The following is a 231170-nucleotide window of genomic DNA, read 5'->3' as shown; positions in this document are numbered from 1 at the left end:
TATGGAGCTTGGTCTGTCTGGGTGCATTTCACCAAAATGTAATCTATAATATTTGTCATTAATGGCATTTGAGAGGTGGTTTTTTTTAGCTGTTAAGTCACTGTTCACACGTGGTTGATAACAAAACACAACACTGTGAACACTGGTCCATCATCAGCCGGTGGTGGTGCAGTGTTCACTGCTATAATCTGACGAAATAAGACATTTTGTATACTTTTGCTGTAGGTCCAGTGTGTAAAAGACCATAAAAACACAATAAGCTGGGTTTTTTACATTCGTGGAGCCCAGTCAGAAGATAGCTCCAAACATAGAGTATGTGTATCACACTGTATAATGTGTATAATGTGTTGTTCATTTAGTTTATACAGCAGGTACAGAAGTGTCCCTGCTCTTGTTTCTTCCTCTCGCTCTGCTTCTCGAATCATCCGCCAGCTTCTAGCTTCACAGATGGGGTTCAGACTTCAGAGACTTGCTATTGGTTTCCTCATCTATCTCCAGGCAAAGACAGCAAATAAGACACTGAAATGTGGTGCTGTGCACCGGATGGTCAAAGTAAATGTCAATAAATTAATAAATAAATAAATAAATAGAAATAAGAAATAAAAACATTTAAAAAAAAAACTCAGTGTGAACATGAATGTCAAAGTCAATGACAGTTGTCCAAAATTTGACATAAACGTCATCCTGTACTATGTATGTAAAATTTCTTCTTTTTTCTTTTTTTTTTTAATTCTGGTCCAAAATTTGACAAAATGTAATTCTATTTAGTATGTCGTCCAAAATTTGCCAAAAACGTCATCCAAAGTATGAACATTTAAAAAAAAAATGTGTTCTTAAATTTGACAAAAACGTCATATAATACTATGTCGTCAAAAATTGGACAAAAACGTCTTACTATTGTATGTCATCAATAATTTGACAATTTTTTTGACAAAACATTTTTAGTATGTCATCCAAAATTAGGCAAAAACTTCATATTATAGTATGTCGTCCTAAAATTTCACAAAAAAAATCATACTATATAGTTTGTCTTCCAAAATGTGACAATTTTTTTGAAAAACATTTTTTGGTCCAAAATTTAACAGAAACGTCATCCTATAGTATGTTGTCCAAAGGTTGACAAAAACGTTATAATATAGTATGTCGTCCAAAATTTGACAATTATTTTGAAAAAAAATTTTTGGTCCAAAATTTTACAAAACCATCTTACTATAGTATGTCGTCCAAAATTTGGCAAAAACATCATACTGTAGTATATTGTCCAAAATTTGACATAAACGTCATCCTGTACTATGTTGTCCAAAATTTTACAAAAAATCATACTATATAGTATGTCTTCCAAAATGTGACAATTTTTTTGAAAAACATTTTTAGGTCCAAAATTTAACAGAAACGTCATCCTATAGTATGTTGTGCAAAGGTTGACAAAAACGTTATAATATAGTATGTCGTCCAAAATTTGACAATTTTTTTGAAAAAACATTTTTGGTCCAAAATTTAACAAAACCATCGTACCATAATATGTCGTCCAAAATTTGGCAAAAACATCATACTGTAGTATATCGTCCAAAATTTGACATAAACGTCATCCTGTATATTTTGTCCAAAATTTGCCAAAAAGTCATACTATAATATGTCGCACAAAATTTGACAGAATTTTGATAATAAAGTCGTAATATTATGAAAATAAAGTCAGAATCTTTTGAGAATAAAGTCATAATTATTTTTCAAGCAAGATTTCAGATGATCAGATGATCAGCTGCAAACCTCTCTCAAGAAAGAAGGAAATAATCACAAAAACAGATGTGGAAAAACCAGTCAGGGTAGCCCGTAATGCTACTTGCCTTGTGAGAATTGATCAATGTAAGTAGAACTGGATAAAAGCTAGGAAATGGCTTACATCTGTGTTCTGAACTTATAAATAATACAGTAGATCATGATGAAAAAGAACCTCATAATATTACGACTTTAATCTTGCAAAATTGCAACTTTATTCTCGTAATATTATGACTTTGTTATCGAAAGATTAAATATAGTCCGTTGTTTGTGTTTTGAAGGAAATGTGTGTTAAGTGTCATGATAAGGACTATGACAGGTGGATAATGTTTGACAGGACAGTCGTTCTTAAACGATCAAAGGTCAGTTTCCGCCTGTTTCGTCCTCCTTGACACTTCAGAGGGATTTCTGTCGAGAACTCGGTGCATATCTGATCCGGGTGAGTGTGTCTCAGTTTGTGCTTCAGTGGATCTTACAAACAACTTTACAGCACATTTTGTCCAACGTTAAATTTAAAGATTTTTCCAGTGTGTGTGAGCAGCACCTCGCCCTCTGTATCATGGAACTGGCTTTCTACCCAGCTGTGGCTCTGATCTACTTCTTTGGCGTCATGAAGGCGACACAGGACGACCGCGTGGAGCTGGACGACCGGGCGTCGATGAACGTGTTCTGCCTGTTCGTGTTGGCTCAGCCGCTGTGTCTGGTCATAGGAGGATACTCTGGCATGGCTACATACCTCCTCACAGCTCTGGTCTCATACAACTTCCTGCCTTGGAGAACGACAAAAAGACAACCAACAAAGGGGGAGGAATCAAAGAAGAAGACAAAGTGAGAACAAGGAAGAGGACACTGTGTAGATATGGGAAAACTGAGTTCAAACGAGCTTTTAAATGTGTGAAGAAGAAAAAAAAAACATGTAACGTAAATGCAAAATAAATTGTTTTATATGAATGAATAAATATGCTGCTTGCATCGAGAACGTGATGAAAAGTAAATGAAAAGTGGAATAATCTTTTGGTTTGCAGAGAGGAATCAACTTTTTTTATTTTATTTTTTATTTTAATAGTCAATTTGAATGGAAACCTAAGGAAAACAAATTGTTTCTTCTTCTCACTTGATTTATAACATTCAGAACATAATGGTCCCAATATTTGGTTTCAACTCTTCTTCAGTGAAACATGATGTTTCATGTCAGTTGTAAATTTTAAAAGAAAATCGATGATAAAGGACAGCTGGTATCTTCCACTAGCATCCTGGTTGTGATTTTCGGTGTCAAAAACTGACGTTTTATTTTGTAAGCAGAGGATTATGTCTACTTTTATATGAATTTTTTTGATTGTTGCTAAAAGAACTCTACATGAGTAATGGAGTCTCTGTGTCTCACTTGATTTATAACGTCAGTAAACACTTTTCCTGAATCCTGAGGCTCAGTGGTTTTGCAGAAAGACGACGTCCATTATTTTATGTCAATTGCGGGAATATGGTTTATTTTGAACAAAAATAAATGGATACTTATGAGGCTTTCATTAAATTGAACTAAATAAATATAATAATAAAAATTTAAGAGCAAATTGGCCAGTTATCTTACAATGCTGTTTTTGATTCAAGTCAGGAAATGAAGTGACCAAAATGTGAAAATATTCTTTTAAATAACGGAGTCACAGGAAGTGCAGTCATAAAAACACCAAACATCCTTCACATTACAGTGTTGACTGCATAGAGAATCTAAACATCACTACAGCTGTGACCCATCTTTGAATTAATGAAATATTTAACATGTTATAAACATTTATGAACGCTGCCTCGTGCACACACACACACACACACACACACACACACACACAGAATTTTCAATTATCCATCCATGTTCATGAAGGACTGCCTGTCCCTCTGATGTCGCTAAGCCCGGTCGCATGGAGTGTGTGTGATGTGTAAAACTGGATTCAAAGAGCGAGCGCACAATAGGATTAGACCGTGCTATTTGGTTGATAGTCCGAAGGCTTTGTTCCGCCGTCTTGCCGATGCTCATTGTGTACATCTGAGGAAGACGATGGGGATTTTGTTTTGAAGATGTTTATTACTGCCTCCTGCATTAAAATCCTCTCTGAGCTCATGTTTTCTTAAGGTCTCTGAATGTGTCTCTGCCACCGTCCTCTAATGAATTTATGTTGGTGATAACCTTCAGTGTCACAAATGGTTTCATCTTAAGCTTCTATTCTTTCAAGGATATATCACGAGAGAAAGGGAGTTAATCTTTGCTCTACATGTCTGCGCCTTGTCTCCTGTGTAAACTGTGCATACATTATTATATGTCACATGAGTGCGACTGCTTTTCTTCTCTGTTATTTAAAAGTGATCTTTAATGGATCCTGGATCTCTGCTCCAGGACTCTGCTCATAGTCCTGCAGTTACAAACTTAAATAAGCTCAGATCCACTGAGCATCTAGTCTGGTCAGGAATGGACGATGAAGTGGAAAAAAAGGGCCAACTTTTTATGATAAAAAACAACATAATATATAGCAAAAAATTATATTTGTAATGACATTTTTTTGTAGAATTTCAAAATAAAAGAGTTTGTTTTGGGGGCCACACGGCATGTAGTGGTTAGTGCTCTTGACTTTGCAGCAAGAAGACCTGGGTTTGCAACTTGGTTGGAACAAGGGCCTTTCTGCATGGAGTTTGCATGTTCTCTCCGTGTGTGTGTGGGGGTTTTCCCCAGGTTCTCCGGCTTCCTCCCACAGTCCAAAAACATGCAATATGGGGATTAGGTAAATTGGTGAAACTCTAAATTTACCGTAGGTGTGAGAATGAATGGTTGTACATGGTTTGTCTATATGTACATGGTTTGTCTATACGTGGTCCTGCGATGGAGAGGTGACCTGTCCAGGGTGTGACCCCACCTATCGCCCTATGTCGGCTGAGATTGGCACAGCACCCTCACCCTGCAATGAGCGACATTTTTCGTTAATGTTTTGTGCTTTTATTTTTGTGGTTTTTGATTTGCGTTTCCGTTTTGACATGCATTTCCGTTGTGAGATAATGTTTTTGTGTTGTCTGCTTTTGTGTTTGCGTTGTGTGATTTGCGTTTCCCTTTTGAGTTTATGTTGTTGTGTTTTTTGATTTGCGTTTGTGTTTTTGATTTGCGTTTGTGATTTGTGTTTGTGTTATTGATTTGTGTTGTGTTTTGTGATTTGCGTTTGTGTTTTGTGATTTGCATCTGTGTTTTGCACTTCAGGGCCACCGTACTACGAGTAGGCAAAGTGTGAAAAAAGATGACACTCACAAGATAACACGTTTTTGTGGTCCGCCTCAGTCTAAGTACAGGAGATGAAACACGCAATGTTGACTTCCACAATATTCTGTCTTGATATTGCAACTATATCTGTGATGATATAGCTCAGAATTATTGCAAAATAAAAGTGTTTGTTATTATATGGAATCGTGTATAGTTCACTATAAAAACCTGATAATGATAAGAGGGCCACATTAAATTGATCTCATGGTTGCCGTTAATGTTGGATGACGTCGACGCCGTCTTGTCCCTCCCTCTCAGGCTTTAATAACTCAACACCAAAAAATGTAGTATTGGAAATAATTAATATTTTGTGTTTTTCATCTAAAAATCTGGCATTTAAAGGGTTAAAATCTTTTAAAAAATGAACTAGTATTTGATGTCAATAATTTGGTCAGATGTAGGTGAAAAAGAAAACGTTTTTTTGTGATGGGACAAAATCCAATTTGATCCAAAATTGCTGATGTTGATCGTGTCTACAGCAGTAAAATAAAAATATTAATTAAAGTAGTTTTAAATCTACTTTGCTTCCAAATCAGAAATCAGAGCGTTCTAGTGCCTCTGGGAGCTGAGGCTGCTGACATCAGCATCTTCTCACTGACACTGTTTTTACAGTTGCTAATTAGCATGAAAGACAAATTAGAGCCGAGGCAGATGTGTGTCATTATTGCTCTTGTGGGGGAAAAAAAGTTTTGACCAGATTTTGGCACAAGATGAACATTAATTTCAGTTTAATCACCAGTGAGCGTAATTAAAACAGGAGACTTAATATTCTCGCCGTGGATTTGGCTGAATTTCAAATTGATTTTGTCTCGCTGCGACGTGATTGATGGACTAGGACAGAGACTGATGGATCAGCAAGTAAGAACAGACTCACTGGAGTGCTGTAGTGGAATGAAACAGATAAAGTCATTCAAAAGAAATCTCAGGGTTTTATTGTATGAAGGGAGCGAATGAAGCAGATACAGCTGGGACGTGCCGGGCTTTGTTATTGATGTTTATTTGTTTGTGACTGGCATCTTCAAATGGCTTTTGCTTCCTCGGAGGCTTTAATGACCGTCATACATCACAGTGCTTGTGCTTCCCGTCATGGCTGGGACAAGCGCAGCCCGACAGAAGTTAATGATCAGAGTTTGGGAGGAAATTAAGATGTATGAGTTCAGAGTCTGCGTAGATGTAGAAAGAGAATGTATGTTGATGGTAAAAAAAAATAAATGAAATAACATCCGCCAAACTCTACATCCCATCTCCTACAACCTGTTTGTGTGTTCACGCTCATTTAATGATCAATACACTCCTCGCCCATCTGTGCTGTTTCATTCTCGGCTCCTTTCCTCTTAATGTCAGAGGAAATCAACAGACAAATCCTGTAATCTGCAGACAGCTTGATAAACATTTTACACAAAGTTCAAATAATTCATTAATCCATAAAAAAGCTCAAGTTTAATCTGATGATTTCTTTGATCTTTAGCTGCGAGGACCTCTTGGATTTCCTGATGTACTTTTTTTTCCTCTTCAAAAGATCGCATTTTTGAGCCACTAAACATTGAGTGAAAATCAGAACTGACGAAAAATTTCACTAAATGAAGGGAATACGTGAAAGTTGTTCAGTAGCTCAGTAGCGCCCCCAAAGATGAAACTCAGTAGGGTGGTGAGGTTTTTAAGTTTGTAACTTTATTTGTTCTCCTCCAACAGTATCCTGAACACAGGCTGTCATGCAAAACTACCAGACCTGACTGAGGGTGTCAGGTTTCCCTTTAAAGGAAAACCAAGATGTTTAAGGAGGAGGACCCAGATGCAGACAGGACAACGGTAGGTAAGTAAAATAATAAATTTATTAACTACCAGGCGCACAAGTGCTAACAGGTGAATGTACGACACGAGAGTATACGGGAACGGAATGCAGCTGGGCCAGCTCTCCACAGCGACTCCTTCATGGCAACAGTGTTCGTTCGCATGTTCCAGAGGAACAGACTCCCTCGCAGGTGTAGCAGGGAGGAGTACTGGTGTCCACGGGGATCGCGGAGAAAGGCAGCTGCTTCGTTGGCGTGGAAGGAGCAGATGGATCTGGTGAGTCCAGTTCGGACTCGATGAGGGGTTTGATGAGTGAGACATGGAATGTGGGATGGATCTTCAGGGAGAGTGGCAGCTTGAGACGGACGGAGGTTGGATTTATGACCTTGTCGATGGGGAAGGGACCGATGAACCTTGGAGCCAACTTGCGGGATTCGACCTGGAGTGGGAGATCCTTTGCCGACAGCCAAACCTTTTGGCCAGGTAGGTATTCCGGAGCAGGGGTTCGATGGCGGTTGGCTTGTTTCTGGGTCTGTTGCGATGCCCTCTGCAGCGAAACCCTGACCTGTGTCCATACGGCCTGGCAGCAACCTCCCTCTCCTGGAAGTCGAACAAGGGAGGTTGATATCCCAGGGACGCCATGAATGGGGAAACTCCTGTTGAGGCAGAAGAGAGAGAGTTATGGGCATATTCAACCCAGGGTAAAAATGTGCTCCAGTCCTCGGGATGGCGAGCAGGGACACAACGGAGGGCCACCTCCATATTCTGATTGGCCCTCTCCGTCTGGCCGTTGGACTGTGGGTGGTAGCCGGACGACAGACTGGCGGAGGCCCCAAGTGCCGCACAGAATGCCATCCACACTTGGGAGGTGAATTGTGGTCCACGGTCCGACACAATGTCGGAGGGGAAGCCGTGGATGCGGAAAATGTGTTGTACCAGTGTCTCAGCAGCTTTAGAAACGCGATCAATGATTGTCAGTACGGTGGTATTATTATGGGATGGGGGAAGTCCAGTAACAAAGTCTACTGCTATGTGGGACCAGAGGCGGTGGGGAATGGGGAGGGGGTGCAGTAGTCCGGCAGGGGGGCGATTAGACGTCTTGCCTCTGGAGCAAGTGGAGCAGGCTGACACAAAGGTGGCGACGTCATGGGACATGGTGGGCCACCAGAAGCGTTGTTTCAGGAATTGCTGAGTGCGTGCGGTACCAGGGTGACAGGTCAACTTAGATGAATGACCCCATTGGAGGACCTCGGAACGTGTAGCCTCTGGGACGAATAGACGACCCGGAGGCCCTCCTCCGGGGTCTGGTTCAGTCTGTTGGGCCTCGCGTACTCTCTCCTCCACTGGCCATGTGGCGGCGCCCAGGATGCAGGAAGAAGGCAGGATGGGACCTGGTTCCGATTGGGTGGGTCTGGAGAGTAGATGCGGGAGAGAGCATCGGGCTTTATATTCCTGGTGCCAGGGCGGAAAGTCAATGTGAATTTGAAGCGCCCCAGGAATAGCGCCCAACTAGCCTGCCGGGAGTTCAGGCGATGAGCGTTCTGAAGATAGGCCAGGTTCTTGTGGTCGGTCCACACGATAAAAGGCTGGGCGGTCCCCTCCAGCCAGTGTCTCCACTCTTGCAGGGCCAGAATGACCGCCATGAGCTCCTTGTTCCCGACGTCATAGTTCTTCTCTGCAGGCGAAAGGCGTCGGCTGAAGAAGGCGCAGGGATGGAGCTTCTGGTTGTCCTGGTTGCGTTGGGAGAGGACCGCCCCCACCCCGGTGTCGGAAGCGTCGACCTCGACCACAAACTGGAGCTCAGGATGTGGGTGGGCGAGGATTGGAGTGGACGTGAACATCTCTTTTAGACGGATGAAGGCAGCCTCGACGTCACTGGACCACAGGAACAACTGTTTAGGAGAGGAAAGCTTGGTGAGTGGTTCGACAATGCGGCTATAGTTTCTTATGAATAGTCTATAAAAATTGGCGAAACCCAAGAAGCGCTGGAGTTGCTTCCGGGTGGTGGTATTAGGCCAATCTTTGACAGCGGAGATCTTCAAGGGATCGGGAGCGAGACTGCCCTGTTCCACTATAAAACCGAGGAATGGCACAGATCTGGCATGAAAAACACATTTCTCGGCCTCGACAAACAGCTTATTCTCGAGCAGTCTCTGCAGAACTAGACGGACATGCTCCTCTTCGGTCTCTGAAAAAATCAGGATGTCGTCCAAGTAGACGAAGAGGAACCTGTCCAGCATGTCACGCAGAATGTTATTCACTAGGTGCTGAAACACCGGAGGGGCATTGGTCAGGCCGAAGGGCATGACTAGGTACTCATAATGTCCAATGGGGGTGTTGAATATCAGAAGCAAGGAAGCGAAATTCTACAGAGAAATCAGCCGCAGAAGAATTACCCTGCTTTAGCGAAAGTAAGCGGTTAGCGATGTCATTGTTGTGGAAAGAGTGATCAAAGACGCAAACTAACGCCGTAGCGAAAACAGCGTAGGAAGCGTGGCGAGTGTGTGTGTTACGGAGCGTAGCCGCAGCCCACTGAGCCGCTCTACCAGTTAGCAGGTTGACTACAAATGCTATCTTAGCATGGTCTGTCAGGTATAGTAGTCGGGTAAGTAGTCGGCTGTAAATCGAACACCAGAGAGCATAGGAAGAGGAAGCTAACACATTTGTTCCGACCCCCGAACGATTTTCGGGGGTCGGAACAAATGGCTCACGAGTGGGTGTAACGAGGGATGGTGACGAAAATGCCGGAGGCAACTGGGCTGGCGGGGGAACGAGTGAAGCGGAGTGGATTAGCGGCCCGAGGCTAGCTGTTTTACAGAGGATGCTATTTGAGCTAGCAAGTCCTCATGGCGGTTAATAGCTTCCCCGTGGCTAGCTAGCGCTTGTTTGAAACTATCACTGTCTGCCGGGTCCATCGTTGGTCAGTTCCTACTGTCAGGTTTCCCTTTAAAGGAAAACCAAGATGTTTAAGGAGGAGGACCCGGATGCAGACAGGACAAAGGTAGGTAAGTAAAATAATGATTTTATTAACTACCCGGCGGACAAGTGCTAACAGGTGAATGTGCAACAAGAGAGTAAACGGGAACGGAATGCAGCTGGGCCAGCTCTCCACAGCGACTCCTTCGTGGCAACAGTGTTCGTTCGTATGTTCCAGAGGAACGGACTCACTCGCAGGTGTAGCAGGGAGGAGTACTGATGTCCACGGGGATCGCGGAGAGAAGCAGCTGCTTCGTTGTCTTGGAAGGAGCAGATGGATCTGGTGAGTCACAGATGGCAGCGATTCCGGAGGAGTTGGAATCCGCCCCGACTCTGTGTCTCTCCCAGGAGCAGGAGATGTGGTGACCTGAGCACGGAAGCTAAGGTAAGTAGCAGTCTTTAAAAGTCAGAGTTTCTAGGAGCGAAGTAAGCAATAGTCTTTACCAGCTGAACGAACTCAAGGAACTGACGCCAGAGAATCGCGAAGTCCCGCCTTATAAGCCCACATGATCGATGATCAGGAACAGCTGGGCGGAACTGCGCAGGTGGTGGTGATCACTGGTGTCATTCTCCAGAATGTGGGTCAACCACGCCCCCTGCTGAGACAGAGAGAGAAAGACAACGGAGCAGGAACCCAACAATAATAAAAACAAACAGTGACATGAAATGTGGATCGTGACAGAGGGAGCATTTGTGAGTATCTAGCAGCACAGCAGAAGCGGTGGAGACAAGAAGCTTTTGTCTCGTCTGCTGATGAAGGACAAGGTCATTTTTCTCTTTATTCAAATTTTGTTGGCCCCTTCTTTTGTGTTTTCAGTCATACTGGAAGGTCACTGATTATCCTGAGTTGTGTGGAGTTGATAGGCCTCTTCAGCATTGTGTGAACTCATGTGGCAACGATTTGAGTGAAAGTGACATTCGTTCATATTTCAACGTCACACCGAGCAGTTTTAATTTGCTGCTGTTATTCAGCTGCAAACTGTGAGACAATAGTGAACAATGGCAATCGGACTTTTGTTCAGTCTAAGATGACATTTTCAAATGGTCTTTGTTGTGCGACCAACTTGTTTATGAACCAGTCTTCTGCAAATGAAAATACAGAGAAAAGCAGTGAACTATTATATGTGAGAGGCTTGAAAACGAAAATTGTCTCAAACTTCATGACAAAAGTCAGTTTTAGATTAGAATCTGGGCATCTGATAGCTCAGTTGGTAGTGCTGTTGACACATGGGACAAAGGTCGACCCAAGTTTGACCTTTGATGCGTCTTTCCCCTTTTACGCTACTCTGTCCTGGCTTATAAAGGCAAAGGAGCCCAAAAAGATCTTATAACATATATATAAACACAACAAAAGGCAAGACCAGAGATTATTTTTTAACTTACAGTATTTATTTTTTGAAGGAACATTATTTCCTTCATTAAATATCTATTTACATTATATACAGTTGAAACATATTTTACATGGCTTGGTTGCATGCACATGGTCTTATTTATAAAAAGAAACAAAACGTCAACAACAACAAAAAATAAAACTGTATACATTTACACCCCTAGGAGGGAGTAAGTAGTCTGTGCAGTTCAAGGCACACATGACTTTTGACCCTGCATTCATGTCCCATCAATACATACATTATTTACAGGAAGTGTCACAAATGTTATCACCTCATGTGACAAAAAACACACCTGGAGGGGTATCTACTGGAGCAGCTACAGAGAAGAAGAAGTGTGTGTGTGTGTGGGGGGGGGAGGGTGTGTGTGTGTGTGTGATTGCAGAGCAGTTCAGTGCCCTCTGGATCAGCAGTCCTCTCGATCGTGTCTTAATGCGATTCCATCTACTCAGCAGCCTGAGGCAAAGGTGAAAATGTTGTCAGCTATATTGGAAAACTAGGAGAAGTTGTTGTCTCGGACTTCCAGAACAGAACACTGCCACCTGCAGGACCATGTACAATCGCCTGAATGACGTGTTACAGATTCAGGATATTAAAAGGATGACTATAAGTGTCCTACACACACATTCTGTTTTTGTTTTTACCCCGGTCAGACCTGGTACGAACTGTCCTGTGTGAGATTGTCAACGTGTGCAGATTGTACGGAAGAGTAAAAATGTGAACGTCCAGAACGTCTCCTCAGATCAGATCACAGAAAACACAATCAGAGGTAAAACTTGAGGATGTATTTGACGAAATTTCTGAGTAGAGAGATTAGAGACTGCCAAGTTTTTCTAAATTCTAAAACTTATTTCATGTTACAGCAGCTCAAATAGAACCTTAGGTGTTAAAAAGTCAAAGCTTTAAAATGAGAGTTCAAATTGTTATAGGTGACATCGCTAGCTGCAAAAACACACTGTAGTGTCAGACTCATTAAAATGTTCTTGCTAATGCTCATTTTATCATTCTATATTTAAATACAGAGTGGGTGACACCAGATTTAATCACAGGAGACGCATCCAGGATGCATTTTAATTCCGGGACTAACCAGTCCTATTTAAGTAATTGAGAACCAGTCTAAACCAGGTCTAAACGGGGCCTTCAAGGCAGGAAAACCTGTTGGCTGAGGCACGAGGCTGAAGCTGAGACGCAGACGACCAAAGGTTTTATTTCCTTGTAGTCATACAATGGTCACACTGGGCTGGTGGTAAAGGTGCTAATCCCCATAGAGCATATACAAAAAGTGACAATTGAACAGCCACCAGGGGGCTATACGACTAGTTAAAAAAACACCAGAATTATAAAACTCCTCACTTGATTTTTTAAAAAAGTTTTGAGGAGTTAATGTTCTCAGTTTCTAGTTTCAGGTGTTCTTCAATAAGATAAGATTAGATTTTGTCATCCTGCATCTCCACTTATGGCGGGGGTTTTTTTTGTTTTTTTTTATTGAGAGTAATGAGCATCCAAGATAGTGTGCATTACTGCCCAGCTTCACTGAGATTTCACATTCTCACCAACATTATAAAAAAATGGGACACACACTTGGGGACTTATTTGACAGTCGTCCTACAAACTGTATCAGCATAAACATTAATAGCATTGATTTCTAGACATACTGTAGCTCTAAACAGGCATGCGATTTTCAGTACAGTGTCAGGGGCTCACACCCAGGCTTTGTAAACTCGGGCTAAAACCAGGCTCAGTACACGTCTGGAAAAAAACAAAAGAAGCTTGTCCAGTATTCACAGAGAGTTCATTGACCAAAGTGCATGTAAATCCTAAGTTGCAGAGAAGACCGAGAGGTCAGTTAACCTCAACTGTATCTGCTCTGTATTTAAAAAAAATAAAATAAATAATAACAGTTACATGGTGTGATTACATCTTAATCAAAGTGATGAAGTGGTTCTGACACTGACTGAAGCCTCAGAGCGTTGGGCAACTCTGCATGATTCAACAAGGAGATGCTTCCGCCAAAGCATATTGTGTGAAACACATTTAATGGATAATAGATAACACTTTACATCACAGTTCAGTAATATTATGGCAACAATATGGGAAGAGGGAGGTACAACGTTATGGTGATGGCATTCTATTTTAAATGTGATGATGTGAATACTGTCAGTGTAATACATTCAAATGACAGAGTTTGACAAACAGCCATGAATCAGGGTTGAAAAACACTAATTTGCCTATTTTAATTTACTTTTAACTCACTATTTTGTTGTTATTACCACACTATTACCTGAATACTACATTATATTATGTAACTTGAACAATGTTAGTACTAAATTGCAATGTCATTTGTTGTTTTTTTGTGTGATAACCATGATTTAGATTTGAAAAATTATAATATAATTTAACTCACTAAATACTTTGATATAAAATACGTTATTACTAAACTGTAATTTAAAGTGTTACCAGATAATACATCGACTGTCAGTATACCAATGAATGAGCAGACTCTTCAGACGTAATTCCACACAGTAGAAGAAGCCGTTGCCCACAGACCTGTTACATTTTGAGGATTTTCAGTCATCAGATAACAAACTCAATGCATCCTGTAAATGTACTGTACAAGCACTGGGAACATGAACATGGCAATAAAAATAGACCATATATGAGAATAGGACAGAGCCTTCTAGTTTGAAAAGTGAAGCCTAAGAAGTAGGAGGGAAGCAGCAGTTAGTCACCAGGGGGCGACTCTGCTGGTTGAAACACACAGAGTCACTTGATGATGAACAGTGTTTCTCAAACTTTCTATATGGGGACCAACTTTTTAACGGTGACACACAAATGAATTAAAACTTAATTGTATTATTATTATTATTATTATTTAAAACTTATACATGTAAATCTGAACCAAAACGTTGGGAAATTGTGTTTAGGGACCCAAGAAAAATCTCCCTGACCCAGTCTTTAGAAAACACTGGTCTAAATTGTTATTTTCAGCTCTTACTCAGAAGAATCATCAGATCAATTATTTTCCCATTTATAAGAAAATAAAGACAATAAAGCATGATAAATATGAGTGGACACCGGTGTGATTGACAACTAGTGTTGTCCAACAGGTGCCTGGAGTTTGTTTTGCAACTAGAAGACTTAGTCCTTTTCACATATACTGTCTATGGCCAAAAGCTACAGTACGACAAGATCTCATCTAACAATGAAGCATAGATGAGTGAAACGAAGAGATTAAGGCTGTCCAGGGTCAGTTTGGCTAAATGGCACGGATAAATATAAGGGGAACAGTAAAAGGACTGATTAATTTCTGCAGGCTAATGATCCTGCTGACACATGTCTGTACCACTCACTCCAGGTGAACAACTGTACACATATTATACACATATAAACAAGTAATTATGGTCAAAATTCAGTGCACAAGAGTTGCAAGATTTTCAGCTTTGGCCAGATTGGGATGATGACATTTTTTTCAACAACAAAAAAAAAAGCACAGTACAGTACAGTGAAATGCAAAAAAACAAAAACATTGAAATGACCATTTTACACCCACAAAAAGAAAGGGCGATACGCTCATAGTACCTTTTCTCTAAAAGTAAAAAAAAAAAAATTTTAAATTGACTATATGCACGACAACTTCTGCTAAAATAGAAGCAAGCTCCTTAACTTTTGTTCAGTTGTCACTAAGGGAAAAGTTCGACTTTGTAGTAACATTAGCGATTACATCTTCCTAAACCACTCAAAAACGTTTACATCTGTCTTTTAGTAGTTAACCCTGAGGGATTCAACATGGCCTGAAATGAAAAAGACAAGTTTGAATTCCAGCATCGTGAGGGGAAAACAGCGGAACACTGCTGCGTCTCTGTGCACGGCCTCCTGGCTGATTAAAAACCAGGACGTGATCGTGCATATCGTCAATTCAAAGAGCGACTGAAATTCACAGGGTCAAGTAACAAAATTATCCTTCAACCTTTACCTGAGATTCTACGTGTGGCAAAATATCAAACTGAGAACCCTTGAAACTACCCCTAACCAACCCCCCCCAAAAAATATAAAACCAAAACCCACATCATTGCTTTAAGAGAGTAGGCAGCTTAAGAACCAACTCTGGAATCATCACCCATCAGCATTAGTCAGAAACAAAATGACTGTTGTCATATGTGTGTGGCTCTTTTATAACAATGAGGGAACTAAATTGCAAAAGTTCTGAGCCGAAACAAAAACCATCTGTGAGATTGTGACACTAACTGACATCTAAACTCATCTGCAAGACAAGAAGCTTTTAAAGGTTCAGTGTGTGGAATTTACGGGTGGTACCATCAGCAGACACTGAATGTAAAGTTCATAATCATGTTTCCATGGTTGTCTTATTATAATGAGGCTTTAAAATGTATTTGTACACATAAAGTTTCTAAACATCTCCCAACATTTCTTTACACATTTTCAAAAACCGAAGCAAATTCTTCAGTGGATAATAAGTTAATAAATATACAGAGTTGGGAGTATTTAATTTGCCTTTGATATTTCCCAGCGGCCTTCGGGATCCTCCATCTACATTCCTAATATTACAATAACATTACCAACACACTAGTTAGCATTGCTATTGCCTAGCAGCAGTGCTCTCACGCGTTTAAAAATGTGAACACAAGCAAGTTGTGTTGAAAACCTACGACGTGGTAAACAATAAACAAGTTCATGAGTACATTCTGAAGGCAGCACCATTTTCTCAAAAGTTATTCGCTTGGTTGCGAATATGAAACACCACCCATAGATGTCACTAAATCCTACACACTGGCCCTTTAAAGGCTCTTTGTTTTAAGAGGAATAACTAAATTTAAAGCGTACGTGAACGCTTGTCATCAACGACAAAAAAGATAAGTTGACTTTGAAGACCTCACTTATTACTTTTGCCTGGGGGGGCGAATCTTTGTATGGATGCATGTGAATAAATCAACGCAGTAAAAAGAGCCAACACTTTTCAGGCAAGACAGATAATTACAAAATTCACAGGATTCTTGCATTTCCGTTTGTGCACAGGTATGTGTCGCCCACACACATAATCTGCCATATAAACAGATTTTACAGGGACTTTATTTTCCCCCGTCTATAAAAGTAGCAGCAAAAAGTGGGTGGAAGAAAAGTGGGATTTTTTTTAATAAGAAATCCCTCTCAGTCATGACCTACTTTCACCCAGTCATCTCGCCTGGAAAGCAGCCCGTAAAAGCTGCAAGACGTCTAATTAAATTTGCTTCTCAGAGAAGTTCAGTAGCTGAGATGGAAGCAGACTGTGGTCAGGCTGATAAATGGCAGGTGAGGGCCACTGTAGGATGGTTGAGATAACGATCCTCCACAGTGGGAAATCACTATACACTGAACCATTTGTGTCATTTACACTGAGACTCCTGTTTTTGCCCAATAGCACTTCAAACTGCAGACAATAGAATGTGGACAGATTCTCGGGAGGGTCAGTCCTCCCTTTAGTTGTGCTACTAGATGTTTGTTGTTTGATGTCAGCAGCTCGACAGTCTCATAGCCACAGAGGACACATCTACAAAGACGCGAAGAGCCACACAGACCACGTTCAGACCAAGTATTAACATCCTTCTTGAGTGACCCACTCACTCGTTCTAAATTCTGAATGCTGAAGATCTGTTCACAAAAACAACACTTTAGGTGGTTTGACGACACGTGTCCACATTCCTCAACTTCTTTGATGTATTGAAACCCCGCCTCCTCAGCTGCCATCCTATGGACATCTGTTTGTAGTCACCACAACAATATCAACACTAGTAAACTTGTTCTAACCTTTTCATATCTTGCTTGATGTTATAGCAGAGATGCAAACACTGACAAAGGACACTCATCCATCCGTCTTCTACCGCTTTAGGAGCTGTGCCAATCTCAGCTGACATAGGGCGATAGTCGGGGTACACTCATTACAAACATCATTTTGTCCTTGTGAACAGACATGACATAGGTGTGTATTTGAACAAAGGGCGAGGAAAGCCAAATTCAATCTCTTGTGGTCACAGAAGTTTCATCCAGGTGTGAAATTCATACTTCGTACTATCCACTATCATTCTTTGGACACAGATTTGTGCCATCAACACTAAGTCAAATATTAGGACTACATGACTTGTTTTGGCCAAACCACCAGATGTTTGTGTGTAGAGACCCGCAAAAAATTCCCTCCCACCTCACACCAATGTCCAAAACAACTGAGGTAGGAAAAAAAATAATTAATGAAAATTAAAACACAATGTGCAGTTGAATGCAGTTCAGCTTCAGTTACATACTCAATGAAAGAATGGTTCTGTGCAATTCTCCAGTTCTGTCAGAAACAAAATCAGCAAATATCTATTGGTTATCCACTTCGATGATGTGCCCGTCCAGTGTGTTTGGAACCACAAGTTCCAAATGTTATAGCATCCAGACCTTGTCTTGTCTCTCAGACAATAGATTCATGACATTCATCCCTCACTGTTCCACAAGGTTTCTGAAACCTCTGTGAAGGAGCAGAAGGACACCTATTTTCTTCTTCTATTCATACCAGACAGTGGTATCTTTAAGTCAGAAGCCACGGTGAAGAAAATGGGGTTAATCTTGTCAGAGTAGCATCACATCTGAATGGCACTTTGAAAATGAGCAGTAAAAATAATATGTAAAAGGCAAATAGTTTTTTGCTGGAAAAAAAAATGTCAAAAAAACATCTCGACTGCCTTGGAAACTGTGATTTCACTGGTGCATCTCATGGCTAGAAATGAGCTGGTCACAGATCGGTGGCTGAAGCTGCAGCAGGATGGCTGACAAAGTCTTTTCAGTTGTCTCTCAGTTGTCACCTCTTCCTCCACACCTTTGACAGCCAGATCTTCACCGTCTTGTCACTAGAGAAAGAGAGAGCGATGAGGAGGAGGTGCAAAGGAAAGCGAGGAGAACGCGACAAAAGAAGAAAATAACAGAACATCAATCAGGCAGTTCTTTTCTAAAACAATCCACTGTGCATCAGACATGACATGACAAAGAGAGTGACTTCAACATACACACAATCACACACACATACACAGCAATACAATTCAATAAAGACCCTTCTCCACAGCCTCAGTTAAAAATAGAGTTTATAAAAAGGATGAGAAAAGTGCAGGAGTAAGTGGAATGTTATTTGTGCCATAACTAAATCTAATCAATGTCCTCACATCTCTTCTGATCAGGCAATTAATATTCCCACAGTGCTCGTCGTAACACCTTGGATTATTGTGGCTCTGTAAATTAAAGCATCACATTTTCCATTAACACTAGCACACAAGTTTGGCTATGTGCTGTGTTAGCTGTGAAACATATGTTAAAGTAGCTGTGCATAGGATTCAGTGGCATCTGGTAAGTAAATCAAGGTAATTCTAAGGCAGCAAAAGCTGTGCCATTTTGTTAAGGGGATAATAAATCAATGAATGAATGTCTACTGAGAGGTCACTATAAACTTCACACACTGGACCTTTGACTGTTAATTGCATAATTTCTAAATTACATTTTTAATGTCTCAAAATAGTTGAAGATTCAAGTCTACAAGTAAGATATGACGCTACATTCCAAACTAGCAAGCACTGCACTATATGCTACCTGATTCTTAAAGTTTCCCCCTTGTTCTACTAAGCTAGCAGCTACCTATTTCTTAATTTAATTTCTAGTATCTAACTATTTCCTAAAGTTTCTTTTCTTTATGCCGAGCTAACAACAATCTATTTCCTCAAGTTGAATTTCCTTGTGTCAAGCTAGTAGCTACCCAGTTTTGTTTATGCTGAGCTAACAGCAACCTGTTTCCTCAAGTTTCTTGTTGTGCTAAGCTAGTAGCTACCCATTTCCTCAAGTTTCCTTTATGCTGAGCTAACAGCAACCCTTTTCCTCAAGTTTATTTTCTTTGTGCCAAGTAGCTACCTATTTGCTAAAGTTTCCCTCTTGCTGAGCTAACAGCAACCCGTTTCCTCAAGTTTCTTGTTGTGCTAAGCTAGTAGCTACCCATTTCCTCAAGTTTCCTTTATGCTGCGCTAACAGCAACCCTTTTCCTCAAGTTTATTTTCTTTGTGCCAAGTAGCTACATATTTGCTAAAGTTTCTCTCTTGCTGAGCTAACAGCAACCCGTTTCCTCAAGTTTCTTGTTGTGCTAAGCTAGTAGCTACCCATTTTCTCAAGTTTCCTTTATGCTGAGCTAACAGCAAACCTTTTCCTCAAGTTTATTTTCTTTGTGCCAAGTAGCTACCTATTTGCTAAAGTTTCCCTCTTGCTGAGCTAACAGCAACCGGTTTCCTCAAGTTTCATTTCTTTTTGCTAATCTAGTAGCTACCCATTTCCTCATGTTTCCTTCTTGTATGCTCAGCTACTGTAACAGCTTCCCGTTTCCTCAACGTTCCTGTCTCTATGGTAAGCTAACAGCTTCATAATTGGATTAGACTCTCTTTTGCGAGTGAGACATTGACCTAGTTAGGACTGTGGGAGGAAGCCATTATTCAGAGACAACCCACAGGCACACATGAGTGCAGATCTACTTGGTCTTCTGCACCCTTTAGATATAAAATAAGAGTTTGTGGAGACTGTGAACAATTCCCTTCCTTTCATGAAGAGAACTTTCATAGTGGTCAGTGGCATGATGGTCAGTGCTGTTCTTTGGGCGTTTTAGGCATTTGACCAAATTCAAAATTGATACCTACGTCTCGTCACCTACTGATTGCCATGATGAATGTCCCAAAACGTACCAAAAACCTTTACTTAAAGCGGACCTAGAGTGGTCCTGTTGCACATATATGTTAGTTATGGAGGTCTACTTACATACATTAACTTGTTTTTATGGTCAAAATCCTCCTAGTTGCTATAAACGATCCGATTGAAATCCTCTTTTCTGACGCTGAGTTGCGATATTTCAGACTGAACTCTCACCCCCAGAAGACAGAGTCTTGTGATTGGCCAGTACTATTCAGCACACCTGCTCTCAGAAGCGCAGCTCCCCCCTCTGGAACGGTGGATGCACTGCTCCTCATTATCAAAACATTGTTTTAACAATGTTTATAAATAGCTTCTTCACGACTCCCCGCCGCAGTCCCTTTATGACTTTGACCCGGAGTCAGACCCAGAGTTAGAAGACACTGTCGCTCGTGAAACACCTCCACAACGGACATTATTCTTCTTCTGCGGTTCAATGTGCGCAACCGGATGTGCCCGGACTAGTGCCCGGAGCAGGAGGATCTGCTGTTCAGGAGAACCGCTGTTTGCGTCACCAGACCGGGTTTTTGCAGAGATCTCGATGAGCCTGAGATTACAATAAAACACAGCGTTCTCAGCAGTGGCTGAACTGTTTGTTTAGAACCTTCAGGGCTTCTTAAACAAGGTAAGGACGCAGATACACACTAAAAAACAGCGTTAATTTGAACTTCCGGTCTAGGTCCGCTTTAATAATATATATATATTTTTTTTAAATATACAAAAAAGTTTTGTTGTTTTTTTGTTTTTTTTTATTGGCACAAAAGACCAATTAGATCTGCCAATGTGCAGTAAGAAAACTTAAGTTATTCTAAGAAATCTATGAGTCATTTATTTAGTGGGGATTTTTCTTAGCCAAGAAATTGGTCTGCAAATGAACCATTAACCACGATGGCAGTTTAACAGAAATTTTAAGAAGTTTGAGGGAAATAAATAATTCAAAAGAGAACAGAAGTAAAACAGAAGTAAAAAGAAAAGTGCAGAAAGAAAAAAAAGAAAGAAAGACAAATGTGTGAGAAAAGGAAAACAACAAGGAAAAGAAGGTGGAGATTAGTTGAAGATAGTACCAGAGGAAAGCAGGATTGGAGAGCGGAGAGGTAGTGATCACGGGAGGCTCGTAGCCCGGCCCTTGATGGCCAGGACCCGTCGAGGAAGACACGGGGTCAAGCCAGGCACATAGGTCCACAACTTCACCCTGCAGTCACTGAGGTCAACAAGAGGAAAACCGGTACAGGAGGAGGGGAGAAGGAGGGTCAATGTGAAGAAATGCAGGAGAGGAAGCAGTTTCAGGAGTGTTTCTCCACAGGAGAGGTGACAGAGAAGAGTGAGACAGAGAGTGAAGACGCCATAGAAAGTTCTAGTAAAAGCAGGTTAGTTGATATGCTGCTTTTGTTTTTACTTAGGGTGAATTCCAATTCCTTGCTTAACCCTCAATCTTAACCCTCAATCTCAAAAATGCGCGCTCCCTCTAGTGCAAGTGCTGTCCCGATTCTCAGAAAAATTAAGTTGAGGGGCAAGTTTAAGGGCTGTATCGCCCTCAATATTGAGATGTTCCGAGACCACCCTTGGGAGCAAGGGCTACCCAGAATGCATTGCGTGTTTTCACATAACAAAGATGTCATCGAAAACAGCAAAACGAGTACGCTACAAATTAAGTATTTTCTTTGTTAATAGAAATATAAAAACACACATGATCGTTTGCTATGGTTTACTTTTCAATAAGCCGTGGTGTGTGGTAACTGTCAGCTGAATATGTCCGTGGTTGTGGTAATTGTATGAGTATTATCTTATAACTAACTGACAACCTAATAACTTGACTGACAAACGGATCGTAATAAATAATCCTGACGTAAATGTGTTCTTCTTCTTCTTCTTTTTTGGAGTTGACAGACTGGATGCAGCTTTCACGTTATTCTGCCCCCTACAGTCTGAAGACGTATCTGCATTTAAGGGGTGTCCCATTTCTAAGTGACAAAATAACCCTCAACACTTGGTTTTGAGGGTTATTTAAGAGTAAGGGTTGAGCTTGAGGGTTAAGATTGAGGGTTAAGATAGGGATTGTAATTGGCCCTTAAATGTACCTTGGTCTGGCAATAAAACTGAACTGAACACGTAAAGAGGTAAACAAGCATTATCTCAGTGTGATGCAGCTGTGAGCTGAGTGACAATGTTTGAGCAACACAAGGCTGACACACACCTGCACATGAAGGCAACAAGAAACTAAGCATGTATTATAAACTACTATTTCATATTGTCGTAAATATTCTGACCAATGTGGTTCTCCATTTATCTTTTTATGTCCAGTTTCTGTTCATTATTCCCAAATCTTATTTTTATTTTATTTTTTTAAATGTTGAAGTATATAAAACATTCAAAAACAGAACAATGATCAAAAAATTATTACTGTGTTAAATAAACAAAATGGTCAAAATAAATAAATAATAGGAATTTGTTATAAACGCGACATTGAAGTCTAGTCATTCACTCACTGCACAATTGATTTACTAATTGCATTGTTTCAAATTGTGATTTCAATTTAAATATGATTAAGTGTTCAGCTCTTAAAACCAACCACCCATAAATCTGACAGACTGACTCTATTTTTTGGCTTATTATCAGCTAATTAAATGAAACCAGACATTCATCTGTCTTAGTAATAAAAAAAACAATACCCTGTTAAATTCATGCTCAATCATTCCTTGAAATATAGTCTTTATAAACTGAGTTTCCTTTAATTAACGGCTCAATTTTCTTTCACAGTTGTATTTTGTGTTTCCTTTCTTTTGTAAAAAGCTCTCCAACAGTTAACTGTGTATTTGTTAAGGAGTATATGCAGCAGTAATTGGAGGGTTTAAAGGGTTCCCACACTTTGGTTGACATCAAATTCAAGGATTTTTCCAAGACAAATTACCTCAAATTCAAGGACAGAATGTGCTGACACATCTTAAGATGGGAGGCCAACATGTAAGAGCTGCTTCGTCCATGGCATCCACTTTTATTGATTTGCAGCACGCTCTGCATCTGGACAGGTGATTGTCCTTGGGATCTTTGTCAAAGTCAGTCTAATTTTATTTATTTTTAGTTTAATTTTCTTTGGTGAGATAGAGATCTTGGAATTTTAATTTCCCAGACATCACGTCATTTTCTCTCTTAATTGATGTTACTTAACTCGCTCCTTGTTCTGCACAGAATTTCACGTCAATGGCAGAGAGAGACAGTGTCCACATCACCGCTAGCAATTATGACTCGACACTGCGTAGGCCTAGTCTATGCACATCAAGTAATGCATGGAACATGGGCATGAAACAGTAGGTGGTGTCATAATAAACAAGGGAGACATTTACCTAAATATCAACTTAACTCCTTTCTTGCACAAAACTGAAGCACTTTCAATGACCCATGACTATTTAGGCAGTTTTCAAAACCTTCAATTTTTATTCTTTTCTTTTTTCGGTAACGCTTTCTTTTACAGTCCCCTAATTACCTGGTATTTAGCTGGTAAATTCATGGTAACACTAAAGTGTTGCTAGGTAATTACCAAGGGTAATAAGATAAGTAAATACAGTGAAACCGTTGCCAAAATACTGGGTAATGCACGGTAATGTACTCGGTAAGTAAAGTAAAACTGTACTGTAAAAGAAAGCCAAGCTTGTTTCCATGTAATTACACACATTTTTAGGGTTAGGTTTGTTAGATTACCCCTTGGGTAAATAGCTAGTAATTAGGGGACTGTAGGTACCTGCTTATTACCAGTTTATAACCCAATAATACACTTACATTTACCATAGTTTTGCCATAGTTTAGCTGTACATACCTTCTTATTAACAGCAGTAATAACACGCTATAATTAACTATATAGTTACCAGGTAAATGCCCAGTATTTTGGCAACAGTTTCACTGTATTTACTTTCTTATTACCATTGGTAATTACCTAGTAACACTTTGGTGTTACCATGAATTTACCAGGTAAATACCTGGTAATTAGGGGACTGTAAAAGAAAGCGTTACCCTTTTTTCTTTTTTTTTTTAAATTTACAAACCTTTAAGGATTTCGTGGGAACCCTGGGTTTATTCTGTATGTATACGTGTATAATGGCTGTAAAATAAAAATCATGTAGTCTTTCAGAGGCAGCCTTCTTGTATCAGCAGGTTTCTACAGCAGCCTGAGCGGACATTTGTTTTACAAAGGAGTCCTCAGCTTGTTTCAACCTGCTGTATTACCTTTCGATGTAGATATATATATATATAATAGATCGTCTAATGTGGTCCTTCTCACTTTTAGTGGCAAAAATGTCAGCCAGTGCAGCGGCGCCGTTTTCTTATAACAATAGAGCTGTTTGACACAGGAGGGGGAAAACCCATGAGCTTGTTAGTGGGATTTTCTCTCTTTTTTTTGATATTTGTAGACAAGATGGAAAAAACATCTCAGTCTGACTCAGTTTAAAGTTGACAGTAATTAAATCGGCTCACTGTCGAGACAGTATTTTGTTGATGACTCAGCTCTGAAAAGTTAAAATCTTTTTCCCATTACTTCACTTTCACTTCATTTCATCAATAGTGCCCGGCACACTCAGTGATTTATATAAGAATCGTTCTTAAATCAATTACAGTCAACGACTGCAACCTTTTTTCTTTTTTTTTACCTGGATGCAGTGAAGATCTGTCTTGAGTTGGTACATATGGCGTTAATTGGGCTGTCGTGACCCCTGACCTCTCCTATGGGTGTGAAGTTGTCCACGTTCCAAACCTTCAGCACGCCGCCTCGACAGCCGCTCAGCAGCATGGGCCGACCTGGAACATATGCCAGAGCGCACACCCAGTCCTTATGGGCATTAGGGATTTGCTGTGGGCAAAGAACAGGCAGATAAAAAAGTCAGAGACACAAACGATATATTCTATACATTAATGATTCCCCAAAGTGTGCGCCAATGGCCGACAGGTGGGCTTAGAGGTATTGCAGACCGGCCTCGGGAGGAATGTTAAAATGACTCCATTTATCTGTGACATTATTCTTTGCCCTGGGGAAAATCTAAATCAAACAATATTAAAATATGTCTCCTAAAATATGACGTCTCACTTTGTCAAGGTGCTACGAAATGTACTGTATTAAGTCATAAAGTGAACATGATAGTCATCAGAGACTAAGAAACATGCTGGCTTCACTGAAAACAATGGTACACTGTGTATACGAGTTCACTGTTTTTTTTTGCTTTTTATTTTTTAAACTTTAATTACTGGGTATTTATTATCTTCAGGAAAAGGAACATACTATTTCTTGAAGATACAAATTACAGATGAGCACAAGTGCTGCTTGAAACTCAGTATAAAACCTCTAATATTTGCTCACACTAACATCAGTCGTGCTACTTTTAAAAGCAGAACTACTGCCTTTTTTTTTTTTTTTTCAGAAATTAATTCTTCAGAGATCCAAAAGCATAATTCTCTGCTATTTTTGTTGTAGTTTCATTTGCAACTGAAGCTCGGCTGTAACTCACTGTACTCGCCAGCAAAAACACCTAAAAAAGAAAAAGAGTTGAGCTGAATGAAAGAGAAAACGAAGAGCGTTGCAAACCGATGCGTCTGTGCAATACTGCAGAGATGTTATAACATAATGAGTCCCAACATGACCGTTATCCCAAAATACAGAACAAACATTAAAAAAGACATTTGGATTTTATTTGAGGCTGAATCTCTTTTTATTGTGCCCACATTTAGGGTTTTTCTTTCATTTCATCTCTGGGCTACAGATTTATTCATCCCTTAACAGTAGAACACAGATGCAGGGAGATAACTATTTGTTTTTTAACTTTGTTGTACTTCCTGTTGAGTTTTTTATCTGTTACTTTCTGTCACTTATTATTTTCATGATGCAATTTGAGATTAGCAAAACAATTAAAATAGTATCCCGTTTCTTTTTTCTTCAGGTATCACACGTACTAATAATATGTTTGCTTTTATGCTTCTGTAAATGTTGCAGCAAAAATAAAATGAGCTATATTTAAGCTGAGAACATTGACTAAAAGGTTATAATTTATCCTGCACCACATCATTTCATGCAGATATCTTACTGAGGTGTGGATTTATAAAAATGACATAACTCTCAAGAATTTCTTATTCACAAAGAAACTAACTACTGGACCAATGTCCTGCTGTTACTGTCCATTTACACACAAAGAGGCAATATTTCAACACAATGCTGCCCATCATGTTAACAATAATGCAGACAGCCGGCTGTCAGTTTTGTCCATTCATTATCACAAACGTTCAATGTGTCCGTGTTAATGGACCTGGCACATCTGGCATCGATGATTGTGCGATGTTCACTTACCCAGCGTTTCATTTTTGTGTATAATTTGATGCAGTTAATTACTCATTCTGAAGCTGAACACAATAAAACACTATCTACATTTAAATACTAACAAAACCTGTCACCGTTAGCCAATTATAAATGGACTAGTGTGGTCAAGTCTTAATGACATGTGATTTATCTTCTGCCCAGTGAAGATAAATTATCTACCTGTAAAGCAACTTCTATAATAAAGCTGCCGCACGCAATTTCCCGTGATTTCCATTTTTTATTATTTGTCAAGCTCTGTCAAGCAAAACTAAGGCCCTGTTCAGACTGTAGCCTTAATCGGATTTGTACGAATATTTCAGCTAAATTTTTAAAATAAATATTATAAAATCTCATACATTTCATTAGCGCTGGGCACGTTAACGGCATCAACTTTAAAGGTGCATTATGTAATAAATCTAAAGCAACTGATCGTAAAATCCTCCTAATATGTGACAGAGACTCAGGAATAATGTTCATATAACAAACTGAACTCACAAACAACAACAGTACAGACAAAATATTTACATTAAAAAAATATTTTGCGGACTGCAAATCATGTTTATGTTTTGAAATCATGTTTTGGCATGTGGAGCCACCTGTCTCGATTGGTAGACCGCCGTCTACCAATCGTTGCAGTCAGTCGAGTCTCAGCTGCCATGCAACCATGGGTTGCCAGTTACAGTCTGAGCTACAATGGCGGAGAAAACGAAACCTAAAAGACTTCGGTATTTTGAATTTGATTGTAGTAACCGTTTTTGGCCACATTCTTACATATGGTGGCTTTAATGCATGACGCGTTTCCATGACGACTGACACAAAAAAAGACATGCATGGCGCCATGTTTATGTGATTCCCGATAGTTAAAATGTAACGCAGTCTTTCGTGCCGTGGCACCGGAGTCCAGGCACCATTTAGCAGTTAGCTCCGTTAGCTGCGTTTGCTCCTTTAGCGCCGTTAGCATGCCTACAGTCGAACTGGAGCGGTCTGTTTATTCAACAAAAAGATCAGCGCTACAAATAACCAGCAAACCTGTATACTGCGTATATGTGCCTCTGTTTAGCGTTAATTTAGAGACTAATTTTAACAATCTGGAGTCACTTAAATTTGGCGTCTTTTTCCAGTCAGTCGTCATAAAAGATGACACGAGATGCAAACAAAAAATAAAAATAGATAGAGAGTCATGTGGAGCTGGTAGGCTTCATTGTCATTGTATGAACTCATTTGAAAATGGTTTGAATGTAACAGAAATTTGTTTATATTCATATTGTGTTTAATTTGTAATAGTTAAAGGTGCCATATGTAAGAATGTGGCCAAAATGTTTTCTGACATAACTGGCAACCCGTGGTTGCTCGGCAGCTGAGACTCTACTGACTGCAATGATTGGTAGACGGCCGTAGGTGGCGCCACATGCCAAAACATGATTTCAAAACATAAACATGATTTGCAGTCTGCAAAATATTGTTTTTAATGCAAATATTTTGTCGGTACTGTTGTTGTTGGTGAGTTCAGTTTGTTATATGAACATTATTCCTGAGTCTCTGTGACATATTAGGAGGATTTTATGGCCAGTTGCTTTAGATTTATTACATAATGCACCTTTAAACCATTGTATTTTATCAGATTAGGGGAAAAGGGAACCAAATATGTATCATAAATCATCTACAGTATATAGCTTACATAATATATCTATTTATTAGGTCAATTGAAGCTAATGACCAGAACAGTGGGATGAGAAAACATTTCATATTTAAATGTTGAAACTAGTATAGAGAAAATGCTGCATGAACATACACAGCGGTAAAAGAGACACTTCTCTACTGTTGGATGAGACAGAAGCTAACAGAAAAACGAAGCCACTCTTCTCATATAAAATACACCTAGCTCACTCTCTGTAACAACTTTACACTACAAAGTGAAATGTGTTAATTTGTGCCGCCGCCTCACACAGAGAAGCACCACACTACCGCAGCAGTTGCATAACCATGTTGAGAAAAACTTCTAAAATAAATTTTTTGAAGCCTACCTTAAAACAAATATCAAGCAAATTGGAATCACTAAACTTCACATATTCCCCTGAAGAAAGACTCTATGGCATATGCATTTAACAGAGGGGTCAGAGCAGAACAGCTTGCACCAGCAATCCTGCATAAAGGAGGCAGCATTTCTGAGTCGACTGTAATATATTCTATTACACCCCAAGCCACAATTTGATCCTATTACATAATTAGACAGAGACTACTGAGTTAGAGAGGCTGTAAAATGGAGGGTGTTGGCGCTTCACAAATGAGATTAAGGTCATTTGCCACAGACCACAACACTGTCTTTGTTCATTTAAATCAGCCTTCGTGTAACAATAATTATGGGTTGTGATATTTTTTTTTTTTCCCAGTCTGGATAAACCAGAACTTATGCAAAACAACCTGAGAATGTGCTGCTTAATATGCATATTACTGCGTTTGCAGATAAGCCAACCCATCTACCCACAAGGTGCGTTATTATGCATTATTAACATGTGCAGGCAGTAGAGGAGACACAAGAGACTTCACAGGAGGCAGCAGGAGCATTAAAAGACACGCACACTCTAACGCTCACACACACAGAGGTTTCCGTTACTATTTTTCTTAGGATGCTGCTATAAAAAATAACTCAAAAATAATAATAATAATTAGAGTCACTATATCTCTCAATCCATCTTAATCTAATGTCACTACACCAGTGTGTGAAGTATATGTGAGGAAGAGGAGGAGGATGAGAGAGCAAATGATCGTATTGGATATAAATCTGCCTCCTGTGAAAAGTCCAGAGCTGACTTTGCTCGGACTATTAATTACCCATGTATATTCTCCGTGATCGTCAGCTGATTGGCTGAATAAACAACAAAAGCTCTGGAATGTGAGATCGCCACACCCAAACTAGGAGTGATTCACAGCGATAAAACAACCTTAATTCAAACACAAAGTTTATGGTTTTAAGACCCACAATACTGTGATTTGAAGCATGTAGTGGCTTCTTCAAAACTTCAACTTGTGTAATTTTGAAAAAAACGGAAATCCCTAATTTTGGAAAAAAAAAAGTTTTCCTGTTTTTTCTCATTTTGAGCTTTGCCGACTTGTTCCCGTTTGGTCCGTGGCGGGTCACAATGACACCACTGTATTTTAACGTTGGTGACAATGGTGTTACTTCAAGGTATTAAAAACTTTGAGAACCACGGACCTAAACAAAGTTTCATCCCTAAACTTCACCATAACTACTACTGGCCTAACCCTAAACTTTACCTAATCCTAACCTCATCCTAACCATAACTATTACCTGAAAACGTCATAGTTTACGTTTTGGAGACTTGATTTTTGTCCCCATAAGACTGCACGAACATATTTAGGTCTCCACAACATGAGTAATACCTGGAACACATTCGGGCTGCAACTAACGATTATTTTCTCTATTAATCGGGTAAATGTGAAAATATTAACAATTTTAAGAAGCTGAATAAATCTTTTTTAAATTGATTATCAAAACACACACCCCCCACATACACACGTATATCAAAGCTAAGTCTTACCCTAACCAAAAATCAGCCTAACTTAAAGCCTAAAACCAAGTCTTATTTCTTGAAAAGTCCTTTGAAATTGTCCAGCCATAACATCCTCACAAAGATGTCCCTACAGCCTTCTACAGACATGTGCACACCCACACACACACACACACGGACACAGAATGATGTTGCTCTCTGCTACCTGTGGCTGTGAGTCATGTGGGCTCTACAGCTCACTTGTTGACACACACTGCTTTCCTGCCACATTACACACAATGACACGACTCTCTCCACAGAGTGAACACTCTGTGTGAATGGAGGATATGAAGGGAGTAATCTGGTGGCAAGAAGCTGTCCACCAACTCAACCCTCCACTGGCATCCCAGCGTTTTACTGTCACAGCTCAGCCAGTGTTGGATGTAGAGGAAAATACAGTCCCTACCAAAGACACAAAAAATACAGTCTGCAACTAGTGCTGCACGCAAAGCCTGTATACAAAAAGTGGACATGTGTCTTTTGATTGACTTGATTCATTCAGTCTGACATCGTGTTTCAGATTATTACTGGTGGAGGATGAAGAAATGTATGTTGACATTTATAATTTCACAGTAAGGGTGATCAAAATATCAATTTGGTGATCTATTGTCATGGTGCAACACGATAATCGATACCCCAGGGCAAATATCAATATTTTAATTAACAAATTAAGGTGCTCTAAAGTAACCAGTCCCTGCTACTTCATGTGTGCTTGTGTTGGCACTGCCAACGTGAATTAGGGAAAGAAGAGGGAGTTTACAGCAGGATAATGGTGGAGGAAGCTATGATAAGAGATGGTCCATCCATGTTCAATACATAGACTTTATGAACTTTGTTCTCTTTGTTGTGAATACATTTAGAAATCCTGCACTTTTGACTTTTCATAGACGTTTTGTTGGACAGATATCGGGATGTATCGCTATATGATTGTCTTGCTGCAATACGTTGATTACCACACAACTGTTGTATTGTGATATTATTGGCATCGTGGACCATGTATCGCGTATCATACCATGCGGTGTGATGGCAAGACATGTGATTCCCACTCCTACTTCACATCCACATCCATCTCATCCATGCTGTCACTAATTGTCATGGATGTATAGTTAGACCAAGCTTTTCAGGGAGAAACATTCGGAAGTTAGCCATCAGAGCTCTAAACTCGGCTGCCATATTATTAGGTACACCTAACAAAGTGGCAGCTGGTGTGGTTTTCAGCTGTTGCTGCAGCCCGTCTGACTCAAGATTTGAAAAGTTGTGAATTCAGAGATGAATTTGTCTTTCTGACCAGCATTAACAAGGAATTTTCATTCAGAGAAGTGCTGCTCACTGGATATTTTCTCTTTTTCGGACCATTCTCTGTAAACACTAGAGATACTCAGACCAGCCTGTCTGACAGCAACAAACATGTCAGATTTCATAACACTTAAATCAGTGATTCCCAAACTTTTGAATTACCATGACCAAAATTACACATTCATACATAATGTAGCAACTACTTTACACCTAATATAATGAGAAGAGATGTTTGGTAAATTCATTACAAATTAATTTTATATTATTTAAACGAGTGTATTATTTAAAATGTATTAGATAAATCTGAACAAAAAAGTTGTGTTGCTAATTTGTTTGTGGACCCCCCCAAATCCCCCGCAGTCTTCTGTTGCTCAGTTTGAACTTCATCAGGTAATCTTGACCATGTCTACATGCTGCAATGTGATTGGCTGATTAGATACTGTATTTACATAAACAAAGTGTTGAACAGGTGTACCCAATAATATGAACCTTAAAGGTCACATAGAGTGGTCCTGTTGCACATATATGTTAGTTATGGAGGTCTACTTACATACATTAACTTGTTTTTATGGTCAAAAACCTCCTAGTTGCTGTAAATGAGCCGATAGAAATCTGTCCTTTTTGAAGCACTTGTCAGCCGCGCTATTTCAGACATAAATCTTGCCCGAGAAGACAGACGTGATTGGCCAGTACCCGGGAGTGACATATTCAGCACACCCGCTCTCAGAAGCGCAGCTCCCCCCTCTGGAACAGTGGATGCACTGCTCCTCATTATCAAACATTGTTTTAACAGTGTTTAAAAATAGCTTCTTCACAACTCCCCGCCGCAGACCCTTTTATGACTTTGACCCGGAGTCAGACCCAGTCAGAAGACCCTGTCGCTCGTGAAACACCTCCACAACGGACGTTCTTCTTCTGCGGTTCAATGTACGCAACCGGATGTGTCCGGACTAGTGCCCGGAGCAGGAGGATCTGCTGTTCAGGAGAACCGTTGTTTCACGTAACCGGACCGGGTTTTTTCAGAGATCTCGCTGAGCTCAAGATTACAATAAAACACAGCATTCTCAGCGGTGGCTGAACTGTTTGTTTTGAACCTTCAGGGCTTCATAAACAAGGTAATGACGCAGATACACACTAAAAAACAGTGTTAATTGGAACTTCCGGTCTAGGTCCGCGTTAAGGGTGGTTTGCTGACTATTTTTCCAACAAGTGGAAACTGCTGTCAAACTGCAAGCCCTCATGTTGCCAACAGCACATATTCAACCTCTCTGCTTCATAAATTACCTAAAAAAACATGGAATTATCAGAATTTATGTTGATTAAACCTTTAAATTCATCATAAAATCATCACTGAGAGGAAGGATTATGTTGAAACTACTTTATCTGCTCTCACCTCCTCACCACCAGCAGCTTTTAAATGCGTTCGCTCCCCAGCTGCACGGCATACACACACAGTATGCAACCCTGACACGGGTCAAAAGATCGGAAATGTTAAGCCTCAGACAGCGATGGGTCTCCGCATGTTCCCACCTGCGGGGCTGATGCAACACAATCTCACAGGCATCACTAAAGCACAGTCAACCATTTTTAAAAATGTATGAGCTCGACTTCCACATGAATATAAAAATCATTCTGCATCCTCCCCGCCGCTTCGCTCGGCTGACCCTGAAGACCCCAACATAATGTGCAGGAAAACATAAAGGCACATGTTGTCTTGGTTTTAAATAGCACTTATGTGCTAGTGCAAAAAAATCATATTCATGAGAGTTTGACCATGAGAATTTCACAGTAAAACAATATTCCACACAGCGATTTGGAGTCCAGAGGTTCCTGCTGCTGTTTCTGAGCTGAACAGTTAGTTTGCACATTGACGGTCAGAGTATTTACACTCATTATAGTATTTACATTTGGCATTAATCTCGTCTCCAGAGGTAATTTGTATTCTTTTTATCCAAGTAATTTGTATATTTTGATTCAATTTAATATTTTGCCTCATTATGGATATTTAATTCCATTGCTGCTTATGTTCTGAATTAGCGGTGACCAGGGTATCTGCTTATCTCTTAAGTATGTTATGCCATGTTTCATTTGTTTTGTAACTGAACTGGTTGTTATTTCTCATCGACCTACGGTGTACAAACAAAGTAACCTGAACCTCAAACTATTCTGGTGCCATATGATATTACATGTATTATATTATTATGAAATTACACAAACAGAGCCAGTGCTCATCGAAAGTCCAGTAGTTCGGAGAACATTTCTACAGAACAGACAACAGTTTCAAGGTTGACTCCAAGAATAAAGCTACTGTGTTCATTCCTTGACAGTAAGAGACCAATCAGAGCTTGGTGCAACTCAAAACACACATAATGATGGAGCCGAGAGCAGATTATTTCACACAGAGTTCCTGATTCTATTGAAATATGTAAAACGCCGTTGGACAGAGGATTATATTATGTGTCATCTTAAGGACTGAGCTTCACAATTGGAGGTAGCACTGTTGCCTCTGTTCACCTTGGCCAAATAAATAAATCCCTTGGGTTTAACTCATCACAGACTACAGGGCCACACTGTTCTCAAAAACCTTGCACCGCCCTAATGAACACACACACACACACCTGCGTGAGCTCCTGTTGCTCAAGGTCCCATTTCTTGATGCCATTATCCCGTGACCCGCTGAACAAAACATCTCCCTGGACAGCCAGACACTCAATGCCATCATAATGTGGAGGCTCAAAGTTATGAGCAGGGCCGACGTTACCCAGCGTTCCCTCTGCCACGTCAAAAACCTGAAAAGGAGAAAACAGGGGGAAACAAGAGGATTATATAACATCCCCGTGAGGTGATAGAATTGTCACCATCACAGGAAAATGTGTTCATAAACACCTTTCACCAAATGTGAAAAATTAGGTTTCAAATAATATTCAGCAACTTTCTTGGCTCTGAGACACTGGGGGAGGATGTCCACTGGAGGAACTGAACACACATACTGATTTATAGTCACTGTACAGAATATTAACACAAACGTTTGCTACTGGTGTGTGTCGGGATGTCCTGCTCAGATGCAGCATTCACCTGCTCTGTCCCACCTAAAATGTGTGTGTGAGTCTGTGTATGTCTTTCAGAGTGTACGGAAAAAGCCACCAGACTTATAGACAATATAGTGTTTATCGTGATATTCCAGGGACATTTCTGGAAACCATATTCATGAGGGTATGAAAAGCAGAATTTCACAGTAAAACAATATTCCAGACAGAGACATATATAAAAACTATAAAAGCCCATACTCAAATTAAACATAACTCTCCAGCTAATCATCCTCAAACAAATTTGGGAAAATAACGGCTGCCATAACTTATATTTCTCTTGAATCAGTCTCAGCTATATTTTTAGATATGCCTCGAAATTGTGAGCAGAAGTCTGAAGAGAAACTGTTTTTAGTCTCGACTCTGAATTCTTTCCTTCACAGTTGTAATTTTATGATGTTCTGAGGCACTGTTTTCTAACATATTCTTAGTGTGTTAAGAGGAGAAAAGTCAGCCTTTGCTCTCCAAACAGTCACCACGTCTGTCCTCGTGTATGTGGTGCATGTCACTTGTTGAGTGTGTTTCTTACCTTTACGTAATGGTCTTTGGAGCCAGTGATGATTTGGTCTTTTCCCAGCAGAGACTGTCCCACCGTCAGACACATGACAGAACCAATGTGGCCTGTCAGCTTTCCAGTTGCCTGCATTCTACACTCACACACACACACACACACACAAAGGACAAGAAGCAAAGGTCTGTGAAATGCATCGCTTATAAGAGTTTCAAGTTGCCTGTATCACCAAATAAAATCACTTTCCGTCTTCCAAGTGAAGCGAAACTGCTGAGACACAGCGATGCCATCGGCAGAGATGATACTGAATTAAATGTGTAATACATTCATTTTTCATTTCTGGGGGCTCGTTCTGTATCATTAAATGGGTCCGAGCCCCTCAGCGTAAACTGTCTGGTTCAATCTCTTAATCATTTCCCTCTAGAAGTGAAAACTAGAATTACTGCCTCATGGCTGTATGCATCTGCCAAGCATTCAAGTTGTAGAAGAAAAACAATCACAATCTCCCTTTGGTCCCTGAATTACAGTGCAGTGTGTAGCATGGATCAGAAATGGGTATTTACAGAACAGTATCAGGCCCACAGATGTGTTTTGTGAATTTAAGTGACCTTTCGAACCATGAAATTCTGATAAGGAATTTCTTTTAGAAATTGCTTCGGAGCCTTCCTGCGGAACCTTCCTGTGTGGTTACAGCTGCTGGCGATGCAGAGAATATCCAAAATGAGCTCCTGTACACGTTGCTGGTTCCCTACACTTATTACGACAGCTTTCTGACAAGTAAACAAACATGTGCACCTCTAAAGAATTAAGAGGCCACTGTGAATGAACCAACTGCATAAATAAACCACTGAATGTGATGGCGAATGGGGATATTTTACCATGAAAACCTGAATGAATAACTGAATAGTTAAGGATTTGAATGGGAAGTTTGAGTAAGAGGAGGATACTGATACTGATTTCCATACTGCTTTTCAATTCCCCTACATATTAATAAACTTAAATACTTTTCTATAACTTGGGAACTATCATTTATTGTTAATAATTACCAACCATTGTTTACACATTCATCTAACGTTCAAGGAAAATGTACAAGAAATTTTGATTTAAAGCTCCCATAGAATGGTAACATATATATGTTATGGAGTTATGGAGGTCTACTTACATACATTAACTTGTTTTTATGGTCAAGAACCTCCTAGTTGCTGTAAATGAGCCGATAGAAATCTCTCCTCACTGAAGCTCTTGTCAGTTGCGCTGTTTCAGACTGAAATCTTACGAAGAAGACAGACTGTGTTGTGATTGGCCAGCCAGCAAGGGCTTTTTCAACTGTCTTGTGATTGGCCAATACCTGGACGTGACATAATTAGCATACCAGCTCTCAGAAGCGCAGCTCCCCCCTCTGGAACTGTGGATGCACTGCTCCTCATTATCAAAACATTGTTTTAACAATGTTCAAAAATAGCTTCGTCACTACTCCCCACCGCAGTCCCTTTTATGACTTTGACCCGGAGTCAGACCCAGAGTCAGAAGACACTGTCGCTCATGAAACACCTCCACAACGGACGTTATTCTTCTTCTGCGGTTCAATGTACGCAACCGGATGTGCCCGGACTAGTGCCCGGACCAGGAGGATCCGCTGTTCAGGAGAAATTATGTTTATGTAACCAGAACAGGTTTTTTCAGAAAATCTCGCTGAGCCTGAGATTATAACACAGCGTTCTCAGCAGTGGCTGAACTGTTTGTTTCGAACCTTCAGAGCTTCTTAAACAAGGTAATGGTGCAGATACACACCAAAAAACAGCGTTAATTGGTACTTCCGTCCTAGGAGCTTTAATATTGACCAGTGAGGGATTGGTATAAGTTTAATAATGGCTCTTGATATTCATCCATATTAGTGAGGAAATACTGGATGAACTGTACCTGTTGAGGTCCCACATGCGAACAGTGTTTCCAGCGGCAGCATAAAGCACAGATCCTGATGGGCTGAGGGCAATCTGGTTGATCTGGCACTCGCCCTGTGCAAAGGTTATTGTGCGAGTGGTGGTGCCGGCACACGCGTCACCCGAGACCACCTGCCCCGATGAACTGTGGGGGTAAAGACAAAACAAACTGCGTCAGAGAGAGAGACAGAGAGAGAAGGACAAATAGGAGACAAATAAAAAAGAAGGAGAGGGAAGAATGGAGAGTGTAGTGGGGAACTTTGTACAGTTTCACTTTTAGATCCATTTCAAATCCAATTTTCCCTCACAGAGCTCTAGTAGCTGACGCCACAAGACCAAAGCAATGCCATTTTGGCAGGGAATGACATTGACATCTTTACACATATACAACTGGCAGCATATACTATATACCAGGCAAAATAACAACTTTAACTTTTAACTGGATTGCCAATGATACCTCGGATGATAGAGATGGATCACTGCTATAAAACACACTCAAAGCGAGCAAAGAAGACTGAGTGATGGGGACCCACAGGCAACAGATTCCACCAGTAGACTGATTATGCAATATCAGGTACTGTCGTTAATCACAGCGCTGAAGTTTGCATGCAGATAAACAGCTTCCCGATTGGCAGTTAAGAGGAAAACTTATTTTATTTGACAAAAGTTCAGGCAGTAAAGTTCCCATAAGTCTCTAAAGTGACAAACCGAGCAGCTGTGAATCTGGACACAAACTTCAGCGTCGTTACAGACTTAACATTAATTAACTCCAATATCGTGTTTATTTTGCATGCCTTAATTGCAATGGATAAGCATTCTCCAGAATAGAATTAGGGACAGTTAATCAGAAACTTGTGAAATGCACCCGGGGGTATTATAAGGATCAGATACAATCAGTCTGTCTGGTTCTGTTTTATACTGCTGTGAACTCTTCAGGAGCTTTCCTGGTATGATGTCTTGGTTATGAATAAAAAAAAGCCTATCCTCAAATCACCTTAACCACGTCTGTACTGAGCTGCAATTTTCCGGAAAAATCCAAACAGCTTCTTCCCCCAAACTTACGTTAGCGTGCGGATGCACTTGGCAGAGTCACGGATGTCCCACACTTTGATGTAGGATGTGGATACAGAGAAGACCAGACAGGAGGACGGACAGTATTTGACAGACACCACGTTGTTGGGGTGGCCTTTGAGAGTGGCAATCTCCTGACCCGTTACCAGGTTCCACATCTTACATGTGCGATCTGGGGGAGGAGCCAAAGAAGGAAAGTTAAAATAGGTCTAGTTTGCACAAAAGACAGAAAAATCGAATTATCAGACAAATTAAACATGAAATGTTATGGTAGGCGCCCTGGTGTTAAGTTCAGTCTAACCTAACCCTTAATCTGCAACTATTTTAATACATCTCTAGTGGAAGTTTTGTCATTTTTCAACTTCTTAAATGTGAATATTTTTTGGATTCTTTGTTCCATGTTGTGAAGAAATCATTAAAATAATATAATTTTGGTTTGAGGATAAAACAAGACATTTGAGAACATCACAATTTTGAGGTGCAAACAAACCTCAAAGAAAAACAAAGGAAAACAAAGATCAACATTTTCCATCATTTTCGGACATTTCATGAACCTAAAATCTATTCCATTAATCGAGGAAAATAACAGATTATAGTTGCAGCCATAATCTAGACATAATGTCAAATCAACGTCAACTCTCCATACGTTTATATAGTAAGATCTTACATCTCATTATTTTTTCTATACACCTTTTTAAATATATCGTAATAATAATAATAATATAGTTTAAAATCAATGATTGAAAAACTGCTTGCTGTCGTTTTATGCTTAAGAGAAATACAGTACATTTTAAAGGAGGGGCTGCAAAACACAACAGCTTATATAGGGAATGTACCTTTAGATCCAGTGAACAGCAGCTCATCTGTAGCGTCCACACACAGGACAGGCTTAGAGTGGCCCTCGGCTACAGAAACACACTGCAGAGGCGCCGTCCGTCCTCCCTTCACACCACCAATGGGATTGATCACACCCCTACAGGTCACACACGGTCACACTCTTGTCAGTGCAAATCAGTACAGTATGAGTATGATTTCATTCCACATCTCTCGCAAAGACTGCATCTAAGAAATCGATGTAGTTTTCCAGTTTGGGGAGTAAGACGGGAAGTATCAGTTAGCGAATTGCGAAAATGGGTCGATGGGAAAATGAGCCAACTTCTCACTTTTTAAAAAAAAATTTAATTTATCCGGATGACTTAATGGTCTCAAAATAGCTTCAGGTCTTATTCAATAGAATATGATGCCCCTTCTCTAATTATGTTCCCATTAAGAGGGAAACAGACAGTAAGACACAGCACATTGAGATTGACAGCTGGTATCATCTAGTAGGAGTCTGGTTGCAGGTGATATCTGTGAACCTGAATTTTGCCAATCTCAAGTCTTTAAAAACAGTGTTTGTTTTGCAACTACATCCATTTTTTATACACAGTCTATGATCTCTACAGATCAGCCACAGCATAAGAACCGGTAACTGGTTTTAATGCTGTGGCTGATTCGTTTATGTTCTCTCTGTAAGACACAGGACTGAACACAAACATGCACACAGTAAAAAAATATACAGACACAATACAAATTCATACAAACCTCAATGGATACAGTTACACACACACGTGCACTTGTGCTCACACACACACGACACCCTGTTGGTTTAAAACCCACCTGCTCCATCACTCTGGGCTACCTCCACTTCCCCCTCCCCTTACGTTTTGTTGTTGAATAGTCCAATTAAGGAACAACAACAGTAGTATAGTGCTTTTCCTATTGAACCTCTCTGGAACACACGCATGCACTCACAGCTTCTCCTATACAATGTGTAGTCAATCTATCTTGCTGAATCTCTGCTGAACCGACCCCCACCTCCATCCCCACCCTCAATCTATGTCCCATTGACAGGCCACAGTCCCCCAGTGCCCGGAGCAGTCAGCAGAGTGAGACAGAGCAGGGAGAGGGTGCGAAGAGGAGGGAGAAATGTGTGGAAATTGGTCCCTGGTGGGCTTTCTAATAACACAAGTGGTGGTTGCAGTGTGTGTGTGTGAGAGAGAGAGAGAGAGAGAGAGCGAGAGAGAGAGAGAGAGAGAGAGAGAGAGAGAGAGAGAGAGAGAGAGAGAGAGAGAGATAGGGAGAGAGAGAGAGAGTGAGGTAGTGGATAAGAACTGAGGAAGAGCCCGAGGATGTGAAGAGGGTAAAACAGAATCTGTGATCACACGCAAAAACTTTGGACACAGTCTCTGCATAAAGTGAGCAAAACACAGAGGCGTGTGCTTGAAAACTGTCAAAGCTCCTTCTGTTTGTCTGCACACACACTAATGTCACAGCACGACAACACAAAAATACACACGTCAAATCAAAAATTAAACACAGGAGCATCTTTTTATAGTGCCAAACAAAATCAAAACTGGCAAACTCAGCCAGTAACAAAAAAAAACAAAAAAAGGAAAAAAGACCGCATGCATGCTTGCCAAGTATAAAAAATATAACCGGATGTACAGAATAAGTTCAAAGCAACAGTTTCCAGGAACCACAGCCTGGTTGACCAACTCCAAAGCAACCTGCAACTCAAAAATAAACCACACAACACAGCTCATTACCACATGCAGCATCCACTCTCTGCTAATCAGGTGGAAGACGACGCTCAGTTCAGCACGTCTACAGCTGCACTGTGTGAGACCATGGAAAAGGGATTGTGGTCCATGTTGATAAGTGGAGAGAAATGTTCCAGTTCAACAGATTATCAGCTACAGGCTGAGAGCTGTGATGGCGGGTGGAACAAGGGAAAGCAGGATCAGTGCTGCACCCACTTTTAAAGTTCAGCGATGATTTAAAAACACTGTGCTGCTTTATGACAGGTTTATTAAACTGATTTTTACTTAATGGTGAAAAAAAGAGGAGAAGACAACATGAGAAGGGGAATTGGGTTGTGCTGTTTCACTTGGATGAACCTCATTACCCTGCAGGCTGTAAACCCAATTAATTTGGTCTAGAGACGATTCTGCTGGTTTTCATGGTAATTCGGTTGGTCTTTTTTTGCTGCCCTATGCTTAAATAACGACAAAGATAGATGCATTACATTTTCATATGATTATTAGAGCGGTTATTTAGGGAAACACTACAGACCATGTCACCGTTATTCTGTAGTGTTAGAATTTTGTCGTTTATTAAGGTAGTAAGGTAAGAATATTTTTCAAAAACTAAGGTTTTCCTAAAAAAAAAATAGCCTTAATCTCAAACAAAAACACAGAAGCCCACTAATTGCTGTGAAAACGTGCCAAGTCAACAGGTGGCGATATAACCATAAATGTAAACCAGAGGGCATTTCAGAAGAGAGATGATGTCATGTTCTGGAAGGCAAACAACACAATCAAAAAAAAAGTTAGACTTGTATTTATGTGCAAGCATGTTAAAGTCCAATTAGCAATTACACAACTCTCCATGTAAAAAAGTGTGATGCACACAGATGTTTTCATAGTGTCAAGCCAAAAGCTTCTAAAGTCTTATACTACATATGAACACTATGAAGAAAGATGGTGAAAATCCTCATCCTGGAAGGATTTTCTTTTCAAAATGTGAGACATCTGAGACCTAACCCTCAGATTGGATGTGTATGAAAAGACCACAGAAAAAAGGCGCTTTGAAATGTACGTGTGGACTGGTCTGTAGTGTCTGTAGTTCTTCCTCCATTTTTTTCTCTATAGTCTGTTTGATACACTGTAAAATATTGCTCAGCGCAGCGCTCTAATTTTCAAAAGCAGAGCACTGATCCAAATGGCTGTGATTATTCCCTTTCTATCATGCGGGAGGAAGATATCTTAATGTGTTTTGCACTAAATAAGAGTTGCTAATGGATGTTGTGGAGACCTGCGGATGGATGAAATCATGGACGAGGGTCAGTGTGTGCCCTCTGCAATACATGGAAAAAACATGACAGAGGGTTCACGGTGAAGAGTGATTCTGTCTGTGTGTTTGTGAGATACAGAAGCAGAGAGGACAAGACGGAGAACATTCTGTTTTCCATTACTATTTATAACTAGGGAGTAACAACATGAACACAGGAAATGAAGCTAGCCATACATACTTTCTGCTATGGGCCGGGTCATTGTTTCCACATCAGCATCAGAGTTTACCGCTAGGATCCATATGATGTAAAAATCACACATATTTCCAGTTCGACTCCGCATGGACTAAAAATTCTCCCCCGTTTCTTTCTACTCCACTTGTTGGGCATGCTGTTTTTTTGGGTCAAACGAGACAACAAAAAGGAGGTAACCATGGAAACTTGGTTGAGGTTTCATGGAGAAGTCTGCCACTCATGTAACATGTACAACTAACAGAAAAAAAAGAAATCTCAAACCGGGGATAACTCCTGGAAACAAAATGCTGATACTGGAATGGAAAAGGAGATCGAACAGGAGAATAGAAACTTGCCTCATACGCACATGTGAAAATACAATGTGGACGTGGTAAGTTTGACCTGACCCTGGCTACTGGTGGTAGTTTTGTTTATCTAACAGAAATAACACCAGCATCAATGGAGAACTTTTCTCTATTAGTAGCCTTCACATGGCCAGACGTGGTATTAACACCCACCCTATGGTATTGAAAGAATTAAAAAGTGTGTGTATGTGACCACTTGAGATTGGACCTGGATTTTCATCCTGCAGCAAATAGGCAATGACCTTGTATGTGTTCATATGGAGAAAAAAATTTTATTTTGTTGAGGAGTCTGACTGTACAGATGTGCCTGCTGTCAGTGTGTTTGGGTGTGTCTGTGTGCGTGACGGAGAAGGAGAGGGAAAAAGAGAGTTTAACAAATCTCCACCCACGCTGCTGTAACAGGATAACATAAGATTTTAAGCAGTGGAAAAAAGAAAATGCGTGAAAATGAATGGTGATATTGTGGCATTGGCTACTAATTAATTACCGTAAGACTGATAATGTGCTTTAATGCATGCTCAGAAATGTGGCTACATGTGACCTCAAACCACTTCTGGTGATGTGGTTTCTGTGATTCCATCTGACAATATTCAGGGTGGATTGGGAGTGTTCAGACCTGGATTTAACACAATCTGGATTATTACCAGGTGTGAATGGGGTCAAAACCTACAGCCTTTACCAATCCTGTCATTTAGATCAGTGACAATATCAGCCAGTTTACTTCAGTCACAACAGGATTTCAATTTTTTTTTTAATTTTTCACAGCCTGCTAGGAAAAAAAAGTGATGAGGTTCATCCAAATCATCTTTGCAAACAACTAACCACACAGAAAAAAAACACAACACCACACAGCTGGAGCAGGACCATGTGTGGTTAAAACATGCACCACAACAACCCCACCCGCAGAGGGAGACAAAGGAGAGGGAGGCTGAAAAGCCAGGTGAGGCACTGAGCACTGGTGGAGATGAGAGGTGAGTAACCAGGCAAATGGGGAAAAACAGAAAGTGACAGACATAGTTCCTCTACCTGAGCACCTCGGAGAGCGAGGAGTCGCTGTCATCCGACCTGGAGGCAGAAGAGGAGCAAGGACAGGGAGGGGCAGGAAGAGGAGAGGGTTAAACACGATAAGGGAAGACAGAAGGGTTACTGGCAAAGGGTTAAAGGAAGGAGTGACTAGAGGAAGGGTTTCAGATATAAAGCAGCGAGCAAACTGGCAGGAAAGCTCAGTCAACAATAAAGCTTGGTGCTGTTTGCCATAGGATGAGATCTCTGAGTTAACCACTGAACAGGCTCTATTCCTCAACCAGTGTCTGCATATGTTAAAGCAGGTTTAAAATAGATCTGTTGAAAGAACCAACAAAGATGGCATCATGAGAAATATGCTTGTTCTAACCCAGAGTAAGATGAGAGTATGCAAGTCTCATGTCTGATTGTTCTGTATTAAAAGTCCAGTGTGTAACATTTAAGAGGGTTTATTGGTACATATACTACCAAAATATGCTTGTTTGAGTGTTTAATCAAATGATTTGGTTTTGGTTGTCTCAGAATAAACCTTTTATAGGTACATTTTACGCAAAGGACTTGTTTTATGGAGGCCGCCATCTTATAATAATAACACATTTTAGTGCCTTTCAAAACACTCAGACACTTTACAGAGACGTATGCTGCTATGTTTCTACATCAGCATGAAAGGACCACTGTAGTTACAATCTGCAGTCTCACCATTACATGTCACTAATTCTTACACACTGGACATTTAATAAGCAGCCTATTAGCTTAAATTAACATAAAGATTTGAAACAGCTTACATGTCTGCCTGTCAGCAACATGTTAACACATTTAATTATTTACTACTGAGAAAAGTATTGATACACTTAGGTTGGGTATGTTTGAACAACCTGAATAAAACTTTTCAATTACTGAACCAGTAGCCTAAAAGTTAGCTTAGCATAAAAATGCATGCGGAAACAGGGAGAAACAGCTAGCATTGCCTATTAGCAGCATGTACAGTATACACAAGAACTGTTGTGGGTCATGTCTTTGCATTGTTTTTACATAAACTAAATAAAAAGTTTAAATTGGTAAACCAGCAGCATATTAGCTGAATTTAGCGGGACCTTACCTATGTTCCCCGGGTCCTATGTTCCCCGATTTGTATGTGATCGGGGAACATAGGACCCTTTCTCTAACCCTAACCCTAACCCTCCGCTTTTAAAAAAAAGAGTCCCATGTTCCCCTGTCACATACAAAGTGGGGAACATAGGACCTTTTTTGGGAAAAACGGGGAACATAGGACCTGGGGAACATAGGTACGACCCCAATTTAGCTTAGCATTTAGACTTGAAATGGGGAAACAGCTAGCATGTTGTCTACATTTATGTTTGTGTACATGTTGTTGATAGGATATACAAAAACAAAATGTGTAGGACTATAATGAGGTTGGGTATGCTAACATAAACTGAATAAGTAGTTTGAATTAGAAAACTAGCAGCATATTAGATTAGCATAAATAATGGAAATGGGAAACAGCCAACATGTCTATCACCAACATTTTGTAGGACAAAGGACATGTCTTTATACACTTAGGTTGAGTTTGCTTACACAAACTGAATAAAAAATTTTAATGAGCCAGCAGAATGTTAGCTTAGTTTAGCATAAATATTGTAAACAGCTAACATGTCGTCTATCAGCAACAAAATAAATAAATTAAATACGTAGGAAATGTCTTTATATACCTAGGCTGGGACTGCTTACACAAACTAGTGTGTGTGCGGGAATTACGAGAAATTCGTTTTTAAAAGTTTGTTTAAAAAGGGGGAAAATATGAAATGAAAGAAAAAAGGGAAAACACGAAAATTTCTACACTACACTTCTGTACGTAAACATGAAAAGATCTCCTCCTCCTCTTACATAATTCCAAGCCATAATTAAGGAATAAGTGCAGAGAGTGCACATGGATAAAAACAGACCGGTCAATAGAAGAGGAAATCCGAAAGATAAATGTGGCAATCAAACTCACAGATGACGGAAAAACGATGCAGACCACACCCATATCTCCAAAATAGCTCAGAGGTAAAGGCTGATATGTGGGTGTAACAGCACAATAAAAGTGTTATTATATTGTAAATATTTTATAGCCTCTGGTTTGTCACCATGGGAGCCAGCGCTTGACACTCTGAACATGAAAAAATAACACAAAAATTGTGCAGTATCTGTCTGGAGGGAGCAGTGTTAAAGGGTGACAGAAGTTTGCCATTGCCAGTATTTACTGCCAGCAATGCATGGCGGAATCTATTATCATACTGATAAATCTGACTCACAAGACAAACTCCTTTTAAAAATTCATGGACGAAGATCTGAGATTCAAAGAAGACAAGAAAACTCCTGTTTCCTCATTATCACCTGCCTTTTACTTGTCAAAGGCTTGGCTCGGTGGACACCCTGTCTGCTTAAGTATGAATATGTCAAAAAAGTAGAATGCATCCACACATTCATAATAATAAAAATAATAGTAATAAAAATCATATTAGTGCAGTTTAATGGGTTTTGTGAACTTACAAAAATGTACCAGAGAACATCATTATTTCTGAGGAGAAAGTTTCTCATTTGACATCCAATTATAAGGGATTCATACAGAAAGGCTTTGTGATTATCTCAAATAAATCAGTGTCATTGGGCTGTGAGGTTTTCCTTGTCATGATGAATTAATTAGGAGACTTGGGTCAGATTGCAAGGACAATGAGAATGGTGGTTTAAATAAACCAAATGAACGCCTCACACATTTTTACGTTAAATGCCACAATGCAAATGTGTAGCGAAAAATCCTATTTAATCTTCCTACGTTCTGCAAAGACTTCTAATGTGAAACACCAGTCAACAACATAAACACATCCTCCCTCCCACTCTCTCACTCTGAGTCAATTTAAAATGGCTTCCAATGACAACAGCTACACGGAGGACGACAAGAGCCAACTAATTTACTACCACTGTTCTCGATAATGAGGACCCACAGGCTCCAACACACACACACACTATACCAATACCAATATTCACACACACATTTGCAAACACAACATCCTCACTAACAATTAGGGGTCAATAAAGCTGAGAAACATCCCTGAATAATAAATATTTTAAAAGACAACGACTAAATAGCAGAGCAGATAATGACTGACATTAACTGCTGACATTTATCAGAGAATAAAGTCTGAATTAATTATGACCAGAAAGAGAAAAGGCTTATTCCAGACAGTTCTCTTATCTATGTTATGACTCCATTTGACGTAGCTGGACTAAATAAACACAAAACAATGAAAAAACATTTCAAACATACAAATTCAAGGGAACATCATGAAAAACAAATAAGAAATTACTATAAAATTCATATTGACTTCACTGAGACAACACAATATGAACACTGTGGGATTTATTGCACATCTGTTTTGTATTGGATTGCATTTGGTTGTGGCTGGTGTGTAAACCCGAGCTGCCTACCGCCTCATTTGTATTTGTTTACTTGTAGGTCCCATGTATGGATTAGAAGGTGCAATTTCACCTTGTTGAAAGTGTTGCTAAATGCAGCTCTGAGTAGCCTGCAGTCAGGGTTCGGATGATTACATCTCCTCTGTCTCCTGAGGGTGTTTCACACCTGGATTCTGTGAATGTTTGCACCATCTGTTCCTCCAGGATGTGCACCACAACACAAATGGTATTTTTGTTTATGGTTATGGATCATATGAAGATAAACATTTGGAGTAATGTACTTTTAATTGACTCATCTTCTCCAGTGTTTTTACCATACTGTCTATTATATGAGGGCCTACATTTAGAAATCGTGACAAGAGCAAATCTGTGCATAATGTGACAACTTTACAGACATCTAGTGTCTAATATTATTTTAAAATCAGTAAATAAACCTTTTTAATTAAAGGATTCCATCATTTAAAACATATACTCATAGATTTAAACTAAAGCCTGCCCCAAAACCATGGGTGTCTTCCCATTTCAGGCTGATTTGAACAGATCATCTGGTCAAATGATCCTGTAGTGTGAGGGGTTAACAGACACAATTGCTATTAAATCGCAATAGATGTATCTTGTTTAAAGTATTAAACATGTTTGATGATTACGACTGAACAGCAAACAACCAATGAGAACGAGTTGACCGGGAAACGGATATTGCATACTTTTGTTAAGAACCTCAAATTGAACAAGCCAAGTTGATTCCGTCTTCTCAGACATGACTTCATCCAAAAGCTGCAGCGCGCTCTCTCTGTATTCAGAGCTGTGTCACACGGTGACATCAGCATTCTGGCTGCACACAGGAAGTGATTTGTTTTATGCCACAACTGACAAACGTACAGAGGAAGCACAACTGCTGCTGCTGTACATGTTGCTCTTAAAGCGAGACTGTTGACTAAAAGAAGCACCCGTGAAACTTTTCAGAAGAGGATTCGAAAAAAAGTTATGCAATGGAACTTTAAATATAAGGAACAAAAAAAAAGAAAATAATAGATACAGTTCAAATTTGGACCGAGTTTTGTCCAAAGGCACACTGTTGTTTGTGTGTGCGTATGAGTCTGTGCAGGTGTTTACTCACTTGTCCAGAGCAGAACCTTGGGCTTGGTTGCTGGTGAGCCTTGAGAAGACGTTCCGGTCATTCCTTGTCCTCAGAGGAGGGGAGGAGGGGGGAGTGTAGCCATCTGTAGGCCTGACGAGAGACAAGAGGTTGAGGGAGGTTAAGGATGAGGGATTTCAACCCTTTGCTTACAAAACAGCTTGAATTTAAGTGTGACACGTACCTGTATGCACGGTCATAAGATTTCCTTCTCGTTATTGGGGAAGTGTCATAACCTCGAGACTGTTTGGGACTGTAACACACACACAAGAAAACTTAAAGGAGTCATATTATATCCTATTTCTCCAAGTTAACCTAGTTCCCTGGTGTCCTAATGAACATGTCTGTGACATGCTTTGGTCAAAATACCATAAGGATGAAGCACCACAGCAGTTTAATCACCCTGCCAAAACAGCCCTGTTCAGAACGCTCTGTTTAGTCGTATCTCTTTAGGTCCCAGGAAACTAAAAGGTGCATTATGTAATAAAACTAAAGCAACTGGCCATAAAATCCTCCTAATATGTCACAGAGACTCAGGAATAATGTTCATATAACAAACTGAACTCACCAACAACAACAGTACAGCCAAAATATTTGCATTAAAAAATCTTTTGCAGACTGCAAATCATGTTTATGTTTTGAAATCATGTTTTGGCATGTGGCTCCACCTACCGCCGTCTACCAATCATTGCAGTCAGTAGAGTCTCAGCTGCCGAGCAACCACGGGTTGACAGTTACGTCAGAAAACGAAACCTAAAAAACCTCGGTATTTTGAATTTGAATGTAGTAACCGTTTTTGGCCACATTCTTACTAATGGCACCTTTAAGGGACAGGAAATTACATCAGCCACGGAGGCTACTCTGACCTAACAGCAGTTAGCATTTGGAAAAGTGATAATTTGCAGGCTCTAGCAGGTACATTGCTGTCATATATAACAGAGCCACTGGATAGATAAATCCTCTGAGGCTGGAAGTTTGTGCAGGACTCTGTGCTATACTGTGGAGCCAAGAATAGAACTTTTCGCAGACTTCCAGTTGCCCTCGCCTGCACTCTCGCATGTATTACGGACAATACGTAACGTCGCTAGACATCAATCCCAGGAATTTAGCACATTGTGACGTCCCACTGAGTGCGGAAGTCAACATTGCATGTTTCATCTCCTGCACTTAGACTGAGGAGGACCACAAAACACGAGTGAGTCAACTTTTTTTCACACTTTGCCGACAGATAGGCCCTCCAGAATCCCAAATATAAGGATTTAAAGTTGATTTTGCATAATATGGGACCTTTAATATATTTTTAAGGGTGTATATCTAATAATACATACACCAACAGCATACATACATACAAAGTTTGTCAAACTTTGAGCATTTGGTATTTCTAGTCGACTACAGCAACCGACAGACTTTTGGTCTTTAAATATGAAAACACACAAGACCAGACCAGGCTTCAAAACGTCTGAGGACTAATGCATATTTCAGTGATTTCTCCCTCAAGCAGTTTTATAACCTGAAAATGGTCGGCCTCCTGCCAGCCTCCAATGGTTGTTGGCAAGAAAATGTGCAATAACATTAAGGAAACATGCATTCTTACAATAGGAAAGGATGTTTCTCGCTCCTTATGGTGCCTCTAGTGACATCCCAAGAGTCTATGGCAATGACATTATCCTCATGTTTTTATACTATCGTTTTATGAGCTGCTTTACTTCAGCAGAACACATCATGTGGATCAGGTTGTGTGACTGAGGACAAAAAGACGAAGAGAAACGGGGACTTTTTGTCCATCATTTTTCTCTTCGCAGGAGATGATGGACAAATACGGAGCAATACCACTGAAAATTGTGGGGGGAGTATCAATCAATCAATCAATGTTTTTTTTATATAGCGCTTTACAATAACTGCAAGGTACTCAAAGTGTTTCACATAAAAAGAAAGAATAAAAACCCCTCAATAAGTTAGCAGGAGTAAAATGCGCAGTAAAGGAAACCAGTAAACCAATCAAATAAGAATCAATAAAATTAGAAAATTTGTAGTGACCGACATTTGGGACGGATGACCGTAAAACAGACAAAAATGGAGCATAAATGGGCTTTTTCTCCTTATCAAATGAACATGTACATGCGGTTAACTGATTTTTACAGGATTTAAATGATTCAATTGTAAAAGTTGCATAAATGTTATCAGTAAAAGAATAAGACAGTAAAATTTAGCTAAGCGCAATGGGTACATAGTTAAAAGTAGGGAAAATGAATGTATTAATTTAATTTACATATAACCCCTTTAAGGGTGGCTGGTCAGCTTCTTCTTAGAAATCATTATTTTTTCCACCACATTATCCTTTTTTTTTTTAGTTCCAGTGAAGTTTGTGACTCACAAAGTGTGTCCCCTGACAGGGAGACTGATGGTGCGGGACGCCCGGTCTCTGTGGTAAGGCAGGGGCAGACTGAGCGCCAGACTCCCCGTCAGTAAACTCAGACCATCCTCCTTGATGTCGGTCAGCGAGGCCAGAGACTTGGTGATGTGCTGCTGCTTGCCGCCTGATGAAGGATCCAGGACGGGACCCAAATACTCCGCAGACACAGCCTTCATCTGAGCCGACAGGCGAGGCTCCATCTGGGTGAAAAATGTGCATCAGTTGTTTTCCAGAGCAACGCAGACGAAAGAAAATGTAATGACAGAGACGAGTGGAGTGGGACTGGAAAGTGGAAAATAAAAAATCAAGACTGAATTTAATTAAGACGCAAAAAAGGAAATTAAGACACAGCCAGAAAACATGGTTCCGCTGGGGAAAATGTGAAGCGGAGATGGAAGCAGTAGAACAAAAAAAGAGGAATAATATCATTGTGTAGTCAAACAAAGGCCAGATAATAGAAAAAAAAGTTTAAAAACTGTATAATGAACAGTAGATAAGGTATCATGAGATACAGGAATAGAAGGATTTGTAATAATATCAAGGCGTCTTCCACAATTTTAACACAGTGTTTGCCTATACTGCCATCTTATGGTTGCTATTAGGAATAACAAATAATCTGATAGGGAAGACAAAATAAATATATATTTTTTCTTATATTTCAATCGAAAAAATGCACATATCAGCAAATATAGGAATGACATAAATAAAGAAAAATATTAAATGTAAATAATTAATATATTTATAATGTGAGCTCAGAGTGTAATCAGCATCTTAAAAACATGTTGTATTTGGAAGACGGTTTAAAGGATTTCACATTAATGACGATGCACTGAAAGATGCATATATATATATCTATATATGTGCATGTGATCTACTATCCATGGCAGATATGGTACGACCTGTTATGGTCCGACCAGCTTCGGACAAAACTCCAGAAATGATGGTCAGATAATTTTGTTTAGTTCAATATGAAGTAAAATAGGGTGAAAGTAAATGGCTTTTAGTCTAATGGAGTTAGACTGAACAGAACCAGTGTTTACTAATTGCAACAGGACAGTGAACCCAACACACGGGATATTGAAGCCATTTTTCTCCCAAATCTCAAAATAATCAGTGTTTATAGTTCAACACATAAGAAGAAGTGGTGGTTGTTAAAGGTGAAATCATATTATACTCATAAGTGCTGGTGATAACTCAAAAGTGAATGTGTTCGTGGGGTTTGTAGTTGCTTCCTCAGGGATGTAACAGTAACTTTTGTTGTTTGCCAAAACCATAAATAAAGGCTACAACCACCTGTGTGACATTTAGAGTACAATTCTGACTATAACTGTGTCAGATATTTGTCAGGCTTGCATGTGGGGTTGTATAATCCATATTCTCTCAGACTCAGTTGAGTTTGAAGAAAAAGAAAAATGTGGCCTGTGCCGCACAGCAAAGTAACTGTTAAGCACTTTAAATGCCATTCATTCACATTACCTTCATCTTGAAATCGTCTTGGCTGTTGGATTCTTTCATTTGAGATACGCTGCAGGAGGAGAGAAGAAGAAGAAAACCAGTTGCTATTCATGTCTTTTTAAGAATAAATCATCAATGCTTTGTGAGATTAAAGAGACTACGACATAACTGTGTGTAAAACTATTTTTAAAGTGTCGTGTGCTCGAGCAGACATCGGTTTCACCTGGTGTCAGAGGCTTGACTGAACTCAGACGGCTCCTCATCTGTGCTGGCGTAACCATTTTCTGAAAAAACACAACATTTAAACACCACAGTACAACAGAGCAGAAACTATCAAAAGCACAATTACATATTAGGGCTGAAACAATTACTCAATTATTAATCATTTACTAAATTAAATGGCAACTATTGTAATAATCGATTTGAGTGATTTAGAATTTTTTCAATAGTTTCTTGATCCATATGACAAAGAAATCATTCATATTTAATCATTTGGGTTTGTGGACAAAACAAGACATGTGACAACATCATTTCCAGGTTGAATTTTCCTTATCTGAACGCACAGGAGTTTTCCACTGTAATCTCACTGAATTCAATAAAATAACAATAAAGCTATCATTTCAATTCACCTATGAATAGGTAAGCCAACCATTTTCAAGCAATATACATTTGATACATGAACCCCAGCTCCTTTCATGCATGTTATTTAATAAATCTTAATTAAGAGACTGGAAAAATGCTGCTAATTTATTTAGTGAGCCAAAATAAACCTCCCCAGCCTTTGTGCAAACCCTGACCCAGACTCTGTGATTAAGTGCCGTGTGATATAATGATGATGAAAAGTCCTCACCCTGCTGCACATTATGAATGAGAGCCTGGAGTTCAGGGATGTACTCTGCCTTTTCTCGCAGGGCGTCGAGGATAATGTGATTGTGGGACGAGCCAATCATGTCGGTTTGTCTCAGCTGTCCCTCCAGCAGTCGGATCTGAGCCTCCTTCTGAGCCACCTGTAAGCTCTACACACACACACACACACACACACACACACACACACAAACTTAATCCAAAGGTTGTTTTTTTCTCATCTTTAAACCAATTTACACAAATTCTATTGACATCTTGCAACACAATGAGGCACAAGTAGATGGCGTTGCACCAGTATTCTGCACACCAGCACCAACAAAAATAAGGCAATCAGAGATGCCAAGCCTCTGGCGACCTCTGTTGGTCATATTGGTAAGTGCAAGTGCGGAAGCACACAGACAGATTGTTTGAGCTGGGTGATATGGCCAAAAATATTAGAAGGAAAAAGTTTCCAATCAGGCAAAATTTATAATTATCACAATAAAAGGTCAATAATAATTTTTAAAAAAACTGTTTTTGCTGATGAGTTAAAGTTGAAGACACCAGTTAATTGTAATAATTGTAAACTAATAAAACATATATGTATATATGTGTGTATATATATATATATATATGCATACACATATTAAACACTTAAAACAACTAAACAATTAAAAAACGAAATGTTTTATTAATTTATTACACCCCTATTTCCATGAAGTAAACTGACAACAGGAATTTATTAGACTTTCTGATGAATACTTTTGCATCAATAATCATTCTTTTATGACGTTGTGTAATTTGAAGATAAACCACTAGATGGCACTGCACGACTACTCAATGCACCGGCACTTCACAAAGGAAATACTGAGTTAAACCGAATCTAAACAGAGATTAAACGACTGAAAATAATGACAGTTGAACTATATTGAGAATAGAATAGAACGGTTTACTAATCTACGGTGTGCTTCACCAAGTGGGTGCATTCAAAAAATACTTTTTACATGTAAACGGCCACAGAAAGATTTCTTTAAAAATTCAGTGAACAACAAACCCCTGTCATCCTCAAAGGTGGTTTACAGTGGATTTAGACAAAATTAATGAATAATAAATAATGAGAAGAGATAAGAGCTGCTGCCCAGTCGTGTGCTGTCATCTATTCACTCCTCCGTTGTTTGTCTGTAAACTCACTTTGTCTATCGACGCCTTCAGGAAATAGTCGAGCAGGCTGCGCGCTTCGGCCAAAGAGCAGGAGCTGATCACGACAGAGGTGTCGACCGAGTCCAGCTCATCCTGCAGGAAACAACAGAGATAACAACGATGACAATATATACTATGTGTGTCTGTGTGTGTGCATATGTATACATATACATGTATATATATATATATACCTTGGTCTCCTCTATCTGAACAATGGTGGCCTGACAGTCAGACAGGCTGTCATTGATGTAGTCTATATTGGCATTCAGCACCTCAATGTCCTCATTAATTTCCTGAAGAAGGCGGTCCTCTGCTTCTGGCCCCTCCCCCTCCGCCATAAGTACCTCACGTTTATGTGAGAGCGATTCCTGCTGGCCCGTCAGCTCCTCTCGCTTCTGAGTCGACAAAAAACACAAATGCATGCTGAGTCAGGATTTTACTGCTGACCACCTCATGGTGTGTGTTGGCTGTGTTAATACTATATATTACTTCAAAATAAATTTAAAATACTTCCCGGATTTGAAACTGTAGTGCGTACATTTTAAACATAATCAAATGCCTGTTAAATACAACAATGAGTTCACACAGTGTTGATTCATGATGTTCTTTCTCAGAATAGTGGCGTTTAAAAATCTCGAGTCCGGCAACATTCCCGCGCTGCACACAGGAAGTGCCAATTCAATCCAACTTTTAAATTTGTAAAGCAATTTAAAACATCCACAAGTGCTGTATAGAATAATAAATAAAAGACACAACAAAAAGAAGGCATAGAAGCTCACATAAGGCGATAAGATACAACAAAACCACAAAACAACATCATAACAAATCCACCTTCAGTCACTGAGCCAGTGTTGTTCCTACCTTGATGAGTCGATTCATGTCTAACTCTACGTTAGAGATGGTCATCCTCTGCATGACTATGTCTGTAATGCGACGCTCCAGGGTTTGCCACTTCTGTCGGGCCGACTTGGAGAAGCTGGTGGCTCTGGTTGCTGTTCCGACGCCGCCCAGGCCTGCTGGCTTCCTCGGCATCTTCTTCCTGTTTCTGGGAAAGCGGGACAAGACGGGAGAGGTGATGAGAGGTGGAAATCACCAGCCACTACTTCAATAGTAGTACTACAGTCAACCTTTAGGCTGAAGTAACTCATATCTGTTTATCGTAAACTTTAATCAGATTTTTCTGTGTAGACACAAAAATACACATGTGCTGGGAGTTGGTGCAATCAAATGCATTCTACTGTATTGTATGTAGTTTAAGTACAATGTGCAATATAGTACATACTACATAAACAATGCAGTTTATCATTTTCAGTGTTTTAAATACAGTGATTATGATTTCGAAATAGAAATGGTATATGAAGCAAAACGTCTTGGTGTTTAACTTTAACAGGAAATAACACTACCAACAAGACCAAAGAGCTTTTAAAAGTGTGTTGTATATTTTGTATTGTCCCTTTATTGTTCCATATATCACCTACTGTCTGAAAATATTAAACAAAGTCGGCTTTTTTACTCCAAACACAGCAACAAAGATCATTACCAAATCACTCAAATTGGCCAAAAAATCATCACAAAATTGAAAATGGCAAAATTGACGTTGGATTTACAAAATGACTCATTAAGAATGTTTTTGCTTATCGTCACCTCATACATAATGCTACCAAATTGGGTCTAACTTTAGGACTAAAAGGTTCCAGGGGCTGACTTTCAGGGGCGCTGTTGAGCTATTTTATGACACCCATGGCTACGACAATAACACAAACATTATGACAAACATTATCAGATTGTCTCTGGATTTTGGGCAGAGGCTCATGTGTTTTCATGCCTGTTGACGAGTGAAAGAAATGGAGCCTTTGCATTTCTTCCAGACTAGAGTTTTACCTTTGTTTCAAAAACCTATCTGCATGCAATAAAATCCTACAATGCCTGACCATTCAGGTACATGCAGTTGTTTGAGAGTTTCGAGGTGCATCACTAATGAGAAACAGCAAATGTGAAAAGTTAGAACAAAGTTTCTACACTGTTGGGGCTCTAAAATGCCAGCTTTCTCTGGACAACAGCTGAATCCCAAGCAGAATTGGTGTATTTTTGAAAGTGGTATCTTCTCACCCAATGATTCTGGATCCCTCCATGCTTCCCTCACTCTCTCCCATGTAGCCAAACATATTCTTGTTGTTCCACTGTCTCACAAGCCCGCTCACAGTCCTCGCAGAGTCCGGTTCGGAGCTGCTCGCCGTCGTGCTGCCTGAAAACTCAGCACCAGAGTCTGACACCGGTGGAGAGTTGTTCCATCGGGCCACGCGTCCAGCCACGCGGTCCGACATGGGTTTGGCCAGGCGGCGCAGCGCCGTCACCTCCTGAGTTTTCCTGCGCAGCACCAGCTCCTGCTGCCGCTTCTGAGACTCCAGCGCTCGGATCTGATACTAGTGGACAAGAGGAAGAGACACACAAAGTTCTTTAAAAGGTTCACTACTGAGTCTACTTCATCTACATATCATCACATATTGTTTAGATTAGAGTTATTTGGTGCTTATCATTAAATTAAGACTTTCACTGAAACAGTAAATACGAGGATTTCTATTTTGCCCCCAAGTGTAAATGCATTCATGATGAAAAATAAACATTCTACTCCAGTGTAAATAAAGATGATTATCTACAGTATATAAAATCACAATTCAGTAAACCAGGCTGTTGCAAAGACTGTGTTTTTATACTACACATGGCTCGATACCACTTTCTCAACTCTGATGTGCTCAGAACCTGAAGTATCTATGGATATAAATTTGATGTCTTTTGAAATATTAAGCTATAAACAAGAGATTTGAGATTATGCAATAAGCACCCAGACACATTTCATAAACATAAAGCTGCGACATTGGAGCAGCTATTCTGCTCCTGTATCGAGGAAATAAACGGTCCACATCGTGACTCATTACATTTGCAGTCTGTGTAATTAAGATTTATTTTTTTGAAAAAATGTATATTAAATCTTGCCAGGAGAGTTCAAGAAGCCAAAAACTTCACAAAGAAAAAGCTACAGAAAAATGATGGTAGCTATAAAAATTAAATACCAGAGTATAAAAAAAACTATTGTTATGTGTTGCTTCATATTTCTCATTTCAGTGTTATTGACAGCTGGTATTGTCCTGGTTGCAGGCGACTGCAAAAACTGTCATGGCACCAGTCACATCCAACTGTTCCAAGTTCCAAAACAGGATTTTATTTTGTAACCGGAATCAATTATTCCAACCCAGTAAGCACACACACACATAATGATAATGCATTCCTGAGGTCCTTACCAGAACCTTAACCATCACAACTAATTCTAACCTAACCCTAAAAGTCTTAACTGAAAAAGTCAAGGACCAGCCAGGACCCTCACTTTCCCAAAACGTCCTCACTCCATATGGTTTATACGATTTCTGGTCCTCACAAAGCCTGAAACACACGATACAAACACACGCAGACTGACCTCCTGCCGTCGTTGCTCCTTCTTGAGTTGAGAAATCTCACGGTTCCTCTTCGCCTCCACCATCCTCCTCCTCTGCTGCTCCTCCTTCATCTGCTTCATCAGCGCCACCTTTTTAAAAAAAAAACACAGCAGCATTAGTGTTCTCATGTTTTCCTCAACACTCACGCACATTCTCTTCTCTCTCTCCACACCCATTCACCTTGGCTTTCTTCATGTCATTGACCTCGCCCTGGAGTTTCTTCAGCTCCCGTTCGTACCTCCCCTGGTTCTTGAGGAGCCGTGCGTGCTCCTTCTGCGCCGTCTGGAGCTTCAGCAGGTCGCGGTTCATCTCCTTGAGACGTTTCTCGTACTCCTGCTTGATGCGGCTCGCCTTCTCCTCTGTGTAGTTCTCCATGGACACTGTAATGGAGATGATTTTAAAAACAGTGTGGATATTTTTAAGAGAAGATTTAAGCCAGTTTAAGTTTAACTGTTAGGTATTTTCACAGTATTTTACTTTCTTTATTTCTATCACTTCCTGTTCCATTTACTTTATACTCTATGTACTCATTTATTACTTCTTAATCATCTCATTTGAAATATGTCTTTAATTTAATATGAGGACTTTATTAATGTTTTTTTATTAATTTATTCGCTAACACTTTAGATTATGGAACACATATTCACCATTAACTCGGTGTTTACTAAAATGTATACAAGTAGCATACTAGCCCTTTATTAGTAAATATTAAGCACAGTACAAATACCTTATGTAGGAAAAATCTAAATTCAAGTCTTCATAAAGGTAGAATAAGGTGTCAAGGTGTGCTTAATGATTACTAATTAAGGGCTAGTGTGCTATTATATATGTTAGTAAGCACCTAGTTATTGGTGAATATGTGTTCCGTCTCAAGTGTTAGCATTTATTCACATACAACACTGTTTCTACTGGTATCCCAGTGTAAAAGAGCATTTCCTCAACATTTTTAATGACTGATTCTGGTCTTAACGAGTTTGCTGATATATGAGCCTGTGTGAGTGTTTTTATGAGAAACACTGAGTTACTATTCATGTTCATAAAAAGTGCGAAACAAATAATACTTTATCTGATCTGATCTGGTTTGATTAGATAACACTTATTATTACTTGTGTATCTTGGGTTTTTTTTACTCCCTTAACAATATCTATGGACTACAAATCCCATGGTGCTCACTGAGGTTCTGCAGCACCCGGTCTCTCTCCAGCTGAGTGTCTCTGATCTTGTTCTGCAGCAGGATGAGCTTCTCCTCGTACTGCAGCTTCAGCATCAGCAGCCTCCGCTGACTGTTCTCCAGCTCGTCGATCAGCTTCTGTTTGATCTCGATCTCGCAGGTCAGGTCGGCGAGGTCTGCCTGGAAATTAGCTGCGGGTTGACGGACAAAGGTCAGAAACACATTCTTTTGTGTGTGTGTGTGTGTGTGTGTGTGTGTGCTGTGTATTTGTATATAAATGTCAACACAACCTCAGCCACACTCGCACAAAAACACACACAGGTCTGTTGTTCATTCTTCCCGACATCAGGTTTAAATTGAGTCATGTTTCTTTTAAAAGGTTCAAACAATGTCTTGACAGGAAGTGACATAAATCAAGCCTGACAAAAAACCGAGGTCTGGTGTGTGTGTGTGTGTGTGTGTGTGTGTGTGTGTGTGTGTGTGTGTGTGTGTGTGTGTGTGTGTGTGTGTGTGTGTGTGTGTGTGTGTGTGTGTGTGTGTGTGTGTGTGTGTGCCGCCGCCAGAGACTCACCTTTCTCATCAGAGTCAGAGTCAGAATCCACCAGGCTCTCGTCGCTGTCAAACTCGTCGTCCTCCTCCCTGCCCTCCTCATCCTCCTCACAACCACTCTCCTCCTGCAGCGGAGACATGATGTCCTGCACATACAAACGCTGACATGAGACTAGATAAAATCTGACACTTTTGATCCTGACCAGCATTAATATAGGTTCACAAATTTGTAACCTTACCTCGGCGTAATTGTCGTCTGAATCAATCTCTCCATTCTGTCCGTTTTGTCCATTTTCCCCAATCTGACCATTCTCTCCGTTCTCGTGCATGTGCAGCTTCACCCGCTTCTTCAGACCTTTCTCCAACTCTGGACTGTCAGAGGAGAAAAATAACAATTCAGCGGCAGCAGTACTTCAGAATCATTCCAACCACATTCAGACTCCAGAAACCGTCTCCTCTGACCCACTTCATAGTTTTTAACACTAATCAGTGTTAGGTGCATAAGGATTTTGTTGTCCCACTGCCACAACTCACAACAAGAGTGTGGTATCTTTCTTTCCGAACCCGAACCTGACACTCGCCCTGTATCTTCTTTGAAACCCGACAAATACTGGACACAGTTTGTTCTCAGAGTAAGCTGAAGTGTACTCAGGCTGTGACTGTGGTTGTAGCCTTTTAGCCATCCAGGAGGAAGCCGCTAGTAGCACCATGAAAACATGTATGTATGCACAGATAGACTCAAGTCACACACCCTTGTGTGTTATCACCAGCACTTATGAGTATCATAAAATTTGAACGACTAACAGTTCTTCTTTATTAACTCCGGTTGGACTGTAACCGCTGATATTAACATAATTCAACCAGGCTTCAATAGCCTGTGTGGTGCGTTGTCTGTGCTGAAGAAATAGTAAATCCTGGGTCAGTCGGTTACCAGTATCTACTCATTATCACTTATTTTAACATGTTACACATCTATTGATTTAAAGTTTAACAATGTGTATTTAATAAGGCAATTTCTTTATTTAAATTCACCCTGTTTTACGCTTTGTTTCCCTAAAACAACTTAAAATAACGAGATGGAGATTGCTGGATTTCTGGGCCAACTTCAGGTCAAGTATCCATGGTCTAATACCAATACGGACAGTGGTATGCGAGCTTCTTCTGGAGGTACTTGGAGGAAAATCAGTAACACTATTAACAAAAAAAACACGTTGACAACAGACTCATCTGTACCATCAGGCTCGTTAACAACATATTATTTTGTATTCACAAACAGACGTGATGTCGGTGTGTATTTGAATGAAACCCAGATCTTAACATACTGCATGTGATCAGAAATAAATAAAATTACACATTTAAATGCCAGATGTGAACAGTCACACTTCACTCAGAGATCAGATCGCTCAGGATAGATGTTAATACCTGGATTAACCATGGCCTCGTTCTCCTTTAAGTGAAAATACTCGCACTCACACATCCACCATTAAGGCTTTGGGAGTGTTGCCAAGTGCTCTTGGTAATATCAACCCTCTGAAGTCGTTAGCACCTCTTCATATACTGTACATACGTCTTGCCCTTTTAGCTCTTTACATTTTATCACCACCTTCATTCTTCTTCTTTTATTCCCTCATTTACTTCCATCTCTATCCCATTAAACCTAAATGAGTGTGTTAGGCTGTGTGCTCTGCTCCCTCATGACCCACTGGACCACGTTTTGTGTCCGAGCCAGCGTTACTACTGAGCACTGGCTGCATCCCAATTCTGTTTAGAACTTTGCCCCAAAGCCCTAATCGACTCGTGATGTGCCTCTTAAGCTGCAGTGCATAACATATGGTGACTTTTGTTGTTGTTGTTATTCTGCCTGTTTGGTCTTTGTGCACAGATATGATGTAACATTATTTTTCATGCGGCCTCCTTCAGTGGAGCAATACTGTCAGACGACTTGACTGAGGGAGCGTTTGTGTGTATACAGCTGCAGCACAGAGGTGGGCAGGGACAAGAAGGGTTTATCCTGTCAAAACACTCAAGTGTTTTTTTTGTGCAGGAGAATTCACTTATGAGACTTCATGTGAATGCTTGTTTGTGTTTGCAGTCATTCTACAACCCGTTTGTCTCACTTTACTAGCACAACGTTTATGTGCAGCTCAGGAATGTCACCAGACGAGACGAGATCTAACCACTGACTGCTATAGCGAGGAACACAGAGTGTTGTGTGGAGCTGAAAGGCTGACTCATTTCACAATGCTTTGCATCAAAATGACTTGTTTACATTTAAAAGGTTACACACAACAGTGTTAAGCAAAAGGCAACAATACTATGTAAGTGCAATATTTGAAAACATGGTGATGTACTGCTGAAGATTGCAATATATCCTGTCTTTTTAAACTGAAAATTATAATCCAACATCTCACTTGGTTCACCTGTCAAACACACATCAGTCTAGTCCAAGGTAATTCAATGCAGAAATATAACAAAGTTGTTTAACCTAAAATTCTCACTTGCAATTGAATTAATAAAATATCAGTACTTGGTGTCCTCACAAAACATTGTGATGTGAAAAATGTGTTTTTTGGGTTTTCCTCACTACTGTGGACTTCAGGTTCCTTATAAAGGCTAAAGTGGGAGCAAAAGGTACATGAACCATAGATGTTTGGAGATGTGCATAAATCACGGTGGTAACATCCTCCTCACCTCATCCTCCTCTGCCTCCTTTCCTTCTTCTTCAGCCTCTCGATGTCCAGCTTGGCTCGGCGTAACACGTCAGTCAGCTCAGCCTCCATGGACACGGGGGCAGGGGAGGAGCCAGGCGGGTGGCCCGGCACAGGGCTGAGGCTGGAGGAGGAGAATGCAGGGCGGGAGGAAAGGCGGACCGCCTGCCGTCGCAACGACTCGTTCATGGCCTCACTCTCGAGAAGCTTGGTTCTGACAGAGGGAGCAGAAATGTGACAGTTAACAAACGGAACATTTGACAGATATATAATAAATAAACATCAATGATTGTGTTGGTTTTGAATTTTTACCTGAGCTCTTCAACCTCTCGGATGTAGTTCTGGATTAGAGCCCCAATCTCCTCATTGCCCTCACCTAGAGGTCAGAGGTCAAAAGAGGCTCAGGTCAGAAAAAGTAGTTGGAGAACATAAACATTTTATCTTATTTTTAACTCATGAAAAATAAAGAAATATTTGAGATTTGTGTGTGTTACTTTCTTATTTAAAGCCTAAATTATTATTTGAAGTGGTGTAAACTATGGCCTACACTCGCAGGACTTACTTTTATAATGTGTCCCAAACTGATTGGGGGAAAAAAAGTTTTACTATCCAGCTCTGCGAGTCCGGAATACTTAAAAAAGTCCGGAATACTTAAAAAACAAAAATAGCTCATAGAATATTTAAAATCAAGTTTGATTATCTGAATGAAGCAGCCTTCATGCTTAATTTTACGGTGTATATTTTATCCTTCCGTATTATATTTTATGAATATCATACTTTGTGTCTCTGTAAATGCTACTCTTATTTGTTATTGTGTTCCTGTCTGTAACCCTGTATATGTGCTGCTGCCTGTCTCGGGCAAGTTTGAATTCCAATGATTTTAAACACTTTCCCTAAATAAACATTATGACAATATTAAAAAGATGAGGAACTTCACGTACCTGACTTGGTCAGCAGGTTGCTGACCTCGTTGGCCAGCAGGTGTGTCACACGCGTGTTGAGGTGGTCTATGGTCTCCTGCATAGCCTTGACCCTGAGACGCAGTGTGTCACTTTCTCTCTGCAGCATGGTGTTCTCCTGATACAGGTCACTGAGCCCCTCTGAACCATCCTCACATGCGACGCGTTTGCCCTGCACAGACAAGCGAACAGCGTGAATAACAACGGCCAGGACAATGAAAACACAGAGCTGATGTTTTAACATAGGACTGGATGTTGCATTCCAACCAAACACATCGCTGTTGTTTATAATCAGCTGGTGATTGTGTGGCTCTACAATAACGTGTGTTGTATTTTGAATGATGAATAATGATAAAACAATCCTGTATTGTCAGCTTCCAAACAGAAAGTCATTATTTACTACAGTCACAGCTCCAACACTCCAACACACCATTATCTCCAGACTCCAGTCACATGACATGGAGGTCAGCCTCATCACAGTCATATATTAACTTATTATTCCCACTAGTAACCATGGAAACCATCTTATATTACATCATAAAATGACAATCTAGGGGGAATAATTGCTCATCTTTTGGTTCCCCAGATGTCAAAGATGGTGTAAATGTTAACTTATCAGAAATCCTTGCATTTTTCTCCCATTTCTTGAGACATTTTCTTGTAGAGTGCACATCTGTGTTTTTGTCAAGTGGAAACAGGTCATGACATCACCTGATCTGAATCTGAACTCCCATTTAAAGTCTTTCGATTTGAAATTTGGGCAGCGCCATGTTGAGATTTTGCAAACAGAAGTTCAGAGGCGTCACCTCCAACCAGATTTCAGTCACAATGGTGTCCACTCATATGCTTTATCGTCTATTTTCCTCCAAAGGGAAATATAATTTCAAAATTTGACATCAGATTCTATTGCAGAAGACCTGAAACTAGCATTCGAGGCAAGAACCTCCTTAGAAAGATCTTAACCGACATAAATCAAGTGGGAATGTTCTCTTCCTGGTTTTCAATAATCCAGCCTGACTATTTCTGGTAAGCTGTCAGCCAAATATACAGAGATTACCAAGAGTGTTAAGCAACAAGTTATAGAATTAAGTGGAGGCTGTGTACAGATGGATGCAGCAATTTCTCCACTTATGTTTCCTCACAATACAATTTATGTTGAAGCAGAATTCTTTCAGCAACAAATGGAGTGGCTCCCTGGTTCTCTCCCTATCTCGTCTCATCTTCTCTCTGCCATCTCATTTTGTTCCAATTCACCTTGTCTTCTTTTTTACTTCTTGTAGTAAGTAACCTCAGTTTCATTCATCTTTCATCCCTCTCTTACAGACTCATTGCATCACTTACACTGACAGCCAAGTCATTGCTCTCCTCTTCAAACTGTCACTTTTCATTCCACATCCATCCCTCTCCCCTTCATTCACACCACACACTCCTTTCACCTCCTCCACATCTTTATTTTTTCACATCTTTTTGCATTCCTCTCCCTCTCTCACCGCCTTGTACTCCATCAGCTCCAGCTGAAGTCGGGCTATCTCAGCACGAAGGGAGTTGATCTGCTGGCTGGTCTTGTCCTGGTTCACCACCACCTTGTTCTTGATGTTTCGGGCACGGTTGGCATACTTCAGCGTGTTCAGGGTCTCCATGAAGTCCCGGTCTGAAGGACTGACACAGGCTATCATCACCGTACGACTGGAGAGGAAAGAAAGAAATTGGTAATGAGTGACACGTAATTGCAGAAAATATGTGTGTATGTCTTGTCACCTTTTAAAAGGAAATTTTAATATCTGTTCAAACGTACACCTTAGTTCAAAATATACAGCCTAGAAGGGTACTAGACCATTTGAGGTAATTAGTGTGTGATCCAGCAGAGGGCACTGTGAGCACAGGTTAGCGTTAGATGCATTCTTGACCCATCAGAAGAATATGACAGTTATGTTTAGAGCTGTCCTTGTTTGGTCCATAAAATGTCAGAAACTGTTGACCAGACATTCCAAACCTGGAAATGATGATGTTCTCAAAAGTATTGTTTTGCCCACAAACCAAAATTATTCCGTTTCAATTACGTATTTGTTAAATGGAGCATTAAGTGGAAATATCCACGTTTAAGAAGCTGCATAATCAGAATGCTTGTTTATTAATGTTTGGAAAAAACACTCAAACCAATTAATAGATGTTCAGATTATTTGATGATTAATTTAGTAATGGATTAATAATTGTATAATCCTCACAGCCAGAGTGATGTAATGATGTTTTCTGATGAAAATGGATGACACAAGAAAGCTAATTCATCCTCCTGAGCAGACAATCACGACACCAAAGCATCTTAAAAATGGTGTGTGTGGAAGTGTTTCGAGCAAATAACAAAGTAAGGAACAAATCTGCCGACTCATCTTGTAGCTTAGCCGTTAGCTTTACCCGAGTGAGGCAGTGGAGGAGGCACCATGCACAAGCAGCGCAACAAGAGATCAAGCTAGCATGACTAAGGGTAAAAGTGGTACTAAATAGCCATGTTTGTGTATGTGTGTGTGTGTGTTTGTGTGTGTGTGTGTGTGTGTGTGTGTGTGTGTGTGTGTGTGTGTGTGTGTGTGTGTGTGTGTGTGTGTGTGTGTGTGTGTGTGTGTGTGTGTGTGTGTGTGTACAGGAATATCCAAATATTTTTGTGTATGTGTATGTGCAAATGTGTGCTAACATACCTGTTACCTCCTAAAGAATCCTGCAGTAGACGAGTGAGTTTGGAGTCTCTGTATGGAACATGTCCACTCTTCTTACTCTGATCTCCTAAAGCACTGATCACATTTCCTAGGGCCAGCTATGACACACACACACACACACACACACACACAGCAAAATAGTACTGATTACAAACATGCTAACATTATAAACAACCATGCATGTAAGAAGAGTACTAAATATGAGTTATTATCAGAACAATCCTTTCATTTTGACAGCCTAACCAAAGCATTGTCCCTAAACCTAAACATAACCATCACGTTAACCTATCCAAAATTCAAATCTTCAGAAATGAGATTCTGCCTTATTAGGACTGAGGGTTGATCTACCCCACGACTGCTGGTCCTGACAAGGTCAGTGTTTGTGACAGACAAGGTCGTAAACAGTAAATTAAATGACATGATTCCACTTTTTTGCGTCCAATACTGATATCTTAAACTCAAGTATCTGCCAATACTGATATCAGTCGGATACAGTCATTTTAGTCCATTCAAACCATGAGCTTTTAACTACACATTTCAAGCTTTTTCAAAGACATAATTCTTCAACTGTGTAACAAATACTCTTCTCCATAAAGCAGAAATAAACAGCCCACAACATGATTTTTGGATCATATCGGATTTCAAATGATTATGTCCAATATCCGATTGAGTGATTTTGACCAGTATCGGACCAGTACTGAGTATCGTATGGGCTCATCCCTATGATAAATACAATTACACACGCACACACACACACACACACACACACACACACATAAACGTGTCCTCTCTTGTCTGTCTCACCAGTCCACAGTTGATAGAGATCCCCTCCCTGGCTCTCTCTCCTGTGGCTCCTGTGCGTTTCAGCCTCTCAGATCCTGCCAGGTCCACAAAGTGAAACTTGGCCATCAGCGTCTCATACTCAGGCTGAGTAATGGGGTTGGATTCCACACCGTTCACCTCCCCGTTCTCCCCTCCTCCATTCTGTGAGCAGGGGTGGCAAGATCAATGACTTGATGCTACAAATGTTTTTTTTCTTTTTTGCTACACATGCTTATACTTTTTTCTCTTTTTTGCTGAAGTCTGTCGGCAAATGGCTTTTCGTTGTGTGTTATTTGCTCGCCGATATCGACCATTTTTGTTTGTACATATACGTTGTAAATAAAAAACAATAGTATAGCATTTCAGTTTTACACAATCTTGGGTTTCCTTGTTCTAGTTGTTGGTTTGCAGAATTTCTGTATAAATAACTGGGGCTGAAATGAGCTTCCCCTGGTTCAAAGACCAGCAACCACCACTGAAACACAGGTAGCTGCAAACCTCACCGGTCCAGCCCCTGACCCCACTCTCACCATGAGCAGCTGCTGACAGACTCTCATCTGACACAGGTAGATGGTGAAGATAGCGTGCGAGCGGGAGCTCTGAGCGTTCATCTGTGTGCTGGCCGTGGTCCGGGACAATGCGCCGAGCTTCAGACACTGCAGCAGCTGCAGACAAACACACACAGGACATTTCGATCATGACTTAACTTTTTGAAATGAAGAAAAGAAAATGAAATAACATCTGATCTTTGAAAGGAAACCACTTTTTTGGCGTGACTCCAGACTTTTCGACAAACACAATTTGAGTCACTCTTTCAAAAAGCTGCCAACAGCAACATCTTTACATTTTCTTTACAGTCTCTCCCCTGCAACTCCATCACCTCCACACGATGTGTCTCACAGGAGTTCACGTCTGTCTTCACAGGGCTAATTTACTCTGCATTTCAGCTTCTCAGCTTCAAATTCTTCTCTAGTTTTAAAAGGAAATGGTCTGTATTTTCTATTCTTAATGACCACCCAAAGCTGCTTCACACTAGAGTTTTTGTCATTCACCCATTCACAAACATGCACATATATATATATACATACATATATATATATATATATATATATATATATATATATATATATATACAGTCACATGCTGCCACATCGGCATGTAGACTAGCACAGTCCAGAATTTAACCCTCAATCTTAAGGCTGAAAAACAACCCACTTTACCACTGAGTAGGGTTGCCACCTTTTAGAAATGAAAATAAGGGACGCCCCACCGTGGCTCCTCGGGGCCATGACCACCACAGAGCCGACTAATGTAGGACATCTAAGGCACGTGTGTTGTAAGGGTGTCGAGGGTTTTTCTAGTAAAATTTCACTATGGAGAGTACATGGCGAGGGAGCGGAGCGACCGGGCGGAGGCGGGTTGGTGTGGAGCATTTGAAATCCGAGTAGATCTTAGTGTAACAACTCTTAACAGCGCACTTTTCCTTTTTTTTACTCCGTGGTCTCAATCTTTTTGTAGAAGAGCTTTAGTTTTGTTGTAATTAAGGGAATAACAGATTAATCTGTCTTTAGTTAACTGTGAGCAGCACCGATGTGTGGCGTCTGTTGCTAGGCAACCGTGACAGCAGCACGCGCACAGAGGACAGGAGCCGGGGCGGGCCTGCGCAGATCCCGCCACGACAAGTTTGCTGGCCTTATTATTCCCTGTGTTTTATTTACATCTTTATCTTTAGTGTTGATGTGTGTGTGACAGTCATGTGGATTGGATATTTAAGGAAATACGGAACAAACCGCGTCCCGTATTGGTTCAATACGGGACGCAACATTTAATTGCCAAATAAAGGACGATTCCGTATTTTACGGGACGGGTGGCAACCCTACCACTGAGCCACAACTTCAAACATACAAAAACCTAGGTTATTTAGCTACTTGTTCAAAAAGGGCTGCCAGTATCTCTCCCCTGTGACTCCATCACCCCCACACCCACTCTCTTGTCTCCCACATCTGTCTCCACTTGTCTCTCATCTGTCTGAAGTGTAGTTAGAGAATGTGAAGCATGAGGCTCGACGCAGCCAAACTGCCTCACCTCTTCCACTCTCGTCTTCATTTGTGCTTCCGTTTTTTTTTTTACAAGCTAAAAACTCTATCACCTGTTTTAAAAGAAAACTCTATAGCATCACAGAGTAGTAGTCTTTTTTGGCTCTTAATCACCATCTGTCTCCTCCGTTGACCTCTTTCCTCATCACATCTCCTCCTCCCGCTGCCCTCTTGACCCTAACACATACTCCTTCCCCTTCACTGTCAGTTCACCTTCATGTACTGTAAGTAATAGAAATCTGTACCTCACATGTCTGATGCTAAGAAAAGAAACTCGCCTCAAGGAGTCAACAATTTTGACTTGAAAGGATACATCTACAGCTTCAGTCCAACACTCAGCTACATCGTTATATTTATCTTTATTTGCAGTGTATTTTCACTTACTCTGACACGACTCGATAGAAGCTTTGAAATCTTAGTTAGAAAATCTAGACAAGTAATCTGAATTTACTAAAGAAAGGAAGGCACTTTAAGTCTGAGACCACTTAAAAATCAAAGACAGCAAATCAAACAAAAACTAAGGTTTGGAACATTTTCCATTCGCCTTTTTCTAAAACAATGACAATGTAACAAAAAATAACATTTACTTTAGGCTGGAAATATAAGGTGAAGGAGAAGAAATTGCACTGGTCGACTGATATTGTTTTTTCTTTGGCCAATACCAATTATATAAAAGGCCTTTTTGGGGTGGGGGTCTTTTTCCCCTTCCAGCAAATAAAATAAAAAATAAGACAGTAGTTTGACAATAACATATACATGACATTACTTTTCGGCCCTATTCATTAAAAATAATCAATCAGTAATCAACCAAAAATTGACTACCTCTAGTTCATCGAATCATTGAATTCCTTTAGGTTATTATGATTTATGATTTTATCATTTTTGTAGAACAAATAGTACCCAACAATACCAACCCTGATGATAACAATAGATGATAAAGACCAATGTGAAAGTGCTCACACACACACACACACTCATGTACCCACCTCTTCCTCTGACTGGACCAGTCTGGACGTGACTCCAGATGTGTAGATGCTGCCGTTCGCGTCCTCGTGGATCTTAATGTTGGACTTCCTGGTGCGACTTTCTGGATCTCTGGTTCCGTCAAATAGGTCCAGGACCTCTTCATTGTACAACTATGACAAACAAGAGTCACAGACAATGGCTAATTTAATGAATTTAATGGCTAATATCGAGTATTAGCCATTAATAATACATATACAATATTAACTTACGGTTAAGGAAATCTCATCAAAATAAATACATACAAAGAGTTTGCAAGACGAAGGAACTTTAAATTCACTTTAAAATCATTAACACTAAACCTAAAGATCTTATCAGTGAAAACGGGTTTTTAAAGAATAAACTGAAACTTAATTCTATAAGTTCTATAAAAATTTTATTTTTTGCTGTGATGAGACTTATTTGCTCATGGCTCTGTCGCCTTAGTAATTGACCTCTCAAAAACCAATGAGGGCAACAGAGGTCAGCTGAGAGCTCAGCTGTTCCCACTCCCCCTGCACGCACACACACACACACACACACACACACACACACACACACACACACACACACACACACACACACACACACACACACACACACACACACACACACACACACACACACACACACACAGAGAGAGATCCACCCTAACCCCCTCCACACATACACACATCCATCTGCTTATAATCAACAGTGATAACCTTATGACCTGAGAAACCAAGAAAAACACTTATAACTGGGACCAGACTGGTACCAGACTGGCAAGAAAGGAAATTAGCTCAACATAATGTGTGTTTTTTCTATTAAAATTGTTATTGTGGAATGATTATTGACATAATCACATCATATATACACACACCCACATATACAATCATCCCCTCAACCCTCACCCAAACATTTGCCTGACAGAAACCATTACATGTCATATTATTATATTTCTCCTACACAACCATCCCTCCCTCCCTTGCTCTGATCCATCTTCATCCCCGCAGTGATGAGGAATAATGTCAGAGGTAATGGCCGACATTAATCAGGTCCAACAAAGCACAAGCAGACATTTCAGCCATCTGTCATCAGGTTGTCGCTTCCTGTTTGTGAAAGAGGGGGGTGATTCCCCTCGTCCTCCTGTTTTGCCGCATCTGGTTAGAGTTAATGTGGACCCATATGCAACCAGCACACACACACACATATACATGTGTGCGCACAAACACACACACACACACAGAGGCAGGTTTGTGCAGCTGCCCTTTTAAGGATTCGAGTTGAATATCATTCATTTGGACGGCTGCAACCATCACCAGTTAGCACCTAACCTTAACCTCAACCCTAACCACGAAACAAATCTTAGCCTAAAACTTAAATGAGGTTTTGCCTCATTAGGACCAGGTTGTGGTCTCCATGAGGACCTGACAAGCTCAGTGTTTATACCATAAAATATCCTGAAGAGGTAGCAAATAACAAGAATACACACACACACATTCAGATTATTGCAAGACAATCATGTAACGCTACATCACGATATATGTCTAACACAACATAGAGAACAAAGTGCATAAAGTCTATGTATTAAAACGGATGGAGCTTCTCTTAACATAGATTTCTCTACCATTATCCCACTGTAAACTCCCTCTTCCTCGATCAGGTAACTTCCACCCAAGTTTTCCCTCAGACATTTGAGCAGTGCCACCACTAGCGACATCCGGCGAGTGAAACTGGCAGAAACTGTTTACTTTAGAGGAAGGACGACAATATATCAATATATCACCAAAACGTTATTTTGACACACCCCTATCATATGTATAATAAACCCTGTAAGTAATGTTTTACCCTAACCATACCCTCTAACCCTTTCCTAACCTTAAACATCGCAACTAAATGCCCAACTATAACCTTTAACCTAACGCTGACAATAACCTAATTTTAAAGTTTAAACAAGTGCTATCCCTCAAAACCCCTTGAAGTTGTGAGGACCAGCCTAAATGTCCTCAAAAAGATTTGAATCAAGATTCGTCTTCACCACCTACTACAGCCATGTAAACACACACAAATGCAAGTAAGAATATCAGAGCTACACTGTTGAAATGTGTGTTGTAGCGTGCGTCCATACTCATACATGATCATGAGCTCACCTCTAGGAACTGGGCGCTGACTTTAAACTCCGGCGCCTGGTTGCCATCCTCCTGAGCTCTCAGCCTCCGGTTCTGGATTCCCTCAAACAGCTGGTGAACAGCCCGCGGGATGATACCCTGCTCCAGCTGGCTCAGGTTCACGTCGAAGCCTGTTCCCATGGTGTACGTCTTCCCTGAACCCGTCTGAAACACATTAAATCAACACTTAAAGCTCTGATTTTATCCTTTAAACACTATGCACCTTACATGTAGTGTGATTTTGTGTGTATTCACAAGTGCTGTATGTAGTTCAATTTGTAATTAACAATAGAGTCATATATTTTATACACCGTTTAGACGTTATTCAAGATACAATACTAACATTTCTGGCTCCAGTTTTCAGGTAAAAAAGGACTGAATAAATGAGTTATACAACAAGAGCACATACATTAGCCAAGCATTCAATTCTTTGTTACCTGTGTTTAAAAAGGCACCTGACATTTTTTACATTTTGCTGCATAAAGCTGTTACCATCTTACATAAGTATGACATGAAAATTCATCCTGATCTGTTGAGATGTCGCTGAGATATACACATCTAAACATGGTTAAATGGGACTTTCCAAGTTAAAGGTGGCAACTGGCCATAAAATCCTCCTAATATGTCACAGAGACTCAGGAATAATATTCATATAACAAATAGTGCAAATCATGTTTATGTTTTGAAATCATGTTTTGTCATGTGGCGCCACCTACCGCTGTCTACCAATCATTGCAGTCAGTAGCGTCTCAGCTGCCGAGCAACCACTGGTTGCCAGTTATGTCAGAAAACGAAACCTAAAAGACCTCAGTACTTTGAATTTGAATGTAGTAACCGTTTTTGGCCACATTCTTACATATGGCACCTTTAAAGTTGAATTGCAGACAAATCCGTAATCTGGACCAGAACCACAAAAAAACATGGAATAATATTTCATCAAGTATTCTTGAAATAATCCATGACATCAAACTCAAAGCCTTGCCATCATACCTGACCATAGGCGAACACGGTGGCATTGTATCCCTCGAAGCAGCCTTCAATGAGCTTGTACACACAGTCCTGGTAGATGTTGTGCTGCTCTGAGTCAAGGTCAAACACAAAGTCGTAGGTGAAGGCCTTGTCCTTTCCCAGCAGAACCTGTGGCTCTCCAGGTGTGACCATGGTGCAAACATGACAGCCCTCGATCTTCTCCTTGGACATCTGAGGACGAATCCTGTCAAGAGATGGCAGAAGAAGAGAGACAATGATTAAATAATGATTCATACATTTAAACATAAAAGTGCCATTGCACAACTCTGCAGACAAGAACACTGCTGCAGTGTTTTATAGAGTTTAAATGCAGCGTGTAAATCAAGCAGGATGAACTGATCTACAGGCTACACATGTCCTCCTTTAAACCATGTGATAACTGTCGGCACGGTGAGAACGTGAGAGAACATCATAATGAACTCAGAGGAAAAGACATCCACAAGCCAAGACAGAAAATGTATTAGGATAAACATGTTGAGATGAACCAATATCTGGTTTCCAAGGGGGGTCAAACACAGCAGGACGGGAAAACAATACAAGAAACAAAGAACACTGCAATTACAAAGCTAACAACCAGAGAATGGACAAAAGAACACCAGAAAAACACAACACAAGCACAAATTACACCCTTTAAACTCATGTCCTCCAATTGCTTTCACGCAGCCCATTTTTAGAACACAAAAAAATGCTATTCTAGTAGATATTTAACCAACTCTCTTCTTTCAAACACATCACCACCACCAGACTTTACTATCCAAACATCCACTGTATCTGGACAGAGAACATTGTGAAACCTAAAAAGTATTTTGCTTTAGAAAAATGTGACTTTTTTTGTCAGAATAATCTGGTATTTAACAGTATTTAGCAAAACTGCATTCAGTATAAGGCAAATGGACATGCTACCTGCAAGTAGGGTTGCCAACCGTCCCGTAAAATACGGAATCGTCCTTTATTTGGAACGCGGTTTGTTCCGTATTTCCTTAAATATCCAATCCAAATGTCTGTCACACACACATCAACACTAAAGACAAAGATGAAAATAAAACACAGGGAATAGTAAGGCAAGCAAACTTGTCGTGGCGGGATCCGCGCAGTCAAACAATGGTACAGAATTAGCACAATAACTTATTTCGGTTTTCCGGTTTCGGCCGACTGTTTTCTGATTTTCGGTGCATCCCTAGTTATGTTGCTCTTGCCAATAAAGACATTTCTTGTTCATGTGTTCCCCCAGCTGCTTCCCAAAGTAGATGTTTTCTGTAATACAGAGTTCTGTAATGTTTTGAGTTACTTGGCCTTACTTCATGAGTCATCATAATGGTCCTTCAAAAAGCCTCAGAATGCCCCATTTTTACCTCAAATTTTCAAATGCTCAACATCAACCTGCCTCTGCTCAGTTGCTCCACTCCCTCGCCATGTACTCTACATAGTGAAATTTTACTAGAAAACCCCCGACACCCTTACAGCACACGTGCCTAGATGTCCTACATTAGTCGGCTCCGTGGTTGTCATGGCCCTGAGGAGCCGCAGTGGGGCTTTATTTTCATTTCTAAAAGTTGCCTACCCTACCTGCAAGGCAAGATGGCGGCTAGCTAGTGGCTAGTGCTGCAGGTGGCTAGCACTGCTAATAGCCACACTTGACAACCTGTGTTTTTTTTAGGTTTTTAACTGATGCTTTGATTTTATTGTACTGCTTTTAACTAATAATGGAAGAAAATGAATGAAAAATGTATACTCCTTATATATATATACATACATATACATACACATATATACATATATACATATATATACACACATATATACATATACATATATATACACACATATATATATATATACATATATATATACACATGTATATATATACATATATATACGTATATATATATACTGCTAAAAGTAGCAGTAGTTTATCAGTGTTTTATGGAATTTAAAGTTTTGAAATTACCTTTTATTTTTATTTTTAAAAGTTCTTTTGAAGAATCATATCAGTGTCGTGTTTTGAGAGGCTCTAATTTGTATGGTTCTGCTTGTGTTTTGTCACAGCACTAGCTCACTGAACACCAAGTATGCAAAACTATGAACACTTTATTATGGCCTGATTGCAATTTAATGTATATTAGCTGATTATTATGTGCTCAAAAAGGCAAACAAGTCATTCACACGATGTCGTACAGTGGAGAGCACCAACATCAGCATCGGGACACCTGTTCTTTTTACACAGTCGGGCAATGTGCAGATAAAAGATGTATGAAATAGACAGTTGTGAGAAAATCTAGTGTGGAAGAATGTCAGGGATGAGACAGACGACGTCTCATAAGTCATTATTACAGTGGCTGTTAATCCTCACTGTTCTGCAGGGCTTTTCCATCCTGACAGGTAGTTCATGGCAGTTAATTGCTTTTACCCTTTTACATCCCAGCTGTAAAATAATCCCTGATAAGATTCATCTATGTAAAAGCAGCACCTGTGCAACATCTTTGAACTCACTGACAGAATGAGGACTGAGTGTTTAAATTTAGGTTTATTTTCAGCACGTTTGCCAGCAGAGAGGCAGAGCACCTCGCAGGCAAGACAAATGTCTAATTAATGCAGACAAGTCCTTTTAAGAAGAAGATGAAGACGATTAATCTGTGTGGCCGCCTAATTTGGACATTTTTTACATTTTCAATAATGTGCACCAGAGATATTATTTAATAAATAAGCCCATTATTACTTCATTTATTTAAGTTGACGTGTTTTATTCCCAGAACATTTGAACTGAATACTAAAAATGTTTTTCCATACAAGTGCAAAAGTTTTTTGATAACCATTTAATTCAGTATTTAGTACATACATGTGATGTTCAATTCATATATAGTTAAGCAATTGATTAGATGGAAATAACCTGTTTTATATTATCTTGGTGTACATATAGTACATAAGTATCCTCACTGGTCTGTGAGAAGCAAAAACATCTCAAAAGAATTTCATGAGCTCGGACAGACAGCCTATCAAGAGATATCTCGTCTAACAGTTAAATAGTAAGTAGGGTTGCAAGAGGGATGCTTTCCATGGGTTTGGGAATTTTAGAAATATTCTAAATTGGAAACTTTCCATGGGAATTATGGGAATTCATGAGAATTAATGAAAAATATGTGCAAGCCTAATTGTTAGACAGATTTGGGTCTATTGTTCTCACATAAGACAATGTGAATGAAATAAAAAGATGTGTTGCCTCATGTTAATCTTTAGCATTAAGACAAAAACTGTGGACACAGAGGAGAGATAATCACTTTAAGCTGCGGAAAAACCTCAGAGACAGCACTACTGGGTGCATCTCTACATGCAAAACCCCCCTGGTTCAGTCTTTCGGGGATGCATATCAACTCCCCCGCACAGTGAGACCACACAAGAAACTCCCTTTGGGATGCAACAACAAAGACACACACACACACACAGAAAATCCCACTAAACCACACGGACAGCTGCTGTGGGGTCATTGGGCAGCAGAACACCACAAAGACACACTCATTTTTGAAAACGACCTACTGTACTATCTTCATCCCACACGTGGGCCCCTCTCTCAAGCGTGAACCAGAAACCACACCCATCACAAACACCCACTGTGATCCCTTCATCACATTTGGTCATGGAGAACTGACAACAGCACTATTTTTTTTACTTACTTTCAGATCGAGAATGGGTTTAAGGAAGCACTCAGGGATGAGCTGACGCAGTGACCAGTATCAGACAAAAAGATCTATCAGTTATGTGAAATTATGTTGTTTGCGTTCATGTATTGATTGTGATGCACATAGCATAACTGAGTCTAACTAATTTCTTTATGCAGGCAATAAAGTATTGTATGATTCTGTATCATATTGTATCAAGTCGTTTTCTATTGTATTGTTGTGTATCATAATGTAAAATATCATCTTCTATTGTATCGTTCTGTATGATATGGTATCATATCTTCTATTGTATCATTCTGTATCATACTGTATGGTTTTGCATCATACTGTATCAAATTGTATCATGTTGTATCATATTGTATAGTTTTATATCATATAGTATCGTGTTGTAGCATATTGTATCGTGGTGTATCATACTGTATCATATTGTATCATGTTGTATCATTTTATATCATATGGTATCGTGTTGTAGCATATTGTATCGTTTTGTATCATTCTGTATATTGTATCATACAGTATCAAGTCGTTTTCTATTGTATTGTTTTGTATCATGTTGTAACACATTATTATAATAATTATTATTCATTACATTTTTCTAGAGCGCTTTTTAGATACTCAAAGCTCTTTACAAATTGGCCATTATTAATTAACACATTCTCACTGGTGGTGGTTAGCTACATGCTACACATCATCTCCTATTGTATCATTCTGTATCATATTGTATGGTTTTGTATCATACTGTATCATATTGTATCATGTTGTATCATATTATATCGTTTTGTATCATATAATATCGTTCTGTATCATATTGTATGGTTTTGTATCATACTGTATCATATTGTATCGTGTTGTATCATACTGTATCATATTGTATCATGTTGTATCATTTTATATCATACTGTATCGGTCTGTATCAGTGTATCGTTCTGTATCATATCTGTGACACAATACAGTATGATATAGAACGATACAGTATGAGACAAAAGGATACAATATTGTATCCTTTTGTCTCATACTGTATCGTTCTATATCATACTGTATTGTGTATTATACTGTATCATATCTTCTATTGTATCATATTGTATCTTGTAATATCGTATTGTATTGCTCTGCATCATATTGTATCATGTTGTATCGCATTGTATCGTTCTGTATCATATTATATCATCTTGTGTCATCTTGTGTCGTACCGTGTTGTAAATCCAGTCAGCAGCCAAATATCGTGATTCGATCAAATCGTGACAAAATCATATCATCCCAGTTCTAATAGACTAGGCTGTGATATCAGTATCAGAAAACAGTGAAGTGGTATTGAGCCATTTCTTGAGGGAATTATAGATACTAGTCTGTCTAAGCAGCAGGAAAGTAACCCCGACTCCTCATGATGATGATGTTGTGCAGATAGATGAGATGCTTTTATCGCTGGATGTGACCTCGACTCTGGGGTTAATGCAAGTAAAACCACAGATTCCATACAAGCACTGTTTCAGCCAGTTATTAACAGAAATTGGATGTGGCATATGAGGAGTGTGTTGGCTGTGGACAATGAACAGGGTGTGTGAGAGCGTGTGTGTGTGTTTATGTGTAAAAAGCTACCAAAAAAAAACTACTCGTAGGTCTGGATTCACTTACGAAAGTGTTGACAAGCTCTGCATCTAATTAGAGTAGACAAATAAGCCTGGCACACACAACCAAAACACACCCACAAAGAAGACGCAAAACAACACTGACAACCCATCAGTGATCCACAGGGAGAAGAAAATGGAACGGCTCTATAAATAATCAATACTCACACAGAATAAAGCCACAGCTCAGCTGGGCCAACATTTAGCCAGACGCACTAACAAAAGCTCCGATCTATAACATTGATCCAAGCAGCAAGCATCTCGCACACATGCGTCATTCACACAAAGATGGCGACTCACACTAAAGGACACACAAGTATCAGCTATAAATATCCCATAACACCACGATTAAATGTCTGTATGACACTGAGGGAGGAAGAGGAACAGAGAAGCAGGTTGTGGATCCTCATGCGGCAAATTAAAGCGGCAATCTTTTCTCATCTTTACTCACTAATGGGAAAGTGGTTTAAAGGCCCTGGGGAGTCAGGATCAAACACACACACAATATAACCATTAAATGTTTGTTCTTAATTCTAAAAGATGATATATCATATCTTCAAGTTCTCGTCCTTGCATTAGAGTTCAGTAGTTAATATGTTTATGGTAAATTTAAATAAGCACAAACACTTCTTCACACACACACACACACACACAAAAACTCATTACCACACAAGCTCTGTGGGAAATAAACTTATTACAATAATTATCAGAGCCAAGAGTGCTAATTAGAATTCAGAAAAAAACAAACACAAGAGCTTAATACTTGCCAAAAAAAAAAGCTGATTAAAAAAGAACATGCTAAGCCCTTTTGTGTCAAAGTTTTGGTGCAGCGCATGTCATATTGAGAAAAGTCTTTCAATGTAAACTCATGCTCTCTCTTACACACACACACACACACACACACACACAGGGCTGAAATATTTTATATATATTTTGACTGAAGTTGCATTATTCTAGCTTTCATTTGAAAAGAAAAAAAGACCTTTAAAGATGTGAGGACAAGCCAAAATGTCCTCTCATGTCCCTCAGACATGAGGCTCTGTCTCTTTAGGACCAGGAGTTGTCTCTATGAGGACTAATGGTCCTGAAAAGGTCAGTGTTTATGCCAGAAAAGGTCCTAAAGAGGTAATAAATACAAGTATATTCACACACACACACACACCATGAGGTCTTATGTGTAGTTTCCAGTGTTTGTCCCTCAGCTGGACCAACTTCACAAGCGTCCAGTTTCCTTGGGAACTGCATACGCTGCTCAGACACTTTCAGGGTTCATTGACTGCGCGCACCGATGCGAGCACATGTTTGTATTCAATACAGTATAATGGCGTTCCACTCGTGGTGTACGAGCGGCATATTAGAAACGCCTTACACCCATTATTACGCAGTAATCTGCACCTGAAATTCATCTGCTGACCCGCTGCCCAATCACATGCCAGAAAACACCACAGCGCCAAGTCTGGTACCACTGAGCCCAGAGAAACAGTAAAAGATCAGGCCACTGTGATCACTGTGTGTCAGCATGTGTGTGTGTGTGTGTGTGTGTTGTTTGTGTGTCTGTTCACGCTCAATCAACCTTCAGAGAACAGGCCAGTGATAGCCAAAGAGCTAATTTCCTTAATGTAAACACTTGAGTGAGGACACGGCGGACACACAAACACACACACATAAAGAGACAGAGTTAATAGTATTCTCTTGAGCTGTGCGAGTGTGTCAGTGCTCTGTTGTGTCTCCTCTGGCCCTGAGCCAGTGGAGGAAACCAGCCGCTGCCTTCATGTTTCCTTAACCTCCGTCCATTTACCAGAAGACAACATCCAACCTCCTCAAATTTCCCCCACGCAAGGACTTTGTGAACACGACCTTCCCCTTCATTACGCCGTTATTTCTTATCTCTTTAACTTCACCGTGACTGTGCAGGAAAGCCTCATCAAGCTGCTCTTTTGTCTCTGTGCTCTTGTCCTCGTCCTCACACTGCCTGTCCTGCCTGTTTTGCAGCAGCACCTCCCCTACACTTGCTGCCAGTGAAAACACACTGCATGAGGACAAAAGCTTGAACGACATTTCCTTTTTTCTTCTGATAACAGCAGAGCCTGGTCACTTTCCACCTCTGGCTCATCAATCAAACGGATTGGTAAAAAACATAATTTCTATGCCAATGTGTGTTCCTGAACAACTGTTTAAAATGCAAACACAAAGTCACCCCTTCCTCTTTTTACACACGAGAGCCAATAACTGTTGACACACAACTCAACAGTCTGTCTGCTGAGCAACGAGGTTACGCTGACAGCTAAGAAGACAACAGAGGCTCAACAGGTGACGACCAGAGCTGGAAAAGACACGGCTGGAACGAGGGCTGAAACAATGACTGGATCACTAAATTAATCTAGGCTTGAGTGTTTTTTCAATAATTAAAACAAGTTTTCTGATTTTTTTTCAGCTTCCTAAATGTGAATGTTTTCTGGTTTCTTTGCTCCGTATAAGAAAGATAATATTAAAGCTGGATCATTTTGGTTTGTGGACAAATACGAGACATTTGAAAACATTATTATTTCCACATTTGAGAAACACTGATCAACATTTTTGGACATATTATGGGCCAAACCATTTATCAAGAAAATAATAGACAGATACATCAATTATGAAAATAATTGTTAGTTGCAGCCGGAACCCATTTTTAACTCTGTGCCGTGGGTAAATTGTCGTTGGAATAATACCCAACTCCTTACATGGACATCCTGGGCTGTGTGTTGATCTTCAGGCTTTACAAAATGTGTTTTTGGAAGATAAAATGAGAGATAATGGATGGATTAATCTACAGATTATTAATCGTTTGGTTCACAAAATGGCAGAAAATGTTGATCAAACCTGGAAATGATGTGTGATGATGTTCTCAAATGTCTTGTTTTGTCCACAAACCAAAATGATTCAGTTTTAATGATTTATTTGTTGAAACCAGAAAATATTCACTTTTAAGAAGCTGAAAAATCAGAAAGACAAACTGAAAAATTTATTAATTTAGTAATTGATTAATAATCAAGTAATCGCTTTGTAATAATGTGTTAATATGTATAATTCCACAAAATGTGTCCCTTTTTGTTAAACGCAGACATGTGGAACGTTTGTTTTTAGTTGTATGTTTTAAAAAGCTAATCTCAGTATCATAATTGTTATGAGTCATTATATTCATGTCTTCCAGGATCTTTTTATTCATCCAGATGCTAAAGAGCAAACTCTCCTGAGAACCGAGGAATATCTTAATTCTGGAGTCCCTGACTGACAGACACACGTTCACATTCGTATTTTGTGCAGAAGGTCACATACATATGCATGTGTGAAGCAGACCAATGGAGTTGATGTGTTGATATGAGAGTGTCTGCATATTAAATTCCACTTAAGGGTGGAAAAGTGTAATGACAAGAACAGCGGCCTTTGCACACAAAAAAGGATGTAATTGCAGTTCCTGTGGAAATGAAGCTTCCTCTTTAAAATATAAAAAACCACCATGGTTGTCATATAGAAACATAAAACTAAGCCATATCTAACTTTAACAAACACAGAGATGCTGCATACTCACAGAAAGGAAGAACTACACTTCCCAACATGCTTTTGGGACTATTCCCGGTCTGATTGATCATTCCAGAGCGACATTAGATCGTTCTGATTAGAGCAAGGGCAAATGTACGCACAAATGCGTCATATGCATTTATGTCCTTTTGACTCGCTAATGAAGTGATTCACATACATTTGGAGACCGGGGTCTGATTCTACCAGTTTAGATGTTTAAAACAAGCTGTCAATCACCCTAATTGACAATGGAAGCCTGAGCTTTGGCGCTGCGTAACTGAAGACGCTGCAGAGTCACAGAGTTGTTATTACGCACCGCACAGGGAGCATCGATTTACAGCGAGTTATCATACTCCTTTTTTTTCTTTTTTTTCTTTTTAGACCAATAGTGACATGTAAATTAAATTAGATGGGTTTTAATAATTTGGTACCTAAGAAATCTCAAATGGCACAGATGTTGCCAAACAGTGCCAACAGAGAGAATGCCTAGACATCTCTTTACTAAAACCTCTGTAATTTCTCTCTGCTTCACTTCAGCAGCATCAGACTTTGCACAGCTCATGTCCACATGTTGTTACATGACCTCCAAGCTCCTACTGCATATTTTAAAGGTGATATTTGCTTTAAAATGCAATATTTTTTAGGCAAGAGAAAAAAATCCTTCATTAATGCTGTGTTCCATGTACATTTACTCTGACACAGCCTCTGGTGGAATCTCACAAGTGTTATCTTTATTTTGATGCCAAGATAGTAGTCCACATAGAGCTTGTAGCTGCAGATTTACTCTTTTACTACTTTTACTTTTACTATTTAGTTTGGACATGTCATTTTCAAGCATGGACTCCAAAAAGAGTCAGGGAAGAAGAGGCTACAGTACATATAATAATTAATCTGGTTTTATTTTAAAGTGATTATACACTTATATAAATATACTCTTGGGAAGTAGATTCCATTTCCTCCAGTAAACCCTCCTAAATGTTAATCAATGGACTTTTAAATTAGAACTACAAAAAGACAGGGATAGAAATACAAGTGGTGGGTGAGTATGTTAGCAATTGTTTGGTGAAATATTTGCCATGTGAACATTGAGAGTAAAAATATTAGTGTGAAAATGCTTTGTAGGCAGACAACATTTGCAAAACCCTAGCACATATACACTTGTGTTAAATCTCAACAAAAATGGGAAGTTTTTGCATGAACACAAAACAGACCTCTGCACCACTGTTTATATGAACACAAACACTGGTTTTTGTGTCAACTTTTGTTTTCCATTTACACATTATAGACTGCAACCAAGCTAACACTACACCTTCACATGTGCTGCCAAAACAGGAGGCAGCGAGACTCACTGAATTATCCACTTGTCATCGCATTCATCTGTAAAAGTCTGTCACCACTTTCCAATTCCAATGTGTCTGTCTCACACCTCGTTTCCTTTGTACGAGTGTCACACAGCGACTGTCTCCTCAACACTGGACCTGCAGCATCCGTTTCACAAAATTGACAAACAGCTTATTATTAGTCAAACGATTCATCCAAGCCATCCATCCATCTTCTACCGCTTTATCCTCCACATGGGAGCTGTGCCAATCTCAGCTGACATAGGGCAATAGATGGGGTATGTGCACACTGGACAGTTTGCCAGTCCATCACAGGGCCGCAAAAACGACTCAATTCAATTCAATTTGTATAGCGGCAAAATACAACATACATTATCTCAAGACACTGTACATAGTAAGGCAAAACCTTTTACAATATCATACAGAGCAGAGACCCAGACTCAAAGATGTGCGGCCATCTGCCTCGACCAATTGGGGTGAAAGGAAAAAATTGGGGACAGAGGAGTCAGAAGTCGGAATTTCCAAGTTCCTAGTCATAGGTTTCAACTGGAACGCCCCTCAAGTCGGTTTTCCAACTAGGAAAGTTAGAGCAACTTCACAAACTCCTGTCATCCTAACGTCAATAAAAACACTGCTACTTTCACTGTAAATCGTACATTTTTTTTATCCGTGAACAAAATACCATCTACAGTGTTGTTAGCGACTGGTATTGCTAACAATGGTTAACCCAAGATATACAATGTTTGAGATACCAGTTTTTTTGTGTTCAATACCCATACCGATAGGACAAACTTGACTGGTATCTACCGATACCAATATTAGCCATTTTAGACCATTAATGAACTATGAAGCTGTTAACACATTGGTGCTGAGCCATTTCAACAACATAATTCTCCAACTGTGTAACAAATATTCTTCTCCCAAAAAGAGGAAATAAAGAGCCCAAACATGACGTGCTTTTTTTGGATGACTTTTGATAACTATGACTATTACTGTCAGAGTGTGCATAGTGACGCATGCAATATATCAGCTTTTACATTTTTATCCGTTTGATATCCGATTCCAGTGATTTTGACCAGTATCAATATCGGTCCGATCCCTACACAACACTCCTGGTACCAACTTTCAATGTAAATGATGAATGGTGAAAAGGTTCCTCTTTAACTGAGTAAATGTGATCCTCATACATTCATGTCAAACAATGATATTAACAGCATCTTTAATTATTCTTTTAAAAAACACTAGCCTAAGTTAAAAGGTGTTTCCCTCTAATACCAAGCTTGTCAGTGCATGTCAAAGGTATCCAAACTGCTCCAGGATGCACCCACACCATCAGCTGACAGGGTGTTGTCTCCACAAACAAACCACAGACTCAATTTCTCATGAAACCCCAATAGCACTTTGCTATGAAATAATAAAAATTTGGAACAGCTTCTGCCTATTTATCGAACAAGCCGCTGCTAAGCCGATCTAAGCTGCACATACAGTATATACATACTGTGTGTAAGACGATTTGAACGTGGACACCAGAATAAGACATAAGGAGATGTTTTAAAATAGCAATGTTGAAAAATAAAAGTGTTTTGAGCCATTTTTTTAACCTTCTACCTATGGAGGTACTTTGAAAGGGTCTGCTTTGGCGTCAGTGCACTTAGTCCAGACATGTCCAAAGCCTTTAATGTATTTGTCTGTACTTCTATCATGTATTATTCATAGCCAGGGACGGACTGGGACAGAAAATGGACACAAGTCATCCACCGTCCTCACCAACTCAGCTGGTCAGGAGTCACGCTCTGAAACCAGAGACCAGGATTCACATCCCAGCCGTGACAGACAGATACAAGCGTTCACCAACTGCACACCTTATTATATTAAACGTTTGAATGAGGTTTGCCTATAACTGTTGGTGTTATGCACCTGTAGATATTATATACCTGTAATTAATGTTCAAAGTGATAAAATTTGTCCCCCTGATTCTTAGTCCATCTATTTGCAGGATTTACTTACCCACTGCATAATAAGTCAAAATGATGATATAATATTATAATAATATAATATCTAATGAGGTAGATAAAATCAGTGTTAAATTCAGTACATGATAAATACCAACTACAAGACACTGCAGCATCATGTACAGAGCGGACTTTCCCTTTCAGACAGAGCTTAACGCCACGCAATCGGTCCGACAGAGATTACATAAGCACGAGCACACTGTCTCCATCTGGTTCTGTTCCGTTCGCATGGGCTATAACCTCAGATTAGTGCTTTGTCATAGTCATAAGATTAGGATTAACACAACTGACACAGAGTACAAGATGGACTCGCATTTAACTTACTGGTTGTAGAGCTGCAACTAACGATAATTTTCGTAATAGATGAATCATCGATTCATCGATTAATCATTTCAGCTCTAATTGGTTGTATCCAAAACTTCCAGTTTTGAGATTATGTCCTTGTTTAATGAATGCAAGTGTGTGTGTTCTTGTTTGGGTATCTTTGTGAGGACCAAAAACTTAAAGTGAGGACACTGGTCCTCACACCTTAAAAATCACCCCTTAAAATGGCCTTTTGAAAGTAAAGACTTGGTTTTAGGGTAGAATTGGGTTTAGGTGAAGGCAAGGGAATGCATTATGTCAATGAGTGTCCTCATGACCTATGCTGCACAAACGTGTGTGTGTGGCAAGCCCAGCTGCACTCTTATCACTGTGAGCAAGTCCAGGTCACGTTCCCATGGCAACAAAGACAAGATAACTCTGCTCGTACCCAAGTTTACAACTGTGAGAGAACAACTACTTAAAAAAAGTAAGAAATACTAGATGTTTAGCTTTGTAGTTCTTTAAAAGAAACTACAGTAACACTTCTTACTGAATGTAAGCACTTGATAAAATCTGCCACCGCTTTAATATCTGCATTACATAATCTAATGTTCTCAGTGACAGTGACAATGACTGTAATTATTGGTCTCCCTTTGGTTCATTCAACACTTTAGGTTCATTTGTTTCCGTGTGTTTGCACGTCACTGAAAATGTCCAACATGTGATAGCAGCCTTTTGTCACCAGGCAAAACCAACACAAAACATCTGAATGGCTGTCGAGGTGGAGCTGAAAAAAAGGCCTCTTTGAACCAGTTGTTTGCTTGTGTAACTCTTAAAAGGGTCATACAAATAGAAAAGGCAGAGGGAGCGAGAGGGAACATATGAAACTGAGAACAAGAACAAGAGAGGGGAGATAATATGGCATTTCATGCAGATTGTCGCATGTTTGACATGAAAAGCCCTGAGAACTCAGGAAATTGGTTTGGCCTATTTTTGGTTCGGAGCTCTGGGCGTATCAGTGATGAAATGAGAGAAGCCACCGAGGTTCAACAGTGAGGACAGAGGGGTGGCAGACCACTGCCTAGTAATGCTTAAGAAAACTCTCTCTTTTTTCGTTCACTAGCAGAAATCCATCAAAGAGTATCCATCAAAGTCAGCAGCCTTCGTGCTCTCGGGACCAAGAATTGTTACATAAAACTTAATGGAAATAGTCTCAAATGGTTTATGAGGCATTTAAATTCAAACCAAAGTGGTTTTCTGCTGTGGCGACAGAACACTGAAAAGCACATTAGGAGGTTTGATCCCCAGCTCCTCTATGTTGGCATTTCCTTGGGCAAGTCACTTAACCTCAAAAGTGTTCCTGACAGCTGTACAGTTAGCATCGGAGGCCCCCTTCAGACCTGGCATTAGAATGCATTTAATGTGATCGCATATCGCTTCACCACATGCATTTATACCTGGTATTAAGATGCGTCTCTGGTGTCCACATCAAGATCCGACTGCTATCCAATCACGTTCATCCCGCCTTTATGACACCTCCCCCTCTTCTTCTGCAGAGTATGTCATGTGCAAAGAGGCTTCACAGTATTAGGACTGTTACATAATCTGAAATCCGAATATTCCTTTAGAGAACCAGTTTGAGTTCAAAATATACAGCCTCGAAGTGCTTCACACCATCTGAAGTGAGTACTGCTTGGTCCAGCAGAGGGTGCTGCTGTTGTTAGTGCATCAAAATACCACACACAATCGCAATACCAAAGCATCTGAAAAGCAGTGCGTGGAATCATTTCAGGTTCTGCACTCTGGATGAAAATGTAAGGACAAAAATCTGCATGCATTTCCAGCAGCAGACTACAGCGTCACATCCTGTGTGCTGCCATATCAGCAACGTTAGCCTTACGTAAAGTTGTGTTACTGTATGGAAACAGCTTCCGAAGAAAGCCGCTTTCACGATAGCTGTGCTCGGAGTCAATGACGTATTTTCCACTCACATAGTTGGGTAGAGCAATGAAGACTAGTTGCATTTACACTTCTGTTCAATGTGGTCACAATAATGCCCTAACCCACAATTACCCAACCACCTCCTGAAGTGGTTTGGCAGAACGGATAACAATCCATCCTTGGGTGTATTAGCACCTGTACTTACAAGTAGTCCAGCATTTTAATTTTAACACCATGGTTGTGAGAATGGATGTCAATGGGTGAAGGGCAAAACTGTGGAACTGCTGGTCTCCAGCTGCCTCATGTGGCAAGTGTGTGACACTTAAGTTAACCCAAACAAAGGATTTCAACCACCAAAGTCACAAGATAACACATATGAACCTCTAATAGAGGAAGCAATGGATCAACAACTCCTGTGTGTAGTGCTGTAAAATCACAGATTTTCCTTACGTACTAGCTGTGAAATACTTCCTATCGTAGACTTCATCAGGTGAGAATTTTGTGAAGGGGTTAAAATAAGTTTTTCTGTCTGTCTGCCAGCAGCCACGTTATGAGTAAGAGCATGTTTCCGTTGGCACATGTGGCAAAGTGTTGTTAATAATGTCAACAACTCACACAACCATGCTTTAACTGTGATCATAAATATCAAATGTGAGTAGTACATAACCTGTCAGTGTACAATGGTTAAGATGATAGGAAAAACACTTTAAAGCTTGTTAATCCAAGCCTGAGCTTCAGCACGTTACTGTAAAACCAAACCTCCTCAAAGAAACACAAGCACAGTCCAACTCACAAGGCACCATTTTTGATTGTTGAGCTACAGCAGTCATTTCTGTCCCACTGTCCATTTAATCAGTGCTCCCATTGATTTCCTGTATCAGCCGTCTGCACTGATTCTGCACATAAAACCGTCAACTGTCTCCGTCTCTTTCTGTCCTTCTGATTAATCATCTCATCGCTCCACATCCGACTGCTGCTCCATCCATCACAATCCGTCCAAGACACCTTTCCCATAACGTATTTATGTTCTTCTAGTAATCAGTTAAGTAGCTATGCTGGCAGGTTAAAACAACAGAAGCAGACCATTCGCTCAAATCTGCCTTTCCCTTTGTTCTCCAGTCCTTCACATGGGTGCGACACACCACAGCAGTCCACCAGGCAGATAGCCAAGGACACACACACACACACACACAGATTCAGAAGGTCATTTAACCAGCATTCTCTTAAGGGATGTGAACCTAACTGTGCCTTACGTTATTCCAGGGACACGGCTGAGTGACACCATTGAGACGTTTTTCTGGGTCGATCTATGTCGCATCGAACTACCGAAACTATTTCAAATGCAAAGACACTTTCAACTGCTTGCGACCAAGATTACAGAATGATAAGCCCACAAAGGCCATGGTTTCCATCACATACTTCTGTACATGTACCATACCATTTCGCTAGTATCCATGACAGTGCAATTGGAGGACCCCAAGGCAGGTTGCAAAAATAGAAACACGGCGTAGAAACAGAAAAACCACAGTAACAAATGAACCAACAAGGACACTGGTCAGACTTAAAAGACAAAGATGAAACACATTAGGGAGGGGCAGACAATCAAAAGGGAAAACAGGGCAGGAAGCAAAACTGGATAAGTTACACACAAGGTAAAGAGAAAACCCAATGTAAGGAAAAGGGGAAGAATAAAAATGTCCAAAGACAACTGTCCAGACAAAGAGCTCCTGGATAAATCCAGAGGTCATGACAATACCAATATCACAAACCTAAGGGTCTACAGTCATTTACAGAATTGACTCAGATTTAACGTGATGCAGTTAATTTTTACCAGTATGAGACCAATACTGAGTATCATATTGGCTGTGACCACAGAATTAGAGAGAGACAATAAATACATGGAGACAGGAGCAGGCAGATGAAGGTGAGTGGTTCAGGTGGGAGCAGTGGAGGTGAAAGCACTAATGTGTTCCACTCAGACAAACTCGAGCGGTGGTGCGTGAAGTAAAAAGAGAGAGAGAACAATTTAAGCGTGGGATAAGTGGACAGGAAACTCACAAATTGACATAAAGCATCTGAACGTGTGTAATGTCCATGTGTAAAGTGAAGTGGGACAGTGACGACATGAGGCTAACGCTGGGCGTGGACAGCTGGTTGACCCAGGTGGTGGCAGTCTGCCACTCGTGTGTGGTGTCTGCTTCATCTCACTGACACACACACATGTGCTGAATCTCCCACAGATCCAGGAAAGACAGAGCCGATTAATCCATTAGTTCATAATCAACACACATTCTCTCTGAATAATAAAGTGGGTATGTTTAGTTGATGATTTCACATCTTTTGCTTCCACGCTTTGAAAGTGTGACCTTGAGCTCTGACATACTGACGGGTAAATGTTAGTATTTAATGATAAATTATTGATTAAAGTAATCAGTCATTGCAGTAGACGTTGGGCTACTTACAATACAACTACACTACCAATACCACTACTACAATATTTAACCTATTACTATAATGTGTCTGTCTGTTAATGGCTTAACTGTCCAATAGGTCACTTAACAGGCTTCAAACTTGGCAGGTGACTTACTGAAGGCACCAGTGTGTGCTGTGCCAACATTGGCAGTGTTTGGATAAGAAATGGAAGAGATATCGGTAGAAATGCAGCAGCTATATCGCCACAATAGTTAAGCACAACTATTGTGATGTAAAATTAACAGTACCTATTCAAACACAGAAAAGCACACACACAAAAATTACGTTTTGGGAAATTTGATCAATTCTGAGTCAAACTTATGTCGACGATCATCACCTATGACGACAGTTCATCTACAGCTATGACACTGAGACCAAAGTGAGCTTTTTAAGGATGGAGGACTGATGAGAGACTGGGACGTCCTCTACAGCAGCTGTATTGTACTTGTTAGAGACACAATCTCTCTCCTTTTTTATAAACCTTAAACATTGATGCTATTCCTCATTTCCTGGTTGACTTTTCTACCCCTGCTTCACCATCACACCCAATTATAATGCATGTGAAAAACACTGCGAGATCCGTCAAACTAACCTCGCAGACAGGAAACTCTGTCGCCTGAGGCTGTTAATAGAGGAGTGTAGGGATCAAATGATCTGTGCTCATTGGTTTGACTGGTTGTGATTCGGATGCAGAGTTGAACACTGGAGCATGAATGAGGAGCAAACTGGTTCATCGATGATAACATGAGCAGTTTCTTAACCGAGTCAGAAGTCGAAAGAGCTGGGTCACCTGTACGAGACAATTCAGCTGTAATCTCAAACGATGTCCATCAGGAGACTCTCAGACCCTCATTCTATTGCCTGTCTAAATAGGACTGTCCGGTAAGAGTTGGTGCTATACCAATATTTAGAAAAGGCATCTACTTAAATTTTGGATATGGTCATCTTGTCCTGGTAGTACTGTTTAGGGCTGCAACTAACAATTATTCACATAATGGATTAAACTGATGATTATTTTCTCGATTAATGGAGAAAATGTCCAGATAATGTTGAAAAATGTTGACCAGCGTTTCTCAAACCTGGAAAAGATGATGTTCTCAAGTCTTGTTTTGTCCACAAACCGAAATGATCCAGTTGAAAGAAACTAGAACATATTCACATTTAAAAAGCTGAAAAATAAAAAAAAAGTTCTTTAAAAACAAACCTATTTTCAAAATAGCTGACGAATAGCTCCCTAGTACTGATATTGAGGCATTTACTCAATTATTACCATATCTATAACCGAGGATATCATACTTATTAAGTTTTACATCCACCGAGAGCCACACTGCAATTTCGTATGCTCGTACAACCCCGCACTTTTGCAAATACAGTCAATCATTCCACACATGCATACTCAAGCTCATATTACATTTCAGTAGCAACAATTTCTTCACCAGGAAATCACGGGTCATTTGCATTTCCTTGTATTCTTTAAGCACCGACTTGTACATGTGTGGAAGGTGGTGTTCTCATTTAACTTCAAGCAAGTTTCGTTCGTCTACATCGTCTTCATCATCATCGTCACCATCATCATTGTATCTTTTAGACCAAAACAAGAGCCACCAACTGGACTGGAGAGTGTTGCGCTATACACCCTACAAGGACGAATCAGTGCACATCTCCAGTTTGATTACACACAGACCAACAAGAAAACGGGTGAATTATGAAATTTACATTTTGAGGAACCTGGTGAACCCCAGCACACACGGATGTATGACTGGAACCACCTGATATCAACTGCAATTGAAGGTATCAATTGCATTTGAAATGATGTAAAACATAAAATACTGTCATTGTGAGAAGCACAGTTCATGAGCTCAGAGACTGTGTCAATGTTTGTATCAAATATATTAGCACACAGCCTAAAAATATCAAGATATGATTTGTAAGCCCTGTGTCTAAATGCACCACTGCAGCCTCAATGCTTCCTGTTTTTCTATTGTTCCCGTTCCTGACAAAATCAATACATAAGTCCAAGTCCCTCGACACAAGCGGCACATCAAAGAGACAAAAAAGCTCATTCAGTTCTCAAATGTCCCTTTTTTTAAGCAGATGACAGATAACGTGGGAAAACTGAGCAGACTATACATTAAAAATCATCTGTGAAAAGATTCCACCGCTGACTGAATATATTTGCCAGCAGGCTTTTCACACAGACAAAACCCTCTTTATGCCTGTTTGATGTATGAGGTCAGAAATTCTGTAAATAATGCTGTTCATTTATTTTATGGCAAAATCAATGGCATCTCTTAATGAAATGTGAAACTGTGTCACTCAGTGAGACACTGACTTCTCACCAGTGTCAAAGAGCCATCGTTCAGTCTCACACGAGCGTCGATCACCGTCACACGGACGCATCAGTCTGCATCATTGGAGACGATTCTGGGTCAATCCCCACTTCCGACTTCATCATCCTCCCTCTCCTCATTAAGCACCAACCCTCACCCCCCACATCACCCCACCCCCATCTGCTCTGTCTGCTGCGCCGCAGGGGGGCCAGAGCGATGCTGGGAGGCACGCGGAAGAATCAAATTAGCTTCCTCTCCGACATTTTTATGACAAAAAAAAAAGGTCTAGTCAAGGTCACGGAGGTGCTGGGGCCAATTTGTGCTGTGTTCCAATTCACTCCAACAGACTAAAAGAGCAACCGCTGCAGTGTTAACCCTGGAATGTTTCCCAGCAACGGTGCTGTTGTGCCAGCGTCTGTGAGGATGTAGTTTTAAAATAAATTACCTAATAGTCATTGTAGATTTTTTTCTCAGTCCTTTTTGTGATCTTTTATATCTTAATTTGCAACTTTTGGTGCCAAGTAAGAGTGATAATCATTGATGCCACATGGATATTAATGACTGTGTGTCATTTTAGCTGAATTAACATTCATTTATATTTATTTCTATTGATTTGGTACACACTGGTTTTATGTATGAGACTGCTTTTCAGTTGTGGCACTTTGAATCTCATTGTACAGCTTGTATAACGACAGTAGGGCTGGACAATTAGTTCAAATTTAATCAAAACCACAATACGGCCTACTGCAATTATCAAATCTCAGGAGGTGCAATATTTCTTAAAGCCATAATGTGTGTCAAATTACCATTTTAGATTAATATCGTCCTGATCTATCCACATTATATTCTACAGACTGAGAAAAACATCTTCATTTAACACATATCTGCACAAATATCACACAATAACCAAGTAATCACAATTAGATATTTATTGAAAATCGCCCTAAATAACCCATAAAAATGTTGGTAGTTTGGATGCCTCTCAACACCTGCATAAAATTATAGTTTGGGCTGCTGGGTGAATACCCATAATAATGTGGATAATGTAAAGGACAAAGCTGGCTAACTACGTGGCAAATTGATTTGGCGTGTTACTGAGTTACGGCAGCGCCTGTGGCAGACCCAGTGGAGTTCATTAAAAAGGAACCAGGGTCAAAGAAACAGCCCTTCAATAAAAATAAAAAGGGCCTAAAATTGTGGTTATACATGTGGGGTTTTTCTTTTTTTTCTTTTAATTACCCAGAGTTTACTACCTTAAAAATTAGAAGCACATGTGATACTTGTGACAGGATGTGTTCATGTGAAAGGTTGCCTAAAAAGCACATTTCGTCACATGTGAATTTAATTACATGTGAAACTTGTCTTTTGACATGTTTTAGAGGCTGTACACGTGAAAAACCAGTTCAGAAGAATACACTCACACCAGTGTTTTGTGAGTCCTTTGTGAGTTCTATTTTTGAAAAACAGGTCCCAGAGAGGAAAAATGAGCCTAACTTTTAAGAACTAAAAAGACAGAATACGCAAAGTTATTTTTCTATGTGGATAAGGACTTTATGTGTCACATGTTCTTTTACATTTACTTTTAAACTTGTAATTGTTGTCAAGACAATTCCACAGTTTCACCCAATACAATGAAATACACTGAAAATACTCAAGTGCTACATGCAAACAGACATCTGAAATGAGATTTTCTCCAAGAACCGTCCTCATTTGACCACAACATAAACAAAAACCTGCAAACCCTGCAAAAAAGTCATCTTCTCAGTACCGTCATTCCTGAATAGTTGAATAACTGCCAGACATCGAAAAGTTATCTGGGAAAAAGGGGCAGGAGCACTCACTAATTTTTGACAATTCAGCCATAAAATCAAAATAAATCCAGACTGCCTGATTATCATGATGGTCCTAAGAGGGTTAAACATAAACGATAATGTTTTTTTAAATCCACTAGATGCATGCGCTTCAGCACATGGGATAATGCATATGATACGAGTGTGTCAGTACATTCTCATCAGCCTTGTTTATGCTTCGTATTACTCTCACAAGCACAAACGCATAAAAAATAAATGACTGCGCTGTTAACCGTTTTTTTTTGTTTGTTTGTTCTTTTAAATCTCTTTTCAAATTCAGTGTAAAACATCCGCTGCTGAGCTGCAGACTGCTGCTCTTGTCTGTCAACCTCCCTCGAGGGTTGGTTAGCAATTCTAGCAGCTCAGCCTCCCACTCTGTCAGACAGCACTTAGAATTAATAATTGCTAATGTAGCCGACCATCACGTCTGTAGACACATAGCCAGGGCACGTCAGGTACATGAACACACATGCATCCTTCCTTACAAGTTTGTGCAGAGGTGTGTGACACTGTAGTGTTTTAGCAAAATTCATCTAAAATGTAAGGAATGATTAAGAGAACATATTAGGATAGAGCAAAATGTGAAGCTACAAGTTAGCTTCAGTCTGTCTGCCTGAGTCATTTATTCTGGATACAAATGTTAATGTTTGGCATAGCAACGACTACACTACTTGTTATTATGCTTGTGCGTGATATTGGAAGCAAGATATTTCAGTAGTTCCACTGCAGTGTTGAGTTTGGTCAGTAGTAGGAGGCCGGTCAAGTGACAAAAAAAAAGTGAAATTCTTTATAATAAATATATATAAAAAATAATAATATGTATGATATTGTCACAGAATTTCAAAATAAAATTGTTTGTTTTGATATGGAACAATAAATAGTTCAGAATATAGAGGTATTTATGATGAAAATGCTATATTCTGATTACTTTTTTTGAGTTAGCCTATCAGCCCTACGGTGCTCTGTAGTTACCCTAGAGCAGGGGTCACCAACGTGGTGCCCGCGGGCACCTGGTAGCCCGCAGGCAGCCAATACGGTGCCCGCGGGCTCACTTTACTTCACCTCACTTGCATGTCTCCGTATGATCGCTCAGTAAAATATGTTTGATATTGTTTATAAAAACTGATAATCGTTAGGAGTAAGCACTGGAATGAATGTGTATGCAGTTTAATGCTACAGGCTGTGATAAACCCAGTGATCCAGATGATCCTGGCATTTAAAGACTTTTTTCTTTCTTTTTTTTTCACTTTTTATTCTTGTCATTGTGTATTGTATGTTTTGGGTAACATCTACTGCACGTCTGTCCGTCCAGGGAGTGGATCCCTCACCTGTGGTTCTCCCTAAGGTTTCTACCCTTTTTCCCTTTTACAAGGGTTTTTTTTTTTTCCCTGGTAGTTTTTCCTTACCCTGGTCGAAGGTCTAAGGACAGAGGATGTTACCAACCCTGTGAAGTCCCGTGAGACAAACTATGTTTTGTAAACTGTGGGCTATATAAATAAAGATTGATTGATTGATTGATTGAATGCATAATATTAATCATTTAAATGGTAAACAAACAAAAAAATATTATATGGTAGCCCTCCATATTATTTTTTACCCTTAAGGTAGCTCTCTGTCTCAAAAAGGTTGGTGACCCCTGCCCTAGAGCTTGGTAAGGTAACTCAAAATAGTAAAAGAATATAGAGGTAAACAAAATGTCCACTATAGGGGACACAAATGAATGGGCTGGGTCTCAGGAGGCTAGGTGATAAGTATGCTAGTGGCTGTGTCTGAGCCAAATTAGCTTGCTAGCTAGCTAGTATTTGTAAGATGCCTGGTGAAAATGTTGTTATCTTTGCAGGTGTTTGGTCTCAAACCAGATCGTCATAAAAACATTATGAACAAGCTCATTCGGAGTTAGCCCATGCAGTTAGCCGGTCCGTTTCTTGCCGAATTCATCGGTTTTAAATCCTCGCCCTGCTGTCGTCTCGATTCATTTGCACGTTCGACAACGCAAAACAAACTCAGACACAAACTCCAGCAGAAACTAAGCTACTTAACCTTGAAGGTTATTATTGGCCAGCTGGTCTTACGCACACATACACACACAGTCTGGTTTCCCAGAGGACATTACATTGACTTACATTCATTTCCGGGACACTTTCTCTGACATTAACCTACCTACTAACTACTGTCCTAACCATAACATTACATTATGGGCATGCATGGGCATAAATACATCTAAATAAATTTCAAAATACAAATACCTAACTATTGAATCTATAAAAAATAAACTACAAAATACAGCAGCCACACCAGATTAGATTCACGGATCTCTTCCTCGAGTATGTATTTACTTTCTTGGTGTTTAGTCACAGATGAAGCCCACAATGAATCAGCAAACAATGGAAATGGATGATCTGACTACAATAATGGTGTGTTTTTGTCACAGAACAATTGCATAATTAAGTCTACAGCTGAAAATGTCATTGGTGCGTGCACTACCTCTATTAAAACAAACAAAAAAAGGTCATATTTAAAGGGACACTGTGTAGTATTTATGGGTTTATATGACCCAAAATCCATTTTTGTATACATATTATGTGCTCCTGCATTGTCTAGTCGCTGTATAACATTCTTTGTTTAATTTTCGTAGTGTTTCAAAAAGTCATGTAAAATAACATGGTCACGGGCCGCTACTGCAATGCCACGACGCCATGTTTCTATTTGAGCCTGTATAGACAAACGCGAGAGAACAAATCGAGCGTCGCTTTACTTCACTGACGGAGCAGGAAGTCTGAGGTATAAACAGAGTGGAAACGTGCTGGTCAGCTGGAGAGAGCGCAGAGGCGAGGCTGAGAGCGGATCTTTTTACGCGTTTAGAATGGACCACACATATTTTACAGCGGATAAAGGAACACCAGTACCTGACCGTACGCCCGCAAAGAAAAGGAAAAGCGACGCTGGGAAACATGACCGCGACAAAAGACGGCAGAAATCACGAGTAAACAGCGGTGTTGCATTCCCGAAGTGGAGAGCGCTGATGAGGGACAGAGGGTTACGCACTGATGCCGACCTCGCTTGTTTTTCTGCTAGACAGGTAATTTCACATACTTTTCTAAATGTTACTTTTTGCGCGATGACAGCCACTAAACACAGGTTAGTGTGTGTGTGTTGTATTACTGTTCGCCCTCAGCGGCACCGGACGTATCTTGGCTCTGCAAATGTAAATACGTTCCCTGCTAACCCCATCTCCAAACAGCTATGTGAAATAACTATCATTACCAGTTATTGCGGTGACAGTTTGTGTGAACATGCACCTAGCTCGCTAGCTCGCTATTAGCCATTAGAACGCAAAAAAAAATCTATTAATTTCGCTATCTTACATGTCTTAGACCAGTGCTAATACGATATACAAAAGACACACTTATACATCTGAATAAATACTAGAACCTCATCTGCTGACACGGAGAAAGACGACAAGGACGACATTTGACCTGCTGAGGATACCGTATCGCTCAGGGAAGGGAGGGGGTGAGCAGAGGAGCAGTTTGTTGTTGTAAATTTCAGCCTCTCCTCTAGATGTCACTATAAATTACTTACTTCACCTTTAAGTAGTCCATCCAACACAATAATTACTTAGAAGCCAATAATTATGACATGATGAAGAGAACTCATCACACTGTTGTACACACTATAGTACTTGCTGAAGGATTGAGAACATGAATTCAAGTCGAGAAGAGATCAATTATAAATAAATGTATCACGAATACTGCCCATCTGTGATTATGGGGACATGATATTTGTCCTAATAAGGAAGACAAGACCCCATAATGTGAGTGTGTTAACAGATTTAGTTCCCCACACATGGAACACACACACACTTAGTGATAAAAGGTATAACAGGAAGTATAGGTTTTAAACACTTCTCTTGATGCAACACACGGGCAGCTACATTGCTAGTTTACTGTTTTAAAAAAGCAGAAGGGAATACAATTTATACAATTAAAAGAATATTTATCACGAGAACTAAATTAACAGTTGAGACGAGGAGATCTGACTGAGAAACAACACCTGGAGCTCCTCCAACTTGCTGCCTCTTCGTCACTCTGTGGAAAGATGGCAAGCAGATGCAGCCTTGCCCAAATTATTCATACACTCAAATTTCAATATTCAGACACACACACGCAGTTGTACATCGTTCACATGGATGTAAATATGCAGACACCCTGCCTGCTGACATCTGCACACAAGTGCACAATAGTCCATGTCTGTGACAACAAATGAGACATTTGCTCCCCGTCCTCCACCCACAACCCTTGATTCTTATTCTTTGTATGGGTTCTGTTGAATTACAGGAAGCAAAACAGCAGTTTATTAAAATAAGACGACTATAGAAACCTCTGTGCTCTTTCTTTAGCTCCTTCCTCTCCACATTGTACTCTGTAAAAAAAGTCCTTCAGTTCCTTTTGCTCAATGTTTTGTTTATGTTTACATTTGTCTGTATGAGTGTTTGTGTGTGTGTAGACCTTTTCTGGTATAAACACAGACCTTGTCCTCATGGAGACCACAAAGCCTGGTCCTAATCAGACAGAACTTAATTTCTGAGGAACTGGTAAAGTTTAGGGCTAAGAGTAGTTGGGCATTAACTGGATATGGTTGAAGTTAGGGCTTCAACTGTGCAATAAGACATTTCCTATGTCTATAAGCGTATGCGTAAGCGCATTTTTATACACATATTTATATATTTATATTGGCCTATTTATTAGTAATTCTCTTTTTTAATCTTGTACATAGGAAACAAATGCTGAGTAAGATTGCTCTGAATGGGAGTATAAACTATTTTGTTGTACTTTTTGTATCATGACAATAAAGATTCTGATCCTGATAAGCTCGGCACAGAGCACAAAGACTAGGGCTGAACAATGATTTAAATTTTATTGAAATCACAATACAGCCACACAATTTTAAAATCACAGGAGGCGCAATATTTCTAGAAGCCAAAATGTGTCAAAATGTTATTCTAGATGAATTATTGTCTTAATAATTTAAAATATTTAGTTGGAATGAAAATGAGAATAAGGATAAAAATTACCATTCCCTGATATCGCGAATCATATCGCAATTCCTGTCAAAAATTTCAGCCCTACAAGATGTGTATGTTCAGTACATTTAAGAAAAAAAATACAATTATTGTTTTAGTCCAACTAGAATAGTGTGATATGCAGACTAAGACTAAAATTGTCTTAAATTGAATTTCCCAAATTAAGCCAAAATAATAAGCATAGAAGGAGACTGATTTTATGCTCCATCATTTTAAATAATTCAGTTTTTAAAGTTTATGAATGGTAGAAAGACACCGAATCGCGATCAAAATGGTGCCGAATTGCCACAAGCTTAAAGGGACACTGTGTAGTATTGATGGGTTTATATAACCCAAAATCCACTTTTTTATACATATTATGTGCTCCTGCATTGTCTAGTCGTTGTATAATAGTTTTTGTTTCATTTTCGTAGTGTTTCAAAAAGTCATGTAAAATAACATGGTCACAGGCCGCGGTTGCATTGCCACTGTTAGCAGCGAGACGCCATGTTTCTACCTGAGCCTGTAAGGACAAATGCGAGAGAACAAATTAAGCGTCGCTTTACTTGTAGCGGAAGTCCCGCCTCCACTCTCTCGTAGCTCGCCCTCTACCTCGCCTCACGAACCTCATCTGCTGACACAGAGAAAGACAACAAGGACGACATTTGACCGGCTGTGGACGCCGTAGCGCTCAGGGAAGGGAGGGGGTGAGCAGAGGAGCAGTTTTTTGTTGTAAATTTCAGCCTCTCCTCTAGATGGCACTATAAACTACTTACTTCACCTTTAAGTCATTTTGTTATTTGATCAAATGAAAAGTGCTGAATGTGAACAAGCTTAAAGGTGCCATACGTAAGAATGTGGCCAAAAACGGTTACTACATTCAAATTCAAACTACCAAGGTCTTTTAGGTTTAGTTTTCTGACGTAACTGGCAACCCGTGGTTGCTCGGCAGCTGAGACTCTACTGACTGCAATGATTGGTAGACGGCGGTAGGTGGCGCCACATGCCGAAACATGATTTCAAAATATAAACATTATTTGTAGTCTGCAAAATGTTTTTTAATGCAAATATTTTGTCTGTACTGTTGTTGTTGGTGAGTTCAGTTTGTTATATGAACATTATTCCTGAGTCTCTGTGAGATATTAGGAGGATTTTATGGCCAGTTGCTTTAAATGTATTACATAATGCATCTTTAAAGGCGGCCATATCCCCACCTACAGTAGCGGAGTCACACCTATTTGAGTCAATAAATTAATGAATTAATTCCATGCTAGTACTTGTATCCTGGCACAATGACAGTAGTCCAGTTAAAGCTTGACTTCACTGTACATGGAAACACACTGAGAGTGTGTGTGTGTGGGGGGGGGGGGTGAAAACTCAGAGCACAAAGACATGAAGTGACATTCACACTGTGTCCTCTGTCTACACTCACCCAGGAGGTGCCCTGTTCAAAGGGCCTCACCCGCTCACCCCCACACTTCCCACTCCACACACACGCACACACGCACACACACGCACACACAAACACACACACACAGATGTCCTGTGGTTTGTGTCTATGCACAACCTGATTAAATAAGGTTCATGAAAATATGCAGATCACAGCAGGTTTTGAAGAGGAAATGTGTCTAATGCTAAACAAAAACAAAAACTTCATCATTCAAATATGTAACAAAAGGTAGTTTTGTGTGTCTTTGCCGATGATAGTTACGACTGTTTGTGAGGCCTAATCCAGCTGACATATGATAAGAGAAAAATGCAAATGCTCAAACTGAAGCGTCTTTCATGCCTTTCTGAATTCAAATGGATGAATTAAAATAAATACAGATGTGAGTGTGTGGAGTGAAATATGCGTGGAAATGGAGCTGGTGACATTCCAGCGTTTTGGTCACAGTTTACACCGACTGAAGATAAGCTTCTGAGCTTCAGAGAATAAAAGGATGGCGCAGGAACAAGAGGGAAAATCTGAGATGACTCATCATGATCAGGCGGTTTGGATGCACATTCGGGATCAATGTGTGTTTTTCTTCGTTTGCCAACAGCCTTCAGTTGATGCTGTTACACTACAGAGCAGTTAACAGACTCAATGGAGGTAAATAAAAGGTCCATGGCTTGACTGTTTAATCCATTAGGTAAGGTAGAACCGTAAGGACAAAACCTTCATGTTCTAAATGATGTGCATGGGAACAAAGACTGTGTTTGATGTGTGAACTTGATGAAAAGGGGAATGAGATGCACTTTATGTTTGACTGACCTATTTATGAGGACATATTGTGTCGTCTCTTTAGTAAAATGTCCTCTCTTGTGCTGATTTCCTTTGATATGTGTATATTAATTTGTAATAATTTATAAGCAAATGACTCTAAACGCTGTAATACATATGCCAGGCCTGTAAGTGGCACTGTAGCACTGCTGCAGAAATTACACGATCAAATCAATCCATCGAACACAAGACGAGGAAGACAGCAACGACAAAGACGGGGACAGCGACTGCAAGAGTAATAGAGAGGTGGGATACGGTACGATAAAATAATACGTTAGCGGATACACCTGGACTTTCGCGTTATAAGCCCTTATAAACTTACATGCATGACAAGAAAATGAAATATTCATTCAATTTCAGTATTTTGCTTTGTCGAGTGTTTACCATCAACTCAATCCTCCTGTCAACAGACGCAACAGCAGTTGCAAAAGAGGGAAGTGAACAGGAAGTGTGAATAGTCCACCACGAGCTTTACAGGAAGTCATTGTGCAACGGCAGGACAGCGTTTCAGGAGAGCTGATGCATGGGGAGAAGTTCATCATCGCAAAGGTTGCTTAATATATTCTCACAACAAAGCCCATGTTCACAAATATGATCAATTTAAAGCTGAAATATACAACTTTCTGGATTAAACGTATGTCAGTGTGAGGTTTAATCTGATCAAACAGTGAAATGGCAACTCCATCCATGTTTTTATTGCTCCACAGAAAGACTTGATCGCTCTATGTTAGTAGAGAGATCTAACATAGAAAATAGAGTAGTGTGATCATCCTTAATCTCTGAAGACAAGTACCTGTGTCCTTACCAACAGTGACCAACACGGACTTTGTCTGATGCCTTGCGTGTGGGGTAATAATCTCAACCGTCTCATAAACACTATCAAAGAGTTCCAGACTATTATTCATGTGTCATATGGTGCTTCACTAAGACGAGTTATCATCATTGTTTGGAAACCAGGATTAAGAAGTGCAGCCTAGTGACCACAACAGACCATGCCTGGACAGCAACAATCTGCTGGTAAAGCCCATTAACTGTGCAAAGCCTGACGATGAAACACCTCTGCTGTTAGAACTCAACCCCACTGGTGCAGAAACACATTTAATCCAGGGTTTAAACAGGTTTTTGACCAGTGGAATTGTGTTAAATCGAACGCACGCAGGCTTTTCATGGTCTCTAGCTCCAGTTGGCGAGTGAACACACTCATTTCTTCTCTGTCTGTTTCATATAGCAGTGATACAAACTCCAGCATCAGTTCTGCTGCAGCACTTCATCTTTTGGCTGCCATGGATGTTTTTAGCAAACCTTGCTTTTTTACAACTTGGGACAGTTCTCGATATTTCACGAGTTTGAAGCAGGGACCAAAGTAAAAAATGCAAAATAATAATAATGACTGTAACATTGCAACTGGGCTCCATTTTGTTGTTTTCTTCTGTATCCAACTAATTTTTGGAATCATATTTCTTGGACGGATGATGCAGGAGAAAAAAAATACTAAAAACAAAAACACCACAAGGCAGAATAACCACTGGATCTCCTTTTTTGAGCAGCTTCACCCAGGTTCAAAAATCCTGGTTATTTTAGCATGAAGGGCTCGTCAGTGAACAACGAGAACTCTTCTTAAGGCTGAAATAGGTCTTGATTCTTGCATGTTTTCACCAGTAACTCACATCAGACGACATCTCTTATCTTCAAAGGACAATAACCAAAAACAAAAAAAAACACACAAAGCATGAAACCAGCAGGCCAACGTGAGGAGGAAGTGATGCACAGCATCAGGCAGCCAACTAGGGTGTGTGCTCTGTCATGTTTCCTGCTCTTCTTCCCTCGTTTGAAGCCAAATCAGCGATTAGAAAGAAACTCAGCGGTAGCTCCCATCAACAAGGCGACACTGTTTTCACTTTTACCGTAAACCCAATGAATGTCGAGACTACGTGTTAAAAAAAGCTCTCGTGAAGAGATCAAGCACAACCCAGAGTACATGCTACTGTTTGCACTATAGGTTGACGGCCTGTTGTACACATACACAAAACACAAACAGATGTTTCTGACCAAAGTCCTGACATTTTAAAGGCAACCCCCCGGGGAGGTGTGCAACCCAGACAGCGCCTGTGTGGCAAACTATTAACACACACAGGAAACAGGCGAGACTGGTAGCCTGCACAGGACATACGTCCAACAACAGAACACCACCTTCTTTTTTTCTTTTTTTTTTACTCCCATTAAAAGCCTTTGTCTATCAGCTGTGAGGGGCGACTTCCGTAAGTTGTATTCCGCTTACTCCTGTTTTGTTTTGAAGCCAGTGTTTTGGTCATGGGGCGGCAAATAAAAGCCTTCAGCACAGTTTGGTCTTCTCCACACGGAAAGAGAACTTTCCCGATATGATCATTTGCTTTTTAAAAAAGGTTTTCCTTACACAGCATAGTTTAAAAAAATGTCTTCAAAAGCACAAACCCACTCCCAGAACGACTATGAACTCCATCCATTCATCATCTACTGCTTTAGGGTCGCTGTGCCAATCTCAGCTGACATAGGTCGATAGGCGGGGTACACCCTGGACAGTTAGACACCCATCGCAGGGCCACATATAGAGACGAACAACCATTCCCTCACACTCTCACATCTAAGGTCAATTTAGAGTGACCAATTCACCTAATCCCCATATTGCATGTTTTTGGACTGTGGGAGGAAGCTGGAGAACCCGGAGAAAAGACACGCACACACGGGGAGATCATGCAAACTCGACTATAAACTATGTAGTATGTATGCTAGGCCTGTATGTGGCACTGTAACATTGCTACAGATATACACCAAAGATGGAGAAGAAGACATGGAACGGTTGACCAAAGTTAGACAATACAAAAAAAAACAATGTACCATTTTCCAAACAAAAATACCATCTTAGGGCTCTCAAAACTCCCAAGTTCCTCACTGTAAAAAGCCAATATGATAGAAAATTGCATGGATTCTCTTGTATAAAGGCCCTTGCAGTTGTTGTTTGTTTCTGTTTCTGCAAAAAAAACCTTGTCTAATCAATGAATCAGCAGAGGATCTAAAAGGAAAAAGCTCATATTTGACTCAGCAAATCTTGTGAATCCCTGAAGCCAAAGTGTTCTGCGTCAGAAGAACAGTAAAAACAGATCAAGTCATCCACCTGCAGGTCGTGAAAGAACACTGAATATTTTGTCCTCCACTTACAGAGCCGTTTTCTATTCCCTCTCAACATCATCATTATCTTGAACCGCAAATCCATTAAACTGAAAATCACCTTATTGGCGAGTCCCCGGGTCACTGTTCTGGCAACAGATCTTGGATTAGACAGCAAGTAGAGCCGCTGCAATCACAAGGTCAAAGACCACAACAGCACTTAACAGACTTGTCTTTGTGTCTATTAATACTCAGGCTGACTTAGCACTTTGGCGCGAGACAAGTCCTTCGCTTTAGAGACAGAAAGAGAGCGAATGACAGCGATTGAAACAAAAATGAAAATTTACACGCTGACGAGTAACGCCCTCAGCACCTGCAAACAAACACACATAAAGTGAATTATTGACATTTATAGTACGGAAGAGGCCGCCCAAGTGTAAAGATATCAATCTTTGGCAAACGCAGCACTCAACAGACAATCAGCAAAAGTAGGAGGAGGTATGAAGTGAAACTGCAAGTTCTGTACTTGTACTGTACTGTATTTGTCTGTCAGATGACAGAGTGTGTGTGTGTGTGTGTGTGTGTGTGTGTGTGTGTGTGTGTGTGTGTGTGTGTGTGTGTGTGTGTGTGTGTGTGTGTGTGTGTGTGTGTGTGTGTGTGTGTGTGTGTGTGTGTGTGTGTGTGTGTGTGTGTGTGTGAAACGTAGGAGTCTACATTTTTTCATGACAGACATGTTTATAGGTCAGGCAGAAAAAGCACAGGCGTAAATAATCAAATGAATGATGGCCAGTTCCATTTCGCTTCATCAATGTCATAGTGCATGTTGGCTCTCTGTGACACTGCCCTGACTTACTTTAACTGAACACAGCCATTTTCAACAGTATCTGTAAACCTGACGTTAAAATGTAATAAATAGTCTAAGGATGTTGTTTTTTTCTTTCTCTGTGTTCTTTCTAATCTACCCAGACAATAACCTCAACCATTTCTTGCAGGAAGACAGCCTTCTCCAGCTGAAAACACGTGTTTGTACACCACACTCTGCAGGCACCAAAGTCCATAGAGAAAAACAGCGATTTTACATCACAGCCTCAGGAGCTGTTAATCCACTTTTGCCTTCACCAGTAAATTCAAATGTGTTTTCTTGGTACGTTGGTGTTTGAAGTCCCTTGTTCAGATTATACATAAGCCTCAAAAACTTAGCAAACAAAGCAGCAGTAGAACAGCAGCTCCCGTGTCCCCACAAGCTAAAAATTAGGATTTTCTCTATGTACTTTGTTCTAGGGGAGAGAGTCGTTTATACGCTTCATTTTCCAGTCAGAAAAGGGAGTAAAAGAACAAGATAAGGCAACAAACATATCCCTAAGATATCGATTATGAGTCGATTTTATCAGGGGAGTCTCACTCTGCAATGTCATTGTTGATAATGTGTCAACAACTCGTACGAGCACACTTCAAAATCCTCAAGTATCCCAATAAGTGTGTTCTTCAGGGGAGTCGGGCCTGGCTGCAGAGGATTGTAGGTCACAGAGGTTATGTGGACATTGTTTGGGGGAAAACAGTTCAGACAGTCAGGAAATGGATGCTGACGACTCAGACTGTGTGTATGTGTGTTGGTTGCCTCTCATGACAACCCCATTGCCCTCTAAAAGACACTCGTGCATGCACACAAAAGCCTCTCAGAGATGTGCTTCTCCTTCACGCAGCTCGCCCTGGAGCAGCTCAACATGAGAGCAATTAAAAACACACCAGTCTCTCTTATCAGCGGCTGACTTTCTCTGGGAAAAAGAGTGGACGCGGGGAAAAGCGTCACTTTTTTTTTACAGCAGGAAGTTATCTTTGCCCATGTGTTTATTTGTGTGCTTCAGATTTCCTGTCACTTTTTGTGGCACTCGTAGGGCACGTAAATACACAGACATGTAACGTAGCACAAATACTTTGTTACTGTACTTAATTACAAAATTCACTTATCTGTACTTAACTTTGTTATTTATATTTCCAACAACTTGTACTTTTACTCCAGTACATTTCCTCTAACGATCTTTGTTACTACCAAATACAATCAGAAGAAGAGTTGGTAATGGTCTGTATACATAGCGCCTTTCTTGTCTTGATGAACTGCTTTATACTACAATTTTGCCATTCACATGCTGCAACATGGGGTTAAGTGTCTTGCTCAAGGACACACACAGACTAGCAGAGACAGGAATTGAACCCACAGCCTTCCAGATGAAAGACAACTCGCCCTACCACTAAGCGAACATTGAAAATTACATGTAATACTTAAGTACAGTAAATGCCATATACTAGAATTTTACTTCAGTAATGTTATAAAAAGTGACTTCAACTTCTACCAATTTTCTGGTATAATACATAAGATACTCAAGTATCACTTTAAGGTACTTCTGCACGGGTCACACACACGACAAACTGTAGTGAAGTATCTGCTAACGGCAGTATGTGACTCTGACACTTCCTGTGTGGTGTGGTGCACACAGGAAGTGATTTATTTTGTGTCAAGTCAGACGGAGGCGACAGGAACGATGTGTTAGTAAAACAAAACGGCTGCAAAAAAGGTTGGAGTAGGTTGGACTGAAAACAGGATACGGCAGACAAATGATGACTAAAAAACACCAAAAGTTACACACTGGAGCTTTAGATGTGAGTTTACATCAGGGGTCACCAACGCGGTGCCCGCGGGCACCAGGTCGCCCGTAAGGACCAGATGAGTCGCCCGCTGGCCTGTTCTAAAAATAGCTCAAATAGCAGCACTTACCAGTGAGCTTTTATAATTTATTTATTTAGCAATTCTTGTTTAAATCACACTTACATGTAACTTACAAATGACAATACATATATATAAACACTTAAAATGTAAAGTGTTTTTTGCGTTTAATATAAATGAACTCTGACCTAGTATAGTTCAAAGGTCAGTATTGTGCGCATGACCAAAACGTAGCGTTTGTTGCGCTCTTACAAACAAGCTAACGTTAGCGGACGCAGCGAATATGAGGAGAAGAGTTACCCCAAAAAATGTCAGAAAAAAGAAAGAAAACATATCATTTTCACGACGAATGGGAGGTAGAGTTTTTTTTTACCACTGTGAGAGGATCCTGCGTGTGTTTCATTTGCGGGGCAACTGTGGCAATAGCAAAGCGGCACAATGTGGAGAGACATTTCACTACGTGTCACACAAGCTACCATGCTAACTACCCACCGGGCAGCGCACTGCGCGCAGGAAAGGTCCGCGAGTTAAAGGCAGCTTTGTGCAAACAGCAGTCTTGTTTCACTAGACCGGTTAAAAACTCCCAAAAAGCAACCGAAGCCTCGTTTAGAGCTACGCAATTCTTGATGAAGAAAAAGAAGGCATTTACAGACGGGGAGGTTGTCAAAGAAGCAATGATGATAATTGCTAAAACTGTGCTTGAAGACGAGAAGTATGGAACCGATGTACTCTCCAGTCTCTCCGATGTTCAACTCGGGGCAACTACAATGGTAAGAAGAGTGTCGGCGATGTCTGGGAACTTAACCGACCAGCTGGACCGTGATCTGGCGAGGTGCCGGTGGTTCGGAATCCAGTGTGACGAGTCGGTGGACAGCAGCAGTACGGCGCAGCTGATGGTCTTTATCCGGATGGTGTTTGATGATTTCTCCACAAAAGAAGAACTTCTGACACTAGTGCCCCTGAAGACAACTACGAGGGGAGTTGACATTTATAACGCAGTGAAGGAGTTTTTGGTGGAAAAAAAGGTGCCGCTGGAAAAGCTGGTATCAGTGACTACGGATGGGGCTCCTGCTATGATCGGCCGACACACAGGATTCGTTGCTCACTGTAAAGCTGACCCAGAGTTCCCAAACTTTCTGCAGTACCACTGCATCATACACCAGCAGGCCTTATGTGCAAAAGTGATCTGCTTTGAGCACGTAATGACTCCCGTCGTAAAGATCATAAACAGCATCCGTTCCAGAGCTAAACAGCACAGAACATTCAAGGTACTTTTGGAGGAGCTGTCAGCTGAATATGGTGACCTGCTACTACACACAGAAATCTGATGGCTCAGCAGGGGACGAATTTTGCAACGTTTTTTGTCACTTTTGGATGAAATCAAAGAGTTCATGCAGTCCAGAGGTGAGGACACCGTGCTGCTGGAGGACACTGAGTGGATACTTGACCTTGCATTTTTAACGGACATTACTGGAAAACTGAACAGTTTGAACTGTGAGCTGCAAGGCAAAGGTAAAACTGTCGCCGATATGATAAGTGCTTTAAATGCATTTAAAGCTAAGATGAACCTTTTCTCTGTGCATTTACAGAGAAAAAAAGTGCCGCACTTTCCCTCTGTGCAGATGGTGCTGAAAGACAATGCTTCTGCATCTGAGGCTTTTGACAAAGTTGCAGAAAAGTACTCTCAGGTCATAAACAGAGTTGGGCAAGAGTTTGAGAACAGGTTTTGTGACCTGGATCAGCTTGAGCCATGTGTGTCGTTCATTTCTAATCCTTTCATGAACGTGGACATATCATGCATTGCTGAGCAGTTAAGTGCAACATTCAGCCTGGATGCTGAACAGGTGGAGATTGAAATTGTAACACTGCAAAATGACCTCCACCTCAAAGCCCACCAGGCTGCACCAAACTTTTGGTGCCTTGTTGACACAGAAAAGTACAGTGGTGTATGCGCAGCAGCTATGAAGGTTGCAAGCCTGTTTGGTTCAACTTATCTTTGTGAATCAGCCTTTTCTGACATGAACTTCATCAAGAACAAACACAGAACACGCCTCACTGATGCACATCTGCAAGACTCACTCAGAGTTGCAGTGTCAAGTTACACACCAGAGTACAACACACTAGTTGACAGCATGCAATGCCAGGCTTCCCACTAGCTGACAAAGAAACAGATTTGGTGTCCAGTTCAAAGTGTGACATGATTTATTTAAAAATTTGAGAGTTGACTTTTGTATTTTACATGAGTTGTTATTTGTACAAACATGGTGCAAAGTAATTCATGATTTGTTAAAAAATGTTAGTGGCTAGCTAGTTAAAATGGGATATTGTGATTTCACAAGACTGTCTTAGAAGTGATCATTTGAAAATGTTCAATTTGAAAAATGTGCACTTAGAGAAAATATAAAAATAAAGTGTTGCATATTGATATTTATCTGTTTCTGTATATATTTATTGTGAGAAATCATTGAGATGATCAGTGTTTCCACAAAGATAAATATTAATTATTAATAATAACATAGAGTTAAAGGTAAATTGAGCAAATTGGCTATTTCTGGCAATTTATTTAAGTGTGTATCAAACTGGTAGCCCTTCGCATTAATCAGTACCCAAGAAGTAGCTCTTGGTTTCAAAAAGGTTGGTGACCCCTGGTTTACATCATAGATGGTGTGAACACAAACATAGAACACATGTTCTGTGTAGTGTCATCCTGCGAGTTAATCTAAAGAATATCAATAACTTTAGTTGAGCATCAGCAGCCGCCAGCTGTCTCTCTTGTCGTTTTTCCCCAACACCTCCTGACCCACTTCCTGTGACAGTTGTCACTGTGAACACATACAAAAGAGATTCTCTCAGCGTCTGACTGACATTTCACTTTCAACCCTCCCCTGGGGCCATCAGACACAAGGCACTGTACATTCTTAAGCCCTGTTATGTTCAATCACTGGATCCCAGTGAGAGAGGACTACACCCCCATGACAGCATCCTGATGTGGGCCACAGCACTGTGGTACTGCAGGCTTTCATCTGGCACAGGCACAAGGGATGAAATGGCAAATGTGGCCCATAATACTCTTAAACACATGTGGGTCTGTTTTGGTAAATATGCGGCGCTCTTGGCAATATTTAAATCTGGAGGTCTCCCTACAGTGGACCACGTCATAAATAATTAACATGACCCTAATATCTTCAGATGAATGTGGGTCACTTTTGGTTCAGATGTGGCAGACTCGCAAATGGCTAATATTTATGTTAGAATCAGATTTTGTTTTGTTTGTACATCTGTGCCTTGTTCTGGGGCACCCCAGCGCCTTTGATGGGTCCCGGAATTTGAACCACCCATCCTCCATTTACAAGTCCAATTCCCTTCCAATTGACCATTGGCTGCCCACATGTGAGTGGCCCAATGTTGACTTTTTAAATACACTTTGGGCACAATACACTTTGGTTGATACTGGCTGATGTGGATGTGAACTTCAGTGTCTATAAATATAACAATGATATGTGAATAAATATGGCTCAACCTCTTTGTATGAAGTGTGCATATTATTCCTGTATAAACGTGGGTTTTCTACAGGTACTCCAGTTTCCTCCTACAGCAAAGGGTAAACTGGACACTCTAACTTGACCATAGGTTTGAGTGTGAGAGTGAATCTACATGTTGGAGGGTGTACCCCACCATTTTCCCAGTGTCAGCTGGGATTGACTCCAGCGGTCCCACGACCCTCATTCCATGAGGAGAAAGTGATAAAAAAAAATTACTAATTAATGAAATAAGGCCCAAATATGGTCACATATTTTTGTGCTGCTTTGGTAAAGATGTGCTACATTTGGTAATGTAGCACATCTCTGGATGTGAGACGAAATGGTTCACACAAGATGCAACTCAAGTGAGTAAACCATATCTGATCTAATTCTGGGAATGGTTCAGTTTTTTTGGTGTTTCCATTAGATACCAAAATAGCTGGCCTTAACATTTCCATTTTTGGGACCCTTCCTTTGGGATGGGATGGTCCGGGTGGAGCCTAAGAAGAATTGAGAAGAACGTCACTCCTCGTCAGTCTATTCTCATACAAGGTGTGTGTCTTTTTTGAGGCAAACAACTACAAAACGATGGGGGAAAAAAGCTGCTGGATGTCCTCCATTGTTGTCTCCTGTGTCGCGTTCAATGTCATTGTTCGATGTTGTCGCACCCGTACACCTTAACGCTATGTATCTCACTGACACGGCCATGTGGCACAGCCCACATTCCGCCTACCAGGTAAAGGTACTGTTCTCAGTTAAAAGGCAAGCCTGACCCAGGGCTTTACCATTCCCTAACCATGCTGTACTGTACCAAAATGAACCGTACCATGATGGAAACAACCTGATCTGGGACAGGAAAAGTCTTCTACCTGGGCTCGGTCCTTAAAGACATTTGTGGAAAGAACAGATCACTTTGACTTGCATTTTGCTGCAGTTGCTTCACATTTTCACAATGACAGAGAGTTTAATGGTCTACATTCAGCCAGGACTGTGATCAAGACGCAGTGCGAGTGAATCAGGAATCATTAGCTGATGGGAAAGAGCTTGGGAGTTGCCGATTTAAAAGACCACTGCCTCAGTTTTACACACTGTAAAATGACCATGATTACAGACGCACATACCGGCACACTCAAGCCAAGCCTTCCAATTTCAAACACTGCCACCCAGCAAGCGCCAGCACATATATGTAAACACTTCCTCTTTCAATCTGCATTCAGACTTGGCTCACACAGTCTATAGGCTCACTTTCATCTCCTCTTATAGATCCAAAATAAATAAAGCTGCTGTGCTGCCAGAGCTTTAGGTGCATTTCAACAACACAAGAGAACAACACAGATCTAAAGGAGAACATCTTTTTCAGTGTGATTTACTTGCAGAAGCAGCATTTTTATAAACACTATGTTATACTTTTTTGGCTAAGGTCCAGTGTGTCCAATATAAGAGCAGAAAATGATTTATGTATTATAAAGGTGCTGGTCTCAGGGGTAATTAGCGGTCATTTGTACATTAGGCAGGAACCTTTCTTGTCGACTCAGGTGTTTCACCTGGATGGGGGGAAACAGTTTTTTAACCACTGATGCCGCAGGTAATTTACAGATGTGGAAGCTGTGGAAATTGTGTTTTTATTCAATTTTGGGAAAAAATAAAAGGACTTAAGTTGTTCAACTGTGAGTCTGAGTGAGACTTTGATTAAATCAGACATAGTACTCAACAGCACGTTAATCATTTAACGGCCAATACACACAGGAACAAGTTTAGGAGAATCTGTGAAAGTTTTTTATCCATGTAACCGGCTTCTTGGATGCCCTAAAATGCTATTTCTGGAAAACTGGTCCCAGTTTTCATGGATACAACCAATATGCAACAATGGGATAACATAGATGTCATAGGTGCGTTCCATTTGTCATCGAAACTCAGATTTTTCGAGGTCATGAACTCGGATTTTCCAGAAAATGGCAAAATAGCAGGCCATATTGTGATTTTGATACAACTTCAATTAATTGTTGAACCCTCTTTTAGAGCAACTTAATTTGTTAATTAAAATGTCAATATTTGCCCTGGCGTATTGCACAAGGAAGGACGATGATATATCACCAAAGTGATATTTTAACCTACCCCTAATACTAAATTAAAAGTGCAATTAATCGCTATTTGTCCTGTAATTGAAGCAAATCGGTGCCACCATAACTGTTATCCGTTCTCCGAACATTCCCCTTTAGTTGTTAAAAAAAAAATACAACCAAACGGGAACGCTGTCTGGAAACAACGGTGCAACCACAGGGGAATATCTCAGTTTTTGGTTCCCTCAGCGTTTAGGGAACGTTAGGTGAACGTTATGCGTTAGTAGGCTATATTCCTTCTCCTTCACTCCCTATTGACACTTAATGTTCAAAGAACGTTAGCCCATGGTTCTCCTAAAGTTAGTTAACCAAAAACTAACGTTTAGAGAACATTCCCTCAGGGTTGGGTAGGCGCCTAGCGTTCCCTACGGGTTGAGGGAACCAAAAACTGAAACGTTCTCCGGCGGTTGCACCGTGGTTTTTATACAACGTTCCCATGTGTTTGTATTTTGGTTGTCATTTGTACAACTAAGAGACAACATAGTCCAGAGCTTATTGAATAAATATGAATATGAAAGGCCTGTTCTAGTGCCATGTCTATGTCACTTCTTCACCCCATATAAGAGAACTCTGTGACATGAGAATATTGTTCTGAGCCTTATCAATACAGTGCAGAGCACCGCCCATGCTCTACAGTCACACAACAAGGTGCTGCATGTTTGTATGAATATGCAGCTCATACACAGTAGTGGAGATTGTGTGTGTGGGGGGGGGGGGGGTGTGTGTGTGTGTGTGTGTGTGTGTGTGTGTGTGTGTGTGTGTGTGTGTGTGTGTGTGATGCGTTTAATTGATCGCCAGGAGACACACACAGACAATGTAGTGGTGTGTGCTCAGCTCGGCACATTCACAGACAAACGGACACACACTTACCTCAAAGCAACCTTCACACAGCAGTCACTCTGGCTCGCCATTATCGCTCTGCAATGTCCACGAGACGAGATGTGGGTTCTTTCTGCTGTGTTGTTAGGTTTTCAGTGTGTGTGTGTGTATGTGGTTGTCTCAGGTCAGCGGGAGCAGCCGTCAGGACCTGGCGGCAGCGGTGACCTCCTCCTCCTGCTGCTGCTGCTGCTGCTCCTGCCTCATCTCCACTGTCCTCGCCTTCTTCTCCTTCTTCTCCTTCCTCTTCTCCTTCACCTCCGCTGCAGCTCGCATGTTGTTAATTGTCAACATCACAGTTTCTTTCTCCGTCTGTCGTCTTCTCGTGTTCAGTCTCTGTCGCTACATCCTGTTTAAAGAGCGTGAACGTGTCTGTGTCTCTCTGTCTTCTCACGCTGACTGAGCCGAGACAGTGAACTGGAGGTGGTCACGCTGCCTTCACGGACCGTCGGGAATTTTCCCTTCACAGAGGCCATATAGCAGAGGTGTCAAACTCGCGGCACACAATCCCTTTGAGGTACGCACCAAGAAAAAAAGCATTATTATTTATTTATTTTATTTACTTATGATAACAATAACGACAATATTTTTTTAAATTAGGCCCTACAGTATTTTAGATACAGGCCTCTACCAAACGGTTGAGAAGTCTTTTCATAATTAAAAAAATCAAAAAACACAAACGCAAATCAAAAAACACAAACACAAACACGAAACCAAAAACACAAACACAAATCAAAAAACACAAACTCAAATCAAAAAACACAAACTCAAATCAAAAAACACAAATCAAAAAACACAAATCAAAAACACAAACCAAAAACACAAACGCAAATCACAAAACACAAATGCAAATCAAAACACGCAAAACAAAAACGTTTAGTTGGCCCCAGTTCGAATCCCACCTCAAGCAAAAAACTCAAAAACATTAACTCACAATGGTGGTTTGCGTTTTTGGTTTTGCGTTACTTGATTTGTGTTTGCGTTTTTTGATTGGTGTTTGTGTTTTTTGATTTGTGTTTGTGTTTTTTGATTGGTGTTTGTGTTTTTTGATTTGCGTTTGTGTTTTGTGATTTGCGTTTTTTTAATAGGTGTATGTGTTTTTTGATTTGTGTTTTTGATTTGCGTTTGTGTTTTTGCTTTATCTGTTCTTTGATTTGTTTTTGCGTTGTTTGATTGGTGTTTGTGTTTTAAACAAGTCACATTAAGTGTTAGTGAGTGCAGCTTGATGTATTATTCAATGAGATATAGTGACTTAAAGTGTGGTCGACCAAATGGTTGAGTAGTACCTTAAAGGGTTAATATAAAAAAATATATATAATCTCTGTGTTTTTTGTTTATTAATATATTAATTGTGCATCATATATAAGTTCAAATTGTGAACTATTTATCGTTCCGTATCAAAACAAACACTTTTATTTTGAAACTATGTGAAATATGATCATAAATATTACTATTCCAATGTCTTTTTCTCTAAAAGTTTGATGCCCTCTGACCAAACTAGACCTCAGTTGAGTAAGAGGCCTCTGTCATACAGTATTAATCTGCCTTGTGATCTCAAATTATCATTTAGCGGGGAATAATAAGGTCAATATAAGCTGTGATCACCCATGTATTTGTTATTAACTAAATGGTAAATGTTCTGTTTCTTAATACCACTTTTCTATCTTTCTTACCCATTCACACACTGCCAGGAGCGTGGGCTTTTTAATTGAGAGTTAGAATTTAAAATTTAATTTCAGATCTCTCAGTTTGATGTGAGGAATGCATGTGCTTCTGGTTAGCAGCCTTGCAGCAGCGTTTTCAACCAGTTCAGAGATGTTTTTTCTGAGAAATATGAACAAGGTGTTACAATAGTCCTGTCAGGAAGATACAAGGGCATAAATTATTATCTCTAACTCAGGCCGAGGCACCGCAGATTTGAGTTTTGAGATGGTTCTTGACTGAAAGAGACACATTATGGGTCAGAGAATTCATTGGTGTGCTGAGTTATGGTTTGCAAAATTGCAATTTGTCAATACTGGCACCAAATGCAGCATCCAAGCAAAGATATCCTGACTTTTAGTCCAATGCATTCCTTCCACTGGGACTGTGCAGCTTCTCCAGACCCTCATTTCTCTCCAGACCCCAAGAATCTTGAGTTTGAAGCCCAGTGTGATGCTGAATGTTTTCCAACCACGGAAAGTCTCATTCACAGCCGCAAGAGACAGAGACACAGAATGTGGAGCACCTCCTGACAAGTTAAGTGAACATGGCGTGTAAAAGCAAAGTACATGCAGTGCATGCCAATTTTGAAGCAGAATGCCCTCTCTGTGATATAATACTATTTTTGTGTAACTATTATTATTATTATTATTATAATAGTCTATTTACAATGTGGATTCATCTTGAACAATATGTTTAAAAGTCATTCACAGTTTCTATGTAGAATAATAAATATTCAATCGACCTGTACCAGGGAAACCATAGTTGAACTTCCTGTAGGCTTGACACTTGCTCTGATTCTTCTTCAGTAGAAAGAAAAAAAGGATATTATGAATCAAACATGACTAAATTGTACTTATGTAAGCATATGTGTATATATAACTGAATGAATGTCAACAATAACAAGAAGAGTTGTTGCTTTTTCCTGACTTTACTGTACTTGCTATGATACCACAAAATACGAGCAGTCCCTGAACGCAGCATAATCGCGTTCGAATGACAGCCTCCTCGGCCAATTGCTGACGTAGCCCCGACTTCACTCTGCACTACGAACCAATCAAAGGGCTCAACATGCCCCTCCCGCGTGGCCCCGCCCACGGACACACCCACATATGAATGAACCTGCAGCCGTCGGCGACATGTGAGGTCACTTTAAACTGACGAATACATCCATGGTAAACACTTGCAGACGTTTCCCATGACTGGGGGGAGGGGTTTAAACACCTTGAGGTCAAAGGTTGTAACTAATGCAGAGGTTGTTATGTTTGAGCTGGAGGAGCAGATGTACTCCATTTGCATGAGGGTTCTGATGGGAACCTTAACTTCTTAACTTAACTTCATTGCTGAGTCAGAGTTGTACAAAAAAGTTGTTTCTTTTAGCTGAGTCACTTTAATGTCAGTTTCCCTCTGTTTATGTCACCATTTACTCTAACCCCCCCCCCCCCCAAAAAAAATGTCTGTTAGATTTAAATCGATGTTAAATGAGGTCAAACAATGCTAAATAAGGCTATCATCTCCACACGACTCTCTGTGTTTTGCAAGTCTGGAGCGCGTGACATTCCCTCGCTGCACACAGAAAATACAACAAAACATCCACAAAAACTGCTCACAAAAAAACAGAGGCAGAATAATAACAACAAAAACAGTCAATAAAAGTTAAGAAACACTGTCTGCAAATGGGTGCACTAATTATAAAAGAAGTTAGTGGTTAGGAGTGTGTGTGACAAAAACTGTACTGTAAAATAAAAAATAAAAATGACAATATGGAGATAAGATATTTCTGTGTATGTACTTTCATAACTTTTTTATTTATTTCTTCTTTTTCATCTTTATTTAGCCAGGAAGGTCCCATTGAGATAGAAGAGCTCTTCTTCCAGGGAGTCCAGGTCAAGTGAGCAGCACAGATTGTACAGATATATAAAACTCACAACATAATCTAAAAGTTAAAAGGGGGTAATTAAAGGAGGGTTTTAAAAAGATATAATAAAGTGCACAAGTATAAAGGTCATACCAACAAGATCCTAAATCTGAACCCCTCAAAAAGGTGATGCAAAACAACAACATGTTTCTTTCATGATGGTCCATCAAATGCCCTTGAATGTGTTTAAGAAGAGAGTGTCTGTAGAGAAATTAAATATCCTTGTGAGGTAAAAAAAAAACATACCCACCTAAAAATGTGCTTTTTCTGTGTGGTTTGTAAGGTTAGGGTTAGAATTTGGTTTAGGGTTAGGCACTTAGCCTGGTTTGTGTGTGTGTGCGTTCAAGGTATTAATCATGTTGTGGGGACCTACATCGTTTTACATAATCACATTACGGTGACATTACGAACAAGTCCCCATCATGTAAATGATTACATTTTAAGGTAATGGACATGGTTAGGTTATGGTTAGGTTAAGGTTAGGTTTAGGACAGCAGGAGTTATGGTTAAAGTTAGAGTAAGTGTCCGGGAAATTAATGTAAGACATTGTTATGTCCTCTGAAGTGATGGAAACCAGACTATGTGTGTGTGTTCTTGTATCTATATCTTTGTCAGGACTGTCTTGGTTTTATGGTTCCTAATGTTGTGTGTGAGAGAGAGGCCTGAGGGCCAGGAGTGCTGAATTCTGCACAAGATTATCATTCAGTTATGAGGAGAAAGCTGAAATCCTGCTGGATCTGCTGGGAAACGCCATCGGGCATTAACACACACACACACACACACACACACACACACACACACACACACACACACACACACACACACACACACACACTGTCTGGTGATCTTTTAAGACCATGTCATATGCCATTACAACCATTACATAATTAGGCCGCACTTGTTTTCCCAAACATTATCTTAAACCCACCTCCTTCTCCCCACGTCTGTTTATTTGTACCACTGTGCGCCGCCTCCTTCTCAACACTCCTATACAATAAAGTATGAAAGCCTTTCATAACCAGACTGTGTGCATTATACAATCCTGCAGATACTTTGAAGTTGCACTTGCCAAACTGCTGCATGATCCCAGTATTTGGGGGCCACATATTCACAAAATAGCACTTTAACGGCATGAGAGCAATTCACAGAGAAAAATATTTAAGCCGCCCCCAAGTTCTGTCAGTCAGCGATTCATTTTCCAACTGGGATTTAATGCCTTACACACACACACATGCAGATATTCTTCTCAGGACTCTCATTGACTTTTATTTCTTTAGACAGCCTAAACAAAGCATTTAGGCTGCCAAACACATTCAAATATAACCCCTAAACCTACCCCTAACCCTTACCAGTTCCTCAGACATTAGGTTCTGTCGCATTAGAACCAGGTTTTGGACTCCATTGAGAACTACTGGTCCTGGCAAGGTCAGTGTTTATGCCAGAAAAGGACCTACACACACACACACATGCATGCGTACTACCCTTCATAATGGTCCTGTAATGACTGCAGCATGTGTTCAATTCCATTTGCTGCATCTTTTCAGATGTTAGGAAAAAGTGAAAAGGACATACATTGTGTAAAAGCCTCTAACACACACACACACACACACACACACACACACACACACACACACACACACACACACACACACACACACACGATTGTATAGCATTCATAGTGAGAACATTCCTTGACATAACGCCTTCCCCCTTACCCTAACCTGAAGCATCCCAACTTAGTGCATAACCCTAACCTAGACCTAATTCTAACCCTAACTCTAAAACCAGGTCTTAACCCTGAAAAATACATGTTAGTGGTGTGAGAATGTGAGGACCAGCCAAAATGTCCTCACTTCCTTAGGTATACACGTTTTGTGGTGCTCACAAAAATGCCCAAACAAGAACACACACACTATACTCATCTGCCACATTATTAGGTACAGAGGACGCCTGACACATTGAGCTTCAAAATCAAGGCCCTGCAGCATGAAGTGAGTGCAGCCAGCAGGCTCATCAGCGCCCCCTTCCTCTACATACTGGACTACATCTACACCTCCAGCCTCACCTGATAAAGTTGTCAGTGTCACAGCCTCCTGCCCAGGTACCTGAGTCTGTGAGCTCCAACTCACTCATAGAAAAAGCCTCATAAACTCTGAACTCTCTCCCTGCACTAACTGAACTGACAGATCAGATGTTAGAAGCAGGTGTACCTAATAAAGTGGTTTTATATAGGATACACTGCAAAGTGAAAATCCCATATCCCCATCAACCAGTATTTGGATTAAATTAAGTAAAATCCCCAAAACATGGACTTCTGTTGAACAAACTTTAAGCATCATTTTTCTTTTTCTTTTTTTTTTTGCCTAGTCTCTAACGTCTCCTCCATCCTGATTCTTTGATGTGTCTATAATCCCCTCACACATCTTCTCCAGCTATATTTGGCTTTGGAGCTCCATAAACTAATCCTCCATTCTTCACAGTAACAAAACACTTTGAATTGGCTTGGATTACGCCAGCGCACATTCTCCGTCTCGCTGGCTGGATAAAGAAAGAAAAAGAAAGAAAGAAGGAAGCAAGGAGGTGCAGCAGCAAAGAGAAATTAAAAGTCATGCAGTTGAATTCTCTCTCTCTCTTTTTTTTTTGCCTCCATCCGTTTCCTTTCACACAGAGAATTTGTGGGTCTAATGAAGTGAGCAGGGATTTGTGATGGTGTCAGTGTTTTCACACGTGCCTGTGTGTGACTGAGGAGCTGCTTATGTGTTTGGGATTTATGTGAGTCAGCTGCAGGGGCAGAGTCCTGGGAGGATTAGACCCCCCAACCCCCAAACACCCACCACAGTGCTTTGTCCCATCACCTCTGCAGAGCTTTCACTATTTACAGCAGAACAAACTCTATGTATATGTTAACTGCGTAACTAAAAGATGTAAACTGATGTTTGCTACATTCTCCATCAGAAAACTGAGGTAGCGTTTAGTTGTATACAGCAGCAGTGCAGGGGTGGGTGGAGAGAAGAAGTATTTATACTGTCAAACTACTGGGGTTTTTTGAGCAAGTAGAAATCACTTTAGAACCGGGATCTGAACTGGGGTCACAGCTTCTTGCTGTGAGGCAACAATGCTAGTCACTTCACCACCGTGTGGCCCTGTAAATCATTACCAAAAGTCCCATCGAGACTAAAATGCAGTACATGGTATAGAGCACACACACACACGCACGCACGCACGCACGCACGCACGCACACACACACACACACACCAGCTCTCGACCCAGCGGCGAAACACTGACCCACTTCTCCCTCCGTCTTTTCACCAGGCTCTGGTGCTTCCTGGTGGGCAGTGACCGAGCAGTGGCTGGAGCCTGGAGCCTGAAGCCTGGAGGAGGGTGAGGGTGAGGGTGGATCATAGTGGCTGCTGCAGCCTCTAGACGATGGAGGTAGTGACTGTCATTGACTGAGTTACTGATGCTTCAGAGGGCAGAGAGTGTGTGCGTCTGTGCCTGTATTTGTCTTTATGACCTTTTCTGGTGCAAACACTGTCCTGAGTTGTCAGGACCAGTAGTTGCCAAGGAGACTAAAACCTGGTCCTAATGAGACTGAACCCTTATAAGGAACTGGTTAAGTTTAGGGGTAAGGACTTGAATTGTGATCCTAAGAAGTTTCCTAAGAAGACGAATAGCTTCACAAATCTGTGAATGTGTGTGTGTGCATGTGACATAGTAAACAAAGACTTATTGTTGTTTGGTCCTCTGCTCATTGAATGTTTTCACATGATGGAGTACGTGCGTCTATGTCAGCTGACAAAAGAGAATGTAGTGACCCTTCCATGGCTCTATGTTGCCAGGACTATGTTTCATTCCATTTTATATATACAGTATTTGAGTATTTTCTTCATCAGCCTAACAATAACTGTTAAAGACAGAATTTAGGACATCATATAACCAGACAGCATCAGAATCACATGTGTCTTATTTTAGCTTCAATTTTACAAAATGACATCATGTTTGGTTGATGTGAATCTCATGATTGGGACTATTTACTCCACAGGAAAATGTTTATAGATTTTATGAATCAAGTAAAAAGTCGGATCATTTACTCAAACAGATGATTTTTTGCAACCAGTAGAGTCGCCCCCTGGTGGACAGCTGCTACTTACTAGGCTACATCATAATGTAATTTAATGGTCAAAAGGTTGAAATTTAAATGAGAAGCACCCTTACTGAAGTAAAACACCTTAGAAGTGGACAGAAATAGTGGTTTTTAAAGGTTAACAGGATTAAATCTCACCAATAATGACCATTTACGCCATTAAATTAGGACAATATTGCCAGTTTTTGTTTTCTTTCTCCTGCCACTTACTCTCTCCTCTCTCTGAGGGCATCCAGGGCCTTGTTTCTATGGAAACGGCACTCTCAAGAAAACGGAAAAAGGAAGGGACAGGAAGAGATGCTGAGACGACAGAAGAGAAAAGCCTCTTTGTGCGCTTCGAGGCTCTCAGAGCAAATTGACCTGCAGACAATATAGAGAGTTAACCACACACAGGAGTGTGATATAGAACCAGTGGCTCGTACATAACAACACTCTTTAGGTACAGCTTCTTCAGGAAATACATTTTCTACGCTGTGGGACTAGGTGGTATCGACTAGCTTTTTAGGATCACTATGATTTATGAATTCAATTAGAGACAAACATGTTAGATCACATTATGTATTCAGAGAGCAAGTGCCGACATGTGCACGCACACTCACACGCTGAATGTAAAACCCAGAGTAAAGCTGGGAAACTGGCTCCTCATCTCGTCCTTCACAACATCCTCTGTACATTCACTGTAACTCCTCTGCATAACCTTAATCAGTTCTGCAGAAATTAGGTTCTGCCTCATTAGGATCTGGTTTTGGTCTTCATGTGGACTACAGGTCCTCACAAGGTCAGCGTTTACACCAGAAAAGGTCCTAAAGAGAGAGGAGAGAATTGCACTCAATTCTGTCCAGGAAAATTGAATTGCCGCTCCTAAATAACCTGATTATAAAGCGCCTTGCTCTCACACTGGGGCAGTGTCGCTTAATAAAGCTAAGTGCATCGACATGCTTGTGCCCACACACACACACACACACACACACACACACATACATCAACCTTCTGAGTGTCAAAGTTTCGCTCAAAGATCAAGAGTAATAAATAAACATCAACTGAAGCTGCAGAGGGAACAATCATCACAGAATCTGATTCTGGGGCAGAAATCAGCTCAAATCAACAACATCAACACACTATCTGACGTCATCCTAATTTATCAATGTATTTTCTATACACTGTCTAAAGTACTGAATGGAAACATTAAAACAGACCCTTTAACAGTAATTCCTGGTGTTATAGACCCTGGTATAGGGACAACATGATTGGAGTGTAATGAAATAACTTTTTTGTTGTCTTCTGTCACAGAGACCAATTCTGCTGAACTGGGAAAAAAGAAACAGCTCCTTCTCATGCAAACTGGATGTGAGAAATGACAATTAATTTAGATCTAGATTAAAATGATCAAATCTATCTATCGATAAAGGTAGTTGTGAGTAAACAGGACAGATTAGCAACCACAAGAAACACTTACGAACACAACATTTAAACGTGACTATTTTAGCAAAGCTAACGTTTCTGCTAATTTTAGAACATTACTGTTATCATCAATTTAAAGAAGCTAACAAAGCTAACAGTCGTCACGGTTTAACACGTCACTACTGTTAGTATCACTTTAAACAAGCTAACAGTCGTTACTGTGTTACTACTGTAAGCATAACTTTGAAGAAGCTAACATGTAATGGTTTCATGTGTCATTACTGTCACCATCAATTTAAAGAAGCTAACAAAGCTAGCAGTCATTATGGTTGCTAACAGAAAGTCACTTCCATTTGCAACATTTTAAAAGAAGCTAAGTCATTATGGTTAAATGTGCCACTACTGTTAGCGTCACTTTGAAGAAGCTAACTGCCATTATGGTTTATGTGTCACTAATGTGACATTCACATTAAAGAAAGTAATATCATGTTTAATGTGTTAGTGTTAGCATCACTTAAAAGAAGCTAATAGGTATCACTACTGTTACAATTAGCATAACTTCGAAGAAGCTAACATGTCATCATTAAATGTTTCACTACAGTTAGCATCATTTTAAATAAGCCAATACTTGAATCTCAATGAAGTGAGATATTTGATAATAATAAACGTATTTATTAACTGAATTTATAGCGCTCCATACAAATGTGGTCACAACTGTTCAGGTTAATCAGAGAATGATAAATTGTACTTCACAGCGTTACTGCAATATGAAAGACAAAAAACATGAAGAAACACCACGTAATGGTGGAATATGGTTATTAGATCACATGAGACAATTTAACGTATTTTGGAGAAAAGCTTTGTGGAAAATACAACCCACATGTGACTGTAAAACCAGTTGAGTTGCATTAAGACAAAGGATCAAAGACACCGTTATAAATTCTTATTTTTGGTAAATTCACGTGGAGCCGGGGTCACCAACGTGGTGCCCGCGGGCACCTGGTAGCCCGCAGGCAGCCAATACGGTGCCCGCGGGCTCACTTCACTTCACCTCACTTGCATGTATCCGTATGATCGCTCAGTAAAATATCTTTGATATTGTTTATAAAAACTGGTAATCGTTAGGAGTAATCACTGGAATGAATGTGTATGCAGTTGAATGCATAATATTAATCATTTAAATGGTAAACAAACAAAAAAATATTATATGGTAGCCCTCCATATTATTTTTTACCCTTAAGGTAGCTCTCTGTCTCAAAAAGGTTGGTGACCCCTGACGTGGAGGATAAAACGATAGAAGACAGATGGATGATCAGACTTAAACAGCATGTGATGTCTTTAAGGGAAAGTGAGGAAACAGAGACATGAGCACCTGTAATGTGATGATGATGAGGTGAAATTGCAGCTCTCTAGCGCCATCTGGTGTCTGACTGTAAAACCTACACGTTATCATGATCCCTAGGGACCACAACCACTATAATCTGACAGAATCTAGATTCTCTCCTTATGACTTTCAAATTGTCATTATAATTATATCTATCTATCTATCTATCTATCTATCTATCTATCTATCTATCTATCTATCTATCTATCTATCTATCTATCTATCTATCTATCTATCTATCTATCCATCTATCTATCTATCTATCTATCTATCTATCTATCTATCTATCTATCTATCTATCTATCTTAGGAAAAAAAGGGAAACTGAAAAGTGAAAGTGATCAGGTAACCTGTTACTTTAAAAGTGAGAGGAGGACTTGTCTGGTCTGCCATCTGGAAAGCCATGTTACTCTATTCTGCAGATCTTTTAACCATTAATCATTCATTATGTCCGTCCTTCCTCTGGAGAGAGAGAGAGCACACTGCTGCTGTGGTGATATCCACGGACATCCACAGTCTCCACCTTTTGCCCTCTGACCAGGTAAGAAAACCTTTAAATATGTTTGTTTTACATTTCTATATTATTATTATTATTATTGTATATGACTATATCATAAATTCAAGGTCATTCATTATAAATCAAGTGTGTAATAATGCCCAACAAATTGTATCAAATGTTTTCATTCAGACAGCAAAAGTGGGACACGTGATCATCATCATCACTCTCACAGGTGTGTGTGTGTGTGTGTGTGTGTTCTGTCCAGGATTTAAAGGACCACATGTGATCCAGCTCCAGGAGCATGAGAAGCTTCACTGAGGCTCCATAGCTTTAAACACAGGAGAAGAACAAACCTGATCACTTCAATCAAACAAACAAACAAACAAACAAACAAACAAACAGCGGCCATGCTTCCAGCGCAGGAAGCAGCCAAGATCTACCACACCAACTACGTGCGCAACGCGCGCGCCATGGGCGTGCTGTGGACCGTGTTCACCATCACGTTCGCCGTCATCACCGTGGTGGTCTTCATCCAGCCTTACTGGATCGGGGACAGCGTGAACACGCCTCAGGCCGGATACTTCGGCCTCTTCCACTACTGCATCGGGAACGCGCTCACCGCGGAGCTCACGTGCAAAGGGAGCGCGCTGGACTTCGGCTCCATCCCGTCCGGTGCCTTCAAGACGGCCATGTTCTTCGTGGGCATCTCCATGCTGCTGGTGGTGGGGAGCATCGTGTGCTTCAGCCTGTTCTTCTTCTGCAACGCGGGGAGTGTGTACAAGATCTGCGCGTGGATGCAGCTGGCCTCCAGTGAGGATAGAGCAGGGTTTGACCACTAGTTAGTTTAGATTAGCCTTTTCTGAGCTTAAAGATGCAGTACGTAACTTTCACTCAGTGTTTTTATTTATTACTCTACCTCCGTTTGCTGCTTCCTCCATCTGAAAAAGCGAAACAATCAAGTCTCACTGAGCGAGCGTTTGGGTGTATACAGCAGTAGAGTAGATGTGGGAGGGAGTCAAGAAGCATAGCCCAAGCATTCAAAAAAAAATCACTTCCTGTGTGCAGCGTGGGAATGTCACTGGGAAAATCACTGTCTTCCCTTTTACTTTTTGTCTATTTTTCTCTCCTCTCACAGTAAGAAGATACACAGGTAAAAACATGTTTGTAACCAAATAACAAGAATATTTTAACTTAATTGAAGGAACAATTTTAACTTGAAAAACTGATAGAAAATCAGCTGAAATTACTTAAAGGGGACATTACGCTAAATCAAATCATTTAAATCCTTATATTTGGGACTCTGTCCCTATCAGACAGCAAAGTGTGAAAAAAAAATTACTTTGGTCAAAAATGGAGGTTTTTGTGGTCCTCCTCAGTCTAAGTTCAGGAGATGAAACGCGATGTTGACTTCCGCGCTCATTGGGACGTCACAATGTGCTAGATTCCACTTTTACGCTTTGTCCGTAAAAGTGGCGAGAGTGCTGGCAACAGTATTCGAAAACCGCAAGTCTGCGAAAAGTTCTATTCTTGGCTCCACAGTGCAGCACAGAGTTCTACACAAACTTCCAGCCTCAGAGGATTTATCTGTCCAGTGGATACATGTTATATATGACAGCAATGTGCCTGCTAGAGCCTGCAAATGATCACTTTTCCAAATGCTAACTGCTGTTAGCTCCCAGTAGCCTCTGTGGCTGATGTCATTTCCTGTCCCTTAAGTTTCGTTTTACTTTTTTTTAAGGTGGACCTAAAGAGATACTACTAAACAGAGCGTTCTGAACAGGGCTGTTTTGGCAGGGTGATTGAACTGCTGTGGTGCTTCATCCTTATGGTATTTTGACCAAAGCATGTCACAGACCTGTTCATTAGGACATCAGGGAACTAGTTTAACTTGGAGAAATAGGAAATAATATGAGTCCTTTAAAGGATATGTTCCACAGCACTATAATAATCCACATTGTGTGAACTTATTTGACTGTAACAGACATTTGTTTGCGCTGTTGCGTGTCACAGCCCATAAATTCTCAAATCATATATCATATGCAATTCCACCAAAGATTCTGATGACTGAGAACCTTCACCTTCACTAAAGAACTTAATCTGGTAACATCTGTAAAACACAGAGACATGAAATCTGACACCTGTGAACAGGAGCTGCTTCATCCTGTGAACTAGCTGAGGCATGTCCTCGTCTCCTTCCTCATACCAACACACCTGCTCCACGTCTGTGTGTGTGTGTGTTTGAACATGAAAGTCATGCTTCTATCCTGCAGCCTAATTGTTTTCATGTGTCATCAGCTTTCCCCAGTGTGTTTGGAAGTCAATGAGAAAGTGAGAGAGTGTGTGTGTGTGTGAGGCTCAGAAAGTGAAAGTGAGATCAGTGTGTGTGTGCTAATGTTTCTCCTTGTCACCTGATCGTTTAACATGGCTCTTCATACAGAGATGAGTCCAGCTGTCTCTGCTGAGTCAATAATGAATGAACAAGTTTACCTTTCTGGAGTTGCTAGGCAACACACACACACTTATTTATTTATTTCTGAATCCTTCTCTATTTAAATGTAGGAAGTTTATCATTATAAAGCACTTAAAAAACACATCTATAATCATTTTTTTTCCAAATTAGCAAATTAGAGTGTAGCATTTAGGACTGTTCATTGGCAGAAACTGAATATACTACCCATAAATATGTTTGTTTAAAGCTGTAGTACGTACATTTAAATATAAACCAATCACTGTCAAGAGTTCACACAATGCTGATTATCAGCTCCACGCGACACTGCGTTTCTCAGTACAGCAGTGATTTGTTTTCTCGTCGTCCGGTGACATTCCCTCGCCACATAAGAAAGACGCGTTTACTTTACGCCACAACTAACGCTACTGAAACGAGACGGCATGGAGAGGTTGGAATGTGGAAGAGTTGTCTCGTCCTTTCTGAAAGCTCTGCAGACTCATTTGAGGAGTGGGGGGAAAGTCTGATGTCACCGAATGAAAACACCAGGAAGCATCCATGAAAAGTTTTCCTCCTAATCCTCATAGTGTGTTCACATTGGACGCAAATGTCCAATGTTTACATACAAGATCAATGCACAGACGAGATACACCATCATTTTGTAAATGTTTCTTCTTTTTAGACCAATAGTGACATGGGCTTTAATCATTCGGTACCTAAGAAATCTCACATGGTACAGATGGTGCCAAACTGTGCCAAACGAGAGAACACTTTGACATCTCTTTACTAAAACCTCTGTCATTTTACTCTGCTTCACTTTAGCAGCATCAGACTTTGCACAGCTCGTGTCCACGTTACATGACCTCCATGTGCTTTTAAGCTCCTACTGCATATTTTAAAGGTGATGCTTTAAAATGCAATATTTCTTTTGACGAGAGAAAAAAATATTTATTTTATGCTGTGTTCCATGTGCATTTACTCGGACACTGTGGCATCTACAGCATCTAAAGTGTTATCTTTATTTCGATACCAAGATAATCCACATAGGCCTTGTAACTGCAGAGATGTACTCTATTTAGTTTGGGCATGTCATTTTCGAGCAGGGACTCCAAAAAGAGGGTCAGGGAAGAAGTGGTTAAATAAAGAAACATCAAAACATCATTCTGTCCCTGACCTAAAACCCAACACTGTAAGTAGCATGTCTCCCTCCGTCAGGTACGTGTATGGTGATTGGCTGTATGATCTATCCTGACGGCTGGGATTCAGACGAGGTGAAGCGAATGTGTGGCCAGCGAACCGACAAATACACTCTGGGCAACTGCACCGTGCGCTGGGCCTACATCCTGGCCATCATCAGCATCATGGACTCACTGGTCCTCTCCTTCCTGGCCTTCAGCCTGGGCAGCAGACAGGACAAGCTGCTGCCTGAGGACTTCCAGGTGGAGGGCAAAGGTACGAGACTTCACTCCCAAGCCTGACAAATAACCCATACAGTTACAGTAAAGCTGAAGCTACTCTGACTGTTAGTCTTTATATGTGGTTATGTTAAATGAGAAAAGTTACATTAGATCTAAGAGTAAGCAACTACTCGCCCTGTTAAAGCATGCACACGTCGCACAACTTATCAGTTATTATCACCAGCATCATTAATGCTTGTGCTTCTTGATTTAAAATGTAAATTAGACATGTCAATATGTCACAGTCTGGATTTAATTCTATTTTAACTTCATGCTGCCCCTTTTTCTCCCCCTCAACTACAGATAACGCATAGGTGCCACGTGGTGGACGACAGTGACCAGAGCTGGACAGGAAGTGGAAAAGGGGAGCAATGTTGACTCAAGGGGCTTAAAGTCCTGAGACATTTACACACATGTACACCTGTCCAACTGACACAACTGAGCATCAGAATGAGGAAAGTGGAATTAAGTGACTTTGAACGTGGCTTAATTTGATTTTCACACACACACACATCTAGTTTTCACACAGAACGGATCAGAAAAAGAGAAAAATACCCAGCGAGCAGCACTTTTTCTGGGTAGAAAATGCCTCGTTGATGCCAGAGTTCAGAGAATGACCCAAGATGGTTCAAGATGACGTAGAGAAATTACCACTTGTTATAACCAAGATATGAAGGAGACCATCTGTGAACACACATGACAAACCATGAAACAGGAGTCCAGCAGCAGCAGAACACACCTGCTGCTACTTTAAGTGTCCTGTGTACCTAATAAAGTGGCTGTCAACCTCAAACTCCAACTACACTTGGATTTTCCAGTCCTGAACTTAATACAACTGTACTTACACCCTAGAGTATTAACTAGGGCTGCAATGATTGATTACAAATTAATTTTTGTAATTGATGATTTTTTTTCAATAGATAAAATACATTTACAAAAGAATGTTCAGCTTCTTAAAGGGACACAGTGTAGTATTTATGGGTTTATATAACCCAAAATCCACTCTTTTATACGTATTATGTGCTCCTGCATTGTCTAGTCGCTGTATAATAGTTTTTGTTTCATTTTCGTAGTGTTTCAAAAAGTCATGTAAAATAACATGGTCCCGGGCCGCGGTTGCATAGCCACTGTTAGCAGCGAGACGCCATGTTTCTGCTGGAGCCTGTATAGACAAACGCGAGAGAACAAATCAAGCGTCGCTTTACTTGTAGCAGAAGTCCCGCCTCCACTCTCTCCGCTTCGTCTGCTACGGCCGCGGTAGCTCGCCCTCTCCCTCACCTCACGAACCTCATCTGCTGACACGGAGAAAGACAACGAGGACGACATTTGACAGGCTGAGGATACCGTATCGCTCAGGGAAGGGAGGGGGTGAGCAGAGGAGCAGTTCTTTGTTGTAAATTTCAGCCTCTCCTCTAGATGGCACTATAAACTACTTAATTCACCTTTAAATGTTAATATTCTGGTTTCTTCATCTGAACAAAACACCTATTAATGGAGACAATTCTAAACATATTAATCAGTTAATTTTATATAAATAATCACTAGTTGCAGCCCAAGTATTGATTACAGATTAAAGGTAAAGTTGCTCCTAACATTAACATTTATTTTAAATGGTGTCGCATCAGTCTTATTTTGAAATGTTACGAGTTTAACGGGTCATCTTAACTCACAATTCTTTGAAAAATGAAAAAAAACAACAAATGGTTTTACAATGTGGAGTTCATGATAGATTATGATTTTATAATTTTTTTTAATTCTCTCTCCCAAACAATAACTAGTGATGATTCTGATGAAACTGGTAATAAAAATGTGTTGAGACGATACATGAGGCAAAATCAGTCCACATAAGATTTTGAAAAATATTTATTCTTATTGCCCACAGAAAAAAAATGATGAAATGATGAAAGAGGGAAGACGGGAACAAGAGACTTTGTAGAAAAATAAGAAAAAAAAACAGTTTTGGCGGGAATTCAAAGCAACTGTATTTTTTTTAATTCAACACTTGAAACTTTAACGCTGATGCAGCTGCAAATCGCTTTAATATTCAAGATTTTGTTTTTTAAAAAGTGTAAAAAAAAAAAAGAAGCTTTATAGCTGTTGCTGCCGACGGGTTTTTAACGGAAAGTGTACGAAGCTCACGCTGCAAACAGGAAGAGATTCAAGGCCAAGTCTTTGGTGCACGGTTCTGTTATGTTCTGACACACAGGACGGGAAATCATTCATACTCCACTTGTTACTATAAACGATGCCATATGAAGATAAAAAAGATTCTTTCATGTCCATGAAGTGAATAAATCTGGAATTGTGTTGACTTATAAATGAAAACCTATGGAAACGGAAGGCATGGCTTGATACCCTTTTTTTTTTTTTTTTTACCTATATCACAACATTGAGTGTTTAATGATGCTGATATCGGCACAATAAAGTTGTTTCAAAGAGGTAAAAGCTGCAGAATTTTGACATTTGTGCCGATACATTAACATCCAAACCACCCGACTACATGGAGGACATTTGCAGAATCTGTTGCCCGTGTTTTAGCAAAGCATTTACGTCATTTTAAGAGTTTATCGGATTACACTTTCTATTGTTTCCCCATATCTGATCCAGTCGTTTTGGCCAGAATTGGATTGACAGTGCACGTCGCTGAGGCAAAAACATGTGCATCCCAATCCCGTAGTGCTGTCTGTATACAAATGTACAAAAGTTTTTTTCGGAGGACAAAAGCTATTTTAACATTGCTAAGACAAATACTAAACACCCTACATGCCTTTTTGCGTTACGCATTCATCAAATCTGAGCTATTTGCACACAGTTCGACAGCCAAAAGCATAAATGTTGGCACGGTCTGGCTATGCTGTGATCAAAAAAACATGAAAACAGGATGTGGTTAAATGGTAATCCTCATTCCTATGAACACCCTGCCTTCAGCGTATGTAGACAAGTGCATTTAAATCTACCGGCATTTATTATCTATACTCTAAAATGACAGAGAAGAGGTGCTGAAAAGAGAGAGACGAGAGAAACCAGAGAGACTGCAGCACGTAAAAAACAAAACAGTACAAGAAGAGCCAGAAATGAAGGGAGAAGCCCTCGAGTTCTTTCCATAACCAGTGTAACCTCAGCAGCAGAGTCTCTCTGTCAAAGATCCAGGACACGTGGAGGCAGGAACGATGCAGCTGCACGTTCTCACAGACATGAGTGTGTTTATTTACCGTGAGGGGTTTTCAAGCCCAGGATCTTAAACATAACGTTCACAATAAGAGCGTGGCTGCGCGCACCAGGGACCTCTAGGACTGGAGCCACGGGTGGGAGAGACAGTGGGCAGCTGTGGCTCTACGCTCGGGTACCAGGTCGAGCATCGGCTGCAGGAAGCTGCTGAAACACTGAGCCTCGTCCTTCGCCCACTCGTACTTTTCTACCAGGACATCCATCAGACCCCAGGGTTTCAGCTTGGTGATGTGACGCAGGTCACCTGGAATATATAGGGATTCAAGTTCAATAATTACAGTGTATTCCATACACTTATAGTCACTTTATTATTATTTATTATATCTGTAACAGATAGAATGTCTTCTTTGTTTTAAATCTAATTTGTTTTGTTTTATAGCCCCTTTTTCTCTCTCCATCAAAAGGCCCAGCTTTTGGCCAGGAAATAAGAATTGGTTCTTAATCTGTCCTGCCTGGTTAAATCAAATAATAATTAAAAAATAAATAAACTTGATATCACTTTCAATTGGTAAACCAATATTTTTCAAAAGATGTTGAGAAAATTAAATGAAATACACGTATATCTTGTGAAAAATGTGGCAAATCTGTTTGGGGACCCGACAAAAAAAAATCACTCCGCCTTTGGGAGCCAATCACATGGCAGCAACTCAACTCACCACCTGCTGAGGTTCAAAGCAAGCATCAAAATGGAGAATTAAGTGAATTGAAGTGACTTTGAATGTGACAGGGATCACCAACAACCAGGCCAATATCACTTCCAGCCGTCAATCACACTGGCTTCCATTTGTGTGAGCTGTACTTTGTTATCATCTGCTTTCCTCTAAATGGGAGCATCATTTACAAACTTGACATGATATTGAGAAGCAGACATTAAACGAGTGATTGACACCATTAACTCCTCAGGAAAATGTTTACAGATGTTGTAAATCAAGTGAGAAATGGAAAGTGACACAATTTCCCTGTAGACTTCCATTCAAACCAGTGGAGTCACCCCCTTGTGGCTATTCAGTATAGTCTATTCAGTCAGCCAGCAAAGCAGAGGACAACAACCACTATCCAACTTTATTTATAAAGCACTTTAAAGATAACACAGTTGGCTGTGTGTGTATGTGTGTGCGTGTGTGTCAGTGTCAAATCCCAGGTGTAGAGCTAACCAACAGAACCTGGAGGCAACTGAAGTGTTAGTACTTGAACGCCTTATACAATTACAGTGTTATTTGGACAAGGTTTTCTGTGTACCTAATAAATTGTCTGGTGAGTGTTGGGTGTTTATTTATTATTTAATTAAGCCAGAAACGGCTGCATTGGATTTAATTTACACAATCTGCCTCGAAACTGAGCAGATGGTTGTTTTTCCCAGGAGACGTCAGCTGCTCGAGTACTAACTCAATCCACAAAGAAGCAACAGCCCAAAACATTATGTTAGAGACCTTTTGTGATATTATTTCAGGTTCATAATGCAGCTTGTCTCGCCACAGGCTGATTTGTCCCATCACATACTAATTAGACTGTGGAAGGGCTGCTAGACTGGATAATTAACAGGAAACCTTTGCAGCAGCAGAAGCAGCAGCAGCAGCAGGTGTGTTTACCTTTCTTGGTGAAAAACTCCTTGGAGTATTTGCCTGCCAAAATCAGCTTGCGAGGAACTTTCCCCAGCAGCTCGATGATCAAGGCGATGTGATCTGCAGAGAAACACACAACACACAGATGTTGAAACGCCAAAGTAAACACATCTACAGGGTTGGACTAGATTTACCAGAGGCTTAAATTTAATTAAAACAAGATTTCACTGCAAAAGCAGAACAAACACCAATTAGCGGGTCTTCTCTCTGGAGATTTCACTGTCTGTTTCCTCAAATTAATCTTCACACTCGCTGTTTCATGTCTCTTTTCACTTGTATTTAAAACCCTGATGTCCTGCGTTGTGTGAACAAACCAACGTCTCGGGGACACATGTACTGACCTTCATCTCTGGAGTAGTCCTCACCAGAGTGGGGTTCAAACAGATAATCTCCAGTAGCAAGTTCAAAGGCCTAAAAGGGAAAAAAAATGCAACATTTAAAATGTAATATTTGTACATGTGTCCGGTGTGTCTGTCTGTCTGTGCTTGTGTGAGTTTCACCATGCAGGCCGTGCTCCAGATGTCTGCTGGTGTGCTGTAGCCAGATCCTATCAGCACCTCAAGAGAACGATACTGCCTCGTCTGGATGTCGTCTGTAAAATGTTTATTCTGCGAGAAGAAGAGGGAGAAACTCAGTTAGTTTAAGAGAATCAGCAAAAGTTTTATTCAAGATCTGCTTTATATCCATACAGCTCGAAAAAACTATTTTTAGAAAACAGAACGCAGAGTGAGAAAATGTCACACTTGCATATTTATGGAATTTGATTAAATCAAGTGTATTTGATTAAAACAAATCAATGATTAAACCAATATTTAATTTGCATTTTGTGAGGTTAATTTTTGTTTGCTCAATTCATAAAGTGTTTGCTTCTTAAAAAGTGTTGCTTGATAATATTAACACAAATCTAAATCCATATGTTTTCGCCTCTCTCTTACTCATGTATTCTGTCACTACATTCATTAATATTATTGTGTTTGGAGTCTGTATACGACGGGCAAGCTTTATGCGCATGCTCCACATCTTCTTCTATGTTTTTTTGGGTGTCGCACTGTTACAGCATCACATACAGGTCTGTAGAGCTGAAACAATTTATTAATTATTTTGATAATCGATTGATCAGTTTGAAGCTTTTTTAGCTTCTTAAATAGGTTTTAGCTTCTTAAATGTGAATATTTTCATAGCTCTTTCTTTGCTCAACATTCGACAAGATCATAATTTACAGGTTTGACATACACTGATCAACGGTCTTTAATGTTTTCTGACATTTTATGGACCAATCGATGAATCGAGAAAATAATCGACAGATTAATCGATTACAAAAATAATCATGAGTTGCAGCGCTACAGGCCTCGTATACATTACAGGAAGATTACAGAAGTTTCTTGAACAGAACAAAGAACTAAAGATTGTAGAGGAAAAGTTCAGTTTTTATGCAAATAATCTGAATAAAATCTTATTTCAAAAATACATACTCACTTGTCAGTCCAACTGAAAGTGCACTAAAGCCAAGTCAGACTAATACACCCAGACAATGCAGCTGGAAAGTCTGTGACATAAGTCAATTTGAAATCATCTAATACTGACAAGCGGAAAGGTGGCATATCGCCACCTAGTGTACTGAAGTCAGACACACTTCATTCAAGACATCAGATCAGATTTAAAGCATGGGGATATTAGGCCTATGGAGGGCTTTGAAAGCTTTAAGTTCAGATAAAGAAAAAAAACCTAAACACTTTTTTTGTTGTTATTCTTTTTAGTACTCACCACCCAGCAGGCGTTACCGAGGTCAGCTATCTTGACCTGCAGCTTGTCAGCATTGATAGGCTCCAGAGGGTTTATCAACAAACCACCAGCTGCTCCTGTAACAGAGAAGGAGATGTGGATGGATCAGAGGAAGACGAAAGAGAAGGAGGAGGAGGGAGAGAAACAAGAAAAAATATTAAACATGAAGCAAGTTTGACAGACTGAGATTAAAACCCCCGGTTTCCCATGAAACTTGACGCCTCTTTAAACCCGGCCTTAATCTTCCCCTGTTGTTTCCAGATCTAATCCAATGGGATGTAAGAATAACCATAGAGCATAAATAATGTGATTTTTATCCTATTCATTTAAGACATCATTACACCCCTCACAATATTGATTTGGTGATATTTCGTTATCCTTCCTCGTACAATTCAATAATCCATACGCCAAGGCAAATACCGATATTTGAATTGACAAATTAAGGCACTCTAAAGTAAAGCAGTGGGGACTCCCTACTTCATGTCTCTACATGGCTCAAATGAATGAGGGAAACTTGGGCAGAAGTTACCAGGCCAGGAAGAAGTGGGAGTTTACAGCGAGAAAAATGGTGGAGAAAGCCACGTTAAGAGATGCTGCAACCACATTCAATACATAGACTTTATACTGTTCTCTGTTCCCAATGTTGAGAAATGTTGCACTTTTAACTTTTCGCTAGGGATGCACCGATTAATCGGCCAGTGATCGGAACCGGCCGATTTTCACGTGATCGGCCGAAATCGGTGACCGGCCGATCAGACAGAATATTCCGATTTTAATAAGCCGATCAAAATGCACCCACATCGCGCAGCATCAGCAACACGCGTGCACGCGGCTACACACACATGTAGTAGAGTGTAGGGCTGGGCGGTATACCGGTTCACACTGAATACGTTTTTTTCCGTTATGATATGAATTTTTAATATACGGCTTTCATTCATGTTTATATATTTGTTTCAATCACTGAACGAAGCCTGTCATATTTAAGACAAGAGTCAGGACCTTAAATCACTTGCACAAAACTTTTGATCAGAATTTGTTTGTTTGTCATTTAAACCTGTGTGCGCAGAGAGCACGAGGCATTGTTGGCACGGGGCGGGAGAGAGAGAGAGAGAGAGCGAGAAAGAGAGAGAGAGAGAGAGTGTGAGGTCATTTACTTATTTGTGTGTAGTACTATGTTGTGAAATATGTTTAAACTTAAATAAACTACACATACAGGTAGTGATTCGTCTTTGTATTTTTAGTTGGATATTGGATGTGAACAACATGGTTCCATAACACTGCACTTTTAAGATGTGTGTGAATATTCCACAGCATTATTTAGTTCTATTTTATAGTGGTAATCTGTTCAAAAAGTCACACTTTAAGTTATTATGTTCCATGGTAGCATGTTCAAATGTATCATGACAATTGTTTTTGTATTTTTATATATACTTCTATTTTATAGTGATTCGTTTTTGTATTTTTAGTTGGATATTGGATGTTAACTGATTGTATTTCTATGTTAAAATGTTCTATTAAGGAGAAAAGATGCAAAAATATATATCTTTCTGTATGCTGAAAAGTGGTTTAAAAAATTTAAATCGGAATCGGCTAAAATCGGTATCGGCAGGTCAAACTTCTTGAAAAATCGGTAATCGGCCCCAAAAATGGCAATCGGTGCATCCCTACTTTTCGTTTTGTTTTCTTCAATTAGACAAATATCATGATGTATCGCTATATAACTGTCTTGCATATTGATGATCACAGAATCATTGTACCCTGGACCATGTACCACATATAAACACAGTATCCAATCGCCACATTCATTGATATTTGAGAGGATCATTTAACTTTTTTGATGTGAAAAGACTATATTATATATTTATATTCATTCAAAAAGTGGAAAATATCCACCACTTTGGTGAATGTTACTGGAGACTACCAGTTTTGTGTCACCTCCAATATCTCGATGAAACAATTTATGATATTATCTTCTTGTAGTTCCCATAAAGTCTCCATTGTTACTTGCAGTTACACAGGGTAACCTCCAGGGTTAACTTCAGTTCCTTTGTAGTATCTCAATTGGTTAAGAAACCATATAATAACAGTAACATCAAAAACGTGTTGTGTTTCATATTAATAATAGGTGATTACAGTGTTAATGTCATCAGCGTCAGTGAACCAATAAGCATGCAGCATGTTGTTAACCCCAGATCTAAGTGTCCGTGATTGGCCGTCTTCAGCCATACAGGGAGTTATGACCAGAGATGAAGCTCACCTTACCATGTGTGTCCATTTGCAGCCACTGCCACTTAGGAGAACACACCCATTTTATGCTAATTAGGTCACATGAGACTACGACTAAAGCGTTATTTGTTATAGTTACAGTCAGTGGGCGTGTTTGCTTAAGTGGCTGCAGTTGAACCCTCCCCCCCAAAGGAGAGGAGGATAACACGTGTGTTTGTGTTCTGAAAGAAGTGAAGACTGGATGAGAAGATCTAAGGTGCATGGAATAAAAAATGAGAGCATGAAAATGTGTAATCAATACCCACTATATTGTACACTACACTGTTGTACACTGTAGTTTTATCAGCGATGATTTATGGTTTGTGTGTTAACATAAGAAAAAAGTGGTCACATTAGATCACAAACACTGAATTTAGGAAGAGTTTAAAGAAAAATTGTGACAGGTTAAGCTGGTATTAAACCCTGAAGGTTAACTAGGTTTTATATTACAGCGCCACTCCCTGGTTACTGGCTCAGAGAAGTTGCTATTAATGTGATAGGGTTAAAAAAAAAGCATCTATATGTATACCAACTACCATGACCTATTTTCTTTATATAGCCTGTTTAAATCACTGAAAACAGCAGAGCCTACACTCACTGAGACCCTCCAGCTGAAGCTAGAAAAAGGAAACGATCATCTCAGAAGGTTAAAGACCAAAATGTTTGTGATGAAAAACTGTGAATGTTTAGTCCAAACCACTGGCACAATTCACATAACTTCCCTAGACCCTTACCCTAATGCTCACCAATTCTAAGCCAAGCAAAAACCAAGTCTTAACACTGAAAAAGCCCAACTATTTTGATAAAGGATTACTCAGTTTGAGTGATTTTTCAGCTTCTTAAACGCGAGTATATTCTTGTTTCTGTTATCTGGGTTTTTATTTTCAACTTACCATTCAGGCTATTGTCGTCTTCATCCCCTCCTTTTGCATCTCCTTGAGTGTCCATCTCATCCCCCCTCTTCATCTCTTTCTCCCCTTCCTTTAGCCCTACAGTGTCAGAGTGTGGGCAGAGGGGGGCAGGAAGCTGCTGCAGGTCCACGCACGAGTCCCCACTTGACAAACCGTTACAGGTCTGATGCTCCACTTTGTTGTTTAATGCTTCTTGGGTGTTGTTTTTGTTGTCTTCTGCTTGGTTTGCATTCTGTTGGTCCTCCTCCTGTTGTTCCTCTGTTGATGGCTTGGTCCCATGAATCTCGCTCTCTGGGCTGGTTTCGCTCGGGCTGGTTTCGCTCGGGCTGGTTTCGCTCTCTGGTGTGGAGGCTACGCCGTTGAAGTTCACGTCCATCCCTCTCTCCTCCTGGGCTACATTTTGTTTTTGTTCATCTCCTTCAGGCGTCTGTACGGGTTGACTGTTGGTTGGCATGTCTGCAGACAAAATTTAAAGTTTTAAAGCTGCAGTGCGTAACTTATGGTGATATTTTTTTTTGTATTGTTGTCATTGTTTATTTTGCCTTAACAAATAGAAATGATGCAACATTTTATGCCAAGTCCTGCATCTGAAATGGGCTTCATCAAGCAAAACTATGAGACCTGATTGAGGGTGCGTTTGTGTGTATACACCAGCAGCACAGGGGATGGGTGGGAACAAGAAGCATTGATCCTGTCAAACTGCTTAAGGACTGAGGAGTTGAATTCACTTCTAAAACTTTTTGTGGACGCTTCTTTGTGTTCTCACTCATTCTCCCACCCGTCTACAGCCATCTCTCTTCTTGGTGCAGTGAAATCTTAACACAATATCTAAACTCAACTTAATCAGCTTTGTGTGGAGTCATTTAACAAAGGTGTGAATGGAACATACATTTTATATTATTTTAAAAAGCCCAGTGTGTAAATTCTTTTCATTAAGGGAAAAACTTAAAAAGACAATAGACTATTTACTGTACATCAGGAGCTGGGTCAGCTGACCACCATGTTTTTACAATGGACAAACTAAACTAAACAAGTTTTGATGCACATTTGGAAGGAAAGGATGAGGGATATTTAACTGCAACTTCAGTGAATAAATTCATATACATTTTACACACTGTACCTTTTAAAGATACACGATGAAAAATAAAAAACTTCATCTGATTAGAAATTGTGTGTTCACCTGTGAGAGTGTGGTTGGCGATGTCCTGGAGCGTTGCAGACATGGACAGTGTGGCTGTGGAAGTCGTGTCCTCTGTGGTTTCTGTCGTCGTCTCATCGTCGTCTTCGTCCTCACATCCTTCAGGTGTCCCTCCTCCCTCCATCTCCTGGATCCTTTTCTCCAGCAGCTCTGCCTGTTTCTTTTGCTTCTTCTTCATCTTTTTCTTTTTGTTCTTTGACATTTTGGCCATCTAGGGAACACAATCATGAGTTTACTCTGTGACTTCATTCAAAATGTAATGTACAGTATGCTGCATGTTACTAAATCTGGTGTTAAAGCATGACTTACTGGTTTGGGTGGTGGGGCTGTGCTCACTGTGGGGAAACCGGAAAAATGAGAGGGTTACGCAGGCAAATGACATATGTGGCATATCTGTCGCTTCTCTAAAATTAGTATTCTGCTCGAGTAGATAACTTGATTCACACCAGGCTGAACTAATAGACTGTCTCTGTGGCAGCAGCCAGCTCGGCAGGAGTCACACTCCTCTGAGCAATCTGGTCATTTCCATGGTTAATCCAGACATGACTCATACTGACACACAGCTAAGTGCTCCTATTTTGTTAGGAACACACACACGTTCATGCAGGTATCATTTTGAGGACTCTCACTGACATCCAGAAAGTGTTGTTCCTCAACTTAAGCATAACCAGTTCATGTCTAACCCTCACCTTAACCTAACCACAATTCAAATCTTAGCCCTAAACCTAACCAGTTCCTCAGAAATGAGGTTCTGCCTCATTCGGACCGGGTTTTGACAATTGCAATTATTTTGACAGGAATTGCGATATGGTTCGCAATATCAGAGGGAATTATTATTTTTACATCATTATTCTCAGAAAAAACATATATAAAATTATTAATGTGTGATATTTGTGCAGATCTGTGAGAAACAGGGATGTTTTCTTCAGTCTGTAGAACATGATGTGTACAGATCAAGATAATAATTAATCTAAAATTATATTCTGACATATTTTGGATTTAACAAATATTGCACCTTGTACAGTGGGTTTTATAGTCGATAATTGTTCAGCCCTAGTGTTTAGGTCCAAAAGAGGTAACAAACACACACAACCCAGTTTAAGCTGGGTTTTTTGACTAAACTGGTAAATCACTGACACAATGTTTTTCAATCCTGGTCCTCAGGGACCCCTGCCCTGCTCCAAAATTCAAATGGCTGACTCAAATGGTCAATTCTTCATCAAGCTCTGAATGACCAATTTATTTGAATTACAAGTGTTGGAGCAGGGCAGCATCTAAAACATGCAGGGCAGTGGGTCCCTGAGGACCCAGATTGAGAAGCGCTGCATGCTGAGAGATCTAAACAGCAAACCTCTGGTGTGTCAGCAACATGCGGCTCAAACAGGAGGATTTGATTCAGGGATAGTAGAAGAAAAATGGGGCGGTGACCTGCAGAGCCTGATGGGGGTGCCGCGCCGCTCTTTTGCCACTGCGTCGCTTCAGCAGCCATTTTCTTGATGTAGGGCTCGTTGACCGTCAGCAGAATGTTCTCCGGTTTGATGTCCGTGTGGATGATCTTGCATTTGGTGTGGAGGTAGTCCAAACCCTGCAGGACCTGCGGTGCAGCAGAGATACATCATCAGCTTTTGACAGTGTTTCAACAGTCCAAGAACAAAAACAAAGTCAAGTTTGATATTGTTTTTTTCAAAGACTACTTTCTCTTGTGTTGCTGTACAGTACCTGTCGTATGATGCTTTTAACACAGGGCAGGGGCAGGCCTTGGTAATTTGATTTTATGATCCACTTCAGCAGGTGATATCCCAGCACCTCAAACACCATACACACATCTGAGGACATGCATGGTCAAGGACGAACAAGAAATTAATTCCCTGCTTAATCTATCTATAGATAGGGTTGTCAAATAGAGGAATTTACAAATCTGATACTGATACCAAGGAAAATACTTGATATCAATTTCAACACCATGGTTGGTGTTGAAGGGTCATGAACTTGCTTCATTCAGACAGCTCAGTGTTGTGAACATAAATTAGTGTTTATGTCTTCAGCCGTGTCACTGCTGTGCAAAGTTGAGAACACTGTGGTATCAATACTATTGCAAATAAGCATCTTATTTAATACTAATTTTAGTATCCGTTAGAATCATATAAATTATATTTTGGATAACTTTATCTACAGTAGATGTAATCCAGTAGAATATGAAGATTTTGTTTTTAAGCAGAATCAACTTTCTGTAGAATGGCGAATTCAGTCGTAGTCCAAAATTAGATAATCTGAGACACAGTCAAATCCATTTTCCAGTTATCAACTGCTCAGACTAGATAAAAATCATGAAAAGAAAAAGAGAAAAGGAGTGCTGCTTATCCATGAAAAGCAGAAAAATGGGAAAAACCTGCAATAGCTGAATTAATAAGTGCTTTTTAAGTGCCTTGGTTCTGAAATATTTCACCATGTAACCTCACTGAGTCAATAAAGACACACATTATTGCCGTTTGCAAACACAGAGTTATGACTTTCAACACCTTTCAAGGTGAAATACGCCTCGTCACTGTGCTTCCCTCCCCACAGCAGTGAACTCCAGTTTCCAGAGGAAGTCTGGGCGCAGCGCCTGAGCACACAGCTGGAGACTGGAAAGGCGTGGGAGAGAAAGGGGTGGAGCAGGTGTCAGACTGTGACACTTAAAGTCTGTCAGAACACACAGCTGGGCCAATGTCAGACGGACATCTGTGAGCCGTGAATAGCAGTGTATAGTGTGTATTCGTGGATGTAATAAAAAAATCAGGAGAATTCGATGATTAACATGTCAACACAACTGTCCAATCAAGCTTAGGTTTACGTGAACTTTACAAATGTGGAAAACTGTCCTAAGCTTAGGCAAATCTCTAAGATCAGCTCAATTTTATCCAGGACTAGGGATGTAACGATACATCGTGACACGATTAAAATCGGTAGAAAATGCATGACGATTCGCACCGGTTGACAGAAAAAATTAATCGCGAATGCGAGAGAAGTAGGATATGTTAATTTTCTTCTTTTTTTTTTTTTTGAAATAAGTTACGTTATCTTAAAAAAAAAGCAACTGGTTGGTGACTTACGTCACTACATAGGTACGGGGCATAGAATGAGGGAAGACATGGAGACGATAGGCATTTTGAGATAGAGGATGCACCGAGCTGTTTAAAATCACCTGTGTGGAGGTATTTTAGATTCCCTATATACACAAATACAACCGGTGAGAAATGGACAGACAAAACCAAAACAGCATGTTAATATTGCAAGAGACAGCATATAGCGGCAACACGAGCAACATGCAGCAGCATATTAGCCGCTACCACAGTGTAAGTAACGTTACGCCACCTCGTGAGCTGCCAAACTACAAATACGTCATATCTTAATACACACAGCACATGTTTAGACTCTAAATGGACGATTTCTCGCCTCAAATTATCTTAAAACTGCGTGCCATGACACAGAAAAGTGAGAAACGGCCACTGTTTCAACAACAACAGTCTCTCTCTCTCGGACGCCATTGCTCACTGTAGCCAAAAGCACAACAACCTTGCGTAGCGAACCCTATTGATCGGGCGGGAAATTGCAGTGCGTATCCGTTACTACGACGGAGAAGTATGAAGGCTCAAGCGGTCTCTGTGGTTACGCAGTCGGAGAAGTATAATGTGGCCTTTACTTGTGAGAGTGTTTCTAAAGAAAGGAGGTATGTTTCATGTATTTTGTTGTTTAAGATGACCATGTAAGTCGCACTTTTTATAAGAGGACCCAAACTGTTTTACAGAGTTTCTGTAAAGAAAGCGCCTCTAAAATTGTTTTCCTACGAATAAAAGATAATTTTATTTGGTCATAATTTGTCTGAAGCTCATTTTGATTTAAAAAATAAATTTAAAAAAAATTGTGAGAAAATCGTATTGTGAACAAAAAAACTCGTGAACCGAACCGAGTCGTGAGTCGAGTGTATTGTTACATCCCTATCCAGGACTAATCATGAAACTGCTTTATATGCTTTTATTTTTCCCCTGTTGAGACTATTGTAATTAAATTCACATCTGCTTCAGTCTTTTCTACACCATTCTTTTCAACCACACAGGTTGTTTTAAAGGGACACTGTGTAGTATTTATGGGTTTATATAACCCAAAATCCACTTTTTTATACATATTATGTGCTCCTGCATTGTCTAGTCGCTGTATAATAGTTTTTGTTTCATTTTCGTAGTGTTTCAAAAAGTCATGTAAAATAACATGGTCGCGGGCCGCTGTTGCATTGCCACTGTTAGCAGCGAGACGCCATGTTTCTACGGGAGCCTGTAAGGACAAACGGGAGAGAACAAATCAAGCGTCGATTTACTTGACGCGGAAGTCCCGCCTCCACTCTCTCCGCTTCGTCTGCTACGGCCGCGGTAGCTCGCCCTCTCCCTCTCCCTCGCCTCACGAACCTCATCTGCTGACACGGAGAAAGACGACGAGGACGACATTTGACTGGCTGAGGATACCGTAGCGCTCAGGGAAGGGAGGGGGTGAGCAGAGGAGCAGTTCTTTGTTGTAAATTTCAGCCTCTCCTCTAGATGTCACTCTAGACTACTTACTCCATCTTTAAGTGTGTTATTTAATCATTTAATCAGTGACTTCTGAATTAAGTATTTTATTATCATTAGTATTTGTTATGACGAGAACCTGAAGTTGTATCCTGTCACAAAAGCTGGCATTCAAAAGCAATCACTCTGCCAGAACTTAATTTAGACAAGCTGATCCGCATATTTGATTTGGCAGAGATTCACTTTTTTAAGTCAGATGCCTGTCCTGACAACACTCACTGGGAGTACACTGAGGCACCCGCGGCTGGTTTCAACTTAAGAGTGTCCAATCAACAATGAGCAATGGGGATTGATATTTAAGACTCAGTCAGTCTGATTAAATGTAAATTCTATGGTGGTGACACATGAACTGTTCATTCTGTTTGTTTCTCTGCAGAGGATACGAGTGCCGTTCATGCCAGAAATTTTGAAGTCGTCTAGAAGCTGCACCACTCTCTCTCTGCTGGGGTCATTTGGATCTGTGTTCCTCACCTGTAAAACACACACACACACACACAGTTGCAGGTGTTACAGGTATTTTAATAACTGGAGGAGAAATATTTATGTCATGATGATTGTGTGCGCCTTACAGATTTGAGCAGCTTGATCTCGTCCAGAGCCGTCTCTGTGTAATGCTCAGCACTTTTTACGACCTTCATGGCCACGAAGCGCTTCTCTCTGAGAAACACAAGCAATATCAGCTATTTTTATTATTACTCACTTGCATTTGTGCCTGCTCTGTTTCAGCTTGATGTATCTATTGAGAGCAGCACAATTGCTGGCTGAGATGCACGTGACTTTATTAGTGTGTTGTTCTACTGATATGAGCAGGGGTAGTCAAGATGGAATTAGATTACAATTTGTTAATTTGGCTTCCTCGTGGTTATAAAACCCATAAATCTCTGCATGGGGGGTGGGTATAGAACGTCAATACTAAATAAATAATAAGAATAAGAATAATAAATGTGAGAGCAGAAAGTTGCTCCAAGTTTGCAAGAAGAAGAGTGGAAGAATTTTAGGTCAAATTTGGGTTAATCTATGGCCGATGCAGATTTTTAAAGATCAGGGCAGCTAATGGCTGATGGTATTCATCATTTGTTTCCTCCAGCTGATAAAATATAATTGTTTACTGATAAATACAAAAAAATAACAACACTAATGGTCTGTCTATACAATCTATATTTATGTCTGCACTGCAATGCAATTATATAAAGTATTCTCAATGAATGAATACGGCGTCCTAATGTATAAAGTAAATATTAAATACATTAAAAATATATATTTTTTTCAATTAAGCTTTGAATAGAAAAATATACAATTTTAATGACAGCAACATTTATCAAGTTTCTAAGAACAAAATTGATATAGTAGTTATACAATTAAATAAATTATATCGAAAGTGGTCATTTTTGGTTAAAATGGATTAAATAAAATTGGTTAAACGTCTTTAATTCCTAGTAACTTTGTGTGTCAGGGAAAATGTGTATAGATGAATATGGTAAACCTATTAGCACCAGTTTTTAAAAATGTCAATCATAACAGTGGTACTACTCAAGCTCAATATGTTTTGCTGATTTAGGCGTTTATCAACTCACTGGATGTCCCAGGCCAGCCACACGGTGGAGAAGTGGCCCCACCCCAGCTTACGGATGACATGATATCTGCCGTTGAACAGATCTCCAATTTTCACATGGTGATATCCACCTGTTGAAAGGAAAAGACGTGTTTATAAGCAGAGATTATCAAATCCTGTGTGTGTGTGTGTTCTATGATCATCTTGTCTGATTAATAAAGAGTGAACACCCTACCCTTGCAGTAGTCGTTGGGATCTTCCTGCTCGTCGTCATCAGAGCCCAGTATTTCCTCATCCTGCTCTGGGAGCGGCGAGTCTGCCTGACCGGGCTGAGCACTGCCGCCTCCACGGCCATGAGGCTCTGGTCTAAAGAGATGGTAAATGAGAAAACAGAGAGACAAGAATGGTAAGAGAGACATTAAACTGAAATGACACACAGGAAAAGTGTCCCAACACTGACATGAAGAGTTGACCCATTTCAAAAATGTGATTTCTGTAATGACCGCAGGAGTTCTAGAGTTTGTTTTCCTTTGTAGAAACTCATAAGATTAGATTATGAGGAACTAAAGATAAGAAACCCATTTATTTTTTAGTGTAATGAAAGAACAGTTCTGTTAACACCGAAGGATAAAAGGATGATGCAAATTAGGGATGGGACTTTTTTGTCGACAAAACGATCGACAATTGGCACGTGCGCACCTCGACAAAAAAAATAAAATTAAAAAAAGTCGAAGTTCACAACCAACGAGGTCAAGGAAGCTGTGCATGAAAAGGTGAGCCTGCTGTCCAGGCTCCCTGCGCTCTCAGATGAAGGTGCGCGCATTGAGGAGGACGAGTCACCGGCCCGTTTTTGTGAATGAAATAGATGAAGGCGGGTCACTAAGGTAACTATGAAGCTTCGGCCACTGTCCGTGGTGCTCAAAGGCTGGTTTGTAGGATGAGTGTGTGGCCAGTCACCTGTAACGTTAGCCTACATGGTGACAACAGCAGTTCTCTCCCGTTCTCTCGCGTGTGTGCGTGCGTGCAGTGCTAACGAGCTTGCGCTAATGTTTAGGATGGGTTGGGGGACAACAATAAGCTGTCTACACGAATGAAGACGGCATCTGACCCATTCAAGATCCTGCACTCTGGTGGACACAACAGGCTGAGGTTCAGAAACCCGAGCCGTCTGGCGACAACAGCGGACTGTTTTTTTTTGCCCCTCATTTTTATTATCTATGGGTTGGCAATAATGGACAATACAGCCATGTTTTTGAGCCTAAAATGAAGTAGTACACTGTAGAATAGTTTCCACCCCTGCATTGCGGCTGCTGTAAAATAATAATAATAATAATAAATAAATAAATAAATAATAAAACAAATCAACACATGGACCTCGTAAATCGACTCAAAATGTCGTGAAATTACCACACCCAATGACTCACTGCACTTCTGTACTTCTGTAAGCAGCCCTAGCAGAGTTTTAAGTAGTTTAACCAGGTCAATTATATCAGTCACACGATTATTTAACAATCAAAATCACAAAGTTAAAACACAACTTCAGTTCAAGTAATACTTTACAAAATATCTTAGTCCTTTTTATAACTTTCATTTTGTAACCAGTGAGTGGCAGCTTTCAGAATTATTAATTTTCTGATCTTTGTATTCAGTCATATTTCAACGTCATTTTAATAGCACTACATTGCTGTTGCATCCATGCGTCTCGTCATAAACAAATCACTTCCTCTGTGCAGCATGGGAATGTCACCAGATCTAAACACAGAGAGAGTTGTGTGGAACTGACAGGATTGTGTGAACTCATTTGACAATGGCTTGAATTTAATGGACATTTGTTGAGATCCAAGTTACTCACCGCAGATTTTAAGTATTGTAACTGATCTGACTCACTTAGCGCTTCGACCTGAGACACACATCTGCATTACAAAAAAGAGTTTTAAACAAAATAACAGAGTAGGAGAGTGTCCATGACAGAAACTACAAAGACAATGAATCTGTGTTGTCTGCTAGTTAACACCACAAGTACCACAAAACAGTGAGAAAAGGCTGGAACATCACCATGAAACCACACAATATTCAAACAGCCATCGACTAAAACCTTATATTATTCAATGTTAATAACATTATTGAATGTTATTAGCTGAAAACATGAAGCGATGTTGACTCTGTGGTGCTTAAATAGTGCCACAGAGAAAATGGTGGAATAAATGATTAAAACCCATCTTCTCTGTGAGTTGAAGAGGCTCCAGAGAAGACTGACCCTTTCCCTCTTTCTCAGTGCTGTCCATGGTGCTGAAATGGCACCTTCACCTTCATCAACCTGCGCCTTGCAATGTAATGTGGTCCAAACTCCAAACTTCTGTGTTCCGGTTTTGATAAGTGCTCTGGACATGCCGGTGTCCTAAATGTTTATAAGTTAGATGGTGACAGCAGTATGAAGTTTGCTTCTGGAAAATCTTCCATCGACTACGCCATGTTCTTTGGCCAAAATAGCATGAGAAAGTCAGAATGTCTGATGCTAATGATGCAAGATTATATAGATTCAAATAGGCAAATATTTTCCACCAAAAAAAGACTTTAAACTGAGTTACATGACGCCCAGAGCTGTATACAAAGGGTGTGTCAAAAATAAATAACTTGCTGGTTATTTATTTGCATCACAGTTAAATGCAAAGGCATTTACTTGACCTTTTGAAGATGGAGAGCTCTTATCAACCAGCGAACGTCCCCTTGTCCAGGTGCCGATTGAAACTCAAGTCACACTATCAAATACGCCATTATTACGGTTATATTGTTATTGTCAAAAAAGATGTTATATTTAGGAATGCACCAATAATTTATGGAAGCAAATTTTTGCCATTATCCAAATGAAAATGCATTAACAGAAATGCTTTTTCATTTTCAAAATGTAGCTGCATTTTGTGACCCATAAATAAAATGAATAACCAATATTTCAAAATGCATTTTCATTTTCAAATTCAAGACTGCTCATTCTGTGATTTAATTAAAATGATAAAGAAAATGACATTTAAGATTTCATTTTCAAAACATCCTCCAGCAAAAAGGTAACAAAATCCAATTTGAAATGTCAAATTTGAAAATTAAAATGCATTAACAGAAATGCTTTTTCATTTTCAAAATGCAGCTGCATTTTTGAATCATAAATAAAATGAATAATCAATATTCCAAACTGCATTTTAATTTTCAACTTCTAGACTGCTTATTCTGTGCCTTAATTAAAAGACAAAGCAAACAGAAATGCTTTTTCGTTTTCATGTTCGCCCTGCAAAAAGTATTTCATAATTCAAACGAGTTCGCAATACGGAGCGGCGCAGGACAGTGACGTCACTGGCCACTCCCCTTGTTCTTACACTCATGCTGAGCATAGATATTTAAAGTATAGATGTCTTACGGCGGATCGTCCAAAGACAGTATTGGCCAGCAGCACGGACGACACATCTACCCTTTACATATCTATGGTGCTGAGCAGGCATTTCAATAGTCAATATTTAACCGAGAAGTCTGTCCGTGATGGTCCTCCACTCGTTTGTGTGAGTGTGTAGAAGAGCCAGAAGAAAGGGAGTGGTCAGTGACGTCACTATCCTGCGCCGCTCCGTATTGCGAACTCATTTGAATTATGAAACACTTTTTGCAGGGCGAACATGAAAACGAAAAAGCATTTCTGTTTGCTTAGTCTTTTAATTAAGGCACAGAATAAGCAAGGAGTCAAAAATGCAGCTGCATTTTGAAAATGAAAAAGCTTTTCTGTTAATGCATTTTAATTTTCAAATTTGACATTTCAAATTGAATTGTGTTACCTTTTTGCTGGAGGATGTTTTGAAAATGAAATCTTAAATGTCATTTTCTTTATCATTTTAATTAAGTCACAGAATGAGCAGTCTTGAATTTGAAAATGGAAATGAATTTTGAAATATTGATTATTCATTTTATTTATGGGTCACAAAATGCAGCTACATTTTGAAAATGAAAAAGCATTTCTGTTAATGCATTTTAATTTGGATAATGGCACAAATTTGCTTCCATAATAATTCGGCGGCTGAAACACTGTGAGTAAACTGTGGAACAGCACCCGTTAAATGCTGGAAAGTCTCTTTGCGCAAAAGTTAAACTATGAATTCCCCGCGACATTCTTTTCACAGCAGAGAACATTCTCTCTCTTTGAGCAGTTAACTAAAGAGATCGGCTTATCTGATGCATCCGTTATTCCCTCAATTGCAGCGTTGTAGGGGTAAAACTGCGTGTAGAGAAACGATCAAGACGGATACGGAGAAGCGCATGGCGCAGGAGAGGGAGAACAGTACAGCGCAGGGGCGGTGCGCAGAAATCTGTCTGCACCAGATGAGGGGCACTACCACTTTTTTATTTATGTTAATTATTTTACTTTTAAATGTGACCAGCATAAAACAGATTTCATAGGGCGCTAGATCAGTCAGAGTCTGTGCTACGGTCATGGAGGATGTATTTAAAATATTTGAATTAACTGACACTGAAACACACTGTGTGTGTGTGTAAAACGTCATGCATTTACACATAGTACATCATATGAATAATTATTTTGTCGTTTTGTTGTATTTTTAGTAGTTTAAAAAAAAAACGTTTTAAATCAAAAATCGATTTTTTATTAAATAAATCGGGGATTTTATTTTCAGGCCATATTGCCCAGCCCTAACTGTGATACACCATCATGCTGCGGTTCAGTTTGGAACAATAAAACCCTGGGTCAGGCTTGTGTTATGACTGAGAACAGTACCTTTACTTGGTAGGCTGGGTGTAGCCGTTACCTGATTGTCGCATCAGCAAGATATGTTAAGTGACAACAAATGACAACACCATACGGGACACAGCAGACATTTTTACTCTGGTACCACAAGGGAAGGGTGCCAAAAATGGAACGGTCGGGACGTTATTTTGGTACTATTCCTAATGGAAACGTAACTGTACCAAAACTGAACCTTTTCACTTGGAGCAAACAGCTAAAGAGAGATAAACATACTTTACTGCTGAAAAAAATAGTACATTGTTTTGTTACAGCAGTTAAGTATTAGCAAAAAATCAAAAACAAATCTATTTTCTGTAAGCCTCTAAGTGAGGCCGCAGCCAACTGCTTCCGGCAAAGAAATCTCGTTGTGTACATGCAGTGCAGACAGATGTTTAAACGCCTCATCAGCATTGACGCCATCTTCCTTTCACACCTCAAATAAACAGAGTGGTATCACATTCAGTACCATTCGCAAAGCACAGCTGTCCTTGTGAGCGACATATTTGAACTTTGGTTTATGCTACAGAGTCAAAGAGAAACTAATGAAAACAAGTTACATATATTCTCCTAAGCTATAAGAGGCCTTCAACAGCAGATTCTGTCACACAACCTCTCAGAAAGTGTCTCATGGGGAAACCTATGTAAATTTACTTTGGTGGTGAAGGCAAATATCAAACTGATTTTGATATCAAACTGGCTGCACTTCGCAGTGCAATTGTAGTGCAATCAGTGTTGAAGTCATTAGGATTAGCATGTCAGGCTAATCAGTTGAGTGGGCTTAAGACTGAGCTGAAGGACCACTTTGGTTGCATCTTAGTAAAACCATGCTTACAAAGCTGTGTCACATTCAGTTGCCTGATGATCTCAGCCGTTTGTTATTGATCCTTAGAGAGGAGAAGGCAATTATAACGCTGATGTGAAGTCGGAGGTGCTGAGACTGAATCCATTAATCAGGTCATTTTCTCCTCTGACAACAACTTGCTTGACGTTTCTCTCTTTTTATTCTCAGAGCTTATTTTCTGAGTGACTCATTTTGATGCAGAAACCATGATCAGCATATGATTGTGATATACAGCACCTTCTGAACACAGAATTTCAATACCAACAGATAAAGAATACATATCTAGTTCACATGTAGGAGGCCACCAACTGAAAGTCGATGATTCATATCATCGTTGTGCTTCGAAATGGTGATCTGTCTGCTGTGAAATCATTTCTCGATTATTTGAGAGTGGGCAAACGCACAACTTTTTTTATTCTCCACATCCTCAGGACTGCTGCACATGCTCTGTTCAACTTAAACTTGTCCATGTATGACAGCAGTATTTAAGTAAGAAGATTACTAAAGTGATTTACATTAAATCTATATAGATTTAAAAGGTCACTAATAAGCAAACTGCAGTCAAAATCCAGACCCAGACTTGCAGAATTTTCGATATTTCATTGGACACATGGTAGAGTAGTGGCTAGCACTGTTGCCTCGCAGCTAGAAGGTCTGAGTTCGCAACCCTGAGCATTTCTGTATAGAGTATGCATGTTCTCCACGTGTGCATGTAGGTTTTCTTAAGATTCTCTCGTTTCCTCCAAAAGTCCAAAAACTTGCAGAAGTTAATTGAACACAAAACCAATTTGTGTTGGTCCTGAGATAGACAGGCGACCTGTCCATGATGTGCAATTCGATACTGCTGGGATTGGCTCAAGCTCCCTGCAACCCTCATGTGGAGGACAAAGCGGTAGACAATGAAAGACATAACATTTGTATTTTCACTGGTGCCGCTTTTCCAGTGTTTACGGCTAGAAGTCCAGGAAATGCACATGCTGTAAATTGTCACATGATATTGACATACTGAGTGACCCATGCTGGTTTACTTGGGATTAGAACTATTGTCTATTTTCACCGTAAACCACAGAAAAAAAATCTTTCAACACAGTCTCAATGTCACATATTCCACAAATCAAAAAACCTTTGCCATACATATATACATATTGGACATTAAAGTTAAGTTAGTAAGTAGTAAATGTAAATATTGTAGTCGGTCACTTTCCCCCATACAATGTTTTTTCGCCTGAGTTTGTTTGTCCGTCTGATATTTAGCAACATAACTCAAAAGGTCACAGACGGATTTTGATGAAATTTTCAACACTCGCTGTCTGACCATAATGTTATCACTGGTTACAACACTCACTGTCTGACCCAGGCGTGCTGGCAGGGTGTATTTCGTAGGCACTGAGCTGCCTTGGCGGAGGTCTGCGCTCTCCGAGTGCTTTTCTAGTTTTGTAATATTTTTGGTTTGTAGTTAAAAACAAGACATTTGAGATCATGGTCACACTGACAATGTCTCACATCAACTGCAGATAAACATCCGTTTTTTTTTCACACTTCACTATGTGTGAGCTCCTTTTCTATTGAACCTGCATCAGTGGCAGTAAATGGCCAACATGGCTTTGCTAATGAGAGGGTGGTGTAAATGTATGAACAGTCTTAAAACTAGAAATGCTTCAAAACTAAAACTATATCACTGGAACTCAAACAGTTTCATAGTTCTCTGATGATTCAAGAATAAAAAGTCTAGTTTACAGGTAAAAATTATGAGGATTGAGTTGAAAAAAAACAACAACAAAAAAAACATGCACATTCCACCACAGCAGCACGACTACATTATCATATTGTTACCAAAATGACCACTAATTTGACCGAGATGGAGAGCAGGAAATGAGATGGAGACACAGATTTGGTGAAGGTTAGGAGGAAACATGTCAACAAGAGAGACACAGACGGAGAGAAAGATTCAACAAATGTACACACAAATTTCAATAACAAGAGCACTTCCAAATTTAAAAGCCAAAACGTCAGCAGATGACTGTGCTTTAGAAAATAATTCATGTAAGTTTTATTCGTTCTCACTGCAGCACAGGTTGACAGTTCAATGCCCCTGATGGCAAAAATATGGCCGACTATCAGGATACTTGAAGGACTTCTGCAACATTCGAGACACCTTGAAATGTCTTTTACTAACCTACACTCTTATTAGCACATACACACACACAGCGCTTACCTGCAAGATGCACGGATGCCCATGGGATATGATGCAGAGAAGAGGACAGAGGAGAGTGTGCAGGTATTTAGAGACTCACTCACTCCTCTCACTCCATCCACATATAGAAAAGACAAATAAACAGGCAAAGGGGTGGAGAGTGGATAGCAGAGAGAAAGAGGAAGAGAGCGAGTGATGAGATTACAGGGGAAGGTGGTGGCAAACAGAATAAGAAGAAAGAAGAGAAAAAGAAGGGGGTGTGCACAAGGAGGAAGATGAAGAAAGAGGAAGACAAGAGAGTCTCTGCTGTGAGCTGAACACAGAGTCCTGAATCACTGGCCACCACTGGAGTCCCTCACTTTTTCCTCTCACACGTTCTCTCTCTCTCTCTCCCTCTGACCGAGAACTCTCCTTGGCTGTCGTCAGCCTCTGGCCCCGCCCCCCTCCACCAACAGCTGGGACACGATTGGACAGTGCAGCCCAGCACTGCATTGCAGGTGAGGGACGGCATCAGCTGCCTCCTCCTCCCTGTGCAACCAAAACACCATTCCTCTTCCTCCTCGTCATCTGTCAACACCACCATCTCATACGAGGCTGACAATTCTAATGAAAATAGCCATTTTTCTCACCGATATTGCAAATGCAAATTTTTGTGAGCAGTTCAATATCGCTGTGTTAACACGATAGAGCACTATCACTTTAGATATCAAAATATTAACTTGAACATAGAAAACAGAACAATTACATTGCAGCCTTATTTTCTTGTTTAAAACTGTGATTTGGATTCGTTTCAAGGACTTGGGAGTTCTTCATCACTTTTAACTTCTGCCCTCAGGCCAATGTCCATAAAAACACACGCCACCCGAGTGTTTTTATCCTAAAGCCACCACTACACTCGACTCTGCATTGAAAACACACAACCAGTAACAACAAAATCCAAATCAAAATATCAATCATAAAAAGAGCATATTTGTGCTTAATTTCGCCATTCATTCATAGCCCCATGTGTAACCCCTAATATCATTGTGACTAGGATATTGTTAATTAATTACAACTTAATTATATACATTATTCAAAACAAATACACATACATCTTAAAAGGTTTGGAGACCCAAAAAATTTTTCACATGACCCACGTGTGGGTCCTGACCCAACATTTAGGAATCACTGGTCTACTGTACACTATGTGCATTAATCTATCAATGCATTTATTTTTAAAGGCATAATTGCCACTCTGTGTGTATGCTGAATGTGATGTTACTTCTTTTATTTATCTTTTTATTATGTATTTACTGAGAGAGCTCAGTTTTAAACAATGCACTGAATGTTGTTGTACTTAAATATTAATGATGACAATAAAGTTACCTTGAATCAAGTGGTTCGCCTTTATTACTGCAGGTGGGATTTCAAACAACATCCTGATGCTACAGTATTTCCCAGTGTCTCATTTAGGGCTGCCACTAAAAATATTTTATTATCAATGAATCTGTTGCATATTTTCTTGATTAACCAATTAGTTGTTGTCAGAAAATGTTGACTGGTGTTTCCCAGAGCTCAAAATGTTAATGTTCTCAAATATAAATGTCAATTTTTTCACAAAACAAAAGGATGTGTTTAATTGTTTCATTCCTTGCTCAAATCAAATCAATATAAGCTGCAATAATACATCAGCATTATGATTAAACCTGTTTGGGGTTTGTTAGCTACCGAACAATAAACAACATAATTAGAAAACAAGACTTTTTGCAAAGCATAAAAATCACAGCTGTAATCAATAATGTTAATAACAGCTGCATTAGAGTTAGTAGGCTGGCTGATGAACATGCTGGCTCACTGCAATATGCCATTTATTTTCACTGCAGATATTTTAACATGTAGAGCACAGGTATGACTGATGACATTGACAGCAGCGTGACAGGGAGCCAAAGTGCATCCTGAAATGGAGGCTGAGTGTAATAAACATCAGCTATCATTCATTTGATTATTTACACCTGTGCTTTTCCTACTGCGACCTTTCAAAATATCGGCCATGAAGAAGGCTCAGGACTGGGATACTTCACTGAGCCGAGTCATCATTAATGTTCCCACTAGTAGTAAACAACCCGTTCAAATCTGGGGTTAAACATGGACTACATTGTTCGACTACACAGTCATCTGAAATTGACATAACTGTGTCAGCGTCTCCCGGTCTGTCTTGTTTGTGCCGTTTTCACACATCCAGCCATGTAAAGGGCCTGTACTGCTCTGTAGTAAAGTAAAAAAAGGCACAGAGGGAAAGCAAACTCTTGGAGGTGGAGTGTGGCCAAAAGTTTACACCCTCGTCTGTCTGCCTGCCTCCAGAACCCCCCCAAAAAAAATCAATGCCAAGTGCCTGCATGTGCAGCAGAAATAAACAACAGCATCAGGTAACTGTACTCGGAGCCTGCAGTGCACACAAGGTGTAAATGAGCTGCTGACATTATGATACATCTCTGTGAGTGAGCTCAACTGTGCTGTTGATGATCGATTTACATGTAACATGATGACATTAAGATGCTCACTTTATAATGTTCTCTTTCTTGGAGCAAAGTGTATATTAGGGCTCACTTTTTATTTCTAATTCACCTCTCTGTTTAAACCTTAAAAACTAATTAGAATTAAAAATATACAGTCCATCACACCATCTGAAGTCATTTTAAGTTTAATGTATAAATAAAATAGGCCTTCAAGCAGAGATAGCATGACTTAAACCATATCATTGACTATAGGGCTGAAACTAACAATTATTTTCCTAACAGATTAACAAATTGATTATTTTTTAGATTAATTGACGAGTTGTCTGGTACATAAAATGTCAGAAAATGTTGATCAGTGTTGCCCAAGCCTCAAAATTAGGTTTTCAAATGTCCAGAAATTATACTCATGTGTAAGAAGCTGAAAAATCAGAACACTTGTTTTAATTATTTAAACAAACATTCATTGATAACCAAAATAGCTGACAATAAATAATAATCAGATAATCATTGCAGCCCTAGTAGAAAATGTGAAGAAAGTCACATTCAGACAGAGGATACTACAGCTTTGTGTGCTACAACAGCAGTCATGCCACTGCAGATTTTTCTTAGTTCTCAGCATTACCTCTTTCTTTCTCAGAATCAGCAGAAACACCACTGTTTTCATGGCCTGAGGTAACCTGCCTCCCCCTTCACATTTAACACACACCAACACACACATATTGATCTAATTCTGCTAAAGATGAGATGGGGGGAAAAAAACAACAAGAGAGAAATGTAGACACTGATCTGTTGTGGGCTGCAGATGATAGAAGATGATAAAAAAACTATGTGTTATGTAATGAACTGCAGCTATGGCTGTGAGACAAGAGTGAGAGATGAAAGCAAAATATAGAAGAGAACAGTTGTGCTGGTAAACATTGAATTCTCTCCATTCTGAAATTACACCCAAGACACAGAAAGTTACAGGAAAAAAAGTGGTTTCATGTTTAAAGGGATGCAAAAAAAAGAAGTGATTCTGCGATGCAAGAATAAAGTGAAGAATAGGTAATGAGGTGGGCAATGAGCTCTTTGAAAAGCTGGCAGCAAAAACCCTCCAGGGGAAAAACCTTGGCCGTGTTCTCACTCGCACAGCAAAGCAAATGCAGGTAAGGCAGGTACACAGAAGTCAGCATCTGCTGCTTCGTGAAAAATGAATCAGCCCATCAGTTAGCAAAGATGTGCATCATCCGACTCCCATCATCACACAAGCCCTTAGTCTTTCTCCAACACACATACACACAAAATAACTGCTGTGCTACTCACTTGCATGTGAGACCGCTGGCTAACTTCACCACAGCTACATTGATGGAGAAGATCCAGTCCAGGAGCCACATGACAGAGCAGCAGACACCAACTCACTGAGCAAAGACACTGCACTAACACTGCTGGGACCAAGCTGCAGTTCTGCTTCGTCCTTCTCTACTCTACACTGTGGCTCTTCAACTCAACAGTGGCCACTGCACGTTCTCAGCACAGCAGCCACAACTGAGGGAATCGCACAAGAAAGAGGGAGGGAGTGAGGGAGTGCGACGAGTGGAAAAGCGAGGGACAGAGGGAGAGAGTGAGGGAGAGTTGCAGAGTTGAGTTACACTTGAATGCTCCCCACTCGCTTGACAATAAGTGACAGGAATTATGCGTTTTCAGCAGAAAGCTACTGCACTGCACCAATGTCACTGTTGAATGTCCATCGTAAAAGGGTTTCACAAGCAACATATAGAGCTGTGCATCATTACAAATAACAGGTCAACAGTTTGATTGGATATCACTATGCTTTGCATCCTGAATTTTTTATATAACTTAATGTTAACTAGAATTTTGTGTGTGCGTGGTGTTCCTCCAAGTTTCCTCCAACATTCCAAAACAATGGGGATTAGGCAAATTGGAGGCTCTAAATTGACTATAGGTGCGAGTAGACGCCGCCTTTCGCCCTACGTCCGCTGGGATTGGCACCAGCACCTCCGCGAACCTCATGTGGACAGTAAGATGATGGATGGATGGATAAATTGAAGAGCTCATCCACACAAACTAAACTAATGTGAAAGCAGTGTTATATATTGTATAGACATGTTAGTTTGATATTGTGACAGTGTGATACCTTGAGCAAAGATATAATTTATCGTTTTATGTGTAGTAATATTTGATTTAACATAAAATCAATTAAATCAGGGAATATATGGTTTAAATCTATGTTAAAATCTAGTTGTACAACTAAGAATAATATTTAAAGTTGGTAGTAGCTATAGTTTTTTTTATGTTGATGCATGCATTAGGAAAGAGAGTGTGTATCAAGAGCGATTGTCCATCCATCTGTTTACCTAACACACACACAAGGAGACAGGGAGAGAGCAAGAGCGACTGAGTGTGTGGACAAGCAAGCTCTTTGAACTTAATATACTACTAAACATGCCAATGCTTCATAGCTGTTTACAAAAGTCAATTCTAAGAGTGTTCCTTGACTTTGTAGTTGTGATACCCCACAGCAGAATATCTGATAAAGTGTCCGGGTTGCACCTCCAGTGATCAAAGATGAGACCTGGCTTCTTCTGTACTGTATTCAAATACGCACTGATGTTTAGTCTGTTCACAAGTGCCAAATTATGTTTTTAACAAGCCTGGTGGAACAGATTTGTCCACTGTCAATGTGTCTGTGCAAGAGACAGAGAAAGAAGGAAGAGCATGACTCACACTACTGTCACATGAAATAATATCTTAACATAAAAAAAATAAAATAAAAAAAGATCAGTGTACTATGCAAGTAAAACCATCACAGGACGTCAGTTGTGGAGGTAGTCGCTAAAGTGTCCTAAAAGATTCTAATTTCCACTTGGGGCACAGGTGCTCCCTCGTCCTCCTCTTCCTCACACATGCTTCAGACGCTGGTGTGAGTGAAATTGGAGCGAAAAAGAGAGAGAGATGAGGTGACCCCCACACTCAAAATCCCACAGTTCAGAAACTACGGTGACGTTGTTTAATATAACACAAACACACAAACTAGTGACGAGCAAAGCAGTTGTTTTCGGTGTACTGAATCATTAGAATCAGTTGATTATAGGGATGCACCGATTGCCATTTTTGGGGCTGATCCGATTTTTCAAGAAGTTTGACCTGCCGATACCGATTTTAGCCGATTCCGATTTAAATTTTTTAAACCACTTTACAGCATACAGAAAGATATATATTTTTGCATATTTTCTTTAATAGAACATTTTAACATAGAAATACAATCAGTTCACATCCAATATCCAACTAAAAATACATCAACTAATCACTACCTGTATGTGTGTTTATTTAAGTTTAAACATATTTCACAACATATTACCTACACACAAATAAGTAAATTAACTAATGACCAAGAGCTCACTCTCTCGCACCCCGTGCCAACAATGCCTCGCACTCACTGCGCACACTGGTTTAAATGACAAACAAACAAATGCTGAGTGCTGATCAAAAGCTTTGTGCAAGTGATTTAAGGTCCCGACTCTTGTCCCAAATATGACAGGCTTCGTTCAGTGATTGAAACAAATATATTAACATTAATGAAACGTTTACATGCAAAGCGCGCTCACTCGCTAAGCAGACAGCAGCGGTATGCATACACCGGTATGGCGGTATATTAAAGATTCATATCATAACGGAAGAAAAAAAACGGTATTAGGTGTGAACCGGTATACCGCCTAGTCCTACACTCTACTCCATGTGTGGGTAGCCGCTTGCATGTGTGTTGCTGATGTTGCGCGATGGGGGTGCATTTGACCGACTTATTAAAATGGGAATATTTATGTCTGACTGGCCGGTTGCCGATTGCGGCCGATCACGTGAAAATCGTCCGGTTCCGGTTACTGGCCGATAAATCGGTGCATCCCTAGTAGTGCTGTAATCAACCAAAGAAACTCTTGGTCGACTAAAGCCCTGAAATTTCGACCAATAATCGACTAATCGACAGGGGGTACTTTGCGGGTGCGGCTCTTTTATTTTGAAAAGAGCCGCACCGAGAAAGTACCTGTGCGGCTGCGGCTCTTATTTTGAAAAGACCCACAGCCGCGGCTGGAGTTCAACAGAGTGAGAGTCAGACAGAGAGTCTGAGTCCGACTTCTGAATTCCAATGGAAATTAAATGCACCATGGACATACATTCATTAGAATTAGTCATTTTTGCACACACCAATTAGTTTAAAGCTCCCATAGAGTGGTCCTATGGCACAGATATGCGAGTTATGGAGGTCTATTTACATACGTTAACTTGTTTTTATGGTCAAAAACCTCCTAATTGATGGAAATGAGCCAATAGAAATCTCTCCTCACTGAAGCTCTCAGCAGTCACGCTGTTTCAGACTGAAATCTCACCCCCAGAAGACAGACTGTGTTGTGATTGGCCAGCCAGCGTTGAGCTTTCCCAACTGCCTTGTGATTGGCCAATACCTGGAAGTGACGTAATGAGCACACCGGCTCTCAGAAGCGCAGCTCCCCCACCTGGAATGGTGGATGCACTGCTACTCATTATCAAAACATTGTTTTAACAATGTTTAAAAATGGCTTCGTCACGACTCCCTGCCTCAGTCCCTTTACACCTTTGACCCAAAGTTGGACCCAGAGTCAGAAGACACTGTTGCAAGCGAAACACCTCCACAGCGGACATTGTTCTTCGTCTGCGGTTCAATTTACGCAACCAGATGTGCGTGGACCAGGAGGATCCGCTGTTCAGGAGAAATGCTGTCTACGTAACCGGACCGGGTTTTTTCAGAAATCTCGTTTAGCCTGAAATTACAATACAACACAGCGTTATCAGCAGTGGCTGAACTGTTTGTTCCGAACCCTCAGGGTTTCATAAACGAGGTAAAACGCAGATACACACAAAAAACTGGTACAAATTGTTACTTCCGTTCTAGGTCCGCTTTAGACCCATCCTTATTACACACCAGTAGTTAACACACACAATCCATGGAGATTGACCTCAGCTTGTCCCAGGATTGAACCAGCAACCTTCTGGGTACAAGCCCAATTCCTTCTGTTTTCAAGGCAACAGCACTAGCAACTGCACCACCTGTCAGTGTTGCAGGTACACTGCGTCCACAAAAACCCTGTCTAAACCACACAATATACTATTGGCTAGGGCAGCTATAGTTAGTATACCACGAGGATTACCAGTGTTTAATGGAAAGGTGCGGAAACACATGTGAACAGGTCTCGCAGGTGAAGTGCAAAGTCTTACTTTTTTCCAGGCTTCCTGGGCTTTGTCCTCTTCTTCCTGGCTTGGATCGCGAGCACTGCACGACACAAAATGAGCAAAATAGTTCAGATAATTAAAATAATCAATTTATCACAGAAAAACATGTCCGTCAGTTGATTTCATCACGACACACAGTATGTTGTTCAAACCTGTTGAGACTGTTACGTGATTTTGGACAAAGGTGAGCGGGTGTGTCGCCGGGCTGCAGGTGTACACAAAACAAAGCAGCTGTGGAAGGCTAACGTTAGCAGGTGAATTGATGCTCGGTAAAACCGGCCTCGGCGATGTGTTACCCCAAAATGAGAGGCATTTTTTTTAAGTTAGCAATTACAGTAACCCGATGTTTGTCGCTGCTAATATTAACACCACGTCAACATGTACCATACGAGGCCCCGGTTAATACTTTAAACAATTTCATGGAGGCTTTTTATTTTTATTTTATACTCAAACCTGGGTCTAAATTTTGGCGCATATTTATTTGTCTACGCACAGATGCTAGTGTACTAGCTAGCTAGAGCTAGCATACTGTTAACACCCACATACACACACGAGAGAAGAGCGGAGCGCATGGTCCACTTTTACTTTTCATCAACTCTTCTTTGGTTCATTATAGCCACATTTTCTTACGATATGACACCGAAGAATTCTCGTTTACAGTCAGACGATACGTGCGCGTATTAAAGCGCTGTGTATGCGTGAAATCGTTTTGGTTTTAGTTAGCAACGTTACCTTTTCTTTCCATGCTGGTAACCGGTCTGGGGATAAGTTGCGTTCACGGACGGTTGGAAATACCGCAACTCTGAAAATGCGCGAAATTGAACAAGCCCACAATGAGGTATGCAGTGACTGTAAGGGGCGGAGGGTGCACAGAAAGTAGTACTCGACTACTGAGCATATTTTATTTGTATTCTGACAAAGCTATCTTTTAAGAAACAGGTATAACATTGCGAATGTTATACGCAATACACGCATCCCATTTTAATTCGTCATGGGTAGCTGTAGAACGTCAAGACTCATTCATGATGCGTTCATGTACTTAAAAGAAGTCATGGAATTTTCACATCACAGTCACTTATTATGGCTCAAGGAATGTTGTAAACCAGTGGTTCAATAACTTTTTATACCAAGTACCACTTGAGAAAACTACGGAAGAGGATAAGGGCCATATATGATTTTTTTTTATTAAAAAAAGATATATATATATATTTATTTTAATTACACTTTAATCTTTTTAATCTCATACGTCAGGCTGTTTTCCAAATTTATTTTACATTTGACCCTAATGCTCTTATTAATATTTTATATTTTTAATGTTACAGTTATTTTGATTATAGGCCCTCGTATATAAAAAATAACAAACTCTCGAAGTAATTATTAGTTGTATCATTAGCTCCAACGTTAAAATACAGTTGTATATACAGTATATACAGTAAGTCCATAAATATTTGGACATCGACACAGTTCTCTTTATTTTGGCTCTATACACCACTACAATTAATTTGAAATGAAACGAACAAGATGTGCTTTAACTGCACACTTTCAGGTTTAATTTGAGGGCATTTACATCCAAATCAAGTGAACGGTGTAGGAATTACAACCCTTTTTATATGTGCCTCCCACTTTTTAGGGGACCAAAAGTAATTGGACAATTGACTGAAAAGCTATTTCATGGACAAATGTGGGCTATTCCCTCATTATTTCATCTTCAATGACACAGGTAAAAGTTCTGGAGTTGATTCCAGGAGTGACATTTGCATTTTGAATCTGTTGCTGTTAACTTTCTATATGAGATCTAAGGAGCTGTTACTGTCAGGGAAGAAGCCATCATTAGGCTGAAAAATCAAAACAAACACATCAGAGAAATAGCAAAAACATTAGGTGTGGCCAAATCAACTGTTTGGAACATTCTTAAAAAGAAAGAAAGCACCAGTGAGCTCAGCAACACCAAAGGACCTAGAAGACCACAGAAAACCACTGTGGTGGACGACAGAAGAATTATTTCCCTGGTGAAGAAAAAGCCCTTCACAACAGTTGTCCAGATCAAAAACACTCTCCAGGAGGTAGGTGTATGTGTTTCAAAGTCAACAATCAAAAGAAGACTTCACCAGGGTGAATACAGAGGGTTCACCACAAGACGGAAACCATTGGTGAGCCTCAAAAACAGGAAGACAAGATTGGAATTTGCCAAACAACACCTAAAAAAGCCGTTATAATTCTGGAAGAACATCCTATGGACAGAAGAGACCAAGATCAACTTGTACCACAGTGATGGGAAGAGAAAAGTGTGGAGAAGGAAAGGAACTGCTCATGATCCACAACATACCACCTCATCAGTGAAGCATGGTGATGGTAGTGTCATGGTGTGGACATGTATGGCTGCAAATGGATGATTCCCTTGAATTTATTGATGATGTAACTGCTGACAAAAGCAGCAGGATGAATTCTGAAGAGTTTCCAGCAATATAATCTGCTCATATTTAGCCAAATGCTTTAGAACTCACTGGACGGAGCTTCATAGTGCAGATGGACAATGACCCAAAGCAAACTGCAAAATCAACCAAAGAGTTTTTTAAGGCAATAATGGAATGTTATCAGTCAGTCACCTGACCTGAATCTGATTGAGCATGCATTTCACTTGCTGGAGACCAAAATGAAGGGAAAATGCCCCAAGAACAAGCAGGAACTGAAGACTAAAGCTGAAAGTGTACCGTTAGAGCACATCTTGTTTGTTTCATTTCAAATCCATCGTAGTGGTGCATAGATCCAAAATAAAGAGAACTGTGTCGATGTCCAAATATTTATGGACCTAACTTTATATAAACCTTGTGGTAAACAAAGCATGAGCAATGTGCTTTTAAAAGGACAATTTAAATAATCATAAAGGACAGAAAAGAACATGTCAATGAAATATATGGAATGGAAATAACCATCCTGCTATAGTCATACATAGACAATCCACCTGTACTGCAATTTGCATCATATGTAAATGATGCCGCATGTGTGTAATTTCTTTATAGATGTTCTTTAATTCATGTATTATTACAGTTCTTTTGATTATGGGCATAAATGTACACCTGGAATACACTTATGTCCAATAGTTAGTTTGCACCTCACTTTATAGAGTGTGTGTGTATTGATTGATTGTATTTTGTGTTTTGTATTTTATCAATTTTACGACTCAGCAACTCACTCAATGTACCTGTGCAAATGGTAAATAAACTATTCTATTGTAAACATTCGGTACTTGTAAAATCTCTAAGTAATACGTTTAAATATTAATGACTGTAATGCAGAAAATATATCAAATTCAATTGAAGAAAAACCATTATATTAATACATGTAAAAATATACACCTATGACACTTAATTTAATTTTTTTTCTTTAAATATAGGTCCGGTATTTCCCCCATTTTAAGATCAGACTAAGTACAATATTTCATTTTTTTTTTTGTTTTTCAATCCCCCAAAGACATTTTTTTTCAGTTCTGTCTCACAATTGATGGTTTCTTTATCTTTGCTGCCACCCAGTGGTGGAATCCTGACACCTCAAAGTCACCACATTGCACAACACAAGTGTTACAGGTTTGAAAAATAGTAGTCTTTATTTTTCGAATGGTGGTATTTACAGGTGGCGTGGCCTGCGGTCTTGGTACATGTGATAATAACAAACATTGTAGAAAAAAAAGAGAGAGAGATATGAACACATAATCTCAAAGCAAAGCAACTTTAATCACGAACCAAATTAACGGCTGATATTGGGATATGGACGAGGTAAACAACCTGTATAAACGACGCAGTCGCTTTAAAAATGACAATGTACAAAAAGGTTTTTTCAGAGTCGCGCTTCAGCATCCAGTGAGTAAACGTGCATTCTCCACAAACGTGCCCAACCTAATGATTCAAATGAGTTGCAAATATGGTTTCTAGCATTGCTGATAAAAAAACAAAAACAAAACAGAAACAATCGTTATTACACAACAGCATCACTTCTTGATTTAAAATAAAGAATAATAAAATAATACATTAGAAGAAAAACAACACAGTTACACGAAAAAGCTAGTGAAATACAGAGAAGACGCTGATGGTGTTTGATTGACATCGGACAGAAGTGTGTGTGATATTCGTACGCCACACTTACATGTTGGTTTTCAATTTCGGGGGGAAATGGTTCAAATTTAGAGCAGTTCCTCAGTTTGGTGGCAGATGACAGGATAAACGTGGTTAGGCAGTACCTCAGGGAAATCTATAAGATGAGGCAAGAAACTGCCGGATGTTTTTTTTCCAGAGAGATTTGAAGTGAAGCCAAAAACAAGGAAACACTGGCGGCTCTGATGCAAACTGTGACTGCAGTCACCACGGCATTTTGGTTTGTGATACAGTAAGATATTCATAAATAACAAGAACAGAAAAGAAACTTCAAATCTGACAAATAATATTCTCTTACATCGATATATAAACAACATAACAAAAGATCATAAATACAGGCAAACTGGTGCCCCCAACATTCAATAAACATCTATAGGACTGTGAGTTACCACATGATTAAATTACATTGTCATTTGATGCGATGAAAAACATTTCAATAAACTAGTGAACCTAACCTGGCGTCATCATGCTCTCCCGTCGCTGACGATTTGCTAAAAACAACAAAACACAAAAGCTCGAAGAATTAATAATAATATGGAGGAAAGTAGAGAAATAATATATACAATTTACTTATTTTTTTGTTAAAAACTGGACACAATAAGTTTTCAAATCCAACCATAAGACTTTTTTTTTTTAGAATCTATCGCTAATCTATACATGTGTAATAAATTACATATGGTTTCTTTTTATATACTTTATAAGGGCTGATCTCTAGTAATTTAATTCAAGCCAGCTAAAAATGTAACTAATACACATATAATAACTGTTTCACCTGAAGTACAAATACTGTTTTTTGTCATATTTACACGGATAATTTAATATGTGGAGGAAACTTTAAATACATAAATTTCAATTACATATCAGCAGTACTATTTTTCTTCTATGTGCTTTAAGATGAGTGATATCCTTTCTAGTTTTGTGGATAAAAAAAAAATTAGGGGACACAAAATCAACAATAAAAGTCTGAATCGATAAAAATGAGGAAGGAGAATGAATGTTTGGACGCAGAGAAACGGCGAGGAGGAGGAGAAGAAGGAGGAGGCTGCAGGACAAACAGGATGGAGACTTTTATCCCTGATGCTGCAAAGTCCCCCACACATGAATGACGGCAGGCACTTGAATGACTGTGCAATGATAGTGGTGGATAGTCACTTGAGACTGATAGTCCTTTCAAACGAAGAAGTCCCTTAGAAAACAAAACAAAAAAAAAATAGGAGAAAAGTTGCTTCTTCCTCAAGATTCCATCTCGTCGCCGTCTAATGATGGTGGAACAAAGCTGACAACCTCCTCGTAGGTTAATTCTGGGGAGAAGAAAGAAAAAAAGACACAAATTTAGGGATTAACACACCGACCAGAGCCTAAATGCATCGTTAATTTTTCAAAATGGAACAAAAATTAAAATAAAACAGATCACAAACTGTTAATTTGACGTAAGTGACCTGTGACAGGGGAGCTTTACATGGGACTCTGCAAATCAACAGAAATGTACTAATATTTTTTCAAACCAGGTGGTGCAGTATTCTGTACAAAACATAAGTAGAAGTATATAGAAAGTTTCACGACAATACACTGTATTATGGTGAAGTTATTGAATATTTTTTAATATGTTTTTCGGGCGTTGCACTTTGTAGACGGTCCCTGCGCTCCGCCCATGTTGAGGAGGTGCTATGAAGTAATGGAAAATGACGTGCTGATACCAAACTGAGTAGAATCGAGTCGTGCTAGAACTGTAGAGTGGAAAAGCTCCATTATTCTCTTCCTGGTGTTGAGGAAAGTGATAATCTTGTCTTGGCTCAAACCCACAACTTACACCCTTCACTAATGGCGAGAGAGACTAAAGAAAGTCTACTTAAGAGAAATGATAACAGCTAAAATTCATGTAAAAATGCATTTATTTTTGGATTTGTGGGCTCCTGTGATCGCTTACTTTGGAATAAATGTTTGCAGAGACACAAATTGTTCATGTTGAATTGTTTTGTTATTTATATTCACATGCTGAAATAAAGTATGCTAAAAAAACATTTAAAACATGCTCCACAGTTCCTGTTGCTGGCTAATAAATATCTGTAAATAATAAACGTATAAGACAACAGCATCTCAATTAAATCAAGGTGAATAAAGCTTGAATGAATAAATAATTAAATAAATCTATTCCCCACTCGTGCTTCTAGACTGGAACAATATATTTAATTATTTACACCCTACATTTTTTTTGTTTTTGTTTTTTTTTAGATCCACCAACTCACTCTGCCACTCCTCAATTTCCAGCTCGCGAGATTCAAAGCTCTGGTCGTAAGGCTCCGCCTCAGGCTCATCTTCTGGATCGTGGTACTGAGAAAAGTACGTGTGAGCGAGAGCCTCGGATGCCGTGATCCGCTTGTCCGTGTCCAACACCAGCATTTTCTCCAGCAAGTCCACCGCTGTGTGAAAGAGGGGATAAGGGATGGTCAGGATCAAGAGACACAGAACACAAACACAACTCAGTTTCCCACAGAATAACAATCCCTTTGCACAGCAGCCATTTTGACATGTCATGTACAGTGTAGACCACCACCAATATAAGAAGTTCATGCCACATGTGGCCCAAATTAACAGCATTGGTAATTATCAAACATAACAGTAAAAACACATCATTATTTCTTGATTACGATGATATATAGTTATAGTTATATAAAGATTATAGTTATTTACTTGTAATCCTGAACAGAAGAACGTGATTTAGTGGCTGAATGTTATGCTTGATTTATGCGTGACTTCTCGGAGTGATTTGGCTCAAATTTGGGTCTAAAAAAAGGTGAATTCAGTTTGTTATTTGCCAAATAAATAACATTAAACAAACAAAAAAATGTTTAGTTGTATGGTTTTTTTTCATAACAGGTGCTCCAACATGTGTTAACCACTTCTTCCCTGACCCTCTTTTTGGAGTCCCTGCTCGAAAATGACATGCCCAAACTAAATAGAGTAAACCTCTGCAGTTACAAGCTCTATGTGGATTATCGTGGTATCAAAATGAAGATAACAGTTGTGAGATTCCACCAGAGGTGTAAGTTTCACTGTAGACGCCACTGTGTCAGAGTAAAAGTACATGGAACACTGCATAACTGAAGGATATTTTTCTCTCGCCTAAAAAACATATTGCATTTTAAAGCAAATATCACCTTTAAAATATGCAGTAGGAGCTTAAAAAACACATGGTCATGTAACAACATGTGGACATGAGCTGTGCAAAGTCTGATGCTGCTGAAATGAAGCAGAGGGAAATTACAGCGGTTTTTAGTAAGGCTCAGCTTGGCACCATCTGTGCTATTTGAGATTTCTTAGGTACCAAATTATTAAAAACCCATTTAATTTTAGTTACATGTCACTACAGGTCTAAAAAGAACTTGTTTAAAAAAAAAAAAAAGAAGTTATTTTTAGATCTGTGCGTTGCGTAATAACTCTGTGAGTCTGCAGCGTCTTCAGTTACGCAGCGCCATAGCTCTGGCTTACCTTGGTCAATTAGGGTGATTGACAACTCGTTTTAAACCTCTAAACCGGTAGAATCAGACCCAGGTCTCCAAATGCGCGAGAATCACTTCATTAGCGAGTCAAAAGGACATAAATTCATATGACGCATTTGTGCGGACATTCACCCTTCTCTAATCAGAACAATCTAATGTCGCTCGGTAATGATCAATCAGACCGGGATTTGTTCCCAAAGCATGCTGGAAAGTGTAGTTCTTCATTAGATGTGGTTTTGTTCCAGTGGAAATAACTTGTTTTGATAAACAGCAAAGGTAAGACAACATTTCTGCTTGTATTTCTTGAAAGTCAGTTGTTGTTTTGCTCTTATTTTGGGGCTGGATCCGTGAATCTTGGTCGTAGAGTGATAAAAATGGTACTGTTAGAATCTGTAGATTCTCCACTGTCCAGTTGACGAGTGTTTTTTTTGGTTACTGTGTTTGGTGAACATAAGAATGGTTTATATGAGCTTTTAGCTGAGTTTCTGACATGTCTGTGTTTGTTTAAGTTAGACATGGTTTTATGATGCTTTTGTCGCTGCGTCTGACGCTGCCCCCGATCCCAGGGGCAACCGTGAAGAAGAGGTTAAGCAGTGTACATACTGTATGTACAGAAAAAACATTTTTGTTGTCTGAGAGACATGTGGAACTTTCGCTGGTATGTTTCTATACTGTCCGTTTTAATGGGCGCACCTGTGTATAAGGGTGTGTCATCTTCACTCCTTGTTGTGTTATGTCAGCGAAGAGGTACACAACTCTTTTTTTGTTTGTTTGTTTTAATGCACTCTCTGTCAGAAATTAAACAAAAAAAAACTGCCTGAGTTTGAGGTCCAGCCCTAGAGTGTGTGAGCTAAATTAATGACGGCTGAGTTCCATTTAGTTTCCTTGGTTTCAGGGTGAATGCTGGTTCTGGGTTCCTATGCTGGTTCCTATTCTGAGTGAAACACTGTTGGATCAGTTTTAATTTAAAAACTTTTAAACATTTAATATCATTGAGAATCTGGTAATCACGGAGAAACTCACTCATGAGTTGTTGTATGTTGTTGTTCTCTTTTTGTTTATTTCTAATTTTCTGTATTGTTTATTAGTATTTTCTGGGTGAGTTTATGTGTTGGGGGGTGTGGGTGGGGGGGTTTACAGCTTGTAGTTTTTGTATTTTTCTTTTATTTATAAATATGATGCATAGAGCGTTTTATTTTGTGATGTTCTGAAAATTTTACCCGTGTGTATCTTCAATAAAAACTCAAGTTACAAAAACCCATGTTGCCCCCAAATTGCTGTAAAGTGAGGTAAAAATAATCAAACACTTCTCTTAGAACCTGATTTGTTCTAATTAGCCGTGACTTGACAATCAGCTCTGATTCAACACCTCATCATCTCTGGTCTAAAAATGTAGATTGTTGTCGCCAGAACGTTGTTGTAGTTGTTTCTCATTATAAAAAAAATCCATGAAACGAAGCAAACAAGTGTGGACGAGAGCGGCTGAGTTCACATGGACATAGATTACTGAGATTAAATATTTGAAACACATGAACAGAGCCATCATTCATATTACCAGTTACCAATAACACATGTCAAAATGGCTACTGTGAAAAGAAATGATGCTGCTCACGGTCAAGCCTGGCCCAAAACATAACCTCCATGCTTGAGGTAATTATACAAGAGTCATCCTGATTCCACTAGAGGGAGCCATTGAGCTGAGACAAATGAAAGCCAGGGTGTTTTGGTTGAGAAGGGAACTTACCAAGAGGGTTGGCACCAATAAACACGTGAGCGAAGTTCCTCTTCGGCATCTGAGGGAGTGAGTTTATGTAGTTCCTCGCCTGTGAGAGATAATTAACAAAACAATGTTTTTTTTTCTCCCCCCATACTCAACATTTCGCATCAATAATTTTCCCAAAGCAAAGCACAATTACCCTGTTCATCCTTCACACTTCCATCACTTTAACACTCATTTCACACGTTTTAACAAACACTGTGCTCTAGCTTTCAGGATGGAGAAGCGTCTAGAAGACACTAGATGCACAGGCAAATCTTGCTGCGACAAGTACGGTGAGTCAGAGAGGAAACGGGGAATAAGTGGTGTGAGAGCAGAGGACTCGTATGAAGAAAGGGCTGAGGCGGAAATTATATTTCAACAGTCAGAGGGTACCTTTGGCTTTTGTGTGTGTGAATTCTGTGATCTTTGTCATTATGAACAGAATGATGTGATTCAAAGTTGGTTGCTCACATGTTTCCTGTATGTTGTGGTTGTTTTCTAATAAACAGATTGTGAAATAACTAAATACGGTCATTGTGGCATTGCTAAAATGCAGAATTTCTGGTTTCTTGCTCCATTAAAATTGAACAATTCGAGAACATCATCATTTCCTGGTACCTGATTAACAGATCAACATTGATGAACCCAACAAATAACCAATTAATCGAGGAAATAACTGACAGACTAATTGAATATGAACCAATTCAATGAGTACAAACACAAATCTACTGGCGGCTTTTACACAGTTCTGTATATTCCAATGGTATTAACCGGGAACGCGCCTCACCTCGTGGCTGGGCATCCTGCTGATGAGTGAGGCTGGTGGTGTCCCCGTCAGACGCATGATCTGCTGAAGCTGGTTTATATCTGGTGGATTCAGAGTCAAGGAGAGTCACAACACGGAGGATCAGCAGGTCAGAGAGGACGGGGTACGAGTGTAGGTCTTGTTCAGACCTGGTATGTACATCTGTCTTTGGTCAGTATGTTTACAAGTGAAATATTGGGTTAGTCCAACTAAAACAAGACATGTCACCCTTTTATGACCATCATGATAATCAGGCCGCCTGGATTTATTTTGATTTTATGGCTGTAGAGTTGACAAAAAATGTTCAATGAGTGACTGCTTCTGCGCCTTTTTTCCGAGATAACTTCCACTTTCAATATCTGGAAGTTATTCAATCGACTGTAATGACAGTATATGGGTGCAAAGCTATATTTCTCTGCTTTCCGGTAGTTTTTGAATTTTCTACATATCACAAACGGTCTAGGAGTTACGGTAATGCGAATGTGCGCATGCCAAATCCTGTTGGCGAGTTATGGCTGCATGTATACGCTGGGTAAACTGAAACTAGCCTGGATGACGCGCACACGTTGCACAGCTCCCATCCCTGGGCTCTGACTCACTTATAAAAGCAGAAGTGAGAAAAAAAAAAAGTGGTGAAATCCAAAGTCAGCTCATTCTGACGTGACGAGGAGACTAAATTCATGCTCTGCCAACTTCTAATAAAAAAAATTGAATATTTTAAGTTCATTGATGGTATAAAGACTTTGAATGGTGCTACGACGTGCTTACAACAATCTGAAACGGGAGCCTAGCGCCACCTAGCAGAGCAGAGGCAGAGAATAAATCCATTCATTCTCGCTAAGGCTTCTATACTGGAACAAAAGGTTCAGTTCAAATGGTGAATTCAGGATCCATTGAAGCAGCTTTATCATAAAACAATCATTTATCATTTATGATTATGATTAGAAAAACGCAGTGACTACAGATATTTAATGTATAAGCACTAATTCTAATTTAAAGGTGAATAGAATACGCTTCCATACATTGTTGTGTGTCCACTCATATAACTAGTTTTAAAAGAAGATTTAAAACTTATCTTTTTACTCTAGCCTTCAACTAGTTCCTTCTTTTATTCCACCCAGTGTTTAGTTTTATTTGCATTTTAACATAACTCAAAAAGACGGATTTGGATTACATTTTCAGGAAATGTCCGCAATGGGACCAGGAACAAGTGATTTTTGGGAGTGATCCGCTATCACCATTTTTAATCGCCATTTTGTTGGGGGGGCTTAGCTGCCCTGGTGGAGGTCTGCGCTTTCCGAGTGCTTCTAGTTATTATTATTATTATTATGATAATAATAATTGTTTTACATGTGGCTGAATTTGCAGAGTTTTCATGGATGGATTGGGACACGCACAGAGAAAAGTACATCACATATAGTCACAGGTGATATAATAAAGGTGTTATAATAAGACATGTTTACGTGTCATTCAGAGCAGGAATCACAAACACATTACACAACAGTTGGCTCTAGTGTGTGTGTGTGTGTGTGTGTTTTGTGCGACAGTCAGTGTGCGACAGTCAGTGTGCGTTTGTCACAGACGACTGTTTCGGGTAAATTTCAGACAGGAAACTGGGGACACAGCTTGCGGTGACACACACACATATGTTTTTGTGTGTGTGTCGTAATTACTATGCTTCCTGCATATTATCATATTATAAAACGTGAATTCTCCGCAGGAAGGTGAACTGTATCGTGGAGAAACAGTGGGCAATGCTGAATCACTGTCCACAGGGGACACTATAACACTCACACACACACTCAACACTAAATGCCTCTGAGTCAGCTTGAAGAAAGTGTGTGTGTGTGTGTGTAAAGCCACTTTAAAATTAGCAAGTGTTTAAAAGTAAAAAGAAAAATGTGATTAACAATATTCCCACTGCCAGTGGTCGTTGTGCCCTGTAGTGTTTTTTCTCCTGTGCGTCACTCAGAGGAAGAAAAACCACAACACAATGCTTGTTTTAAATATTGCATCTGTTACTTTGGACCCTGATTCAAACTCGGTGACGAGCGAACGAATGATAATGATGAAATAAAGAAATACTGGACACTGTCCAAAGCACAATCGTTCATTTCTAACGGTCAATGATGAATACGTGTCTTTGTGTTCAGCCAGAATGTGTGTGGAGTTTTCTCCAGGACACGGCAGTCTTTAAGTGCTAAAAACAAAAGGCAGCTGGATCTCTGTTTTATGCCAGAGATCTCTGATTTATGCTGGATCTCTGTTTTTACCCTGCTCTGTTTACACAGAGGGTACTCTGTTTACACAGAGCAGGGTATTAAGAGAAACAAATATTCCCCCCCCTCCGTTTTTAAAAAATAACATCATGCACGCAATATGGTTTTCAAAAAAGTTGGCATTTGATCAAGCCGCATAAATACGCCGCCGATCACGACCAAAACTATGGACGGCAGTGTAGGGAGAAGGATCAAGCCATGCAAGCCAATCAGAATCCTCAGAATCAACAACAACGAACAACACGAGTGGCGCTTGTGAACCTAAAACCCTGTTTCTCCCAGTTGACACGACGACACATAGCCGCCATTTTCAGAAATCTCCACTTTGGCCGGAGTTTTTATCTGCATTTTCCCTTCGTGTAAACGGGGCCTTAAGGCCACATTATACTTCTCCGACTGCGTATGTGTTATCCGACTGCGTAACCACGAAGACCACTTGAGCCTTCATACTTCTGCATCATGGTGACGGATACGCGCTGCAATTTCCCGCCCGATCAGTAGGGGTCGCTGCGCAAGGTTGTTATGCTTCTGGCTACAGTGAGCAATGGCGTCCGAGAGAGAAAGACTGTTGTTGTTGAAACAGTGGCCGTTTCTCACTTTTCTGTGTCATGGAACGCAATTTTAAGATAATTTGAGGCGAGAAATTTACCATTTAGAGTCATTTACAGGCTCTCCGTCGACGCAGAGGACTGTGTAACTAAAGCCCAATTTAAACTCCTGCGTAAAGTGCTCTGCGTAAGTTACGCAGAGTCCTCTGCGTCGACGGAGAGCCTGTCAGAGAGCCTCTGCGTCGTCACCGACTGCACAAAATATTTTTTAAGTGTCCGTCACTCCGTCAAGGGACAACGGAGACGGCAAGAGCTGCGATTGGTCCTCAGGACAGGTCGAGATAACGCTGCTCTGTGCCGGCTCACAGTGAGCACCGAGCGTCCACAGAGGCGGAGCTGATCACCGCCGACAACATCACTGTCAAACTATAAATACGTCATATCTTAACACACACAGCACATGTTTAGACTCTAAATGCTGAACACAATGCCAAACTCTCCTGCACTGCAGAGTCAACTGAACAGAGACATGTTCCAACTTATTATTAGGGCTGTAACTTATGAGTGTTTTCAATTGTTTTCTTGATTAATCGATCTGTTGTGTCTTTGTGTGCAAGAAAATTTATTCTTCTGAATTGGACAACAAATAATAAAAAGAACTCCTTCTGATTATTATGTATCATTCGATGATTTGACCGATGATGAGGATATTGTTTTTTTAAAGATATGAGCCAATGAGCCTTTTATATCTTACATGGGACTGGATATTGCTAACTATATTTACTGGAGGATTTACATACATTTTTTAAAGTTTTAATTTCATTATTATTAGGATTTTTTTTTTTTTTAATGTATTTTTTAAAATAAAAGTCAATAAAAATATGTTTTAAAAAAAATCAAATATCCCCAAAACTTGAAAATGTCTCAGGTTTAATCTTTTTTTTTTTATTATTTGGGGAAAATAATTCACATTTAAGACTAAATAAGACAATTTGTATTAATTATATATCCAAACAAACTCAAATACGTTGATCAATTATCAAAATAGCAAGCAAATCATTTAGAAATCAATATACGACTTAATAATTGCAGCCTAGTTTGCGATTAAACGTGTTTTTGACCAGTGGAAATGTAGTAAAAGTGAGTGAAACAAAGACCCTGTCAACAATCCACACACACAACACCTGTTCATCTAATGACAAAAATAAAGCATCTACTACATCTTCAGGATCTGCACAATAAAACACACAAAAGCCATGTTATTTCTGCACAGCAGTGACAGTGATGGAAGGATACGGTCTGTACCAGGAAACAGCGTCCGTCCAGTAAGAAGTTCGGCCATGATGCAGCCCACCGACCAGATATCCACTGTTTCAATACAAACAAAAACACACACATTTATTTTTAGAAACGCCTAAAAAAACACATCCAGAACAGAAAACGTCATCATTTTTTATTACACAGTTACATAAACTAGTTTTAAATGAATGATACTATTCCAGACCACCTGTGTGGGGCTTTTTTTTTTTTTTGCAAGGAAGCAAATGTCTGGTTTAGCTGCGGCACTTGACAGGAAATTGAAAACCTGCCCCAGTTCCTCTAAAATCATCCTCATTATTTCTTGTGCAATAAATGTTCAAGAATTGACACAAAAGAAAGGAGAAAAAAAAGGTAAATATATCTGCTGAAATTGTTTCTTTCTATATATACATGTTTAATCTTGTAATCCAGTTTTGTTGGAGCGCTTTCGTCAAAACACACCTCCCTGTACGCACGTCAAAGTCCACACAAAGTGTGTGTATGTGTGTGTACCCGTCATGTTGTAGTGCATCCAGTTGAGCATGATCTCCGGGGCCCGGTACCACCGCGTCGCTACGTAGCCCGTCATTTCGTCATCCGTGTGCCGGGCCAGACCAAAGTCCAGGATCTGGCAGAGGGGGGGGACAAAACAAGGAGCCAACAAATAAATAAACACTTTCCACTCAACGACGAGCTGAACCACGTGAAGAAAAAGGTGCTGGTAAAGTCGTCTGTTCCTCACCTTCAGCTCACAGTCTTCATTCACAGCCAGATTACTGGGCTTCAAGTCCTGTAGAGAGGAACGGTCAGACAGGGAGGGAAGTCCTGATTAGTACAGGAAGTAATGAGGCGAATAAATGTAATCTATAAACATGTCACAGGATTGGTACTCACTCTGTGGATGATACCTGCTGAATGGATGTACTGGAAGAGAGGAAAGAGGAAAACTCTTTTTAACATTAGCTGAATTTTATAGTGGCTTAATCTGTCGATCTAGTCATAAAATGCTGACAAATGTTTACCAAACCTGGAAACGAGGACATTCTCAAATCCGTTTTAATACATTTCTTTGTGATATGGAGCAAAGAAACCAGAAAATATTCACATTTACATAGCCATAACCATCCAAACAGTCGACGATTCATTTAGTAGTAATCAATTAATAATCAAGCAATCGTTTCAGCACTAATGAAAATAACTGCTGACTGAATTTGAAAGCATTTAACCAGGTTACACATTCTTAGGGATGAGCTGATCACAATAAATAAAATCCAATCCAATCCAAAAAATCCCATATATCACTACGCTATATAAATAAAGAATATTTGTGACACAGTTGGAGAATTATGTCTTTGAAGTTACATGAACGGAAGCTGCTTTACACAACAGTTTTGCCATTCACACCTTTTCACTCACACTTTATTCATATATGGGGTATTGAGCAGCCAGGAATCAAACCCACAGCCTTCGAGTTGAAAAACAACTCGCTCTACCACTGAGCTACCGTCGCCCCCACATGGCACAAATGTCTAAAAGGACTGTATCAGAATGATATCAGTATCGATGGATACGTATGTGACATGTAGTCCAAGGTCAGATTAGAAAGTGTGTAACACAGATTAAGGTGGCGAGTGAACTTAACTGACCTTTAAGCCTCTGAGAATCTGGTAGATGAGGAACTGGACGTGGTCGTCGGTCAGCTTCTGACACTTGACGATGTTGTTGAGGTCGGCCCCCATGAGGTGAGTCACCAAATACCTGCACATGACACACACACACACAGCCAGTCAGACTTTAGCTTCAGATAATGTCCTATTTTTTGACGTCTACATTAGAAAACTGTTGAACTTGTGCCTGTACTTAAACGTCCATGTGGCAGAAACAGTGACATCTAATGGTGGGACTGCAGATTGCAACACACAGTTGTTTCTGTGTCGTGGAAGTTATTTTAAGATCACTTGAGGCGAGAAATTAGTCATTTAGAATTTTAAAAATATGGTTCCTGTATCAGTTTCAAGATCAATAAATAAATATTGATGCAATTTTCCCCCTCGTCCTCAAAATTAGATTGTTTATTCACATCATGCTTGGTGTGCATAAGAAGGGGTGTCGTGACTTGCATACCATATTTGTCGCAACGTGTCCAGTGTGCTAAGATTTCTGCCAATAAGCCATTTATTAAAAAGTTCTCTAACGTTTTCTAAAAATGTGCATACAGAGTATTGAGACTGACTCTGTACACGTGCACGTACATACACTCAGTCCCCAGAGACAGCCAGATGGTTGTTACCATGGAGACTAGCTGTGATGTGCACACTCTACATTCACCTTGGTACGACAACAACCTGCCAAATTCTGGACTGGTCTGACTCTAAAGAAGAGCTAAGCGTTTGTCACTGTATGTTCACTCCTTTGTGAATGTGATATGAAAGGCTTTCATTGTGTGTGTGTGTGTGTGTGTGTGTGTGTGTGTGTGTGTGTGTGTGTGTGTGTGTGTGTGTGTGTGTGTGTGTGTGTGTGTGGAAGAGGCCGACACAGAAGAGAGGCAGAGAAATAGATTTAAACAGGAGTGAATTCCAAAGAGTGAGACAAAGACACACTCACAGATTTAAGAGAAGAAAAAAAAACACTCACACATCATTGAACTCCTCTAAGCTCGTCGCTGGAGTGAAAACGTCTAATAGGCCGATCACCTGCAGGCAGAGAAGAGAGAAGACGGTGAGAAACATAATACATGGTTCAAAATTAGTCCAATGCAGCCTTTTTGCAGCCTCATCTATTTTGCATTTTTCCTTCTTCTTTCCAAGGCTTTTCATTATTGATTAATCTGTCAAAAATGTTCTTGATTATCTGAGTAGTAACTGTTGTAATGTCACTTTAAATTTTTTATTTCTTTGTTATATGGAGCAAAGAAACCAGACAATATTCACATTTAATAAGCTGAGAAATCAGAGAGCTTGTTTTAAAATAAATAAATTCAATTTTACAATACAATACACTAAAAGCAATTAATCCATTATCAAAATAGTTGACGATCACATGATCACTTACATTCATACTTCTTTTTTTTTCGCATATCCGATCCAGTGATTTTGATCAGTATTGGACTGATATGGAATATCAACTTAAAGAATGTTGCTAACGAGAAACATTTTCACCAATGCCTTTAAAAAAGTCTGTGTAAGAAGTAATGCCATCTAATGGTGAGACTGCAGATTGCAACAAACAGGATTCCCTAGTGCATCGGGGAACAACGGTGGCTTTTGTGGACAAAAAAGGATTTTAACACACTTTGGCAATTCTATTCACTCGTCGTAATGTGGACAGAGCCACTCTCCAAAAAGGTAGGGATGCACGATATGGACGTTTTGCAGCAATCCCATGCATATCCCACGTTTTTCCCTGCACCCAACAAGACGGGTGATTTCATTCAGTCTTTTCCATCCATCCATCCATTATCTACAGCTTTATCCTCCACCAGAGGGTCCGTACAGCGGGGGGTGCTGTGTCTATCTCAGGTGACATTGGGCGATAGACGGGGTACACCCTGGACAGTTCGCCAGTCCATCACAGGGCCACACATAGAGACAAACAACCATTCACTCACTCTCACACCTACGGTCAATTTAGAGTGGCCAATTCACCTAATGCATGCATGCATGCAATGTATGTTTTTGGACTGTGGGAGGAAGCCGGAGAACCCAGAGAAAACCCCCACAAACTCCTTGCAGAAAGGCCCTTGTTTCGAATTTCTAGTATCGCAGGAACCGTTACGATTTGGCACCGCGGTGTACCGTGGTTATATTTTGCAACTCTAATTGTGACGTCCCAATGAGCGCGGAAGTCAACATTCCGCGTTTCATCTCCTGTACTTAGACTGAGGAGGACCACAAAAACATGAGCGAGTCATCTTTTTTCACACTTTGCCGATTGATAGGACCTCCAGAGTCCCAAATATCCATCCATCCATCCATCCATCCATCCATCCATCCATCATCTACTGCTGCTTTATCCTCCACCAGAGGGTCGCGGGGGGTGCTGTGGGGGGTGCTGTGCCTATCTCAGTTGACATTGGGCGATAGGCGGGGTTCACCCTGGACAGTTCGCCAGTCCATCCAACAACCATTCACTTACACCTACGGTCAATTTAGAGTGCCCAATTCACCTAATCCCCATATCCAGGAGAAAACCCATACACACACAGGGAGAACCGAAGTTGTTCCAAGCGGGGCTCGAACCCAGGAACCAGGGTCTTCTTGCTGCAAAGGCAAGAGTGCTAACCACTACACCAACCGTGGTTGTGTCGCATATGTGGATATACATTTTTCCCATTGAGCAAAATAAATAAAATTAAAGTCAAGGGTCTTATTTATAATGGCATATCAGCAGATCTTGGTGTGTTTGCCGATATATTTAAAGCCAATATCTGCCGATAACATTGTGCATCCATAATTAAAGGCTTCTTTAGTACCAAATATATTTTTATTTTAACCTACTTTTACGTTGAATGTTGCTTCCTTTGCGATACCACAATCACCAGAGTAACATGTTGACGACGTATTGAAGCCCACCGTCAAACAGTCTGTGACGCTTCCACCATGTTTACATTTCTTTAAAGAACTTGATGTTATTCCGTTTCCTCCGTATCGCAAGCAACGGGCATTTGTGTCCCTGTTGCAGTGTTACAGTGTCAAGGTCTCTGAAAAGGCATTTAATGACGTGCACTATCATATTATTATCATCGAGTGGTTCAATCACACAGATTGTCTGTGCAGCAGCAGATATGATTTCAGACAAAGAAGCAGACGTGATAAAGTTTGAACATAACAGGCACCACAAAGTGACTCAATAGATTGACCTACTTCAAAGGGGTGCAACTCACAGTTATTTTCACAATTGATTAATCTGGAGAACTTGTCTGATCCGTAAAATGTCAGAAAACGTCGAAAAATATCGATCAGTTTCCCAAATGTGGTTCTGTCTGATGTCATTTTAAGTCCCAAAATGATAACAGAAATGTTTTGCACCTGCAACGAGCGGAGGTTAAAGTCACTGCTGTGACTCAACTGCGAGGTAGGTGCCACAGGAAATCCAAATATAATGTGGTAAATGAATAGGATGTGACAGGTCTGCAGTGTCCCAGTTTGAACAAAACAAACAAACCAGAACAAAAAAGAGGTGATAAAGAGGAGTCTCTGCAGTTCTGGTTCTGTATCACACATTCCTGCACTAACATAAGGATGCAAACACATCAGCACTGAGACCTGAGCACCAGCCCTGCCCCCCACACTCTGGAGAGAGAGAGAGAGAGACAGACCTGAGGTGCTTTCACTACTGTAAAACACAGGAGCAGCAGTCGGCCCACACAAGGCACCAACCCACAGCTGATTGGTGGAGTGCAGCCACAACAAAGCGGCCGATTGGTCCAATCAGGCTTTCCAAAAAAACCCGGACCTGGGGAGTCTCCTGGCAACAGTGTGAGCAGAGTCTTTCTCTCTCCATTTATGTAAAGCTTAGGTAGAGACTAAGACACTTTCATGATTTAAGAAAAAAAAAAAACTGCCTTATGCAATTTTTCATGCAATAAGGAAACAGATATTGACATTTTTTTCAGCAACTAAAAGCCAAATTTAAAAAAAGAGAGAAAAAAAACAAAAACAAACCTAAACGAGCTGAATGAACCAAAACAACACATACAGAGTTAAACTGTGTTTGTGTATAAATTAACCACTTTATTAGGTATACCTGTGCAACTGCTCGTTAAACACAAATATCTCATTAGCCAATCACGTGGCAGCAACTCAGAGCATTTAGGTATGAAGTTTGGGGGTCAGAGTATTTCAGAACCTGCTGCTCTTCAGGGATGTTCATGCACAACTCAAAATTTCACTAAAAGTTTTTAAGGATTGAAAAGGACTTACTGTGATGTAAAATGTAAAATTGCTCCTTGATTTTACAGTCACTAGAAGAATTCTCAATCAACCAAATACTTATACCAATATTGGTCCGTAAAATGTCAACACATTTTGAATTAGGATAAACAGTGTTGGAAATAATGATTTCTCAAGCCTAACTTTGTCAAATTTTTGTCTAAGGGCGCTTTCACACCAACAGCAGTTGGTGCGCACCAAACGATCCATTCGAACCAAAAACTCTAGTTTGTTTCGTTGGTGTGAAAGCATCCATTGCACTCGGGTCCGCACCAAGCGGACCGAGACTGCCAAAAAGAGGTGGTCTCGGTCCGCTTGACTCCGCACCAAATGTCAGAGTCTGGTGTGGTCCCTCTGGTGAGAACGCGAACTCGGGTCCAAACAGGCTAGACTATTAATTCAGTTATTTTACATAGACTCATTTGCATCAGTGGGAAATTACCCTGTAGCCTATTGGCCCAACAGATTAGATTCTGCAGTAAATGCCATGGACATAGTCTACCTTGTAGGTCTTTGGAGCAATCTTCGTCTCATAGTTAGCACGACCACATTCATGAAAATAGCGCGTCTCCTCTGCCTGAAATGACGCGTTATACGTCTTCGGCGACTCCAGCGCATCAGCTGATTGTTCTCCAGACGCAGCCGCGACTCATTCTCAAATTGGATATTTTGCCAAAAATGGCCAATACAGAGAATGTAATAAACGAAGATCAGAGCAAGTAGCAATGTGCGAACGTGTTGCTCCATAGTGAGTCAAAATTGGCGATTTTCTACCGGAAGATATACACATTGATGAAATGTCAATCGTGCCAATTTTGGTTCGTTTGCTGGTGTGAAAGCGGACCACACTGTGTCGTATGTTACATAATAACAATTGTATTTCCTGGTGCGGATCAAATAATCGAACTAGTGGTGTGAAAGCGCCCTAAAATGATTAATTTTGAATGATTTCTTTCTTCTTACAGTAACTGCCAGGATTCCTCGGGCCAAGTAAAAGTGACTGAACTCAATTTGTAAACAAACCATTTCCATGTTGAGATGTTTGGTAAATTTAAATATAACTATACAAATGCACATAAATCTTAACTCAAAGGTTGGGACAATTCCTCACATTTTCTTTCATCTCCTACGACCCAGTCTTTGAGAATCACTGGTGTACAAAGCTACTGAAAATGTCACTGCATGATTCCCACAGTGTTCATATTGATTTCTTTAAGGCAAATACAGGCTACGTAATAATAGTCTCTTTATGTGAGATTAAATTAACCTTCTAGAGATGGACTTTCACGTCACTGGGAAATCAGATGTCGATCTATAATTGCTGCTGCTGGGATTTCCCCTGTGTGTGAATTCTTCACGCTGCAGTTTCTTATTTCTTCTGTGCCATTCGACACTGCTTCTTCACCGTTTCATGACACTAGAGAAAAGTGCGGTCCACGCTGTGACTCATCAGTGTTCTCGCTCTATAAGAACAAGAACATCTACCTATACTATTACAATAGCTTAAAGCAAACTACAGAGTCAACCTAACAATGCAAATCTCCACTTTCTGTCGCTCTACAAAGACTCTTCCAGTCTTACTCAGTAATACACACCACACAACAGCTGTCTCCCACACAGCAACACAGAGAGCCATCACCTGTGCTTCAGACTGAGAGCTGACGTTACATAACGCACAAGAAAACCTCTTTATTTCAGCGAAATGAAGCAACAGTGGAGAGCAGCGTTTCCCAAACTTTCTATAAGGGGACCCACTTTTTGAAGAAGGCAAATGATCTAATGTTTGCGTCATGTAGCGACTCATTTACAGCCATGTCTTTAACACTTTACAGTTTCCAGGAGATTTATGAATTTAAATAGTTTAAGGAATAAAAATATAATTTTATGCATGTTTTTATAAAACATATACACATTCATTTTACAGAAAAGTTTGGAGAAATTCTACAAATTTGTTTGGGGGAAAAAAAGTTCAAACAAATATCGGATAATCGGTATCTTCATTTTAATTTATCGACATCACCGATATTGTACTTTATCGTTTTATATCATTTTAAATTATTTAGTAAATACTTTAGTTTTGGTTATTTATTATAACTTTGTTATAATACAACTTTAATTTTATGTAACAACTTGAATTATTGATAAAAAGGCATTTAAAGGTCCCACATGTAAGAATGTGGCCAAAAACGGTTACTACACTCAAATTCAAAACTCAGAGGTCTTTCTATGTTTCGTTTTCTCCGCCATTGTAGCTCCGACAACTGGCAACCCGTGGTTGCTCGGCAGCTGAGACTCTACTGACTGCAATGATTGGAAGACGGCGGTAGGTGGCGCCACATGCCAGAACATGATTTGTGGTCTGCAAAATATTTTTTTAATCTCTGTGACATCTATGTGAGTCTCTGTGACATATTAGGAGGATTGTATGGTCAGTTGCTTTAGATTTATTACATAATGCACATTTAAATGAAAAATTAATGATGTAAAAATTCAACATTTTGAGCGATTTCTTTTTTTTTTGTCTGTAAATTTGGCTTTAAATGTATTCAAAATAAATGTAATTAGCTTCTCCACGTTCTTTCTAATGGTTGGTTTGACTTTACGTTTTTTATTTTCTTCAGGAACTGAAAACCAACTAAACTTGTAAAATCACATCTTTACAAGTGCCAGTTTCAGTTTCCAGTTCCCCATCGGCAGTTAAGTGACATGGGTGATCACGCACTCACGCACATTCTTGTATTTGCAGCGTACTGAGGACCAGCATTTCCACTTTTTAAATCAACACAATTACAAATATCTACTTCATGAATGATATCTATGAAGAACTAGTGGGTGCAGTACCATAAAACACTGCAGGTGGAACCGGGTTTTGTACCAAATTGAGGACCTCTGTTAAAAAACAGAGTATAGCATGTTTACAACCTAAGGAAGTGATTTCACTGAAAACAAAGTGAGGACCGGCCAAAATGTCGTCACTCCATAAAAATGACCTCACTTTGTAGGTTAAAAACCTTCACTGGTCCTCAGTATGCCGCAAGTACAAGAACACACACACACACACACACACACACACACGTACGCACGCACCCACACACACCCACACACACACACACAGTCACATTCCTGAGAGCAGAGTGAAATCAGCACATGCTGCAGGGCAACAAGGACACGGGCAGAATGATATAAGTGACTGGGAGTCAGTGTTCTCTCTGCAAAGCTCATGTGCGAGTTCACGTGAGAGTTCCAATACAGTACAGCTTGTTTGCACACGGCGGCAGCCTCGCTCGGGGCTGGAGGCCAACAGCCAGTAGGTGGAGGTACAGGTGTGTGTGTGTGTGTGTGTGTGTGTGTGTGTGTGTGTGTGTGTGTGTGTGTGTGTGTGTGTGTGTGTGTGTGTGTGGCGACTCACATTCTCGTGCTTCATGTGTTTGAGCAGCCGCAGCTCTCTGTAGGTTCTCTTCGCGTGGATGATGGACTGAAAGGGTCGAGACAACTTCTTCACCGCCACCTTCAGGCAAGACTTCACGTCATACGATGAACTGCAAAAGAAAACAGAAAACAAAGCATTGTCACATCATTACTCTTGGTTTAAAGGTAAAAGGTGTGTAAAATGTAGTAACATTCCTTGGTGACGTTGCATGTTGCAGGTGAATATTCTTCACCCTTCCAAGGGTAATGGAGAAAGGATGTTTACTTTGTTCACTGTGGGCCATCGTAAAAACATGGTGGTTGAAAATGGCGGCCTTAAACAAATACTTGCATTTGCATCTCTTATTAGGGGTGGGGGAAAACATTGGTTCATAGATGCATCTCGATTTGGATTCTGAATCCATTCACAAATGTCCGAATGAGTGTTATTTAAATTTAAATGTTTGGACATCCGTTTCCACCAGATTGTACGTCACCGTAACTGCACACTAATCTCACAATGGCACGATTCATTTTACAATTTGTCTTAAATACAATGCAAGATGTGACTTCTTTACAATGCATTTGTAACTTTCCAGTTGACACATTACATTGAGTTTAATAAATGATAACGGAAATTAATTAAACTGTTGTTTGTCATTATAAATGCTTAATCGAATCATGGATGGATGGATACAGAAAAGCATAGAAATGGAGCTTTGCACCCATATACTTGTTATTACGGTCGCCCTCAGGACTTCCAATCACAGACAAGATTCACCAGCGCGTGAATTTGTGACATTTGTGACGTCAGCTTCTCAGTACACTAAATCCTAAACGGTTGAATAACTGCTAGATATAGAAAGTGAAAGTTATCTTGATAAAAGAAGCAGAAGCACTCACTCATTGAACATTATTTGAGAATTCTACAGCCATAAAAACAAAATAAATCCAGGCAGCCTGATTATCACGATTGTCATATAAGAGGGTTAAGAAGTCATTTTCTTTTTCTCTTAATAATAACTCATTTTAAATAAACTCCTGCACTGATTGTCTTCTGACTGATTCTTCCACTGCGTATCTGTCATTCGATTGTTTGTCTTTCCCTGTAGCCTTGATCTGCATTAGTGTTTTAGGATCTCCATTTGGTCGCAACCTTCCATTTAACAGATTTGACTTTATTTTTCCCTGCAGTACTTAATATTTTAATCTTTTATTTACAACTTTGTTGCAAGCCACAAAACATAAAGCATGCAATTGCTGTGATATATTGTACTGCATGATATTGCATATGCTGGTAAAGTAAAGCTGGTTAGTAAACCAGTTTATTGGCTTTGGTTTTTAAAACTTAAAACATTACATGTGCAATTTTCAACGATAAAACCAAACCAAATAACATGAGAAAAACATTGTTCATCTGACAAAAATCCAGGTTTCATTAATAGGCTTTTTTCAGTTCTTCTTCTGGTGACCTGTCATCATATTTTCATTGCCAATCAAATAGATTTGATAAGATATCTGGGATTAGATAATAATAATAAGAACCATCAATATACTGTTGCAAATGAGTTCCTCATCTGATAGCAATTTTCCTTAGAATCAATCTTCGATTTTAACAGATAAGAAGGTACTTTACCGGAAACGGGTCTTAAACAAAGCAAATAATTACATTACACCAAGCTCTTGGTTTCACTTTGCTGCACTTACAGCTGTTAAAGCATCATGAGGAACATGAATGAATGTGTTGTTCACAACAGCAGTCTAAGAAAAAACTGGATAAAGAGCAGAACATGTTGGTTACTGAACATTTGCTCAGACAAAGCAGCGTTTATACAGTTTTTTTCTTTCTTTTACATGTTAATGTTTACATGTAAGCATTAACATTAATATTCCAGACCGTTGGATCTTTCAATGTAACCCAACCTCAACTGTCAACTGGTTCAGCACATGATGTCCAAGACCACAGGACACAGAGGGACGGAAAATCAGTTATTACAGCTCCATTCAAGTTCTCTATTAGGAACCTGATGACAACTGCACATCTGTCTGTTTGGAGAACTAAATCCATCGTAAGCTCCTACTTTCCATGTCAATGTGTGCATGGGCATCCACTAAGGCTGTCACTTTCTCCAAAAATCAAGTTTTAATCAACATACAACAACTCGTAGTTAGGGGTGTGGGATACGGGCAAAGAATTATATCTCAAAATCTAAAAATAATTAGTTAATATCCTATAATGTAAAATAAAGGTAACTACTCGGTAACATATTGCAAAATAACTTTATTTGTATTTAATACTTATCCAATTTCACTCGTCGCATGATGCATATACAATGATACGCTGCGATCTAGTGGCGGTGCCGTCACTTTGTGGGTAACACAATCACCATGCATTTTGGGAAATGTAGTTTATGGTCAACACACGCCTAAAAGCAGCATAGACCTATTTTAACACAGATTTTTAAGACCAATTAATCACTCGCGGGCCACATAAAATTACGTGGCGGGCCACATCTGTCCCCCGGGCCTTGAGTTTGACACATGTGGTCTAACTAATCTGATATTATTGGCCAGAAACAAAACCTGATTGGGATCGAGTGTATTTTGTATTTAGGCCTCATTCGCGTCTGGTTTCCTGTGGTTTTATGATGGCGTAACAAAAAAAAAACGTCACTCCCTTTAAAAAGTGACAGAGAGAGTGTTTGGAAGAAAAAAAACAACAACAACAAACAACAAGAACGGGCGTGGCCAAAAAACCCCAGAAAGAGCAACATGTAAGCCGAGAGTGAAACAAGCTCCTGCTGCACTCGCTGCACAATAAGCCTCATATGAACAGTGTCACAAAAGACAGCAGGACACTGTCAGAGAGAGAGAGCCTTGCCTCACTGAGATTGCTGCATTTCCTGTACTGTGAGAGAACCACAAGCCACTTACAATAAACCACATTCCTTCCAGGTCAATCACTGAAGTTGCAAAATGTTGATTGTGCACTGTTTAGTACAGATAAATCATTTCCCCCTCACGGTGTGTGTGGGGGGGAGGGGGGGATGCACACTTAAAATAAAGGGATGTTCCTTCATTTTTCACAAAAGTGCTTCTTGCAACACACACTGAAGCTGAAAGTGTAATATACCAGGACGACTGACGATCCTTAAACCATGACCCACAGTGATTTTAGCTCAAAGCCATGTCGATATTGCTTGTTTTCTGCAGGAGAAGAGGACAATCATTTCCTCTAAATCCATCTCACAAACTGACACGCGTTTACTTTCTCTGCGCGTCTATACATAGTTAGCATAATTTCCCCAGTTGTCGCTCTGGAGGATAAAGCCTTGTTCATGCCAATGTTGTGGTCCTGAAAAGTGTGCGTCTACACTTCTCGTCCGTTGATGAGAATCTCCCACGCCCAGTGTTCTCTTGTGTTCCCGACTTGCAGAGCAACTTTTCCACGTGTCGGTTCGTGAGGGAAAGCCCTGCCTTAGTGAACACAGAGTTCACCGAGGGCTGACAAACAAAACAAAGACGCATGCATGGCGTCTTTTTAAACTGCTGCTAAGCTGCAGGACAAACACAGCGGCTCTAAGCATACACCACCAACAAAAAAAAGAGAAAAAAGTCTGTAATAAATGGAAGTGCAATAACAAACAGCCATAAAGATGTGGGCAGTAAAAACAGTGCTGGGGAAGCCGTGATCATCAGGCATGTGGGACAAACAGAGCGAGCAAATGTATACAGTATATGACTTGTTGAGACGTGTGCGCAGACACTTTTCTCCCTGTCCTGCTGGCAACTAATGAACTTATGTTCGCAAATTAAACAAACCAGATTCAGGAGAGTGAAAGTTAAAAGGCCTAACGGCATGAAAACTATGATGCGTTGCAGGCCGAGTCACAGAAACAGTGATGTGCTTTGTGTTTTCCTCCTGACTGGCACTGTATAATCTCAGCAAACACAAAGTACAGCACTTGTGGCTTCGTTTTTAAGAAAGTGTGATTTGCAAAGAAATGAGTCAATAAGCTATTTTGATGTGTCACCTGGAAACCGGTCAGAAACTCTGGTTAGCAATTTTCTCTCCATACAATTATCTTCACCTTTATTTGCTTTCATAAGACACAGAGAAAAACAGCATTATACTGAATTTTTAAATCAATTATTAAAATAATTAAACAGACAATATGCTGTACATGGCCCACGATACCTATTAAATCATGAATCTATAATTCTGTGAAAATCAATATATTGCAAGGCAATCATGAAGCGACACACTGCTGCTTGTATAACTGACATTGGAGTTCTATAAACATGTCATAATGGTCTTGTCTAAACTTATAACTTGATAGTCGTATTTCTTCAATTCACCTAATCCCCATATCGCATGTTTTTGGACTGTGGGAGGAAGCCGGAGAACCCGGAGAAAACCCACACACACACGGGGAGAACATGCAAACTCCTTGCAGAAAGGCCCTTGTTCCGAAGTTGTTCCAAACGGGGCTCGAACCCAGGAACCCGGGTCTTCTTGCTGCAAAGGCAAGAGTTCTAACCACTACACCAACCGTGGGCCCAGTCCCAGATATAAGGATTTAAATTATTCAAAAGTTGATTTTGCATAATATGTCCCCTTTAAGAACAAAAAAGGCCAAAATCTTCAGTTTCCTTTGCACCAATGACCTGTTCATAAGGTAAATGCAGTTAATAATAATATGCATCGCTGTGCAAATGGCAGCACCCTGTTCTTATAAAATTATCACTCTAACTATCATCGTGACCTTAGTGCTAGTGAGATAACCCGAGCAGAGGCAATAATAACGTCAGCACCTTGGCACAGCACTTGTCATAAATGTATTACAGGGCACATAAAAGACACACATTTCCCTAATCTGCTCCGCTAACAGAGCTGCTAATTAAAGCAAACCCCTCGACTGTCGACATTCCATCATCCAGTTTAACGAGTTCCAAGAACCAGGTGGTCCTAGCTGTTCTGCTCACAGCCTCGATAACAAAATCTGATAACGCCAGGGTCCAATTATGAATGACCACACTTAAAAAGTAAAAGTTAGGCTATTGTAATTATACATGAAAAAAACAAGGAAGGTGAAGGTGTTTCTGAGAGCACAGTATGGGCTCGTTTCCACAGGACAGTTCCAAGGAACTTTTAATTACCAGGAGTTTTTCCTGGGAACTCAAACACAGGAAAAAACCAAGCAAGTGTATTCATGTGAATGAGTTATGGCCAAAAACAAGCCGTCATTTCATTCACTGGACTTTATGGCTGCAACTCGTGACTATTTCTTATCTTTCTCGGTTAATCGATCAGTCGTTCGGGCCATAAAATGTGATAAAATGTTGATCTACGCTTCCCAAACCTTGTTTCTTTGTTAACTGCAGCAAAGAAACCAGACAATGTTCACATTTAATAACAAACAAAAAAAACACTCAATCTCAAATCGATTGCCAAAAAAGTTTACAGTTATAATTCATTATATGATTATAATTATATGACAATTTGTTAATTAATATACAATTAGTAATCGGTTTATAACCAAGGAAATGTTGCAGCTCTAGTAACAAAGGGAAGTGAAAAGACAGGAACTGTTGGATTGTGGAGATTGATCAGCTGAAATAAAAACCTGGAGCACAACCAAAAGTTTTTGGAGCCAATAAGCTACTATCTCCCTGGTACTTTTAGCACATTTAGTTCCAGTTTCCTGCATTGGGAATGTACCTTTAGTTCCCAGGAATGTCCCTAGTTCCCTGCACTCATGCACCCCCTCATGCAACGGAAACATATCTTATATTTGTATGTATTTGCATGTACAAGAAAGTATGAGTTTGAAAGGGAAAAAGTCAGTATGGAGGATATGAATAGCTTCAGTTACTATCCCTAACTTGTGAATGTGAAAGAAAACAGGTCGACAGGAAAAATGTTTATCTTGGATAAACATGTCAGTGGCTCATTACCTAAACATGCACACTGTGTGTGAGCACGCCTTGCTGCAATTTGAGGTTTTGTGAGGCTTTTTGTACCGATAAAAGATCAAGATTTGTTTGTCCAAAGATTCAGTCTGTGGTGGGGGCGTGGTTAAATCCTCGATTCCACCTTTGCTTTTGCAGGTGGTGATCATGACGTCGTTTCGTTCAATATTCGGTTTACAATCGAGATCGTGACAACACTACGAAAAAAAACGCTTTGTTGAGGTTTAGCAACAGTACGTCTGTCTCTTTTACGTCTCCTCAAGGGACGACCACGACAAAGTTCCATCCATCCATTATCTACCGCTTTATCCTCCACCAGAGGGTCACTGGGGGAGATGTGCCAATCTCAGCACAGCAATACGCAGGGTACACCCTGGACAGCTCGCCACTACAGGGCCACATATAGGCTGGCTTTACACGGCAACGCTCCCGGGTGAAACCATCAAAATATTTTATCAGTTGTGCCTTTCGTTTAGACGGCAACGGCGTTTATGGGGCTTAAAAACTCAAAAAAATATAGACCCACCTTCCAGAGTGGAAATCTTAAAAACTCTCCGCTGTCGCATTCCCGTCTAAAGGGTTGAAAACGCAAAAGTGTTCTCTGAGCTGCTCACACTGGCTATCCTCCTGTATGCGTTGACGTCAGATCCATGTGCAGTACAGACAAACAACAAACATGTCGGATTATAATCCATCAGTCGGACATTCAAGCTGCCTTAGCTGCACTGATACCTATCCAGGAGTCATTTCAGCAATTACGCCGAGTTAATGTTTTGGTTTTCGACTGTGGGCTACTCAGCGCTACTAGAGAGAAGTAGAAGGACGTTTCAGCGCATGCGCGCGCTCATGGTGTTGTTGTATGGCAGTGCTTCACAGTGCCACCTAGCCACCTGGCATGCATACTACATCAAATTTCACACACTTTTGCGTCACCGTGTGCATGCAGATTTCCACCCAAAGACGCTCGTCTAAACTCGAAATAAAAAGTGGGAACGCAACATCACTTTTGCGGTTTGTGTTCAGATCGTTGTCGTGTAAAGCCAGCCATAGAGTCAATTTAGAGTGACCAATTCACCTAAACCCCATATCGAAAAAACCCATGCACACACGGGGAAAACATGCAAACTCCTTGGGGAAAGGCCCTTGTTCCAACCGGGGCTCGAAGCCAGGAACCCGGATCTTCTTGCTGCAAAGGCAGGGGGCTAACCACTGCACCAACTGCATTACAAAGTTAAAAACAATAATGTTGGAAAGAAGTAGCGGTGAATAACGATTGGTCAGGGGTCATACTTCCCAATCCCCCGAACAAGACACGACAAGATTGATAATCTGATATGGTGGCCATCGAGAAAGTGTAGTCTGCTCTAGATCTGAAACAATTACTCAATGAATCGATTACTAAGTCAATCGTCAACTATTTTGATAATCGGCTTGAAGCTTTTTTTCTTGATTAAAACAAGACTTCAGATTGAGGGTGTTTACATGCACACTAAAAAAACGATTACTGGCAATAATCAGGTAACTGGAATAAACCGTTTAAGGTGTGCACCTGTCTCGAAGAAATCACATTATTGACAGAAACCGAGGCAATAAACCATGCATGAGCATTTGAATAACCAGATAGCTACAAAAACCCGGTAATAATCGTTTTTTTTAGTGTGCATGTAAACGTTGTAATGTAATGTAACCTTATGGACCAAACGATTACTCGAATCTGAATCGACTATGAAAATAATCATTAGTTGCAGCTCTAGTCTCGTCTACCTCTTATGTGAGATGATCTGACATCATATGCAGCATCATGTTTTGACACAATCAGTGCTCATGATGATATTTAAGGCTCAAAAGCCTGATCCCTAACTTTCCACCAAAATTAACGGTTTCGCTCCTCTGACGTCACAAATGCATTCAGTCATGTTCCGCACATGACTGAACTGCTGGAGGTGAAGTCATGAAAACAAATTGCCGGTTTCGAGCCTCAGTCTCTGGTTTGTTTGCCGAGGCTCACAGGTCAGTGCACATTTCTCTGAGGTTGACAACGGGGCGCGTCAACCAGAGCTGAACCACAACACCACACCACACCTCTTAACCAGATTAGCCTCATTTTACGAGGCCCAGACATGTTAAGCCCCATGTAAAACATAAATGTATGCGACATAAAAGGAGGCGACTTCAAAGCGGAGACTAACTGGTGAGGAAATGCATGTGCAGCTGCCGTGACTGTGCACAGGGAACAGTTTGTGCTAGAAACTTGCTCAACTTAACTGTTGCCCAAACAAAATAATAACAGTGTCATGATGTACTTTTCATATTTCTAAATAGGCTCTGGGTTATGATTGTTTTTAATGATTACAGCGTGTTGTTGGAAACACTCTAAACTTGCTTCATGGACTTGTATCTGATCTAAAATGGTTATTAAAAAGCTTAATAATGTCTTGTGATAGATTTTGTTGGCCTGTGTGGATTTCACCAAGTCCTACAGTACTGTGCAAAGGTCCTGAGGCATCATTCAATTTCAAAGCTTCAGCCATGCCAATGTATTATTTCACTTTATTGCAACAGGTCCAGAACATTTGGGAAACATGTCTGCAGCTTTTAAAAAACAGATTTCACAAGTTAAAGTGTCACTTATACACCTGAAGTGAAACCCCATTTTACTGAATCCATCCATCCATCCATCCATTTTCCACCGCTTATCCGGGGCCGGGTCGCGGGGGCAGCAGTCTGAGAAGGGACGCCCAGACTTCCCTATCGCAGGACACTTCCTCCAGCTCTTCCGGGGGGACCCCAAGGCGTTCCCAGGCCAGCCGGGTGACGTAGTCACTCCAGCGTGTCCTGGGTCTTCCTCTGGGTCTCCTCCCGGTGGGACATGCCCGGAACACCTCCCGAGGGAGGCGTCCAGGGGGCATCCGATACAGATGCCCGAGCCACCTCAGCTGGCTCCTCTCGATGTGGAGGAGCAGCGGCTCTACTCCGAGCTCCTCCCGGGTGACAGAGCTCCTCACCCTATCTCTAAGGGAGCGCTCCGCCACCCTGCGGAGAAAACTCATTTCAGCCGCTTGTATCCGGGATCTTGTTCTTTCGGTCATAACCCAAAGTTCATGACCATAGGTGAGGGTAGGAACGTAGATTGACCGGTAAATCGAGAGCTTTGCCTTTCGGCTCAGCTCCTTCTTCACCACAACGGACCGATACAACTAAATCCATCAACTAAATTAATATTCAACCCTTTTGATAATTCAATCATTAAAACACAAGCTTTCAGATTTTTCAACTTCTTAAATGTGAATATTGTGTGGTTTCTTCGCTCCATTTAACAAAGAAACCATTCAAACTGGATCATTTTTGGTTTGTGGACAAAAAAAAAAGATATTCAAGAACATCATCATCGCCATGTTGGGTAAACACTGATCAACATTATCTGACAATTTAGGCACCAAGCAAGTACTCGATTAAAGCCCTAGTTTCCTCTACTATTTCAAAATGATGTATTTATCGTCATTTTTTGTGCACTTCTTGTGCTAAAACAAGATAATAATACAAATAGATAATGTTAAAAATACAACAGAATATAAAATATAACAGCCACCTTAGCACATAACGTGCAAGTGCTAGTGCAAAATATTAACGTGCAAAAGTCCATTATGCTAGGTTTATTCAAGACATGCTTTACACACATATGTACGAGTTAACCGTTGCTGGTACATAAGACCAACTTTCAGTCACATCATTCAAATACAAATGCCAACGATCACAGAATTTTAAGAACATAAAGAAAACCCACAAAGCTGCTGCTGCTGCCCTGAGACTTTTTTACCTCACTGACCTGGTCCGACATAACGCCCCCTCATCAATCCTCCATTCATCTGATGCCAACCTTCTCTCGATCGCACACAAGCACACACAGGACCTGGGGGCCACAGAGCTTTCTCTGTATCATCTGCTCTCTCCCTGTGGAAAGTTCTCCTCAAACACATCTGCCATTCAAAACTCCCCAACCTCTTTAGAACCAATTTCCATTTGTGAAAACTGCTGGACAATTCATCCGTGTGCGTGCAAGATTTTGTGTACTTTTTTGCATGTCCAAAGGGCCAATTCCAATTCCTATCTTAACCCTCAAGCTCAACCCTTAATCATAACTGGCCTCAAACGCAAGTGTTGAGGGTTATTTTGTCACTTAGAAATGGGACACCCCTTAAATGCAGATACGTCTTCAGGCTGTGGGGGGCAGAATAACGTGAAAGCTGCGTCCAGTCTGTCAACTCCAAAAAAGAATAAGAAGAACACATTTACGTCAGGATTATTTATTACGATCCGTTTGTCAGTCAAGTTATTAGGTTGTCAGTTAGTTATAAGATGATACTCATACAAATACCACAACCACGGACATATTCAGCTGACAGTTACCACACACCACGGCTTATTGAAAAGTAAACCATAGCAAACAATCGCTTGTCCGCACCAGCCGGCTATTGACAAAAGATCATAAAATAAAAATAAATGTTACACAACAATGACGTCAGTAATCCATAATATGGGCCTAAACTAAGATAATACAATGGTTTTCATCATTTTTATATCTCTATTAACAAAGAAAATACTTAATTTGTAGCGCACTCGCTTCACTGCTTTCGACGCCATCTTTCTTATGTGAAAACATGCCATGCATTCTGGGTAGCCCTTGCTCCCAAGGGTGGTCTCGGAAAATCTCAATACTGAGGGCGATACAGCCCTTAAACTTGACTTGAAACTTGATTTTTCTGAGAATCAGGACAGCACTTGCGCTAGAGGGAGCGTGCATTTTTGAGATTGAGGGTTAAGCAAGGAATTGGAATTCACCCTAAAACCCAGCTGTGACAGACAGATTAAATGCATTCACCTCTTATTCTGTTCTTTGACTCCAAAAAAAGCATCTTTGAGCCTAGCATGTATTATTAGGGAGAAAAAAAGATATTCACATTAGGGCATCAATGATTAATCAATTATAAATAGTTGATTAAACGCTTAATCAACTATTTTGATAACTGATCAATCGGTTTGAGTGATTTTTTTCCTAACTAAAAACAAGCTTTCTGATTTATCAGCTTCTTAAATGAGAATATTTTCTGGTTTCTTTGCTCCACATAAAGAAATAATTAAAACAGAATTTGCAGATAAAGCAAGATAGTTGATAACATAATAATTTCAAGGTTCAACACAAGTCTACACTTTCTGACATTTTATTTTCTCACTAAAATAATAAATTATGACATGTATCATTTCTAGTTGCTGCCCTCATACACATGCAATACAAATACTGTGCGTGTTTCATGTGTGTTTTGGCTTAGTTATAGAACACAAGGCTCTCGTCCACACAGTAAACCGCCATCAACAACATTCCCTGGAAATTCCTTCCAAGTGTGGCATTTAAAAAAAACTACACCAAAGGTCAGAACTAAGGAGAAAGCAGTTGTTGCTTCTTTTTTTTTTCAAAAACACACACAGAGCACATGCTCTTCATAGCTGGCCGGACTTCAAGCTGAGAGCCTTCATGGCAGCAACAACAAAGGTCTCTGGCTGTCTGGGGACTTTGAGCAGGTGACCAGCTGAATAACAACACAGACACGCTGGAGTAGTAGGTGCTGCGTGGTTATTTAGGGCCTGACCAAACTTTCCAGCTTCTGTGTCCTCTCAGAGTCGCTCGCTACACATTTCTGAGGTTCCATTCATACTAAAACGAAGGTTCGCGCCGGGTCGGTCCACGAGTGCATGTGCAATCTCACATTCCGTTCCAGTAGCAGCGAATTCTCACCAGGAATTTGCCACCATTTGTCTGCCCTTGTATTCTTTGAGTGGTGTGGGTACCAGCGGAGTCCCACACACATAACCTCAAGCAAGTATCCATGGCTACGGCGCCCTTTGATGTCTCTTTTTTGATCAAAACAAGAGCGCAACACCAATTAGACGATTGGTGCTTTTCCATAATACAGTTCTAGCACGACTCTACTCGGTTTGGGTATCAGGGTATCAGGGTATCATGACATTTTTTTTATACGAGAGTCCAGAGGATTAGTATGTTTGTCGGGTCCATGTCATTACCCGATCTGTGCCGGAAACCCAATTGGCAAAGAGCAGCTCCATCCTTTCAAACCCCATACATTAACTTAAAGTGTAAACCCAGAAATGTCCCATGTGGCAGGAAGTAGCCACACTATCGCACATGTGTGGAACAAATCAGGTTTCCTGTACAGTTTACGCAGACCAACGCAGAAATGAGCCAACAGCAAACTGTACGTCCTGCAATCCCTATCCGACATCTGCCCACATGTGAACGAGCACGACCCAACCCTGAGAAAAAGTTCTGCTAGACCAGTGGACACGAAGCCTATGATGCTGTGCAGGAATTTGTTGACACTTTGCTCTGCTGACTTTGCAGAATTAATTATAAGCAATAAAAATTACACATTTGAATGCTGGGACCGTGACATGGTTTTTGCTGCCGGACAAGCTGGTCTGAGTATTTCAGAAAGTACCGATCTTCTGGGATTTTTATGCACGCCCATATCTACTGTTCACACAGAAACGGTCCAAAAAAAGTATCCAGTGAACACAAGTTTCTCTGGCAAAAAAAATGCCTGGTTGACATCAGAGGTCAGAGGAGAATGACCAGACTGGTACGAAATTATAGAAAGGCAACTAAAATAACCTCTCAGTCCAACCAAGACATGTAGAAGAATATCTGGCCGAACAGCAGAAGACCATACTGGGTATACATTTGGGTAGCCTAACCAAGGCTTCATCCCTAACACTAACCATCACCATATTACTTTTCTAGAATACACTTAAAAGGCCAGTACAATCAATAAAATGTTCATTTGCTGCAGCTCCTACCTTAAAAGGGTTTTTCTTCCTCAAACTCAATTGATTTCATTCATGAGGGTAATATTTGGCAAATTAAACCTCACCCTGGCCTTAAGTCAGGTTGGTTCATTCAGTCCCCCCCCCACCCTCCCAAAAAAGGTTTGCACACAGCATGCATACTATATGAGCATGCTTAACGTGAAATGCTTAATGTGAAAACAAGGCATTGTTTTTCGTTAAAAGTTGTGGTTGATGTGATGAGGTTCTGTCATATTAGGACCAGGTTTCGATCTCCCTGAGAGCTACAGTGTGTGGGCCAGAGACCGTCCTAAAAACCGGTGTAGAATGAGGGTCAAATTTGAAAGTGATGTGGTGTCTTTCATGACTTTGCAGTGACTAAAAAAGCGTCACGGGCTCAGGCCACTACACTAAACCTCGGGACTGTGAGTCATGGGCACCACAACCAGAGAAAGGGTGACATCATAGTGGAGTCATCATCATCATCATCACTGGATGGATGAGCTCCCTCCCTCCCTCCCATAGAAAAGCTCTTACTATGCACGAGAGAAAGAGAGGGGCCTAGTTTCTGGAAAACCACGTGACCTTCTGGTTCTCTGCAAGGCTGCACCCAGCTCCAACATGCATAATGCATACTATACTCGGGTGAGTGAAACACAGGGAAACAATAATTCTCCACCAGGGGAAGGCGATTGTTCCAGTTCCAGATTCACAGATGCTGATGGTGCAAGCGTGGACATGCCACACTCGCCCACCAATCACTTCAACTCTCCACTGATAAAACAGTGATAAAAAAGAACAAGAGCTTCCTCTGCGGATGTGCACATAGTTACACACTCTGTGCAGACGCTGCCACTGTGTTTGTGGCAGGACACATGAACAACAAAACAAGAGACACAAAAATGTGCACAAAAACAACAACAACAACAACAAATCCTTAGCCGAAGCCTACCGATAGAGTGCGAGCCGAGCCGAGAGCGTGTTCGCGGTGAAGTTACTTCAGCGCGAGTGCGAAAATGTAAACAAAACGATAAAAGTGATATTTTCTCCACGTACTTCAGTGGAAGATAAGCAGCAGCAGGAGCAGCCCGCGGGGAGGCAGCTGTGACGGGGCCTCCGTGGGTGGTGGGAACCACTGTGTGTGTGTGTGTGTGTGTGTGTGTGTGTGTGTGTGTGTGTGTGTGTGTGTGTGTGTGTGTGTGTGTGTGTGTGTGTGTGTGTGTGCGTGTGTGTGTGCGCGTGTGTGTGTTCTCTCTGCAACAACTGCTTACCACACGGATCCGTACGCGCCGGAGCCCACCGGAGAAAGGTGCTGGTATCGCTCCGGAACCTCCCACACGGTTTTGTTGAGCTCCTGTCGGTAGAAAGCGGGTCTCTCCATCTGAGACATTCCTGCGGATTCACCAGCTCCGCGCTGACAAAACAAAAAACAGCGGAAACTTCTCTCCTCCTCCCTTTTCTTCTTCTCCTTCTTCTTCTTCTTTTTCTTCTTCACCTCCTCCTCCTTCTTCTCCGGCTCGACGTGGAGCTGGTGCTGCTGGTGGAGGTGGCTCCTCACCGCTGCAACTCTTTACCGGACACTGTCCCGATTCGCACTCCGTGTAAAAAAACGCCTGGTCGTGCAAAGTCTGTGCAGCTGCGCAGAGAAAAGTTGGAACTATCTCCTCCTCTACGTGCACGTCTGGACACAACTTCCTCCACGAGAACTCTCTGCTCAGGAAGCTCGGTGTGGACTAGCATCGACTGGACGCTTCGCCCTGGTCTGTTCTCTCTGTTCTCTCTCTCCTTCTCTCTCTCCGCCAGGGTGTACGTACAGAAACGTGAGAGTTCACGCTGTGATGCGCGCTCCCAAAATCTAAAACCTAACATATCGCGATAGTTGAGTCGCTGATGTCAAACAGGGGTTTTCCCATGAATGTGGGTTTTTCTTGCTCTACAGACAGACAGACACACACACGCACACGCACACGCACACGCACGCACACACACACACAGACACACACACACACACTCATTATTTTGTTTCATTTCAGATCACTTTGAACCAAAACCACAAGTAACAATGTGATTAAATACCACAAAAAACAGTTCTGCACAACTTTCTTATTGCTAAATTGAATTTTTTTTTTTTTGTCAGAAAGCAACATTATGTGTTGCATATGTTTTAAGGCTGCAACTAACAATTATTTTCATAATGGACTGATCTGGCGATTATTTTCTAGATCAGCTGAGTACTTGTTTGGTCCATAAAATGTTACACAATGTTGATTAAAGGTGCCATATGTAAGAATGTGGCCAAAAACGGTTACTACATTCAAATTCAAAATACCGAGGTCTTTTAGGTTTTGTTTTCTGACGTAACTGGCAACCCGTGGTTGCTCGGCAGCTGAGACTCTACTGACTGCAATGATTGGTAGACGGCGGTAGGTGGCGCCACATGCAAAAACATGATTTTAAAAACATTAACATGATTTGCAGTCTGAAAAATATTTTTTTAATGCAAATATTTTGTCTGCACTGTTGTTGTTGGTGAGTTCAGTTTGTTATATGAACATTATTCCTGAGTCTCTGTGACATATTAGGAGGATTTTATGGCCAGTTGCTTTAGATTTATTACATAATGCACCTTTAATGTTCCCCCAGTTCTCAAATGTCTTTTGTCCACAAACCAAAACGATTGACTTTTAAAGGCGCCATATGTAAGAATGTGGCCAAAAACAGTTACTACACTCAAATTCAAAATACCGAGGTCTTTTAGGTTTCGTTTTCTCCGCCATTGTAGCTTAGATGTAACTGGCAGCTGAGACTCTACTGACTGCAATGATTGGTAGACGGCGGTAGGTGGCGCCACATGCCAAAACGTAATTTCAAAACATAAACATGATTTGTGGTCCGCAAAATATTTTTTGTACGGTATATTTGTCTGTACTGTTGTTGTCGGTGAGTTCAGTTTGTTATATGAACATTATTCCTGAGTCTCTGTGACATATTAGGAGGATTTTATGGCCAGTTGCTTTAGATTTATTACATAATGCACCTTTAATGATGCATTTATGTGGAGCAAAGAAACCAAGGAAATATTGTTATTATTGAAAAAACACTCAGATTTCCAAAATAGTTAACTATTATTTTATTTACAGTTGTTGCAGTTCTGAATCTAATGTTTATAAATTAGACATTGCCTTGGACATCTGATTATTTTTATTCTCATTTATACTAACAGTCTTTACATAACTGTAGCAATTTATCTGGACATACAGCCAAACAAAATTGGCAAAGTGTAAATATCTATAACATTTGTTCTCCTAATTCCCCCAATGTATGAATATACAGGTCTTAAGTTTAGGGTTCTAACATAAGACAAACAAAAATGAAGACAAATCCTGTTTGATCCGTTTACTCAAAATTGCGTTGCACCCCTAACCCTTCCAAAACAAAAATATATATAAAAAAGTAAGGTGGCAGAATTATACACAGAGTAACAGCAGAGAAGCATCATCTCTTTTTATAGCATTTACATCGTCAAACATGTCAGATACAGTCGTCCAGTTACAACATGTTGAAATATGCCTATTTTAAAGTTTTTACTCTCGTCGTCCCCTCTCTATGATAATATAGCGTGATTCCTAAAGGTCGGGTCATACTTTTCACGTCCGCGTCTACGATGGGACCGTTTATGTCCTTCATAAGACCCACCTCCACCTTGGACAGTGTAAACTGAAAAACCAAGTCTGTGCCAGAAACCCAATTTATTCTACACATGTATAACAGTTCCTGGGACATAACATGTTTCCAGGGTCACAGGGGTCAGGGTTTTGACAGGATGTAGCCACACTTTGCAAATGAAAAGCACAAACAAGGTGATGACGCAGACCTGATGTGGACAAATATATACGTATATGCACCGTGTAGCTCAATCCTGTCCAGTCAAGTTAGTGGCACACACTTGTTTCAGTTAAAAGAGATGTCAAAGAAGACGGTCGCCATGGAAACATGCTTGAGGTTACAAAAGGTAGTCCGCCAGTACTCATGAGAAATTGCCGCTACTAGAATGGAACGTTATTTAGAAGTTGTTTTTTTTGTCAATCCACCTTTTATCCACATGGAAACCAGTTTCTCATGAGCCATTGAAGGTTATTTTTGGGAAACAGGTCCCAGAGCGACAGAAATGTCAACATTGCCACTTTTCACATTTTCGTGATACCCCCAAGTTTAAGAATGAAAAATATAATTTTGGGAAAGTTCTGTTTCTGTGTGAATAAAGCCAGAGTAAACACGAAATGCAAGGCCGCTCTCCGCAGAACGTGCCATGTATGACCCGTCCCTAATGAGTTTATGACTTTCATAACCGTTTTAGAAGTTGACATAAGTACAAAACACACCAGTGAAAAAATGTGTATTTCAAACCCAAAACAGGTAGGAGATGTCATTACACAGCACTGTTAAGAAAAGTTAATAACTCCTAAACAGTGAAATATAGTGTATACAAGAACATCTTTATATATTAGCTCTGTTTGTCATAAACCCTCCACCTTTGACACAAGAAGTGACACTGAATATAAGTGGGTGCAAGAAGAAAATGGTCATTTTCTGTTGGATCTCTGGTTATTGGTCTTCCAAATATATACAGCTAGGTTAATTTCAGGTTATGCACAGGTATACAGTACGATGCATACACTGCAATTCTATCCAGCATCCTTCAGTATAAATAATCATGGGGTGTGAATAGAGACAACATTGTTACCCGACAACAGAACGATACCATGTGACCAAACAGGCTCTCTTCTCTATAATCACCGGATGCCCTTCATGTCTGTAGTGCACTGTATATTATTAAAGAAAGGGAGTTATGTACCCAGTCACCAGAAGGGGGCAGCCCTGGCTCTTATTCCACATGGGTCCACAGGGAAATGAGTTTTCATCAGTCATTTAATCCTGGAAGAGTCTCTGCATCACGGATTATCACATGACCACTGATGTAATGATGAGCTCATCCCCATCCTGCACCCGTACAGTCCTTTCCAGTCAAGTCTGCCTTGGTCATTTCAGGAAGACGACGTAGAAACCCATGACCACACAGGAAATCGCCACGGCAATGTGAAGCCGTGTCCCAATTACTGCAGCTGGAAAAACATATAAAAACACAGGAGGAGGATCAATACAATATAAAACACAATGAAAGTAGAGCTGCAATTCATGTTCATTTTCATTACCGTTTACAAAACCTTGACACGATGATGCTCTCAAATGTCTTGTTTTGGGCATACAATAATCACATCCAGGTCACACATAAAAAAACATCATAGATCATTAAGAATGACAACCATGAAAAGTTTTTATAAAATTTACAGTACATCAAGTAGGGGTTCCCTTAATCCTTTCATTTTTCTGAGCAATATATTTTGATGGTGCTTCATCACTTTTTTAATCTATTGCACAGTGCATATTGAACTGATTGTGTTGCAAATCAAATTGCAATCGCAACATCGGTGAGGAAAAACACAATTTCACATTTTCTTCAAATTTGTCCATGCCCACTAAAAGGTAGGTGTTGGAGCTCTCTATTTGTTTTGGTTCTTAAAGGGTCATTTCTGTAGGTAATAGTATAGCTTGTTTATCATATATTATTTTTTTTACATTATTGTCATGTTTTGATCATATTGCTTTGCTTAAAAAGTCTACTTTTTTTTTTTATTAGCCTAGGTTTATTTTTATGTTTCTGTTAGATAACCTGTTGGTACTAGTGTAAAGGCAGGAAGCTGGTAGGAGACTCGTGTGCACCTGGGTGTGGGCATATGCGTTTCTACTAGAGCTGCAACTAACGATTATTTCGTAATCGATTAATCTGTTGATTATTTTCTCGATTAATCGATGAATCGTTTGGTCCATAAAATGTCAGAAAATGCTAAAAAACATTGATCAGTGTTTGTCTAAGCTGGAAATGACGATGTTCTCGAATGTCTTGTTTTGTCCACAAACCAAAATGATTCAGTTTTAATGATGTCTTTGTTATGTGGAGCAAAAAAAACAAGAAATCAGAAATCTTGTTTTAATCATGAAAAAAGCTTCAAACCGATAATCGATTATCAAAATAGTTGGCGATTAATTTAGTAATCGATTAATAATCGATTCATCCTTTAATCGTTTCAGCTCTAGTTTCTACCAGAGCAGAAGAGACAAAGGATGCGTTTGCTTTATTTGACTAAATAAACCATTAAAGAAGAACCATAGAAGAAGACCGTAGAAGATGGATGGATGGATGGCTGGATGAAACCACTAAAAGTAGTTGTTTGATTTAGTTAAGGGGCAGTAAGGGGCCTTCTCTCTGTGCTTCATTTGGTTTGTGTCTGTAAAAATGTGCACAAACACAGATGAATGTCTCGACTAGTTGGGTGGCATAATTACTGTCTCTTTGTCCTTTGATCATTATGTAACATGAATTATCACAATTATAGGCTGAATATATCAATGTCACACCTAATAGTCCGGTTTGTTGGTGTGCACCTGATGGAAATTTGATACATTGTTTAATTTTTCAGCTAGTTCAGTTCACGTTCTCAAAGTCAAATGTCAAACACACAAATTTAAAATTGTAAACAGAAGTTATGTCATCAGAAATACAGCTCAGCTATTGGTCAGACATGGAGTAATCCTCCTTCTACATCATCTGTGGGTTAATGTTCATCTGCCCTGCTACACTGGTGATGAGCAGAACCCCTGGCAGGTGACTGGTAGGCGGGGCATAGTGGAGCACCTACAGCCTCAATGTTCTCATCCACATTTCCCAGTGAGGAACTGAGAGAACAGAGAGAAGAACCACTGAACAGAGGCAGGAGACTGATGCCATGAGGCCCCAATCCTACTCCTCCACAGGTAGGATAGCATATTTAACCAACCAATTGTTAGCCTGGATGAGGGCAACACCTGCAGCTCAGGATCCTCCTGCCCATGGGTAACGATGCTCAGCTCAATACGCTAGTTGCCAGATCAGCGGCAACTAGACCAAGGCTTTATCCATAAATACTAAGCTTCCCATGAAAGGTGCAGATATAAACTGCTCCAGAGCTCACTTTCAAGCTGACCAGAGTCTGGTTGTTTGGTCTCGGACTACCCTCACACCAACCGAAATTAACCGTAGTAAGGGGGTAAATGCACCAGGGGTTGATTTAACCAAACTAAATGAGTATTATGTGAAGACACCCATACCCTGGATTTCCACTGGACGCGGAACGGCCGCGGAACGGCAGCGGCGCGGTCGCCGTTGCAAATCGCTTCCATTCTAATCAATGTGAGCATTTCCACCAGACGGCTCCCAAGACTCCGCGCCGCTGCCGTAACGCGCCCGGTGGGGATTGACGCCGGGCAGAGGACGAAGCAGAACCGCGCCGCGGCCGTTCCGCGTCCAGTGGAAATCCAGGGTTAGATTGATTTTGTGTAGAGATATGTTATGTATTTATGTGGTGGACCAGCATGTGGTTCTAATTCACACCTTTACCTTTATAGAAGACACCCCACACTCCTTTCTTCTCCGACAGCAGCCAGCTGTTGAGGCGAGGCACCTTTTTGAGGTAGGCACACGTGCATATGAACAGCAGCCCAAACACCAGGATGCCATCGAAAGAGTACACTACAGAAGAGAGGAGGATCACAATAACAGAGTACATGATCACAACTCGTAACGTAGCTGCATGTTTGTGTATTCATACATATTCTTATGTGTATAAGTTCCTTTGTACAAGCAATAAAATCTAATTAGAAACAAAAACAACGATGCAATAATAGATTGATTTATGTGTGATTTTACATCTACTATTTAAAGACTGCCAATTAAATTATCTCTCATCATCTACCTCACATATACTTAACACACTGGTATAGTGAAATTAGATTTAGATGGAGTAAGAGATAAGGTGACTCTAATTAATATTATCATTATTATTATTTACATTTTATAACCACTCGGTATACGCATTTCTGATTTTCTTCCAAATTCCGCCAGAGGAACTACCACAGCTTGAGAACCATGGCATTAACCTGTTGTTATATTGGTAATTAATACAATTACTACAAAGTACATACTGTTATTAAACTGTTGCTCAGACCTACTCGTACTTGTTCCCTCGGTGTTTGTTTTTCATTGTCATTGTTGTTTTACTGTTGTTGACATCAATTATTGGACAGCACGTTTTAAATGTGTTTTGAAAGGTGTATTTTGGATCAAGGTTAATATGTTTATGATTACTAGTCATTCATTTGACCTATTCCTAACCAACAGCTGCAGTTACGTTAATAAGTGTCATTATTGCTGCCACGATGAGCAGCGTACGAACACAGCAAATCAGCTTTAAGGACCACAGTGAGTAAAATGCTGACACATCGTGTGTAGTGTGATGGTCTTACTATAGCTACCTGAATCAATTCGATTTAGCTGCCCAATGCTACTTAGCATGTTGCTTTCTAGCGACACAAAACACGGCGTTTCCAGCACCGAGTGGTTTTAAAGACATACGATTTGACAGCAATGTGGGGAATTATTTCAGCAGGTCTGTAACTGGGATAAAGAACTGACGAGACAGATGAAGATATTGAAGACGAAACATCTGTTTTAATGCTAACAAACTTGCTTTAATGCTAACAAACAGTGCTGCTCGGGGACACGTCTACAGCTAACCTAGCTTTAGCCTCCGTGGCTAGAAGTAGCCTAACTTACGTGACTTACGGCTCTGTCAGCGGGTTTAACCACACCGTTCACCTACCATTGGTCATGTTCGCAGCTTTCACTCTTCGAAGATGTTATATGACCCGGGTTTTCTTTAACTTAAAAGTCCGTCATGTCGTATAGGGAGAAAAACGATGCAACCCGCCTCGCAATCTGTCAGTTGACAGTTCCGCTTTCACTGACTTACATTCTTCTTCTTCTTCTTATCTGAAGTGTTGTGTTTGTTGATGGGGAACAGGGTTTTACCGCCCCCTATCGGACAATGACAGGACATGATAGGATTTGTCGTTGAATTTTCTATGTATTGTTGTATTGTAAATGTTCATTTATGATATATATTTTTAATTTATTAGACTATTAGTCTGTAATAACGACTGACCTGCAATTGCATTGAGTATGTGGAGTAAAAAAAACAGCACATCCATTTAGGCACACAAAAATATGGAGGATGATAAACATGACATGAATGAATGAATGAACGAATGCACAAATGAATGTATTAATACAGGAATAAATAAATGAGTGAACAAACAAATAAATGAATAAATACCGATTTTAGTTTTTTTCTTAGTATTAAGCAAATCAGATTACATTTGTGTACACTTTTTTAAATCACAATTTGAAGAAATTCACACATTACAGCAGCAAAAACAGGGAGACAATTGACAAGTACAAAATATGAAACAAATGAGCAATAAAAACAATATAAAATGTAAAATTAAAGAAACGTTAAAAAAAAATCTAAATAAGATGAACACAAGGGTATTCAATATAAGAGAGGGAATTAAAAAAAATTACAATAAATTCAATGTACAATTATTTTTTTAAATTTCCACCAAAGCGATAAATAAAGTCTATGTCTCCATCCACCTTGGTGCAAAACAAAGCACTCCCCTATGTTCATATTCTATTCTCTTAATCCCACCATATGCCGTTACTGTCTCTGGCACAAGAGAAGTTTGTCGCCTGATGAGAACAAAGGTGGAACAAAGGGTCGTCTTATTAAGACACTTAATGAGATTTGACCACAGTGGACAGTGAAGTACACCTGTCGCTGTTAAAGCTGCAGCTTCCTGACAACAACACTGAGCTTCTCCTGTCCTTTTCTCCTGCAAAAGCTTTTCTCTCTTGTCGACGATGCGTCTCTACCATGGCACACAGGTAAGACTGACTCCAACACCTTTAATGAACTAATGAATACAATTACTATGTTTCTTTGTTTTACTATGAAATGTAGGGGAAAAAACACACTTCTGTTCTAAATGAAAGCAGGTTTTAACTGGCTGCGTCTCTGTTAGGGCCTTGAATTCAGTTTTTTATGTCATTAGAAAGTGTTTCATCCATCAAAAAATAATTAGTTAAGTCTTTGAGAAAGATTCAGCTGTATCTTTTCAACATAAATTAATTTTGTGATGTGTTATTTTCAAGATTCACTTTTGAGTGGAATTTAAGGGAGGCATTTTAAAACAACAGACACAATTGAAAGAAATTAACAATAAGATGACAAATACAATCCATAATTTGTTAAAGAATATAATAAGCGAATAAAAGAAATGCAAAGATTAAGCACAATAAAATGTTAGAAAAAATAAAAATGATGAAATCAGGTTGACAGATTAAAGACTAAAAGAGTAAACATCATTTATAATTGAGACCATTTTGCAGGTGGCGGAAAAGATTTTCGGAAATATATTTTATTGATTTATTTTTACAAATTTCAAAGGGCATTTCACAGATGTAAAGACTTGCCCTTCCTCTGTTCTTTCAGGTGTCTCAAAAAGCGGGCCTTCGAAACAAAAAAGGTAAGACATAGACTTCATATATACACAATTTTCAAATATGGCCACCTCACTTTAAAAAATACAATTAAAAAAATAGTTTTAAAAAAAAGTACCTCAAATGAATACTTGAGTAAAAGTACAAGTACTTTTACTCAAGTATTCATTTGAGGTATATTTGAGGTTCTATACCAGAAAATGACTTTGGTCGAAGTTGAAGTCACTTTTTATAATATTGCTTAAGTAAAAGTATATAAAGTATATGATATTGTATTTAAGTGTCAAAAGTAATTTTCTGATATAAAATCTACTAAAATTTCAGAAGTAAAATTAAAAGTATTAAAAAAAGTGAGTGGTAGAGCAAGTTGTCTTTCAACTGGAAGGTTGTGGGTTCAATTCCTGGCTCTGCTAGTCTATATGTCCTTGAACAAGACACTTAACTCTGTAAAACTGTAGTGTAGGGCAGCTCATCGAGACTTTAAAATCTCTACATAAATACAGACCATTACTAACTCTTCTTCTTCTGGTTTTATTCGGTAGAAACGAGTAACAAAGATATTTAGATGGAATGTAGTGGAGTAAACGTTGATAGAAATAGAAATAACAAAGTAAAATACAGATGTGTGAATTTTGTACAGTAACAAAGTATTTACAAACTCAGAGAGACATCACTGCTGGATGGTCCAACATCACCAGGTGATGGAAAGTCAACAACAGCAGCAGCAGCAGGAGGATGACGACAGGCTTGACCTCATCATGCCCAGGAAGCTGCCAAATCCAGTTCTGGCTTCACACCAACACAGGAACCTTCACCGAGAGCTTCTCTTCTGCCACAGACGGTGAGAATCTCCTGAGCCCTGAACTTTAAGCTGATCTGTGTTAACCAGCGTCTGCTGCTGATCAACCCAGTTTGACTTTACGTCAACTCTGTTACGTCTCCATGTGTCTGATGTAAGCAGTGTTGGAATGTAATAGATATACTTTGCTGTGGTACTTCTTGAAGGCGCTGATTGAGCATGGAGCTTATTGTATCATTGACTTTCTTATCATACCTATGGAGCTCTGGATGTCACATGACTCAGTTAGCTCTCACTGCCATGTTGACAGGAAAAGCTCCTCTTTTTTTTTTTTTTTTAAAGCAACGCACAAACATAAGAAAACAAAACACACAACCCATCACAAAAAACTGTAACCAGGCTATTTAAAGTAGGAGCATACTGTAAATGAACTATGCCAATTTAAGAGCACGCTGACATGATTTAGCACTAAAGTGCATTACAAATTAAAAAACGAACAAACAAAAAAAACATATAGAGAGGCATCATGGGAAATAATGGAAGACAACAGGCAGCAGCAAAAAGGGTTCAAACTGAGGACACAGAGACTCCAGAGTAAGTTATTAGTAAAGGCAAGAGCTGCCAGAGAGAGAGAGTAATGCTGAGCTTTATTTAAAAAAGCAGACGAGCTGGTGAAGTGATGCTGACTCTATTATTTCCAGAACATTTGCGACATCACTTTCTTTAAAAAGGCAGACATAACTTGAATAAAGCATGGGAAGAATGAACAAAACTGGTTGGAAGTCTGTGTCCAGGACAGGCTCAAGCTTATGACTTGACACAACTCTGTTGCATCAAACTGGGTCAGTCCTCACTGCCTTTTTGAGCATTTTTGTGTGATTTCTTTAAATACTTTGATCGGCTCTTGGTTCATGTTGGTGTAAGAAATCCAGGGACAAATCTGGCCCAGTCCTGGTCTTTGTTTTCACATAGCATTCTCCAGGGTTGTTGTCACTCTTGTGTGTCAGATGGCAAAAAGAAAATCCATGTAACGATTATATCAGGTAGAGTAGATTTGGTTTTGTGGTGAATGAAGCAGCATTATATGATGATGCGGTCACTCAAAATGATCTCACCCATAGCTGTACGGTACATAAACAGATAAACAGAGGCTGAAGAAGTAGAAGTTAGCCAGTAGGGGGCAGCTTCGCCTACTTGATTTATAACATTGCACACCTGAGGTTAATGGTCTCGATGGCTGGTGTCAGAGCTTCTGCAGTAGAACATTTTGTAAATATTCTGTCATTTAGAGGAAAACTGACAATAAAACACAACACATAAGTGGACACCAGTGTGTTTGACAGCTGGTTTTCGATCAATAGGAGCCTGGTTGTATGTGAATTTCTAGTTTTAAAGGTGCCATATGTAACAATGTGGCCAAAAACGGTTACTACATTCAAATTCAAAATACCGAGGTCTTTTAGGTTTTGTTTTCTGACGTAACTGGCAACCCGTGGTTGCTCGGCAGCTGAGACTCTACTGACTGCAATGATTGGTAGACAGTGGTAGGTGGCGCCACATGCCAAAACATGATTTCAAAACATAAACATGATTTGCAGTCTGCCAAATATTTTTTTTGATGTAAATATTTTGTCTGTACTGTTGTTGTTGGTGAGTTCAGTTTGTTATATGAACATTATTCCTGAGTCTCTGTGACATATTAGGAGGATTTTATGACCAGTTGCTTTAGATTTATAACATAATGCACCTTTAAAAAAAACTATGCTGGCCTTTACATGTAATTACATGTAGTTACATGTAATATATTCAATATCTGCCAATAAACCCTCCTAAATGTTGCACACTGGACCTTTAACGTTTTGGGAATTATTAAGAGGAAGAGCGACAAATGACACTCTAGAGAAGCTTATGCTAATTCAGAACTTAATCTCTCTTTTGGCATTATGTCCATGTGTCCTTAGGGGTCTCTTGCCGAGAAGAAAACCAGAGCTGCAGCGTGTCCTGGAACACAAACAGAGGGAGCAGCACAAGCAGAGGGAGCTGGCTCTCCGTCCTCTCTCTGACTTAGAGGCCAAGCTTCGCTCAAGGCGGCAGAGAATACAAGTCGTAAGTACTGGGAGTGAAGAGAGACAACCACACAACCTGGAGATGACACTGACAGCATTTCAAATGATCCGTTATCTGTTTGGAGAGAGGCTGCCTGCAGATATTTGTGGATAAATAATCTTATTATAAGGAGAATGTCCAAATCAGAGCATGACCAGCACCTTTCCTGTCTTGCAGTGTGAAATGGAGGAGAAGAAAAGGAACGAGAGCTTACAGAACGTACCGGAGTTCATCCAAGTGAGACAAACCTTGAAGCACGTCCAGGGGTGGCCTTAAAATATCTTCAATTGCCTGTGAAACGTGCACAAAAATGGTTGATTTTGAAAAGCCTGAGTCAAAAATGGCCAGATAAACATCTGTTATTATTCAGGAGATCAATTAAGGTCTTTAAAAGTAAAAAATGAAAATGGATTTGGAGAACACCAACAGTAAAAAGTAAACTTACCCTTTTTAAGGAAGAATTTCACTGATAATGATCCAAAATGCCCTTAAATAATAGTTTCCCTTCTGAAAAAGTGAATGTTCTACCCTACACTGAAAGAATGAGAATAATAAGAGACAATTTAACAATTTTTCTTTTTAATAAAACATCCAGGGCGACCGAGCATATAAATAAAACAAACACTGAAACATGAGTTGGATTGAACCAGGATCTGTAACGGTGAAGAAACAGCAGTCACAGGAAAGAAACTTGAGCGATTCCTCAACTGTTTGCTGCTCTCTACGGTCTCGTCTTGTGCACTCACAGCTGCTGTACACATTTTTAGAGAAGGAGTGACAGCCAGACAGTTTCTCAGGCATGCATACTGTGTAAAACACAAAATGGAGGGGTAAGAGCTAATGTGTGGGGAACTGGTATCGAACCTAAAATGCCACTTCCAAGATTCGAACAAAAAAGGAGAAATCTCAGGAGTGGTGTGGACAACAGTAAACAAACATATTAGTGTGGATCTGTGCTGTAAACAGAGGTTGACAAACAAGCTGAAATCTCTGTTAAGTTAATGAATAAGCATGTGACTGTTGCTTTGGTAATGTAAATTTCGTTTACAGGACTGCAAATAAAACATGGACGTGGTCTTCTGGTTGCAAAAATAGCTCCTGTATTTGCGTAACATATCTGTCACACTTTGTCATTTATTTCCGTCTAAATTTGAACACAAGTGACATCATGTTGTGTCGAAGAAGTAGATATGAAACCATCACTTCTCAATTTCACATTAACTTCCATTCAAATCGCATTATGTTTGCAACCAGCAGCGTTGCCCCCTAGCGGCTAACTGCTACAACGAATAAGGTCTGCCGAACAAAACACATTCAACTGTTTTCCCTTTACACATTCTGTGCAAATCAAAACACCTCAAACATTGCATACTGTAAACATCTATGTGAACAAATGTATTATGTTAATAACATATGTGATTCACCCCCTGACATGATTTTTTTTTTTTTAAATATACAGTTTTTTGCTCACACCCTCTCTCTGTACCAGTAAAAATAAATTAATAATAAATAAAATACAAAATAAATTTGCTTTCACAAACAAATGTAGACATAATGGCAGGATTTTAACAATGTGTGTTTTCCCTCTTCTATCAACTACACTTTAAAATGTAATTTCTTTTTTTTTTTTTACATATTGAGCAAGAGAGAGAGCAGAAGAAGCAGAGTCAGTAGAGGGAAGTAGACCCACCACTGTGGTGAACCAGAGGCAGGAGACATTATCATTGGTCAGAATAACAAGGCCAAAGGTGGAAGTTGGTTTTTGATCCAAGAGTCACAGGATAATAGTTCTCAGTCGGTCTATATTGGCAGTGATGTGCCAATCTAAGTTGTGAACTTGTGCTTGTTGTCGAAGCAGGAGCCAAACATTAGTCTTGAAAACACATTAGACGGCTTGTTTGAATTCCTGACGTGACCTCTTTAACACTTGTTGTTTTCTAAATGCGGCACTTAATTGCTGGGAATTAATGGTGCCTTTTTCTGACTGTGACTCAACTTTTTAAGATAAGATTAATAGCATTATTAGACCCACATTGGGACGAATAAAAAAATTTTGTTTTGAACTTGACATCATGCTTTTAAAATGGATCGAACACTGTAACAGTATCAGACAAAACAACACCACTCATTTATTTTTTTTGTCCCCTTCAAGCCTTGCTTATTCTGTTTTTATCTTTGCCACTGGGACAGGGTTTTCGCTGAAAAATTATCACTTCAATTTACAGGACAAATGACCTAAACCTAAGGCAAGAACAAGCATAGCATTTATCATGTTTTTCACCCTGGGGTGCTTATTATGACACTGAACATTATGACACAATATGGGGCAGAGGAGATCACCGTCAATCCCAGGCTGTTAATCTACATTAGGCTGTCATGTTTTCAAAAGAATATTTCATGACATGCTTTGCCTTTGAACATATTTGAATACTTCCCCTCACCCATACACAAACGTGACATGATTTATTATTACGCAGGGTTGTCCGTTTCTACCATGTAAAGAGACAAAAGCTAAGGAATGCCATCCTTCCTTTGGCAGCACTGTGATGGTGGCACGCTCCAGTCATAGACGTAGGACAATCGTAGCTTGACTTCCTCTTTGCACAGCCTGCCGTCACGCTGCAGAGTCTGGTGTTTTTCCAACATGTCCTCCAAGCTCTGCTTATGCGTCACCAAATATTTGTTGTTGCAACCACGTGACTTATACTCCGTGTCAAAGCGTGGGTCATGTGTCCGGCGAACGTCGACTGGTGCCAACCAGGCGCCAAGAGACACGTCTTCACTCTGCCATGTCTTGAAGAAAGCTGCATTCAGATGTACGTAATGCACCAAGTCAGCTGAGAGGATGTAGCCCCCACCCAGTGCGTACGGTAAGTAGTAGTCACAAAGCTCCCAAGCGCTTTCCCGCCACTTGCCGGCTGTTTTCACTCGGCCCCTCCCTGAGAAGAAGCCCCAGTACAACTGGCTGGGCTCTTTCCCCTTCAGCTCCTCTTTAAGCAGGTCCAAGCGAGCAAACGTGTCATCATCTGCTTTAAGAACAAACTTGAACTCCACATTCTGGTCCAGCCAGGAGTACATGTGGATCAGCTTCAGTGTTAAGTTCTCGTACGAATCTCGTAACTCGGGCAGTAGGAGCAGGTCTTTGTGCCGTCCTTGCTCTGTGTTAAGGTTCTGGAGGTCCTCGCTGGAAAGGCCCTGTGTTCCCACCACAAACATGGCCAGAACATCAGAGTCCCGCTTGGCAAGCCAGGTGCTTCGGATGATGCTCCTCCGCTCTGTGTACTTAGGTCCAGTCGTGATAAGGACCACGAGGAATGCCGAGTCTTTCACTATGGATGGAGGATTATGCTGCTCTGGATGGGATTGCAAAACGTTGGCACGGGGAGCCTGGCCTGGGGGACCTGGGTGTCCCTGCTTCAAGGTTTCTGAGGTACATTTGGCCAAGAAGACAAGAACTATGGCAAAGCCGCAAACTGTTCCAATGACCAGGGCTGTCTTGTGGCGGCACACGAGACGGAACAGATTCATGTTGCTGTGTCTGGTGTGAAAAACACAAAATATATGCAAATCAAAATATGAATTTATGATCATATCTGTTTATCAAAGTAAGACTTGATTTGAAGTTGATACAAGACAAATATCTAGACCTAGTAGTATATGGTTATAGTTATAGTAGTTAGTTCCAGTTATTGAAGTGTGCATAATATGAAGTAATTTGACACATTATCAGTACTGCGTTTGTTGAGCGTACAGCTGAGTGCGCCGTCATTTTCATGAACCAGTCTGGGACAGGAAATAGCTGCCAGCAGGGAAAACAGAATTGAGCAGCTGAAGAAGAGGCTCCCCTTTTACAATCTATGCCTGCTTAGGTATACAATATCTTTAGAATAATATTCATAAACCACAAAGCATAAATTTGGTCTCCCTGTCATTCCACCAAAAAATAAAAAAATTAATTTTTGGTGTCTTCTATACACTGGCTCCTCTTTTTATGTCTAGGTCAAAACCTGGGGTGGAAACTGAGGAGCATGTGTGCACACCAGAGTCTGATTGGAAGTGTACATGTACTAGTAATTCAACTCCCAATCACATTATCTAGTTGTCTCACTTTGAGAAATTTTACTTCGACTTTGCAATTTCAGTCAGACTAACATGTTCACATTATCACAACGTTAAAAAACAGTAATACAGTGGTGTAAATAGGCCGAGCACAGTCACCAACATACTTTTTACAGACGTCAGATTTATTCCCAATAAGATCATTTTCTTTTTCATCCTCCTCCTCCTTTTCCTCACATATACTTCACACATTGGTATCATGAAATTAGATTAAGATGGCACAAGAGATAAGGTGACTCTAATTATTATTAGTTTACTTATTTTTTTTCATTTTCTACGCTCCACACACTGTTCACATACCCTGGTATAGTACAGTTACACGTACCACAGTTTCAGAACCATCATGGGTCTACACGATTTGTGTTTCTTGGTAATTTCAATGAGGTATTGTTTTTGATTATGATTTCGTGTTCATTTATTACACTGCCTCAATAGTCAATAAATCATATATATATACATATGTATATATATATATACATATGTATATATATACATACATACATACATATATATATATATATATACACATACATACATATATATATATACATACATACATACATATATATATACATACATACATACATATATATATATACATACATACATACATATATATACATACATACATACATACATATATATATACATATATATATATATATATATATATATATATATATATATATATATATATTCACCTATATATATATATATATATATATATATTCATATATACACATATATATATATATATTCATATATACATACATATATATATATATATATATATATATATGTATATATATATATACACATATATACATTTCTTACCATTATGTAAAGACATTACAGACGTAAACAAACATCGGTATCAGGAAACTAGTATGACAGTCTAGTTTTTAGTTTAAGACATGATGATTCTAATCAACTGAAGCAGGTTAGCAACGTTACCTCGCAACAGCAGCAACAACAGTGACTCTGTAGCGCCACCTGCTTGCTAAGTTGCATATATACGAGTGTGTATGTGCGTGATAAATCCATTAGAACGTGTCAGTTACCTTGAGTAAAAAGAAGCTGTCCGGTGGATGATGCAGGCAGGGCTGGCTGGCCACACACACACACACACACACACACACACACACACACAGTAGCAGCAGCTGTGGAGCTAACGTTAGCTACCAGGATAATAAGAGCCTCAGTTGCTGCTGCGCACTTAGCGAGCTCACTCCACTGACTGTCAACACACACAGACTGCTCATGTTGATCCAAACCACAGACGGAAACCACACAGTTCAAACTACAGGTTACAATGGGAAGGTTAAATGTGAGGCTGGAGAAGCTGATGCAGATTTGAGCATCTTTCCTATTTTCTTTAATGACTGGCTCAGTTGTGCGCGGCTGTGACGAGGCAGAAACCGGAAGTGACGCTCCTGAGAGAGGAGTGGCTAATTTATTTTATTTTTTAATTTAATTTAACCTTTCTTACATACAATATAAAACTGACAATATACATAACATTTAAAAAACAACAACAACAAAAACAACATACATTAAAGGAAAGCATTGACACAATTGCATATCTGACATATAAAATCATTAAAACCAATGATACAGACAATAAGAACTCGTATGGGCACATTTTTAAAAATAAAAATTATGTCAATAATAGAGATTCAAGAGATTCAAAGTTTATTGTCATATGCACAGTAACGAAACATGTTTCCCTGTACAATAAAAGTCTTTACTATACGTTGCTGCTGTCCAGTTTAAAAGGCAGCATGCGGGAAAATGCAATAGAATATGTAAACTATGCAGAAAAATAACTACATTAGTTATACAAATAATTATGTAAATATAGCTAAGTGGTTATGTTAAAAACGGACATGCAAATACGCTGTATGTGCAACAACTGGCAATGAGTGTGCAATTACACCTGTGTAAACTGAAAAAGTGAAAGTCTGAAACTCCTGTCAGCTGTTTAAGAGTCTGATTTTGGTGGGAAAGAAAGAGTTCTTCAGTCTAGAAGTCCTGCATTTCACACTTCTGTACTTCTGGCCTGAGGGTAATAGTGTAAACACTCTGTGCTGGGGGTGGTTGGGGTCTGTCATGGAAAATAACATGTGCTCTCATATATTGCTTGTTTTGTGCCCAATTATCTTCATACACTTGTAGTCCAAGCAATGCCCACCACACACGATTACCGTCCCAGCCTGTCTCTGGAACCAATGTCATCTTCTTCCCCAGTTGCACACATAGATTAGGGCGCAAACACCAACTATAAACTGTACAAACTTTCTCATGCGCCTCAGAGTCATCTTCGACTTGCCTCTGAGCCGTTGTCCGATTGATTCTCTCTTCGCAAAGAATAAACCATGCTTCAGCAATCAACTTTGATTCAACTTTATTTCTTCCTTACGACACCTTACGACAATTTTTTGCCACACCAGGGTCCTTGAGGATGGAAACAGCTCTCTTTTGGCCTCTGCGGTAGTAGATGGAGGGTAGTGGTGATCTTCTCAGCAGTCTTCACCTCTCTCTGCAGGTGTTTGTGGTCCATAGCAGTCATGCTGCTGTACCAAACGGTGATGCAGGTGGTCAGGATGCTATCAACAATACAGCTGTAGAAGTTGCTAAGGATCTTGCTGAGCCCTCTTAACCAGCTGTGTGGTGTTAAGTGTCCAAGTGAGGTCCTCACTGATGTGGATGCCTAGGTATTAAAGCTGCTCATAATAATAATTATCATAATAATTGACATAAATAATAGAAAAACAACACACAGGGGATAAGGGAGATAATTACCTTCATACATTGGGGGTCGATAATAATGGTCACTAGGAATTTTCACACATAAATAGCATAGCAACATGTACCATGTGTAGGTGTTTGGCAGCCATCTTGGAATCCCATGTCAGGGTTGGTGAGGTTGCTCCAACATTCCGAGTTAGACACCACGAGACAAGGGTCTCACTTTATGGGGGCTTCAATCTTATGACATCATGTCATCTGCAGTCTCACTGTTAGATTTTACAAATTCTTACAAACTGGAACTTTAATAAAAAAAAAGAAAAGAAAAGAAAAAATAAATACTAAAAATGAAATATAAAATATAATTTTCTTCTGCTTTATTCTGTCAAATATAAAATAGATTTATATTTAGCTATTATTTCCCATAATTTAATAACATATTTATGTCGAAAAATAATTCAAACGTCATTAAAAAAATATTACTTTCACTTTGAAGGATTCAATAAGCGTGCAGGGGGATTTTATTTTGAAATTTCACACCGGAAACGGCAGACGTTACCCATTTGCGTTTGGACATTAGCTGGAAAAATGGTCTCACCATTGTAAAACCATAGATTGTGTAAATTAAACAGTATTATGTCGTCTGTACATGGCATTAAGGTCACTAACGTGGGCAAACCCGGTCACGTATGTGCGTAACTCGGCGTGTTTGTTCGTTTCAGAGCAGCTTTGAAGCCGTACTTCTCCACCGGGTAGCTCGGCGGCTAGTTGACTGACGTTAGCGTTGAACCAGGACGAGCAATGACGAGCAGGAGAAGCAGCCGACATCCTGTGTTATGTCCGGCCTTTCTCGCCATCTTTCTCCTCACTTTGAGTTTGCACGCGGTGAATTCAGGCTCTGACTATGACCCTTATAGAATCCTGGGAGTCAGCAGGGGCGCCAGTCAAGCAGAAATCAAGAGGGCGTACAAGAACCTCGCTAGAGAATGGTGAGTGATTGACATCAGGCAGCAGCATCACATGTGATCAGCACTATTAACAGCTGTCATTTAACTCATCCTCTGGTCCATTTTAACAGGTTAAACCATCCTTATCCTCATGGGTGTAGTAGTAATTGTCATAACGTCACTTTGTTTTTCTATTTTGTGTAGGCACCCAGACAAGAATAAGGACCCCAAAGCTGAGGACACGTTCATTAAGATTTCTAAGTCTTATGAGGTGAGTTAAATTCGTCCCAGGCCACATAGAGACAAACACCCATTCACATTCACACCTATGGTCAATTTTGAGTATTTAATTTGCCTAATCCCCAAATCTACATCCTTTTGGACACACACACACACACGGGGATGACATGCAAACTCCATGCATGACGGCCCTTGTTCCGACTGGGTCTTCTTGCTGCAACGACAAGTGTCAAAATATGTCTCAATATTTTATTTACAGTCTGAGTAAAGTGATGACCAATATCTCCTCCGACATCTGTCACCCCACAGGAAAACGTTGTTAAAGAGGAACTAGACCGGAAGTTCCAATTAACGCTGTTTTTAGTGTGTATCTGCGTCATTACCTTGTTTATGAAGCCCTGAAGTTTCGAAACAAACAGTTCAGCCATTGCTGAGAACGCTGTGTTTTATTGTAATCTCGGGCTCAGCGAGATCTCTGAAAATCCCGTTATAGTTACGTAAACATCGGTTCTCCGGAACAGCCGATCGTCCTACTCCAGGCACTAGTCCGGGCACATCCGGTTGCGTACATTGAACCGCAGAAGAAGAAGAACGTCCGTTGTTGAGGTTGAGGTGTTTCACGAGTGAGTCAGTGTCTTCTGACTCTGGGTCTGACTCCGGGTCAAAGTCATAAAAGGGACTGCGGCGGGGAGTCGTGAAGAAGCTATTTTTAAACACTGTTAAAACAATGTTTTGATAATGAGGAGCAGTGCATCCACCATTCCAGAAGGGGGAGCTGCGCTTCTGAGAGCGGGTGTGCCGAATGTCACTTCCGGGTATTGGCCAATCACAACACAGTCTATCTTCTCAGGCGAGATTTATGTCTGAAATAGTGCTTCAAAAAGGACAGATTTCTATCGGCTTGTTTCCAGCAACTGGGAGGTTTTTGACTATAAAAACAAGTTAATATATGTAAGTAGACCTCCATAACTAACATTATGTGCAACAGGACCACTCTATGTGACCTTTAATAACCATCTCTCCATATTTGAATGATTAAAGCAACATTTTCTGGTCTGAAATGCTGGGGGCACGTTCAAGAACAGACACATACACAACCGTTTATGCTTTATTATGGGCCAAAGCAGCTGAACATCCTTGGTCATTAGTGTTTGTACAGTGTATTTACACTGCAGTATCAAGCAATACTTGACACAAACACAGAGCTGGTTTAGCTCGAGTCCTGCCTTCTACTGTATGTTCTTCTTTTTCTATCACTTATGCCCTTTCACTTCTGCCACATTTTGTTTTCTCCACAGATTTTGTCAAACGAAGAGCGAAGGTCCAACTTTGACCGCTACGGCCAGATGGATGAAAACCAGCCCTTTGGCCAGTCGCAGCATCAGGGTTTCCGCAGCTTCCACAGCAGCTTTTATTTTGATGAGTCTTTTTTCCATTTCCCCAGGTACTCCACCCATGTCGCTCAGTCAATCAAGAGAATGTTGACGACAAATATGATAATATGTCGGTTTTAGCTTCTCAGATGGGAAGATTTGCTTGTATTTCTCAATTTCAAAACATTGAAAACTGAGCCCTTTTTTTAACCTTATTTCACACAACCACCACTATTGTGACACACCATGTTCTTGTTAATTTGAGTTTTCAGGATTCCCATCATATCTTGTTACAAACATCCATCCATCTGCATAGATGCAGTAATGGCAAAAAGATAATCAAAAGTTGCTGTGACCTCACTAAACTACATATTTGACGGTAATGCAAGAATCTATACATGACAAAATACACCCGAAATACACCCTCGCTTTGATTTGATTCCCTAAATTCTTCTTTACATGTAATAATATAGGCAGAATGCGAACTTGAGTGGTTGGTGTATGGATGGAACTCTTCAGCAGTAATTATAGGGTTGCTATTTGGATTTTTCCCCAACATTTTGCAAATTGCTTTAAAGGAAAAAAAAAAGGGAAAAATGCTCATAGATTTACAGACTAGAAATACCTGCTTGTGGATTTCAATTAGCTGTTATAGGTACGGACGTCTGCCTTCAGTCAACAATAATTACATTGAAATGTAAACTCATCAGGGACACACATCTAACCAGTCAGACTGTGTGTTGTTAATGCCCTGACGTGAAATGATGCAAATAGGCAAATCCATGCAGCTGAGACTGTTAACAAGCAAATGTGACCTTTCTCTAATCATTAATCCGTCTCCAATCTGTGCTGAAGCAGTGAAATTATGAGTTTTAGACTCCTGAACAAAGGAAGTGCTCTTCTTTTTCAATGTTGTTTGTATTCTGGTATCATCTGGTATTTTTCTTTTTCTTTTTATCAAGTCAACTGTCTAAACCCCAGCTTATCATAACTCCACCTGTGTCTTCCTGTGATGTGTTTTCCCCCTGGTATTAATAATTTTTTCACGTAATCTTGTCAGGCTTAGTGTGAACAGAGAAAGTGTGTCAACATTAATCTCTAAATTATTTGTAACTTGTAAAAAAGTGTGTAATTTATTACCGTGGTTATGCAAGTATCACTTGAACTAATATAGAGATTTCATGTGTCACCGTTGAAGTGCAAAGACCACAACTCCAAAAAACCCCCCCCAAAAAACAGTTTTTTTTGTTTCTTGTCATCTTCCAGGTCCAGGGACTTTGCAGACAGCAAGTACCTGCTTCACCACGCGCAGTTTAACAGCGAAGTCCTTCCAGGCAGCCACAAGAGGCCGTACCTAATCAAAGTGACCTCTGAGTGGTGCTTCGCTTGCATCCACATTGAGCCTGTGTGGAAGGAGACGGTGCAGGAGCTGGAGCCGCTGGGTAAGTCTGATGACACCAGACTCCCATGAGTCTACCCCCAGGACAACCTCAGGATTGAGCTTGGTTTTCCTAAAAGCATCCTAACACAGGGCTGATGTTGGCTCAGTTAAAGGCCATTAGGACAAATGTATGTTGTGTGTTGCGATGCTTGACAGAGAGCTGGGCTTTTCTTTAATTATTCATTGCCGTTTATTTGTTCCTCTTGGCTCCCTGGTACAGAGTAGAGTAGAGGCGAGGGACCTATTTAGGCTGATGTATCAGTTGGCCCTTAAAGTACAATATATCCCGTTTGTAATTGTAAACCATTGCATTTGACTGTGATCCAGAGATAAAGTGTGGGATTTGAGTTTAGTAGAATAAACATGGATGAGCTTTACCTGGGTGTCGATCCAGTTTGGTCTGTCAACATTTGGACAGAACTAGGAGTTATGCATATTAATGTTTCTGGTGACCTGAGGAACAGAGTCCGATCTACTATGAAATGTAAGACTGAAATTGAGACTACTTGATCTTAGAACTGGGCCGAACCAGGCCACAGAAACCTGTAGGAAGCAAGGTTACTACCATGTTTTTGTTGTTTTTTTTTAACCTGAAAATGTAAAACTTTTATTACACATCACATTGGAATTTAAATACATTTTAAGGTACCAAGCCAAAACATGGCTCCATGGCAGACTTGATGCTAAAAAGCTGCTTTGCCTGACACACACTCTGGTTTAGGGCTTTGCATTATGCTAACATTATCTCAGTAGCAGATTACTATCAGCTATGTCGCTCCCCGTTTGGTCCTTGTAGAACAAAACGTTTAGAACCCCTGCACTACAATAGCAGTCTATTTCTGTTTACACCAGGTGTGGGCATTGGCATTGTGGACCTGGGTTATGAGCGTCGCTTGGCCAACCAGCTGGGCGCTCACCGTGCCCCCTCCATCATTGGGCTGGTGAACGGCAGGGTGACCTTCTTCCATCAAGCTGTGGTACGAGAACACCTGCGGCAGTTCATCGAAGACCTGCTGCCCCACAAACTGGTGGAAAAGGTAACTAACTAACTGAAAACCCTGACCTACTTCTCATGATGACTATTTGGTTGGTTTTCCTCATATACAAAATACATGAATATACCTCACATGATTATTTTACATATAGATTTATTCGGGTTGTCACTTTTCCAAATTATATTACACACCATGCTTTCGTAGAAATACTTCCACACGCTGCTTCTCAGATGCTTTGGTGTGATTGTCAGCTCAGGAGGATTGTTTAGCTTGTGTCCTCCAGTTTTACTGCAACACAACATAACAGCAATTTCCTGTTTTTGTGGCAAACCAAGAGGACCAGCTCTGCTATGAGCGCCCTCTGCTGGACCTTGCTGTAATTAAATGAGTGTGTTTGATGTGCTTCTGAACTGTTAATATTAGCTTCTCAAAACCTTCTCATCTGAAAGTCTGCAGAATACATTTCTTAACTATTCGTTTCTTCTGTTTCTCCAGATCACAGATAACAACTATCTGGCCTTCCTGGATAACTGGCATGTGGAAAATAAGCCCAGCATTCTCGTGTTCGATCAAGTTCCAGTTGTTCCTCTACTGTACAAAGTAAGCCATGTATTTGCTTAGCTCATGCACACAGACTCAAGTTTGTGCAGCTATCCTTTCAGAGACTCTACATTGACTTCCATTCATTTTGACGGCCGAGTCAAAGCTTTATTGTTAACCTTAATCATAACCAGTTAATGTCTAACCCTAACCTTTAGCTAACCACAATTAAAAAACAATTCTCAGGCATGAGCTTTTCCCTGATTAGGACTAGGTTTTGGACTACTGGTCCTGACAAGGTCAGTGTTTATGCCAGAAAAGGTCCAAAAGAGGTAACAAATATAAGTGCACACTAGGGGTGGGAAAAAGAATCGATTCTTCGATGCATCGCGATTCTCTCTAGAACGATTCCGAATCGATGCGGATAAGTTAATAATCGGAATTAAAAAAATTTTTTTTTACTTCGCCTGCTGCAACATTCTGTTCGCTTCGCTCTCTGCAGAGCCAGGGTTTCCCCCAGTGTATTATAAGCCTAGCGGGCCGCCAGGCTTTGCGTTGCTTGTTTATTTATTTAAAATAGATTTTTTTATACACCTCAGCTTTTTCTATACCGGGGAACAAGAGCGCACGTTCCCTCATGTAATCCGCGCAGCTCAAGCTTGTCCAGGTGCCGATTGAAACCCAAGTCACACTATCAAGGGCGTCATTATTACGGTTACATCGTTCTTGTCAATAAAGATATTATATTTAGGGATGCACTGACAATTTGGCGGTCGAAACAGAGCAAGTTCACGGTGGAACAGAGCCTGTTAAACGCAGGAAAGTCTCTTGGCTAAAAAGTGAAACTTGGCTGCGTGCGGCACAGATTATGAACTCCCCGCGACCCGCGACATTGACTTCACAGCAGAGAACATTCTCTCTCTTTGAGCAGTTAACTAAAGACATCAGCTCATCTGATGCATCTGTCATTCCCGTAATTGCAGCGTTAAAGCGTCTTCTTTCACAAAGATTAAGACCACGGAGTGAAAACGATGAAAAGTGCGCCCTGCTCTTCAGAGTCTGTCACCACTCAGTTTCACTCGGTTCACCTGCACTTCATCACGACTGTACTCGTCATAAAGATAATTATTTTTATGTGGGGATAAAACACGTAGAGAAATGATCCAGTCTGCTTTAGATCAAATCAAAATCAAAAGAGCGCTTGGAGACGCAGGAGCGCAGGAGCGACAAACGGCGCAGGAGAGGGAGAAGAGAACAGCGCAGGGGCGGTGCGCCGAAATAAAAGGGCTGTCTGCAACAGATAAGGCAGATGAGGGAGCACTACCACATTTATATTTATGTTGCTTTATCTTACTTTTAAATGAGTAGCCAAGTATTAAAGTAAAAAATTGTTGCATCGAGATGCTTCGAGATGCATCGATAATCGGTTTAGAATCGAATCGTTGACCTCTGAATCGTAATCGAATCGAATCGTGAGGTGCCAAGAGATTCCCACCCCTAGTGCACACACAAACACACAGGTAGTTCATAGTCTAACATCAGATGCAGAGTTGTTTGCTTTAATAAGTGACCATACACTGAGCTGCTTCACTCACAGCTTGAATGTTGTAATGTTGCTGTGTCATGGTTTTTAGGGATGGGAATCGGTATCTGTCCGATACTGGTCAGACAGATACTACATATCGTAAGCTTCACTATAACTGTAAAAATTTAAATAAAGATCAGTAAAAGCATTTAAGTTGTCTGAAATGATGTAGTATTTAGTATTAGTATTGTAGATATATTGGTATAGGTAGATACTCAATTTTCTCAATCGGTATCGGACACAAAGACATGGTATCGTCCCATCCCTAATGGTTATGAATGCATTCATTATTTATTTACTTTTTTGTATTTTGGTTTTATGGGTGTAAACTGTTGAACTAAATTGTGGGATAAATACATAGAATTTTCTGAAAGTAAGGGAGTAGATAAATTACTGCATAAGCAGCTACAGGGATGTTTGTCTATTTTCTATAATGTCAGTAAACATTTCACATCCATTTTGACAGTTATACCTATTTATTGTATATGACTGAAGGCAGATATTGCCACATTCTGTACTCCTTTTACTGTTATTATTTTGGGCCACTCTAATCTTCCCTCCCTCCTCTCCAGTTAACAGCGTTCGCCTTCAAAGACTATGTGCGCTTCGGCCACGTGGACCAGGGTGGCACGCATTGCACTCGGCTCCTCCGGCAGTTCAACATAAACACGTACGCACCCACCATGCTGCTGTTTAAGGAGGACACGGAGAAGCCTGTCGACATCATCCAGGTACACAATTAGCCAATAGCTACACCTGGTACGAATACTATTTTGTATAGTGTTCACCCAAAGACTTCAACCAAAACCAGTATTCAGCAGAGCAACTTAAACATTACTCCAGCTATATATGAACATGCTGACTAGGTTTGACCTGGTTTGTAGCCTGCAACTTTATTTTTACCAAGTTTTTGCACATTGTCTCCACTTAAAGTCGCTTGCACTCATTTTTCTTTCTTTCTATTTCTATATAGGCCAGAGGGTTGAAGCGACAGATCATGGATGAGTTTGTCTCCAACAACAAGTTCCTGCAGGTGCCACGGCTCGTCAACCAGCAGCTTTTCGATGAGCTGTGTCCTATCAAGCAGTTCCACCGACGGAGAAAGTAAGGCTTTCTCAAACAACATGGCCCTTAAAGGAGCCGCAGCAGTAATAGCACACTTTGGGCCTGATTTACTAAAGCTTTGCGCGTGCAAAAACGTGTGCAAACTGGATTGCACACGCAGATTAGCGTTGATGCTGATCTACTAACAGGGCGCAGCGAGGAGTGCGTCCCTCAGACGGGCAAAATAGCACTCGCATCCCATTTAGCGTTCTTGCCTTAATGCATATGCAATATGGGGCGTTTACACGCTATTTTGCGTGTGATGGGAGGAGAAAATGTTAATATGTTATTTTAGCACGCGCAAAGTGATTTATCAAACCTGAAACTGATTGCGGTGCTTATTTTTGCATCTATATTTAGCACATTTGAAAGGCAGGTCTTAACTGGCACAGCGGTGCGCACACATGGCTGCGGTTATTTAAAGTTATATTATATTTGTAAATCAGGAAACTACTCTTATTTGGTATATCTGAATAAATTAAATATAGATATCCATAGGAGAAATGCGTGTTTGTACTGGTATGGGCTTACCTTGGTCTGCAGTTTATGGTTCAAGGAGGGGTCGTACGCAAGGAGGGGTCGTGCCTATGTTCCCCGGTTAAGACCGGATGAACGGGGAACCCCGCTTTACCTTAACGGATCCAGCTCTAACCTGGTCTACTCTCGGTGCACGGCGAAGTGCAGGCGGCACAGTGCGCACACGTCACCAAAACCTCACAGGCAGGTTACCCTTACCCTTCCAGTTCCAGGCACATTTAAATGCAATAAATAATCACAACAATCACTATTTAATGTAACTATCTAAATCAGCTATAGATATATCATCTATATCGATTGTCCCGTCGCCTCTGACGTCAGATCAAAGGCTGTTGGCACACGTAATGGAAACTCAGCCTGACTGAATTAACACAGATGAAACCAGTCTCACCTTGACTCAGGTTAAACTAATTAAATGAAATTGAAACTGGGTTAGCAAGTCTACATTGTCTAATCTATCGACACAATAGACAGGCATTCAGCCTTCACACGCTAAATACCTGGGGCCTCATGTATAGTACGTACGCAAAGAAATTCTCAGATTTATAAAACCGTGCGTACGCCGAGTCCTGCTCACCTTCTCTTTATACATCCCATCAAACGTGAAACTGAGTAGAGGTGAATGAGTAACTGAGTGGTGGAATAACATTTTTGCAGTTATTTTGTTATCGCATGGATTAAAATGCGATAAAGAAATGTTCTACTCAACATTCAAGTCCCATTTTCTTACAACAAATTAGTTTGTAACTTTATTTTGGAGCGTTTAAAACATTGTAGACTGGCTTTTGTGAATGTCTTCATGTCAGCAGCTGTGTGTCTGTTTACATAAAGAAAATATTAATTTGTGTTAAATCAATTTCAGTAAATAAGACTTAAAGAAATGTGTGACTCATTCACACACACGCGCAGGATCAGTTTTGTCTTCAGTGTCCTCTCTGAACTTATCCACACGTTCAAACGTACGTGGTGTATCATTGTTGTTTGTCACAGAATAATTCATGTTTGTCGCTGTAGACACATTAATAATATTATTTTGAAACACTCTGATAAGTTTCAGAGCTTAATATTGCAGCGTCTCTACCTGACAAGAGTTTGAGGAGCGCTCCGCAAATTCTCACGGCAGCTCGAGAGTTTGCGCTGCAGTCCGCAAGGTTCCACGCCAAGTACATTTTTATAAATGCCATCGTGTGCGTGAAAGCAAGCGTACGCCGTCTTTTTGTGCGTACGCACGGTTTATACATGAGGCCCCTGGAGTTCTTTCCACCAATTTATTCAGAACTGAAGAAGCCTATTGGATGAAAGGTGAAACATGTGCATCTAAAACAAGTACAGTTGCCTAAAATTCACAGACGGAACACAAAACATATTATTTTTTATTATTTTCTATATCTTTATTGAATTTATTAATTTGTGAAATCATAATCTTTATTTTGTTCCCAGGGTCAAAAGGAATACATTTACCATGTCAAAAGTTATTGCTTTTCTGTGTCTAAGCAATTAATTGTCAACTATCTTGATCATCAATTGATCGGTTCTCTTGTTCTCTGAGTTTTCAGTGTCTTAATTGAATAGCATCTGGTTTCTTTGATCTATTTTGTGTTCGTGGACAAAGTAAGACATTTGAGATCATCGTCATTTCGTGGTTAAAGAAACACCGAGCAACAAATAATTGTTAGTGGCAGCATTAATGAACACATTAAACAAAGAATTGTTTATGTATTGCATCTAATCGAACTGAAACCAAATGGAATCATATGGAACCGACTTGTTCAATAATAAAACAAATATTGCTCCTGAGTCATTCTGTGCTCAGCATTATCATGTTCTCAAGACTTTTTGGACTGACTTGAGTGTGTTTATTTGCAGGTACTGTGTGCTGCTGATCACTGGGGACGACCAAGCTTTTCATCCAGGTAACAAGGCTTTCCTGGATTTCGCCTCCGCGAACAAGAAAGACGTGCTGCGCTTTGCATACGTCTACCAGCGTCAGCAGCAGCCTCTCTGTCAGGCACTGCTGCACAACCAGTTTTCAATGTCACCTCAGGTCAGTGACAAACGCACACAAGCAAAAAGCCTAACGTAACATTTTTACAGCAAAGCAAAGCAAATTTTTAAAAATGCGATAAATATATGGGACTACAACAACAATACCTACATATGTACTGTGAAGTTGCACTGTGTGATCATAGTAAATGACGAATGCATAATGTAACTAATGTACACAATGTTCAATGTAAACATTGATGTTTTTAATGATTAACCTGGTTAGAGAGAAATATCTCAATTAATCAGTATCTGATAGAATCAAATTGGGACGTTGTGACTCGGAAGCAATTAGATTTGGTAACTGTATTGCGATATCCAGTCCCTATTTAATCGTATGGATCTTTAACACCAATAATGACAGGTGGTGATTCTCGAGAGGCGAAGCCAGGCTGGGAAGGTGCTGTACCGATCCGTGAGCGGTGGCTGGAACGGCAGCGAGGAAGATAAGTATCGTCTCCACGAACAGCTGGAGCTCCTCCAGAAGGACCCCACTTATCTGAGCTTGGACACCACTCTGCCAGAACTCAACAATGAGATGGCTCCTGTAAGTCACAGCACACAAACTGTTGGGTTTCTCTTTTCCTTTCTCTATTAAAATAATGTCTCATTGCAATTTTTTTTAAATCTCTTATCAGATTTTTATCATTCAGTGGATGAATGCTGCCTCTGATTACATCCTTCAAATATACGATGACCTTCTCTACTCAAACTGGTAAGTCAAGTAGGAAGTCTGGTTCTGCATCATGATGAGGAGATGCCAAGAGTCAGAATTTACTCTAGTCTTGTTCTACCCATAATGCACCTCCTGTGATGCACCACTCACTCATATTGCCTCTTTTGTCTTTTCTCCTTAAGGCGAGAGATGATGCCCATCCTGTCCTTGATCTTCTCAGCTCTTTTCATTCTTTTTGGCACTGTCATCATCCAGGCCTTCAGGTAAGAGGCCCTCAAGACATTGTCTGAAACATATGCCTCCACGTGACTCGAAATTAATTATGATTTATGCAATAATACTGATTTGCTCTGCAATGGAAGGTTATTTTTAACATGTGTTTGAATCAATTGTAGTTTGTACACGGTTATTCCTGACTAGGACTTCAGCCGAGCCTAAAACTGTTGCTCCAACAAAACAATATTGCTAAATAATTTGGATTCTGATGTATCCCCCCTATTCACACCAAGCCCAATGTGATTAAGTGAATATTATAACACAATAAAAATCATGCTTAACTTGAAGACACACATGGAGTCAGCATCTCATGATGAGCTGTTGGTCATAGTCATTTATTAAATCAAATAAATCCCTGTGTGCAACCACAACTGAAGTAAAGAGCAGAGATGCTTGGTTTAGGCTTTAGGTCAGACCTTTTTTTACTAAAGATTATATTTGTCCATAAAATTTTCATCCTATTACATCCAATTTCCTCCAACAAAATTCCATCTCTAATACAAGTTTAAAAAGTATTAATAACATGCAAACTAGAAAAGCACTCGTAGAGCGCAGACCTCCGACCAAGGCAGCTCATTGCCTACAAAATACACCCTGCCGTCGTGCAGCGTGTACGGATCACGCCCAAAATGTAATCCTTTTAATTGTTCCTGGTCCCATTGCGGACGTTTCCTGGAAATGTAAAATCTGTCAGTGACTTTTCGAGTTATGTTGCTAAAAGACAGACAGACAAACAAGCAAACTCTGGCGAAAAACAAATACCTCCTGGCGGAGGTCAATAAAGGGCTTGGATAATATGGTATACAAAGGCCGTAGGTCTGTCATCATCACCCTGCACGACAGCAGGGTGTATATGACAATTTCCTCTCTGTGCTGTATTTTCAGCGAGCCAGCTGAGAACAAACCCCGGAAACCAAAGCCACAGGAGCAACAGCAAACTGAAGACGAGGCATCGAGTAGAGCGAACACCTCAAGGTAATGTAGTGAAACGAAGCAAACGCGTGCTGGATGAAAAGATTCACAACCATGGTTCAAATTACGGGGAGCTACATTGACGCATCGAGGGGTCCATTTCGTAGTAAATAGTAAAATATGTTGCCATAATCGCCCAGCCCTTGTATCGACATTCGAAATTCTTGCGACAGATCGTGCACACATCGGCAGGAATAACATCGACATTCGGCTACAAAATTCACAACATTAGCAGCATATAACATCTCCCCCACCAGTGAGCAGAACAAAGGCTCTCCGATGTCAATCACTGCAAAGCAGCTGCCGAGCCCATGGAAACCATCCCCAGCAGCATCATGCTTTCCATTAGATTTCAAGAACTAATCATGACGTTACCATACAATAACCATATTTGGAAGGCCGCGCCGCCTGGACTGCTGCTTGCTGAAGTGAATCAATTTCACAAGCGTAAAAAAAATTGACAAGCATGCTTTGCCCCGTTCTCAACTTAAATGTACCAATCACTCAACTGATGGTTTCCTCTACTTCAAAATCACTTGATTGCAATCATGAGGCTAATATTTGGCAGATTATACCTCACCTATTCCTTTTTATTTGTTTGAATAACTTTAAATATGCCAGTACAAGCCATAAAATGCTCAATTGCACTTGTCATTAAGTGATTGCAGCTCCTACCTCGTATTGTAAAGATTTTAATCACTTGATTTCATTCTACCCCAACCCCCGCTTGGTCGCTGCGCTCCCTCAACAT

General features: G+C 40.1%; 8 protein-coding genes across 8 annotated transcripts in view; 3 read left to right on the top strand and 5 right to left on the bottom strand.

Moving 5' to 3' along the window:
* Window positions 1-21072: 21072 nt before the first annotated feature.
* kif21b (kinesin family member 21B) lies at window positions 21073-113273 on the bottom strand (the record flags this gene model as incomplete). The annotated part of the gene is made up of 34 exons (XM_083892942.1): window positions 21073-21172; window positions 24612-24811; window positions 33789-33959; window positions 34786-34903; window positions 36688-36852; window positions 37770-37950; window positions 38615-38751; window positions 43236-43274; window positions 47809-47919; window positions 48011-48079; window positions 50201-50439; window positions 51716-51764; window positions 51918-51978; window positions 52545-52710; window positions 53729-53830; window positions 53929-54132; window positions 54599-54782; window positions 55847-56160; window positions 57210-57317; window positions 57409-57608; window positions 58402-58590; window positions 58971-59094; window positions 59188-59320; window positions 61640-61870; window positions 61969-62032; window positions 62598-62787; window positions 64106-64301; window positions 65306-65421; window positions 66128-66307; window positions 66676-66810; window positions 69228-69377; window positions 71376-71558; window positions 72384-72606; window positions 113233-113273. 34 exons carry the CDS (start codon window positions 113271-113273, stop codon window positions 21073-21075), a joined length of 5073 nt encoding a protein of 1690 aa, XP_083749068.1.
* Window positions 113274-124689: 11416 nt separating this feature from the next.
* Window positions 124690-128209, top strand: lhfpl5a (LHFPL tetraspan subfamily member 5a; the record flags this gene model as incomplete). Its single annotated transcript, XM_083891958.1, has 2 exons — window positions 124690-125095; window positions 127947-128209. The coding sequence occupies exons 1-2, from the start codon at window positions 124693-124695 to the stop codon at window positions 128207-128209; spliced, it is 666 nt and encodes a 221-aa protein (XP_083748084.1). The 5' UTR covers window positions 124690-124692.
* A 1918-nt stretch (window positions 128210-130127) lies between these two features.
* Window positions 130128-161661, bottom strand: srpk1b (SRSF protein kinase 1b; the record flags this gene model as incomplete). The annotated part of the gene is made up of 16 exons (XM_083892745.1): window positions 130128-131660; window positions 133006-133098; window positions 133380-133449; window positions 133539-133646; window positions 134803-134897; window positions 137979-138452; window positions 139177-139405; window positions 139504-139529; window positions 140623-140788; window positions 140914-141020; window positions 144179-144266; window positions 144365-144452; window positions 145370-145478; window positions 145583-145713; window positions 160902-160956; window positions 161649-161661. The coding sequence occupies 16 exons, from the start codon at window positions 161659-161661 to the stop codon at window positions 131476-131478; spliced, it is 2037 nt and encodes a 678-aa protein (XP_083748871.1). The 3' UTR covers window positions 130128-131475.
* Window positions 161662-166297: 4636 nt separating this feature from the next.
* On the bottom strand, window positions 166298-199121 carry mapk14b (mitogen-activated protein kinase 14b; the record flags this gene model as incomplete). The annotated part of the gene is made up of 12 exons (XM_083893043.1): window positions 198695-199121; window positions 184594-184723; window positions 177889-177947; window positions 176901-177012; window positions 176149-176178; window positions 175997-176044; window positions 175768-175882; window positions 175252-175323; window positions 171111-171190; window positions 170309-170387; window positions 167311-167484; window positions 166298-166365 (listed from the first exon to the last, which is right to left on the bottom strand). Exons 1-12 carry the CDS (start codon window positions 198811-198813, stop codon window positions 166298-166300), a joined length of 1086 nt encoding a protein of 361 aa, XP_083749169.1. The 5' UTR covers window positions 198814-199121.
* A 1673-nt stretch (window positions 199122-200794) lies between these two features.
* tmem167b (transmembrane protein 167B) lies at window positions 200795-206301 on the bottom strand. The gene is made up of 3 exons (XM_083891913.1): window positions 206180-206301; window positions 204919-205050; window positions 200795-202546 (listed from the first exon to the last, which is right to left on the bottom strand). Exons 1-3 carry the CDS (start codon window positions 206187-206189, stop codon window positions 202464-202466), a joined length of 225 nt encoding a protein of 74 aa, XP_083748039.1. The 5' UTR covers window positions 206190-206301; the 3' UTR covers window positions 200795-202463.
* A 2318-nt stretch (window positions 206302-208619) lies between these two features.
* On the top strand, window positions 208620-212171 carry LOC310929236 (protein FAM107B; the record flags this gene model as incomplete). The annotated part of the gene is made up of 3 exons (XM_083891957.1): window positions 208620-208759; window positions 210679-210823; window positions 211001-212171. The coding sequence occupies 3 exons, from the start codon at window positions 208620-208622 to the stop codon at window positions 211097-211099; spliced, it is 384 nt and encodes a 127-aa protein (XP_083748083.1). The 3' UTR covers window positions 211100-212171.
* A 1163-nt stretch (window positions 212172-213334) lies between these two features.
* On the bottom strand, window positions 213335-214358 carry b3galt6 (UDP-Gal:betaGal beta 1,3-galactosyltransferase polypeptide 6; the record flags this gene model as incomplete). Its single annotated transcript, XM_083892731.1, has 1 exon — window positions 213335-214358. Exon 1 carries the CDS (start codon window positions 214349-214351, stop codon window positions 213335-213337), a length of 1017 nt encoding a protein of 338 aa, XP_083748857.1. The 5' UTR covers window positions 214352-214358.
* A 4120-nt stretch (window positions 214359-218478) lies between these two features.
* LOC310929234 (dnaJ homolog subfamily C member 16-like) overlaps window positions 218479-231170 on the top strand; it is a 15674-nt gene continuing 2982 nt past the window's right edge. The window contains exons 1-13 of the mRNA XM_083891955.1: window positions 218479-218679; window positions 218842-218908; window positions 220176-220321; window positions 221517-221692; window positions 222544-222728; window positions 223182-223286; window positions 225384-225542; window positions 225785-225915; window positions 228319-228496; window positions 228860-229042; window positions 229134-229210; window positions 229354-229434; window positions 230333-230422. Coding sequence (XP_083748081.1) covers window positions 218492-218679; window positions 218842-218908; window positions 220176-220321; window positions 221517-221692; window positions 222544-222728; window positions 223182-223286; window positions 225384-225542; window positions 225785-225915; window positions 228319-228496; window positions 228860-229042; window positions 229134-229210; window positions 229354-229434; window positions 230333-230422 — 1766 coding nt within the window. The 5' untranslated portion in view covers window positions 218479-218491. The remainder of the gene's footprint in view (window positions 218680-218841; window positions 218909-220175; window positions 220322-221516; window positions 221693-222543; window positions 222729-223181; window positions 223287-225383; window positions 225543-225784; window positions 225916-228318; window positions 228497-228859; window positions 229043-229133; window positions 229211-229353; window positions 229435-230332; window positions 230423-231170) is intronic.

Source organism: Microchirus variegatus, assembly GCF_963457635.1.
Source record: "Microchirus variegatus genome assembly, chromosome: 7".
NCBI classification, from domain to species: domain Eukaryota; kingdom Metazoa; phylum Chordata; class Actinopteri; order Pleuronectiformes; family Soleidae; genus Microchirus; species Microchirus variegatus.
The sequence above is the reverse complement of the archived record's forward strand: the minus strand, read 5'-3'. Positions and strand labels throughout refer to the sequence as shown.

Coding starts and splice junctions, on each gene's coding strand:
- tmem167b (XM_083891913.1), bottom strand. Junction 202,547..204,918: donor GTGGGGTGTCTTCTATAAAG/GTAAAGGTGTGA, acceptor ATGTTTTTCCAG/CTGCAGTAATTGGGACACGG.